At 41.0% G+C, this 288,358-nt stretch overlaps 8 protein-coding genes across 9 annotated transcripts in view; 4 read left to right on the top strand and 4 right to left on the bottom strand.

Moving 5' to 3' along the window:
• The first annotated feature begins 2,889 nt into the window (after positions 1-2,889).
• On the top strand, positions 2,890-19,122 carry LOC137257486 (uncharacterized). Its single transcript, XM_067794816.1, has 10 exons — positions 2,890-2,944; positions 9,629-9,823; positions 10,055-10,194; positions 11,302-11,428; positions 11,997-12,128; positions 12,944-13,117; positions 13,751-13,894; positions 16,286-16,393; positions 17,126-17,201; positions 18,492-19,122. The coding sequence occupies exons 1-10, from the start codon at positions 2,890-2,892 to the stop codon at positions 19,120-19,122; spliced, it is 1,782 nt and encodes a 593-aa protein (XP_067650917.1).
• A 15,411-nt stretch (positions 19,123-34,533) lies between these two features.
• Positions 34,534-55,644, top strand: LOC137258335 (uncharacterized). Of its 2 annotated transcripts, XM_067795975.1 has the most exons (5): positions 34,534-34,900; positions 41,557-41,637; positions 50,196-50,683; positions 51,223-51,295; positions 53,699-54,095. In XM_067795975.1, the coding sequence occupies exons 1-4, from the start codon at positions 34,834-34,836 to the stop codon at positions 51,289-51,291; spliced, it is 705 nt and encodes a 234-aa protein (XP_067652076.1). In that variant the 5' UTR covers positions 34,534-34,833; the 3' UTR covers positions 51,292-51,295; positions 53,699-54,095. The 2 variants fall into 2 exon arrangements, with proteins under 2 accessions (XP_067652076.1, XP_067652075.1); XM_067795974.1 differs by lacking the exon at positions 51,223-51,295 and having other exon boundaries at positions 53,699-55,644.
• A 1,860-nt stretch (positions 55,645-57,504) lies between these two features.
• LOC137258168 (sodium- and chloride-dependent glycine transporter 2-like) lies at positions 57,505-92,969 on the bottom strand. The gene is made up of 13 exons (XM_067795742.1): positions 92,542-92,969; positions 79,616-79,747; positions 77,867-78,176; positions 76,340-76,472; positions 75,350-75,484; positions 69,468-69,571; positions 67,841-67,965; positions 66,109-66,221; positions 65,586-65,714; positions 65,006-65,105; positions 64,102-64,202; positions 61,909-62,076; positions 57,505-61,167 (listed from the first exon to the last, which is right to left on the bottom strand). The coding sequence occupies exons 1-13, from the start codon at positions 92,825-92,827 to the stop codon at positions 61,033-61,035; spliced, it is 1,971 nt and encodes a 656-aa protein (XP_067651843.1). The 5' UTR covers positions 92,828-92,969; the 3' UTR covers positions 57,505-61,032.
• A 25,451-nt stretch (positions 92,970-118,420) lies between these two features.
• LOC137258121 (CCN family member 2-like) lies at positions 118,421-121,589 on the top strand. Its single transcript, XM_067795684.1, has 3 exons — positions 118,421-118,617; positions 120,007-120,118; positions 120,911-121,589. The coding sequence occupies exons 1-3, from the start codon at positions 118,536-118,538 to the stop codon at positions 121,035-121,037; spliced, it is 321 nt and encodes a 106-aa protein (XP_067651785.1). The 5' UTR covers positions 118,421-118,535; the 3' UTR covers positions 121,038-121,589.
• A 10,003-nt stretch (positions 121,590-131,592) lies between these two features.
• On the bottom strand, positions 131,593-201,052 carry LOC137259002 (uncharacterized). Its single transcript, XM_067796703.1, has 77 exons — positions 200,962-201,052; positions 199,786-199,806; positions 199,001-199,111; positions 197,975-198,115; positions 196,569-196,686; positions 195,607-195,749; positions 194,814-194,928; positions 194,034-194,173; positions 193,116-193,247; positions 192,312-192,341; positions 191,839-191,953; positions 191,368-191,588; positions 190,618-190,732; positions 188,992-189,263; positions 187,197-187,311; positions 186,198-186,397; positions 185,009-185,123; positions 183,906-184,099; positions 183,100-183,214; positions 182,075-182,223; positions 181,670-181,784; positions 180,968-181,176; positions 180,591-180,705; positions 179,650-179,810; positions 178,724-178,838; positions 177,941-178,194; positions 177,450-177,564; positions 177,019-177,167; positions 176,588-176,702; positions 175,602-175,828; positions 175,258-175,372; positions 174,552-174,727; positions 173,458-173,572; positions 172,629-172,855; positions 172,028-172,142; positions 171,666-171,817; positions 170,908-171,022; positions 170,259-170,485; positions 169,632-169,746; positions 168,942-169,108; positions 168,019-168,133; positions 167,301-167,530; positions 166,728-166,842; positions 165,611-165,762; positions 164,810-164,924; positions 164,045-164,235; positions 163,582-163,696; positions 158,439-163,399; positions 157,845-157,889; positions 157,461-157,575; positions 156,399-156,637; positions 155,801-155,912; positions 154,786-155,015; positions 153,899-154,013; positions 153,058-153,356; positions 152,474-152,588; positions 151,209-151,423; positions 150,793-150,864; positions 149,356-149,473; positions 148,309-148,562; positions 147,940-148,054; positions 146,965-147,254; positions 145,946-146,060; positions 145,006-145,232; positions 143,772-143,886; positions 142,814-143,073; positions 141,197-141,328; positions 140,505-140,654; positions 138,368-138,594; positions 137,666-137,823; positions 137,184-137,353; positions 136,443-136,493; positions 135,914-135,964; positions 134,990-135,107; positions 133,580-133,671; positions 132,397-132,511; positions 131,593-131,823 (listed from the first exon to the last, which is right to left on the bottom strand). The coding sequence occupies exons 1-77, from the start codon at positions 201,029-201,031 to the stop codon at positions 131,697-131,699; spliced, it is 16,167 nt and encodes a 5,388-aa protein (XP_067652804.1). The 5' UTR covers positions 201,032-201,052; the 3' UTR covers positions 131,593-131,696.
• Positions 201,053-220,340: 19,288 nt separating this feature from the next.
• On the top strand, positions 220,341-234,309 carry LOC137259003 (uncharacterized). The gene is made up of 5 exons (XM_067796704.1): positions 220,341-220,941; positions 230,695-230,894; positions 231,328-231,428; positions 232,757-232,931; positions 233,862-234,309. Exons 1-5 carry the CDS (start codon positions 220,404-220,406, stop codon positions 233,979-233,981), a joined length of 1,134 nt encoding a protein of 377 aa, XP_067652805.1. The 5' UTR covers positions 220,341-220,403; the 3' UTR covers positions 233,982-234,309.
• A 27,823-nt stretch (positions 234,310-262,132) lies between these two features.
• Positions 262,133-273,356, bottom strand: LOC137259004 (uncharacterized). The gene is made up of 5 exons (XM_067796705.1): positions 273,293-273,356; positions 272,371-272,412; positions 271,840-271,980; positions 269,283-269,447; positions 262,133-262,226 (listed from the first exon to the last, which is right to left on the bottom strand). Exons 1-5 carry the CDS (start codon positions 273,336-273,338, stop codon positions 262,210-262,212), a joined length of 411 nt encoding a protein of 136 aa, XP_067652806.1. The 5' UTR covers positions 273,339-273,356; the 3' UTR covers positions 262,133-262,209.
• Positions 273,357-281,373: 8,017 nt separating this feature from the next.
• LOC137257485 (uncharacterized) overlaps positions 281,374-288,358 on the bottom strand; it is an 8,381-nt gene continuing 1,396 nt past the window's right edge. The window contains exons 2-8 of the mRNA XM_067794814.1: positions 288,147-288,278; positions 287,412-287,484; positions 287,143-287,184; positions 285,786-285,932; positions 285,506-285,673; positions 281,923-282,039; positions 281,374-281,482 (exon numbers count right to left, since the gene is read on the bottom strand). Of these exons, the coding sequence (XP_067650915.1) occupies positions 281,475-281,482; positions 281,923-282,039; positions 285,506-285,673; positions 285,786-285,932; positions 287,143-287,184; positions 287,412-287,484; positions 288,147-288,278 (687 nt within the window). The 3' untranslated portion in view covers positions 281,374-281,474. The remainder of the gene's footprint in view (positions 281,483-281,922; positions 282,040-285,505; positions 285,674-285,785; positions 285,933-287,142; positions 287,185-287,411; positions 287,485-288,146; positions 288,279-288,358) is intronic.

The following is a 288,358-nucleotide window of genomic DNA, read 5'->3' as shown; positions in this document are numbered from 1 at the left end:
TGTTCCAAATAAGGTAGTGGGTTGCTACGAATGCCACAACTTTAACGCGCAGGGTTGGTGAGTTGCAAAATTGCTGGTGGCAAGTGAAATAGAAGCTAATAACTATATATGATACGATATAGATAATTATGTAACATAACAATTACACAACTCACTGTACCAAGAGTCAAACCTAAATATAACCTGAGCTATGCACACACACTAAACAACAGTATGATAAGTCACTCTAATGCGAGTTACAATCTACATCAACGCAATAACATAACTCACTATAATGTGAGCTACCATCACATAAACTATTTACACATAATGAAACGTGATTGCTGAGATATTAATTATAACAATCCTATAAACAATAGCCAATGTAACCACCAACTAAGAAACGCACAGCAAACCATAAGAAATATATACAAGACTAGAGATCACACAGTCCAGATCACCATAATCTCGATCCAGATGTAAAAAGAAAACACAGCCTGTCTGATAATGACCACATGAGATACTGACATGAAATCTTGATCAAATTAAACTTTAAATGCCTTGATACCTTACTCGCTTGGGTGAACAAAGAACAAGAGAACTTACGCACTAGCCTGAGCAAAGGACATGTTTGAAGACGGATTGGCAGGAGAAAAGCATGCAGTGCAAAACAGTATGACTGAAATAGATTACATTGAAACAAGATTGGTGTTTAGAGAGCTAGGGTTTGGATATAAAATGTTGAAGATAAAATAACCGATAAATTTAGGTAGGTTTAGGCTATTTAATGAGATAGTATATCTCATCAAAATAATATCATGACACAATACTTTAAAAGATTCACATGTTTATTCTATTTACCGCAGTAACTATATATGATTCTGCCACAATTGTATTTGTCTTAAGTGTCGGCGTTATTGTTAGATCTTTTGCAACATTTATTCTACAATAAACACACTTCTGGCGTAGCGGACGTATGAAGCATGGGAGGTAACTCTTTATGTATTCCATACGGAATAATAACCTGTTCCTTCACTGCTTTGAACCGGAAGCTGGCAGGCATAATGGAGGCGAAGAGCTAACTGATGTACCACGAGTTGCGCTTAAAGCTTAAGTGTTTGGAACAAATGTAGGTGTCCCTCGTGATGCTTTTCACATCAAATCCCTCTCGACCACAGGCCCTCGTCCACCTCAAACATTTCTACAGTTGCCTTTTCGGCTTCGGAAAAGGAATTAAAAAATACGTTTTCCCATATCATGGCGATCCTTGTATTTGTTATCAGACTTGCACAAGCCATAGCAACAGTGGTCGTAAGGCATCTTCTACTTCTCTCGGTGTACACGTCAGATAGTGGTCAGTGCACCATCAAACACGTTACAAAATTTGACAGCCGTTTGTTTTGACAGTTTGCCCGCGATCACGTGGTTTTGCAAAGGGACATCACTCTCAACGAACTTTTGTCGCGAAACTGTTGATGACACAACAAAACAATGAAGGGGTCTGGGTAAAATAGTAACAACCCACACTGTTCTGAAACAAATACAATGCCACAATTTGAGGGATGTCACTCTATACTCACATCCATTTGCAAGTGATCTCAGTCTTTTTTATTAATATTTTGTTACAAAAACTAATTCACCCTAAACAAACATGTAACACGATATATCACCATTCGTAACTACTCGCCTCTTTCCGTAACCGGAATGACCCGAGTAGTTACGAATGGATATATCACGCCACGAAATTAAAATAATACTGGTGTGTTATTTTTGACCAATCAGAGAGCAGCTCGTCGTTGGTGCAAGCCCATGGAGGGTGAAGGACAAACATGATGGACTCGATCACTCGATACCGCTAATTTCACAATAAAGTCGTGTATTGCAGGTAAAGGAATACCCAATTTCATTTGAGAGGTTGTAGAACGAACGCGAAATATCTAGCGATTACGGAAAGGATATGTTTTTTGGCCGATCGGGTGTTTTCTTCCCCGAGAGGCGATTTCCTTCTTTATATGTATATGGCTATCAGTGTAAGCTTGTTGGATCCAGGATGTTTTATTTTCAGCAATACAAGCCCCTGTGGGATCAGGCGTGGAACAACATTCTCCAAGCTTTCTTCATTCGCTTAGGGTCGTCTATACATCATTGCTGTCAAGTCTGCATCAGCGACAACAATAAAGACACACACGATACTAAATTTGTGAACCAGTTTTTTTACACTACAAATTTTCTTCAAGGGCGTCACGATGCTTTGGGTCAAATCTAATATATTCCGGTATAACTGTGACAACCGTTAATCTTCCATTAGTATATATATATATCCTTAAAAATGTCACAGCCATGAATTTACCTGTTAGTGTGTATCTGATGTGGGTTAACACAAGTACAAATATCGATCCTTGAGCAAGAGTATGACAAGCTCATTTTGGCATGAAACTGATAACCAACACAAAATGCTTACAGATGGTATCTTCGAGCACATAAAAACACAATTACCTGCAAACGAATCATATTGCGTCATTTTTGCACACTGTCAGAAATGTAAATAAATACAACATATTTTTAGTATATTTCAAAAGTGACACTAATGGTTTTCATGAATGACTAAACTTTCAAAAGCAATTATCTCGAAAGTAGCAATTTGTGGGTTATCAACATCTTTTCCCGATACATTCAATTGTGTGCGGTGTTTCTACGTGTCAATACGCAGTGAATAGTCTCGCAGTTTCCTGGAATCCAATACCATTTGATCATGTTTTTCAGCCAGTCAGATTACAGAACACAGTGACTTTTGGTTTACAATGCGGATATAAACACAGTTGATGAGAAGTGCTCGGCTTTGTTACTGTCCTTATGCATGTGAATTACACTTCCCTGTCGGCGACAGTCATGTGTGCATGGATCTTGGACATGTTTTTTATATGGTTGTTGCTCTGTTGTGGGTCTGTCTTGTGTCAGGGCATAGGTAAGTTTTCACAGCTTTGGCTTTCTGATATATGTGTTGTAACTGTATATGATGGTGTGTCCGTAGTCACGTGTTCCGTTGTGTTAGGGTGCTCCAGACCCATCGGCAGGTCTGTCAAATGTGTGTTTCTACAGTACTGTGCGATCGCGAGAAATTTTGAAATTAGACTTAGCGTCATTATAAACGATAACTGACGTACAAATAAGAACAAATATGAAGAAACAGTTAGGAGGGATCGTCTCAAAACCAAATCGAAAAAAGCTTTTTATCAGGAAACCAATTCTTTTACATATCTTAACATATAAACTTCACGAAAGAAAGACACGTAAGATGTTAACCAATAGATGGGAGCGTTATACCTGGCCGTGCGACCTTATTGCCATCTACAGTCTGATCTATTGTATTCAGCAGCTATTCGTTTAGTAGCTTACGTTTTGCCCGATTTTGCGAGAAAACATCGGATCGATTCCTATTCTGAATATCCACTTCCCAGTAAACATGATGAGCATCGGTCTATGTAACTGGGTTACGATGACGTGTGCCAGCAAACCTGGTCAACATATCCCTTTAATAGTGTCTGAAGACGAATATTTGAGTTGCTGATGACCGGTTCTAACCTTTTTTTAAATACTGATTATGTTTCATGTTAGTGTGACGTCATGAACTTGATAATGTACTGACAGTGTACTGATGAAAGTGAAGGTGTGGAGAAAATAGCTGAACCGGAGGTACTCACTATGGTTTCACATTTTATGATGGAGACATATTCAATGTATGTAAGTCGGATTCATTATTTATGTATTTAGAAACTACACAGAACAGAGTGGTATGCTTGTTAAAGAGAAGATCGTGTATTTTAATGGTTATAATGGTGGTTCATTTCTGAAACGTAATATAGACCTCAGGCCCAGGTTACACATTGAGAATGACAGAGTTAGCTAGGTGTCATAATGAAGACTATCTCAGTGTCATAGTTTGATTCGTACACGTTGAAAAATATTTGAAGGTGCTTGCAGAAACGCTTAGATTGGTGGATATTCACACAATTATAAAGGGGTGTACAGATGCGATATATTTCATCTTCTTCATATGGTAGTTTACAGATAATACATGATTTGTTGTTTCTAGCCTGACCAATACCCCTGTCAGTTTCTATTCGTAGTTTATCAGACCCCGATCTCAACCAAGCAAGAGCACCTCTATATTTAATATAGCTGATTGTGAAGATATAATATTTAACACTGAGCATAGGTTTAAACATCGAGTATGAATGTGTTTTGGTGCCTTTTACTAATTCAGAGTTCCAGTCGTTTTGATACGAAAGTTTGAGTCCACTAGAAAGTCATTTAAAAGTAGCATTTTACCTCGAACCATCTGTTCCTACCAAACAAATCCAAATTCATAGACTTTTCATGTATGCTTTATGCTAGATGCCCAGTTATTTCAAACATTACTTTCTATTTGTACTAGTATATTTTAATATTTCTTTACATAACGCTCATATGACATTATAAATATTTTCCACCAATGTTTGATATACTAGTACTTTTTGATGGTAGAAATACATAATGGATATCTGCCACATTCTCCTGGCGTAACATGGACTGAAACAAAGGATTTACATATGATGTAATTCACAGAATTACAAGCTGCTACATGGACTGCTTCTATTTCGTTAACCATTTCGTTAACCATTTCGTTAACCACTGTCCCCATATTTCATAACAGAAATGGACGATCTGCGCAACTGGGAACCGATGACATGTGTCAACCAAGTCAGTGAGCCTGACCACCCGCTCCAGTTAGCCGCCTCTTACGACAAGCATAGTCGCCTTTTATGGCAAGCATGGGTTGCTGAAGGCCTGTTCTACCGCGGGACCTTCACGGGTTCTTTAAAATGGAACTAACATCGTTTTAGATAAAATGGTCATGTACCCTGGTTTTGGATAATGACAGTTTTAAAACAGTTGCTGATTTCAATAGATCCTTGATGAAATGTTTAATGCTTGTTCCATTGCAACTCATTTGTCTTAACTGAATGGGTGGCATCACCTGAGGTTTCATGTATTTATGCTGCTAGCCAAAAGCTTTTCAAACAGAAGCACCTAATGGGAGCATTTATTAGCTATATTAAGGATGCTTCATTGTGTCAAGTATGGAACATTGCTAACAATACCCAATCTTGACTTAAACCTACATTGAGAAATAGATTCCATTTGGTGTAAAGAGAAAACAGATGTGATAATTGACTGGAAATGAGTGGTGAACGTTTTCTGTCCGACCGTGGCACACGCCATTTATCGGTGGTTAAAATGGTTTAGAACTGACCTAAATACCCATATTATTTCTAGCTGTATATTCATTGCCGAGACTGTACACTCGAACTGATACTAGTATTGGTTAACTGATTGTTAAATAACGACCAATAAAACCAATCACTACTTCTGTTTCAATGGCTGTTTGATCGGTTTAACTAGCTAATCAGCAAAATATATGACAGGTGTTACAAATCTTCAACCTGGTGGGACCTTATGGTTCAAAGTTTCCGTCAACAAATATAACGCTGTCAAAATATAACAACATTTTATTGCTCCTGGACTTGTGTCTGAGATTTTGTTTATGGGAGGTAATTAGTTCTATATGTTATTACTCGCCCGTTGAAGATACTGCATTGTAATATTTTCACTTCAGTATTACACTAGTGTAATACCGCTTGACGTATGACGTCAAAATGGTTCAAAGTTGTGACGTCACAATGCTAATGTAGATGTCGCGATTTTACTGGACCTTGCTTGACGTGAAAGCTGAGTGTTCTCACACTGTAGGCAATTTCCCCGCAGTTTCTGTCAATTTATGTTGGCGAGAAATAAACAGAATACTAAACTCGCTTCCGTGAAATACCATTTTCATTAAAATCGTTAAAGATTTAGTATCAAACTCGCTTTCGCTCGTTTGATACCAAATCATTAACTCGTTTAATAAAAATGGTATTACACGGAAGGTCGTTTAGTATCATCTATATAACTAACGATCAACCACCACAGTCATAACATGACGTTATGTAACTGTTGAGAAAGACCATCTTCTTAAATCCTATACATATTGTTGAATGAGTTTCCTGAGGGTTGTTAGGCTAAATGAGAAAAAGGTGACATGTTTCTCGGGTATCGACACGTCACTTTTAGTTGTGCACGTAACATATTTATTGCCGTTTTAAAAAAAGCAAAACTGACTTGGCCACGTCTCGATCATTCATTTGTCCACTATAAGAATGAGAGTATGTAAGAACGAGTGTGACTGAATCTACAACTCATTAACACCTGCTAAACTTTCCAAGCTGTATTTCTGAGACAGAAAAATCTGTTCCTCGGCCATCACTTATGTTGTCTGTGGGCAATTACAAAAGTCCTTTCGCCCTCTTCACTTTTGAAAAACATGGACCCAAGAACCATTTATTTTTTTATGCAGCCTTATATGTCATCTTTGTAAACAAATGTATTACATAAACATATATATCTCGACAGTTAGGGTTTTCTAAACAAATATCCCAGCTGTTTATTGTTAAGGGAAGTAATTCTATTTGTGCGTTCGCCACTGGCGCAAATTCGACCGCCACTATCAACAGTTTTTGACTGTGATTACACATCAAAGTGGCCCACTTCCGTAAATGTTATCGAGGCTGCAATTTATTGCCTTATAAGAATAAGGTCAGGATTTCCCTCACGCTGTCGCAACTGAATCAGTGAACACAGAGCAAGCGTATACACTGAGAGGTAATTTCTAACCTTAAAATAACCGAACTCAGTTGTTTTGAACGCGTAATGCACTTTGGGACAATGGAAAGCCGGCAAGTGTGGTTTGTTTTTTTATATATTTTACTGGCGCTTTCTTCAACTTACATCATAGCTCACTTATTCCCCATAGGATTTACCATGACCAGGAATGAGTGAGTGAGTTTAGTTTTACGCCGCACTCCTCACTGTTCCAGCTGTATGGCAGCGGTCTGTAAATAATCGAGTCTGGACCAGACAATCCAGTGATCACCAACATGAGCATCGATCTGCGCAGTTGGGAACCAATGACATGTGTCCAGCAAGTCAGTGAGTCTGACCATCCGATCCCGTTAGTCGCCTCTTACAAGCATAGTCGCCTTTTGTGGCAAGCATGGGTTGCTGAAGGCCTGTTCTACCCAGGGACCTTCACGGGTCACCCATCCTCGATATCTCCAGGGTATACGTTCCGATAAGTCTCCACTATACCCTGGACGCATCTACGGCTCTGCCAGATAAATTTATTACCTCCCTTGACTGTCTTTTGGTCCAGTCAGGTGTCTACGCTGGGAAGTTGAGCGAACCAATCACAACTCACTTTCGTTTTTTGAATTATCTAACCGATTGTACTTGGCAACAGAAACCATGCAGAGGTTCTCTGGAAGAGGTAGAAGGCGTTCTTGCATATGTTGTTTTAAAATTTCGGACCTGTCAATTTGTTTGTATGATTTCCCTAAAATCTTGGACGCACTGCGAGCAAACCTTCGCAGTTGCGACTGCTACCTTTGTTGACACTGGCAAGCTCGGTTATAACGGCGGTCGAGCTGATTGGCTACTGTGAGAAGGTGGAGCCAGCAAAGGGAGGTAATAGATTTATCGAGCAGAGCCGTAGATGCGTCCAGGGTATAGTGGAGACTTATTGGAACGTATACCCTGGAGATATCGAGGATACGGGTCACCATGACCAGGATGGAAAATAGGAGAATCTATTGGTTTGTACAAGTGGGCTTTTCTGGACAAGATTCAGCAGGCTGTAGCAGTTTTGAATTATTGTCAAAACAATCAGTGTTCTGGAATTGCCAGGACCTCAGGACATACATTCAGTGTTTTATGTAGTATGTTTCCGTTTTCACCTGGTAAGTTTGCTTTTGCAAAAATTCGTGAAGAAGTCCTCGAAAGCTTTTGAAGAGAACTTTGGCCCCCAAGTAGAACAAATTTGCATAATGGATACTAGACATTAGTTACGGAGAGTTTGGAAGCTCTTGAGCTGATCGTTCGAACTCAGCATATTTTGGGACTACAAACTACTCGGACAACTGTTAACACGCGGTTAAAAACTTTAAAGGGCCATAGCTGCCAAACTGTGTATTTTAGTGACTTGTCCTGTCCAGCCAAAATTGTTGGTAATTCAGTTGCGCATATGCTCAAGAACTATGTTAGTGGGTTATTTGCTGTCAATGTCAAGGTCTGGAATCAATTTTGGATTATCTGCCCTTTGGTATTGTGCCTAAAGTCCTGGGTTTTTGGCGGAAACAACTTCATCACACTGAGCACCGTGGTTATTTTTTTAAACGTTTCTGAGCAATGGTTTAGGAGGTATGTTTGGTACAAACATCGGTGGAATAATGAATAATTATATGTCTCCCTGCCTTGGAGCATGGAAAACTAAATATTCCACAGTTCTGCTTGTCAAAGGCTTTGGAAAACTCATGAAACATGCATGAAATTTACATGTTTTTTACAGATACCGCTCAATGTAAATTATAAATGGTATTGCAATACTCGCTTGCAGTTCAACGATTTTTTCATAGCAAGAGCACCAATGTTTTGTCGAACCCACCAAGAACTTTCCGGAGAATATGTAGAACCCCCAACAGCCTTCTGCATTACCCAGAGTGTCAGTAGGGCTGTGCTTCCTGTGGAAAATCCGGCCACTCTCCTCATCTATGCCCAGAGTGCTGGAGCTACCAAACCAAGGGCACCGAGAAGAATGGGAAGTCTGACGACAGTGTGCTTGGGATGCAAGCGAGCCATTTCAAAAGGTCCGCACACTTAGCATGCTTTTCCTGAATCTTGCCAATCACGTTGCTGTCAGAAGGGACAGAAGATTCATTTTTGTAAAAAAAATTCATAAGATTTTCAAAAAGAACAAGATCAGGTTTATTGGCAGGATTTTGCGTGAGGCTGTATATGGGCATATTCCATTTTCCATGACACCTTGGACATGTTCACGGTCATACAATAGATGAACCTCAGAGTCAAGCACGTATTGAACATTTGTGGGACGAATTGGATCGTCGTGTGCGACAGCGTGACCCTCAGCCACAGACGTCACTTGCTCTGTTTGTGGCCTTGAGGGAAGAGTATCAACTCATTCCCTGGCACTTCATCCGGAATGTGGTCCAGTCTATGTGACGCCGATTCCAAGCAACCATTGATGCTAATGGTTGCCACACAAAGTACTGACTGCTCAGTGACTTTGACCTTGGAACACTTGTCATTTGTGACGTACAGTTTCTTGCAGCATTGGACCGTTAATTTGCATTCAGGTTTTCTCCATGACTGCCCTGCATTACTGAACCTTAAGTGTATAAATTGATAAGAATTTTCAGCTATGTGTTTCTTTTTGTTTGAGCAGTATATATTGTTTCTCTTCAATATGATGGTCAAGGTAATGTAATTCGACTTTAAATGTATCTGTAGGCTGAAACACGTTTTGGAAATGTGTATACCACGTGACTCTATGTAGGGAGTATACTTCTTCGATGTCTCTTGAGTTATTCAGATTTGTAAGTAATTATCTTTTACAGATCAGGTGCTTTATTGTTGAAATGCCTAAACCATCCCAAACGTCTGTCTTTCTTATGTCTATGATCGTATTATGTCTAATCAGTTGCTAAAATCGGCTTTCTAGAAACATCTCCGGTACACATTGTCAATGAACCAGGTAACTGGTGGGAGGCTCAAAGCAGATGTAAAGACAACGGAACCATGTTGTACACACCAGGCACAGATGTCATGGCAACAGAGCTGGTGAAGAATCTACGTATACCGACCGAATCCTACTACTGGATAGGTGCCATGAGCTACAGGGCCTGGCAATGGACAGGTACAGTCAGAAAAGAATTTGCGTCTACTGACCACACCTTTTACAGTGAGAATTAAGTTCCAACCGTTTAAAGTCAGGCATTAACACTCCTGATCATTCAGTTTTTTACTCTGATTTTAAACATAATTATTTAAAAAGATATACATGTTGATATTGTCATTGGAAATATGAAACGTGTCTTATCAATATGCCTAGAGGAACTGGAGTAGGATTTAATTATACCAAATACAGTTGATCGCAGCCCCCTGTTCACCTATGCTGGTTTCCTTCCGGTGTTGAATGAGACAGTAGAAATGAATCGTACATTTCTTGACAACTCGGTATGGAAGTGTCATCTTCACTGCAGCCCATCAAATTCGGTAGGCATGAAGGTGAGTTGTATATATCCTACGTTCGTCACTTGAAATAGATATAGATATATAGAGGTGATATTGCTGGAATATTGCTAAAAGCGGCGTAAAACTAAACTCACTCACTCATGTTATTATTATATTATTATTATCATGATAATATTGTATCCACTCCACGATCAGGGTAGTATTTCCTAAAGTGACCTTATAGCATCAAAGAACAAGCTTGACAGCGGATGTAATGGCGTTAACAAGAGTTCGAAAAGTATTCAAAGTGTCGCGGTGACCCAAATTAATTGGTTGTTGTGTAACCCTATCAATGTAGACTGTTACCACATTTGACGACATTGGGTACACCGGTTCGTGAGATATTGCGTTAACAAGAGTTTGAAAAGTGTCCGTGGTGACCTTGAAAGAAAGGTCTCACAAATCGACTGGCGTTTGCGTAGTCCCTCAGCTGTCGTCAAATTTGAAGACGGTGGGTACAACAGTACATGAGATATCACGTTAACAAGAATCGGAACATAAGTTCGGATAACGCATAACGCATTCCACGTTGCGGCAGACAATTAATTACCTCGCGCGTAGTGCCGTCATCTAAAAATCTCAGTTACCATTGTAGGTTCATTGGTTAAAGTTTTCACACTTCCCCACATGGTAACAATGTGGTAAGCCCATTTCTGGTGAGCTTTGATATGATATTCCTGGAATATTGCTAAAAGCGACATACAGCAGTTACTAAACTCTACCCTCATTACGATGCCTTCACCAAAGTGGGGAACGATGAGATCTTCTTCTCCATGAAGCACACAAAGTACCACATCCCTAAACTCACTCACTCATGTAATAGATACACCTCCAAATTCCGTAAATATTGCATGGATGTAAAACAGGCTTTAAAACTGTTATGGCCTCAGCAGCCCAATTCCTAAAGAGATTTGATAATTTCTAGTGGATATTCACACTCGAAATTACCTAAATTACCTGGTGTGTTTGTCAACTGCATTATGCCCAGAGGCATGGTGAACGAACTCTTCAAAACTCTATTGCTTACAGTACGTTCAGGGTAGAGTTTTGTTAACTCATGTTATCCAAAAGCATTATATCTATTTTTGTGTGAATACACAGGGAACCATGTGCTACTGTCTGGGAGAAGGATATCAGACTACAAACACCAGAACACCCGAGGACACGTGCCCGGGAAACTTGGAGGAAAGGTGTGGCAACATCCAAGGGATGTCAGTCTACAAGCTGGGTACGACTACGTTAATTTCATCCTTGCATTCGATGAAATATTTCTACGACACTGATTAATTTTACTGGATCGGCGTCTTGATGCCTGATAGGAAAAATGTGTTGTGGTTTCTCTTTATTCAGTCTGGATGCCGGCTAACACCATCAGACTCGAATTTTAGATTTGCTTAAATGTGATGCTTCAACATGGCATTTAGGAACATGAGCAAACCAGTCCGACGATGCATTGGAAGACATTGGATTCTTTAGAATAGTGCATCATTTAGCCAATAAACCTATATGCTGCATTACACCCATACTGTCATCATGGGGCTGGGGTGGCATTGTGGCCCGAGGCACGGGACTGTGTTGGAAACTTTCATTGTACATAGGTTATTCCAAGGTCTCAAAAGGCGATTGGTGAGAGCCTACAAGATTAAATTCGAGTATCGTTAAAAGTTATTCTCTCAAGTTTAGTTTTATTACACTAGCATGTAAAAGGTCAGATATCTTGGAAGTGTGGATCAATTAAGTGAACTTTGTAAACTAAGTAATCTTTTTGAACTGATATTTTGTCATATTGTCTGTAGAAAACATGACGTTTTATCAAGAAGAAAACACTGACTGTGCTTATATGAGAGACACGGACTGTTCCATCCATGCCGATACTCTTAACAACTGCAAAACCGCCAGTAAGTGTTACGCCTGCTTTGCTTTGTCTGGTAAGTTGTATTACGTTTCATCCCCTCTAATATTTTTGTTTTATTTGAAGAAACTTGAAGCTGTTGTTTCATTTTCTGGCTCATGACATATAAAATTCCTGAAGATCGTTGTCTTAAATTCCCACCATTAATACACGGCAATGCATTACAAGCATCGGGAAAACATGATGTATTTCCAACTGTCACTGGCACGACTACATGACACCATTTACAATTACCTGTACTGTGCGAATACAACGTTACCTTAAATCATGGAGACACATGCAGAATGAAATTTCCTGTGTGGAAGATAACCTGTATTTCCTAATACAATCAAGGATTTACTTGCTTCATACCCACGGGGAGAATATGAGACACAATACTCTTTGTCAAAAATCTTGAGGCAATGTTGCCTTCTTGAATTCCCAGGATTAACAACCGAAATTACTTCTCTAAAACATTTGATTTTCCATCTGCGTACATTTCTGTTATTCATAGCAACTGTGCTTAAGCTAACCATGTGTACTCAGACATTCTTGGCAGTCCCGGTATAAAATTGGGGTATACAATGGAAGCTGTCTAAACCGGCACTCATTGGGACTGAAAAAATAATCTGCTTTAAACAATGCGCCGGATTGTAGAGCTGATGATAGATGTGCAAGCCACGAACGGATCTGAAATTTAACTCCAATGCTGACAACTTGCCGGATTGGATAGATGCCTGTTTTGACAGTTTTCACTGTATGACAATTATCCAATACGCGGAAGGCTGTAGAGCCAGTCTTGACCATCAATTCTAAGCACGTACCTTGAAGTGTTTCTTTTCCATTTTCTAGGTGCAACGACGGACATAAACTGTGGAAGTATGAAATCATGGTGTGCTGCCAACAAGGCATGCCACTTGGTTAAACTGAATGAATCAGCTCTGAGCAGTCTTCTTGGTAGCAGGGACACAAACACAACATTCTGGATCGGTTTGTACAGATATTTAGAACGGAGATGGATAAACGGTGAGAACAGTTTAGTAGCTCTTCACATGAAATAGCTTTCGTGTTACGACTGTTTAAAAATTGTTCACAATCCAGATTACATGACTACATACAAAGATTTAATGTGTTAAAAGTGATAATCATTATTTTTTTACATTATCCTCAAGGTCATTTCAACAAGGTTTGTCATCATCTTAGGTTAATACTCACGTGAAAAGCCGACTTGAAAACAAGAGGTTGCTTCTCAGAGAAATAATGACATGTTTTCAGCTTCATACGACTGTCAGATGCATTGGAATGTTAAGAGACACGAAATTAAATGTTAAAGCGGTATGTTGAAAGTGAGGCTCCTTCAGTGGCAGTAGCGGACAATGTGAAATGGCGTTTACATATTATAAGTTGTTACATCACTTATAGCCTTGGTCGAGCAAGCAAGGTTTGTTTAATGTGTTCGTCCTGGTACTGATATTTTGTCTCCTTAAAACATAGCACAATATGCTAATGATGTACTTGAGAATCATTTCTCACAGCAAAGGAGAACACTCAGAGATACATAGAACGCATTTTCACCAACGACATCAGTTCAACTGGAAGTAAAATTTAACTGAAAGGCATATTTTAAAATGTGTGGTAATGATGTTTGATATGTTTTAGGTGACCGGACTTTTTCATACGATGGGCACAGAGGTGCTTTATCTTCAGACACTTGGTGTCTTAGTGTATACAAGCAGAGGGGTCAAGGAATGCGTTTATACTGGAGGCCATGTTCAGAAAAACGACCGTTCATTTGTGAAGACGGTATGGTTCATAGTTCACTTCAATCGTCATGGCGCTGAAGCCAGGCTAGCAGATGGTAACTTGTGTCTGTCAGAAACCATTTGAACTAATCCGCGTCATCTCACATAACTTCATCTTAGACCTTTAGCAGCTGTTAAAACTTGTATATCTAACAAATGTAAAACAGATCAGAAAAGCAAGGCGCAAGTGTGATCAAGTCAGTTTAGGCATCACTAGTCGTTGACCATTCACATCCCATGGCCCTTCGAAAATCTCATGATACAAGATTCACCCTGATTTGTATACTCGGTTTTTCAGCACCGTTATCATGCTCTTTGGTCGCATTGTAATATACAAAGTTTGAAATTTTGAATAATGATCGATTTTCTGTTTGATACAGAGACAAAATATCAATCATAAAAATATCAATATCCCTAATTTATTTTGTCCGGTATATTTCTGATATAGTGATAAGGGCAACGTACAACTTATCTCACTCACCCTTTACACATACCGTTATACGAGCTGGGTAATGTGTTGAACATATATGACTCGAGATGTAATGTACAAACTTGGGATGCTCGTTCTTTCTTGTTTTATACATATTTTATTCGAAAATGAAATGGACTGGGCACAACTTATTCAACTTAGGAACGTCCTCGCCAAGAAGTTGCATATGTCATATTTACAATATAAAAACATTGACAAAAACGATTTGTGGCAATAATATATACAAAAATAAACGACAAAAATCTTTCATTTAGCTTAATATAGCTATGTACATGTTCAAAATAATGATTAATCCGTTTTTCCCTAACCAATTAAAACATTCAAATGCTACAAACACATGATCTTATAGTGTGCATACACGCTGGATAGACTTCTCAAATAACCGAGACGTGCATGTAAGGTCAAAGGTCATTTCTCACTCTCTAAATTAGACTCTATCTATCTGAAGACATGCGTAGTGAAGGTGAAGTGGTGGTAGGCTCAAGGTCACTAAGAAGGAAGGTCAAGTTACTTTACGTATGATCGGAAGTGATGTGAACCAGTGATATTGACATTCTTACATTCTTTCATATGGAGACATAGGACTGTTATCAGTTGTACTTAATTTGGTATGTAATGATATGTGGGGTCCATTTAAATGTTTTCTATCTCAAAAACGTTTCAAGTTACTTGGTGCCTTTGGCTAGATTTAAACTGGTTCTTAAATGCTGGCTTGAACAGTGCTGAAACTCGATCAGTGTGTCAAAGTTTAGTTAAGGGGAAAATTCGGCAATTCACTATTTGTGAAAGGTTGCATATTGTTTTAAACTTCTTTGCCAACATTTTTGAAAAATCAGTTGTTCACGTGTTCTTTTTACATTCGAAAGGGAAGGTGTGTAAATGCCGTGCAGGCTTACAAGTACACTGTTAGCGCTGAGGTCTGTAAATAGTCGAGTCTGGATCAGACAATCCAGTCATCAACAAATGCAACATGAGCATCGATCTGCGCAATTGGGAACCGATGACATGTGTCAACCAAGTCAGCGAGTCTGACCATCCGATCCCGTCAGTCGCCTCTTACGACAAGCATAGTCGTCTTTTATGGCAAGCATGGGTTGCTGAAGGCCTATTCTAGCCCGGGACTTTCACGAGTGACAACCGATGGAGAGATAGCCATCATATTTCATCAACACATCACTCCCTAACACATGATAGATGGGTTCTCAGTATCTCTATATGGATGATAAAGAGCAATATGACTATATTAAGCTAGCTCTTCTCGATTCCTTTATTTCTCTCATCTCTTACTGACAAAGTCAAGTGTCACTAGTGCTTGCATATTATTTAAAGGGATGGTTTCGTCAAGTGATGGGATTCGATACTTCCCTTGAAGAAGTGTAAGAGTTAGAATGGGTCTTCAGTAAGTCATACTTGTCAAAGAGGCGACGAAATGGATTGGGTGGTCAGGCTCGCTGAGATGTTTAACTCATGTTATCGTATCTAAACACCGTAGATGCTCATGATGTTGATCATTGGATGTCTTCTTTCGATTATTTCAGGCCGCCGCCATACAGCTGATGTATTGCTGAGTGCGGCGTGATACAAGCACAAAATGGGGGTCGTTCCTGACAGTGATTAAAATACATGAAAGTCAGCGTAATTTATACTAAATGAAATAAATAAGGGATCGCATGAATGCACAGGTGTTCCTATATTTTTTCCAGTTTTTTCACAAGCCTTGTAACGCACAGCTTCTGAGGAAACCTGGTAAAACAGTAAAGGTACACTTGTACATTCACATGATCTCTTCTTTATTTCCCTAACTGCATATGTAATAAAGCTTGAATTATTATCAGCTTTCATAACAGCTCCCTTGTAAATATACAGTGATTCGTAAAACATTTATCATGATTATTTCAGTAGACATACTTACATCGTCACCAACAATAACGTCAACACCGTCACCTCGGCCCTCCTCTCCGTCACCAACGCTGACGACAACGTCAGCGTCAACCACAGTGACCAACCACAGTGTGTACACGTTTCATCATTTCACTGATACGTAAATCAACACATGTCTACAATAGCTGTTCGAAGATAACAATTGAGCACATATGACGAAATTTCATATCACTCAGGGGTATTTGTACATAACATTTACATCACAGATCCTGCCTATGTCACCTTCACTGATCGTGATGTAAAAACGTGTGCTCGTTTCTTGTATCATTACACACATAAATCATCTTCTCAAGTACACCCAGCTTATATTTGATTACATGCTAGTATTATGTATATTTGATATATTCATGTATAACTGTCTAACACATGCATTATCTACCTTCAGCAGGAGTGTTCACTGTGTATAACTGTCTAACACATGCATTATCTACCTTCAGCAGGAGTGTTCACTGTATATAACTGTCTAACACACGTATTATCTACCTTCAGCAGGAGTGTTCACTGTGTATAACTGTCTAACACATGCATTATCTACCTTCAGCAGGAGTGTTCACTGTGTGTAACTGTCTAACACATGCATTATCTACCTTCAGCAGGAGTGTTCACTGTATATAACTGTCTAACACACGTATTATCTACCTTCAGCAGGAGTGTTCACTGTGTATAACTGTCTAACACATGCATTATCTACCTTCAGCAGGAGTGTTCACTGTGTATAACTGTCTAACACATGCATTATCTACCTTCAGCAGGAGTGTTCACTGTGTGTAACTGTCTAACACATGCATTATCTACCTTCAGCAGGAGTGTTCACTGGATTAGGTGTTGGATGCGTGCTCCTTCTGACAGTCCCCATTGTGGTCTGTCTCTTGAGAAGGTAATAAGACATCTAATATAGGTAACATGTGCTTACTCAGTAAGATATCCAGTACCAAAACCCCAAACCCTAAGATAGCTCTTTAGTCTATGAAATATTATTATTCCAAGATATAAGGTCCATTTATTTACCACGAGAGGTCCAAAAGGTTTGAACATTGGTTCCAATGAGAAAATGTCTGAATTTTCAGTATATGTCAGTGTTACACAAGTCAAAACTTGACCAACTTCTCACTAGAGTGCGCTAAAGTCATGACTCAGCAGTTTTTCACCCATTACCCCACCACTGGAAATGTTCATTTCTTAAATATCAAATACAAAGAAAGGGTAACATATTGTATATCATATGAAATTCAACATACTTGGCTTTAATAAAATCACAATGTTAAGTACATCATTGTGTGTCAATACACAGAAGAGGCAAAACTTACATAAAATGGTAAAACACACAACTTGTGTTTTTCACTACATATACAAATAAACCATTGAAGAGAATGTTTCTTCACTTTGAATTGACAAATATATAGCCAACCATTTGAAACTAGAATTAAAACTTTCTATCAATTTTTAATGGATCTGCAACATGTTTGTGAGGTAGCTGACTGATTTGAATTTCAGGAAAGGGGGATAACTCTTTTCTCTTCAATTCAGAGACCCCCACTGTTTTTTGTCCTAAACACCTAGCTAGGGCAAACGTTTCATTTAACTGTACTTTTATTACATCTGCCACTAAGTATAAAAGTTGACAAACAACACGTAACACAAATAAAGCATTTACATGGTGAGGTAATCCATAATGTATGGTCAGATGTTGCAGTTAAGGGATGTAAACAAGTGTTATTTTACTTTCTAGTAAAGAAGAAAATTCACACTTTCTAATTTGTTTCTTTGAAGAAATTTTTCAGTTAGATTAGGTTCAAAACCTCCTGTTCATAAAATGTGAAATGCCTGTAAATGGTTGTCTGGTACATGTACATATTATCGGAAAGCTGAGAGTCCTCACACTGCAGGCAATTTCGTCGCAGTTTCTTTCAATCAATAAATAAATAAATAAATAAATAAATAAATAAATAAAACGAACAGAATACTGAACTGGCTTCCGTGAAATACCATTTTTAGTAAACACGGATGGTCGTTTAGTATCCTCTATCCACATTCGTTTCAAACGCATTGTTTGCATGAGATCTTCTGTGCCCATCAAACTAATGACTCCACTGCTAGCAAAGGAAACAAGACTGCCATAACTGCATTCCTTCCAGACTGAATTTCATGCTGATACATTGGATTTCAGGCACAAGAAACTGTGTTTCAAAAAACGAGATGGAAATCAGCGAATGCACTTCACTTCAGCCGCAGAAAACATCACCCATGGTTTAGACGGTCACGCACAAACAGAGAGTAAAAAATATGCCGCCATAACACCTTGTGACACAAAAGATGGAACACCGGCGAAATCAACGGTGCCAACGGCGATAGGGCAACCCAATGTTCACAGTGACAACATCCACACCTCTCAGATTAATGATGAGAATGAGTACAATGTGCTGTCAACATCCAACAACTCCAAAGTGGTCGTTCAAGATGAAAATCCTTACAATCATCTGCCAGGACCTGACGGAAGATTCAAGTACAAAAGAGACTACGACATAGCAAATTTTGTTATACAGACAGAAGGTATCACTGGACGGAAGAACTCTGCCGGACTGCCGGAGTTAAGGAGTGGACAGATATTTGAGGAGGAGCATTACAATGTGCTCGGCCAGCACGACTCTCCCAGAACAGTTGATGCCGTCGCAAGGGTATATGACCACGTAATTGCTGATGAGGGGGACTATGACACTGCACGATGGGGAAAGAATGTCAGCAAAGTGAATGATTCTTACAGTCATACGCACAGGACAACTAAACCCATTCGTGACTAACTCGTTTTATTCAGGGACAAACCGAATAGCGACTCTTGTCCCTATGACGGATTTCATATTGGCGGAAGAACACAACTACTTCAAACAGAAACAATAACTCGGTTCATGTGTGGTTGCAATAGTACGTAATATCACCGAAGTACTCATACATTGTATTGCTGGTTTTGTTTTCGCTTCTTTATTTTAAAGAATTAAGCTTCCTTGATACAACTAAAAGAAGGAATAAATACATTTGTTAACGGCATATTCTGACGTAATTATAACCAGATGTTCACCTTAATTTCTAATTACATTTCTGAAAAAGTTTCAGTAATCATAAATTAGATTTGTTTTATTGAATATGCACATAAAACTCATACAAAATACAGCTACTTTAAATCCCAAAGCAGAAACTCAAAAATGACTTCAACATATGTTTTTTTTTCAAATTAAACTTTCGTGTAACCTTGTTGTGAAACACCTGGTGGAATTTTAAATACATTCGCAGGAAAAAATATGAATACCAAAACAAAATGCCATAAACGATTGAAGTTGTTGGGATTTTTTTAATCAAAACACTGCATCTATGACGCACGCTGTGATTGGTTTGTCGTATTTTGGGACATAACAAGCATCGGGTGGGAGATGAGTCTTCTTGGAGTTTGAGAAAGGGTGAGTGATGACGAATTATCTCGAATAGCATTGAATCACGTATGAATTATTGAAATTACCGATATTTTGCGAATGCAATTGAAATTATCCTGAACATCATGGTTCTTTTTTTCTAACAACAAAAAGTAACAAAATAAGACATCAAATATTACCTATCATATTAGCTTAAATTTATACACTTAATTATGCAGTGTTAGGAGTGAGTGAGTGAGTTTAGTTTTGCACACACTCAGCCATATTTCAGATACTATCTGTAAATAATCGAGTCTGGACCAGACAATCCAGTGATCAACAGCATAAGCATCGATCTTTGCAGTTGGGAACCGATGATATGTGTCGAGTCTGACCATCCGATCCCGTTTGTCGCCTATTACGACAAGCATAGTCACCTTTTATGGCACGCATGGGTTGCTGAAGGCCTATTCTACCCCAGGACCTTCACGGGTCTAGTAAACAGGATATATTAATATACACTCGTACAATATATACGTATAAGCTGTCATATACGGATGCATCAGAAATCTCTTTGACAACACTGTAGACATTCTCCTGATCCGTCTGTCAGACTCGTCAAAAACCTTGCACATGTCCTTCAAGATTTCCATTGTCTCGAAGAACATGCCTTGTGTTGTAGTAGTCGCCTGTGTCTCCCCTACCGTCTTCAATCTTAACGTCATGATTGTTGGCGTCAGCAGGACATCGTTTCCGACTCTCTTTTACTTGTGACGTCATGTGTATCTTGTTTACATGGTTTAGTTTTTAGGTGATTTACATAATTTTCCTGAAATTTCTGTACATCATACGTCATTCAATGTTTTTCGAGATTATTCGTCACCACTCGCCCCTTTCCGTAACCCCCAAGAAGACTCGTCCACCACTTGATGCTTGTTATGTAAGAAAATACGACAAACCAATCAGAACGCAATGCAATGCTTTGATAAAAATACACCAGACAACTAAATCCACTTTGGGCATTATGTTATTGTTTAATAAATTCATTGAAAATGTGTATCATCATATTGAAAGTACAAAGAATCATGGGATTGACAGTGAGAGATTCAAATAAATAACGGCTCTCACTGGTCCAACTGGTCCAACTGAGCGTCTTTCTTGCGGGCTCGTGGTGGTGATTGTACGTGCGTTTCCATCAGTTTTAGGAAGTCGCTCATAAATCGTTTCGGGTTTCACAAAAATAACATTATATCTGTATGCAACTAATCACCTTTGTTATAGGACTTATATTTCTCATCTCTGGGAATACATTTCAGTCTAACTTTTGTTTTGTTATTCATATTTTTTCCTGCGAATGTATTTAAAATTCCACCAGGCGTTTCACAACAAGGTTACACGAAAGTTCAATTTGAAAAAAAACAACATATTTTGAAGTCATTTTTGAGTTTCTGCTTTGTGATTTAATGTAGCTGTATTTTGTATGAATTTTATGTGCATATTCAATAAAACAAATCTCATTTATTATTACTGAAACTTTTTCAGAAATATAATTGGAAATATAAGGCGATAATTACGTCAGAATATGCCGTTAACAAATATATTTTTGCCTTCTTTTATTTGTATCAAGTATGTTTAATTCTTTAAAATAAAGAAGCGAAAACAAAACCAGCAATACAATGAATGAGTACTATAGTCTTATTAGGTGTTATTATCGTTCCTGTTTAAAGTAGTCCCGATTTTCCTACGCCATTATGAAATCCTTCCTTAGGGACACGAGTTTCTATTTGTCGTGTCCCGGAATAGCACGAGTTGGTCACAAATGATTCGAAATAAAGAACCACTGCCAGGATGTACCAAATGAGTTCGACATTCCCGGCGGGGTACGTATAAAATAATAGAACAGCACACAGCCAATCAGAAAGCGGCATTTATGTATGAGGTATTAAGATATAAATCATTGTAAGTATTTTGTCTGACCTGGATATAATTCGATTTGTTTGCTGAAACTGCCCTATTATCATAGGGCGTTGAAGTGAAATTTTGTGTAACGCATGGCTGGGGAATAGCAGGGCACTTGCGTGATGTATGTTGTAGTTATTGATGTAACGCCATGCCCTGGCGTGCATTGTACATTCTGCTGTAGGCGTAGATCACACCATACATGTTTATCGCAACACAACATCGATATTCATGACGTATCCTCTAGCGCTTCAAGAGTGTTTACATTTATATACTACTATTTATAAACAGAACCGGCGGTCTACCTATCTGAACAGCAGCTAAACTCTTTGACAACATCTATCTTGCCTGTTCTCACATATGGCGCAGAAATTTGGGGATTCAGTAACATCGACGTATTGGGAAAAGTTCAAACTAAATATTTCAAGAGGATTTTGTAATTACCCCCTTAGCTAGTAATGATGCCGTTCTAGGAGAGTGCGGAAGATATAGGGTATATACAACTGCGAATACATACAGATGGACAACGAAAGACTCCCTAAACAGACCTACAAGATGTCAAAAAACCTTGGTGTCAGCAGAACGTCATGGGCTACCAACTTTAAAAACCTGGCACTCCTCAATGAACTCACACTCTAAACTTACTCGCTTTTCAAGTCATCTCCAACTATAGAATATTATCTCCTTCTTGTTGATAAACGTATATTTAGATTGAGAAAGGGCGGTGTCTCAACATAGAACAAGAAACTTCTTTAAGTGGCATTATAGAAGTTGTGATAAGGATGAAGACTTCAAAGAGAGACAACTTCTTTCTTGTAATGTATGCGATGTTTCGGTGTAGACTCTAACACCGTTATCATATTTTGCTTGATAAAAGTCTTCATCCTCATTGAACATGAAAACCGACCGTGTGCCTACTGTCTAAGCTTTGGAACTTCTGAAACTGAAAAGGAATATCACTTGTACCTTGTATGTGGTGACTATAAACATCACAGAAGTAAATACTTTCAGCCAAAATATCACTCTATTTCTACATGCTGTAAATTTATTGAACTGATGTCCTCTGAATGTAAATGTGAACTTTATCTTTATCAAAATTTGCATTTTTGCATTTAAACAGCATTCATCACATACTTGTCCTCGTATCACCCTTTTTCATGTATCGTTTCCTATTCACTATGTAAATACTATTGTCATTACCATTGAAATAGTCTTTTTTTGCCTATGTACTATTGCCTAAGTACTGATACGTCAAGAAATAAAACACTATGTACAACAGTATTTATGAATTTGCATTATGACATACATATTCTGTCAGTGTGTCTGCGTTTCAACTTGAGTGAGTGAGTTTAGTTTTATGTCACTTTTAGTAACATTCCAGCAATGGGACACCAGAAATGGGCTTCACACATTGTACCCTTGTGGGGAACCGAACCCGGGTATTCGGCGTGACGAGCGAACGCTTTAACCACACGGCTACCCTACCGCCCTGAGATACCACGTTGCTACATGCTATGAAATGGACCATGGTGACCTATTTCGAATTCGTCCCACCACACGCAGTCACATGGCCCATACAGAAAGACCTCCACAGGCTATAGAGGGTTGGAGTTCTACTCTCCACTAGAACCATCACAGGGACGCTAGTGACTGCTGGTCTGGGAAATGCCATCCGCCCAGACGTCCCTTCTCGCACAAAAGGCACAGCAGAATCAAACCCGGGTCTTCGGCGTGACAAAAGAAAGCTTTAACCACTGGACTACCCCCACTGTTTGTTTCAGCTTAACGTGTGACGAGAGCCCGAAATTAAGAGGGTTGGTAAAACAGTTTTAAGGTTGACACAGACAACAAACTATTTGGTCAGATTTTAATATAATTTTATTTTTCTACATCTTTCTTATCTTGTGCGATTCCCTCTTTGGTGAGACCCACGGTACACGTGTGGTGCTGATAGACAGTAGCCCATAATAAAACCGAACATATAATTCGAAAATACAGTTCTCACTTTACGAAATGACGCAACTGAGCACACAAACTCCTACTGACGACTACTCCTCGCGTGATTGAGCGAGTGAGTAAATATCGGTACCTGAGTGGAACATTATAAGTTGTTCACTGGTCTCGAGGGGAACATGGGTTGATATACCCTCGATGTTTGTTTATGGTCAATGAGCCCGAAGGTGTGTGCGTGCGTGCGTGCTCGCACACACGCGTATATGGTTTTGGCAAGGTCAGGTATTCGGGGTTTCAAGCACCGTCATTCGTCAAGTGCAGGATCCGCAAGTCATAGCTTGAGTTCTTGATTGGTTAAAAACGTCTTTTGCCCGCATTCTTTCGGACTTTTATCTCACAGTTATGTGAAACACTCTATTTATATTGAATGGTTGCAATACTGTGTCAATTACGTGACAATTACACCCCATTCCTTCACCAACTCGTGTTAGATATCCCTGCACAGCGGTACCTCGTCGTCTGCGTTCCAGTGGGTCCAAGGCGACTATGCTTGTCGTAAGAGGCGACTAACGGGATCGGGTGGTCAGGCTCACTAACTTGGCTGACACATGTCATCGGTCCCCAATTGATACTCGATGCTCACGTTGTTGATCACTGGATTGTCTGGTCCAGACTCGATTATTTACAGGCAGCCGCCATATAGCTGGAATACTGCTGAGTGCGGCGTTAAACTAAACTCACTCACTCACTCACTCACTCACTCACTCAGTGGGTTCGTCTCGGCGAACCAGGACCCCGTTTCACAAAACTCCCGTAAGCCTAAGACACCTTTTGTCATAGCTTCCGTAGCTCCTGTGTTACAGTATAGGAGGTACAACGGCTACGAGAAAACTTACGAGATCTTAGGCTTACGAGGGTGATGTGGAACGAGTTCCTGTTTCGTTAAATGTGTAATAAATATGTCACTAAATATAGCCACTTACATTCATGTAGTACGAATGGTGGAGACATAACCGCGATTAAACATAAAGCAAGGGTTGTAGTGGAGATCACTGCAAGAGCCTATAACATTAGGGGCAGGCCATTGTATATAAGGAACATGACGCAGAGGTCATTTAGTTCAGTTATGTTTACTAAAATGAACAAATTGTTTGTTGGGCAAGTTGGACATTCTGATTAACTGTGTTGGGAATTTACATTTTAAAAAAGCAGTTACTGAAAGAGACTCGCTCAGTTATCGCGTTGCTGGTCGGAGGGTTAGCCCAGTGGGTAAAGCGTTCGTTTGTGACGCCGAAGACGCGGGTTCGATTCCCCGATGTGTGAAGCCCATTTATGTTGCTGGAGTATAGTTAAAAGAGGCATATAACAGGATTCCCGACTCACTCACTCACTCACTCACTCACTCACTCACTCCATGTCTCAGTGACCAATCCGCCACGAGTAGGCAGCTCACATTCGCCGAGCCCTCAGATGTCGACGATAACAGTAAATATCAATGATGACTTTAATCACGCTGACATTCAGGTGTGTGGAAACTGATGTCTGATGTGGGTAACTTGAGGTTAGGAGGAAATCAGGCATACCAGGGACAAGCTGACAGATTTCCTTTCCGCTCAAGTGACACAAACCGGTCCCTGACCATGAAGATCCGGGTTAGAATCGATCTCCAGCAACCCATGCGACTAGCCTGATTGGTGGGTCAGGAACACTGACTTGGTTGGCACATGTTCTCGTATCCCAGCTGAATAGATCAACCGCTCATGCTGTTGATCATCGGATTGTCTGATCCAGACTCGATTATTTACATACTGCTACGACATAGCTGGAATATTTCTGAGTGCGGCGTAAAACTAAACACACTCACTCACAGAGGTTAGATGTTGGATAGTTCTTGAAGACAGGTGTACAAGGTATATAAGTCTGAAGTGAGAATCTACCCGGTGCCAAAGGGGGTATCACGGCATGTATGTATGTATGTATGTATGTATGTATGTATGTATGTATGTATGTATGTATGTATGTATGTATGTATGTATGTATGTATGTATGTATGTATGTATGTATGTATGTATGTATGTATATATATTGTTACGAGTGTGTATTTTCTGTATATTTTTGTTATTAATTCAGTAATAATTATTATTGGGTCACAATGTTTAGTGTTTTGAATATTAAATATGATCGGTCACATTTCGTTTTAATAGCTGGTCAACACTTTTAGCATTCTGGTTTTCCGGAATTGATCTGCTCCTAGTTTTCGATGTTTACTTCCGGGAGACTTAATCTGGGACATTCTACAGTGTTGACGATGTTCGTTTGTGCCCGAACTTTCGGGAAATGACTTATATATATAGGCTGGTTGCCGTGTTGAGGACGACACTCACACTCACATTCATTCATATTTGCTGGATATACTGCCAACGCTTGAAATCCCGTCAACGCCTGAATCTACATTATCTGCGGTCGCACCGATCGCTGTGTTTACATTCTGCCATAGTTGATTCTCTCTCACACCAAGACTGGTGAGTTTGCTATATTGTATTTTGTGACCCATTGACTTAGATTTTGTCTCTCTTGAAATTGCACCTGAAATCTGCATTGTTATATTGACTTGTGACTTTGTATACCTTGCTCTCGTTGCATAATAATAGAGTTTGAACGTAAACAACTTGTCTTGTCTTTGTTCTGTTTTGCTGGTTTACAAGGGGATTTCTTAAATTGTTGTGACGGTAAATTCTTAACCGTAACAAAATTGGGGGCTCGTCCGGGATAGAATTCATTTGACATTTATATGTATAAATATAGGTCCGACACACGCACGCACGCACTCACGCACGCACACACAAAAACTCAAACTCACACACACTCTCACACACACTCACTCTCTCTCTCTCTCTCATACACACAATCTCGTCTTGTCAAATAGGCTATACACTTATTGTACTCTCCACTGTTCATCTGATAAACCAGTACACTGATATTCATTCTAGGGCAAAGTACACGAGTGTAGTACAGGCGAGCGGCGATGCTTCTTTACTGAGTCATCGACGTACACCTAAACCATCCACCGTGTTAAGCTTTAGCAATTGCTTAAATCTCTGAAAATGACAATGATTGTGTTCAACTGAATCGGGAATTATGTCGGTATGCTGTTATTATCGAACCAGCCAGCACAAACAATGCAGACCGGAGGAACACCAGCTGACATTCCCTTATCCACATGCAATTATATGTCACATAAACTGGTTGTCCTGGTTTCATACGGTAAAGATATACTGAGCGTCACAACAAACGCAACACCTACTCAGCTTGGCTATTGTCAGCTACCAGACAGAGATGTTGTAATCAGATCGGTATTCGATAACGCCGTGCACGCCGGGAATACAGAATCTGACACATTTAACACGATAATCTACATACAACCACACTCCGTCAAAACAGCATTACTAGAATTGTATATGCTAACCCCTACCACAAACATATTGAGATTAGAACATAACGATTCTAGTTCAGGATATCTGTGAAATCTCCAAACTTCGGCGCCATACAGTAACACATGTTTACTTGTAATGTCGAACAATTTGAATGAAATATTAGCTGACAATCCTGGGATCGTGAAAAGTAACTTTTTTGATGAAAAAGTTACTTTTCTTATTACCATTGATAGCTGACGTGTCTACACACTTTGACCAAGACAGTCTATTTGAAAATAGATACCCACATAATTATAACACGTAGTAACCTGTATATGAGAGCCACGAAATAACCGCTTTTCACAATCACTTAATACACCACCATTTTTGAAAACCACGTCTTCTGTTTAATCTAAATTAACCTGAAGACCCCCAAGAAGGTGGGTAAGTGGGTGGGTGGGTAAGTTGGTGGCCAGGTAAGTAGGTTTTTAAGTAGCTGGGTGGATGGGTAGGTAGGTAAGTAGTTTTTAGGTCAAAATATGTATGAACAAGTCGTTTGTATAACCTTGCATTCGCCTGAGGAATGTACATGCTCGGAAACCTAGAGAACCTCAAAAGGCATAAGGTGACATACATAAATTCAGGCCTTTATGTGTATCATTTCTATATGTCGTTTAAAGACCCAATACGTAGTCTGTCAACACCAGTTTAACTCTATGCTTCAGTACTACAGCTAGCGCTGAAACGTCTCTGCTCTTTCTGGAGTAAATGTGTGCTCGACTCTATGTTCCGGGTTCTAGTTTCACATTCATCTTCCCCCTAAAGCGGACATACTCCTTCACGCATTCATGCACACAGGAGCATCCCATATTCTTTACACGTTCCTCTGGAATCACAAGGGCCGTGTATAGCTTCACACAGAACTCTTTTCAAGGTTGACTGCAGTGTTAGAAATTACATAGTGACTGGTTTACCTGTCATCAGAGTGGAAAGGCGAAACACTCACCACAACCTGTTTCTTATGCTTTATATATCGCCAACCACCTGATGACCGAGGGTGTTCTTGAGTTAGACCGTAGCTACATGAGACACCTTGGGTTGTTCACACGGACATTGATGAAAACAAGTACGTTGAGATGAATGGCTTCAAACTGGAAACATTTTCCATTTATACAGCAAATCACTGTCACAACACATCTGTTATGACTCATTGTTTAATGGGCATATTAGAAGCTGGTGAGTCAAAAATGAAACATACCAGTTTATGGATTACAGCTTCTTGTTAATTGGATTAAGCGACTTTTCGATGTAGATTCTTCCATCGTTATTAAGCTAAACGTCACTGCAACCTAATGGTGAGAAGCTTATATACATGATATACTGTGACAAACAGCTGATTAACACTGAACAGCATGTAATAGAATAACACGTGGCACATAACATTGGAAAAGGCCAGTAGGAAACTGAAAATAACAATTAGCACTAGATATGAAGCCAGTGAAGACAGCGAGTAGTAGTGACAACATATAGACTCGATGCTTTGATAGTCTGTAGTTTGAATAGTTCTTCATCCATGGGATATCCTTGGTCGCTATCGATGAAAGGTTTGTGACGGCGGATTTCGATGGCTTCCAACAGTTCCCTTTTGTGAAGACCTGAATTTTGGTTGACAGGACTTCGAATTCATCGAACTTGATTTGGTGGTTGGGAAAATTTGCTGATGATCTGAGAGGGCTGATTTGCTGTCTGCTTTGGCTGTAGAGCTCGAGGTTTTGTGTTCTTTTATGCGGGTGTCAACGGGGCGGGAGGTTTCACCTATTTATGAATCACCACACTCGCATTTAATCTTGTAAATCACTACTCTTTTCGGTTTCCTTAGTGGAGGGTGGATTATGGCCAATGACTTGGAGGATGGTCCTGAGGTTCTGGGAGCTAGAGAAGATGGTGTCGATGCCTGTTTGGTGCTTTGGGAGTCTGCTGATTTGACGACAGGTCTTGCTAATATATGGAAGGGTAATTCCAATGGGGGCGGCTTTTTGCTTCGTCAATTTGGGTTTGTCCAGGAGCGTGATGGAGATGGTCCTTTTGACCAGGTTAGCGGCATACTGGTTAAAGTTGGTGAAGACATGTTGTAAGTCACTGAGTTCCTGTTCTAGGTCATCCCTGCTGGAGCAAATATTCTTGGCGCGTATTGTAAGAGTGAGTGAGTGAGTGAGTGAGTTTAGTTTTACGACGCACTCAGCAATATTCCAACTATATGGCGGTGGTCTGTAAATAATCGCGTCTGGATAACACAATCTAGTGACCAACAACATGAGCATCGATCTGCGCAATTGGGAACCGATGACATGTGTCAAGCAAGCCTGACCACCCGATCCCGTGTCGCCTCTTACGACAAGCATAGTGGCCTTTTATGGCAAGCATGTGTTACTGAAGGCCTTTGCTACCCCGGGACCTTCACGGGTCGTATTGTCAGAGTTGAGATGACAAATGAAATGACACCAGACTTGGCTTTAGGGGGTGGTTAGAGTTGAAATGAATGTACTGTTGTGGGTGGGCTTTCTGTAGACTGCGGTTTGGATCTTGTTGCAGGGATCGCCGGACACAAGGACATCTGGGAAGGGACGTTTTTTTGTCGTTCTCTATCTCAATACTGTACTTGATTCGGGTGTTGGATGTTGAGGTGCTGTAGAAGTGAGGTTGGATCTTGTTTATTTCTGAGGATGGCAAAGGTGTACATGCTTTTCTGTGCAATAGGTATTGCAACTATGAACTATATTTCATTGCCAAATTATGTAAGCTCACACGTACGTGCAGGCTCGCACACACACGTGCACACACAGTTTTCATCGAAGAGGAGGACTGTGGCGTAATGATCTGGGGTGACATTTGTGGCCAGAGAATAGGATGACTAGTCATCATTATCACGGCCTAGTTGGCGAGACGATGTAATTCGATACCAGGCGAGACGCAAGAACATGACAAGTATTGGCACGGAACCTGCGAGACGATGGTGGCGAAACGATTCATATCCCAGTAATGTACAATTACTAATAACAGAACAGATATGATAAATAAAATGACTGCAATTTTATTTCTTATAACGCATAACTTGTGTTACTTACACAGACACACACACACATGCACCCCTACACACAAACACACTCTTTTAATCTAATAAAACTTCAGCTTATAATGCTAAAGGATATACAGTCAAACATATTCAGGATGCCTTGATCTACATACTCTTCAAAAAAAGGAAACTTGATATGTTGTTTTAGAGTTTACTTATTGAGTGCATGTAACTGATTCAAACATGACATCATTACTCAAATACAGTAAAACCATCGCTTTACACATTTTCAAAACATGATTATCGAAAGAGTGTTAGGTAAAACCGCAGAGGGCTATTAAAGCTACTTGGTCAGAGTAAAGTACCAGTATTTCGTGCTACCACCATGAGCATCGTAACAGCTGGACAGCGATGACCCATAGAGGAAAGGATATGCCGAATGCTGTCTTGAGAATATTTATTGTTTTGATACTTTGTCTGAAGTGTTGTGTCCAGTTCTTTAGTGTCTGGGGTGACGGATTACTCTGGTGTCGATCTCACAGCATCCCATAGATGTATGATGGGGGACAAATCGTGTGATCGAGAAGGTAAGCTCGATTCTTGTCAAGATCCACAGATCAGCCATTGACGTTGATAACGGGAATGACGTGACGCTGAACTTCGGAAAAGTATTGCCTTGGCTAGCACCAGACATAAACCTTACTGAACATCTCTGGGATCATCTTGATCGTCAGCTGAGACGGCTTGCACCACTTCCAGCGAACAGGAACTTGAACAGATTCTCTTGGACTTGTGACAGATTCCAGCTGACGTCGACGTCATCCGCCGACCAATGACGTCAATGAGGAGACGTGTGTTGGCGTGTATGAATGCCCAGGGTGGTTTGACGAACCTTGTCAATGAGTCTCCCCGAGAACATTCACGCCTTGGTAAACACGAAATGTTGCATGTGGTAGTGTTGTGCTCCATGGGAGACTATAGACTTGGGATGTGGTACACGGGCGACTATGGAGTTGGGATAAGGTACACGAGGGACTAGGGACTTGGTATGTAGTACACGGGGACTGTGGACTTGGGGTGTGGTAGACAGGGTACCATGGACTTGGAATGTGGTACACGGGCGACTATGGAGTTGGGATAAGTTACACGAGGGACTAGGGACTTGGTATGTAGTACACGGGGACTATAGACTTGGGATGTGGTACACGGGTGACTATAGACTTGGGATGTGGTACACGGGAGACTATAGACTTGGGATGTGATACACGGGGACTATAGACTTGGGATGTGGTACACGGGAGACTATAGACTTGGGATGTGTTACACGGGAGACTATAGACTTGGGATGTGGTACACGGGAGACTATGGACTTGGGATGTGGTACACGGGAGACTATAGACTTGGGATGTGGTACACGGGCGACTATAGACTTGGGATGTGATACACGGGAGACTATAGACTTGGGATGTGGTACACGGGGGACTATAGACTTGGGATGTGGTACACGGGGGACTATAGACTTGGGATGTGGTACACGGGGGACTATAGGCTTGGGATGTGATACACGGGAGACTATAGACTTGGGATGTGGTACACGGGAGACTATAGACTTGGGATGTGTTACACGGGAGACTATAGACTTGGGATGTGGTACACGGGAGACTATAGACTTGGGATGTGGTACACGGGAGGCTATAGACTTGGGATGTGGTACACGGGAGACTATAGACTTGGGATGTGATACACGGGAGACTATAGACTTGGGATGTGGTACACGGGAGACTATGGAGTTGGGATGTGGTACACGGGAGACTATAGACTTGGGATGTGGTACACGGGAGACTATGGAGTTGGGATGTGGTACACGGGCGACTATAGACTTGGGATGTGGTACACGGGTGACTATGGAGTTGGGATGTGGTACACGGGGGACTAGGGACTTGGTATGTAGTACACGGGGACTGTGGACTTGGGGTGTGGTAGACAGGGTACCATAAACTTGGGATGTGGTACACGGGCGACTATGGAGTTGGGATAAGGTACACGAGGGACTAGGGACTTGGTATGTAGTACACGGGGACTGTGGACTTGGGGTGTGGTAGACAGGGTACCATGGACTTGGGATGTGGTACACGGGTGACTATGGAGTTGGGATAAGGTACACGAGGGACTAGGGACTTGGTATGTAGTACACGGGGACTGTGGACTTGGGGTGTGGTAGACAGGGTACCATGGACTTGGGATGTGGTACACGGGCGACTATGGAGTTGGGATAAGGTACACGAGGGACTAGGGACTTGGTATGTAGTACACGGGGACTGTGGACTTGGGGTGTGGTAGACAGGGTACCATGGACTTGGGATGTGGTACACGGGTGACTATGGAGTTGGGATAAGGTACACGAGGGACTAGGGACTTGGTATGTAGTACACGGGGACTGTGGACTTGGGGTGTGGTAGACAGGGTACCATGGACTTGGGATGTGATACACGGGGGACTATGGACTTGGGGTGTGGTACACGAGGGACTAGGGTCTTGGGATGTGGTACAAGGGGGCTGTGGACTTGGAGTCTGGTACATGGGGAGTGTGGGGTTAGGATGTAGTACACTGTGGACTATGGACTTTGTATGTGATATACAGGATACCATGGATTTGGGATGTCATACAAGTGGGACCGTGGTCCTAGGGATGTAGTACAGGGTGGAGCATGGACTTGGAATGTGGTACATGGCGACTATGGACCTAGGATGTTGTAAATGTAAGGGAATGGTACACGTTGGATTGGATATGTTTGCTTTTGCTTTGATACTATGGACAGTTTACTAATGTTGTGGTGCACATAGGTATATTTGCAATTGCTGAGGTACAAATGGGTACGTTTACTGTGGTGCACATAGGATGTTTCCTATTGCTGTGGTGTACATTTACATTTTCACGCTTAACGCACTACATGGTGGACGAGATCTTTTACAAGAAACACGGTACATTACCTTGACATGACTTGCAATTTCTCTTACAGCGTGCGAATAATGCCACGCCTTACTTGAAGCTCGTTAACTACAAGGTTTAATTCTTTTAACTCTTCGAAATATCATCCTGCTGCAATAACACGCCTGTGATTGTCAGCAGTCAATGGAGTCCTACCTCCGTCTCCTTGTGCCGTTTCTATCTATTTATGATCAACTTTCAACCCAGCCGAAAATGGTAACACTATTGATGCGATACAATAAGAAGCACATAACTAAGGGGAATCTGTAGTGTACGACTAGGAGAATGTAAATATTAATATCTAAACAGATAGTAAGTTCCGTATAGACGATGTTTACAAGTTAAGGAGCAAAGAAGCTTTGCGCGTCTCTTGTATGTTCCTCCAATCGTGAAACATTGAAGGACTGAGGAAATGACTAAACCACGCCTTCCACGTAGGTGAGACATATATAGAAATGTAATGTATATTTACCTTTACTTCACGTGGTGTGTGAATCTGGATGGGTAAAGAAGTAAAGACGTATTGAAACTGGCGCAGAGCGTGATGATGAGTGCAACGAAGTGCAACAACGAACCTCCTACTAAAAACAACAACAGCACACACACACACACACACACACACACACACACACACGCGCGCGCGAGCGCGCACGAGAATCGTAATGTATGTATGGAATATGCATAAAGTATACATGTATATACATGCATACACTATTTTATACTGTATTTGTGTAAGTGTTATATGTTATCACGCATGCAGACTGTGTGCTCCCCTGTGTATGCATGCATACTCAGGTTATCTTGTTGACAGTTGCACACAACAACTTATCCTGCAAACATACATGCATCCACTGTCTTATGGTATGCATGCATACAATGTGTTATCCTGTGAATACATGAATCCTGCGTGTTTATATAAATATATTATCGATGTTATACATTGTATACATGCATACACCGTGACATCCCTTGTATGCATCCATACTACGTGTTATCCAGTGTATACATCCATACTCAATGTTATCCCGCGTATGCATGTATACCAAGTGTTATCCCGTGTATACACCCATACTGCCTGCTATCCCGTGTATACATCTATACCGACTGTTATAGCGTGTATTCATACACACTGAGTGTTGTCCCGTGTATACACCCACACTGAGTTTTATCCCGTGTATACAGTCATACTGAGTGTTATCCCGTGTATACAGCCATACTGAGTGCTCTCCCACGAATGCATTCATACTGAGTGTCATTCCGTGTATGCATCCATACTCCGTGTTGTCCCTTGCATGCACTGCTAGCTGTCTGACAGCCCCACCCCGACATGCTTTAAGGATATGAGCCTAGAAGCCTTTAATTTAACTTAAACAGATCCACTCATGCGTGTCTGTATTTTAACACAACATCAGTGACAATGCAAAGCGTATTTTTAGAGTAACTGAATTTCGTGATACATTTTGTGCGATTTGCGTGGACCTCTCTCTATGTTCACGCGGTTACTGCAGCACCAAGAAGGAAAGCTGGGCGCGTTGGTCAACTTTGCAAGATATAGGTTCTGGGAAACAGACCGGTACGAGAGACCAAGAGCGTGACGCATTCAGAACGCGTGTGGAATTCAAAGATAGAGAAAGGCTTTGAACCCGTTTGTCTGGAGGCTGACCGAGCTCGGAGTTCATCCCCCACTGAAGGAGACTCAGGATTGAGGAAGACCGGCCATCATGTTTGGACAAAGTAGGAAAAATAGGTGGCCAAACTTCGACGATCGTCTCAGCGATGGGGAAAGGGGTAAGTTCTTCTAAGGGTTGGAGTCCCGGTTTAACAGGTTGAAGGGTGGGACTGTCGTCTGTGTAGAGGAAGACAGTCTTTCACGGACTTCAACAGACGATGTTCCTACACTTAACACAAGTCGCATACGATATCATGAAGTGAACAGTTTAGACATATATAGCTAATTTGTGATATAATATTTCGGGATAGTTTTATATTGTGCGAAGAAATGTTAGTTCAAAATTGTCGAACACTAGTGGATAAGAGTTTGTGTTGGGACGAAGTGATGAGGTGATGTTGACATGTTGCCGCGATCAGAATAAATACACTTATCTAACGATATGCATGTGTGTACATGTGCGCTTGCGTTTGAGCGTGTGCATGTGCGTGTACGTGTGCGTAATTTTAGCAGTCTGTCCTGAATGATAGTCCAGAGAAACAACATCACTTAGTTTATGCATGCACCTCACGTAGACATAGCTGACCGATCACTGAATTGTCTGGTCTGGTGTTGCATGCTGTTAGAGGTCGGTACTATGGGCTGTGGAAAAACGCTACATTAATCTAGTGTGTGGTGTTGTCTTTGGTTGTATGCTGTAAGATGTCGAAACAATGGGCTGTGGAACAGTGCTGTGTTAATTGAATGTGTAATGTTGTCTTGTGTTGTATGCTGTGAGGTGACGATACAATAGCTGTAGTACAATGCTATAAATCTTGTGTGTGGTGTTATGTTGTGTTGTATGCTGTAAGATGTCGAAACAATGGACTGTGGTACAATGCTATTTAATGTAGTGATATTTTGTCTTGTGTTGTGGTATGTTGGTGGTGTGGGGTGATGCTGTGGTATGTGGATAGTGTGGTTTGATGCTGCGGTTTGTGGGTAGTGTGGGGTGAGTTGTGATATGTTGTTGGTGGTGTGGTGATGGTGTGTTATGCTTGTAGTGTGGAATGACGCTGTGTTGTTTTGATAGTGTGGTATGCTTGTGGTATAGGGTGATGTTGTGTTATGTGGGTAGTGTTGGGTGGTGCTGCGGTATGTTGATAGTGTGGTTTGATGCTGCGGTTTGTGGGTAGTGTGGGGTGAGTTGTGATATGTTGTTGGTGGTGTGATGATGGTGTGTTATGCTTGTAGTGTGGAGTGACGCTGTGTTGTTTTGATAGTGTGGTATGCTGGTGGTGTAGGGTGATGTTGTGTTATGTGGGTAGTGTTGGGTGGTGCTGCGATATGTGGGTAGTGTTGGGTGGCGCTGCGGTATGTGGGTAGTGTAGGGTGGTGCTGTGGTATGTTGGTAGTGTGGGGTGATGCTGAGTTATGTTGGTAGTGTGGAGTGATGCTGTGTTGTGTTGGTAGTGTGGGATGATGCTGTATTGTGTGGGGTGATGCTGTGGTATGTGGGTAGTGTAGGGTGATGCTGTGGTATGTTGGTAGTGTGGGGTGATGCTGTGGTATGCTGGTGGTGTGGAGTGATGCTGTGGTATGTTGGTGGTGCGGGGTCTGTGATGATGTGGTATGTTGGTAGTGTGGGGTGATGCTGTATCATGTGGGTAGTGTGGAGTGATGTTGTGGTATGTTGGTAGTGTTGGTGAGGCTGTGTTGTGCTGGCAGTGTGGAGTGATGCTGTGGTATGTTGGTAGTGCGGAGTGATGCTGAGTTATGGTGGTAGTGTGGGTTGATGCTGTGTGGTGTTGGTAGTGTGAGGTGATGTTGTGATATGTTGGTGGTGTGGGGTGATGCTGTGGTATGTGGGTAGTGTGGAGTGATGCTGAGTTATGTTGGTATTGTGGGGTGATGCTGTATTATGTGGGTTTGTGGGGTGATGCTGTGTTATGTGGGTAGTGCAGGATGATGCTGTGTAATGTTGGTATTGTGGGGTAATGCTCTGGTATGCTGGTGGTGTGGGGTGATGCTGTATTATGTGGGTAGTGTAGGGTGATGCTGTGTTATGTTGGTATTGTGGGGTAATGCTGTGATATACTTGTGGTGTGGGGTGATGCTGTGGTATGCTGGTGGTGTGGGGTGATGCTGTGGTATGTTGGTAGTGTGGGTTGATGCTGTATTATGTGGGTTTGTGGGGTGATGCTATGTTATGTGGGTAGTGTAGGGTGATGCTGTGTAATGTTGGTATTGTGGGGTAATGCTCTGGTATGCTGGTGGTGTGGGGTGATGCTGTGGTATGGTGGTAGTTTGGGGTGATGCTGTGTGATGTTGGTACTGTGGGGTGATGCTGTGGTATGCTGGTGGTGTAGGGTGATGCTGTGGTATGCTGGTGGTGTAGGGTGATGCTGTGGTATGCTGGTGGTGTGGGTTGATGCTGCGGTATGCTGATGGTGTGGAGTGATGTTGTGGTATGCTGGTGGTGTGGGGTGATGCTGTGTTATGTTGGTATTGTGGGGTGATGCTGTGTTATGATGGCATTGTGGGGTGTCGTAATTATGTCCTATAATATAATGTTATAGTACCCTTGAGAGTGATGTTGTGAACTGATGCATGGCAACTATCTTAGATGAGTCGTTTTTTTTGTCATATAATCATTATACAATGTCTTGTATGTAAACATGCGAACTTAAATCAAAGTCAGAAATTCATAGTCAAGTCAAGTTAAAGAATCACAGGCGGGCTTCCGATATGTTATTCAAAGTCAGACCACGAGCATTAACCAAGCACCATCCCAAAGTGAAAAAAAACACCATGCGTTTCTTTCTCAAAAGTCTTCACATACATTTCTAGCTCCTGGTGTCGATGTTCGATTGGGGTTTTATCGGTTTCCTTTCGAGCCATGGTCATATTTCAGTGGCATAATTCTACAAAAGAGCGATGACGTCACAAGAAGGGCAAGTCTCGGGTTGTCATCCATGACTGATTGATTATGGTTCACGTCGCCTTTATCAATATTCCAGCAATATCACAACGGGGACACAAGAAATGGGCTTCACACATTGTACTCATGTTGGGAATCGAACCCGGGTCTTCGGCGTGACAAGCAATCGCTTTATCCACTGGGCTACCTCACCGCCCCTTGTCATCCATGAATATTGAACGATTATGAAACATTTGGCACGCCGTTTGTGTCCAGTTGTTCCTGTTGATAACGTTGACCCTTGAGGGTTTCGGGTTCTGTAATGAAACATGTAACAACCCCATACAATACGCCATGTCCTCCGATTCTGTATTTTCCGAGCAGCATCCTTCTGATGGTACTTTGAAGAGTCTAACTCCAACTCTGAATAGTCTGTGGGACCCGTGAAAATCCGGGTTAAAATTGATTTTCGTCGTTAGAGGCACCTAACGGGGTAGTATGATCAGGCTCGCTGACATGCTTGACACATATCATCGAATCCCAATTGCGTAGATCGATAGTCATGATGTTGATCACGGGGCTGTCTGGTCGAGACTCGATTATTTTCAGGCCTCCGCCGTAATACCTGGAATATTGCTGAGTGCGGTATAAACCTCACTAAACTCACTCACTCGCTCATTGCCTGTGGATCATGGAACTGTGTGGTTGGACGACTTAGGAAGATGCCATCACGATCCATGTTATCACCGGGAGCCTCATACTATTATGGCGCGGTGTAAAGCGTTCGCCCGTCACCCCTAAGACCGGGGTTAATGTTCAAATTAGTACAGATGTTGTGACAGAATATTCCAAGGTCATGCAGAACTTGCCACCAAGTATTTTCCCTAAGTCTATGTCTTGTCATGACAAGAAAAGTAATGTTATTTTGTTCTGTAATGTGGTCTTTTCGATCAGGTCAGAAATTGATGGTGGACTGTCATACTGCAGTTAAGGAATGTATACCTCAATGTGCTTGGTGTACTCTCAGCTGAAAGTGATTACTTGATTTCGTAGGGGTGGTCGGATAGTGTAGTGGTGAAAACGTTCGCCCGTCACGCCGAAGACCCGGGTTCTATTCTCCACATGGGTAGAATGTGTGAAGCCCATTTTCTGGTGTCCCCCGCCGTGATATTGCTGGAATATTGCTAAAAGCGGCGTGAAACTGAACTCACTCACTCACCCACTTGATAACCTCGTAACATTGGAGGTCACTGGGGCGTAGCCCTGCGGTTAAAGCGATCGCCGGTCACGCTGAATCGGGTTCGATTCCCCACACGTGAAGCCCATTTCGTCTTGATTTCCTATATATAAAGTCGTAACAGACACGATCATCTCACGTTACACTTCATGGTTGTGTATGTCACGATGACCAAAGTGGGCCAACTCTTGAAGGTAGGTGGCCAAGTGGTTCCACTGAAGTGGTCCCAGCTTTAGCATCATATTCATTCACTGGCTGTTATATTTCTGAGTGAGTGAGTGGGTGGGTGAGTGAGTTGGGTTTTGTCCGCTTTTATCAATATTCCAGCCATATCAAGACGGGGGATCCCAGAAATGGACTCCAAGCGTTATACCCATGCGAGGTATGAGCTGATGAGCGGACGCCTTAACCACTTGACTATCCCGTCGCCTCTGTTTCTTACTGATCATACTTCTGGGACTCTTTGGGGATATATTTGAATATATTTGATATATTTGAATGTTTTCCAGATACATGTATAGTATAATTATTGAAACAACTTTAATCCACATAATTGTTTTTGTTAAGAACGATGGATGAAGTTTTCAGCTCCCTGCTACAGCGTGGGACGCGTCTTGCATGATTGTTCTCACACATCATTACAAGCATCTCTCCAGCATTTACGCCAATTAACGTCTTCTCTTGTTGATACACATACCGAGAAGGCAACGCGTGACACCGTGAAAGAATGAATATAGTTCACAGCCGCAGCTAACAACATTCTATCTGTACCTCGGCGCACCTGTGCCTGTGTGGGGAAACGAGTCTTGGTTTGAGGCGTGACGAGCGACCGCTTCCATTGATAAGCCACCCGAACTGAGGGCTTTCAGAGGAGCACTCTTGATTAAACTACATTAACACGTTGTAGAGATTCTTGAAGAACTTTATGTGTCTTTTATCTGCAGTAGACACAAACGTAAGTTCATGACTGTCAGACTTTGTTCAGGTCATGACTGCTGAAAGCTTACAGTCCTTGTTGATGATTGAGTCACTTGTAGGCATTGAATACATTTCGATATAGGTTGAATGTAACTAGGCACGAAAGACGATCCACATCGGGAGGATGTATGTACATGTTGTTATTTCCAAACTGTGGGCCACGGGAGATATTGCTCGGGTGAGATATCGTTGGAGATATCATTTTGACAGTAGATTTTGTACAAATTTTACTACAATGCCCTGACAATGACATGATGTCATGAACTTGATGACATCACAATGGTATGGCATCGCTGCACTGCAAGTCTGGTGGCAGAACCGTGTTATATCAGATATATCACCACGGGTTGATAAAATTGCAAATATCCGAGGCTTGCCGAGGCATGGATCACATTTATTTCGAACTGTTTGAAACATTATTATCGGATCGTACACTTCTGGAAAACCTGTGTGAATCAAAAGATTCGAATCTTGCATCTTGATGTTTTCCCAATAGGTCTTGTTTTAGTGAAGTCACTGCGGTGTAAGTCTCCTTCTTAATGTTCACAGGGACTACATTTGAAAGTTTTGACAACATCTATTTATTGGAATGCGAGGTAAATCTTTTCGTAGCCATCGCTAGATTTTGCAGAAAGCAAAAGAAAAAACAGATTTAGAGTTATCTCCCTTCCACCGATTTACATTCGCAAAACATCGGTAATGTCCGTGCATTATGCGTGATTCAATGTTATTCGAAATAAACAAGTACTACCATTAAGAACCGAGTGAGTTGCCATTGGCAGCGTTTACGCTGCAATAGTCCACTTGATTACGTTGTTCGATAGTATGGTTCACATAAAGACATATATGTATACCTCATCGCCTTACAACCAGCCATGTACATCCTAATGTGACAAAAATGTAGAATTCGCTTATTTGTGTCACAATACCAATATTGCAGTTTTTATCCAGGTTTGTCTAGGAGTGAATGATAATATTGGATATTTGACGGTTACCAATATTTCCTGTTATATCAAGGCCTAGCAGACAGTAAATGAAGACTTGGTGAATAGCAGTACGAGGTTTTATCCAGGAGTGAATTGGGTTTATCATAGGACCATAGTGCTGGTTATATCTAGACATGAAAGAGAGACTTCAAGCTCAGTTGACTGTAATTTTAATTTTTTTTCACCAAGTGTACCTTTCTATAATGCAGTTTTGTGACTACTTCACATTCTATTTCTTGTAAAAAATTATGCAGAATGCATGAATGACTCACTGACCATTTGAATGAGCATACACACATACACACACACACAGTGTGAGGTTATCGAGCGGGCATGTTTATACACACTGTGGGGACATGAATCATATTAAACTATCTCCATGGACAATGCCGTCCTAAACAACGAGAGATTCTGGATGACTCCTTTGTGAAGTACACCGAGTATACACCCAGTCATAATCATCACTTGCTTTGGAATTCGGTATTATAACTACTTGAAACGCCATGGATGAACGAGCCAAAATTATCCAACATTTCTGTGCCCCATTTTTTCGTATAGTGAATCGTGGGCGTGATCCTTAGTCATCAAGCGTGTGATGTGTCAGCAGACTTGTACACCCCACAACCGCCACACCGCCTCTGATTACCAGAACTAATTCCACCCCTCTCTCCACAGACTTCCAGGATTATACCATATACCCTGACACCAGAGACGCGGAACCGTTCTCCGACCATTTCGCCAAGATGAGCGTTCCAGGTTAGTGCTGCCTCTGCTGGTCACTGTGATCTGTGTTTGTTTTATGGATGGTGCTGCCATTACACTCGCCTGTTTAGTGGGTGGTGTTACCATTATTCCCATAAGCCCCGGGGTATAGTTAAAGAGGTCTGTGGGTGATTCAGACTGGGATATAACATTTAGCGTAGCTGGCAAGTCACATTCCTGCCACTACATCGGGTACGCTGGGGTAAGTAGCAGTTTATGGTGACTTTGCAAAAGAAAGTTCTATTTTTTTAGCCGTGTTAATTAATGTACTCATCTATGTTGCATCACAAACCACGAACGTCTAACCCCATTTATACTTTAAATTTATACAGGGATTAATAAACGCATAGATTATTTTTCGGAGATTTAAACAGGTTTGATATTTGTTACGGATGGTTGTAATTCGAGTCCAGTAGTCATTTTTTATGTAGGGAAATTCATGTATTTCAGATGTCTTGAGGTTTTAATTGAGTATTTAGATGCTATTTTTTTAGATTTTATTCATGAGACGAATCACATTCGAATTTTACTTTTAACGCGCCCTAGGTAGTAAAAGCAGCGGCGTATATATGTCAAAAGAAACCAAACCTGCTTTGTAACAAACATGCATATAGTATAATATGCATATGCATATGTTTTATGCCTAGAGCTGGAGGTAAATACGTGTAAGTATTGTCCATTATCGATCTCCACTGATTTTAAGTGATCCATTCATGTAATACTCCCCTCTAGATGATCGAACTTGGAAGTAGCAGCTGACGTTTCACATGTAGCATGTTAAAGTGTGTGTTTACTGTCTGAAATGACTCACATGGGCACAATGTGTAAAGCCCATATTTGGTGTCTTCCTGCCGTGACACTGCTGGAATATTGCTAAAGGCGGCGTAAAACTAAACTCACTCACTGTCTTAAATGTCAATATTTGTGTTTGGATATATTAATTATGATGTAGTTCCTGTAGCACAACTTACAAGTACACGAACAGAATGTTGTCACAAGTTCTCGAAACCGATAGTCACGACGATTTTTTGCTCTCTCAGCATCATTTCCAACCACCACAGAAGTCGTTCATCCACATATAGTCATCCTTCCTTCTTGCCCCAACACCCGTGAAGGTCCCGGGGTAGAATAAGCCTTCAGCAACCAATGCTTGTCGTAGGAGGCAACTAACGTGATCGGGTGGTCAGGCTCGCTGACTTGGTTGACACGTCATTGGTTCCCAACTGCGCAGACCGATGCTCATGTTGTTGATCACTGGATTGTCTGGTCGAGACTCGATTATTTACAGACCGCCGCCATATGGCTGGAATATTGCTGAGTGCGGCGTAAAACTAAACTCACTCACTCCAACTTCTAAATGCCTCTCAAATAAGTCACCTAAAAACCTTACGGGTTTAGCCTAAGATCAGTCTGTATCCCATGTTACGGAAGTACTGAATCACTCATAAACACACAAATGAGTTAACTGTTTGTTTGTGGTTATTACCGTAATCAGCAATAATCGATCGTATTGGTGTGCAAGTGTGCGCTGCTGATGGCCGATTCTAGCCCGGGCCTTCACGGGTCAAGCGACTTAAGGCAAGTGTAAGGCAGGAAAGTACTGAAGGTTAAATTGCTATGGCATATACTGAGAAAAAAAGTGTTTCTTTAATATTTTCCAGTTTTCATCACAGCTTTGAATAGAGCTGTGTGACGAAATCTGAGACTGAAACGATGTTCCTTAATTTCTTTCCCTCAGTATATATTTGGTGTCTGTCAATTCCACAGCAATATGCACATATAATTCCCTTTTACGATGACACGAAACCCGTCGTGTAAACAGTTACTTCAAGAAATTGAATTTCCTTTAAATAAAATCTTGGCATGTACACAAATATAGAGGATACCATGACGTCCACAGTAACGGTGAACCTACGTCAGATCATAGGATAGAGGAAAAGATAGAGGAAAGCAAGGCAAAGTGAAACGCACCCTCAGTTTTTAATCTCCGGCAAGTAAGCATGAAGTATAGCTAATGGTTCCCCTATTCATGAGGTTCAGTGATGATGCTGATGCGATATCAGGTGCCAGTGGAGCCAAATGGACCAAGGTTCAATGAGCACATCAGTACTGGGACGTTACACTGTCTTGCCGAGGTATATCTTATGTTCCCCGGGTCAAAGCGTTCGCTCTTCACGCAGGTTTGATTCCCTTCATGGGTGTGTAATGGCTATTTCTGGAGTCGCCAACTGTGATATTGCTGGAATATTGCCAAACTGGCCTAAAACTAAACACACTCATATATATTCCACCACAAGGTCATCAACTCATACTCTCATATGTGAATGTGGGTTGGACTGGGATGACTTGTGATTGGGGAAGGGGTGATTGGTTTGGTGAGACTAGGTATGACATTTCCGTTTGAGATACACACTTATTTTCTCGAAACACTTATTTTACACTCGTAGTAGATTATTTTTCAGAACCTACAAACTTGTAAGGGAACGATATTTTTAAAATTCATTAAGATACCTTCTTTGAGTGGCATGTTTGGAAGTAGGGCAACCACATAAGGACAAACTTTAAGGATGAACAACGTCTTTATTCGGATGATGCGACGTTTCGATACAGGGTCTTCCTTGGACACCTGGAATAAGCACACTGGACACTCCGGGAAATATTTTAACACGTATCTCATTGGTCTACCAAACCTTCTTGCAACTATTGCCAGATCATAGCGCTTGCCAAGACGTTTTTTAAAAAGTTTGTACCTACACCCAGTGACAGGTACCTGTGATATCTACTCCACAGGCATTGCTCATCGTGTAGCAGCGTTCTAGTTGTCAAGTGAGTGAGCTAAGTGACAGGTAAAACCTTAGGTTACACCCCACCGCAGCAGGACATTGGTTACCTTGGCGAGAGCTTTTCTTTATTGACGTTTAAAAATTGAAATAATTGACGTGGCATATTTTGACGACATGGGACAAATTACATGTTTTGAGCCATATCTGCACTAGTTTGAGTTATGACTGCTGTGGTAATCGTGTACTGCTTTGATCTTGTCCCTGTTTTTGTAGATAGATATGCGATGATGTGTATTGGTTAGACGTTAACACAAACGTGGAACGAATGTATATACTCATATGTAATTATATGTTCTTCTTTAACACAAAAGTGATACGTATGTATATTAAGGTCCCCTGTACATGCTTAGCGTCAACACAAATATAATATGTAAGTCTACTCGCGTCAAGGGTTTACTGTACATGACTGACCTCAACACAAATATGATACGTGTGTCGTAGGTCTGCGGTAATGACTGACCTCAACACAAATGTGATAGATGTATCTAAGGTCTACTGTACGTGACTGACCTCAACACAAATTTAATATGATATGCGTATCTAAGGTCTGCTGTAATGACTGACCTCAACACAAATGTGATACGTGTGTCTAATGTCTAGTGTACAGGCTTAATGTCATTAAAGTATGGGCACGAAATATCCCGATTGAAGCGTTTTCGATTTCTACGTGAGATTGGCGTGATACCAATAAAAACGGTGTTAAACCACTCTCGCCCATCTACTACTGACACTTATAAGCTGTGCGATCGTGGATACTGCTCCTGACCTATGAACAGTGAAACAAGTATGTCAAGAGCACATCCCGCCCTCCCTTCCTCAAAAAACGCCCTGTTAATCGAAAGACAAATATAGACACACAGTCGCTAAACAAGCTTAACAGGCTGTTTCACGGAGCGACGGGCAGACACCCGGTCCCCACCCTTTTCCTCTTCAGTGTGCCCAATGACCCCTGGAGACCCGAGACACATCCACCTAAAGAAGTCTCGTCTCGCAGCAGCAGCAGCAGCAGCAGCTCGTGCTTGACTGCATTCACTATGGTGGCCGAGAAGGGACATCGCTCTCTCTCGCCCTCATTTGAATTACGGCTGCAAGAAAGAGAGAATACCATGGTATATTCCAAATGAAATCGTTTACCAAATACGATTCTCTCCTCTCACACTATCGCTGTCTCGTCTCACACTATTGCTTTCTCGTCTCGTGATATCGCTTTCTCGTCTTATCGCTTTTTCGAGGCCGTAATTGAAGCTGTCCCTTCCTGGTCACCATATAGTATTGAGAAGTTTGACCTTTTGGAAAGTTAGCTGTCATAACTATCAAATATTGTATAAGTGACGGGGATGCGCATCCGGAATGAGTTATCCAAAACGATTTGTTAAAAATGTTTATTAACAAGATCCCTGTGCAGCAAAAGATTTTTTGCGTTAAGACGATATTAATAATTCTCATTCGTTAAGACTATCAGTCGTAGTAAGCGTTGTGAAAGTGTTTGAACGTAATATCAGCACTTGAATCAGCCATTTCCCACGAAGCAAGCCAGTCCAGGTATAGAACAAGCACACATCGTGGCTTTTCCTATGGCTTCCACTGTGGCCTCTCTGTGTCTTCCATGTGACACTCTCGCCGAGGTATTTTCTCACCTACATTTGCATACTTATACCAGTCCTCCAGTTTCGGAACCACGTGACAAACCATCTTACTGTAAGATGCGCGTACCATAATCCACTCATGATATTGAATTAAATAATAATTGTGAAGTTATAATGCATCTTTTCCTTGTACAAGGGGCATGCTCATAGCGCCTGTGAGGCGTTTGAAAGTTAATAGTCACAGGGCCTATTCCACCGGACACAGGCAGACTGTAGCGTAAATGGGGTTGCGTAGCATAGAGAATAAGACCAGTCTTCGTATATGCGAGCGAAGCGAGCCAAGGTTGGCAAAGTACTTCCCACGCTTCGATTTGAAAAATGTTTTCGATGTCACAATAAAATATCGACACTATAAAAGGCACACTCCCATTTCCTCACTTGGGTGTGCTGTCATATTTCCAACCTCATATCTAATGATTATTCACCTGTAGTATATTTTAGTCAACATTTTATGCGTAACTCGTGGTATTTAGATCGTACTTCGCCTTCCTGCTAGTTGTCTATTCAACGGTGTGAAGGAGCAGGAATAAGCAAAAATTAAAAAGAAATCCAGTATTGCCTAATTTAACCATGAACCTGTTGGAGTTTATTTTTCTTATCTGTCGTCGTCATTGTTAGAGTTTCGCTTCTGACGTAGTGGGCGAATGAAGCATGTGAGGTATCTCTGGAAGCATTCCATATGGCGGACTCGTAATATTCAAGAAGCATAATGCCCTCCTGTTCCATCACTCCGTTGAACCGGAAGCTGGTAGCGGGAGTGGAGGCGAAAAACGAACTGATAAACCACAGGTTGCGCTTAAAATGTTGTATAAAACATACTTCACGCGAGTAGTTATTAAACATGTGGAACTCTGCGAGCACAACCCAGTGAAGAAATCGGTGTACACCTTTGATGTTGGCGATACTTTTTTTTACATGAAATATATTTTTCGAAGCGAGGGAGTACGTTGCCAACCGTTGCTCGGTTCGCTCGCATCCATGAAGACTGGTCACTTTCTTTTTTGCTGCGGAACTCCATTTGCGCTACAGTTTGCCTGTGCACCGGGTAACGGCGAACAGCGCTTGCCACTATGGCAATAGTTTTAAAGCAAGACCTTCACTCATACCCGGCAACAGAAAATAATTAATATGATCATAATGCACTATGCATGCTGCATGCTGCACAATGCATACTTTATTCTGTTATTAAAGGAAAACAAAACCAGACTAAGCTGTTCAGGTGACACCATGGAATCGATTGAACAAGTCGGCTTAACACGCTCTTATATACTCCCTCACTCTCTAGTAAAACTGATATCCCTTATATGCGGCTTCGTCGCAAAGAAGTACAAATGTTATAATTCTAATTCCCCTTTTGCAACCGAATGAATTTTCATTGTTCAGGTACAAATAACGTTAAGATCATATATTAACAAGTCTCGATTATGTGCCGGGCAGATTCCACTGGACGTCAAATGACTGAGTGAGTTTAGCTTTACGCTGCTTTTAGCAATATACGAGTAATATTACGGCAGGGTTCACTGTACCTATGTGGGAAATCGAACCCGGGTTTCGGCGTGATGAGCGAAAGCTTTTCCCACCTGCCTACCTCATCAAGTCAGCAGTGAGAGTTTTATGAACAGCAGTATGAGTTTTATGAGTGGATCACTGTGTGGATATTTCTTGAAGTCATTGTGCGAAGAAACACGTTCGGTTTACGATGTGAATCAAACAAAGCAAGGTAGTCACGGAGCCTTCTTTTCCAGCGCAGCTCACTCCCAAGGGCTTGCAAAGAATGAGTGAGTGAGTGAGTTTAGTTTTACGGCGCACTCAGCAATATTCTAGCTATATGGTGGCGGTCTGTAAATAATCGTGTCTGGACCAGACAATCCAGTGATTCACAGCATGAGCATCGATCTGCGTAATTGGGTACCAATGACATGTGTCAACCAGGTCAGCGAGCCTGACCTCCCGAACCTGTTAGTCGCCTCTTATGACAAGCATAGTCGCCTTTTATGGCAAGCATGGGTTGCTGAAGGCCTATTCTACCCAGGGACCTTCATGGGTCGGCGTGCAAAGAAACACCGGGTGTCAGCATTATTTGATAAGTTAAACGATTCATAGACATATGCTCTTGTGATAGAATAGTACGCCTTCGCACATATTGACTGTGAGTATGGAAAGGATTTTGCCCCTGATATGTTAGTTAGTGTCATCCTCCTCCTCATCATCATCATCAACACCACCACCACCATCATCATTAGATGTGATTTCTGTGTCAGGACAAATTTAGCAGTGATTTCCTATGATAATAGAAAGATTTTTTTTTTTATATTTACATTATTTTATTTCGCTCTCGAAGGTTCCTTCAGTAGATTGGGTCTTCAGCAACCCATGCTTGCTGTGAAAGGCGACTATGCTTTTTGTAAGAGGCGACTAACGGGATCTGGTGGTCAGGCTCCTTTACGTGGTTGACACATGTCATCGATTCCCAACGGCGGAGATCGATGCTCATGCTGTTGATCGATGTGTTGTCTGGTCCAGATTCAATTAATTACAGACTGCTGCCACACAACTGGACTCACTCACTCTTAACTCGTAAGTCATAATTAGTAGCTATAACAGTGATGTATTATTGAGAAAAGGAAATCTACTGCGATGTATTTTGGCCACATGTTAAATCAGGGAGCCGATATAGAGGGGGAGAAGAAACTCCTCGAAAAGCCCCTGAACATATGTCTCGGGTCGTTACGTAATCAGTGTAGCGGCAGCGTAGTATTTAAGATTGAGCCCGGTTTACTTTCAACAGCTGATTAAGTTCGCTGAGTGTTGTAACAACTGAAATCCAACATGTAGAAGATAGGTTAACTATTTTGTGACTTCAGTTTAAGTCAAATAATTGGTGTTAGTGTCCGTATTAGGACAGTAGATTGGTAGTAAAGTTTCAAGTCGGTATGTTATAGCTCACTGACTTCTATTCTCGATTCACAGCGAAGATAGACTAAATCGTGCCGATAAAAACTTCTTTCACACATTCGTTAAATTTTTTGAAGGAGAACATACCTTTAGCTGAATGGTATTTGCAAGTAATAGTGACAGTTTTATGACTTCAAAATTGTTAGGGTGTAATTGAGATGTGTGAAAAATGTGACATTTTGCCATTGAAATGCTATACGCCGTTGTTTGAGTATTCCTAGTTACTTCCTGAAAACATCTTTCACATACACCTTTAATTCATATGAGGGGAATATACTATGAGTTGAAATGTGTTTGCAAGTAATAGTGATAGTTCCATAATCTAACACAAACTGTTAGGGTGTATTTGAGGTGTGAGAAAAATATGACATATTGCCTATCTGATCTCATTCGCCATTGATGCTTGAGGGTTATAGTTCCATAACTTCTTTCTTTCTTGTGGATCTTATTATTTGACAAAACTGGAAATGTGTTTTAGAACGCTTTGTGACAGTTTTACACTTTATTTTTGAGGACAGTGTGACAGGGTCAGTTAACATTTTGTTAATGTCCATTCCATTCCCCACATGCAATAAGATATCTGAATTAATTATTAATGTCAACAAAAATGTTTCAAAGTAGATTTTTTAAAAGGACAGCTGATGTTAACACGTGTTCTCGCGATACTTTCGCGTTCTTTAACATGTTTCGGGAGGGAAGGCCGCGGTGTATCATTTATTCTTTCATTCATTCAGATATGTACTTCTTTCTTTTCTTTTTCTTTATTTCTTTCATTCATTCACATAATTCTTGCTCTTAATTCTTACTATAATTCTTTCATTCATTGTAAAATTCTGACTGATACAATAAACTGGCTGAAGTTCTGTTAAACCAGGGATAATCTACAACATATATACTCTATATAGTCTCCCTGGTTAAACACAACTGAAGTTGCACTGGGAACGAGCCAAGTCACTGTGTGCGTTGGAGCATGACGAGGCACACGTTCATTAGTACAAATGGTAAAGAAAGCAAGCGAGTGACCTATCCCTGTTGTAGAGTATCCCTGGTCAAATTAAGTCTTCCAGCCTTTGGTTAAATCTCGATGACGATTTGTCAAACCTTTCAGGTCAGAGGTACGCGTACCAGCCCTACAGTCAACCATTCTCCCAATCCTTCCCAGAGGAAACCGCCGTGATCTCCCAACCAGGCATCGGCAACATGGAGATCCCTGCGTATAGCCGCAACGTCAGGAGCTACACTCTACCCCACCGGAGGGGAACACGCGAACAGAAACCGATCATGATCATCCCCCCAAAGAAGGAACCCAAACTGATAACAATGGAGGTGAATCAGGAGCCAGAACCAATTGTCATACTTCCCCCACCTCCACCTAAACAGAAGGTCATCGAGTACGAGGTTCCAGTGAGACCTAAGACCCCGGAGCCTGTTCTGGTGCCCGTGATGCCACCCCCAAAGGAGCCAGAGTACGTGACTGTGAGGCATGTTGTAGAGGAACAGCCCGACAGTAACAACTGGATGGTGCGGCAGTCTGGGTACCAGACCAAACCTCCTGGACCAGTCGTTTCTAGGTTGCCGGATGATTATGACAGAAGGGTAGGTATTTGGTTCAAATGACAGTAGCTAGCGTGTGCGACACCCCTTAGAACTTGCTGTATGTGAAAAATATTGCACCTTCTTAAGAATGCTTGTAATGTACATTCTAATTTACTTGGAGGGACCCTCTGTTTCTCATAATCTATTGAGACTCGTGAAGATCCCGGGGTAGAATAGGCCTTCAGCAACCCATGCTTGCCATGAAAGGTCACTCTGCTTGTCGTAAGAGGCGAGGCCCCAATTGCGCTGATCGATGCTTATGTTGTTGGTCAATGGATTGTCTGGCCCAGACTCGATTATTTACAGACCGCTGCCATATAGCTGGAATATTGCTGAGTGCGGCGTAAAACTAAACTCACTCGATAATCGATTGAACACAGAACAATTCGTCAAAATAAGATATAAAAATGAACAGTGTCTCACAGACAGCTTCTAACATCAAACCCGACTCTGTCTAGCTGCCCAGACTCTTCTGTAATCATCCTGTTTGAGTGTGTGTTTGACTTCACTAACCCACCCTTCTCAACCCGTATTGACAGTATCGGACTGAAAACTGGATCAAGCGATCAGTCCAGTGGTTGCCTACGAGAAGATCCCGCTATTCGTAATTTGGTATGATGCATGCCTACTGTCCGAATTTGCCTAACTTTAAAATCGGAGATATCCACCTACGCTTTAACACTCATCCATAATCCTCTTCACAATGGGCACTCGCAGTTAGTTTTGCATCTGGGATTGTGCAGATTATTTAAATCCAATTGGACAGCACAAGAGCTGCGGTACTTTACTGTCAGTCTCTAGGGAAACGATTCAAGGATTTTCTTTCCGGACTCTCCTATTTGCGTTGCCCTCGAGGGATTATTCTTTGGAGACGTTTGGAGAACGTGCATCACCTCCTCCAGGATTCTGGGTAATACATCTCCATTCCGAGAGAGATGCCAGAGGCTAATTTTGGTTTTGACTCCAACTTGATAGACGACGCTAAAAACATTATGGTCATTAGACCATAAAGCACCTATGAACGAATGAAATTGTGTGCGAGGTTAAAGACGTGAGAAATGGACATTGGCGCCAAATCGTGGACTTCATATATGTTTTCAGAGTATTCAGAATAGGAATATGACATTCTTGATGACATAAGATGGATGCTTGAATTATGTTTGGTATTGTCATGCATACGAACCTTTTTGCATGATGATTCCAACTGCAGACACTGTCTATAAACATTTTTAACCTCAATTTTCGGGACTCTTTATGTGATCACGTTTATGACTGAGTGAGAATGGTTTTACGCCGCTCTTAGCAGTATTCCAGAAGTATCACGGTTCAGGTCACGGTTGGCTTCACACATTTACTCATGTTGTGAATCGAACCGGGTCTTTTGCGCAATGAGTGAACGCTTTAAGCACTAGGCTACGCCATGGGTCCCGATCACATCCAATACCCATGTTCTGTGTATTCGTTTCCCGCTTACTAATCACATGTTTTGTGGACTAAACCCGGTAATGGCAAATTCGGATATTGGATGGCAGTTGGTATGTATTGGGCTCAAAGTATCAAGACAAAATCTTTCTCTTGAAATGAAGGTGGTGGGGATGGCGAGAATGGGTGGTGGGGTAATCTGTCCTGCAATACTTGATACGTTGAATACTATTGTTTGACAAAAGATGCATACGGAGTGTTGTCTTTTGAGGAATATTGTTACAGTATGGCTTCAATATCTTGTCGTATGTGTTAAAATACCTATAATTCCTCGTCCTCTCCTAGAAGTAGCCAGAATATAATATATATATAATTTCTCATTTGTGATCAAAGTACCAAGAGTTGAGCGCCATCTAAGTTAGAGGTGTCCAGAGTATATTGTCATCTGAGTCAGAAATATCCAGAGTATATTGTCATCTGAGTCAGAAATATCCAGAGTATATTGTCCTGCGAGTCAGAGGTGTACAGGGTATATTGTCATCTGAATCGGAAGTGTCCAGAGCATATTGCCACCTGAGTCACAGGAGTCCAGAGATTATTGTCCTCTGTGTCAGAGGTTTCCAGAATATATTGTTACCTGAGTCAGACCTACTTCCTGGAAACAGAATTCTTCTTTGTGCTCTGTGTCAGATGCAATAAGAGTATTTTGTATTCTCAGACAGAATTACCCAGAGCATAATGCCCTGTATTAGTACCAAGTACCCAAAGTATATTTATTGTGTTAGAAGTACCAGAATCAAATATGAGGTGGTCAGGACATATTCCTTTCAGGACTATACAACCACATTACACACCATCTGCAGTATATACATGTGAAACCGAAATATAATAGAGTGACATGGCACAATTTCACATTTATTGATAATATATCGTCACAGCCAGTCACCTTGCATAATACCCGTATTGTTACTATGCACTTGGAATTGGAACGCATAACGTGCTTGACCTGATACAACCGCATTGTGTTTGTTTTGCTTACGTATATGGACCAACCATTTGTTACTCTCTGGCGAGGTGTATTTAATTTTATCCGAGGAAGGTCGAGATCAACTATTATGGGCGTCAAACAATTATCTATATGATGAGTCTGTGAGCACCGTATTACATACTACCCCCGAACACCATTGTGTCGACGTTGAAGGGAACTGCGGCAGTGCTTCGAGGTTCAACACAGCCGAAAAATAATGTATAAAGAAAGAATATAATAAGGGAGCATTTTTTCACATCGAGACAACAGTAGTGAGACAGCGAGTTTAGCTTTACGCCTTTGTTAGCGATATACCAGAATTTCATGAATTGTATCCACGTCGGAAACATGGGTTCGCTTCCCCTCATGGGTACGCACGATGTGGGAAGCCCATTGCCGGTGTCCTCCGCCGTGACGTAGCTGGAATATTGCTAAAATGGCGTAAAAAATCATACTCACCATTTCGAAATAGCTTGAATAAATACAGCAGATGATATAACACTATGTATCTAGCCTTATGTATAATTTATGCATAATAAGTTTATTGTCTTTCTTCTTCTCTCCAGTCCAAGCACAGCGATACTCTTCTCGGTGTACGGCGCACCATCTTGTGGGACTTCGTTATCGCCAGTTTTGTCCTCTTCGTTATCATGCTCCTCATTGCTATCTTTGTTGCTGGCTTCCTCTCCTAGACGACATCACGAACTCCTCTCAGTATCAGCAGTCTCCTTCTCTAACGAGGGACTCGAAATACTTTCTTATCTGAATCCGGATCAATCTCCTTGTACTCATCATATTCCACAGCAGGGGCACGTCTTTGGAAACGTCACAGCCACATATCTTTTCCAGGAGGTGGAACAGCCTAAATGGATGAAGCGCTTCCTTGCCCGTGATCGATTCTCCACACGGGTACAATCTGCTCTATGTCACTCAACTCGATATTGCTGCTGTATTCCAAAAAAACGACTTAGAACCTTTCTCACTCACTATTTTCTCAAGCAGGATGTTGGCATAGTAATACATATGTTGACTATCCAGCGTTTTACACGAATTCTGTGGCACATGTGAGTCAGACAAGACTGAACCACACAAATCAACTTGTTGTTTTAGTGCAAATATTCATTTCGGAGCACGACTGAACCAAAGTTGCCATACAGAGTTGCATCCCATGGTCTGAAACCTGTCTTAGTACTTCAGTTCGGGGCAGGCCTGGACTAGTTTTTTAATGCAGGCATCTAGAGTTCCGTACCTTGACCTGAAACCGGTCATTGAAGTAATTCAATTCTGGGCACGATTTGACGAAAGTTGCTATGCAGATTTGCGTCGCGTGGCCTGTATCCTGTCTTTGAAGTAATTAATTTCGGACTCGACTTGACTAAATTTGGTATGGAGAGCTGTGTCCCTTGGTATGAAATCTATCTTTGTGATCTGAATCTTATATATAATTCGCTTTTGTTTCTGAATTTGTAAGCACCATTCCTGATCGCGTAGATGTGAAAAAATAACCCGTATCACTACGGACATTAATCTTTCATGTGTTCGAAATATTGTTCAAATGATATAAGTTAGATCATACAGTAAACCCCGTTAATGCTTTGCTTGCACAGAATAGACAACGTGGTCTAAAATTTATAAGTTGGGGGAAAATGTGCCGGTAAAAACACACCGACTTAATTAAATCATCGTCATTGATGTTTCATATTGACAATAAATGACTCGTTCTGTCACAGAAATATCCATACCAGATGCTGAATGTTTTCGCTTTACGTGTTCAGGGAATATATGAATGCCGTTATCACCCTACGAAATGTGAACTTGTGTATTTGACAAAATGATTAAAAGATGTACTTTACTGACCACGACAGCAGGTACTTACTAAAAGTAAAAAGTGATATACAATTTATGACCCAGAGACACAACACAAAAGATTCACAATTTTTAATTTTAGAAGCTCTGATTTAGTTGTGATATAAACTGCACAGCTTGTCAGCACACCTTATGCTCATGACGTCACTAGCGCTGATGACTTTACACGTCATTGTCTCCACTGTTCCTGCACTGAATCCTAAGTAATACTGTCACATATTGAATTTTATTTCCATATCAGGTCGTAAGTAATGCATGTATAAGAGTTAAGTATCAATCGATTTTAAAGTATTTTAAAAAAATATTTTTTATATAAATATCAATGTTTTAATCATCGTTTTTCAATCAAAATATGATGAATGTTCTGTTCAGACACAGGCCTACAATAAGAAAAAGATTTACAGTGGTCGAATATTTACATCACATCAGCACTACATAGAAAGGTCGGGGATTATAGCAATATTAAACCACCGTTTTTAAAAAAATGAATCTGAATAAATTAGCAGCTGTCAAAGTGTTTATGTACGGTACAAATAGTTTGGTACCAATGTACTGGTGCATTATCAACTATATAATTATATTGTAAATATTTATGCCATATGTTTATTAATTATATTAGAAATAAATAAATATCTATTTTGTATTACTTAATCGTTGTATATGACAGCGTACCCGTGAAGATCAGGGTTAGATTTGATCTTCAGTAACCCATACTTGTCGAGGCGACTAACGGGATCGAGTGGTCAGGCTCGCTGACCTGGTTGACACATGTCATCGTATCCCACCCGTGTTGATTGATGCTCATACTGTTGTTCACGGGATTGTCTGGTCCAGACTCGATTATTTACAAACCGCTGCCAAATAGCTGGAATACTGCTGAGTGCGGCGGTAAACAACAAACAAAACAATGTATATGACATCTGATTTCACACAGGTTGCTCGTATGGGACAACGCTTTCTTCGTGTTTTGAGAAAAAAGCTATTAAGTGCGGTATTGCCAAGATTATACTTGTTAATACAATACAATACAATAATAAACTTCTCAATATCGGCACCTAATTGCTAATGAAAATTATCAGTAACGGTTTGCCATCATGACTCACTCCAAGGTATATTCCTGGAGTGGGCCACTACCCTATTACATGCACACTCAGGGCATAAACCATATTAATAAATGCTGTGGCGTTTTGTACCACTTTTGAATTAGGTTTTTCAAAAGATACGTAAGTTACAATCCAAATCTGTGTTCCACAAGAGATATTGCTTGTGTACGATCACACGATATCTCCCAGAAAAAAATCCATATTTCCATAAAAAACAAAGTGACTGAGTGGGCCATCGTACGATACTGAATCAGTGGATAACATGATGGAATAAGAAAATACCATTTTGATTTATATATTTTATTACACTTCAGTATCAGTATTCATTCGGGGCCGGGAAGTGGTCATGGCTTGGGATGCATGATGGTACAGTTTCAAACCCAATGACAACCTGTGACACTGGAAGAAATGCAAGTCCAACATACATTCGAAACTAGTTTTTAACATTTTCTGATTTCTTGTTTTCTGATGAAAGTCCCAATTCCTGCAGCTTTCTCCAACGTGCCTGTCCAAAGTGGACAAGGAATGCTGGTGAGTTCCTCTCGGGCTCGCTTCTTCATAGTACTGGTAATGGCACGTGCAGCTGTACTGGAGTCAGGAGAGTAAATATGTTCCTTTCCCATCCTCAAAAGTGTCCCATCTGCAGTTGTTGTAACTGTTGCATTACAGCCAGCCACTACACGACAACGCCAATTGGCGGTATTGTTCTTGTTCTTTCGCTTTATGTTATAGCGAAATCCGCCCAACAACATGTCTAGACCCTGCTGCCTTCCTGGTATGATATCTCCTTTCTCGTTCATGTCTGGATAGAAGTGACCATTGCACCTAATTTCGACGTATATAGTATTCAACTTTCCATCTCAAATATCAAAGCAGGGAATAACATTATATCCGTAGTTACTACGAGCTACCCTCAAACAACGGTTGAACAAGATCTTTATTAAACATTAAAACAACATCAATCTCATTAGTTACTCTCAGTTACTCCCAGCTACCCTCAAACAATTGTTCAACAAATCTTTCAAACAACATGCAAAATACAGAAGCGTCTACAAAACAATAAAACAACAGCAGCAAATGGGATAACGAGGTAACTAATTAATCTCATTAATTGCTCTCAGTTACTCCTAGCTACCCTCAATACAGAAGCGTCTACGGGATAACGAGGTAACTCATTAGTGACTGAGTGGGCCGAGGGTCGTGGCCCACTCCAGGCATATACCATTAATATTGGTGTTCCCATTGTATTCTAGTCACCCTCTCGATCGCCTCTGAAGACCAACAAAAGTTGCTGGGCTCATTCACGACCTATGGAAAACAATCCCTGGCCATCCCCAGTCAAGTATTGTCAAATGTCTGTGGGATTTGGAGGCTAAATGTTGCAAACACAAAATAACACAAGAAAAGTCATACTCGTTTATTGAAAAGACAACATTGAAATGGGAATAGATTAAAGCACACGAATGTCATGAGATTGAAGGCAGCTTGTGAATAATGTTTTCACGCTGAAACTAATTATCTAAATATTAATGCACATGACAATGAAAATACAATATAGCCCCGTTGTTGCAGAATAGATGTCCGACATACCTTCTGCAATCCATGGGGAAAATGCTATTATCTGAACGAACGTTTCTTCTTCCAATTTTGGCATATATACATATATACATATTCTGCTTATTTTAAGATTGTTGGACCCCTTTCTTTTTTTTGTCTGTGCGAGTAAGGTATCTGTCTGTGTGCGCAAGAGTTGTCTCCCTTTGCTCTCTTCGCTTGTTGACCAGGATCTCACTGAGTATTTGGTGAATATAAACATCACAGTATACGCAGTGTCTTTGACACGTATGTAAGGTATGATAAATATTTTATATACACCATGGAAAATGTTCATAGCTAAACAATAAAATCTGGTTTGTCTAAATTTCTGTTAAAATACTAAAGGGAAATAACTGTGTCTAATTTATCGTAACTCTTACGAGTCCAAGTCCGAGTGTGACCTTTGGCATCAGTCATGCACATGTGTTTGGACCAAGGACAATCTTCTGTTTAGACGACACGTAAACTCATGAACTGACATACGAAAGAGTGCACACACCTGGAAGATTGGAATTATTTACCAACAATTAAAACGGTTTTAAAAATATCTACGGTTCTTGATCCATGAACTGACGTTGTAAAGTTTCTTTTGTGTGTCACTGGATTTTTAAAACTCTATCGGATCTGTAAGTCTTTTGTTTAGATATTTTAAGTCTGTGAACACTAGCTGTGAGTTTAATGGCATGGCCACTTGGAAGTTTGGCGTCTTGCCTTTGAAATGGTTGCTACGAATCCGCGAGCCTAGATGCCTGTGAGAGCTACCATTTCAAGTGTGAGATACCAGATTCTCGTTCTCTAACCAACACACTTCCACACAACATGACGATACCAGTATACCAGTTGAACACAGAGAAACTTTCTCAGTTTCCGTGCTGACATGACACACTTTCATCTACTTCTAACAAGACTGAAAAAAGAGAAAATGATACGGTATGATATTTGATGTGATATGTTATTTGAGAGAGTGGGTGAGTGACCACCTTAAATAGATTTACTACGGTGCACATTATACCTCACCGATGCTAAACCTCCATAGAAGGTCGACTTCGGTGAAATTGAAAAGTAGTAACCTTATGGAAAGATCAACAAGGTTTGAGTGAGTGAGTGAGTGAGAATGGACACAGTACTGACACACTTAAAGAGATGAATTGGAATTGTTCGCAACTGAGTTAGAGTGGGTGTGTGAGTGAGTGAAAATGGACATGGCGCTGATTAACCTAGATATAAATTGGGTTGGTTCGCAGTCAGGTTTAGATCTGATTAAAATAAGATATTTCGTGTTCCGATATCTTTAGCCATGAACAAACCTCCGTAAGAGGATCGTCCAAAGTTCGGTGTGGGTAATCTAACGCCATGATATCTGAGTGACTGTGTCAGTGTGAGTGAGTCTATGAGTACACGATGCTGCAAAGACACAACGAGAAGGAACAGTCTAGGAGTGGCAGTCTCAACAAGGTGTTTCGTTTGAGGCTTCTTATATATTTGTGTCTCATGGGTTGCATGTGATATCTGAGTACAATTTCCATCATATATAAACTCTGCATAGAATATGATATGTAGTAAGACCAACCGACGCACCGCATAGGAATATAAATATTAACGTCCGATTAAGTAACTATTTATAGTTTAGAAATAGGCGACAACTAGTCATATAATTAGTCCCCAAAAAGATGAAATTCTGCAACGAACAGTTAACTTCACTGCAAATGAAAGGGAGCCCCAGTGAGATTGAATATTCAGACATGGACCCGCGAAAACTCTAGACTTGCCTCATAATAGAGCCTTTGCATTAAAGAGTGAGTGAGTTTAGTTTTACGCCGAGTTTTTTTGCAATATTCCAGCAATATCGCCGGACGGCAGTAAAGTGCTTCATATATTGTGCCCATGTGAAGAATCGAAAAGGGTCTTCGATGTGAGGAGCGAACACCTTAACCACTAGGCTACCCCCCAGCCCCACCCCTGTTAAAAAACAGGCAAGACAGGGGCAAACCACAGCTGTAACGAACTTATGGTAACAATAACAAACAATAAAATAAAAAATAAATGTAAGACTGTGTATTGGGTGTTGTCGTATAAAACAACCTGAACGCTAAGGTAATCGTAACTCCCATAACTGAACCTGGACTTACGGAAGTCTTAGCACTAAGGTGATCGTAACTCCCATAACTAAACATAGACTTACTGAAGTCGTATCGCTAAGGGGATCGTAACTTCCATAACTAAACATGGACTTACGGAAGTCTTAGCACTAAGGTGATCGTAACTCCCATACCCAAACATAGACTTACTGAAGTCATATCGCTAAGGTTATCGTAACACCCATAACTAAACATAGACTTACTGAAGTCGTATCGCTAAGGGGATCGTAACTTCCATAACTGAACCTGGACTTACGGAAGTCTTAGCACTAAGGTGATCGTAACTCCCATACCTAAACATAGACTTACTGAAGTCATATCGCTAAGGTTATCGTAACACCCATAACTAAACATGGACTTACGGAAGTCTTAGCACTAAGGTGATCGTAACTCCCATACCCAAACATAGACTTACTGAAGTCGTATCGCTAAGGTGATCGCAACTTTCACATTTAAACATAGATTTACGGAAGGCTTAGCACTAAGGTGATTGTAACTGCCATACCTAAACACAGACGTACGTAAGTCTTAGCGCTGGGGTGATCGTAACTCCCATACCTAAACACAGACGTACGTAAGTCTTAGCGCTGAGGTGATCGTAACTCCAGTACCTATACATAGACTTACGGGAGTCTTAGCGCTAAAGTTATTTTATACCACGGCACACTGGCATGAGTGTGGGATGAAGATTTCAGCTCTGTTTAAACATCACCATAGTGAGCAGCGTGAGACTGGGAGTCGAGCCGAAAGTAGTCGAACCGATGTCTTGGGTCTTTTCTACCGCTTAGTTATCCAGCTGCACCACAAGGAGTGAGTGAGTTTAGTTTTACGCTGCTTTTTGCAATATTCTATCAATGTCTCGGCAGGGGACAGCAGAAATGGGATTCACACATTGTACCCATGTGGGGAATCGAACCCGGGTCTTCGGCGTGACGAGTGGACGCCTTAACCACTACGCTACCCCATCGCCGCACCTTGAGGAAGAACCTTTGCCCTTAATTAAGCACAAACAACATGCTGGTGTTTGCTGAATGGCCAGATCAACAATCTGCGTAAGGTACTAAAACATGAGCAAAGCTATTACTCCTCAACGCCAAAAATGCACTCTTGCCTATCGACAAAACACACACATAACATATAAAACATGACACATCTTATGCACATTGCTAGTTAGTATGAAGTCACGTGTGTCGGGTACTATCTTAGACCTATTGAGGCTAGGAATGTCTGTTTTAGAGATGGACGCTCCCGAGGTATCTGCAGATAGTTCATCCTGCCTTTGGGGTCTGAAGGACTCCACGTGCTGTCGGGGGTGATGCTCTGAAGAAAACGCTGAAACGTATCAACCGAAAATCATAACTTCATTCGAAAAAAACCCTCTTCACATATTCACATAAAGACATATTCACTTCCATTGCACGACTGTGACTATCATGAACATAGGTTTGTGACTCGTTATCAAATACTGACGATACAGGTGATCGTGAAATACAGCGGGTTCCCTGACCCATCGGTGGCGTCCGTCACAATACATGCAAGGACAAGTCATTTGTTCATCAATAACCACGGTATGCACGTCTTTCATGAAATTCAGCATTAACGATGAACCGTTTTACTCTGTTCGGGTATATACACCGTGTCTGTAGCTAGTTCATAAGATGTTGTAAGTTACGATATCGGCAAAACTGATTTACAGTTTGAATCTCTATCTGAAAAGCAAAAATATAATCCAAATCAATAGGGAGAGTTTCTTCCCGTATTGAAGAATCCGTATTCAAGAACAGAAATCATGATCCGAATGTGTTTGTGTTAGGAAAAGGTAATATTAAGAATTTACGAAAAGGTATTGTAAATTAGAGTCGACATTAAATTTGCGAACATTTTCATCACATTGTTGGGCATTCAGCAGAAAATCCCTCGGTTTAAGTTTTAAAAAGTCCAGATGAGAAAACAAAACAGGATTGTCCGAACTGTCGGATATTTGTGAGTGTAAGGGACGCAACTCAACACAAGTAATTGCAGAACAATAACTCCTAGCATGCCTCAAGCAGTATTCTGTGATGACCTGCCTACCTGTTTTAGTGAACCCTCAGCTCTGTATAGGGTCATCACCATGACGACCACAACCGGCATGACTGGAATACACGCCAGGATCCAGCCAATCGCGGCAGCGTAATCCGGGTACTTGTACTTCCCGTATGTAGGTGGGCTGTACTGGATTATCGTGAAGATGAAGGCCGTCTACAGAAAGAAAGGATATATTTCGACTAACGCTTAGCTCCTGAATATATATAACTTTGATAGTAACAAATAAATGCTTTTAAATTAAGAAGAAGCCCCTGTGAGTTGGGAGATCTGGGGAAATCTTGACTTTCTTCATTCAGGGCGTTAGCATTGCAGGGAGGTTGGGCAGTAGGGAATATAATGTGGTTTGGGGACTGCGTAACAGACTAGGATATATACTCAACAAAGAAAGTTAAGGACCATGGATATTTTTCCTAATATTCACACATGTATATTGTATGTAGGGAATTTTCAGTTACAAGCAGATAAAAGACATTGCCAGGAAAAAGGATAAACGCAAGAAGAACAGGAAAATGTGTTTATTCAAAGATAAACAGATTTTGTGAGAGGTGGTGGTTTATGCAGCGTTTCTACAGATGTCTCTGTACGCCACGAAACTGGACAGAAACCATGTCAATATCGAGTATGCCCACCACGAGCATTGATCACGGCTTGACAGCGTCTGGTGAAGCTGAGGACAAGATTCTGAAGGAGTTGATGGGGAATCCGTTGCCATTCTTGAACAAGTGCGTCTGCAAGCTCGTTGAGAGTTGTTGGAGACACCGGAAGTTGCGAAATGCGTGCTTGAAGCATATCCCAAGCATGTTCTATCCCCATACTCAAGGTCTGGTGAGTATGCCGGCCAATCCATACGGACGATAGATTCACTTGCAAGGTAATCATTGATGATTCTTGCTCTGTGAGGTCGAGCATTATCATCCATCAGTATGAAATCATTGCCAACAGCACCTGCAAACGGTCTGACAATTGGATCCAAGATCTCATCCCGATATCTCACAGCATTCAAACTGCCGTTCCTAATCACATACAGGTCTGTGGAACCGCCAAGAGAGATGCCCCCCCCCCAAACCATGATAGACCCACCTCCGAACCTGTCATGTTCCACCACATTACAGTCAGCAAATCTCTCATTTTTCATCCTCCAAACACGCCTCCTACCATCATGAAAATCCAGGCAAAAACGGGATTCATCTGTGAACAAGATGTTCCTTAAAGGAGCCCTGTCCATATTGACGTGTATTCTTGAAAATTCTAGGCGATTTCTTCTGTGATGCACAGCCAAAGGTGGACGAACAGCTGGTCTACGAGCACGCAAGTTGTGATGGTGGAGCCTATTTCTAACGGTTTGATCAGACAATTGAATGCCAGTGATGTTTTTGAACTCAGAATTAATCGATTTGGCTGATTTTAATCGGTCTCTTTTGGCAATGACTGCCAATTGACGGTCCTGGCGTTCCGTAGTTTTGCGGGGACGACCACTCCTGGCTCTTTCCTTCACTGTTCCAGTCTGCTGATGCCGTTCACGTAATCTGCTGACCACACTGTGGCTGACGTGGAGTCTTCTGCCCACTTCTCTGTACGAAAGACCAGCATTCACAAGACCAATAGCTTCGGCTGCCTCTTCAATCGATAAATGTCTTCTGTTGGGCATTTTGGCTTGTCAAGATGTTAAGAAACTCCAATTTTGTCAAGAGACCAATGTCATATGCGTACCCAATTGCATCTCACAAATGTGAAGACTGAAACTGAAATTGACTCAGTTGCCTTTACAATGAACATTCCACAATTTCACGTGCAACACAGACTTGGCAGTTAGTGGAGAGCCAGATACCTATGGGGGCTATTCAGGACCAAAATTTCATAATTCAAACTCAAGAACATCATTACATTTTCTACAAAAATAGGAGTGGTCCTTAACCTTTTTTGTTGAGTATATATGGGGAAACCAGGGAGCAAACTTCTGGAAGTTAGGGTCGATCGGGAGGTGGGAACAGTTTCATTTTGGGGTCACGCCCCTTTAGGACTAATTCAGGATCTTCGAAACGAGTCTCACATTAAGACTCTTCTAGCATCATATCCAGGTGTTCACACATGGTGCCATTCAAACCTTTTCTCCAAAACAATCAGTTTACTGAACGTACATGTTTTCGAAGATTAACTGAAAAGAAACATGTTGCCCACCATCATAAACAACGGCGTGATGTAACACCACGTGATCTTGAAGAATAATGGCGGTTTCCGTCCAAGCATTAGCTCAATGTCGTCACTGAACCGCTCTATACCTAAAACCAAGGGCACAATGCATTACATATAGTGAAACGTAGCGGTTACTTAGAAAACAAATGAATTTAATTAATTAAGAATTAAACATGTCACGAGTGATGCTTTTGCTTTTTTCGACATCTTTTGTTATACTCTTTGAACAGCTTCAATAACAATATCATTAGCAATAACTGACTAGTTTACATGCATTGTCATCTTTGTTTTAAACATAAAATTTAGTCATCCATTTTTAACATTCAATGGGCATGTAATTTATTATGAATATTTAATGACGTGAATTTTCAACAAAACCATTAATCACGAAATAGTAGACGTATAGAATACTGAACGACTTTCTGTGTACTACCACTATGCACCATTACACTAGTGCAATATTGCCGTGACAATTTTACACTGTAGCGCTATGACAGTCGCGAGTCTATGTTAAAGAATGGGAGTTAGGATTGTCGTAGAGCTACGATCGCTATCACGGACGCAGTCCACTACGGAAGACGGCCGAATAATATATTCCCCGACTGTATATCTTGGTGTATTTCCAGTGAAAGCTTATTTGGGTCACAAATATTATCCCCTGACCGGAGAGCAAGATTATGTATCTCCTAATTAGTATTTAAAATATTAATAATTTAACACATAATATATTTCCATGCGACCATAAGGCGCTTCTATAATTTCCAGCATGGTCGGTTTACGAATAAGCTATTTAAATTTGTTTTAACTTATAATGAAAATGGCAATATTCACTATTGGTGTCGAAAATCGTGAAAATATCGTGATGATGTAAGCTATGTAACAATGCTACCGTAAATCCAGGCCACACATACACACTCCAGGAAGGCCGTTGTGAGGAGCACCAAGAAGGCGAAATACCAGTCAATCAGCTGGAAGATGTACATCCCAGCCTGCAAAACAGAGGGCTGTACTTTCACCTGTAACATGGGTTTGTTGCGTATTTTCACATGGTGTATTTTCACATGATGTAACATGGGTTTGGGACGTACTTTCACATGGTGGAAGATGGGTTTGGGTGCACATTCACATGGTGGAAGATGGGTTGGGGTGCACATTCACATGGTCTAACATGGGAATTGATGTGTGCTTTCACATGGTCTAACATGGGAATTGGTGTGTGCTTTCACATGGTCTAACATGGGAATTGGTGTGTGCTTTCACATGGTCTAACATGGGAATTGGTGTGTGCTTTCACATGGTCTAACATGGGAATTGGGATGTGCTTTCACATGGTCTAACATGGGAATTGGGATGTGCTTTCGCATTGGGATTAGATGTTATTAATGCCCACCAGTGGTAGCACGGGATGGGTATTCGTTGTTCATGTTGTATCCTGGTAGTAGATAGGAGTGTCTGGTGTCAAATCTCACCCTAGTTGTGACGACCAGACCCACCAAGCAGGCGACGATACAGAAGCCTGCAGTCAGATAGATTCGTTTCCTCCTTAGCCACGGATACTGGTCAAAGATGGCTGACATCACCGTTTCCACCGTAGCAAACTGCAGTATCAGTGAAGAACAATTTCAAAACACAAGACATCTACCGACTATAATACCAACATAATTATGCGTAAACACGTAGGGAAGTCGGGGGCAGAAGGAGGCGTTGAGACGGACAGGCGGAGACAAGAAACACAGACACAGACAGAGGGAAGCGTGGAGACAGACAGACGGAGACATGAGACAGACAGAATGAGACGTAAAGAGGGAAAGACGGAAACGAGACAGACAGGAGACGTGGAGACAGACATGGAGATACAGGCAGGGAGGCGGACGTACGGAGGCAGGGGACACAGAAACAGACATCAAGACAGGCAGACACACATGTACACAGGCAGACAGTGAAATACATATGAACAGTTGGAAACAGACTGGAAGAGACTGACCGACATACCACGGTGTCTAACATGAGTGCGATCAACATAAGCGAGAACACGAAGCTCCACAACTGCGGGACTGGAAGACGCGACAGGGCTTCAGGGTATGTCACAAAACCAAGACCTGGACCTACAACAAGACGTTTATACCATTGCGAGTGACGAATGTATTATCCTCAACTACACAAATACTGTCTTTGGATACATTGTCTGATTCACAAAAGTGATGCAACACAATCTACATGCAATACAGACATGTTAAATCAGAGGTACGGGAGCTCACCTTTATATTAAGTAAAACTTCACTGGTGAAAGGTGTCTTACGTGGAGAAATGTGAGACCTAAGCAATTTCCGATTAGTTTGATGTTGTTTTCTACATCCTAGCCTTTTCTACTTGTTCTTTCATTAAAGAAGATTCTAAAGGACGATACAGAGGACGAATCCAGTAAGTCGGGGCGGCAGCAAGGCAATGACACATGTGATGCTACTCCTGAAGATCCGGGGTTTAGCGACCCATGCTTGTCGGAAGAGGCGAATAACGGGATCCGGCTCTCTGACTGGTTGCCATGTGCTATGATGTTGGTCAAACCGTCTTTCTGTCCTGCAATGCCTTGTGAGATTCGGCGTTTGTATTGTATATTGTTCAATAAAAAAACATAGCAGAAAGGGCTATAGATAAAATAGATAACCAGCGTGGATTGCAGTATACCACTCCTTGCCCCTGTAACCAATAATACTTACCTCATGAACATGACGTGTGTTATTTGTTATTCTGTGATACGCAGTTCCCAAGCAAATGGTTGCGGACACGATGCAATATTTACACGCGTTTGTAAGAAAAGCAAGATTTATGGATGTCAACTTCTCTATAACGAATAACACGACGTTTCGCCTTTCGGAGCGTATGCTTCATCAGCGCATCGTGTTAGGTATTCACAATAAAGAACTTTTAAAGATTTAAAAGTCCACCTGAAGGAGCTCCTTCACGCTGACAAAGTACAAATGTCAAAGACACATTTTAGTGCTAAGCAAGAGTGTTTAAAGGGGCAAATCTTCGGATTCACACACGAGCGTGTGTTGATGCCATTTTGCGTGATTTCCCCTATAAATGCTCACATTACCTGATGAATATCTCTCTAAATAACAACGGAACCGAATAACTACTCGAAAACACAGGAAAACATCAGAATATTTCTAAACTTTGTTGAATGCTTTTCCACATCGTCTTTGTAGCCAGTTAAATTCAAGCCTTAAAGCCTTGGAACAAGAAGTGTAAGGGGAGTCAACGGTGTATTCCACGCGACATTAAATAAAAAGAGGTTATGTTTTGTGTTACGAGTTAAAGTGTGAAAAACCCTATGAATACACAATGCCATTTAGAGAGTGGTAAAATGGTAAATTACAGAGTCCTGTACTTTTGTTGGGTTGAGTCCCATCTGGGATTCGAAGCCACACCCTCAGAGCGCCACCCAATCCCCAGCACAATGTATACCAGACCACCAAAAATACCTACATCAAGTGTCTTTGGACACTAAGAACGAAGGCGGTTTTAAGTTTCAAGGTACAGCTTAATTCAAACGTTTTAATGTTTCTAGATTTTCGAGAGCAAAAGTTTAACTCGACTCGTTTTACTTTTTCTATACGTCGGCACTTGGCGCTATTCAAGTGAAATGACACAGCTCAATCTGCTTCATAGCAGGTGGCGGAAGTAACCGAGTGGACCCGATGTCCCTGTCATCTCGCGTTACCTGACGAGACTGCCTCCGAGACAGGGACGTTGGCTTCGTGCGCCATGAAACCAATGATTGTAAATACAACCAGGCCACCAAACATGCTTGTCCCCTCGCTGACAAACGTCACCAGAATCGCATCTCTGAAAAGCACAACACTACAATTATTTGAAAAATAATGACATTTCACAAAAAGGTCTTCTATCAGTGATTGGATCCAACCAATCAACAAAATGGCACTTTTCGTTCACGAATCTGTCGTTGTTTGTAGCTTGTTGTATGGACAGGACATGGTTCTGGTGGTGGATACATAGGCGTTTTACTTAAGCGTTGATATACCATGCCTTTTCTCTGCCTTTACGGTTTACTTCCTCGGACCCTCTTAGTGTTACAATCTTCTTCATGGCAGGTGTTTACTCTACGTCTTTTTGCTTAAAGCCACTCTCAGTATTATTTCAACTACATGTCTAAATGATCAAGTCTGAACCAGATAAACCAGTGATCAATATTATGAGGAATGATCTAAGCAGCTGAATCCTCATATACCGTACCCTTACATATCATGAGACCTTATCTACCGTACCCCTATACCCCATGGGACCTCTTACACCGTACCCTAACACCCGACAAGATCTCATATATCACAACTCTACACCCCGCAACACCTCATATACCATAACTCTATACGTCGCATATATACCATACCTTTACAATCTGAAAGACCTCATATACCAAATCTCTACATCCCGCAAGACCTTACATACCATCTACATCCCGCAAGACCTTACATACCATCTACATCCCGTGAGACCTCATACACAGTACATCTACACCACACGAGACCTCATACATCATACCTCTACATTCCGTGAGACCTCATATACAATAACCCTACACCCCATGAGACCTCATATACCATAGCCCTACATCCCATGAGACCTTACATACTATACATCTACACCACACGAGACCCCATATACCATAGCCCTACACCCTATGAGACCTCATATACCATAGCCCTACACCCTATGAGACCTCATATACCATAGCCCTACACCCTATGAGACCTCATATACCATAGCCCTACATCCCACGAGACCTCATATACCATAGCCCTACACCCCATGAGACCTCATATACCATAGCCCTACACCCCATGAGACCTCATATACCATAGCCCTACACCCCATGAGACCTCATATACCATAGCCCTACACCCCATGAGACCTCATATACCATAGCCCTACATCCCACGAGACCTCATATACCATAGCCCTACACCCTATGAGACCTCATATACCATAGCCCTACATCCCACGAGACCTCAAATATCATACCTCTACACCCCACAGGAACTTCACATCCCATACCCATACACCCCGTGTGACCTCTTTTACCTTACACCTATACCCAATGAGACTCGTATATCCTTTTATCGTATATCGTAGTTTCTCATATTTGAGTCTATTATAAGTACGCAAATGTTGGTATCATCGAGGCAGATGATGATATTGTCTTGACTGTGGCTCCAATATCGTTCCATAGTACTTAATGACTCACCGCAGTGCACACAATAGCTGAACTGAAATTGCATGCCTTTGCCAGACTTAGATGTGGGTATTCATGAAGCTGAAGCAACTCTCACCTGAGGCAGTTGTTGTCGAATTTGTTGAAGCTTGCCATAGTGATGAGACCTCCCCACGCCGGGCCCAGAGAGTAGAACACCTGCAGACACGCCTCTAGCCACACCTGCAACAGGCAGAACAGTGAATCATAGTTACAGGCAATCATAGTTACAGGCAATCATAGTTACAGGCAATCATAGTTACAGGTAATCATAGTTACAGGCAATCATAGTTACAGGCAATCATAGTTACAGGCAATCATAGTTACAGGCAATCATAGTATAGGCAATCATAGTTACAGGCAATCATAGTGAGGCAATCATAGTTACAGGTAATCATAGTTACAGGCAATCATAGTTACAGGCAATCATAGTATAGGTAATCATAGTTACAGGCAATCATAGTATAGGCAATCATAGTTACAGGCAATCATAGTTACAGGCAATCATAGTTACAGGCAATCATAGTATAGGTAATCATAGTTACAGGCAATCATAGTATAGGTAATCATAGTTACAGGCAATCATAGTTACAGGTAATCATAGTTACAGGCAATCATAGTTACAGGTAATCATAGTATAGGTAATCATAGTTACAGGCAATCATAGTATAGGTAATCATAGTTACAGGCAATCATAGTTACAGGCAATCATAGTTACAGGTAATCATAGTTACAGGTAATCATAGTTACAGGCAATCATAGTTACAGGCAATCATAGTATAGGTAATCATAGTTACAGGTAATCATAGTTACAGGCAATCATAGTTACAGGCAATCATAGTTACAGGTAATCATAGTTACAGGCAATCATAGTTACAGGCAATCATAGTATAGGTAATCATAGTTACAGGCAATCATAGTTACAGGCAATCATAGTTACAGGTAATCATAGTTACAGGCAATCATAGTTACAGGCAATCATAGTTACAGGTAATCATAGTTACAGGCAATCATAGTATAGGTAATCATAGTTACAGGCAATCATAGTTACAGGCAATCATAGTTACAGGCAATCATAGTTACAGGCAATCATAGTTACAGGCAATCATAGTTACAGGCAGAGGTTCACCAAACTTGATATATGTAATGTATATAAACACTGAGCATTAATTAAACATCTCCTACATCCAGAAGAGATTTTAAGTGCTAAAGGTTTTAAAAATCTGGTCCAAAGTTTTGCTCATTCCCTATAATACTGGAATGCACACTCAAAGCACAATATCTGATATATTTAGCTATCAGTCGTATGTTCACTTGATGTGAATACGCCATGAAAATTAGAGGTATAAATTTCATAATTGCAGAATGCACACTCTTTTAATCATGCTGCTATATTTCCGAGTGCGTTTTCTCCCGTACAGTGGAATTCAGTCATGACAAGCATCAGACTGCCTTAAAGGACGCCGTCATATAAATTTGCGTTATCTATTGATGAGTGCGGCGGCAAACGTCAACCAAATAGATTAAAAAAAGACATCACGAAAGGTTAAGTCCACTGAATGTGGCAGAAACTACACTATATCAGGCTGTTAGCGTCGACAAGCGGGGATGTCCTGTCAACATCGGTACTACATTTTGTAACTTGGACATCTACCACACGGTTACACGTCAGAATGCCTTTGGTGACCGCCCCAAACCTAGAAGACCGTGGAATACAATGGCTGTTATGGGTAATTTGTCTGTCAAGACGCAATCCTAAGACCCATAGCGAAGAACTGCTACGTTTAGTTTTACGCCGCACTCAGCAACCTTTCACCTATATTGCGGTGGTTTGTAAATAATGGAGTTTGAATGAGCATCGATCTCAGCAATTGGGATACGATGACATGTATGGGTTACTGAAGATCAGCTCTAACACTGAACTTCGCGGATTCTCTTCCTCGAAAGCAAGGGTACTTCGAGATATATTCTAAACTGAAATCTTCATGGGGAGATCACATGTGACAGTAGATGATCCATTCAGCAGAGCCCTTTGTTGCTGGTCACACACTGAATATCACATTCGTGCCACTTTTTGATAACCATCCCCTTGCTGTCGTCCCATGTACATGATTGACAACATTCTCGTGCCGTCATCGCCCCTTGGCAAAACAACGTCGGCACATTACCATGGTCCGCAAGGAGACCAAATGCAGACCCAATCGAACATCTTGGGAGTTTAGAAGCCAAGCTGGAGGTCCGACGCTTGATTGCCAATATGAGACGGGGACTGGCTGATGTCCTCCATTAGAGGGGTGGCTGTGTGCCGGCGCTGTTTCACCAGCCTTTTGTCACCCCTCGGTACAAAGAGTGAAAATAGTCTCTTAAATAACTGTTGCCGTGACCGATCATAAAATGCCACATTTCAGATTCTGTTGGGCACAGAGATTTCAGGACCACGTATCTTATTTGTGTTTTGTGCACGTATACCCATTTCGAGTTATTTATTCATTCATCGTTCTCATTTGAACCAAAACAGACTGTAGATATTTATGCCTTTGAACATTCATCTAAGGTTTCATGTAAATCGGTACCAAATTTCAATTTGGTTTTGATTTTAATGAGAATACAGTATGTTACCTCAGAATTTTACAACTTTTAAAGCGTATTATAGTTTTTAAAAGCAAAATTGGTTCTTCGAAAGTAAACAAAATTTTAAACATTTTATAGGTATCTTGGCATAGTTTTTACTCCTGTGCTTTATTATGCTCAGACTTACCATTGTCTACTCTGCCATGGTGAAAAAAACACATATCTATTCCTTTCAAAGAAATTTTGGTAATCTGTCACCTCAAGATCTCTTTAAGTTGTTTGCTTCTGTCATTCTGCCTATTCTGTGGTATGGATATGAGGTTTGGGGAACATCATATTGTAAAATTGTTGAAAGCCTCCGGATAAAGTTTTGCAGACAATTCCTCAGAGTTGGCAGATATGCAAGTAGTAGTGTGGCTCTAGGGTAATGTGGCAGGCTTCCATTACAATTATATGTCTCGAGCGGTTAAATACTGACGTAGGTTAATTCAGTTAGAATCATATCGAGTCCCATTTCAGAGTTATAATATGTTGAAATATCATGATGGGTCACGTAGGACTAAAACAAAAATCATATTTACTTAATGTTGTTTTGTGTTTGTATGACTCTCACAGGATGTCGGTGATAGCAAGGCATGCATGCAGCAGTTTAAACTTCGGCTTTCTGATAATCTCAAACAGTCATGGTCACCCACGTGCACTTTGAATAGAATAAATATAAAATTTGCCATTTGCCTATAAACGCTTTAAAGCATTACTGTGTGTAGAAAGCTACTTACCTTCTATCTTTCCCTATTTAAACTCTTTTCTAGCAAAGTACCGTATTTTGACGACGGGTTTTTGAATATACACTTAAACATATTCTTTATAATCACGTTTGTTCTTGTCACGATATGACTGAAATATTGGCGATGTGACGTAAAATAATAACTCACTCACTGACTTCTAACAAAGTTCAGGTGAATCGATTTTTGAGTTAGGTATAGTAGAGGAAGATATAACGGCATACCCATGGCTGACAGAGTTTGCTTTTACTGTAAATTAGATGGCATACCCATGGCTTACAGAGTTTGTTTTCACTGTAAATTAGATGGCATACCCATGGCTTACAGAGTTTGTTTTCACTGTAAATTAGATGGCATACCCGTGGCTTACAGAGTTTGTTTTCACTGTAAATTAGATGGCATACCCATGGCTTACAGAGTTTGTTTTCACTGTAAATTAGATGGCATACCCATGGCTTACAGAGTTTGTTTTCACTGTAAATTAGATGGCATACCCGTGGCTTACAGAGTTTGTTTTCACTGTAAATTAGATGGCATACCCATGGCTTACAGAGTTTGTTTTCACTGTAAATTAGATGGCATACCCATGGCTTACAGAGTTTGTTTTCACTGTAAATTAGATGGCATACCCATGGCTTACAGAGTTTGTTTTCACTGTAAATTAGATGGCATACCCATGGCTTACAGAGTTTGTTTTCACTGTAAATTAGATGGCATACCCATGGCTTACAGAGTTTGTTTTCACTGTAAATTAGATGGCATACCCATGGCTTACAGAGTTTGTTTTCACTGTAAATTAGATGGCATACCCATGGCTTACAGAGTTTGCTTTCACTGTAAATTAGATGGCATACCCATGGCTTACAGAGTTTGTTTTCACTGTAAATTAGATGGCATACCCATGGCTTACAGAGTTTGTTTTCACTGTAAATTAGATGGCATACCCATGGCTTACAGAGTTTGTTTTCACTGTAAATTAGATGGCATACCCATGGCTTACAGAGTTTGTTTTTACTGTAAATTAGATGGCATACCCATGGCTTACAGAGTTTGTTTTCACTGTAAATTAGATGGCATACCCATGGCTTACAGAGTTTGTTTTCACTGTAAATTAGATGGCATACCCATGGCTGACAGAGTTTGCTTTTACTGTAAATCGGATAATATGAACTGAAGTGATGATGAATCACATTTCCTTTCTTATTGTAAATTATATAATGATTCTAGAGAAAGGATTATTCCCGTTTTTTATAACGTCAGCAAACAAAATTTAATACACACTCAACAGTAAGGATAAAAATATTATCATAAATGTTTGTAATTTTTTTAAATGTATACAAAAACTAGAGTTGCAACTGCGAAGACATAAACCTGTCGCTGTTATGAGCGCTTATTTCAAGTAATACATTTTGTATTATGGGCTTTTGGAATTTATACTAAATGAAATTTAAGCTATTGTTTCTTTTAAAAGCATATCAAAATTTTAAAGCATATGCCTTCACACAGCAAGCCTGATGGCTGTGTTTATTGTTTTTATAAAAATACGATGGGCACTGACAAATCCACCCAAAACAACAAAATTCAGTACCTCTTCCCCTGATAATATCACTGAAGGACCTAGATAGCTGATGTACTGTTTCGAAAGAAAATGCGCTTCCCACACGCAGCAGCTGGTCGATATTTTAACTTCGTATGTAACTCGACAACTAAAATGTAATGAAAATCAGTTACGTACAATTTTCATCTATAAATGTCATTTACAAACGACGGATACTAAAGTACTACAAGCACAATTCATCGACAACGCAATCACGTTTCGCCGACGGTGGCGCCCTTGTGATTAGCCAGTGGTTGTCCCAGTAACGTCCAAAACGAAGACGAGAGCATGTGCGCGGGGCTTTTCGGCAAGGTCTCCTTTCACCAAGCAACTTTTACTAAGGTTAACCTTAGTGGTTTGTGAAAGGAGGCTCAGGCCTGGATCTGTCTATTAGATCAAAATACGTCTTTTGTGAAACTGGATATAAAACAAATACAGTCGAAATGAGCAACGTACCTAAATGATTATCTGTAAACATTTATCATGTGAAGTTGTTTTATGGAATATTCAGACGGTCTTTCGTGTTGGACTCGTGAAGATCCGGGTGAGCTTGTCGTAAGAGGCGACTAAGGGGGTTAGGGGATTGGTGGACACTCCCACTGACCTGGTTGACCGGCATCATTGAAACTGCGTATTACTATATCGGTGCTCATACTGTTTATAACTGGCTGGTCCAGACTCGATTATTTACAGACCGTCATTGCACAGGCCCTCGTGTCGTTGCGAAGATTAAAGATTTTTTTTTAAATGTAATTTTTTAGATGACCCCGACTTGAAACGCTTCGCTGTACACTATATCTAGACATATTGTTCTGTGAAGCGTTTTAAGTCAGGGGTCATCTCAAAACTTTTATATTTTTAAGAAAAAATATCTTATCCTTGCAATGACTCGAGGCGCCATTGAGCATGAACATTGCAGCGTGCAGCGGTAATCAAGCAACCCAACAACAATGTTTCATGTTGTGAATAAAGTTTGCTAACTCTTTGGACATCTTTTAACAGCTGTACCTGTATCTCCGTGATTTTCTTAAAGTCGGCCCTGATGTACACAAGAAGTCCCTCGTCACTTCCTGGTAGCATGAGACTGCGTATCAAGAGGATGATCAACAGTAGGTAGGGCAGGGTAGCCGTCACGTATACAACCTGGGAAATACGGGAGATGATCAGACAGAAACAAATCCAACAGGAAAGTGGATTTAGTTTTACGCCGCTCTCAGCACTACTCCAGCAATATGACGGCGGGGGACCAGAATGAGTTCCAGGCATTGAACCCATCTGGGAAATCGAACACAGGTCTTCGGCATGATAGGCCTTCAGCAACCCATGCTTGTCATAAAAGGTCACTATGCTTGTCGTAAGAGGCGACTAACGGGATCGGGTGGTCAGGCTCGCTGACTTGGTTGATGCATGTCATCGGTTCCCAATTGCGCAGATCGATGCTCATGTTGTTGGTCATTGGACTGTCTGGTCCGGACTCGATTATTTACAGACCTCCGCCATATAGCTGGAATATTGCTGAGTGTGGCGTAAAACTGAATTCACTCACTCACCTCCACCGTGAATTATTACTATACGCGTCGTAAAATCATATTCACTCAGTTTCCATTAACCGAACGTTTGAACATGTGTCATTAAGGAGAGACAAAACAATAGGTACAATTCATTGTTAGATTAAGGGCTAAACAATCGTCAAGCATATAGTCATGATGACTAGGGCTGTGTATTGGCAAATAAATTGTAATAAAGTATGTTGCGATTCAGGCACCCGTATTGCGAAAAATTGGGAACTTAAGTGTTTGACAGTGAGTGACACTGTGCGCTTCCGTCCCATTTTCTAAATCCTCAAACATATATGGTATGGTTCTGATAACAACAATATCAAAATTGGCTTGCAAAGTCATCGATAATATTTTACATTTTATGCAATTCATAGTATCACAGCATGTATTTTTTCATATCTGTGAATACCAGGAGAAGTTTTGATGTATTTGTTGTTACCTTTCCTGCCGACTTTATTCCCTTGATGATGCACAGGAACACGACCAACCATCCGGAGACGAGGCACAGTGCCAGGTGAGTCTGTATTCCCCCGACACTGTCTAGGCCGTCAGAGATCCGCAGAACTTTGTACCTACGATCACATACATGCGGTGCGCGAAATAGCTTTCACATTTCCTTAGCCAGTCAGGCCAGCTTAATATTGCAGGATTGTTGTACTATACGTTAACAAGTGGGAAAGAGTGATATATGCAAAAAATCCCATTTGGGCCAGTGACTGTGGAGATTTACTGGTCCGACTTGAGTTTTAGTAGCCACGGGGTAGCGGGCCAGTGGCTATATCGAACAGTGCATACATTGTAGCGAATTGGGCACGTTGCTGACTCACACGTCCTTAAGTCGAAACGTTATTTCACTGAGCAGAGTAGTTTCCCTTAGTCTTTCTAGGATCCTGCAATCATGGTTGAAACCCCGGTGTAATACATATAGCAAGTTTCACCAACGTGGTTAATGTCTAACGTCATCAGGGGTTTGGCTTCTCTCCCACGCCAAGCTGCCAATACTGTTCAAAATGCATGGTAACTCGCTTATGGGTATCTCGCTCACTTATTCCACACACATATATATGTTTCGCACAGTCGCCACGGACGGTAACAGCTGTAGTGGTTAGGAAGCGCGGAATACACTGTTAAATATGAATCTGCTCGCAACGGCTCATTCGTCTCTCATCTGTAATGATCTGTTCATAACTAGTATTAAAATCCTGACACAACAGTACCAGAGTTAAGTTTTGTTGGCTTACACCTTTGACTCATAAATGGTTACATGCCGCAGACAGGAAAATCACGAAACATAGAAAATATATTTTGTCAGAAATTATTGCTTTGAGTGACGATTTTCCTCTTGAAATATTATATACAGTAACCCTTGGAACAAAAGATACCTCTCAAGTACTATGTGGATTAAGAAGTCATTGTTATTTATCAACCCAAGATTCAACGTCTCCAAATGCAATGTCCATTGGGTGCACGGCTATATTTGTTTATTGGTTGTTCAACTCAAGGATATTCCAGCTATGGTCCGTCAATAATAGAGTCTGGCCAAAAATATCCAATGATCAAGAGCATGGGCATTGATCTACGGAATTTTTATACGATGACATGTGTCAACCAAGTCACCAAGACTGACCACCTGATCCCATTAGTCGCTTCTTATGACAAGCGTGGGTTGCTGAAGACGTCGGCGTCTTCACAGGTGAGCGAGTGAGGGAGTTTGGTTTTACGCCGCTTTTGGCAATATTCAAGCGATATCACGGCGTGGGACACCAGAAAATGGGCCACACACATTGTACCCAAGTGGAGAATCGAACCCGGGTCTTCGGCGTGACGGGCGAACGCTTTAACCACTAGGCTACTGCACCGCCCCTCTTCACAGGTACACGGCCAGGTGTAGATGTTCCTATATAAGGGTCTGGCAGAGGAACCTCGCCCCGTTAGACGCTGAGCATTCGGGTGAAAATATACTTACTGCCAGAATTCTTCCGCAGCAGTGTGTGAGAGCGTGGTATTAGCTCCAACTGAGGTGTGACGCATTTGTCCATCGTAGGTGAAGTTGTGCAACACGATGCCACCATTGACGGTACTGTCGTTGGAGAGTAGACGATGATACTTTTGCGCCGAGGTGACGACACAGGATGGTGTGTTCCACCAGTTTCCACACGACGTCCAAGGCAGCACTTGGGAACACGACTGTACGAGGAAGTACACCGACCACGACAGCACTATAGGGTAGTACATCAACGTCAGCGCAGACAGCAACGTCATGCTGATGCCCAAACCTATGGTTACACAATAAAAACAAACTACAGTTGCCACCTAATACCCAAGTGATCGAGTACATATGTTTATACACTGTCTGACCTTGGACCCGAATTGATATATACATAGTATTACGAAAGCTACATCGGTAGTCTTATATTATTTTTTTCTCAGTGTATTTTATCCAATTCTCACACCGACGTGGAAAAAAACACAACTGTTTCATTATCTCAACATTCCCTGCTTTTGTGGACATATACATACAAATAAAACAGATCAGTCTGCTCTTTCATTATCTACATTTATTAAAATGTTTCCGAAGCGACCCAATCTTCAATATTAACTTATTCAAACCTATTGCCAACTGACCCAAATTTAAAACTTCAGGTATCAAGAATAAATGGTAAGTGTATTAATTATATATATATTATTGTATATTTAACTATTTTATGCCACCGTCCATAGTTGAGCTTGAAGATGTGAAGCAGGTTAACGAACACTGGTGGCCATGCGGCCTATCTTACGAACATGCATTATTTTTTTTTCTCAGAAGTATTTTTGTTCTTTGTGGTTGCAAATCATAGGTGACCTGCAGCATCAAGTGACCATACCTAAGAAAGCGTATGGAATGGAATCATTTATTTCTTCATTGACTACCCTGTGGCTCCCCTGCCTCCATGTAGTGTCCATTGGGCGACTAGGACATCTAACACTAAGAGTTCTCACGCATACCCAGCGGAATCACCTCTAGATAAAACCGACTAGGCTGCATAAAATAAATTAATTTCAAAAGTGACGAGGGCGGTAGGATTTTGTACAGTCATATTTTTGATAGAAAAGAAGTGACGAAGGAGAACATTTTGTTTTTTCCGCAGAAATGTAACTTGGAACGTTTAGCACGTGGTAATGAGTTGTAGATTTAGTCACACTCATTCTTACAGGCACTCATTCTTATAGTGGACAAATGGATGATCGGGACGCGATGAAGTCAAAAATATTTTTTCAAATGGCAATAAAAATTGTTACGCGCACACAAATGTGAGGTGCCAATGCCCGAGAAACATTTTTTTACTTAGTCCTGATTGTGTTCCGAGGTAACGTCTTTAGACAGCTGGTCCATGTGTATAACACATCAATATTATTTTTTCGAACTATTTAGCATTCAAAAAGCGATGCATATGTAGTGGCTTACTGTTTATGTAATTGGTTTGCAAGTCTTTCTTTGATCAAACAGCAATGCATATATTAATCAGTAATATCCAGAACATGCAACACTTGGAATAATCATAGCGGTCTTGCCATAAAAAGAGGTTTCCTCGTTCATAAAGCGTGCATACAAGGAGCACTGAAGTGACACTTTTCTTGTCTTTATATCCTTCATGTACTCACAATGACATTTGGTTTGGGAAAAACAGATTGTACGGTTTTGTAAGACATTACCTCTGTATTGTTTACTCACCTCTCATCAAGGGACAGAATCCCCAGATATGCATCGCGCTCTTTCCCGCGAACTGTCCCAGTGCCACCTCGAGGAAGAACAAGGGGAGACCACACAGCACCAGGCACACCACGAATGGGATGAGGAACGCACCTGCAGATTGGGAGGATGTGTGAGGTATAGTGTGTTTGCAGTGAAAACATACCGATGAGTTTCACTTTGAACAAAAATGTAAATTAAATACAACGAAATTAAGACTGCGTGCGAATCCTAATTTTGTCTTGTCAACTGGACATTTGAATTTCAGAATTTTATTCTTAATTTCTTTTAATTTGTTTTACATACTTTTATTTAAAGTGAAATGCATTGGTATTTTTTCACTGCAAACAGACAATAGTTAACGAATGACTGAATGTTTAGCAATATTCCTGGTATCTTGTGGTGGACCAGGCAAACCTGTGATTGAATGCACGACCAAAGCCCCGTGCATTACACTCTGAACATAATGTACTAGCGGAAAAAAATAACTGTGCTTTATATAATGTACTATAATTTTGTTAATAATTATAGTAACAGCATATAATCTGTTAAACAGTTAGATAAATGTTTAATTAGGAAAAGTTCATAAATCAAACTTAAACACCGCAACAGTCAAGGTTGTGGAATACGTCTGCAGAGATGTGGTATCAGAACTCAAGTCACAAAGTCAGTAACGTGTGTGACCCCCGTTAGCATCAATGCAAGCCACACAACGGCGACGCGTGGAAGGCCCAACACGCTTTGAAAGCGCTTGAGAAATGTTCTTCCAAATGTTCACCAAAGACTGACCCAATTCAGCAAGCGTCAACGACTGGTTTGGTTGTTGACGTAGACGTCTCTCCACTTCATCCCAAACATGTTCTGTGGGTGAAAGATCTGGCGAAATTGCTGACCGTGGCAGAGCATCAACGTTCCTGTGTCTTAAATGGTCTGACGATACGTACAACGTCTGGGCGGGCATTGCCATGCTGAACGGTAAGGGGTCCATGGTTTTGCACGAAGGGCACAAGGTGACGTTCAATAATTTCGTTTCGGTAACGTAAAAGACAGATTGCCACTGACAATAACGACTTCCGTTCGCCCACGGTGTGAGATGTTCCCCCACAACATTACTCTCCAACCTCTGCACCATGCTAGACGTGCTTGACGGTGACGTGGAAGCAAAACGGGACGTAGCGCATGTCGTTGGGGTCGAATGTTGTGCTCTCTTAGACGGTCCTTCCACTAATGGGTCTCAAACCAGGAATGTCAAAATTGCAGATTGAGACCAATTCCTTAAATGAACAAGGCGGATATGATTGTCTTGCCGATTCGACATCATCGTGGACGCCCGGATCGACGTAAGTCACGAGTGTTGCCAATGTGCTGAGAACGTCTCCAAAGAGACGATACGGTGTTCCGATGAACATGTCTAGCAACTTCAATCTGGGGCATTCCAGTCTGCAGCATGCCGACGGCATGTAGACGTTCATTTTCAGAAAGACAGGCATAATGTTTTGCAGTGTAAACAGAAGCAATAATGAGAAGTCTATATAAACAATATGTGGTCTTGTGGGCTGAAAAACACGTGTGAAAAAATCGCAGCTGAGTTTAACATGCAAACCACGAAACTTGCAACGTCACACGAAACGTATGTGCAACATGTGCATTTCATTCAGACAATGACAAAAGTGCGTTTGGTAATAATCGTCTGCGATAATGTTTAAAAAAATGTCTTGGAATGAATAGTTTATGATATTATATATGAAGCACAGTTACTTTTTTTCGTTAGTACAGATTGATGTTTACTTTCATGTGCACCCAGAACAGACTGACGTGTTGTTTTCACGAATAGAACACTTCTTATACTTTTCTATACTTTCAGTTGCAGACGTAGATATAAGTATCACCTAGGTAAATGAAAGTATCATTTTCGTTGAGGTAGAGTGTCATCTACGAAGGTGAAATATCTTCTACATGGATGAAAACACCTACGTAGATGAATGTACCCTCTATGTTGATTTAAATGTCGTCTACGTAAATGAAAGTATCATCTACGTGAAGGAAGAGTTTTATCAATGTACGTGACAGTAACATGTATATAGATGAAAGTAACATATATGTAGATGACAGTTATATATTCGTATATCACAGTAACATCTTCATATATCACAGTAACATCTTCGTATATCACAGTAACATCTTCGTAGATGAAAGTAACATCTACGGAGATGAAAGTAACACATTCGTAATATCACAATCACATCTACGTAGACGAAAACATTTTCTACATTGACGAAAGTAATATCTACGTAGATGAATGTATCTTCTGTGTGGATGAGCGTAATATCTACGTAGATGAGAGTAACATCTGCGTAGATGAATGTATCTTCTGTGTGGATGAAAGTAACATCTACGTAGATGAGAGTAACATCTATGTAGATGAGAGTAACATCTACGTAGATGAGAGTAACATCTGGGTAGATGAGAGTAACATCTACGTAGATGAGAGTAACATCTGCGTAGATGGATGTATCTTCTGTGTGGATGAGCGTAATATCTACGTAGATGAGAGTAACATCTGCGTAGATGAATGTATCTTCTGTGTGGATGAGCGTAATATCTACGTAGATGAGAGTAACATCTGCGTAGATGAATGTATCTTCTGTGTGGATGAAAGTAACATCTACGTAGATGAGAGTAACATCTATGTAGATGAGAGTAATATCTACGTAGATGAATGTATCTTCTGTGTGGATGAGCGTAATATCTACGTAGATGAGAGTAACATCTGGGTAGATGAGAGTAACATCTACGTAGATGAGAGTAACATCTGCGTAGATGAATGTATCTTCTGTGTGGATGAGCGTAATATCTACGTAGATGAGAGTAACATCTGCGTAGATGAATGTATCTTCTGTGTGGATGAAAGTAACATCTACGTAGATGAGAGTAACATCTATGTAGATGAGAGTAATATCTACGTAGATGAATGTATCTTCTGTGTGGATGAGCGTAATATCTACGTAGATGAGAGTAACATCTGCGTAGATGAATGTATCTTCTGTGTGGATGAAAGTAACATCTACGTAGATGAGAGTAACATCTATGTAGATGAGAGTAACATCTACGTAGATGAGAGTAACATCTGGGTAGATGAGAGTAACATCTACGTAGATGAGAGTAACATCTGCGTAGATGGATGTATCTTCTGTGTGGATGAGCGTAATATTTACGTAGGTGAGAGTAACATCTGCGTAGATGAATGTATCTTCTGTGTGAATGAAAGTAATATCTACGTAGATGAGAGTAACATCTGCGTAGATGAATGTATCTTCTGTGTGGATGAAAGTAACATCTACGTAGATGAGAGTAACATCTATGTAGATGAGAGTAACATCTACGTAGATGAGAGTAACATCTGGGTAGATGAGAGTAACATCTACGTAGATGAGAGTAACATCTGGGTAGATGAGAGTAACATCTACGTAGATGAGAGTAACATCTGCGTAGATGGATGTATCTTCTGTGTGGATGAGCGTAATATCTACGTAGATGAGAGTAACATCTGCGTAGATGAATGTATCTTCTGTGTGGATGAAAGTAACATCTACGTAGATGAGAGTAACATCTGCGTAGATGAATGTATCTTCTGTGTGAATGAAAGTAACATCTACGTAGATGAGAGTAACATCTATGTAGATGAGAGTAACATCTACGTAGATGAGAGTAACATCTGGGTAGATGAGAGTAACATCTACGTAGATGAGAGTAACATCTGCGTAGATGGATGTATCTTCTGTGTGGATGAAAGTAACATCTACGTAGATGAGAGTAACATCTACGTAGATGGATGTATCTTCTGTGTGGATGAGAGTAATATCTACGTAGAGGTAAAGTATTGTCTACGAAGATGTGAAACAATTTGAGACTGTGGCACGGATAAGCTGCCATAGTTTTTACCGTCAACTAAAGCAGCGCCCACGTCCTCTTTTCCACATCTGTAGTTCAGTGTACTATGAATGGGACGCATGGCAGTTGGGAGTAAATCCTCAAGTCTGTCAAACTTTTAGCATGCTATCAACAGCGAGACCATACGGCCACTGTAGACAATGAGTTATGTACATTTCAATCTCATATTTTAATGAGCGCACACCTGATACGAAATCCGTTTATGAGAATCATGTAAACCAAACATAAGTAATTATAACTACCTTCATAACTGTGCTCGTTTACATTTTTAATACCGAAATTTTAATGCTTCACGACATCTGGGTGAGTGTTAAACCATTATAACGTCATGTTAAGCTGACTGTACTTCGTGTAGTATGTTGCAGAAATGCCAAAAATGCAAATTAGATGCTGGTTGTATAAACATTATAGTCATATAAAAATATATTTTCAGGGATAAAGCTTTAATATATGAGCCATTGTTGTGTACAATACATATTACGTAATCGTAAAATATATGTTGATCAGTGTACTGGGTACAGGATACACTTTTAGCACTGGTCCAGCACTATGGGGGACACCGGAAATGAGCATCTCACATTGTGCCTATGTGGGGAATCGAACCCGGATCTTTGGCGTGGCATGCCAATGCTTCCTCCACCGGCCCAAGAGTGAGTTTAGTCTTAAGCTACCTTCAGCAATAATCCACCAATATAACGGCGGTGACACCAGAGATGGGCTTCACACATTATTGTTATTATGTTTTACAGATTAGGATTGAAATGCAGCATAGAGGGTTAGCGTGATCCTGGCACAGTCAGGCTGCTAAAGCTCATCATCAGCTCCTGCCCCCCCCCCCCACCCCTACACGCAGCCCAGACAGCGAATGGGACTTCTCCCAGGAAACACTGCCCAGTCGATCCCACCAAGAACTTTCAGGAGAATATGGAGGCTCCCCAACACTGCAGCCTTCTGCATTACCCAGAATGTCAGAAGGGCTGTGCTTCCAGTGGAGAACCCGGGCACTCTCCTGATCTGCGCCGAGAGATCAGGAGGTACCAAACCAAGGGCACCGAGAACAATGGGGAGCCTGACGACAGTGTACTTGGGACGCAAGCGAGACAAAGGCATATTTATCATGCTTTTCCTGAATCTTGTCAATCATATTGCTGTCAAAAGGGACAAAAATTCAATGACATGAATAATTTCATTGGCTTTATCAAAAAGAATAATATCAGATTTATTGGGCGGAATTCGTCTCAGGCTTATTCCATAGAAGTGTAAAAGCATCATGTTCAGGGTCGTACCATGGATGGACCTCGGGGTCAAAGCCACAGGCATGGCGGAGACGATAGTAAAAGGAGCGAGCCATCCCATCATGTCTTTTCAGATATGCTGTTTGTGCCAAGGAAGGGCATCCACTGACAAGGTGTTGGACAGTCTCTGTAAATTCATTGTAAAGACGACATTTCATGTTCACATTTTGGTTAAGAATCACATTCTGGCGATTGCGAGTGGGAAGTGACTGGTCCTGAGCACCAAAAAGGAAGCCCTCAGTTTCACATTTGAGACCAGCCGACTTCATCCAGGCAAAGGAGTCGGTTGGATTGCTGTTCTGTTCCACACACTGCATGTACACACGATGCAATGGTTTCTCAGACAGCTTCTCCACAAGGGACCAACTCTAGGCAGACTTGATGACGGACTTCACCTAGTTTACTCCAATCGCTGTACCGTCCAGCAGTACATCGCCATCAACAAAACCAACTTCAAATTTCAGATTGTGTCCAGAAACAATGACACGCTTAAACTAGCTGTTGGATTCCTTGCTTTCAGCATGAGTCTTGATATGCATCACCTGAGGATCATCCGATAAAAAGGTATGTGCAAAAGTACACAATAAAAATCTAACATGAAGAACCTCCACATTAATCAAACCCCGACCTCCAGAATTGATTGGCATATATAAACGATTAAGAGAGGAAAGAGGGTGCTGTGCTTCTGTTATCAGGCATGATCCTTCTGGTCAGGCGGTCAAGACCCTGGATGTTTTGTTTGGTCCAATCCACTACTCCAAAGGAATAGGAGAGGGCTAGCACAACAAAAGTATTGGTGGCGTTGACCTTATTTAGCTCCGAACTCCACATTTTCTTTAAAGGAGATTTATACTCTTCCCAAAATTTATTCTGAATCTAAACTTCGGGCTGAGTATAAATCTCGTTTAAAGAAAAATAGCTAAATGCCATAGATATTTATATGGCGCACATATCCATGCAACTATTGCTTGTATTTGTTGTTTCAAAGGTATTTAGAAGTTGGAGGAATCAAACTAAAAGTGGTTTATGGTTCAACTTCTTTATTATACAAGGTCACAACGTTTCGAGACAGATTCTAGTCTCTTCTTCAGGTGAAGTGAGGGTAAAACTAAAGGGTTGTAGTATATATACACATAACAGTAGACTGACAACAATGGGTAACAAGATACACAGGTTTCTATTAATTGATGTACAGGCTTCGATTGATAGATGTACAGGCTTCAACTTGTATTTGTTTCCCTCGATCGTTGGCTGTCCGTCTCAGCGTCACGTCGTATTATTTATCTCGACTCACTAGGGAGTAAACAAGTCTTGCTGCCACTAGGCGAACCGAGTTTAATGTGGCTCTCTCATCCTAACGAGACACCCAACTTGCAACTGGGTGGACTGGGACACATAGTCACAATACTTTGTCCAAGTGTACTGCAAGTTGATGTACCTGCAACTAGGTGTATGCACGTATTCATGTGGCCACATCTCGTCATGTACCAACCGTTATTCGTGGGTGCTTTCAAGTGCATATGTTTGTGTATTGCACACTGGGGGTTGTGACAACACAGAAAGAGTCTGCAAACAAGCTGACTCCAAGGTTTTTACACCCGGTCACAGGTGGGCTCGATCCCGACACCTCAACATCGCTGGATCACTAGCCTAGCGCTTTAGCCAGCTCGCATACCGCAAAGAGGAGAACATCTTAGTCCTGCATCACTGCCACCTTCCTCCCACATTCAGCTGCCACACCGGGTAATATCATTAATTCTGTACAAACGGGGTCAAACCAAAATACCTCCCTCCCTCTTCTGCCAGATCGCTTTTACAGAAGTGAAACCGGGCCACCAGTGTCATGTCTGTAGTAAGTCGCTTTTACTATGCCGGCTTCTTAAGCTGAAATATGAATAGTTTTGCATCTCTTCAGTTCACATTCCTTGTCTAATCAATTCTAAAAATCTTGATTCCAATGGTGCCTAGCAATATTCGGCTTCTGAAGATTTTGGTGGTCAGACTCTCCTAGGAATAAATACCATCAGTAAAACAGTATCTGCTTTAACTCTGTTCTTACTTAATGAATTTTTAGTAATGTGTCCACAAGCTGATTCAAACTTCCAGCTACACGTCACGAATCAGTGGAAGTTAAGCAACGTCGAGCTCGGAGAGTCCTTGGATGGATGACGTGTTTCGAAGTTTGACTCCTTAGAGTTTCTAAATTTGAGTCCTTTCCCACAACGAGGAACATGTGACACACGTGGTCTCACCTAAGGCAGATGACTTTGTTCAAAATTGTCTCTTATCACCCAGCAAGAAAATGGGCACAGTAATCAGACTTAACATGGTTTTCAATCCAAAATGGCAGTTATGACCAACGTCAATGTGTATTCTGATGAAAAAGCATCTCGACCAAACGCATCTAAGACGGCAGACGCGGTAGAAGGTTCCGTATGGCATTCGTGAAAATGGAAATGCACATGCATAGCGTGTCAAACCTACCAATGAAAGCGAGTCCTAAACTCGCCTGAAATCATCTTTGTTATGACACAATTGCAATGGCACGAATTTCGAGTGACTAGGGTCTTGGAACAATTGCAAGTTGGTCAAACTGCATGAAGGGTAGTGAATCTTTTTGATGTTCATCGTAGGACAATCTATTGACTGCAGGAGTGGTATCAGGACACTAACAGTACCCAAGTCCGCCCACACTGTGGGCGACCTTCAGTAACATTTCAATGTCCGACAGATTATGCGCCACCATCTGCAGGTCACTTCCTTACAGCGACGCCAGACCATTGGGACTGACAACAGACACATCAGTGCCAGTACAGTGTGTCCCTACAGCGACGCCAGACCATTGGGACTGGCAACAGATACATCAGTGTCAGTACAGTGTCCCTACAGCGACGCCAGACCATTGGGACTGACAACAGACACATCAGTGACAGTACAGTGTGTCCACGTTTGCGAGGAAGAAACCTCTGCTGCCAAAGACCATATCACAGTCTTGTCCTTATTACCACCAAAACCGAGTGCAGTTGGCAACTCAGCTTCGAAATTTTCGGTGTCGACATTAATTGTGCGTTTTCCGTAAGAAAGCCGATATTCATTATTCATGTGATAATAGATCACGAGCTGTGTCGTTTTGTTATCCATTAGATACCGTTGCTTAATGACTGCTTTTTACAATAAAATATTTAATGTTACCATATTGTGCTTAAGTTTTGGTTTAAACCAGAAATATATTTTTTGAAGAGGTGGAACTGATTTTCAATGAGTGCATTGCTGAAAGAGACTCGACTAAATTGACCAAATTAAAAGAAAAGCAAGTTGTACCACATTTTGGACGTTATAGAAATCATATCTTCCAGCAAGACAACGCTCGTGCCCTCACTGCCAGAGTAACGTTGGACTTCCTAAGACACCAGACACCCAAACTCCAAAATAGCCTGGTCCTGATTTAAGCCCAGTAGAACACCTTTGGGCGAGATTCAGAGAAGGCTGAATGACCTTCACCCAAGGTCGACAACTGCTGCAAGACTCGATCAGGCATTTCACAGAGTATGGACCCAACTGCCTATATGTCCTTCATCAACCGGCTAAGTCTTTCCACGTACAGACGATGCTTTCTTCGATGCCTGTAGAGGCACAATTATGGTTATATGGTTATCTTTATGGTATTATTTATGGCGATTGTGTTTGTGTGAACTCTAAATGTAAATCCCGGAAATGTGTTAGCCATAATTGTCAAGTTTGAACTAAGTTCTCCGTTTTGATTGTTAATTTGGGCACATTAAAGTCTGTTCTTTAAGAAACCGCCATCAGTGCGACATTTTTTGTGTGGTTCAGTGTAGAATAGTGTTTCACGCGTACCACACACACCAACACTTGCCATCAGGTTTCAGCTGAATCGACCCTGTTCTGCTGATGACGTCAAACATGCACAGAGGTCATGGACGACTTCCGTTACGTGATAGGATTAACCCTACTTACATAAATTGTAATACTGCAATACGGCAAGACTAACAGCAGTGTAATATTAAATGTTGTAAACTGTTGTTACAGTCAGAAAATGCGTTTGGAATCAAGTTAATTAGTGAGTGAGATTAGTTTTACGTCGCATTTAGCAACATTCCGGCTGTGTGGTGGCGGTGTGTAAATAATCCAGTCTGGGCAATCCAGTGCTCAACAGCATGAGTATCTATCTACACATTTAGGATACGATGCCATGTATCAACCAAGTCAGAGAGCCTAACCACCCGATCCCATTAGTCGCCTCTAACGACAAGTTAGGGTTACCTGAAGATCAATACTAACCCTGATTTTCAAGGGTTTGTTTGAAGTAAATCAGATGTTAAACACCACAGACATTTACTGTACGTAAACCATAAAGTGAAATATTCGTATGTGCATATTTGACATATATTCAATGATAATATTCGCTTCTATATTCATGGCGAATCACGTAAGTACATGTATATGTATTATGCATTGACAGCCATAATAAGGAATAGCATATTTGGAATAATGGCAGCATTACGTAGAATGGGTACAACAGCGTGAGATTCAATCAGTTCGGAAGTAAAATATATATTGCATCACAATACGGCATTATTTGAGAAGACGGGAACAGAGTATAATATCACATGTCATCACTTGCGTAGTAAGATTGATAATTAGAACAATACACAACGTCACAACTTCAGTAGAAAACTGTAAGCAATAAATGATGTTATCACTTTAATAGATGTAACCAAAATAACATGTGATCACTTTAATGGAAAGGTGTAAGCAATATGAGATGTCATCACTTTAATAGATATAACCAAAATAACATGTGACCACTTCAGCAGAAAGGTGTAAGCAATATGAGATGTCATCACTTTAATAGAAAGGTGTAAGTAATATGATATGTCTTCACTTTAATAGAAAGGTGTAAGCAATATGACATGTCTTCACTTCAGTAGAAAGGTGTAAGCAATATGAGATGCCATCACTTTAATAGAAAACTGTAAGCAATAAATGATGTTATCACTTTAATGGAAGGGTGTAAGCAATATAAGATGTCAGTGACTTTAATAGAAAGGTGCAAGCAATATGATATGTCATCATTTTAATAGAAAGGTGTAAGCAATATAAGATGTCCTTTGTTCTGCAAAATTGGTTACCCAAATCCTAAACGAGCGCATTCATCTGTAGATTTGGTCTCAGATATTGCCACTTTTTCATCACCTGTGACTTTTTCATAACAATTTATGCGCGTGTATTTTCACGGACCCCCAAAATTGTGCAACTGTATTTTCCAAACCGTTGAATTTGAAACCGACATTTTGCAGTGTTCCCACTACTGTATCTCAACTCAGGCCGAGTAGCGTTTTCATAACGCTCCTGTAATCTGTTCAGTCTCTGAAGGTATCCTGTAGCTGAGTTGAGCCGTTTCACGTCAGCGTTATGTAATTGGACGCACAGCAAGCTGGGCGGATTGATAATGTGCTTAGTTTTATGTTCTGGCGTTTATTGATGTAGTGATGTTATATTTTCTGTATGATGGAAACATATCCGGAGCAGCCATTGATATCAGGACTGTACTGAACGCTTTTGGTCGAATTTTTCAAAACACATTGAATTAAGCCGCCTTGGTACTACATCTAGCCCATTCAGTATTATTGTCAAGTACTGCTGTACAGTAAATGAATGCTGACTGAGTGTTTTAATGTCGAGTACAGTTATGTGATATGCATTGTAATAACAGAATGGTGAAGTGGTTGAACAATGCCTCATATGGTTATAGTGTTTCACAAGTTATTTCAGAAAAGGGTAAAATTATTATTTCGTCCGGTAACATGACACAACATTGTGAAATGCCTCCGTTTTGCAAGCTTCGTATGAATAACACTCGAGAAGATTCATTTGATGGCGGGTATCGTTCAATGTTCTAATCATCAATAATATCACAGTAACCTTGCCAGGGATATTAGGCAGCTGCAAGAAGAGATTTTATTAGATAAAGATTGGTTTCTATTTTGCCACAGTCTGCTATAAACTTCATGACAGGTAAGGTCATGCACGTACCAAAGTCAACCATTATTCATAATTGTTTTGTCTATAAAAACGACACAAACAGATTCAATGAACAAGATAATTCCTTTAAATATGATGCCTGTACATTTCATAAAATGTATAAATCATCATTTTCATTAATATTATCAGTTTTACTTATAAGGTTGAATTAAATGGTTGTTTATTAACCTGTTCATATGAAACTGCAATATTAGTCGCAACGTATTGAATATTGTATATCACAGGAACTAAAGTACACGTTGCAGTAATGGCTACATGAATCATCTAACACTTGTGTAAAGGTTTTGAAATGAGCTATTTTGGCCACCATCTTTAATTGTCGTGTGTTGCCTTCTCGGCACTTAAATTTACATAAAAATGTAACACCGAATATCTTCCATTTACATCCAGAGTTGATACTTTTGATGTTTTTGACACTTGTCTCTTCTAGAGTGGTAGTTTGGGCACAAAACAAATTATTTTGTATGGTCATGGCATGGTAATATTCAGCATACTTTTGAGACAGGGAATTTTAGTGATTTTAGTGACTTTTCATGGAAATGTTTGGTGGATATTTATTTATTGAAAGTTTACATTGTTTTTGTAGCTAGAGGCAGTTGTTTTTGTTTCCTGTTTACTTCTAGAGTGACACCCGCATGTCATATGGAATTGTTTCATATTTCTCAGAATGCATTTGAGAGGTTGTAGAACGAAAGCGGAATATCTAGCGATTACGAAGGGATTATGTTTTTACGAAGCTCTTGAGACGAAGCTCTTGAGATGCTGTGTGAAGTGCGTGCCAAACAATCTAGTGGTACCACCGAACCGTGATGTTCAGTTCATTCACGAGACACCGTGTATGTTCCACACCATCAATTATATGCATGGAGCCCTGCTGTTCGATGTGGTGAGACACAGTCTCTGCATGTTCCCCACCTTCAATTGTATGTATGGAACCCCGTTGTTCGATGTGGCGAGACACAGTCTCTGCGTGTTACCTCATCGCCAGTTGTATGTATGGGACCCTTTTGTTCGATGTGACGAGACAAACGTCTCTTTATGTTACCCCACTGTCAATTGCACCCCAACGGCAAATGAGAGAGTGACAATGGTTTTACGTCGCTTTTAGCAATACCCCTACAATATCACAGGTTCACAAGAGATGGGTTTTACACATTGTAACCATGTGATGAATCGAACCCGGGTCTTCGGCGTGTCACTAGGCTGATGATGCACATACATAGCACCGATTACCCACCTCAAAGATGAACATTTATATCATCATATTACCCCGATTAACCAAACCTCACTTAGAGGCATTGTCGGTCAACAGTAATAAAGCCGCCATATCCCATCGGGTGCCCGTTCACTGATGGTTGAACAGAGACATTTTGGAACAAACTCACTTGCCTAAGTGAGTATTTCACGTGTGTTTCCTTGTGAGGCAGGACTGAAGTTCCAGAAACAGGAACAAGGCTGTCAAACACAGCCATCAATTCAAAAACTCTCCGTGACTAACTTCAACGGATTTGTGACCTGACCACTAGGCACAAACACGCCAAACACAGTAATTAGGATTAAACAATCACCATTTATGACAATAAATGGAACGCTTACCTCCTCCGTTTCTGTTGCAAAGGTAGGGAAATCTCCACAAGTTGACCAAGGACACACAGTACCCTACCATGGACAATATATAATCCGTCTTGTGACTCCATTTCGGTCGCTTCGATATTCCAGGGACTGTCCGTGACTCTTCCAACATCTTCAACGACTGTTCATCAGCATCTCCGTCTTTGTCCCGTCGCTCTAACTGCATGGTGTCCATGGCCGTGTGTTTCAAACTCCGATCTTCCTTAAATAAGCGCAAAATCGCCACGTCAGCTACAAGCCTGTCGACCATACAACGCAGTCCCTCTTTAGCAGGTGTTCATTATGCTGAAAAGGTCTGAAATAATGGTCAGAAAATGTAATTAGTATAAACTTTGAGTCCGGGCCCGGCTTCAGCGGAGACGTGCTTCTGACACACAGATTACAATGATGTGAATATATAGGACAGGCTCACAGCCGGTGGGTGCACAGCAGGGCTGTGTATTGGCATATTTATTGTATTGCAATATATTGCGATTCATATTCCCGTGTTGCGGTACTTAGTTCGACATAAGTAAAACAAGCTAATCACTTTTGTTTATACACTGACGCTGGTACCGACGTCATAGACTGAGACATATTGCACGACATGTGTATATTTATACAGCTAAACCTGACATTAACAACTAACAGAAACGGTGTGCATTATACTGTGATGTCCGGTGACAGCGGTGAGTGAGTGAGGGCGAGAGTGAGGGAGTGGGTGGGTGAGTGAATGGGTTTAGTTGTACTCGCCTTAATGCTGAAATATTGCCAAAAGTGGCGTAAAACTGAACTCACTGACACAAGTTACACCTGTCTGTCGTTAGCGAATTATGTTCTACTGTCTCACAATTTCAACTTTTGCTTGTTTCGTGAGACCTAGAACTTATGTTTAAATGCACGGGGCTCTGGTTGTCCGCGATCAAATGTAGTGCGATGGGTGAAGCGTGTGGCCTGTCTCAGCAGCTACGCGCGATATCTCAATTTCATCGTCATTCACTACACGTGCACTAGCCCACATCTGCTCTCCCTTTCACAAACCAAATGGGTTTGCTCATTGCCGTGCACCAACTACTTCTCTTGAACGTGCTCTCTACGCCTCTCCAACTTATCCTTATTTGCCAGTAATGATGTCGGGGTGGTATTTAGCGTGGACAGAATAAAATCTTTATTGAACCTACTCAGTCGTCCCGCCATGATGCTAGTCATGCCTGGTGGTACAGTGGCGCCACCTCCAGGCAGCGACCCTCCAAACTGACTTCCTACTCCGGGTATATATCATGTACCAGTTGTATTGAATCAGAGCTGACATTTCCCATTAATACCCTCCCAGGCAGGGCAGCAACAAGTATTGTCTTTAAAAGTCTTTTGTTCCACGACGGGAGTCGAACCACATGTCTTCCACGCTTCGGTCAAATCTTGGCACGGGTGACCGAGTAGGCGAGAGGGTTGTAAACCCATGATGGTGGGTTTTATATGTATATTTTTGAAGTCTCCAGAGTGATAACGACTTAGACCTGCGTCACGCCCTTCAGTGTTATTAGGGACAGTGAGGCCGCCAGTCTAGTGATTAAAGCGTTCGCACGTCACACCGAAGACCCGGGTTCGAATCTCCACATGGGTACAGGGTGTAAAGCTCATTTCTTGTGTCCCCAGCCGTCACATTGTTCGAATATTGCTAAAAGCGGCTTAAGACCGAACTAGCTCACACCAATATTATTACTGGAAAACTCAGTAACACATCACCGGAAAGTCACTGGATGGTATCCTTTCATACTTCTAATTATTTATAATGATTTTATGCATCTATTCCCATACAAATTAAAAATGCCTATACTTGATGCCCTATGAATTAAACATATTTATTTGATATCTTTGAGTAATTGTGCATTGACTTTGAACAGCCCGTTGATTATCAGTTATGTATTACAAGGAATCATATAGTATTAATATATCATAAACTAGTGATCAAAAGGAAGTATACCTTGTGTCTGACCAAGTGTGAAAGATATATATACTATCAGATAACAAAAATGAACATATGAATATATGAACATATTCGCTCGTATCTATCGTGCGGCAATTCCCACTCATGCAGATCACATGTACCTTCGAGGCAGCCAAAAATATGTCATGTCTATTGTAGTGGTGCATCTTTTGGTTGTTAAACATAACGAAGACTTTTTTTACGTTGTGCTATATTTCTTTTGCCACTTCTGTTCATTTTCAGTCAATATTAATCAAATAAATCCCAAGCAAACTAGCATTTTGTCAAAGGGTTCAATAGTCCAAAACGATATCTGCTAGCCGCCATTTTGGGAAGAGGGGTGTTTATTGTTTCCAAATCCTACGTATTAATGTAAAATTATGTACTTTCAGGAATCTGTAAATCAGTGTTTATAGAAATTATAGGTGTGTAAGTAATGGCAATGCTAAATATTGAAGGGCGAACGCTGAAAATAGTATGTCAATGTTTGTGCACTGTGCATGCGCAAAAGATACAGAATTTGAGGTGCCTGCATACCTGAAATTATTTCAGGCATTTTGTTTAATATGATGACCAATTTGGCGCTTTTATCATCAAATGCACAACTATTGTTAACTATCTCTCTCTCTCTCGCTCTCTCTCTCTCTCTCTCTCTCTCTCTCTCTCTCTCTCTCACACACACACACACACACACACACACGGAACTTAAGGTTGATTTCACTTCAACCATGTAAACGGAAATCCCGCTAGGCAACATGCCATGAAACTAACATTATCAATAGAGCACGTACAGTATGACATAAACGTGGTATTTAATAATTGTTAAATATTCAAAATTCATGCTTTATACCTTAATTGGTCAAACGTAAACAACATCTGCTAAACAACGTTTAAAACCAAGACACATTATCTGTGTTCACAAGCTGGTCTGCCTTCAGCTATTAACAGATCAATAAACCTTTCCGTTTTAACTATGAGTTTCCACTTTCACCAATTTATCCGTAGTCTCTGAATACGTAACTGTCAGATTGTTAAATCAGTCATTTCGTGAACTGGCTAAAAATTTCAATCATTTCTTGAAAATGTCTAGGAGGGTCAGTCATTTCGTGTCATTTTGCGTAACAACAATCAATATATACTTGTCATTCCACGAAATTTCACTTACAAACTCAATCAACAAAAGTGGATCACAGTTTCAACATCGCTTATTGTTACTAACAGTTAAAACTATTATGACAGCGTCTGTTGCACTTCAGCTTAACTTTGAAGCATTTACACCTGTTTGTTTGACACTTGCTGTGTTCAGACCAGCCACACCTCACGAACCCCTGTCCACCACATACAGATGAAATGAAATTTCATGAAATGTCTGAACAGAGACCATATAATGGAGTCTCATGTGTATTGATTGCTGTTACATTAAATGACGCAAAATGGCTGACCGTCGTAGTCATTTCACAAAATGACTGAAATTTTTAGTCACTTCACGAAATGACTGATTTCACAATCTGACTGTAACATACTTACAATTTGGATAGTTACAAACAAACCCATTTACACTGAAAAGAATCCCCGAGGCAACCAGAGATTCAGAACCTGAGAAAATCTACACTTGCTTCATTTACCGCTTTAGCGCCACACTCAAGGCCATCCTGGCGATCGTGTAGGGGAAATATTGTGTCAGGGACTGGGAGCAGGACTAATTCACTCAAACAAGTCTAGAAACAGGAAAACACTGTCATCTGTACATATCGTCACTCGTTATAATCTATGGTTTGGTCTGACAGTACAAATGTTCATTGGTTATAACCTATGGTTTGGTCTGACAGTACATATCTTCATTGGTTATAATCCGTGGTTTGGTCTGACAGTACATATGTTCATTGGTTATAATCTGTGGTTTGGTCTGACAGTACAAATGTTCATTGCAATTGGTTATAATATATGGTGTGGTCTGACAGTACATATATTCATTGGTTTATCATCTATGGTTTGGTCTGACAGTACATATGTTCATTGGTTATAATCGATGGTTTGGTCTGACAGTACAAATGTTCATTGGTTATAATCTATGGTTTGGTCTGACAGTACATATGTTCATTGGTTATAATCTATGGTTTGGTCTGACAGTACATATGTTCATTGGTTTATCATCTATGGTTTGGTCTGACAGTACATATGTTCATTGGTTATAATCTATGGTTTGGTCTGACAGTACATATGTTCATTGGTTATAATCTATGGTTTGGTCTGACAGTACATATGTTCACTGGTTATAAAAATCTATGGTTTGGTCTGACAGTACATATGTTCATTGGTTATAATCTATGGTTTGGTCTGACAGTACACATGTTCACTGGTTATAACCTATGGTTTGGTCTGACAGTACATATGTTCATTGGTTATAATCTATGGTTTGGTCTGACAGTACAAATGTTCATTGGTTATAATCTATGGTTTGGTCTGACAGTACATATGTTCACTGGTTATAATCTATGGTTTGGTCTGACAGTACATATGTTCATTGGTTATAATCTATGGTTTGGTCTGACAGTACATATGTTCATTGGTTATAATCTATGGTTTGGTCTGACAGTACACATGTTCACTGGTTATAACCTATGGTTTGGTCTGACAGTACATATGTTCACTGGTTATAATCTATGGTTTGGTCTGACAGATATACTTTTTGTACACCCCAAGTGTACTGAGCAAAGTTGTCGGTATTAAAATACCAGTATGTATCATGTAATATATTCATCCAGCCCTTGACTAAATGTTCAAGCCCATAGTGTTCAGTTCGAAAGCAGCAACCTTGATGTTTTGTAGGAAAACACTCTTAAATATATCTTAAGCCAAATAGATCACTTGTGTTTGCTATGAATTCTTGCGCAGTTACTATCATGTCAAAAATGAATGTGTTCTCAATCATTCAACCACATCTGCCTGAAATGCCACTAAGTTAAACTTCTTCCCTCAGATGCCAAGACACTCCTCCCCTTTCTGCCCATCCATAGTGTCAGTGCCTACTGCTTGACAAGTGTTAGATGAGACAGCGGAGTGAACGCGTTTGTGACAAGCAGGCGGGGCAAGTAATCTGGACGGATACACTTGGTTGCTACAGGTAGATTGGCGATTAAGCACGTGCAATACATGCTGACCGTGGCTTGAAATCAATACCGCTACCGTTTGACACGTGTCTCGTAGAGTGATATAGTTCAGCACCATCACGACACGATTCGCACGAGGAAATTGTACTTTTCAATATTTGGACGACAACCTGTTTCTGGAGGGCGTTGCCATATATGCAAATTGAGGTCATTTGTCAGGTCGTGGCACATCTAATACCTGTCAAGCAGTAACCATCCTGGTTCCCTGGCGTCTCATTAATAGTCACCGGAACTGTTGGAGACATACACTCACTCGGGATTCCCATCCTGGTCCCCGGCCGGCCTCTCATTAATATTCAGACCCCTTTATTTACATTTAGTGATTAACACTAAATGCGGTTATCAAAACTATTCTCCCTCGGCTTTCGCATTTACTTCCGTGTTGTCGTGTTTACTTCCGCATTCTGTTATATGGCGCCAAATCACGTCGCTTGGTTACCAATGACGTCATATATTATACGCGCGCCGTTTACGTCACTTTCTGAATGTCATTCGCGCTGGTATCATCGTACGGTAAACATCATCCTGTTAAATCAACCTGTTCTTCATCTCATCACGCCCGGGAAAAGAAAGGCTGTAATCAGTCACCGGCTGGTGAGGACGGGGAAGGGTCCCAAGCAGCCCAATAAGACGCCAGGTGTTGCTGTGGCTTCAAGCAATAAGGATTCGGAGAACAGTGAGTCTTTCAATAATTATCTTAATCCATCGCCCCCATCTGCATCGGTGGAGATTTCAGGTTTCACATCACTGGCGCCCAACGCAACTCCTAGTATTTCTGGTCAGCTAGAGGCAACTCTGAAATTGCTTTCGAATGAATAACTTACAGAACCAATCTGTCTCTCTTCCCGTCGTGCCTGACATTTCAGTCACCTCTCCCGCCCCTCCGCCATTAATGTATGACGCTCAGGAAATCGGCGCACACGTGAAGCAGGCCACTCGTGAAAAAATCTACAACAGCTCTGGTTGCAGCACATGCTGACACCCCAACAGATGAAATCCCGCACCAATACTGGGGTAAGTTTTTCAAAGAATATTCCTCGCGATTCACCATTCAATATCTGTTGGGATTTCAACAAAGGGAACTGTCAGCGTCAATTCTGTAAATGCCCCCACAAGTACGGAAACTGTGGAGAGCCTGGTCACAGCGTCCAGAGTTGTTTCGTGCCCATGCGTCCGTCAGAACGTCAGCTGCCACCGGTACAAATTACCAGCAATGTGGACAAAACGTCTCGAGCACCAACTCCGGTCAGCGTAAGTAACATGTTGGAGTCTCTTCACTCGTATTCATTGGTTAACCCCGCGGATACACATTCTTTGTATGATAGCTCTCTGCACGGTTTTAAGTTTCAGGGAACCCGGGTCTCCAGAACGTCCAAATATCTGTCATCAGCGACAGGTACAGTGGGTGTGGAGGTTGTTATTAAAAAACTGAACAAAGAGATAAACTAAATACTAGGAGTTGCGTTAATAAACTCATGGGCAAAAGAAACTTATCACCCGACATTATTTGTGTTAAAAACGACAAAAACAAAAAAATGTCAGAAAGAATGTTTATATAAGAAAGATAAGCCATTTACACAGCAAAAACTGTATTTGTTGATGCCCTGTCAATGTTCATGCATGCAGGAAGTGAGGTAGATGACACATGGGGTGGACGTGAAAGTTTACACAGAGGATTGCATTCACAGAGTGTGTGGAAAACTGAATCTTGGAAGTGTCTGAGCACTCAGTACCTAGTGTGTCCACCCCTTGAATCAATGCACGCTAGTACACGTCTCCGCATTGATGTCGTCAAACGCCTGATGACGTCAGGAGGAATCCTCTGCCACAGTTCCAAGAGAACTTGCTCCAATTGTTGGCGATTTGCTGGTGGTTGCTGTCGTTGTCTTAGCTGTCTGTCGAGATGATCCCAGAGGTGTTCAATGGGATTCATGTCTGGGGAACGTGCTGGCCAGGGCAAAACGTTGATGTTGGCGTTGTTGAGGTAATCTTCAACGATTCTGGCAGTATGCGGACGTGCATTGTCCTGTTGCAAAAGAACACCTCTTGGCTGTTGACGCACAAAGGGCAAAACAACTGGCCTCAAGACTTCGTCCCTATACCTTTGGGCTGTCAGATTTCCATGCAGGATGACAAGCTGTGTCCTCTGATCAGCACAAATCCCACCCCACACCATGATACCACCTCCTCCAAATGGGTGCACCTCTTGAATGCAGTTCCTCGCCAATCGCTCACCTCTACGTCGGTATACACGGGCTCGGCCATCATTTCTGTACAAGTTGAAACGACTTTCATCAGTGAAGAGCACTCTCTGCCAGTCACGTCGCTGCCACCGACGTACTGTTCGTGCCCACTGCAGCCGACGTTGACAATGTTGGCGGGTCAAGGGCATTCCACGGAATGGACGGCGAGCTCTGATACCAGCAGCACGGAGACGTCTTAGTACGGTTCGTCTGCTGATGCGGTGTCCCAAGGCTGTGGTCGCCGTTGACGTCGCTGTGACGAATCTGTTCCGTAGGTGTATCGTACGGATATGGCGGTCTTCGGCGGGCGTCGTAACCCTTGGTCTACCTGATCTTGGACGGTCAGTGGTCTGACCTGTCTGCTGAAAACGTCTCAGGAGGTTGCTGATTGTTGCCTGGCTGCAGTGGAATGTTCTGGCAATCTGACGTTGTGACGCCCCCATATGGGCCATACCGATGGCCCTATTGCGTTGCTCCGATGACAGTCGTGGCATAACTTTGATATGCTTTTTGATAATGCATGATTGCACTGTCGAACAGCTGTATTTATGCAACCAATGTGCACGAGAACTTTTGGTTACACTCAAAAAACCTTTTTCACTGTTTTTCGTGCTTTCACGAAAATCACAATATCTCGGGTTTTTTGCTTGCTACTCAGCTTAAAAATGTGCTTTAGCGAATGTTTTCTCAGTATGTTTTACCTAGTTCAGTTTTGTTTAGAAGCGTAAATGGAAATTTTAAAGTGATAAGTTTCTTTTGCCCATGAGTTTAATTCATAGTTTCCTGCATTACAGGTATCACCGATCGGACTCGTTCCTAAGAAGATAGATGGTGGATCAGCCGTTAAGTTCTCCGACAATTTCCGTTTGATTCACCACCTATCATATCCGCAAGGTGATTCTGTTAATGATAACATTAACCAACGAGACTGTTCTGTTTCAAATTCACGCTTTGACGAAGCTGTGGAGACCCTTACGTACGTGCGTACAGCTCCGTGTTTTCATGGGACGGCGTTCATCTTTCCCCATGTGGGGTGCAAATATATGACGTTTGTCAAAGACATTGACAGTGCCGTGCTGGCTGCTTTGAAATCTTCTTAGATGCAGGTACCTGGGAAAAGGCAAGCTATGGTGGGGAAGCAACCTGGTGAGTTAATGGTCATGTTTGTTGGCTCGGTTCGCGTGTGCTTTGGCGGGATTCTTGGAGGCTTAAACATATTATAACAATGTTCTAAATTTAGGGGCCCTACTTTTCAGATGGATCTTATTTTCCCTCCACTTATCAGTGGTGGGGACTATTTAGGCATATATATAAATTCCTGCTTCTCAGCGGAAGTATTTCTTTATCGATCATTTTGCTGCTGGTGCAACTTCGTTTGTCAATACTTTATGCTGGTGGTGGTGGTGTCTACTCCGTAGTCGCCCGCTGTCATAGTCATATTAAGTTACCTTCAAGAACCGCCACGCTCATGATCATTAACCCACAACAACGTTTATTATTTGTGTTGTATGCGCGACGTCATCGCATATTGGGTTGACGTCGCCCGTCCAACGGAGAATGTGTTTAGGTAATGCCCATCTAATGGCGTCGCTCACTGGGAGAGATTCAAGATGGCTGACGACATAAGTTTACTATCGAACTGACCGATTTTTAATACTTTGGCTGCTACATTCACACGACACCTGGCTCAGTGATGCAGAGTGAAATTAGTATCTGAATTCCGGTAGCAAATAATTTTTAAAGCAACGAAGTTTGTCTCCATAACACCATGTTAGCCCCTCCCACTCGCGAATGTAAACACAACTCCCACGTTTGAGTGCCTCACATTACAAGGTGCATACACCGATGACAGGATCAATTTCAAAATATTTATCAATAAAGTCATAGCTATAGACACCATTTCACCTTTGGGCATTGTTGAATCGCGTTTTACAAGTACAGAAACTGGGAAAAATTCCTCTCCGATCTTTGCCAAACGTGCGCTGTCCTTACCAGATACCCTGGTAGTAGAAAGTATTATGTTTGTTCGCTGTTACTTTAGTTCAAAACCTGGAATTGTCTTACTTTGTTATACTGTTTATTCAAACATATCTGCATTGATAACAATTTTTTAATATTGTCACTTGAGAACTGTATGGATTTATTTATTTTCTTTATGAGAACCCTTTTTGCAGAGAAGTCTCAGTCTTCAAGTGCTGCTAACTGTTTCATTTCCTAAGCGAAAAATGACTGATGTTAAAATGCTGGAATCTGTCAAGACATGTCAAGAATTCAAAGAGTAATGTTCATAATTATGTGTGATAAGAAATTCCCTCAAAATGAAATTAACAGTATTTAAAGTTACGTGCTAAGTTTTGAATTTTCCGTCGTTATTACTAGTTGATTGGAACTTAGTGTTTAATACTAACCTGTATTACAAAACAATATCAGAAGGATCACGTAGAGTAACTGTTTCTCATTTCCTCGCATTGTGTGAGTTTTTCTTAATCAAGTATAATCACCAGAGAAAATATTTTATTTAAAGCGTACATTCATTGATAAAGTGAACTGAATTCTAGTTTCACAATGTTGTCCAAATCCAGCAAACTATGTCAATTTATAATCCACTGAATACATACTTTGTTAATTATCTGTTTTGTTCCTTTATTTTGTTACATGTTTTATTATAGCATGCAGTATCTGTTTATAAATTTTAAGAGGAATAATTTTGTAGCAGAGGGAATTCATGCTCCTCCCACAGAGGCTACTCCTGTCATATCTTCCTACGTAGCGTAGCCTCAGTGGGAAGAGAATGGAGGGAATTATGTCCACTTCCAAAACTCACTTCATTAATTAATTTTCTAAGTCAGCTAGATGGCATGAATATGAAATAGCTACTTCATAGTTTAAACATACAATTTGTATTACTATGGCAGAAAGTAATCTCTTGAAACATGTCATAATTGAAAAAAGAAAAGCTTGGACTTCCATATTATCTCAGTTTATGTGACTGGAAACTTTCAGATTGTACACCAATAGTTTAGGTTAAAAACATTTCAAAATTGTTATCATTGATAAGTTCAGCTGCTCAGTAGTTAAGTATACTATTGAGAATATACCATGTTATTCTATAAGCATGCAATCTGACAAACATAAGGTAGTTGTGAAAATAACCACAATCATTTCATGTTACCTCAGACTTATACCCTGTTTGATATCAAAGTTATCCCAGCATTGAGAATAACGTTATCATGAAGTTTTAGTTTATGCTGCATAACAATGATGCACCTAAGTGCTAGTAATATATAATTTATTACACTCACATTTTCAGGTCTGCTATATCAAGCAGAGAAAACCTTTTAATTCTAAAATTTCAAACAGTGACTTTTTGCATGATTTCTGCAGTGTTTCAGGCATACGCTGAGTGAAAATGTATCATTTATTGAACAATAGTTTAAGGGTGTCATATTCCAAGTTCCAATGTGACAAAATTCTGGAAAAAATGCATTATACGTGTACCTGCAACACTGTGGAATTATGATATTTCTGACTAATCAAAATTTTAGAGTACCAGCAGTAGAGGATGAGAGTATGATGTTTTAATGCAAGCAACTTTGCAATATCATTTTGTCCCTTCAGTGATAGTGTTGCAGTCATTGCAAGTATAGTAGCATGTGGCAGGACTGCTCGCAGCTTATGCAGTCTCTGAAAGACTGGTCGAAAGGTATCCCCAAGTCCAAAATACAGTGTGCTTCATCAATTACAGTGTAGGTTTAACATCTTCTTGAAAGCGTTTATGCAAAAATATTTCATTCACGGGCCTCTGACCAATGATACTTTCAGGATGTGCAAAAAGGTAAGTATAATGGCCGTTCAGCAACTTTGTCCCTTCTGGATATTTTAGGCTTATGGCTTTATTCCCAAACTTTCTGAGTTGTTGTTCCAGGATCACATTCAGTGGCACAATGATAATAATGAATAGTTTTGTCACAGGATTTATTGTGTATTTTGGGTAGAATTTCATATATCAGTGATTTCCCATATCCTGTGGGCAAAATAGAAATTGTATCCCCATGCAAAACATTATTCGGCGTTTTTTTTTCTGTAATGGCTTCAAGGTCAAAATTGCAGTTTTGTTTTCTTGGTGGTACTCCTCTAGAGATCCAGCATACACATACTGAAAGTTATATTTGAAACATGAAGTGAATAAATGTAAGTATACTATGTACTTTTAATTATTGGTAAATAATAGTTATACATGAATAAGTGAAATTAAGACATTCTGTTTGATAAAACAATACAATTAGTGGGTTAAACATAAGAACCACATTTTGACAATGCAGTCTGTTATACAATAACAATTAATAATATTAACTATGCATAATTTGGGGAATGAACAATTGTTTCCTAAGTAAAATATTATGTAGTGACTATTTTATCAATTTTGTGGGCACTAACAACATATTTTAAAGTACGAAGGTGTTCTAAGCTCACAGAACACCAGGTTCCCAACTAAATCACCTTGAATTATATAAAATATCCCCTGTACAGAGGTAGGTAGGAACAGCGCACGTTTAGCAAGGATCGTCCGCCATCTTGGATCTCTCTCAGTGAGCAACACCATCAGATGGCCAATACCAGCTCGTAAATATTAATGAGAGGCCCGGGAACCACAATGAGTAGTAACCAGTTGATGGTTGTTGGAATTCATTAATAGTGAAAAGATAGTTGACTTCTGAGTTTATAAGGAGCTATTTTCTCTGAACTGTACGTTTAATAATGTTATCTTCCTTGACATGAAATGTGTTCGCTGCACACTCGGCGTCATTAATGAAGGGTCAAGCTATTGGTAACACAATTTCTTAAAGTTGTAAAACCTTCGTTTTTGTATGAATGCTTTACAAAATGTCTTTACAGCATGGGAAAAATATACCAGGTCGTTGAAATGTAATTATTTCGTTCTTGAAAGCTCGATACATTCTGTTACAAATAGCACATTTTTATTCAAATTGTCAATGTGGAAATTGACCTGCAACGTGATGCCAATGAGTGTCAAGTCACTCTATCCCTCCGAACTGGAGAACAAACTGACAATACACATGTGCTGATCATGATGTTTCTCGCGAGTGTGTTTTGGGATGGTTAATATCCTGCATTAGGAATGAACATTGTATTTAGCGAGCCTTGGCAAGCTAAATACATTGTATTTATTTCTAATGCAGGATATTGACGGCCTCAAAACATACGAGTCTGTTAACCTATTTATCATACAATGCCTATCTAACTTTATAATTTTAAAAACTGCGATTTCATTTGCCACAGGTCATGAAACTTCATGAGATGTGCCCGCATATCTGTGAGGTCACAAGCTCGGTGGCGTAATTTTCTAATGATCACTTATTTAACGTCATCTAGTTCACACCTTTATGTTAAAGAGCGTAGTATTATCAACAATACATTTGAAAAATAACAACAGACTCTCGTGGAAGTTCAGAAACCATCCATTAGCCTTTAGAACAACAAATACATTAATTTTACATTTGTAAGATAAATTGATTGGTGCTTGTTTGAAATCGCAGCTGAAAATGAGATGGGTTTTTATTCACGTGCTGGAAGGGGTCAGGCCTTTTAGAAAGTAGTCAAACTAAGTGGCTTGTTTAGTTCTAATACTGAGCCCTAACACACACCTTCAGACCAGTGTGGGAAATAAAGTTAAGTTTCCAAATTTGGCTGGCCTATCGGGCTAGCTATGCCTGAAAGTTATTATCCCCCAAAATAATTCAAAAGGCCGAAATCTGAATGTGGAAACTAAACAAAAAATTACAAAAAGTAAAGTACCATAGTTTATCAAGACAAAAATCTTGTATGATTTATTATAAGTGTGTTATAACTTGCGAAATCGGAGAGAGTGATATATTAGAAAAATACATCATGAACTTTCTCTAGCCAGTCGGGACGGTGACAGAGATTTACTGGTCCAACTGGATTTTTGCTAGCCATGGGCTTGCAGACCAGAGATTATTTCGCACACTGTGTAGAAATTAAACGTGCGCTCGATGAATAATAATGCAAAAAATTGTAATGCTTATTCATCCGTTTTGTCATTCATGCACCATGTGTCCGGTTTTTATGTACACATATCATACGCAAATAATTTACATTACAATGCAGCTAATCGTTTTGATGTACACATAAAATACGGAAATAATTTACATTGCATTGCAGCAGTTTCAGGATGATGTATATTTTTACAAATACTTCGCTGCATGTTATGCCTCATTAAAATGTCTCATATGTTCTTCCACGCATATATTTGATGGACGTTTATGGGCACGCGAATCATTTTTGTTTTCATTGTGTTTATTTTCTGTCATAAGTGACAGATGAACGTGCATTATGACCTCTAAGAGCACAGGTAGTAAACATTATGGCCATGGGGGCCCTCGACATTCACCGAATAAAGACTTGCGGCTTCTGATGGATGATTCTCTTCGTTATTCTTAAATAAGACAGTACAAGATATATTATGGTCTTTACTTCTGTTCCTATTTTCCTGCTTTCTGTTACATTGTGTGTTGTATTGTGTGTCCGTATTGCTGTCTCCCGCCGGGATACCAAGGGGGATACTAAGGTCACCACGACTCTTTGACCACTCTTCAAACTCTTGTTAACGCGACATGTCATGAACTGTATTGATTTCTTAGAACTGAATTTGTTTGACTGTCAGTCCCTGTTCTCAAACTTCGACCATAGCGATGAACCCTGCGCGCATCACTTGTTGTGTTTCTTGGACTCGCCTTCTTGGAGCTAGAAACATTCAGGCATCCTAGTTCATCCATGCGAACCTAATGTTTGCGCTTGGGCTTTATGCACTGCGCAGCACAGCTATTTGAAGTCACCTTTCACCCCAGCAGGTCCTTTAAACTGAGATATTCACACCAGCAGGCCCTTTAAACTGAGATATTCACACCAGCAGGTCCTTTAAACTGAGATATTCATCCCAGCAGGTCCATTAAACTGAGATTTTCATCGCGTCTTCAACTTTATAAGCAGAAATTGCATTTTTGATAGTTTTTAGCAGTAGGTCCATACCGAAAGATATCAGAATCTGCATAGATGGGTTTTGCGTTGCATATAAGCTTTAATTTTTAATTGTCTGGAGCACGGGTACAAGTTGGTTTTTTTTTGGTTTTTTTTGTAGCCATCGGTATATTTTGCAGACAAGGAAACAGATTTAGAGCTATCTCCGTTTAATCGATTTGCATTCGGTAATTTCTGCACATCATACGTGATTCAATGTTACTCGAGATAAAGAAATACGACCAGGAGGTACCAAATGAGTTCGGCATTCGCAGCGGGGTACATAGAAATGTTACTCGACTCAAGCAGGGTACTTTGAAAATAATAGAAGAGCGCTCAGCCAATCAGAAGGCGACATTTATGTGTGAGATAGGTGCTGTATAGTAACCATCTGCGTAATCCACACAACAAGGTGACGTCTGTCTGATTTTGTGGGCGCACGAACGGGTGAAAAAAGACCTTGGCAAACAAACGTCTCAGTCACAAGACGAATAGTTACAATAGGCCTTTTAGCTTTTCTGAATATTATGACTAAAATGATCAATGAGTGTACAAAATGAAATTGTTCGTTTAAAATATGATTTTCGCCGCACATCAGCTATATCCACGAATCAAGTTTACGCGAGTGTAACATTTCTGTCAGAGATCATTATTTTGCTTTGAAGAATAAATAAATAAATAAATAAATAAATAAATGTAACAGTATTGTATAGTGTGGACATTTACTTATGTATTCATATATAAATTTAAAAGTGCATCATGTTGATGCAAACAACACTGATCATTTCTTTGAATGTCATTTAGAAGTGAAAATACATAAGAATGAAGATTTTTTATGGATATCAATTTCTTTATGTGAGAACACAACGTTTCGGAGTTAATGCTTACTCCTTCATCACCTGATGAAGTCTTAACACTGATCATGACTATCATGTAATACTGTTACCCATATCATTGTTTGCAAAACTTTGTGCAATACTTCAACTGAACATTCCACACTAAGGGGCTATATCATTTTATTCATCTGTAAACCACTGACACACAGCCATACATAATAGGGACGGGGAGTCTGAAAGTATGGTGTAATCGCAACTGGGAAAATGAAAATATGTTTGCGTTCTACAGTTGATAGTTTGAACGGAAGTTGGAAAGATTATGTCCAGTTTTCAAAACAAAAATCGAGTATACAAAATTTTACTCCAAATATCAAACCAAAGAATGACTGATCTCAAGATTCGCGATTCACCTGACTTCTAATCATTATAGACAGGCACTGGGAATCTCCTTTATAGGGTTATTTCACAGTTTAGGCAAACTGGGAGTGATCAGCTAGGGGAGCTCCATTATACATTTTTGTTCATGAGAAGTCAGACTGGGAGTAGTCACAATGGGAAGATACCGACTCGCCGACAAAGTGGGATTAAAACATCGCAGTCAGTTCGACTGTGTCGAAGCATCGAACTATTGATTGCAATTGTCTCCCATTGAATTTAATCGATGGTAGAAACGGCCAGTTATCGATGCATCGATAGTATGCGTGATTATCCTTGATTTGATAATTGACTTCCTTGTATGAATGCGCAGATCATAATACAGGATGGTAGGTTCCAGACGTACAGCTTCATTGAGTTTATGTTTTAACTGTTTACCTGATCTGGATTTCAAGATTCTTGTCAGTTATCCAAATAAACTGAAACTACTGCAGTTTGTCTTTATTTCACATAAACTGTGCATTCATTTGTTAAATGACCTTAAATGAGATAATTCAAGGAGAAAAAAGCCTACAGACTATCGCTATCGCAATACTGTAACACCGTTTCCTACCTTATATATTTAGGTCATACTTCCAAATATATATCAGAGTCAAGCGCCTATGGTTTTCCGTGATAAGTAGTCCTACTAAATGTTTCACAAATTGGTACCTCCAGTACATGTACTTTTGCTACCTGCATGGATATATATCACCCCTTCAGTTGCTGGCTATTGTAGTAAAATTTAGCCCTAAATTTAAATAATATATCATGAGTATGTGTGGACTATAGACAAAACGGACCCCACCGAAAACGGTCAAAATAAAATTCGAGAAAACGGCCACCGCCCACGAGGAAAAGGCCACCACTGCTAGAAAATAAACGGCCCCTGGGTTTAGGGAAAACGGTCATTCTATAATACAGAATACTGTATGTAGTTTATTTTACTGTTATTCACCTTTAAATCAATATCATAATAAGAAGGCAGCAACAATGATACCATGGTAATGGCAAAGTTCTTTTGTCTACATCTACAAGTTGTATTTATGCATTATAAAAACATATTTACCACTCTTCATTTGAACACTATTTCTGAACAATGCAAAATATACTATAATGTTTTTTTACACAATTCAATTTCTTGTTATTGATAATAGATATGGTGACACGTGTACTAAATAAATATGAAGAATAAATAAGAACCATATCTATCAAATAAAAATATTCAAATTCTTTCTTAAAGCGATATAAATGGGGTTTGTCTGGCTGATCAGGGTCAAACGTGTTGGCGGTTGGCGGTGAAAATATGTTTTCTTTCTTTCTCTCTCTCTCTCTCATTCTCTCTCTCTCTCACTCTCTCAGTACACAGGGAGTGGCGGGGTAACTGGATATCTAAAAATTTCATGATAATTAAAAGTAAATTATAAACACCGGTCACAGAAGGACAGTGAAACAAGTAGTTTATCGCAGATATAAATTTAAAACTGGAAATTTATTTCAAAACATTTAAACTAAACAAAAACATAGTTTGAATTAGTACTACTAGACCGCTCGTCAATATAAGCAGTACCTTATTATCCTTCTTCTCTGTCATGAACTAATCTTACCTGTGAAACAATCAATCAAATTAGTTTGTTCATTGTGATTATCGCAACAACCAATTGATCCTCAAAGGTTAAACCGCTATGGAGATCGAAACTAAAAGAAACACCCCCAAAACAACAAACAAAAAACAAAAACAGAATAAAAAACAAAACAAAATCAAATCAAGTGTGTGCGCAGTGAAGTCAATCGCTGTTCTCTCCTGGCCGTTTTCTCGATTTTGGGGGAGGGGTCTGTTTTTGCTGGGGTCCGTTTTCTCCGTATCCCGTATGTGTCATTATATACTATATCACATCACTCATGTGTTTGAAGACAAAATGTTTCAACTTCGCTACAGATAAAAGCATACATTGGTCCAAAATCATTAACAGTCTCAGTTTGATGGTAAGGCGATCATTTTCATGATTTGAGTATTTGGGTTTAAAAGATTACCACATTGTTACTCTTATCAAATACCGCCTATGTTTTGCACAAATTACAGATCGGCAGTACACTAATAATGATTGTGTTTTTTGAGTAGGATACGTATCAGTGACGATTCTTGTTCATTCGTGGATAACGCTGATTCTTGTATCATGGTAATTATCGTACTATCTCGTATATTCACGTCCTAAAGCGGTGCTCTTGATGAACACAAACTGCCCCGCCTCACTGACAAAACGTTCCGAATCTCTGCAGTACATATAAGTACAATTAATGTAATTGTCCAACATCGAGAACAAAACAATAGCCCACGAACATTAATACCAAATTTAATGTTTACAAGATGTCAAGTAAACCTTCTCACATCTCGTCGTCTGCTTTTCACGGTATCAGTAAACGTGATTACACAATGCCACTTAGAAAGTGGTCAAAGGCAACATACGTCATATTTGGGATTTCACTTTCTTAGTAAAGTACAAATTCTGGTACTTTTTGGGGTTGAGTCCCATCCGGGATTCGAACCCGCACCCTCAGAATCAGGCACCTAATCGACAGCACACAAAGTCAGCCGCCTAGCCCGCCCAGGCATCGCGAAGTCGCATTTGATGAGGAAAGACAAGTTGTTCGAGAATATCTATACCTGGAGATTCTATTTAATGGCAATGGTAAGTTTGCTAAGGCAATTAAGAGACTTGCAGAACAAACAACAAGGGCGATGTTTTCTGTCTTTAAAACCATTAGGGAACTTGAAATCCCAATTGACTGCCAGCTGAAATCTTTCGATCAATGCATTTTACCAGTTATATTATATGAATCAGAGGTATGAGGGGTATGAAAATGCGCTCGAAAAAACGCTCTTGAAATTTTGTAAATATATACATAAAGTAAGACAATCTACTCCAAATTGTATGGTTTATGGGGATCTTGGTATATACCCAAATGAAGTAATGATTAAAATAAGAATCATATGCAACTGGTGCAAAGTCATTACATCACATAAGTTACCTCATATGGTTTATAATGTAATGGCCAATGCCCCCACCTGTATGGACATTCAATTTGATCTTTTTAATATGGTAAAAATATACTTCAAAATGTTGGATTATCATATATATGGCAGTCCCAAAGTTTTCCTTCCGCAACCTGGCTGAAAAACTCTGTTAAATACACACTTATCGATTATTTTAAGCAATCACGGAATGCTGACCTTCAAAACTCATTAAAAGGTAAATATCCTCCACCTAGAACCTTATTTAACCAGCCTCCCATTGAAACAACGTGTTTCGTTCACTAAATTGAGAACATGTAATCACAGACTACCGATTGAAACCGGCAGATGGTGTAATATGAACACAGAAAAAGACTATGTACAATCTGTAGCCACAACGCTGCACGTGACGAATTTCATAATATCCTATCATGCATGTTCTAGATGATGTAAGATAACGTATTCTCCCTAGCTATTTTTGCGGATAATTTCCATATTGATAAATTTATTTTCCTTATGAAATCTGATTGTTATCTTTTGGTAGAAAAATTGTCTTATTTAACGAAAATTGTATTATCACAGGTTTAGTTACCCATCTTTATTATATTCATATGCATAGTAGCCATAATTGCACATGGAATCCATCCAAAAACATGTATGTTCTCTATATCATTTTTATGATTTACGAGAATAAGAAATTCTGAATATAGATTAGCAAATCTACACATATAAACACCTTTAGACAAATCCGCTGTAGAAGATAAAACTAATTTATGAGTTAAATGTGTTTTCTGTTAATCCTAAAATCAATGTTTTGTTTTTGTAACTCAGCTGATAAACCCTCTTGCATCACTTAAACGAACATTTTACTTAACACATAATACATTTGCAGCATCAGACCTTAATTTAAGATGTTGAGTATTTACTCCAGACATGAGAAATGCGAACCTTTGTCGAGTAAGCTGGGTGGTGTTACCACTAATTGCACCTGTTATAAATTCCTTAACTGACCATCGAGTGAATGATAACAAATAACGTGTAGGTTTATACCACCTAACGCGGAGTACAGCAAGGGAGCTGTGTTGCATGCAACCTGCAAACACTTACGGGGCCCAAACTGTTTTGAAGATACCAAGGGAACTTCGTTGTTACATAAGAAACACATATGAAAATTTGCAGTGTACTTGGGTAAATAGGTATAATCACTTTTTTTCAAGAAAATTTTCAGATTTTTCTATCAATGGCAAAGCCGTTATTAGTATACAGACTCAAATATACCGAGTCAAAAAAGAAACTTCACATTCATCTTCAGGGCACTGTAACAGAAAAAGAGTTGATAAGATGGTGAAATTGTTATTATTTTCATTGCTGAGATCTGTATGATTTACGTGATACACTGACAGTGCCACAATCAGTTCCATTCGGCTACACCACCGTTGCAAAACGTGTATACAGAATGTCAAGTCACCAGAATAAAAAATCGAAATTTCTTAGTTCAGTATTGCGTATGGCCGCCCCACGCATTCACCACTGCCAAACACCGTCTCCTCATCGACTGCCTGATGCGCGTGAACACGGGATGCGGGATTCTGCTCCATTGCTCTGGCAAGGCAGCGCCAAGTTCTTTAAAAAATCTGAGCTTGGTTCCTAAGACCACGAAGCCTTCTCCCAAGTGCATCCCAAACGTGCTCTATTGGATTAAGGTCAGGGGACCTCGATGGCCAGTCCATGACGTTGATTCCAGCGTTTTGAAGGAAATTTCGTGTCAACATCGCGGTATGCGGCCGAGCATTAGCATGCTGGAGCTGTAGACCTGGGCCGCCATGAACAAGTTCTGGGGTGAGCACCTGGTCGCGGTAAGCAGCAGCTGTGAGGTTTCCACGGATGACCAGAAGCCGAGAACGGTTGTTCCCACAGAAAGCACCCCACACCATGCAACTTCCGCCCCCGAATCTGTTGACTTCCTGTACACAACACTGGGCATATCGTTCACGACGTCGTATCCAGACACCATGCCTGCCGTCCACGAATCTGAGGGTAAACTTGGATTCATCGTTAAAGACGACTCGATTCCAGTCTCTCTGGGTCCATCGCAAGTGACGTTGGGCCAACAGCAGACGCTGACGTTGATGAAACGGCGTCAATATTGGCCCACGATATGGAACCCGCAACCGATTTCGAATGGTCTGTGAGGACAATCGACCTTGAAAGATTATTTAGGATGATAATATCCCTGTGCACAGGTCGGGAAACCTGCTCACAGCAGACCCAGTATTGACGGGCCTGCACAGTCTCAAAGTATTGATATTATCGGAACTGTCTGGGATGAGTAAAACCCAAACTTCAGAGTAACTGTGAAAGTCGTAAATTTGATAGAGTCTGTGTAACGGATCTGGTCGCATCTTCAGCATGTTTGATTTGGTTTGTTGTTTCATGCCGCCTGTACAAAGGTACGCTGTAACGATTGTCCAGTACTACTATAATCTGACCGCTTCAGGTAAGGGAGAGTGCAGTGTCGTAGAATATCTAACTACCTACAAATAACCTTCTTATGATAAGACACGCTATGTCACCTATCTTCCATGCTCAACTCATATCTTCAGGTATAAAAAGGATTTCATTTGTCTTGGAAATTAACGTTCTTAAATCAGGATATAATTAGTTCATCTTTCAGGTTGGGTAGTAGATTGAAGACTATACCCTTCCGGACATCATGTATTTAAGAATCGAGCATGCTGCTTAATCAGTATTAATAACTCAGTACTCATGAGCAGATGGTTTTCAATAAAAGTTTGAACACACAAGGCGTCAGTAAAGCTTTCAAAAGGGTTTATGGCGGACATCATTGTGACAACAATGACCGAGAAAGTCCGATTTTCGATTTGGCGTGGTTTCCATCCATATGTACAACTGACGTACCCTGCAGATGTAAGTCTTGACCGTGTTTATCAGTTTGTATATAAAATGTCATAAAACAATTAGGTCTGCAACTGTCAGTACATTCATACCTAGATAATATATAATGTATAAGCCATACAGTAAAGCCATACTTTATGAAGTCGATTCAGTGGTATGAGTGAGTGAGTTAAGATGAGTGTAAGCAATATTCCAGAAATATCACGGCAAGGGAGATCAGAGATGTGACTGGTGTGAAAACACGTGGCACTAGTGATGAGTTCAGAAACCTGTATGTAGCTTACATTGTTTAGGTTTTTAGTAAAAAACTTACTGCCGGGAGGACACGTGTTTCCTGTTTGCGAGCACCTGGTGTCACCACTGATCTATTCATATATATTTTTGCGGCTAAGTTTCCATAATAAGACGAATATATGGATGACAACTTGTTTTCATTGTCTAGCAGGACGTTTCTTGAACTACTTCTTGTCCCTTCTTCAGGTGATGAGGCAAGAAGCAGCCCAAGGACGGCGTGTTATACACTAAAAAGACGTTGTCATCCATATACTCGTCTTAGTACATTCACCAACTTCTAAATGAATCTAAAAAAGAATCTAATTTCCCATAGTCATGACTGGGCCATTTGCACTGACGTTGTATATGTGTATTTTACTAAATAAATTATGATTAGTATAACTGATTATATCTGTCTGTCCCACCAAAGGTGCTACAACAAGTGTGTCACCCACCAGCAGGGCGAGCAGTGGTTGGATGGCTGTGACTACATGTGCACGTGTGTCGACGCTTCTGTTGGGAAATACCAATGCAATACTGTGTAAGTGCACATGGCGTTTCTTGTGTCTCTGTGTCTATTCCAGAAGTCATTACAAGTTATCAGTTGACAGTGTGATTGTAACAGTTTTACTATTTGTAAACTCTTGTCTGTGTTTTGTGTGGCCATAGCTTCCCAGCTACCACCGGGATGTCTGATGGTCCTTGTGGTTAGATGGTCTGAGTAAACAATAAAAACATGGTTTAACGCCCAGGCCTTTCTATTTGGATACAGGCTGCATGGAACGAATTCAGGTGCGCATGCGCCGAGGATTGTAACTTAAATTTGACAATCATCAGTACCTTAGCATGGTAGACATTAACTCTTACATAAGGTCACCAGTTATCACATCCTTAATTAACTTTTAACTTCATAAGGCTTACAGCATAAGTTTAGTTCTTCAACAACATTAAATTGTATACTCCCCAGGGAACTGAAGCTGAAAATACAATGTGCCGCTGCGATGGACATCCAGTGACCGGGGGAAAACAAAGCGCCCTTGAGCAGATGGACTGGTGAACTGGATATCGGCGCTATACAAATGTCTAGAACAAACATCTTGGCGTATAACAATATAACTCCAACTGAACCTTAAACTGTATGAGGACATATTTCGAATGCACATAATCTTGAAATTAAACCTATAAAACATTTCTCAAAGTGTTACTTATCTAAACGTAATGCTTGAATATACTTAGAACCTGACATATTTATGCTATGATAAATATGTAACTTGAAAACATGGGATGAAATGTGAAAGATATGACTTAATGTTAGACCACAACTGAAATAACACTTACTTCAATAAAATACTTTGAAATACACATTTTACCAGCTATCAGGTTCAAAAAGGAAATATTCAGAGATAGATACACATTTCTAATTTTATATTCCACAGAAAAATAAACACGACAAAGCAATTTGAAATTCAGCTTTTATAACAACTATCACCTTTAAAACACTAACACCTAGCCAGGGATAGAACATTTTACGAATGCTTCAACCTACCATGATCGACAGAGTGATTTTATTAGGGGCATGCGTCCCGGAATAACACGAGTTGATCACGAATGACAAGTTGCATGGAACGAATTCAAGTGCACATGCGTACACATGCTGCATAGTTAAAGGGACATAACCGCTGACAAGTAGTTGCTGTCCCAAGCTATAATCTAAAATCATTTGGCTCAAGAACTTTTTCACATGCAGCAGCGTCTCTGTGGAACTCTCTTCCAGTTGAGTTCAGATCATCTCCTTCTCTAAGTACATTCAAATCACGACTCAAAACTCATTTATTTCTCCATTACAAGTGACTTATCACCATTTGTACCTGCCAGCTGTACATATTTCAACTGGAGCTCAGGAAGCGCTTTGAGTATATCCTTGTGACGTGGAAAGGCGCTATATAAACAGCCTATTATTATAAATCTGTTCGTAATGAAATAAGTCATTTTCAGCGATATTTCCATGCAATTTCAACCACTATATTACCTTTTTTTCTAGCCAACTTAATCTGTCTTGTCGGAAACTCGAGACTAGTTATTCCTTGGCGTTGAATATTTCATCATTCGGTTAAAATGTTACAATTCAGTATCAAGCTTGTTAAGTTATCAAGTACACAAGATATTTCTATTTATTGAGGGGAGGTGGGGTAGCCTAATGAATGATAACAAATAAGGGGTAGGTTTTACCACAAAACGCGGATATCAGCAAGGGAGAAGTAATCGCTGTATTGCGTGCAACCTGCAAACACTAACGGGGCCGAAACTGTTTTGAAGATACCAAGGGAACTTCGTTGTTACATAAAAAACACATCTGAGCATTTGCTGTGTACTTGGGTAAAAGGTATAATCACTTTTTTTCACCTAAGAAAATTTTCAGATTTTTCTACCAATGGCAAAGCCGTTGTTATTAGTATACAGACTCAAATATACTGAGTCAAAAAAGAAACTTCACATTCATGTTCAGGGCACTATAAAAGAACAAGAGATGGTAAGATGGTGAAACTGTTGTTATTTCATTGCTGAGATCTGTGTGATTTACGTGATACACTGACAGTTGTCACAATCAGTTCCATTAGGCTACACCGCCGTTCCAAAACATGGGTATACAGAATGTCAAGTCACAAGAATAAAAATTTCGAAATGTTTCAGTTCAATATTGAGTATGGCCGCCCCACGCATTCACGCGCTCAGCAATATTCCAGCAATAGATAACCGAGTCTGGAACAGACAATCCAGTGATCAACGGCATGAGCATCGCAACAGGCAATTGGGATACGATGACAAGTGTCAACCAAGTCAGCGAGTCGGCCCACCCTGTTCTGTCGGTCGCCTCGACAACCAGGGTTATTGAACACCATTTCTATCCGAAACATTGAACGTATACTGCATGATGTATGTCATTTCTACCGACCAGGTCGAAGGCCTGTAATTAATCACTGCAAGTGGGATATACCAGGTGCAGAGAATTTTGGCCAGCCGCGTGACTATCTCCCTTTCACATTTCCAATCTTACGTAAGTAATACGGGGCATCTGGGCCGACTTGCACATAATGATCTTAGCGCTACGAGTATCTTAGTCTGTGTTAGAGAATGGTCGTTACAGTCATTGTCGCGATAAGATCACCTTGGGCTAGTGGGCCCTGGTCTGTCATGTTGCCTGATACTACTTGTACATGGCTGTCCTGGCCTGACTGCAGTGATTATTCCATAACAGTTGTACATGACCAGACTGATCTCACTGTAGTGTAGCACGTTATAGAAATTGTACAGGAATACTTTGATAAGACTAATAAGCTGCCCCTTAACTGTTTGTCGGGTTTGACTGATCTGCCTGTACAAAGGTACGCTATAACGATTGTCCAGTACTACTATAATCTGACCGCTTCAAGTAAGGAAGAGTGCAGTCTCGTAGAACATCTGACTACCTACAAATAACCTTTTTATGATAAGACACGCTGTGTCACCTGTCTTCCATGCTCAACTCACGTGACGATATCTTCAGGTATAAAAAGGATTTCATTTGTCCTGGAAAATAACGTTCTTAAATCAGGATATAATTAATTAGTTTATCTTTCAGGTTGGGTAGTAGATTGAAGACTATACCCTTCGGACATCATGTATTTAAGAATCGAGCATGCTGCTTAATCAGTATTAATAACGCAGTACTCATGAGCAGATGGTTTTCAATAGAAGTTTGAACACACAAGGCGTCAGTAAAGCTTTCAAAAGGGTTTATGGCGGACATCATTGTGACAACAATGACCGAGAAAGTCCGTTTTTCGATTTGGCGTGGTTTTCATCCATATGTACAACAGACTTATCTTATTGCTGTGCGTCTTGGCCATGTTTATCAGTTGCATATAAAATTTCATAAAACAATTAGGTCGGCAAGATAAGGTCTATTTTCTGTCACTGCATGCATGCCTAGACAATATATAACGTATAAGCCATACAGTAGTTAATCCTGTCGGTATAAAAGACGGCGTGAGTGACGACTGGGCAATCCGGAGCTGTTAGTCAAGCGACATGGTTGGAAAGATAGTGCTGATTCTTGTTGCTGTTGCGAGCGTCGCCTATGCTGCCAGCTTTAATGTCGTAAGGCAGACAGGTAGGTGTCTGTTTCTGATTAGCTGGGGAGGTGGGGTAGACTTAGTTTAATGGTTGAAACGTTCGCTGGTCACACCGAATATCCTCCTATGTGTACGATGTGTGAAGCCCATTTCTGGTGTGCCCCGCCATGTTATTGCTGGAATATTGCTAAAAGCGACGTAAAACTAAGGTATCCCACTCAGATTATCGTTTTGAAATACGGTAGTAATCTTTTGGTCAAACCCAAGTTAGATCTGTATGCTGTGTCCTGACCTACAGTTTACGTATGGCCCGTGTCTGTAGTGTTTCAGCGGTTGAGTTTACGAATATTTCATGAAATCGGAGTACAGTGACGTAGTTCGTAAGAGTTTCTTTGCCGTACACTGAACCGAGATTGGTTCAGATGTTTCTGATTGGGTGATATTCCTGCTGTTAGGAACAGAAACACGGTTAGGATATCAGAAACAGCATGTGATTCATGGCGGTACCTGTGAAGGCCGTGCAAATTACTGCCAGACAGCGCCTAGAGCAAACAGTCAGTGGTCGAACATCAGCTAGCGACGTTGTCTTCACACACCACCCTCATGCCAGCAACAAAATTTTTCAAAGATGAATTTAGATAATTGGTAAAGTTTGATAAATTGATAAATAATTTCCATACTCGACCCTTTTAAACTCGTATCATATTTATTTGTTTCCTGTTGTATGACCCACTACTCAGCAGTATTTCATTTATATGCAGGTAGTCTGTAAATCACGAGTCTGGTCCGGACGATCCTGTGATCAACATCATGAGCATCAATTTTCGTAGTAGGGATACGATGCCATGTTTTCTCGCTGTAAATACTTTATGAAGTCGATTCAGTGGTATGAGTGAGTGAGTTAAGACGATTGTAGGCAATATTCCAGCAACATCACAGCAAGGGAGATCAGAGATGTGACTGGTGTGAAAACACGTGGCACTAGTGATGAGTTCAGAAACCTGTATGTAGCTTACATTTTGTGGTATATGGAAAAAGAACTTACTACCGGAAGGACAGGTGTTTCGTATTTGCGAGCGCCTGGTGTCACCACTGATGTATTCATACATATTTGCGCAGCTAATTTTCCATAATAAGACGAGTATATGAAAGACAACTTCTTTTTATTGTCTAACAGGACGTTTCTGGGCTACTTCTTGTCCCTTCTTCAGATGATGAAGAAGGAAGTAGCCCACAAACGTCGTGTTACACAATAAAGAGAAGTTGTCATCCATATACTCGTCTTATTATATCTCCAACTTCTAAATGAATCTAAAAAAGAATCTAATTTTCCATAGTCATGACTGGGTCATTTGCACTGACGTTGTATATGTGTACTTTACTAGTTATCATTTGTATAACTGATTAAATCCGTCTGTCCCACCCAGGGTGCTACTACAAGTCTGTCACCCACCAGCAGGGCGAGCAGTGGTTGGATGGCTGTGACTACATGTGCACGTGTGTCGACGCTTCTGTTGGGAAATACCAGTGCAATACTGTGTAAGTGTACAAGGCGTTTTACAATTTGATAACTCTTGTCTGTGTTTTGTGTGGCCATAGCTTCCCAGCTACCACCGGGGTGTCTGATGGTCCTTGTGGTTAAATGGTCTGAATAAACACTAAAAACATGGTTTAACGCAAAGGCCTTTCTATTTGGAGACAGGCTGCATGGAGCAAATTCAGATAGATTCTCTATATTACTTTGTACATCACGATATTCATAAATGTATCTCTCTATTAACCTATTCTAGCAAGGAACACCTTGAAAGGTTGTCTGTCTATATAAACACAGGAGAAATGCCCTCTCTCGTGCCTATTAAGTCAGTATATGTGTACGCTAGTAGTATGTGGCAAACAAAGATCCGTGACTTACTGTTGCACGTTAGTCAGATCGTGACAGGCACATGGAATTCGAGTGATCGAGAACATGTTGATCACAACCGAGTGAAAGATCCACAAGGCGCCCTTAACGTTACGGCTTGTCGTAACTCGATGGTTTACCGTATGATTAGGAATGTCGCAGTGCTGCGAAGTTTTGTGGATCGGGACATTGGCTCTCATTTCTCACTGGGCCAGGGGATCTCGTGGATATGTAAATTATATGTATTGGTTGTATGTATTTAGTCTCCAAAGAGAGAGCAAATCGGACATCAGTGGAAACAAATGATTTGTTAATTTGTTAACGATTCATTGACGTAACTCATACTGTGAAAGCACATACATTCTGTTAAATTGCCAGGGTTTTCTTTCACATTTCCCTTTCTTATATTGACGTGTTTACCGATTCCACAGATGTCTCCAGTGGAACCTGCCCCCTGAGTGTCAGCTGCTCGACGCTCCCCCCGGCAAATGTTGTAAAGTGCCACAGTGCCCCAATGGATGGACTATCAACTACCCAGAAGGATACGTTCCTCGATAGAGTGATCTCCCTTTGTAACACTGATAATGGCATCACGTGATAATTTGCATTAAGGTCGAGATTAAAACGGTTTGTCTACAAGATATTTTTGAAAGATGATTACTCCTCTCTACCATCTTTACTTGTTACCTTTTATAACGATGTCTTAAGGTCAGATGGAACAGGTGTCATTTTAGCATTCAGTGGACAACAGGTATTTCCATTAACTACCAGGGCCCATGGCTTCTGGGGAACTAATGCTACATAAAAAAATTAAATGTTTCTCGGGCACATTTATTTTTTTCAAAAGTGACGAGGGCAGAAAGACTTCTTTCTTAAATTTTTGATAGAAAAAAATTGACGAGGGAGGAACACATTTTCATTTTTCTCTCTCACAAATACAGCTTGGAATGTTTAGCACGTGTTAATAAGTTGAAGATTCAGTCACAGTCGTTCTTACAGACACTCATTCTTATTTGTGGACAAGTGGATGATCGGGAAAATCAAAATATTTTTTCCCGAGTGGCAATAAAAAATTGTTGCTCGCACAAATAAAAGTGACGCGTCGATGCCCGGGACTATTTTTTATTGAGCTTAACGTTTACAGTGAAGCTGCAGTGTCTTAGTAATATCACCGTTTGCAGCGGCGCGTGAAGCAATGGTTCTGAAAATGGTGATACTGTGGAAATGTTTGCTCATAGCAAAGCCGGACACGGGTTTCATGAAAGCCATTGCAAATCCTTTCATATCAACTTACAGTGGATCTACATCCTTTCATAAGACTTGCAAAATTACTGTTGACAGGATTTTAGAGGAACTTGACGTAAACTAGAACGGCGCATTTAATTTTGGTATGGGTTCAGTACAATTTTCCCCAGAATGTGCGTATGCGTATGCGTATGCGTGTGCGTGTGCGTGTGCGTGTGTATGCGTATGTATGTGCGTGATGTTGTGTATGTTAACGAAAGATGAGAACTGCAGTGATTCCTCAGCCCATGAGAGATTTCATTAAACAAAAGAGCAGCGACAGGTTAACATTAGTTATCGTTAGGTAAAACGTTTACTCCAAGAGTAACAGGTGAAGACGGTAGTAAGAATATTGAAGCAGCATACACAAAAACACGGGATGTTTTCTGTGGGCTTGGCAGGACTTAGACGGTTGTTGGAGGGAGGGGGTCAGATGCTGAGATGTATCAACGAAACACCTAGGTCCGGGGAGTGAGAGCGAGTGAGTGAGTATGGTTTTACGCCGCTTTTAGCAATATTCCATCAATATCACGGCGGGGGTCACCTTAAATGGGCTTCACACATTGGATCTATTTGTGAAATAGATCCCGGGTCTTCGTCGTGACGAGCGAACGCTTTACCCATTGGGTTACCCCTGACTTTGTAAGAACCACAAGGTACTATTTCGCCAAAAGAACTCCAAATAGAATCGTTTAGATACGGTAAAGGAAACGTCAGCATTATAAATATTTATTTCTATACACATATACATGTAAATTTGATAACAGGGAAATCCACGAAGACATATGAATAACCTCCGCTTCGTGTTAGGGATTAAGACTTTCAGTAGACATTTTCTGAATCGTGGAATACTCATTAAATAGAAGCAGTAGGCCAACGTATCAAAACCTTAAATTTATTTCAATTAATTATTAATTAAATTAAAATTAATCTAAAACTGAATCTGAAGTCATTTGAGAGTTTATCTAAAATATATCGCATTTTCCAGAAGACGAGACGAATTCTAAACCTGTTCCAAAGTGTTTATTGCTTAACGCAAAGTATTCCAGCTGTATTGCGGTGGTCCGTAAATAGTCGAGTCTGAAGCAGACAATCCTTTGATCAACATGTATCTACTTATTGCGTTACAAGACTAGTAAGCGCTTTCGATATTATGCTTATACATTTCTCTTTACTCGGAAAAGAAGCTTGTTTTAAGGGGCGACTAACAGGATCGGGTGACCAGGCCTGCTGAGCCCCGTTTCACAAAGCCCTCGTAAGCCTAAGATCTCGTAACTTTTCTCGTAGCATTCGTACCTGCTATACTGTAACATAGGAAGTGGGAATGCTACGAGAAAAGTTGCAAGAGCTTAGACTTACGGGAGTTTTGTGAAATCATATCCCAGTTTCCTAAGGCGATGTTCATGATGTTGAGTCACTGAGTTGTCTGGTCCAGGTTCGACTATTAACATGGGTGGAATGTTGCAGCTTAACTTTGCAGCTGGTGCCAAATATAGTAACAAAGTTTCTTATGATGATTTCATGATGGAACCAGTGGAACCAGGTAATTAATTTAATTATTGTTTCAACTGCAAATCGTTTTGCGGTGAAAGATTATATGAAAAGATCTCATCAACGTTTACAGTTTATTTAATGAAGATTTTATTACGCTTCAAGAAATGTGTGATAATGTATTTTTACCATAATCCTTGGGAATATGCGAATTGGATGAATGCTAATCCATAATCTTGAAGAACAACATAATCTTTGGCGTATTTTATGGCGTTTTATAATCCATAAATAGACATAAGCGGCAGTTAAGATGGAAGGAATCATCACAAAACGTTATAGACAACTCCGTTCTTCATTACAAAGAGGCTTGAAAAACTATTGTTTTGTCAAGAAAATATATTACAGGCTGTGGAAAAGAGGGACGAAGAAACTTTCACGGTACACATGTAACATGACGTCGATCTCAACTTTCTACAGATGAATGCGAATCCATAATCTTGAAGAACCTCAGCCGCGAAGAGCTGAAAACCCAACGTTCAACACAGACCATCCAGTCACTCCTGATAAATAGTCAACTTAAAATCAAACAATTCCAATAGTATATTGCTAATTATAGGTATTACTATCTAATAAATATGAGGTTCCAACTATGCAAAATACAACAAACAAGGAGGCGCACTTATATCATAGTCAGTGTTTTTGTGTGAATGACCGAAAAACTGAAGGAGGAAGTTAAAAATTAAAAGTTCCAACTATGGGAAAACTGACAGCCATTGTCGAGGGGTGTGGCTTGACCTGATCGCCTCAACAGTCAATGACGAGGGTGTGGCTTGACCTGATAGCCTCAACACTCAATGACGAGGGTGCGGCTTGACCTGATAGCCTCAACAGTCAATGACGAGGGTGTGGCTTGACCTGATAGCCTCAACAGTCAATGACGAGGGTGTGGCTTGACCTGATAGCCTCAACAGTCAATGACGAGGGTGTGGCTTGATTTGATAGCCTCAACAGTCAATGACGAGGGTGCGGCTTGACCCGATAGCCATAATAGTCAAGGATGAGGGTATGGTTTGACCCAATATCCCTAACAGTCAGTGACGAAAGGTGTGGTTTGAGCCAATGTTTGCTTTCGATCGATTGGGTTTTTTTATGCATAAACCCCACTATTATTAGTAATACACAAACATTTATTATAATTACATCAAAATAATCAAAGTCTATGCTCCAAAATGTACGACATTATCGACAGAACCACCGGGATAATAATCCCCAAGCTTGTCGTAAGAGGCGGGGATCACTGACTCTCCCAGTATCAGGATCGCTGACTAGATCCACTAAAGACCGCCGCCATATAGCTGGCACGCGGCAGAGTGCGGCATTAAACAACAAACCAACCAATCATATCGGCTTCGTTTCGAGGGAGGTAAGCCCAAGTGCAAAATATAGCACATTTCATTTGCGATTATACTCGTATAATTTTGTTTATTTGTTTATTTTTTTTCACATTCACCAATGCATTTTATATATCACGAATTATGTTTGATTTTTTGGTTGCATATGACCCTTAAAACATTCGCACAAGTGACTTAGTTCAGTTCAACATCCGGTTAGAAATTATCTATAGTAACCCGTGCTTGTAAGAGGCGACTAACGGGATGGGGTGGTTAGACTCGTCGACTTGGTTGACAACGTCATCGTATCACAAATTGCGTTGATCGATGATCAGGCGTTGATCGATTTTTTACAGACCGCCGCCATATAGCTGTGATATTGCTGAGTGCAGCGTTAAAAATTAACCAACCAACCAATTGTCGAACAGTAATTCATGGAGTGAGACTGATGGACGAAGAATGAGTGAGTGAGTGAGTTTAGTTTTACGCCGCACTCAGCAATATTCCAGCCATATGGTGGCGGTCTGTAAATAATCGAGTCTGGACCAGACAATCCAGTGATCAACAACATGAGCATCGATCTGCACGATTGGGAACCGATGACATGTGTCAACCAAGTCAGCGAGTCTGACCACCCGATCCCGTTAGTCGCCTCTTACGACAAGCATAGTCACCTTTTATGGCAAGCATGGGTTGCTGAAGGCCTATTCTACCCCGGGACCTTCACGGGTGATGGCCGAAGAAGGCCCGAAGTGATGCAAGTATACAACCTTTGTATGAGCATGAGGATGGCTGTAACTAGTCTAGTGACTGGATTTGTTTTAACGCTGTTTTTTACAATATCCCAGAAATATCACGGCGGGTTACTTCCGAAATGGGCTTCCCACATTGTACCCATGTGGGGAATCGAACCTGGGTTTTCCGCCACCCCACCGTTCACTCTATCAAATCTAGAAACCTTATCAGAGAAATCTCGCATCTCCCGAAATTATCCTTTAGAAGCGCAGGTAAGGGGCGCAAACGTTCCGTGGCAAACTGTGACGCCGCAAATGACTTGGTGCCAGCTGTGTGAACTAAATATACGAAAAACGACCTACCTTCTCGGGTGAAAGTGAACATCAACTGTCGGACCGAACAGATGGCAATATTTTCCAAAGGATTTCTGGACTACGTGATGAGAATATCGACGTCACTAGTATGACCATAAATATTAATACATTCAGCCGTGAGGGCGTGTTTACAGTTTTCACTAACATACCCAGAATTTGTATTCATTCACATTCAACATTCACATGTTCTAAGTTGAAGTGCAGCACTTGGAATTAACATAAACTTTGAAATACATGTGTGCCTATACATTTATGTGCCAACAGACCCGTGCATATTTTGCGAGAAAGTGAATGAGTTTGGTTCTATGTCACTTTCAGGAATATTCCAACGGGGGACACCAGAAGTGGACAACACACATAATATCCATGAGGGCTATTGAACACTTCTAAGTGACGAGCCAACGTACGCTTTAACTACTAGACTGCACCGCCGCCCCTACGAAGTTTTAGGAGAGATAAATCAAACTAAATTTCAACGCCGTGTGAATTACGTGGTTGACAAATGTTATCCATAACAATATGGATTATAATAACTATAATAACGATAATAATAATAGTGAATTTATATAGCTTATTAGTCTATGCTCAGGGCATGCCCTAAGAGCACGAATGTGTGAGTATTGAGAAATCAATAAATTCCTGTTTGTTTTTAAATTTAACAGGTTAATTAAATAGGTTCGTGTCCTTTTCATCTTCGGCAATAAAGTCATCATGCATGCCAACTTTTCCCATTTAAAATCACCACCTGTTAAATAATGTCAGTATATGCAAATCATACCGTCAATTAATTTAGGATATCTTCAAGTCAAAATCATTAATTAATGCTATTTTCACCAAAAGAATGAACGACATTAGCCAGTAGGACAAAAACACTAATGGTATATTTGCCCTTGTGTCAGTAGGAGCAATAAACAAAATTACATTTATAATTTAACATTCCGGTCAGTTTAAATCCTTTCAATATATGGCGTCTGGCTGCAACGCTCCCGGAATATACTAAATTACTGAATGCCTGGTTAGCATGCAAAACAAAGTTGGAGTAGAAAGGTGGATTTTGTTCTCTTATGTTGCATAGTCCCATTTGTCAAACGCTGATAAAACTAACAGAAAGCGATGTCCGATAATATATGTTGTTCACTGGTCACGAGGGGTCCAGACTCGATTATTTACAGACCGCCGCCATATAACTGGAATATCATTGAGTGCGGTGAAAAACTAAAATCACTCATTCGCTCAAGTATTAGATGAGCCACGACCTGACAAATGACCTCAGTTTGCATATGAGTGAACGCCCTCCAGAACATTCCATTTGAAACAATGGGGAAACTGGTTGTCGTTTAAATATTGAAAAGTTCATTTTCCTCTCGCGAATCGTGTAGTGATGGTGAAGTGCTGAACTACAAGACACATGTTTAACAATAGCGGTATTGATTCCACGCCACGATCAGCATGTATTGCACGTGCTTAATCGCCAATCTATCTGTAGCAACCAAGTGTATTCGTCCAGATTACTAGCCCGCCTGCTTGTCACAAAAGGTCACTGCGCTGGCTCATCTAATACTTGTCTAGCAATATTGCTGTTACTCTTTATGTTGGTTAAACAGGCGTTAATTGAATAGTAAAAGATCAGTTTTAATGTCTTATTGCCATCCTTTAAAGTGTCCAATAATAATCTCTGTCAAATCGTGATTAAATATTCCGATAAGTTGACAGAAGCGTTGTATTCCTCACATTCCGATTCGGGTGAGTACATGCTGGTACTCGATTCCATTTTTTTCTGGGTTATAGCTAAACGGCACCACAGCAGAACGGCAGCCAAATCGTTTGGCGAAAATGGCACTATACTGGCGAAAACGGCTACTGATTTATGGGCTAAAACGGCACTATATATAACATGTTGACTTTATTGTTTTGATATATGTTTTTTTTGGTTTATTTTATTTTTAAAAATCAAGTTATCAAGCATTGTTTTGGGTGATTTGGTGGTCCTTGAGAGTGAGTGTTGCTAAAAAAACGCCGAATCTGTAGTGGCGAATTTAATGAAGGATGGGTCCATGGATAGCTGCACATCTCGTGAGAGGTTAGGATAAGGATAGATCGCCATCCTTGAACAGGCTCCCTACTTTGAACACCTCATCCTGCCTTGCCAATGATGACTTACGGACATAAGCCTTCAGTCGTCCTTCTTGGATGAGTCGGGTCTCGGGGGAAGGAGGTTGGCTTCTCGGTGGAGCTCTGGGATAAGTCTGTATATTCCCAAGAACTGTTCTCCAAACTTCTTGTTCACTCTCCTGTGCCATTTGCACATTCTCATTTGCAAAGTTACATACATGTATTTAGGAAGACATGTATGTACTTACCCTAATGACGTATGTGAATCCATATGAATCGACGAGCTTCTTCTTTCCTTTCTGGGAGCCAGTCTCCACGACTGTGAACACGTTGTCCGGAATAACAACTGTATTGGGGGATCAATGATGGTGTTTTCTATCACGGATCGTTCGACTTCATGGTCCTCTTGTGGTGGCAGTGACGCTGATGAGATATTTATGTCGGATATGTCTGGAGACCTTACTTCATCGTCAAAATCCTTCAGCTTCTTCCAACGAATATGGTTCGGCAGCTGCTATGGCGGTGTCCGATTCCAGACTTACAGTATAGTTGACAGTGTCCATCATGTTGTCAAAGGAATGTACAACAAACACATACGAAAAGGAAATCCTCTTCGTCCTGTCAAATCTCACGGTACCGTGATACAGACAGGCCAGTACCACAAACTCGAAGAGTCCATAAATCACACTGGTCGCAAGACACAGCATGCCGGTTTTTTTTCGGACAGTCTTACCGCATACAACACAGAGGTAAGACATTGTGATGAATGATGTGTAATGGGTACATTTCCGTGTTTTAAATACGGTTTCATTTTGACACTGAGTTTGAGTGAATCCAGTTGAGTAAATGTACTTAAAACATTGAAGGGTGCAATATTTTCACTTTCCAATCACTGTCGGCAGTGTAGACGCATTTATTATCTACACATACTGCAAGCCGCTTGCAGTATAATAACAATAATCTTCGCTGGATGGTGCGTGTTCTGTTACTTCTTCCGGTGACACGGCTTAGTAGAATATATTTTTTATTGCACAAAACACCAAAGACTACTTACCTAACCTAATATATATTTTTTATTTCAGAAAACACTAAAGTTTTACTTACCTAATATATATTTTCCTATACCCATCCCAGCAATACAAGGCAACGTTCGCAATTTTGGAATTTCCACAATACATATAAGTTATAGAATGAAAGAATTCACGTGATCTAACTGAAGGGTCATCGGTAATCCAATCAAATCGATAGAATCTCAGGTCAAGTCGTTACAACACAGTTCAACGCGATACGACACTTATGTGACGTACGAGAGTAATATGAAGGTACTCATATGTGGGCCACGTCTGTAATAAAATGTTGTCTTCGATAAAGCTAGCATGTATAGTTTGGGAGATCCGCTCTGGACAACATGACATCCTCATAGCCACAGGAAAAATCCCCTTTTCAGAGAAAACGCCAAAAATAAAATTCACGTCTGGGTCAACCCACAAATTAACAGCACAAACATCGATCTGGCCGATAAGATGATGTGTGTCAACCAAGTCAGCCAGCCTCTAACGACAAGCATGGGTTGCTGGAGACCAGTTCACCACTCGTTTGAAACAGCAAGTATTTACAGCACCACCGAACAGAATGTCAGGCCTCAGACCACCTGCACAATAATATTATGCCATGCGATCGCGGCATTTAAACAAACCAGACAATCAAGTGATCGATGAGCCGGACATCGAACTACGATAACAGCAAAGACATTATGTCACAGTTAAGAAATCAGCAGAATAGTAATAGTAATAGCTAGTGTTACAAGAGTGTATTTTCTGTGAATTGTATTTATTAATTAAGTAATCATTAATTTTGGATCACAACGTTTAGTGTTTTGAATGATAATTATTATGGGACACATTTCGTTTCATAAATGTTCAGCACTTTTAGTATTTTGGCAGCAGGTTTTCAGGTAGTGCATTAGAGTTACCTCCTCTTGAGTTTATGTTTTCACTGCTAGAAGATTCCACGTGGATGGTGATGATGTACATAACCGCTGCCTGACAGCTCGCTGTGTTACATTCTGCATAACTGTTTCTCACTCTCACACCAAGATATCAAGGTGAGTTGACATTATATTTGTGACCCATCACTGTAGATTTGACTCATTTGCATTGTATATGAAACCTCTCTTGTGAATCTGTATATTTTTGCTATTGCTTTGCTCAATATATAGAATTAATTTCAAACGTCTCAGTGTTTTGTATTTTGCCGGTTCTAGGGGGATTTCTTACACCTTTTTTCACAGCAATTTTTAACCGTAACACTGCCTGCTCACTGCTCTACGTACATTACGGTCATAGGACACTGTCGTACTTTCCGATACTTTTCTAAAAAACTCGGGATCATATAGACATGCTGCCTGTTAGGCGCAATGAACAAAACACTGGAAATGAAAGCACACATCTTCACGGGTACCATTTTTCAACTGGGTGAACTGAGACAATGTGGATCTAAGTATTTTGTCCAAGAATACTAAGCATATGTGCTCATCTCGGAACCGAACCTAGGTGCCTTCACAGGGGATCAAATTCAGTGTGATAAGCAGACGCCTTACCACTGCACCATCGCGCTCAGATGTCAACCCCATGCAGGGAAATGCTGATATGAATGTTCTGTCTGTAGTAGGGACTATGAGGCCATATAGCCTAATGTTGCTGGACCTGCTGACTGGACTTCTCCAAAACCAAAATGTTTTTGTCTACATTTATACTATCATGTCTGCTTAATCACATGGATAACCAACCTTGTCATTGCTAAACCGTCCTTGTTCCTGACCTGGTTAGATGATGTTCTCCAATATTCTTTTGGGGGATGTTTGAACTTCAGTCGGGGTTGTAAATAGCTAAATGTACTTCGGCTCCAGGGTTTAATTATATTTTCGGTTAATGTGTCATGAATGTATAATTTGTTTTAATCACTATATGGCCGAGATAGTGCCGATGTGACCAGGGATCTCAACCACTCACTTCCTCTCTCGAGTCGGTTCATTCTATACAAGATTCGTGAAGGTCCGGGTCAGAATATTGGCCTTCAGTGACCCATGCTTGTCGTAAGAGGCAACTAACAGGATCAGGTAGCCAGGCTCGCTAATTTGACTGACCCATTTAATCATATCCCAGTTGCATAGAATGATATTCAAGCTGTTGATCACTGGATTGTTTGGTCCAGAGTCGATTATTTACAGACCGCCGCCATATAACTGGTATATTGCTGAGTGCGGCGTAAAACTCACTCACTCATCCCATACGAATTTTGTTTCGTAAGCATACATCAACCAATCATATTTTCGAAAACCATAAAAAGGTTTAATCAGATGGAGGAACACGCTAACCAATAACCTTGTCGAAATATGTTCGACACGAACCAGTTCAATTGGCGTCACTAAAAACAATGATAAAATTATAGAATCTTGTTCTTCAGATAATGGAACTTGGTGCCTTTGTTAGGCGTCACCCGTGTCGTTGGTGTACTTTCTAACGTTAGCTGTTGCATATGTATTTGTGCCGATTGGTGCTAGTGCGTATGATATAGACGACGGAGAAACAACTGGGCGATCCAACTGTACCTCACAAATATAAAGCATTTCTGGCCGCGATATTGCTGGAGTATTGTTAAAAGCGGCGAAAAACTAAACACACTCGCTCACAAATGTAAAGAATTACGATAAAGGAAAAGACAAGATTAAACAAGAAATAATTTATTTTCGTAATTGGAATATTTACAACTTTCACAAATTGTTGGTATTTTACTGAATTTTGTTGCCTGGCTGCACAGCTTGTCACCTGTTAAACGTCAACATACCCTGGTGGGTAGTTGATGACGATGCCGCTTGGGCAACTTGGCTTGGGGCAGCACTTGCCGGTGGCAGGAGCCAACAGCTTACACACTGGGGGTAGCTGCCATTGCAGACACCTGTAGAATGATAGTTAATAACAAGTTAACAATAATAACAACAGAAATTGGATGATTATATGACGTCTACTTATAAAAATGGATATGATTTCGGATACACTCTCTCTGTGCACATCATCTCCCTTCTCTCTCTAGTGATAACATATGAAAAACCTAACCCCGGTCAAAGGGTTTCAAAGGCATTGAAATGCATGTCCTGCCATCACAGTATTTACATATGTTACACATGCTAGAAAATACATGAAAACAATGGCCAGATTTACACCCATGTGGCATCCATGTAAATGCAGAGTTGATTGTTTGTTTATTTTAGCACTCCTTTAAACGTGTGTAAATCTGACAGCCAGCTGATGCGTAGGTTTCAGTCGTTGTGCATATGGCCGCAGGATGAAACGTATATACTTAATGTTAGTCAATTTGGGTTATACAATCATTTTGTGTGGTGTCTCTATCTCTTTCTCACACACAGACACAGACACGTACGGCGCACCTATGCGTATATAGCACACAGAAGATAATGCGGTGAATGAAATGAACTCTTGTAACAAGTGGTTAGAGAAAGTTTACACTTACAGGGCTTTACAGTTGTACATGCCCTTGGAGGCATCTGCGCAGGTGCACTGGTAGTCACAGCCGTCTCGCCAAGTCTCGCCCTGTCCGTAGCTTTGACCCTTGTACAGACATTTCTCTGGAAACAGATGACATTGGTGCTTGATACTTGAACACCTGTATCCATAGCACGGTTGAACTAATGCTGATACGACCGTACCTCATAGCACCTCAGTCACATTAAATACTTGGCACAGAGAAATGGACAAGCAAAGTACGATGTAACACCCCTGATAATGCGTGCATATGTATACTCTTCTGCCAGTTTGTTTCCGCAATATTCAAAATCAGATAGCTGTGTTTGTTAAAAAAATGAGTATCGGCGTAACCAGCTGATGTTGCGAGCAATATCCAACCGCTTGATTTATGTTGAAAAGTCACTGAGCCTGGCCACCGCACGGTCTCAAAACAAATCGTAGGTCCAGTAGTTAGGTGATCGTAACTCAAGTATTTTAAGATAGATTTCTTTGCCAAACTGGCTCCAATCCACAAAGTATTCCACGGCCGTAGGTAAAAAAGATAGCAGGGAGCAGCTGTCCTACTAATATTTCTTAACAGATTATTTTTTTTCTGCTTCAAAGTATTGACATAACATAACGCTGATACTCCCCCCACCCCCTGTACACACACACACACACACACACACACACACACACACACACACACACACACACACACACACACACACACACACACACACACACACACACACACACACACACACACACACACACACACACACACTTACTTTGTTATTTACGACTCTGCGTTGGAGCTATACGCCATTCGTGATCCAATGATAAACTACTGAGTTACGATAGCTCGTATTCCTACGAATACTTTGTGGTCCCGCAGTCTAGCTAGACACAAACCTGGTCAGGCCCGTGCGCATCCCGGCAAATACTCCCAACAGGATTACATCAACAATGCCTGATAATACAACCACGAAACGCTTTAACCACTAAACTACCCTCCCTTCCATTATTAGTTTGGGTTATATGGAGGTGACGCCAACTAAACCAATCCTCTAAGCGATCAAAGCGCTACGACTGTCGCAAGTCTATGTTGAAGTATGGGCGTTACGATCGTCGTGGCGCTACTTTCGCTTTGAGGAACTGGAACCAGATGGAGCGTAGGAAACACTCACTCTGAGACGTGCCACAGTCTAGCACACCGCAACACTCCCCGGGCTTCTTCACCAGTTTGCAAGACGGGTCCAGGTTGGTGTAGATGGGGCAGCTGGAAAACAGGACAGCAATCATAGACAACGTGTTACCAGCAGTCCAAACATGGCCGTATCCTACCACAGCAACGACTGGTTTGAGAATGACAAGTACTAATAGTTGAGCCACACACACTTGTGTGTAACAAGCCAAGGTGCTTGTCATGAGGCGGAATTCATTCAGCAGTTGATGCAAACCTGGCATCTACAGGTAAATCGGGGGGAATATTTTAAGTAGTACAGCTCCGCAGTCAGATTTCGTTGTTGTTATACACCTGCATCATCTTTCTTATTGTGGACTTATTGGTTGACGCGTGAGTTTTGATTTATTTCAGCAATATTCCAGCTTTATGGCGGCTATCTGTAAGTAATCGAATCTGGACCAGACAATCCAGCTATCATCAGCATGAACATCGATCTCTGCAACTGGGATGACAAGTGTCAACCATGTCAGCGAACCTGGTCTCGTCAATCGCCTATTACGACAAGCACGGGTTACTGAATATACACTGAATCAGACAGAAACCCTTCCCGTGAAGATCCGAGTAGCACTGGTCTTCAGCAAGCTAGCATTTAATCTCATTTAGTAACAAACCGAGATCCAGCAGTCTAAGTGGACTTAGTCTCAGTGTATTTCGTTACACTCCACTGCTACTGAGTCTAACAAAACCTAGTAGAAGGTCGCGTCAGGTAACCTTTGAGACTGACCAATCAGAACACAACCTACCAAATCGCGAAAGTGGACATTCACACATACCTTTTGAACTTTTACCTCGGACAGGTTTGTACCTGAACGATTCTGAATCCAGTTTTCCATACGATCACTACCGGGTAATGCACATGGTGCACGCTACAATACTGTCAACAGTGAGTAAATAGCGTTTTGTCAGTATTTAAAGATGGCAGCTAACGGAAATATCAGCTAATGGTAACCATGTCATCAGAAAGCCCTAAGCATATACACAAAAGGTCAAATACCTGTCTTTTATACGGATTTTCGTTTATTGTGAGGATCAGTGTCAGTGACAGTGATAAGCGTTTTTTGTAAGTCCCACCAAACCGTAAACAGTAGCCGTTGTCTGATTGGTTAAATCCGTTCGGCCTTTTCACGTATGATTGGACGGTCATAGGTCGCTCAAAGGTTACCTGACACGACCTCCTATCAGGTTTTTTTAGACTCAGTAGTGGATTGTAACGAAAAGTCCTGAGACTAAGTCCACTTAGACTGCTGGATCCAGCTTCTTCATCTGTAAGAGGTGAAGGTCGCCGTCACTTTTGACGTAAACTGGACGTCCGAGGTGGGTTTTTAGTATAGCTAGCACACGGTTTACTTACAGTCCCCTACAGCTGTATTGTCCACGGCTTCCATCTACGCATGTGCAGTTGTATTCGCACCCGTCGGCCCATGTTTCCCCTTCCTTGTAGATTTGACCCTTGTACAGACACACATTAGCTGGAACAGTGAAGAGTCAGTGTATTTGACAGATTGAAACGTCACTGCTGGAAATGACAGTTTCGGACACCAGGAAGGCGATTTTCGAACCTCTCTGAGCGCTAAGATAGTTTTAAGGGTCATACATTAACATTAACTTACGACTGTCTTAGCACTAAGAGAGCTCCGAAAATCTAGGCACCGATCCACAAAGCGTTCCTGGTGCTACATCAGTCTTTGATAACCAACAGGCTTACGACAGGTCGTAACGTTAAGAAACCTTAGTCGATCGAGACTCTGAAGAGGTTACGTCTATGTGAAGAAGCTTCAACGCGAAGAGTGAATGTTTTATGGTAGCCTCCTTCGAAATATTTCGTGACCCAATGCAACGACACTGAATCAGACATTATCAAGATTTCCCCTTGAATACAAGTGATAACCTAACGCATCTTCGTGCATAAAAAGTCAGTCAGAATATACATACATACATACACTGCTGGCATCCAGCAATAAATTGCTTCAGATCTAAAAAGCACTTTGCGTATGAATACTACTTATCAGTGAGTTTTCAGCAATGAATTACCAGTGGCTTACTTCACTGGTCGAGTTCTGGTTATAAATATTTCACAGATGAGGTTCAGTTGTGCAGTATATTGCATTAGTGCTCTATATCAGCGCTTGTCCCTAATACTGATATAATTAAGATATTGTCATTAAACGAGTTTTGTCAGGGGTAAAATGGAAGAAATATTAAACCATGTAATCCAAGTTTCTTAAAGAACTGCAAGTTTCCTGTTGTTGCATCAAATTATTTGTGATTTACTTACTACCCCCTGTGACTGGGGCTGGGGTAGTGTACGGCGAGTTGCCTCCAATGCCTGTAAGAAAAAAAAACAGAAACCAAACAATAAAACACTTTAAACAAAATAAACATATTTAAAACGTCATGAAATGTCCATCTCGATTCATTAGCGAGTGAGTTGGTCAACAGTTTTACAGTCGTATCTTCATCACCGTAGCCCATGTTTGTGCGAAGCGACTAAGGGGATCGGGTGGTCAGACTCGCTGACTTGACACATCGTCATCGTGTTTCAGTTGCATAGATCATAGTGGGGATCACTGGATTGTCTTTTAAACTTTTCATAGTTTTACGCCGCTTTTTAGCAATATTCCAGCAATAATACGGCAGGGGAAACTCAGAAATGGGCTTCAGGACGTGTACCAGTGTATGGAATCGAACCCCGGTCAACGACGTGACGAGCGAACGGTTTCGCCACCGGGCCATCCTCACGCTAACGTTAACAGAAAGAAAATCTTTCAGGCATGCTAATACACAACAGCAATAGAGTGACTTACAGTTTCCTCCGTGGGCGAGGATGGCGAAAACATCTCCTGACTGAGGTTGGGCTGTAACAGAGGAAATTCAACTGTAGTGATTCACCAAACTGTCATGTACCTTGTCCCCATATCTACAAATGGGCAATAGCCAGCTGCAGTGTTAGAAGATTGGTGCTGGTAGTTGAGGGACGTTCGATGGAACCATGATAACTCCATTCTCAACAGTAAGAGTACGTTAGTGAGGATGGTTTTACGCCGCTTTTAGCCATATTCAAGCAATATCACTGCAGGTGACACCAGAAATGGACCTCACACTTGCACCCATGTGGGGCTTCAAACTGGGGTTTGGATGTGATGAGCTAACGCCTCAACCACCAGCCTATCCCACTACAGCTGTGTGTGTGTGTCCGACACAGTGTTAGCGTAGGTGTGAAACTGCATCGGCAACTCATTGGGCACATGTAATTAACCAAGGCTGCAGTTTCACTCAGTAGATATGCTGTCCGACTTTCTCGAAGGCTGCAAGTTAGATAAACTTTAATACAACCTTGATATTTGTCAAGGATAATTTCCCATCAAATTGTGTTTTTGTCAAACGTGTCCAAGTCTTTAATCCCTATGCTTTGAGCAATCGTAGATTGTGCGAGGGCTACAATCCCCATGCTCTGCATATGATTTAATGAAATTCATATCATTTCCTGTAAGTCACTACCTATATTAAAGAATATTTATTGAATGTGACGTTTTATCAGCACTCACTTGTCTGCCAGTTAGCCACAGAGTTGCCGGGTGCGTAATAGAACGCGGGTTTCTTGCCGGTGGGGTTCTCGTATGGACAGCCTCCCCTGGTGGACACCATCATCCAGCCGCTGCTCGAGCACCCGGTCCCAGTGTTGCTCATGTAAAACTCCCGGCCAGTCAGCGAATCACTGCACAATACACCACACAGTGAACACCAAGTCTCACACCTGGAGATCTCGACATCTTTTCAGTCTGTGGCTCCTTCTTCAAATTTCCCTGAGTCCTACCTTACCCTAACCTTTAATGAATGTTTTTTATTATTTCTTAATTATACTTTGCCGGGAGTTATGATTTGGTTTTAAGTTTTGCTGTGGGAGCAGTTGTCGGGTTCGCTGTCAATCAGTTTAAAAGTATTTGTAATCCACAATAAAGGTAAAGGTAACCATAACCAGCTGTTGATTGATTGATTGATTGATTATGAGGTTGTCTTATGCACTCACCCGGCCATCTGGAAGAAGTTCTTGGGAATAGAGTTGATATCACCCCAGGAAGAGTCGATAATCCTGCTCGGGCTGAACCAGCTCATCTTGTCAGCGCCAACTGCGTTAAATGTCACATAGGCCTTCTGAACTCCCTGGTTGTAGATGGCTACTCGGATCTGGGAATCAAAACAAACACCATATGTACTCATGGGGTCGGTAGGGTATCCTGGTGGTTAAAGCGTTCGCTCCTGACGCAGAAAACCCGGGTTCGATTCCCACATGGGAACAATGTGTGAAGCCCATTTTTGGTGCCCCTCGCCGTGATATTGCTGGAATATTTCTAAAAGCGGCGTAAAACCATACTCAGTGAGTAAATGTCAGCGCAAAAGAATATCCGCTGAAGCAGATGCAAAATTGGGCGAGACAGACACAACTGTCATGGCAATTAAGCATAAATAAAAATCGGTGACGACACCAGATGTTCGCGAAAGGGCAAACCCTGAATTGAACAAACATTTCCGTTCTGGCATTTCAGGCTATACCCAGGCGGCAGTTGATTATTGTTTTGAAAATAAATTATATGTGCGTGTTGTTCCATCATTCCTCTCAACCCCTAAATAGTTTACAACAGAACATTGGGGACATCCCCGACATCCGTATCAGTTGTTTATAATTTATGAACAAAAACAATGTTCCGACAGCATATGTGATCCCACTCACCTGGTCAAAGTGACAGTTGTTCCAGTTGTTGGACAAATCAGGTTTGTAATGTCCTGGATATGTACTAGTCAGATACATAGCCTGAGGCTGGTTGGCGTTTAGGGTGCTGGGGGAGGACCACAGACTGTACAGGTCACCTGGCATCCCAGCCACGCCCTTCATCAGGATGGCCCAGTTGGGTGGGGGGAGGCCGTAGCCTGTGTTTGTGTGTGGCGGTGCGGTCGTTCCTGTTGACATAGTCCAGACAGCATGAGTGAAAGAGTATCAATGCTCCTTTCAATGTGAGTTCAATGTGTGTGATTTCACCGAGGGTAAATCAAGAAGTGGCTATTTGCCATCATGATGAAACCACCAACGTACGGAATTCACACCATCGAACCCACGATCAGCGGATCTTTGCAGAGTTAAGGGGCAAAACTCTGCAGACAACGTCGGTTGTGGACCACTATAACATCTCTGAATTACATGATTGAGTTTATCTGAGATCGTATTGCTTTTTCAAATCAAATATTGTGCTGTCGGCATTACAATTGTTCGTAACATACTAGTATATTCCGTCATACATTACGAATATGCTGACTGCTGCGTTATAATACAATCAGACAGACGTAGCATAACTTCCGCCATATAGCAGGATATTGCTGACTACGGCATTACACAATATCCAGACAGACGTAGCATAACTTCCGTCATATAGCAGGATATTGCTGACTACGGCATTATACAATATCCAGACAGACGTAGCATAACTTCCGCCATATAGCAGGATATTGCTGACTACGGCATTATATAACAGCCAGACAGACGTAGCATAACTTCCGCCATATAGCAGGATATTGCTGACTACGGCATTATACAATATCCAGACAGACGTAGCATAACTTCCGCCATATAGCAGGATATTGCTGACTACGGCATTACACAATATCCAGACAGACGTAGCATAACTTCCGCCATATAGCAGGATATTGCTGACTACGGCATTACACAATATCCAGACAGACGTAGCATAACTTCCGCCATATAGCAGGATATTGCTGACTGCGGCATTACACAATATCCAGACAGACGTAGCATAACTTCCGCCATATAGCAGGATATTGCTGACTACGGCATTATACAATATCCAGACAGACGTAGCATAACTTCCGCCATATAGCAGGATATTGCTGACTACGGCATTACACAATATCCAGACAGACGTAGCATAACTTCCGCCATATAGCAGGATATTGCTGACTACGGCATTATACAATATCCAGACAGACGTAGCATAACTTCCGCCATATAGCAGGATATTGCTGACTACGGCATTATATAACAGCCAGACAGACGTAGCATAACTTCCGCCATATAGCAGGATATTGCTGACTACGGCATTACACAATATCCAGACAGACGTAGCATAACTTCCGCCATATAGCAGGATATTGCTGACTACGGCATTACACAATATCCAGACAGACGTAGCATAACTTCCGCCATATAGCAGGATATTGCTGACTACGGCATTATATAATATCCAGACAGACGTAGCATAACTTCCGCCATATAGCAGGATATTGCTGACTACGGCATTACACAATATCCAGACAGACGTAGCATAACTTCCGCCATATAGCAGGATATTGCTGACTACGGCATTATACAATATCCAGACAGACGTAGCATAACTTCCGCCATATAGCAGGATATTGCTGACTACGGCATTATATAACAGCCAGACAGACGTAGCATAACTTCCGCCATATAGCAGGATATTGCTGACTACGGCATTATATAATATCCAGACAGACGTAGCATAACTTCCGCCATATAGCAGGATATTGCTGACTACGGCATTACACAATATCCAGACAGACGTAGCATAACTTCCGCCATATAGCAGGATATTGCTGACTACGGCATTATACAATATCCAGACAGACGTAGCATAACTTCCGCCATATAGCAGGATATTGCTGACTACGGCATTACACAATATCCAGACAGACGTAGCATAACTTCCGCCATATAGCAGGATATTGCTGACTACGGCATTATACAATATCCAGACAGACGTAGCATAACTTCCGCCATATAGCAGGAATATTGCTGACTGCGGCGTTGATTAACAAACAAACGTAACATTACTTACCGCAGTAGTTACAGGTCATCGCACAGTTGTCACGGGCCCATGCCTCATACTGCCCAGTGCAGATGTAGCTACCATAACTGTTACAGTTGGACAGCTTGTCCGCGCAGGTGGACCCGGATGGAGCCAAAGTTGCTGGAGCCGGTGTTGTACCTGAAGACAGGATTCGGTTCGGTTTAGTTGTTGTTTTACGAAGCACTCAGCAATATTTCAGCTATATGCCGGCGGTCTGTAAATAATCGAGTCTGGACCAGACAACCCAGTGATCAACATCATGCGCATCGACCTACGCAATTATTTAGGTCTGTAAATAATCGAGTCTGGACCAGACAACCCAGTGATCAACATCATGCGCATCGACCTACGCAATTGCTATACGATGACATGTCAACCAAAGTCAGCGAGCCTGACCACCTGATCCCGCCTCCTAAGACAAGGAGGGGTTTATGAAGACAAGTTCTAACCGGATCTACACGGTACCTGGAGATATGGGGTAGATGAGTGTGAGATGTGTAATCATCAACGGATGTCTTTTTTCTGATTTTTTTTCTGATTTAACTTCATGTATTATGAATAGACAACTTTGTTTTAGACACGATATGGGGAATACTGCCGATGTGACTTAAAATCGTAACTAGGTCACTGTACTGGATTCATGTCACGTGTAGCTGTCTGATGGACTGTGCTGTACTCACATAGGTCACAGTACTTCCTGCAGTTGTCTCCTGCCCAGCCGAGGTACAGTCCACCGCAAGATGCCTTCCCGTACATTGCGCAATTGTCCAGTTTGTCTACACATGGTGGTGCCGTGGTGGACACTACTCGTGCTGAAATGAAATGACCGTATTGCCATGGTGAAGACGGTACTTCAAGAATGCCATGTTGATGTAGTCATGGAAGGCCATTGAAGTGACGTTTCTGTCGTAGTGTGAGAGAGTGAGTGAGTGAGTAAGTGAGTGAGTGAGTGAGTTATGGAGTCATGTTTTACGCTGTTTAAAACAATATTACAACAACATCACGGCAGGGGACACAAGAAATGGGCTTCACACATTGTACCCATGTGGAGAGTCGAACCCGGATCTTGAGCGTGACGGGCAAGTGCTTAAACAACTAGGCTATCCCCCCGCCCCCATGTCGTAAACGTCAGACGTTGTAACTGAGTAACAATAACAGTAGTATGGGTGAGTGAGTGATGCACACGTAGACGAAGAGTTGTGACTAGTGATTGGGTAACTGACACTGCATTGAACAGTACTACAGCTGCACCACGCTGTGTAGTCTTCACGGGGGAAAGGTGATAGAGTATACCACTTAGGTGAAGCAAAGGAACAGATCTTTGGTGCTGATACACCTTGAAACATGTTCGGGACTAACGACCCAACGACCACAGGGCCTAGATTTTCGAAGCTCTCTTAGCGCTACGACAGTCGTAAGTTAATGTTAATGTATGGCACTTACGGCTATCTTAGCACTAAGAGAGCTTCATAAATCTAGGCCCAGTTTGCTGGCTATGAGACGCATCTGTGCTTAACGAATGGCGTGCACTTGATGACTCGGCCAAAGTTGTCAGTTGTTGTCTCTGACACAGCTGATGTGAGCATTACAAGTTTACCATACGTTAGTATAACTGCACCACATGTATTAAGAGTGATTTGTTGTTGTAGCTCCCAGGTGTGGGCAGGTTACCAATATAGCATGGTGAACATACAGTACAGGTGTCTATACGATGACCAAGATAACATGGTGAACATACAGTGCAGGTGTCCATGCAATGGCCAAGATAGGATGGTGAACGTATAGTGCAGGTGTCTGTACCATGACCACACGATGGCATGGTGAACATACAGTGCAGGTGTCTATACTATGGCCAAGATAACATGGTGAACATACTGTGCAGGTGTCTATACTATGGCCAAGATAGCATGGTGAACATACAGTGCAGGTGTCTATACTATGGCCAAGATAACATGGTGAACATACAGTGCAGGTGTCTATACTATGGCCAAGATAACATGGTGAACATACAGTGCAGGTGTCTGTACCATGACCACACGATGGCATGGTGAACATACAGTGCAAGTGTCTATACTATGGCCAAGATAACATGGTGAACATACAGTGCAAGTGTCTATACTATGGCCAAAATAACATGGTGAACGTATAGTGCAGGTGTCTGTACCATGACCACACGATGGCATGGTGAACATACAGTGCAGGTGTCTACACAATGACCACAATAACAAGGTGAACACGCAGTGCAGGTGTCTATACCATAACCAAGATAACAAAGTGAACATACAGGTTGTACTTACGACAGATTCCACAGTAGATTGGACAGTTTTCTCTGGCCCATGCTTCGTAAGGAGCCTTACAAGAGTATTGGCCGTAGGCAGCACAGTTATCCAGCTTGTCGGTGGGGGGACATGTTCCCGGCTGTTGTGAGATGCCGGCACCACCCGTGCCTACGGAGGGACTCGGGTTGGTTGGGGACAGGCATGACACCTGCTGACAACACTGTCCAGGCACGTCGATCATACGACACATGGGGGGCAGTCGTGTGTAGGTTGCACACCTGTCAAAACACAAGGGTGTCAAAACACAAGGGTGTCATGTACATGTAGCATGAGTGAGGATGATGATTTTACGCAGCAGGTAGCAATATTTCAGAAACCCCCAGCTGGTTATCTCTGACTAAGTGAGTATGGCTTGTCGCAATTTTCAGCAATAATCGTGCAGGGGAGATCTTACATCAGGAGACTTGCGAAATGATCATCTTAATATGCAACGTGGAGAAGCAGACCTGGTGTTCGCAGTGACAAGCTAACGCTGTAATCACCCACCTACTACCCCTGAGAACAACCTGTTCTGTGCGTATAACTAACCATCCGTGTGGTACACTGAGGGATATATAATATCTGAAGAAAACATTTCAGCTGAAACATCACATCTTTCAGCCTTTCCGGGTTCATCCATGGCAATGTGCCCAGTGAGAATTTCATGTTTGTCGTATGAGGCGAGTGACGGGATCTGGTGGTCAGGCTCGCTGACTTGCTTGACACATATCATTATATCCCAGATGCATAGATCGATGCTCATGATGTTGATCACTGGACCGTCTGCTCCAGACTCCATTAAGTGCAGACCCAGGCATAGTGTTTGAAAACTGCTGTGTGTGGTGTTAAAAGCAATCAAACAACATGCGTCATACTGCAAGTGGATACAGCCGTTGTTTAGTGGCTGTAAGTATGGACGGGGCTGAGGTTCACCTACTTGGGTATGCATCGGTAACGGCCGGTTTGGGCGTCAAGACACTCGCAGCTGAAGTCGCATCCGTCGTCCCACTTCTGACCCATCTGATACACCGTAGACTTGTACACACAGGCGTCTGTGGAGGGAAGGAGAGTACGTTAGCATGCATCATGTTTGTTATTGTGGACCTATTGGTTGACGCGTTAGTGAGTTTAGTTTTACGCCGCACTCAACAATATTCCAGCTATATGGCGGCGGTCTGTAAATAATCGACTCTGGACCAGACAATCCAGTGATCAACAGCATGAGCATATTTCCACGAAGCCGGGATATGATTACATGGATCAACCAAATTAGCAGGCCTGGCCACAAGGTCCTGTTAGTTGCCTCTTACAACAAATATGGGTTACTGAAGGCCAATATTCTGACCCGGACCTTCACGAATCTCAGCATGAGCATCGATCTGTGCAACTGGGAACCGATGACATGTCAGCGGCCACCCGATCCCGTTAGTCGCCTCTTACGACAAGCATAGTCGCCTTTTCTGGCACGCATGGGTTGCTGAAGACCTGTTCTACCCCGAGTCAGTTGACGTGTCAGCACGGGACAAAGGTGTATGGAGTGTTCCCGGTACTTTTCTATGTACAAGGGTGTTAAGCCTGTGCCATGATGCATTTTTTGGGTGCGACATGTGTGTCGCGTATGAAGCTGAACTTTCTTTAATATGATGTTCTGTTAGTCCCTTGTTCAATGTATAGAAGCTGTTACTGTGTCTCGATGGTTACAGAACCCCCTGAGAATGTGTGTTGCAATTCCCATCGACCATGTCAGCCTAATGTTCGTTGAGGAGGAACACATTTTATGGACTAATAACAACAACCGTTATCCAGCAAGTGTTATCATCTCCACCTACATCGAATCTATTGCAATAAAGAAGATTGTCAATCCACAGAATCTGCTCTTCTTCATCATATAACATAAAGAAGTTAAGTAACTTAATCGGACAAGTATACATAAATATATACCATTCAAAACAAGTACGGGGATTGGATTTACAAGATTAATAAAATGCAAATGAAGGGAGAAAGGAGAAAATAGATGATGAAGAAAAATTGAGGGAAAAAGTGACAATGTTTCTTCTGTATATGTATATTACTTTTTCTCATATGCATTGGCATTGACTGGTTGTATGCTCGTAAAATGGAATATCCCCTACTTTCTTAGAATGGTATATATAATATTAACGAACACGTACTGAGTCGTCCACCAAAGGTGTTTGTGGTTCCAGCTGGGTTGAAGCCTGGCCTGAATCCAGTGAAACCTCCCGTGAACGAACCAAACACTGGGTAGATTCCTGGGTTCTGGACCGGGTCTACGATGGTACCATCGGGCTTCTTACACACGGGGACGTCACAGCAACCCCCTGGAGCCTTCACCATATAGCAGGCCTTGGGTAGGGCCACCTTGGTGTAGTCAGCGCACCTGCAAAAACATGACCCTTCAACACGTGGTCACCAATCAGACAACAAAACAACACTGATTTCAAAGAGTAGAGTGAATAAGTTTGGTTTTACTCCATTTTCAGCAAACTTCCAGCAATATCACAACGGACCCTTTTCGAGCCGGCCCCCGGTGCCGTGTAAATGGACAGGATAGTGGACAGGATAGTGGTTATAGGTAATATGATTTAGAGGGATGGAATTAGGGGAAGGGTGGTAAATATATATGTTAATCACCTTGACAAGGTTATAGTCCGTTTGGCTCAAAAGCGGACCGATGAATTGCAATCTAGTTCGAAAACTGACAAACATAAAATATTCAATGAAACGCTGATCATAACCAAAGCATCATACCAGCTCTGTGAGATTTTTAAGTTGTTTAACAGTCTATCATTAAAACATTGACATAGTTCTCTATTTGTTACGAGGGAGGAGTGCAGAGAAAGGGACAGCCAGGTGTATGAGAAAGCATGACGACGGCACAGCACAGGCAAGTAGATAAATAACTTTCTCGACACTTGTGCACGTGTTTCTCGAACACTTGGCTGTGCCTAACGACATGTAGCTGGAACATTGCTGAGTGCGGCGTAAAACAGGAACCAACCCAAACATACCACCCTTAACGGCATATGGTAGTATGACCCCGTTACAGGAAACAGGACATTCCTTTATAAGCGGAGTCCACTTTGTACTCACTTGGGGATGCACTTGTAGTATCCTGAGTTTCCGTCGAGACACTCGCACTGGTAGTTACATCCGTCATCCCATCTCTCCCCCATGTTGTACATCTTGTTCTTGTAGATGCATTTGTCTATGAACAGATGAATTCAGAATTTAGGGGCTTATATTCTGTCACACAGTGTCAGTTGCATGGCGTATGCCAGGGTATATGCTCCCTTACGCTGATGCATAGAACTGTCTTGGTCATACGTAGTTGTTGGTCTTTTACCCGTACAATAACAACAACTTACATTCACAAAGAGGCAAAAGTAGCCTACTTTTCATATAAATACACTTAGGACTTAAACTCGACAATAATGGTAAAAGGGACCGTACCGCGATACAGTTTATCAATCTTTTCAGTGCATACACTTGATACTTACACACTTGAATACAAGTAATGTATGTTGTAACAAAACTATAAAGACAGTTGTTACATTATCTGAAAATATTTTCAATGGGAGTAAATGGTAAATAGCTTATTTGCTAAAGCGTTCGCTCGTCACGCTGAAGACACGTGTTCGGTTCCCCATATGCGTACAGTGTGAGAAGCCCATTTCATTCCGTGATATTGCTGAAATATTGCCAAAAGTGGCGTAAAACTGAACTCACTGACACAAGTTACACCTGTCTGTCGTTAGCGAATTATGTTCTACTGTCTCACAATTTCAACTTTTGCTTGTTTCGTGAGACCTAGAACTTATGTTTAAATGCAGGGGGCTCTGGTTGTCCGCGATCAAATGTAGTGCGATGGGTGAAGCGTGTGGCCTGTCTCAGCAGCTACGCGCGATATCTCAATTTCATCGTCATTCACTACACGTGCACTAGCCCACATCTGCTCTCCCTTTCACAAACCAAATGGGTTTGCTCATTGCCGTGCACCAACTACCTCTCTTGAACGTGCTCTCTACGCCTCTCCAACTTATCCTTATTTGCCAGTAATGATGTCGGGGTGGTATTTAGCGTGGACAGAATAAAATCTTTATTAAACCTACTCAGTCGTCCCGCCATGATGCTAGTCATGCCTGGTGGTACAGTGGCGCCACCTCCAGGCAGCGACCCTCCAAACTGACTTCCTACTCCGGGTCCAACGATAACCTGTGGGTTGGTAGTTGGTGCCGGGGTCTGTCCAGGAGCCAGTGTTGGCACTGGGGTGGGGTTGATCTGGGGGGTTGGGTTGTAGGGAGTGTTGATTCCGGGTACGCTACAGCTAAGACTCTTGCAGCACTGGCCGGGAACAGTGACGAAATGACAATAGCTAGGGGTGGGTGGATATGCTGGGCATCTGTAACAGAAATTCAAGGTTTATTCAACAGAGACCCATTCACAATTAGCCATATCGTTCACATATAATTCCCAAGTGGTTCATGTCTTACTTCAAGAGAAAATGGTCAACACCTAGAGTTGTAAAGGCAAGACACTTTCATTGACAACAGCAACTATTACTATTGAGGTGAGATGTTTCCGTATACAGATCCTTGCATGACAGTGAACAAGAACACCACGACATCAGTATCTCCCACACTGGTCAAACACTTCTCATAAATCTGTCTACTAGTTATGATTATGTCAAGTAATATATATAGCAAAGTGGAAGGGGAGTATTGAAAAGCAAAATTCTGCTCCAGAAATATGAACTACCATCGATTTCAGTCAAAATCAATCGCGCTGCTGGGGATAAAACAAGAACATATTCAGGTTTATTCAACCGACACCCAACTACACATCACAACCATATGGAGAGACTGTCATCCATAAAAAGTATTTTGTCTGTACTCACAAACTTCGAATATGTGAATCAAACAGTTCAAATGGGAGAGTTACCCAGATATTCTTGAGTTTGTTTTCGTTGTTGAAAGGATGGTGGTTGTTTACAGTGAGTGTTTACACTGTACTGACCAATGCCCATCGCAAGCATGAAGTACCCGGGACGTTGACTGCCAGAAATGACCACAGTTGTTAAGACTTACTTAGAGGTGCATTTGTAGATTCCGTTCTTGCCCACCTCGCAGGTGCAGGTGAGGTCACAGGCGTCGTCCCAGGATGTGCCTTGCTGGTGGAGGGTGCCCTTGTAGTAGCAGGCGCCTGTCATACACAGAAAAGATTGGGCGGGTGAGTTAGTTGGATTTAACACGGTTTAGAAAAGTGTTTAAGTTAAATCACCACCACCACCATCATCATCACCACCACCATCACCATCATAATGATTTTATTGCATTTAGTTGATCATCATGCACTATTTCATCAAATGGGGTCAAATGGCCTCAGAACATGTCATTGTTACGAACAGAATTTGGTATTGCAATCACATTCGTTCACTCAAAATTTGTTTGACCTACTTCTGCCTCCCATCTGCGCTGTGTAAGACGTTCCTGGTTGAGAGCTGGATCCGGAGAAGATCTGGTGTGTTCCGATAGGAATGACGTTCGTAATGGACGGGTTGAGGGTAGGTGAGGTAGTTGGGTGGAGGGGGTCGGGCGTCATGGGTAAGTAGGTCTTGCCGTTGTAATTACAGACAGGTTGCATGCAGCACTGGTCACCGGGGATCTTCTGTAGAGTACAGTAACTAGGCAGGCCGGAGAACGCCGTGCACCTGGGGGAAGAGCGAGTGAGTGAGATTTTAACATTAGACCAACAATATCTGGGAACATCTGAAATGAGCATGTGGATGAAGGTAAACACACAGGTAATCAGGATAAAAACATAAGCATATAATAATCGCTTATTTCTGGTCTGTAACACTGCAGCTCACAGACGTTAACACTGAAACGAACTGATGAACATGTAAGTAAAAGTTCATCGGTAATTAAAATAATTTCATTTTTAGGCATATATTTAGATATCGATCTTAGTTTCCTTTCACAATCAGCCTTAACTAAGGTTAACCTTAATTCCATTTTTTGACATTGCACTAAGGTGTCAGTTAAGATGCTGCGTAAGTGCAATGTTAAAGAATGATAGTTAAGGTCGATAATTAAACCCGAATGCTTAATTTTCACTTCCCTCTTCGTAAGGAAATGCTGTCGAATAATCCTAGGTGAATTCTTCGTGGTATCCTAGCTTCTCAAAATGATGCCTAAATAAGGCAACCTTGCGAATCACTTTGGCAATGAATGAGTTCACTTTTACGCCGTTTTAACAATATTCCCCCAGAAGGGGTGTTCATACATAGTACCAATGTGGGGAATCGAACCCGTGACGTGTCACGCTTTAACCATTAGGCTACATAACTACATGTACTGTGTTCACGTTGTCATTCCAACTACACAAGGGCGTAATATATTGGTAAATAGTCAAAGAACACGATGGTGATTGATTGAAGTATTTGCCACTGGGTCTTCTTTCCTACAATTTGCCATGAACTGAGATAAATTTGTTACACTGACCTCATTGTGCATCTGAAGTCGTTGGTGGCGGGGTCTTGGCAAATGCAGGTGTAAGTGCAGCCGTCCAGCCATTTCTCTCCCTTGGAGTACAGCTTGCCGTCCGTGTACATACACATATCTGTCAAAACATACAACACAGTTATACAATAGGTAGAGGTACTGGGCAACAGTTTCATTACCTGCAATCCCAATTTGTTAATATGTAAATAGGTAAACACAATAATAGCATGATGTGGATAAAAAAGTATTTTTTTATAAATCAGAAAGTCCATTTTGACCTTTTACAAAAAATGGTATGATATGAATGCCTATATATGGCCTAAATAATAAGTATTTGTGTGTCCATTACGGAAGTATATAATGAACAACAAAAGGAACACCACTTTCGAAATAATGACAGTTCATAATAGTAAGAGTTCATAATAATGCTTTCAAATTAAAAAAAAATGAAGAAAAAAAACAAATTCTGTTTCTTTTTATTACCGTAGTTTTTTTGGAATATGCTTTAAACCAAAAACAAGACTGAATACGTTCTAACTGACGTGTATAATTTGGTCCATTTTACAAATGTCAACGATCTTTTGTTGAACCTTTTTTATGAACAACAACTTACGTCAGCTTTCTGAATTAATAGTGAATACTAATTTACCTCATCAATGATTTTCCCCTGATGAACGTTAACATATAGCCCAGGGGACTTATTCTCGAAAAGTTCGTAGCCCTAAGAATTCTTAACTGCTATCGAAGCCAATGTAGTAAAATGGCCTTAAGGAAGTTCTTAGGGCTACGAAGTTCTTAGGGCTACGAAGTTCTTAGGGCTACGAAAGTTTCTAGAACAGCTATCCTGAATCGCCACAAAGAATACGTAAGCTGTTATTCATAAAAAATGTGCCAAGTATCCACATTCTTCCTACTTTTACAAGCCTATCAAAGACTTAATACATTGTTGATTCTGAAACCTAAAACTGTATCTATTAACCCCAGAAAGAGTCGCTGAGTCCTTTTTCTTAAAGGGTTTTATGAGGTACGACTGTCCAAAGTCTATGATAAAGCGAAAAATTAGAACAATGAATGATTAAATATCTCGAAATAAGGATAAGTGTGAAAAAACATGAAACACGTGCTGGTGGAACTGCAGGTGCAATTCAGCGCAGTCAGGTGAGATGACTCCTCTTGTCAGGCGCTGTTCCATCAGCCATTTGTTAACCCCGGTGTGAAGCGTGAATATAGCACAATATTACAGATAGTTTCCGCGATCGATCAAAACGTCAGATTTCAGATCCTTTTGCGTACAGAGGTTTCAGGACCATGTGTCTTGTTTACGTTTTATGTACTTGTCTTATGTATGGTTTATACACTTATCCCTATTTCGAAATATTTATAATAATCATTCATCGTTCCCATTTGAGCCCAAACGCACAATAGGTTGGAACGTACTTGGTGGCCTTGAACCAGTAATGACTGGGTAATTGGTGTGAGTATTCGGTGTTGTTCTTATTCCGGAAGGTCCTGCATAAACACACAGCAGTGGACAGTGGTCAGTTCATGGGCAGACAGCAGACATTCAGAACAGACATGAGAATACGTTCAAACGTTAAGCAAGTTGAATTCTTGGGAAAAATTCACAAAAAGAAAATATATACTCAGCCTTGAAGAAAACAAACAAGAAACAAACAAGAAGTGGTTATTCGATGGCTATGTATTTGGGTGTCATGTTTAGGTTTTGAATCCTAAGTCAAATAACGTTTTAATAAAGTTGGTATTTTTTCACTTTAGATAGTAATTTTTGGGCAGGTAGTTTACACTGTAAGAGTGAGAAATACATACCATGTTTAGATTGTCTGGAGTCTTACCTGTTCCGACTCCGGGTGTTACACCTGTGACACTGCCACTGACTACGGGGTACACAGTGTTGGGACTGATGGTAGTTCGGGTGCCTGATGGCCCGGTGCCGGGTACGGGGCTTACATAGAAGAGGGAGGAATCACACTGGGCGACCTTGCAGCATGGGTCCTTGGGGTCAGCGACCATCATGCATTGCGGCGGAACAAAGTAATATTTTCCGCACCTGGTGGGGAAAAAATGTCAGTTATGTATTTTCAGTTTAATGAGGGTTTAATTAAATGAAGATATGTGCAATATACCACGAAGTGTCTTCGCGTGTACAGTCAGAAGACTTGACGAATCTGTAGGAATCCCTAATATGGTAATCACTGTCTTCACCACTCGACAAGATCTCATTCTAACTAATGGGATCGGGTGGTCAGGCTCGTTGATGTGGTTGACGCATGTCATCGAACCCCATTTACGTATAACAATGTTGATCCTCTTGATCACTGTATTGTCTGGACCTGATTCCATGTTTTACAAATCACACCAATACAGCTGGAATACTGCTGAGTGCGGCGTTAAACAACAGCCAACCAACACTGTGTTCACACTTAATTTCGAAAACGCTTCAATGCATCATCTCCTGAATAGGATACTAATATTAATACCTACATTGTAGCGTAATCGATGTAGTATTCACATGTATTCATTCATTAATTTACACACCCATGAATAGATTCGAGCAATCGCTTATTTACTCAATGATTTGCTTGTTCATTGGGAACTCACTGACTAAAGCTACAAACACTTATCATCCCAAAGTGTGCTCAACTGGAGATATTGCTTCTGTTAAATTTGGTAGTAAATTTTGTACAGTGCCCTGGCAATGCTATGACGTAATTCACTTGAAGGCGTCACAATGCAGTGTTCAGAGAGAAAGAGAATCTCACCCTCGCGTCTCCTGATATCAGATATATCAACAAGCTTTGATAAAAGTAAAAATAAAAATTTGTAACTGTATCAACTTGTGTTGATATAACTGATATCAGTAAGGCTCTTTATATATACAATGCTTGCCATGAAAGGTGACTATGCTTGTCGTAAGAGGCGACTAACGGGATCGGGTGGTCAGGCTCCTTGACTTGGTTGACACATGTCATCGGTTCCCAATTGCGTAGATAGATGCTCGTGCTGTTGATCACTGGATTGTCTGTGTCACTCACTCACTCTATATATACAACAGGTAACATGTTTCATATCATGTTCTGTTTCCTACGATGCTATTCACCTGTCGCTGCACTTGTATTTGCCTCTGGTGGCGTCAATACATTCACAGTTGTAGTTGCAGCCGTCGCTCCAGGTTTGTCCTTGAGAATATGTGGTTCCCTTGTACACGCACACGTCTGCAACATACAGCAGTCTTCATAAACCTTCACACAACGGTTAGTACACAGTCATAATATACAACGATTATTCCACACAAGCAGTGTTTTATACATTTTACCCTTAAAGTTTAAAGATTATAGCTCACCAGTAATTCTGTAGTGTGATCGAATGTAAAAACGAGGGAAAACGCACTGAGGTGCTATGCCATAGATTAGCATCTTTACCCAACTCACTATACAGACTTCGAGTGTACCAATCGTTGTTTTACTCCCCTTGTGTTAGGGAATAACAAGTACCACCTTTTAACGTATTTAGGTGAGATTTGCATGCTTGGTGTTTTACACCGAAGTCAACAAAATTCCACCTGTGTGATGTTGATCTGAAAGTTTTGGGGTTTGAACTCCAGACTGGGTTTGAACTCGCTCCCATAGCAGTTGTTTTAACCACTATCCCGACAGTAAATTTACAAGAATCAGATGCACTCACTTCTCATTCCAGAGATCAGACCACCGACTTGTTGACCGGGGTTATTAGGCCCGAAACCGGAATTACCAGTGAAGGTGCCTGGGACGCTTGTTGGCTGAATGTACGTGGGTTGACCTGTAAAACCTGGACCGTATGAAGGAGATGGGTTCAGGGGATTGTTGGTTCCGTTGATGCCTGGGAGGGTCCCGGGGGTAACAACCACTGGAGGGAGGTGGTTGCAGTCTGGGACCACACAGCATGGGTCGTTAGGGTCGGTCTCAAGAGTACATGTAGGAGCAAGGTTGCTGAAGGACGAACACCTGCAAGAACACGTCGTGAGTAGCCATGTAATGTCACAAAAATAAAGTTTCAACCAGTAAATGCTAATAAATAGTAAATAGTAATAACATAAAAATATTAATACAAATTAAAGGCCTTGACAATACACTCACAGGCCTTGACAATACACTCACATGCCTTTAAAACATACTCACATGCCTTAACAATGATCTGTCACGACTTGACAATACATTGACAAGCCTTGATAATAATGATATGCCCTGACAATACACTAACGCGCCTTGACATTATACTAACATGCCTTGACAATATGCTGACATGCCTTGACAATAAACAAATGTGCCTTGAATTTATACTAACATGCCTTGACAACACACTAACACGCCTTGCTAAAATATTGATTAATTCAAACAAAAGTTAAGTTAAATATAACCCATACACTCACAGGAAGGCAGTTTCTACATTGAACAAACATTTTCACAAGTGTTTGAGTTTGAATTTTCCAAATCTCCCTTTTGGTTTACACAGATCTAATCCAGGTAAACAAAGAGTCGGGGCTGACCTATCTCTGCACGTGTAGAGATTGTTGGTTGGGTCGTCACACACACACGTCTTGTCACAGGCATCGCTCCAAGTCTGACCTTTCTGGTATGGCACCCCCTTGTACATGCAGAAACCTGGAAAAGGGCACGGCATAACTAAATGAGGTGTTGACACAGTGGCGAAAACAGTAGTTTTGTTTATGTTATCATCATGTCCTCACCATGGGCAAGGACTCACATATTTCCATCAGACAGTTTTGGACCTCACTGTTCATAATTTTGAAACATGGTTGTATTAGAGGGGTACTATGTTCCACTGTCTGTAGATCTTTTTCAGTTAACAAATGTTGAACTGGTGTTTTATGCATTAATTTGCTCGATCCAAGTTCCAGGTACATACTAGCAAATAAGGAGAAGTTGAGCACCAACATGACAATTGAGCCGTATTAGCATGTATGAGTGCTGCCCACTGGCGCTTGACATAGTGAGCGAAGGGGCCCTAGGTTGCCCTCTATCAAGTGTAGTCGACCACGTTAGAGTCATAGGAGAAAGGTATGACGGCTTTCATCGCCATGTACTGCACGTGCACCAGCTTACAACTGCCCTACCTTTCACAAACCAAATGGGTTTGCTCATTACCGTGCACCACCTACTTCTCGAAAACGCGTTCTCTGCACAGGTCCAACTTATCCTTGTTTGAAGGATTTGTAGATTATTAACGAACCTTGTAACATATTATACTTGTAGGCTATGTTTACAAGAGCACTTGGAACAGTACAGTTTGCTTAATCTTACCCAGATAGGTTTAATCTAGACGTTTAATAGAACTAAAAGGTGAACGCAGTGTGTGATATTTGTTGTTTGTTGTGTTTCTTCGTATTTTAATATGCCAGTTTTCAACACTCACCAGCAGTTTGACTAGGGTTGTGATTGGCGGAATTGGACACCCCCGGGCCTGGTTTCTGTGTTGTTTGCTGATTTGGTCCCAGTGAGGGGTTGAGGATCGGGTTGGGCGTAGGGACACCGCCAGGGAAGGGTGTGGGATTCATGAAGTCACAGAATGGACGCTTGCAACATGGGTTGGTGGGATCCTGGAGCAGGACACAGCGGTTTGGAAGCTGTGGCACCGCCGGACACCTGGATATCAAGATAATGGGTGAGTCTAGTTTTACGCCGTGTTTTAAAATATTCCAGCATTATCACTACACCGGACACCTGGACATCAAGACAACGAGTGAGTGAGTATAGTTACTCGCATCTTTTAGCAGTATTCCAGCAACATCACCACGCCGGGAATCTGGACATCAATGTCCCGCAATGAGTGGATGAGGGATTTTTGCGCCGCGTTTAGTAATATTCCAGCAATATCACCTGGCACCACCAGAAATTGGCTTCATACATCGTACCCATGTTTGGAATCGAACCAGGGTATTGACGAACGGTTGATTTAACCATCAGGCTACCCCACCGCTCCAATCAAGAGCTAACGTTTTCCAGGCGTTACACCTCTCGAAGACAAGCTCACATTTACTCAAAATATCGTTGAAGTCAATGCGATACAACGACGTTACAATTATGGTTTAAGACAGTCATCACCCACTCATTGATCTGACCCTGTTTGTCTCGAACTATGAATTACACGATGTATGTTTCGGTTGCATCCCAAGCTTCCAGCCACTTAAGCAACACTGCTGTTTTTTGTACATCAGGGGCGAGTATTTGGATATTGTAATCAACAGACTGCTGTGCTTGTTGATAATTCAACAGGGTGAAAAGGTGACATTCTCTGTATAATCACGACGACCTACGGGAAACGTAGGTGAAGTAGATGCGTGATATAACGCCAGTAATGATCTCTATAAGGACTGTACATAGACTAACACCTAACAGAATGCCAGGATGTGCAGAGGATTGTTACTTACTTCTTGGTACACTTGTATTGCCCAGTAGCGTCATCTAGACATTCACAGTCGGCTTCACATCCGTCCTCCCACTTCTGTCCCTTGTTGTAAACTTGACCCTTGTACATGCAGCCTGCACAACAGTAAGTGAGTGAGTGAGTGCGATGGTGGGTGGGTCGGTGAGTGGATGGGTAGGTGGATGGTTGGGTGAGTGACTGAGTGAGTGTTAATGTATGAGAGGAATTGTAATCTTCACACGATTGACGACATATACAGTCGAATCCCGTTTATCCGGACATTTTGATTGCATTCGGAAATCGTCCGAATAGCGAGTGGCCGTAATGTTTAATCAATTCACATCAAAGTCGTGTTGTAAACAGTACTGACATGACTTGCCCGTGCACATACACACAAATCTTTCCGTCCGGATAACAGGGTCATTTTTCAATGGAAATTGATGGGAGTGGTTCGAAAATCTTTCACCGGGATCCGGCAGCGTGGGTACAGTTACTGGAGGTAAGTTTCTTTCCACCTACAAATCGTTCTGAAAGCGGGGTTTCCGGATATAAAAGGTCCGAGTAAATGGGGTTCGACTGTACACTGAAGTAGTCTTTGTTACCTTTAGGCGAGGGTGTAACCTGAGATCCAGGGGACGGTGATACGCCTGGGGCCATGGTTGGGGGTTTGCCGTAGCCGTTGATGTAGCCAGGGGCGGGGGTGACGGAAATGAACCCTGGTGTGGGTGTGACTCCTGGTGCAGGGGTCGGGACGGGACACTGAGGTTTCTTGCAACAGGACGGGTCATTAGGATCAGGCACCATGAGGCACGAAGGCTGGATGTTGTCATACCTCGTGCACCTGAAATGTAGATGTGGAACTGCTATTCCTCAAACAGACCATCTGGGAGTGACTGAGTGCACTAAGCAGTATACATACATGCTATATGGCGGCGGTCTGTAAATAATCAATAGCATTAGCATCGATCCACGCAAATGGGAAACGATAACATGTGTCAAGCAACTTGTCAAGCAAGACAGCGAGTATGACTGCCCGATCCCGTTAGAAGCCTCTTACGGCAGTGATTGGCTGCTGAAGATCAGTTCTAACCGGGTCGACTATTAGGAACGGGCCGTGAGACGCTGAGTGTGCAATGGTGTTAGTTTGTAATTCATTAGTATTGCATAAACTCTGTCCACAAGCTACCATTTGTGCAGCCAGACATGGCTTCACACAATGTACCCATTTGGGAAGTCGAACTCGGGCCTTCGGCGTGACGAGTGAACGCTTTAACCACTAGGCTATTCCACCGCCAACAAGATCTTTCATTTCATTTATAAATTATTCTCGGACCTTTCTTTGATGGATTTGATGAAAAGTCACATCGATCAATATAAAGCTGCTACATGTTCTTGTGCTTGTGTAAAACTAGTTTCACATGGATTTCGAAACATTATATACACGCCTTAAGCGTGACGAAATTCGCGTTCAATTCCGGTTATAATAGAATAGATACATGGTTTATACTGATCATGTGAATACTGGCGATGAGTTGTCCATATTTTCGTCATTCTATTCACATATTAACCTACTGCCTTTGGACAGAGTATCAGCACGAAGGGATCTGGGCTCATAAATTTACAGTGTGCAAGACGACATTGAAGGTTAGTTTGTGTTATCCTACCTGTCTTGGCACCTGTGGAAGTTGAGGTCGGCGCTCTCGCAGCGGCACACCTTGCTACAGCCGTCGTACCACAGTTGGCCTTCCTTGTAATACTGGTTGTTGTACTCACACATGCCTGGATTGTATTGACCAGAAGCACAATAGGTAATCGCCCAGAACAATTGTATTGACCAGAGACACAATAGGTAATTGTCTAGAAGAACAGTTGTATTGAACAGAGACACAATAGGTAATTGTCAAGAAGAACAACTGTGTTGAACAGAGACACAATAGGTAATTGTCAAGAAGAGCAGTTATATTGAACAGAGACACAATAGGTAATTGTCAAGAAGAACAATTGTGTTGAATGGAGACACAATAGGTAACTGTCACGAACATACTGACCTTTAGGTCTGGGTGCTTGGGTCACGCCAGTCATGGGTATATAGCCTGGATATAGACAAACATAACATTGTTAAGATTTAAATGTGATTACTTTCACAGCTGAAAAAGTCATAAATTAGCAGAGTGAAGATCCAGGTTAAAGTCAGTTTCCGGCAACCGTTATGCATGTCGCCAGATTACACGATAATGTCAAGCACCGGATTGTCTGTTCCAGACGTGAGTATACACAGATAGCTGTCTGGAGCTGGAATATTGACGAGTGTGGTGTTCGTTATTCACGGCTTTTCATTCTCTTAACGCTGATATGTTCGCATGTGCTCTAGAGGAAGGAGTTCGTAGTGAGTAAGTGAGTTTAGTTTATGCCGCTTTTAGCAGCAATATCACGGCGGGGAGCACCAGCGATGGACTTCACACATTGTACCTATGTGGGGAATCGAACCCGGGTCTTTGGCGTGACGGGCGGTCACTTAACCCCTAGGTTGCCCCACTGCCCGAAGGAATTCATAACAAATTCCGTATTCTCTTCATTTGAACTGTGTGTAACAAGTGTGTGACGCTGTTCCCTGCACATCTACAATGACGAAGTAGGAATACCTGGTATAGGTGTTGGTCCCGGATACGGAGTTGCTCCAGGGTACGGCACAAAACCAATAGGGTACGGCGTTGGTCCGAGGTAGGGCGTAGCTCCAGGGGACGGAGTGTAGCCTATAGGATATCTGGATGGCCCAGGGTAAGGTGTAGCACCTGGTGATGGCGTGTATCCAATCGGATATGGTGTCGGTCCGAGGTAAGGTGTTGCTCCAGGGTATGGCGTGAAACCGAAAGGATATTTAGAAGGACCAGGATATGGTGTTGCCCCTGGTGACGGGGTGAATCCGATTGGCCAGGGAGTAGGTCCCAAATAGGGGGTACCCCCGGGATATGGGACGAATCCAATGGGGTATTTCGTTGGTCCTGGGTACGGGGTGGCACCAGGGAATGGTACAAATCCTATTGGGTAAGGAGTTGGGCCAAGGTAGGGTGTGGCACCAATACTCGGGGTAAATCCAATAGGATACTTTGTTGGACCAGGGTAAGGTGTGGCGCCAGGGAATGGTGTGAAACCAATGGGCCATGGTGTTGGTAGGCGATAAGGTGTGGCACCAGGAGAGGGTGTGAATCCAATTGGATAGGGCGTTGGTCCTGGATAAGGTGTCGCACCTGGCCATGGAGTGTATCCGATTGGATATGGGGTAGGTCCAAGGTAGGGTGTGGCTCCAATTGAAGGTGTGAACCCAATGGGGTATTTTGATGGTCCTGGGTAAGGAGTTGCCCCTGGGTAGGGAACGTAGCCAATGGGGTAAGGTGTTGGTCCAAGATATGGGGTTGCCCCTGGGGAGGGTGTGAATCCGATCGGATATTTGCTGGGACCTGGATATGGAGTAGCGCCGGGGTAAGGAACATATCCTATGGGGTAAGGTGTAGGTCCAAGATATGGTGTTGCTCCTGGAGAGGGAGTGAACCCAATTGGGTAGGGCGTTGGGCCTGCGTAAGGCGTTGCGCCTGGCCAGGGGGTGTAGCCAATGGGATAAGGAGTGGGTCCCTTGTAAGGTGTGGCACCGGGTGAAGGAGTGAAACCTATTGGCCACCTAGACGGTCCTGGGTAGGGGGTGGCTCCTGGATATGGAACAAAGCCAATTGGATATGGTGTTGGTCCTAAGTACGGTGTAGCGCCTGGCGAGGGTGTATAACCAATAGGATATGGGGTTGGGCCTGGGTAAGGTGTTGCACCAGGGAATGGCGTATAGCCTATCGGGTATGGGGTAGGCCCAACATACGGGGTGGCTCCTGGAGATGGCGTGAACCCAGGTGGATATAAGGTTGGTCCTGGGTATGGTGTTGCTCCGGGATAAGGTACGAAACCAATGGGCCATGGTGTTGGTGCTTTGTAAGGTGTTGCCCCGGGCGAGGGGGTAAAGCCAATGGGGTATGGTGTTGGTCCTGGGTACGGTGTGGCTCCGGGATAAGGAGTGTATCCAATGGGCCATGGTGTTGGTGCTCTGTATGGAGTTGCCCCGGGTGAGGGTGTATAGCCAACTGGGTATGGTGTCGGTCCTGGGTATGGCGTAGCTCCTATGTACGGGGTGAACCCTATTGGCCAGGGTGTTCCTAGATGGAATGGTGTAGCGCCAGGAGATGGTGTGTAGCCAATGGGATAAGGTGTTGGTCCAGGGTAGGGAGTAGCGCCTGGATAAGGAGTGTAGCCGATTGGCCAAGGAGTAGGAACATGGTATGGTGTTGCGCCAGGAGATGGGGTAAATCCAATAGGATATGGTGTTGGACCTGCATATGGTGTTGCTCCTGGCCAAGGTGTGTAGCCAACTGGATATGGGGTTGGGCCTCTGTACGGAGTTGCACCTGGTGAAGGTGTGAATCCTATTGGGTATGGAGTGGGTCCTGGATAAGGTGTTGCTCCGGGATATGGTGTGTAGCCAATGGGGTAGGGTGTTGGTCCTCTATAGGGTGTGGCGCCTGGTGATGGCGTGAATCCGATAGGATACTTACTTGGTCCTGGGTAGGGGGTTGCACCGGGATATGGCACATAGCCAATGGGGTACGGAGTAGGTCCAAGGTAAGGGGTTGCACCTGGTGAAGGTGTAAAGCCAATGGGATATTTAGACGGTCCTGGATATGGTGTTGCGCCTGGCCAAGGAGTGTATCCGATAGGATATGGTGTTGGTCCCAGATACGGAGTTGCCCCAGGTGAGGGAGTGAATCCAATAGGGTACTTACTTGGTCCAGGGTAGGGAGTGACTCCGGGGTAAGGTGTATATCCTATGGGGTAAGGTGTTGGTCCCAGGTATGGGGTAGCCCCTGGAGATGGCGTGAATCCAATAGGGTATGGAGTTGGCCCGGGGTATGGTGTTGCACCAGGATATGGTGTGTAACCAATTGGCCAGGGTGTTGGAACATGGTAAGGCGTGGCACCTGGAGACGGTGTGAATCCTATCGGGTAAGGGGTTGGTCCTGGATACGGTGTTGCGCCAGGCCATGGGGTGTAACCAATCGGATAAGGAGTGGTTGGAGTATTTGTTGATGGAATAGTGGGAAGCTTATAAGGGGTAGCTCCTGGAGATGGTGTATAGCCAACAGGGTACGGTGTTGGTCCTGGGTAGGGTGTTGCACCAGGTGACGGAACAAACCCAATGGGATATTTTGATGGACCTGGATAAGGTGTTGCACCAGGGTATGGTGTAAAACCAATTGGATAAGGAGTAGGTCCAAGGTAAGGTGTGGCTCCAGGAGACGGAGTAAACCCGAATGGGTACTTTGATGGGCCAGGGTAGGGAGTAGCACCTGGTGATGGAGTGAAACCAATCGGATAAGGTGTTGGTCCAAGGTACGGTGTTGCACCTGGGGATGGTGTATATCCTATTGGGTATTTCGATGGGCCTGGATAAGGTGTTGCACCAGGATAGGGCACATAACCTATTGGATACGGGGTAGGTCCAAGGTATGGTGTGGCACCTGGGGATGGCGTGTACCCGATGGGATACTTGGATGGTCCTGGGTAGGGTGTTGCCCCTGGCCAAGGAGTGTATCCAACTGGGTAAGGAGTTGGTCCAAGATATGGTGTAGCACCAGGCGATGGCGTGTAACCGATAGGATACTTGGATGGGCCCGGGTAAGGTGTTGCACCAGGATATGGTATGAAACCTATCGGGTAAGGTGTGGGTCCAAGATATGGCGTTGCACCAGGAGATGGTGTATATCCAATTGGGTATTTAGAAGGACCTGGATAAGGTGTTGCGCCAGGGAATGGCGTGTAGCCAATAGGATATGGCGTAGGTCCAGCATACGGTGTAGCCCCGGGAGAAGGCGTATAACCAATAGGATAGGGTGTCGGTCCTGGGTATGGGGTTGCTCCAGGGTATGGAGTGAATCCAGTTGGCCAGGGCGTTGGAAGGTGGTATGGTGTTGCACCTGGTGAAGGCGTATAGCCAATAGGATAGGGTGTTGGTCCTGGGTAGGGCGTTGCCCCTGGGAATGGCGTAAATCCAACTGGCCAGGGTGTTGGGAGATGATATGGTGTTGCACCTGGTGATGGTGTATATCCAATGGGATAAGGTGTCGGTCCTGGGTATGGTGTTGCACCTGGGACTGGAGTGTATCCGATTGGCCAGGGCGTTGGAATATGGTAAGGAGTTGCACCTGGCGAGGGTGTAAAGCCAATAGGATAGGGTGTTGGTCCAGGATATGGGGTTGCTCCAGGCCATGGGGTATACCCGACTGGGTAAGGGGTTGGTCCCAGGTAAGGTGTGGCACCAGGAGATGGTGTAAATCCTATCGGGTATTTAGATGGTCCAGGATATGGTGTTGCACCAGGATATGGTATATAGCCGATTGGATAGGGTGTTGGTCCTAGGTACGGCGTAGCACCTGGAGATGGGGTGAACCCAAATGGGTATCTTGTTGGTCCTGGATAAGGCGTGGCACCAGGGTATGGCGTATATCCAATAGGATATGGGGTAGGTCCAAGGTAGGGTGTAGCTCCAGGAGATGGTGTGAAACCTATTGGGTATTTTGATGGTCCTGGGTATGGTGTTGCCCCTGGCCATGGCGTATAGCCAATAGGGTAAGGAGTAGGTCCAAGGTAAGGGGTTGCACCTGGTGAAGGTGTAAACCCTATGGGATATTTTGACGGTCCTGGATATGGTGTTGCACCTGGCCAAGGAGTGTATCCGATAGGGTAGGGAGTCGGTCCCATGTATGGGGTAGCTCCAGGAGATGGTGTGTAACCAATGGGGTAAGGTGTTGGTGAGTTTAACTTAGGTCCTGCATATGGGGTCGCACCTGGTGAAGGGGTGTAGCCGATAGGCCATGGGGTTGGTCCAGGGTAGGGCGTTGCTCCCGGGGAAGGAATGAAACCAATGGGGTATTTTGAAGGCCCTGGATAAGGTGTTGCACCTGGATATGGGGTGTATCCAATCGGGTATGGTGTCGGTCCAAGGTATGGAGTGGCACCAGGTGATGGGGTAAATCCAATTGGGTATTTAGATGGACCTGGGTAGGGAGTAGCGCCTGGGAAAGGGGTGAATCCTATTGGCCAGGGTGTAGGGAGGTGATAAGGTGTGGCGCCAGGAGAGGGTGTGAATCCAATTGGGTAGGGAGTTGGTCCCGGATATGGGGTTGCACCCAGGTAGGGCGTGTAGCCGATTGGATATGGTGTTGGACCAAGGTAGGGCGTGGCACCAGGAGAGGGTGTGAATCCTATTGGATAGCGTGTTGGTCCTGGGTATGGAGTAGCACCTGGGTAGGGAGTGTATCCTATTGGATAAGGAGTTGGACCGAGGTATGGAGTTGCCCCAGGAGATGGTGTAAACCCTATTGGGTACTTGGATGGGCCTGGGTAGGGAGTAGCACCAGGGTAAGGCGTGAAACCAATCGGGTATGGTGTGGGGTACAGTGTGTTCATTGGAGGTAGAAGTGTTGGGCAATAAGGAATCTCACAGCATTTATCCTGTGGGTCCTGGACCATGGTACAGTAAGAGGGCACCTGGGGATACGCTGGGCATCTGAAACACAGGATACACATTGGTGGATCTTATTACATGAGAGATTTGGTCAATTTGCACGCCACTTTCAGCAATACCGAGCAAGATCACTTTGGGCACCAGAAAAAGATTTCACATGTTCAAAATATTTACGAAACACTCATGTTTCTAACTTTGTTAAAAAATAAAGAAAATACCCTTACTTTTCAGTACACCTGTATTTGCCCTCTGCACTGTCAATACATTCGCAGTCATAAGTACAGCCGTCCTCCCATGTGTCTCCTTGATGATATGTCTTGCCATTGTATACGCATGCATCTATGAGAAGGACAAGCATTGATAGTCTATTTACGAATGTAGATAACGGGAAAAATAAAATGAGATTATAAGCACGTCATTTACCTTCACCGTCGGAAGTATTTTTCATCATATAGCAGGGTAGGTATTTATCTGTTGCTGTTTGGTGTACGCATGCATACACGCACCAGTTCATTTACTTAAGATGCTCATGATATTGATCAGTGGATTGTCTCAATTATTTAAAGACCGTTGCCATATAGCAGGAATAGTGCCGACTGCGGCGTAAAACTAAACTCACTCACGAAAACTAAACTCACTTACTCATGCTCGTACGTATGTGTATAGGTATCAGAAATTGAGTCTCACTTTTAAGAGGCAGTGGGTTCATGTTGTCTGGGGGTAGCATCTGTCCGGTGATAGTGCCGGGCACGCCTTTAATAGTGTGAGAAGGGTTGTTGGTGTTGGGGCTGTTTCCGCAGCTGGGGACCTGGCAGCACTTGTCGGCGGGGTCAGTGATCAGCACGCAGTCTGACGGAGTCTGGGGGTAGCTCGGGCACCTGGTGGACATAATGGAGTGTTACTCTGAACCTGTGAGTTCGGTTCCCGTATTGACAGTGGGAAACTTGAGACTTTGGTATGACTAAAACGTTATTAGCTTTATCGAGGGGTTACTATGGTCAAAACACCTTGCCTACTGAATTCTACCTTGCCTACTGAACATTTAAATCTCTGAATTTTATTCAACCTAGGATAAAAGTATTTTAACAAATATATATTCCGATCGCTTTATTACAAGGGGTATGCACATTAAATGAAACACCGAGAACAAGTAGGGTTGGTCTAAGTTAACACTCATCACGCACCGCACGAGCATTTGTTTCACTGATCCATCTACTGCGCTTACCCCCTTGTAATACAAACCAGTAATTTGAATCTGTGATCGTTTGTTAAAAAACTTTTATCCTAAGTTGAATAAAATTCTAAGTCTTTAATTTTCAGTTGGCAAGGTTAAATTATGAGGATTCGCAATCTTAATTTCACTTATTTGGTTTACATTTTTTCGTTTAAAGCGAAATTAATCGGCATGTCTTCACTGCAAACAGACAACAGACACTCTCATCGTTGAAGTACCTGTCATCACAGTCGATCAAGTTGGTCACTGAGTCTTCACATCGACACACCTTGTCACAGCCCACCTCCCAGTTCTGTCCTTGTCTGTACGGGATACCATTGTAGACACAGAAGCCTGCAATTAGAGCTTTTTGTAGTTGCATGGCAGCAGCAGTGCAGTAAGTGGTACACTGAGTATAACACAGGCAGGCTTGCATCACTATTTGATGATTCTCAGATACATAGAACACGTGTTTATATTTTCGTCAGAATCGTATACAGGAGTAAGCGAGTGATTTAGATTTATGTCGCATTTAGCAACATTCTAGTTATATTATGGCTTGGGACATCAGAAATGGCTTCACACACTGGGAATATTCCCTGTTGGAATCGAACCCGGGTGCTCGACGGGACGAGAAAACACTTTAACCAATAAGCTACCACAACGCCCAAATCATACACTGAACACTTCAGCAGTAACGCAAGTCTTATGATTGTGAACATATTTCTTTTGTCGGTATAATTACGTCTTACGAACACGAAATAGAACACATGCACATCTTTCTAAATATTGATGTCTTTGGGGCTAATGAGTCATTACTGGGAATTGAAAGAGAAGCTAGAATATAATAGACATGGGTTCTTGCACATTTTTGGTTTAGATTTGACTTTTGTCCCAATAGAATAGGCATTACCCGTTAAACTAATGTGTCATAAAAAACGAAAGAACGAGGAGAATCAAACGTGCAGGGCCTGTCCAGTTTTCCCGAGACTACATCCCTTTAATGTTGTTGGTTCACTGTAGCTTGTGTGATCTCTTACTTGCAGTTGGTGTCTGGGTGACGCCAGGTGACGGAGTGACTCCGGGTGTCTTGGTGGGGCTGGGCAAGTTGCATTCCGGTTTCTGGCAGCAGGGGTTGGTGGGGTCGTATGTCATGGTGCAGTAGTATGGTAGGTTGGGGTATCGCGGACAGCTGCACAGGTAGACAACAGATTAGATATAAAGCACAGTAGGTACAGTGATCGGTAAACTTGACTTGGCTTCTGTGTATTTGTTTGGTATTAATGCTTAACATGAATGCAAAATACCTTGTAACCAACATTCAGCATAAGATTGATACTCCCCAGGGAGTTCAGAAGATCACTCATATCTTGTACTTTACATGTCGGTTATTATCTATATTTATACTCATTTCATTCTGACTAAGGGAAGAGCCTTAGCCCTTTTACCCTCCATTTCTCTATCTGAGTATGACGGTGGGGTAGCCTAGTGGTTAATGCCTTCCCTCGTCACGCCGAAGACCCGGGTTCGATTCCTCACATGGGTACAATGTGTAAAACCCATTATCTTGTGTCCCCAGCCGTGATATAGCTGTAACATTGCTATCAGCGGCGTAAAACTAAACTCACTCACTCCATCTGAGGAATAAAGCAGATAAAGGAGTGAGTGAGTTGTGTTTTACGACGCTGATAGCAATGTTCAAGCAATATCACAGGTACACCGGAAATGGGCTTCACACACTGGATCCAAGTTGGGAATCAAACCCGGGCGTTCAGCGTGACCAGTGGACCTTTTCACTGATAGACTACCCAGCAGTCAGAGGAAGAAAGGCGAGGCTATAATAGGTTAAGAAGGCCTTTTTGTTAGAGTATAAGATTGTTCTTTAACGAATTCACTTCATCGAGCTGCTAACGCGATCATGTGACCAGGGTCGTTATCCTGGTTGATGCATGTCGTGGTTCCCGAGTGCATGCATTGATGTTCATGATCACAGGATTGTCAGGTTCAGTGTTCAGCAAATAAGTAGCCTAATGAAGAGGTAGCCTAATGTTTTGAAGAGGTTAAACATTAATCCATATAAATTAGGACTATTTCTTATCCACCAAGTAAACTGACAAAGGTTCCCCGCTTTAAATAGTACCGTGTGCCATAGCTTACATGTCAGAACAGTCATATTTTCCCGTAGTGGCGTCTTCACAAACACAGGTGTAGTCACATCCATCCTGCCACCTCTGACCCTGCTTGTAAGGCGTGCCCTTGTACACACACACATCTGGAGAGAAACACGACTCAGTCACTGGAACATCCTTATACCGATACCTTTGAAATCTCTTATTCATGAGTGATCACAAGACCGGTATTGAATTTTTCAGTCATAATGGAATTTGAAACTCAATTTAAAAATACATCATGTTTCTTCAGTTATATGTAGAGTATGGTTTCAGCTAAATAAGCAGAAGATAACGTTGCTTTGACATGTTTGATGCGGTAATTTTTAGATGAAAGTTTGCCGAGTTTGAGAAACTCCCAAACCTGTGTGAGGTTTACGGCGAATTTTGAAACCAAATTCAGCAGATCCTGGTATCACTAAGGTCAGTAATTATGAAACACACCACAAAGAACAAACATGGTGACATTTAATATATATATATATATAGATATAGATATATATATATATATATATATATATATATATATATATATATAGATATATATATGAGACTCTCTCACCTTTGAGTGGTGGCGTGAGAGTGACCACGGGCGCAGGTGTGCTGACTCCCGGGGCGGGGGTGACCATGGGCTGAGGGGTAGGGGGCAGGCCGTATCCAGTGATGTGACCAATGACACCAGTGGGGACAGTCTTGTTGGTCTGGTCACACTGTGGTGCCAAACAGCAGGTGGGGTCCTTGGGGTCGGGTACCATCACGCAGTTCGGGGCGATGGAGTTGAACTTCGCGCACCTGAATGCGGAATACAGAGACAAGCATTGAACCGAATGTCATTAGATGTTAACAGCTTTGATTACTATAATACACTACAATACACTTACATGTACATTGATGAACAATACTGTCATACACAGGGTGCATAGTTGCAATACGAAGTATAAGACAATCTGATCCTACCGGGTACCCATTCACTGCTGGGTGAACATATGCAGTTTTGAGCTAACTCATGTGCCCGAGGTGAGAACGCGTTTCATGAGCTTACGTCCCGCTACACCTAAAGAAGCGTGATGGTCACCTCAACTATAAAAACGTACATTTTCTAAGCGTACATGTATAAACCTGCATGTATTCACCAGGGAGTACTAATCAGTCTACTTACCTGCCGTCTCAAGCACATAGCTCCTTGAAATTGAAATGTCCACATGATCTACACACTGCAATTAAGCTATTTTGTCCTGCTAACTACCCACAACAAGCCAGAACATTAAGTCTGAACTTACCTGTCGGTACACCTGACGAAGCCCGTCGTGCCATCCTCACATACACACTTCTTATCGCAGCCATCATACCACTCCTGGCCTTGTGTGTAGGAGCGTCCATTGTAGACACACACATCTGTAAGGACCAATCGTACATGTCATATACCCCGATCGTACATGTCATATACACCAATCGTACATGTCATATACACCAATCGTATATGTCATATACACCAATCGTACATGTCATATACACCGATCGTACATGTCATATACACCGATCGTACATGTCATATACACCGATCGTACATGTCATATACACCAATCGTATATGTCATATACACCGATCGTACATGCCATATACACCAATCGTACATGTCATATATCCCGATCGTACATGTCATATACACCAATCGTATATGTCATCTACACCGATCGTACATGTCATATACACCAATCGTACATGTCATATACACAAATCGTATATGTCATATACCCCGATCGTACATGTCATATACACCGATCGTACATGTCATATACACCAATCGTACATGTCATATAAACCAATCGTACATGTCATATACACCAATCGTACATGTCATATACACCAATCGTATATGTCATATACACCAATCGTACATGTCATATACACCAATCGTACATGTCATATACACCAATCGTACATGTCATATACACCGATCGTACATGTCATATACACAGTTCCATCACATTTGTATTAACAGGAATCCTTTCCGCAGATCCTTGTCCGATTTATATGTGAAAGTGTCAGGTGGGGTAACGTCCATTATTTTATATTTCATGAATTGCGAAAATTATACGCGTGCTGCAAAAACACAAAACAGTAATAGTCCAAATTCTTCACACAAGATGAAAAAAAACGTGTCGCAGCAAGAGCACTAAAACGTTATTGAGTCTCTCCTTACCTTTGAGTTTGGGTGTCCCGGGTGTGGGTGTAATGTTTGTTCCGGGGGTTGGGCTGACTTTGCTTGGGTTGGGATTGATCCCGGGGCAGGTGGGGGTCATGCAGCAGCTGTCTTTCGGGTCCTTCACCAAGATGCAGTAGCTTGGAATATTCACGTAGTTGGGGCACCTGAGTGAGTGAGTGAGTGAATGAGAGGTTAGTGGGTGTGCGGGTGCTATGGTGGGTTTCTGTGTGAGTGAGTGAGGCCTGCCGCTGTTTGAATACACCCATGGACATGAGAATGCTACTGACACATTTTCATCCATAATTATCAACGGAATTCGAACCTAGGAGCATAGCTTTTTTGCATGTCCTAAGCAGCATTTAAAATAACAAAATAAGTCAGGAAACATTTGCTGATCTCGCAGTTTCATCCATCTGGTGGCCTTCAGCAATCCAAGTTTGTGCGTAAAAGGCGACGAACGGGATCAGGTGGTCAGGCTCTCTAACGTGGTTAACTCGTGTCATTGTATCCCAATTGCGTGGATCGATGCTCATGCTGTTGGTCACTGGATTGTCTGGTACGGCCTTGATTACTCATAGACCACGGCCATATAGCTGGAATATTGCTGAAGGCGGCGTAAAGCAACCAACCAACAAAACGACACACTACCAAATAAATCCAAAGATCATGATTCTAAGCAGAACCCACCTCTCGGAACACTTGTACTGGCCTGTGTTGTCATCGAGACACTCGCAGTTCATGGAGCAGCCATCCTGCCAGGTCTGGCCCTGGGTGTACTTCACACCCTTGTACATACAGTACCCTACAACCACAGGCAGTTGTCAGGCACACATACAAACTTCTATAAACCATTTGCTCCAGCATAAACGTCACATTTTGAAGTTGCGTAAAAGTTTGGATATTTCTATGACAATTATCAACCATATTCAAAATGATTTCAGTATGATTTTTGTATTTCGCACATCTGTAAATTTAACGCTTCTTTCATGTCTAAATATATAAGCAAAACTGAGTGAAATGAGAGAGTTTTCGAAATTCAAGAATTTGGGCCAATTCGATTTCAGGTCGAAGAAACATTTGATTTCTGTTTGCGTACAGTTTTCATTCATATATTTATTAAAGAATCTTCGGTCAAAGCTAGTCATGTTCAGTACCAAAAAAATGTAAAATTCAATTTTGTTTCATTCGAACTCATATCAAGACACATGTCTCAAATAAACTCATTTAAATCAGGGAATGGGACAGGTGGCGAGCCTAACAGGAGAAGGTTTCCAATTACATAGGACACTAAGGCCTGTACACGTCTCAACGTACCTATCTTCTGTAGCGGGTTGTGGTCAGGCGATTGTCCTGTGATGGTCCCGGGAACAGCAGTTGGGAGCGGGTAGGGGTTAGGAGTGGGGTTCTGGCCCGGATTAGGGTTAGGGGTGGCCCCTGGGGCGAGGGTTGGGGAAACCAAGCACTGTGGTACTTGGCAGCAAGAGTCCTTGGGGTCAACAATCAGAGTGCAGCCCGGGGGTGGGTTGTTGTATGACGGGCATCTGAAATGGATGGATATAATGTTCAAAACCTGAATAAAACCACCGACTAAAACGGAAACGGATCTAAGTATCCTGGATTAACACTGAAGGATAACATTATATGGATGTAGAACGTCTTTATTAAAGTGTGAGTCGTTTCCACCGAGATTCTAATACCGTTATTAAGCTAATGTTAGAACCTACATCGAAACGGTAACAAAGACGTACATCCATATATTAAGAACCTTCCCTACTGCTTCAACAACTGAATGGCCCTTCAAATTACGTGGATACACTACACTGATCTTATTGATGGGGATCAAAAGTAAATAATTCCCATCCGGAGTTATCGCAATTGTTTTCGGCTTGTACAACGAATCGACTCTGCATGTACCTCATCTATAACGTAAGATTAACTGTTAAACGAACTGTCGTTGGCTCACCTGTCGTAGCAGTTGTAGAAGTTGGTGTCAGCATCGTCGCACCTACACTTCTTGTCGCAACCCTCGGTCCATACCTGGTTCTGCTTGTAGACCACGCCCTTGTAGACGCAGAATTCTGGGAACGCGGAACACATGGCGATACAGACATTGAATCAACTATGACAGGGACGTGTGACGTACCGTTCTTGAAACCCGATTTTATTTCGACACGTCTGGGAACAAATCATAGTTTATATCCACTTATATTTAGATCCGAAGCTAACTTGGGTTTAGAGGCTAGATTCAGACCATTTAGACCTCGGGGTTCCGTGAATCGGAATCACACTTTTTGAACCACCATTAGTCTGGTATCGAGTGCTTGACTGAGCCTATATAACGTTTCCTAGTTAATAGGTGTTTGTGTTGTGTGCATTACGCATTACCACCAAACCCGACCCCATCCTACCCACTCCCACCTCCTTACCTCAAGTCTTAGCCACCCCATCCAAACCCTACTCATGATACCCACCCGGATCTGAGCTCTGATTTGCATAACACCTGGTTGTCTTGTGTAGCCGTGAACCCATAACGCACAAACGATGAATAATTGTCTGCTGCTTTTAGCAATATTCCAGCAATATCACGACAGGGGACACCAGAGATGGACATCACACACTGTACCCATGCGGGGAATCGAACCCAGGCCTTCGGCGTGACGAGCGAACGCTTTACAGACTAGGCTAGCATCGTCCTAACAAGCGATGAAGCATTACACTCACTTGGTACTGGAACAGGTGTCTTGTTGGGTTGAGGTGAGACATTTGGGTTCACTGTAGGCTTGGAGTAGTCGCATGTCAACTTGTTGCAACAGATGTCGTTCAGATCACGCTGGAGAGTGCACTGTGGTGGCACGAAAGGATAGGACTGGCACCTGTGGACAAGTTATTAAGTAACACGTGGATAATACATTACCTCGCCTCACATATAAAAGTCGTTTTCTGATTGGCTAAGCGCTCGTCTGTTATTTTCAGTGTACCCTACTTACCGCTCGCTTTTCCTCGTTTGATACCCAGATCATTAACTCGTTTAATGAAACTGGTGTTACGTATAAACCAAACTGAACTCATGAATTCTGCCTCACCTCTCGCCACACTTGTATTTGCCTGTGGTTTCGTCCTCACAAACACAGTTGTACTTGCAGCCATCTTGCCATCTCTCCCCTTGGCGGTATTCTCTCCCTTTGTATACACAGGAGTCTATAACAAAGGTGGGCATATTCAAGCATTACCGATACGGAAGACACAACCAAGAGTGTTCAGACGTTGTAGAAATATGAAGGGTGGGGCGGGAAGACTTTATAGGCATGTGGTAGGCGTCTTATGGAGAACGAACACCTTCATAGTCATCATTTATTTGCCCATTGGGGTTTTACATACTTCTTCAGTCAGTCATTTGCATTTTTCGAATTACTGGAAGAAAAGAACATGGCCAGGTTTCATATTTCAATATATACCCTATATTACACTGCTTCAGTGTATTGGCCTGCTATTGATCGAAACCCAGAAGTGCTTCCGCAATTACTTCTTCACTGCTTTGGTAAACCCTATGAGCTACGGTTCAGTGATGCAGGCGTTCGTCACAATGTCATCATGTCTCACATTAATTTATACGTAACTATGATGATATTGGCATCTACATTAAAATAAAGTCCAGTTTGACTTAATTGACATTTGAAATCTTACGTCGTGGAGGAGGGGTCTGTCCGCCGGGTCCTGGTGTCGGAGTAGGAGCGACTCCCGTTATGATACCGGTGGGGATGTTGACAGGTGTCGGAGATACGCCAGGCCCGGGGGTAGGGTAGCCATTAGGCCCAGGAGTAGGGGTACACTGTGGAACCTGACAACACTGTGGGTCCTTGGGATCAGCTACCAGACGGCACTGTGGTGGGATAGTTCCATAACTAGCACACCTGCGCGTTAAAGTGAAACGTTAGGATTGTAGGTCATGTGACAGACAGTGAGAGAGTTAGGATTGTAGGTCCTGTGACAGACAGTGAGAGAGTTAGGATTGTAGGTCGCTGTGATAGACGGTGAGAGAGTTAGAATTGTAGGCCGCTGTGATAGACGGTGAGAGAGTTAGGATTGTAGGCCGCTGTGATAGACGGTGAGAGAGTTAGGATTGTAGGCCGCTGTGATAGACACTGAGAGAGTTAGGGTTGTAGGCCGCTTTGATAGGCAACAAGTGAGTACTAAACTTTCAAATTTGAAAGTGGATTGGCTGGTATAAACAACGCCTCACACAGTTTGGAGACGAGTTGTGATATTTCAGATTGTTGAGGATAATATTACCGGAATCATACTGAGATGCAGTGAGTTCACCATTTTTGGTGATATCCCTTCAACCATTATCAGTATCGCATGGATAATGCATCATTATCAGTGACACGAGGATAATACGTCATGTTTCTATCATTCAACTCAACTTTAAACAGAGTACGGAGTACATCATGGTGATATTCAAGTACGTGACTTTGAACTTGACCGTGACCTTGTTTTTGACCTTGAACCTTACCTGGAGCTGCATCTGTAGTAGTTATTCTTGCCGTCTTCACACACACATTTCTTGTCACACCCGTCATACCACTCCTGACCCTCGTTATAACGCTGATTCTTGTATACACAAGTTGCTGTCGTCAAAGAGGATCACACAGTTAGGCATGTATTAATGTACTAATCAAGCTCGAAACACCGTCGGTCGTTTATTCACCCACTGTGATTGTGTTCTCAAATATATCACACAGACGTTGCTAAATATGGGAAAAGCAATAACCCTTGGTCATGCTAATAGTGCAATTATTCATTGTCATGAATGAGGAATTCACCTGTGAAACAAATATTTCCATTCTGCTCTGTAGCGGGATATTAATGACTCACATCGTCATTACATCACGGGTGTATATCACATCCCCTCATCACCACCGAATACATTCATTGTGGTGTGTAGTCGGTGATTTAAATAACCAATCAAGGCGCAGCCTGGTTGCAGCAAGCGGGCAAACAGTCAGTGTTTTGACAAGTGAACGATGAGATAACATTGCACAAACGGCAATATTTCTTGTGCAAAGTCTGCAACGGCCTTGTGATCGCCTGTGATCTACTCCATATGTCAGAGGCAACGTTACAGAGAGGAGATCTGATTTGTTTGATCATTTGCACTGAGAAGTTGGGAGGCGCTACCATTATTTTAAAAAACTCGGGCCACATGATTTTTGCAATTAAAATTTGTACACACCTTAAGAACTATCTAAACATAAAGCTTTTTCAAACTATCGGGCTTACACGAAAAAAATGGCTAACTTCTAGCATGAAAAGTCTTTTCAACACAAGGCAAGCAAAGGACTATGTATTCACTTGGACAAGGAATAGTTGAATTCCAGCAAGTGCTTGCGACGATCGAGTTGTCATTTACTCCCTATTTGCAAACTAGATATTGCATTTAAGTTAAAGGTGAAGAATTATAAATCCGTACAACTAAAAGGAATATACCTATTGATATTGCCACTAAAAGAACGGACATGTTGTCATAGCAACAATGAGATCCATGGCCACTCAACGGTCTAACGTTGCAACAGTTCATATTGCACTGACGTCTGTGTTGATACTTACGTTGGGGAAGAGGAGTATTGATGATGTTGGTGTTCGGGGTGGGGCTGACTCCGGGGACGGGTGAGGCTGTTGTCTGGAGCGCCAGTGGGTTCTGGCAAAGTGGTTTCTTACAGCAAGCATCCTGCGGGTCCACCACCAGGGTACAGTAGGCGGGAATGTTCGAGTACGGGGTACACCTAGGATAGGAAATTGCAGATATTTGGCACGGTATGTGCTATTTCCCAATAGTACATATTTACAAAGTGTATGTATTCCTAATTTCCATTCTGATTGGATGAGGTGGAAACTGTGGTGAGTGGGATTTCTAAATAATGACAGAAATTCGACATGTACGAAACTACTCTTCAGAGGATGTTTCCGGTGACCTTTACCTTGGCAAGAAAAAGTGTAGAAGTAGAATCGAATAATAGAACACTGTGTGGGCAATCCCCAATCCGTGCGTTCAGAATTTGCCATATTTCATGATTACGAAATGTCTGACAATTTCAGCTCATTTAAAACAAATATTTTGTACTATTTGAGGCTGTTATCCTTCGATAAATAAAAAAAGCGTTGGACAAATGTGTAAGCATCAAGTGTTTCACATGTAAATAGAGACGGAAATGAAAAAGACAAGAATTTATATACTCTTGGCTTTGATATTGTCCCCTGGATAATTCGAGAAGTAGTCTTTCACAACAGTGATTGTTATCATGAGATGACGTACTTTTGGACGCAGGTATATTTGCCAGTCTTCTCATCATCACATACACAGGAGTACTGACATCCGTCTTCCCACTTCTGACCAGTCTTGTAGTTCATGTTGTTGTACACACAGAACGCTGGGAACACACAACATTATCCGGCGATAATTACCAGGTAATACAAACAATAGACTCTTTATCTACATCCGAGCTTGGTCTCCAGTGAGTGAGTGAGTGAGTGAGTGAAAACGACAGTTGTGTGTGAGGTAAGATAAAGAATACGATGCATGGTAGCACAACAACTCTGGAACTGACGTTATCACGTCCATACATTTCATGCATTATATTTTATACCTCCACAACTTACATTCATTGGTTGGATTGTTGGTGTTCGGTTTGTTGACTGTCTGTCCATGGATCTTCCCTGGGACACCTGTGGGTACAGGGTAGGGGAAGGGGGTCGGGTTCTGACCCGGGTTGACTCCTGGTTGAGGGGTGGGGAGCAGGACCGGCTGACAGAAGGGTATCTTGCAGCACTTATCCTTGGGGTCAGCCACCATAGAGCACCCTGGTTGAGCCTTGTAGTTAGCGCACCTGCAATACAACATGTACGTTGCAGGTATGTGGCAGTGGTGTTCCGATTAGTCGATTTCATCGATGATTGATCGGTAGAAAATAGTATTAAAGGAATCGATCATAATATCTGTGATCGATCGTGATTGGTTTATATGTATCTACACATCTGTAGGACAGTAAGTATTTACAATGTTTTAAATGTGAATTTCACTCATTTAATACTTATATCACGGAATGTATATTCATTTCGGGTCATGTATTCAGTATCTCGTAATAAAGCAAGCATATAAACACATAACAAGGAGCTCTTTGATTGGGACATGTGACCGGTAACAGCCAATGACAGTCGTAAACGTCATGACTCTTATCATATCGCCTGGAAGTCAAGCACAACAGGTGATGAAGGGAAATGTGTCAATCTATTCCATCCCTTTGGAAATGTTTCGTCAGTGTGGATATATCTTTACGTTTCCCCATATGTATTGGCATTGGTTTTGGGTATTTTCGTGAAATGGAATATCCCCTACTTTTTAAATGTCATATCAGGGCTCTTAGAGTGAAACGAAAGTCCAGACTGCTTTAGGACCAGTACGTTGATAAAGCATACGAGCATGACCAGAGTGATGCTAAATCTAGAAGCATAATCAGGAACGTCCGCAATTGGAACCTGCAGTCACAGGTTTCCGGTACGCCCAAGGGAGGCACCTCTGAAGAACGAACTGCTGTGGTTCACCTATGATGACCTCAAGGTGTCGCAGGATACTATCAAAAACCCACCTCTCGTCACATCTGTACACGCCATTCTTGGCATCCTCGCACGTGCAGACGAGATCACAACCGTCATTCCATGTGGCACCCTGCTTGAAGTTGGCGCCATTGTACACACAGAAATCTGCGCCAACGCAACACGATATGAGCGTCAGTTATCTATTTTATGGAAACAAGTTTCTGTTCATTTCGAGAAACGAAATCACTCAGCTCAGTGTCCATGTTCTTTCATGATAAAAGTTGTGTGTCATCCTAAATGTCAGTTATTTTCCCAATACGAAGCATTGCAAATATCTGAAAACTATGCAGCCTGAAACTTGAAACTTATTATTGTAGGTTTTGTTCTTTCTACGAAATTCGGTTTTACTGAATTGAAATGAACACTTATAAAGTAAGATGAAGGAAGTTGCTAAATTCAGGAACTATAATACTTTCCTTACCTGTCTGGGCTGGGGGTGTCGGGGGAACACCACTTCCTGTGGCCTGACCGGAAGTAGGTGAGAAGTTACAGACAGGTGTCTGGCAGCAAGGGTTGTACATGTCTCTGACGAGGCGGCACTGGGACGGGATCTGGGCGTACCTGGGACACCTGTAGATACACCGTGTGTACATAAATGTAACTTGTCCATTATCCATGATACCAAGATGGACTAATATGTGCAGGTTATGCTGACATGAGTGAGTGGGTCAGTTTAATTTTACGTCAGTTTTGAACATCAGCTATTTCAGCAGTATCACGAGGGGAACAAAGACCAAAATATTTCATTGCTGAATGGTCCGTTACAGTAACCGCGGCAGAAAATATTGAACTGGTGATATGAAGCGCAGCAGGCTCAGGAACTGGTGGTACAAATGTTGTGAGTTTACTTACTGCTCAGTGCACTTGTATTTGCCGGAGTGGGCATCAAGGCATTCACAGTTGTAGAGGCAGCCATCTTGCCACTTCTCTCCCTGGGCGTACTGCTTGCCCTTGTACACGCACACATCTGACGAAGGAGGGAACATGTGTTTAGTGTTATGCCTAACATACCATACTAAAACAGCAGCGGTTGTGGTCACATTGGCAGTATCAGACGGTGAGTGCAGGGGTGCAATCCTCGTCCCCTTTTGTCCTGCCATTTTCTAAATCTCGCGTTATTGTTTCCCATGTCATGACGGCCGATGTGTGAGTATCTATCTATCTAACTATCTATCTATCTATCTATCTATGTGTATGTATGTGTGTGTGCGTGCGTGTGTGTGTGAGAGAGAGAGAGAGAGAGAGACGTGGGAAAGAGGGAGGATATGTGCGTGTTTATGAGAATACATAGATTCTATAGATTCTACATGACATACATGTATAAGAGCATGGCTAATATTTACCTTTGGGCAGAGGCACCATACCAGGGCCTGGTGTGGGTGATACCCCAGGTCCTAGAGATGGGGATAGGATTGGGTTAGGGGTGGGGATAACGCTGCCTCCTGTAATTGTGCCCGGGGGGACGGATGGGAGTGCGTTGCCTGTTTGAGAGCCGTCGGTTGAAGTGAAATTGCAGGCTGGGCGCTTGCAGCAGAATGGATCCTGGGGGTCTGCCTCCAGATGGCATTCCTTGGGCAGGTTGTCGTACACAGCGCATCTGTGTTGAGACAAACATGGAGATACTTGTGAGTGAGTGTAGTTTTACGCCGTTTTAGCAATATACCAGCAATATCCCGGAGGGGGACACGAGAAATGTGATTCATACATTGTACCCATGTGGGGAATCGAACTCGGTAATTGGGCGTGACGAGCGAACGTTTTACCCACTAGGCTACCCCACCGCCCCTGGAGACACCACATGCAGGTCGAATGTATAAACAAAATGGTCTAGAGGGCAGGGTTGTTATAAGGTTGTTTCAGTTCAGATATTTGTATACCCTATGCCATTTAGATCAGAACAGGCAACATATTGCAATCAATTCTCAGTAAAGTACAGTTTTTGGTAGTATTTAAGATAAAAAATACAAAACAAAACAAAATAATTGACAAACGCTTCATTTGGCGTAAAGTGTAATGGCGTAACGTGTGAGGTAGCTGTACCATGTGTTTGATTTGATGGTATCGTATAAAGTTCTCGGACTGACTACGTTAAATAATATTTCACTCATAATTCTCATAATAGTTACCTCTTGTTACAACGATATATGCCCTGGTCACCGTTCTCGCAGTCACAGGTGTAATCACAGCCGTCGAACCATTGCTGACCAGTAGCATAGTTTGTACCCTTGTACACACACACCCCTACAGCCAGGAGACATTGTCAGAATATCATATGCTTTAAAACCCACCCATGGTGGTACACGAGAATACAATAATAGACAATTTAACATAAATATACAATCAAGATGGCGGATACTAGACTAGTAGAATAAATTATTATTATAGCACAATTCAAAAAAAATCCAGTGCATTTGACGAGGCATTTAAAAATTTAACGAGGTTTATAAAGTGAAATATCCGTTTACGCTTAAACAAAATAGGCCATTTATAGAAATAATCTGGGAAATTATTCTGATGGAGAAGAGCTTCACATTTGAGAGGATAATGGTATTCGTCCCGAACAGAGCATTGCGAAGTTTACAGAGTCTGTTATGGCCGGTGTACCAGGGTCTGTTTTTGTCAGTACATTATCATTTGATAACTTAAATCTAAAATTTGGAATATGTATAGGTTTGGGACGGAAAAGGTAATTTTCAAAGCATAAACTGGGTTTCACATTTTGGTTTAATTTTACTTTCGAACTACACGCTTGTTCATTTCGTCATTTTTGGAAATACTGGTCTCTGAGTATTGATTCAACCTTTGAAACCAAAACTTTTGATGAGCATAGGAACGGGTAATCATGTGTTTCTGAGAATCCACAATACCTAAAACTGTCACTTTACCTTTCGACAACATAATGCATTGTCAAAGTTACCCGTTTCGTTTTAAAGGTTTAATTCCAGAATTTGTTTTCTTTACTTGTAAGCAAAGGAATCTTAGTACCTCTGCACAGAAGTCGAAATTCAAAATGGACTGGATTTTCTGGCTTATCGGACTCCTGAAAACTGACCTTTAGGTTTGGGCGTGACACCTGGCGCGGGTGTGATTTGACCTTGACCTGTCAAGCCACCGGAGTTGGTGTTGAAGTCACATGCAGGCATCTGGCAGCAGGGGTCACTTGGGTTCTTCATCAACGTACACTGGGGAGGCAACCCAGCAAACCGAGGACATCTGGAATACCGCGGGACAGGTCGGTGTTATAGGTAGGCATACGTAATCTGTTTCCTCATCAGGATAACACCTAGTTAGCAAGTGAGTGAGTGGGTGAGGGGTTATGCCACTTTTAGCAATATTCCAGCAATATCACGGCAGAAGATTGTACATATTGTATTCATGTGGGGAATGGAACTAGGTTCTTGCGGTTCCAGCGTCACCTCAAGACAGCTGGGAACATTTAGGATGGACAATGAAAAAAACAGGTGTAAACGTATGCAACTGTGCCAATAGGCATAGTTGAAGAGGATAATCAGTGAGAGAGCGGGTGTGGCTTTAAGCCATATTCCGGGAACCGACCCCGCGGACCATAAGTTGATAGTGTCTGGGGTGTTCGGAGTTTCCGAGGTGGTGCACGAGCCCTTTGATCGAGAGTGAGTGAGTTTGGTGTCGTATGCAGAAACATTCTAACTATATGGCGAAGTTATGCAAATAATCTAATTTGGACCAGACAACCCAGTGATCAACAGCATGCACAACAGTCTATGCAAAAAATTGGGATACGATGCCAGCTAAGTCAGCGAACCTGATCACCCGTTAGTCGCCTCTTACGACAATGATGGATACAGAAGATCAATTCTAACCCGGATCTTCACGGTTTTTAATGGAAATGCTACCAAAAAAGGACCTACATGGAATTTATGGCACGGGTTTTCGAAGGTTTCAAACATGACCTGTACCGTAAATGCATTCTCGTTTAACATCCAAACACCCAGATAAGATGACACTGACACTAACCTCTCAGTACACTTGTACTTTCCAGTCTGATCATCTAGACATTCACAGTTATAGCTACAGCCGTCTTGCCAGGTCTGACCTTTCTTGTACTGTACACCCTTGTACGTACACATGGCTGAAAAATAATATTTGTGGTCACAGTTTATATAGCTTCAGCGCAGACATTGAACATTATTCAAATGTACAATTTTACATCTGCAAACAGAAGTAAAGACAACGTTTTCGGAATAAAAATACAAACCATTTATCTTCAGTTGGCATAGGTCGAAAATACGGACCCTTAGATTCAAACTAGGGCTCGTGTCTTTGCATAATTACCTCTACAATAATATTTTTGTGTACGGGGGATACCATGGGGAGATGTGTGGGTTACTCACTGACGGGTGTGGGGGTCTGCCCAGGCATGGGGGTGGGAACCTGGCCGTTGATAACTGCAGGAGCGAGGGTGGGGATCTTGTTCGGCGTCCCGTTACCAGTAGTTGAACCTGTCGTCGGTACAAACTGGCACTGTGGCTTCTGGCAGCAGGGATCAGCCGGGTCAGTGACCATTTGACACTGGGGTGGGAGCGAACCGAACGTTGGACATCTTGAATAAAATAAATGTATTACAGACGTTATATATGTTTTACCATTTTCAAGAATGTTTTACCTCGATGTTTATCACTCAACAATTTCGCTACGGCTGACATCAGTAGTGTCCCTAACACAGTGTACCACTGTCTGCGGCTTCACGAACGAACCACTTGCTTTACTTCCGTCCATTATTCCTTTAGACTCATGGACATTATAGTCATGGACAAATATCCTTTCAAATAACTTTATACGTTATGGACCGCAAAGTTTTGAACGGGGTCCATGGCCTGGACAATATCGTCTTTGCAAGTCTGTGGGTATTGCGTATGGCTTGAGGCAGTTTGGGCAATATTCCAGCCATATCATGTCGAGACAAGCCCACAAGTAGGCCTCGCGAACTGAACCCAGGATTTCGGCGAAAGTGACGCTTTAATCATAAGGCTACTTCTATGACATGTTATGATATCAAAAAACTGTGTCTGAGGAAGAGATGCTGTGAAACGTACCTGTCGTCACATACGTAGAGTCCTTTCACGGCGTCTTCACAACGGCAGGACTTGCTGCAGCCGTCCATCCATGTCTGGCCCTGGTAGTACTTGGCAGTCCTGTAGGTACATGTGGCTGAAACAGATGTGCACCACTACAACCAATATCTCAAAACAAAATGTGATGGTCTTGGGACTGACTTCAGCAAATCCAATTTGTCAAAGAATCCGTTGCACACACGTTACTTCCTGGTGCCAGATAACTGCAGCAGGAAACTTTTACAGTTTAGTTATGATTGAACTCCAGATGATAGGAGTGGCCAAATGCATGGCGTTATTGAAACGCTCCAAACGCTCAATAAAAACGGAAATTGACCGGTGCATGATCTTTATCTCCTGTCTGACTATATTAACACGCATACATACGTTGTGGCCCCGGGGATGGTGTGAGTTGCCCAGCGCCAGAGATTCCTCCAGAAGTTCCCTGGAAGTTACAGTCCGGTAGCTGGCAGCAAGGGTTAGCAAAGTCGGTCACAAGCCGGCACATCGGGGGTAGGTTAGCATAACGAGGACACCTGTGTGGACAAAGATGTTTGTGAAAGTAAGTAAATTCATTAACAGGAGCATCTGAAGATGTCAGAACGAAAACCCACCAAAATAACTCTCAAACGCTCGCTATATATTTGCAATCTTCATTTGCTTTTGGTCCCGGAACAAGCTAAAATGTTCACTGCCTTGTCAATACATTGTTCATAAATTCAAATTTACAACCTTCCTTCATAAATATTTAGAAAACTTTCAATTCGGGTAAGTGCAAGACCAAATGAGTTTATTGTATTTGAGGTCACCGGCCAACATGCAAAGATGCATTTGTAAGTGATATACATATATACAATACACATGATGACAGGTAATTCTGAAATTCGTTTAAGCGTGTTAATTGTTTTAAACCCTTCGTTTCTTACAGTATGGTAAGAGTGAGTGAGTGGGCTTTCCTTTGCTCAACGATATTCCAGCTATGTTGCAGGGCTCTGTGAATGTTCGAGTCTTGACCATACATAACAGGTGGTTAAAACTTGGAACCAGCTGACTGACTGAAATCATTATTACTGAGCGTTCACCACTATTAGAAAAAAACTACCAAAGAGTCTGCCTATGCCATGTTTAATAGTCACAGTAGTATACCCTAGTGGTTTTGGGTTCTCTCGCCTCCCAGAAGACCCGCGTTCGATTCCCAACATGGGTACAATGTGTGAAGAATATTTCATGATATTGCTTGAATATATCTAAAAATATTGAATGTTGCGTAAAACTAAACGCACTCATTCATACCAGTCAATTTAAAATTTGTTAGAATGGAAGCCTGACTCGGCACGAATGGCGAACGCTTCATCCACAAGCCTACCCACACCTACGGCTCTCATAACAAGCCGTGTCTGAGTTGTACGTACATGTCTGTGCATCTGTAGGTGCCTTTGTCTGCATCTTCACACTCACAAGTGTACTGGCATCCATCCGTCCACTTCTGGCCCTGGTTGTATTTTACCTTCTTGTACAGGCAGTATCCTGTAAAGACAACATACATTAGTAACAAATAGCCATGTTGGCACAGAGAGGTATTCGAAAGGGTTTTCAAATACCTGTTATGTCTGAGCGAATACAAAACAAGCCATCAGGCGTGATTTGACAGATTGATTTCATTTTCAAAATTTCGAAGTGGGCTTGTCACTTCAAAATCGTGTTTATCATAGATACAAAAGGGTATGATAATTTTCTGTTTGTTGGTTGGTTGGCTGGTATTTGTTTAACGCACTCAACAATATTATAGGTAGATAGTAACTGTTTGGAAAGAATCGAGTGTGGACCAGTCTGGCGTCGTGAACATTGATCTACGCAACCACGTCAGTGAGAATCATAAAAAATCCCGTTAGTTGCCTCTTGCGACAAGAATGGGTTGCTAAATCTCCTAACCAGGTCTTGAAGGGTTTATACGATTATTAAACTTTACATTATATAGAAGCAATATGGAGTAAGCGGTGGTTTTGTTTTCAGATATGTTGCAGGCATTTGTCCCTGTAAGACCTTGCAACGTATTACAAAGATAAAATAGTGGTGACAAAAACATGAATAGATGACTTAATATCAACAGTGACACCGGGTGTTCGAGAAAAAGAAATCGTGTCCTGTCACGCAGTTATGACCATTGTTAAACCTTTACGAGCAAAAGGATTCTCCATCGTTGACACTACACATTTACCTATTTTTTGGTTTTCTCCAGGGTTCTGTCCAGTGCCGGTAATTTGTCCTGGGGGGATGGTGGCCTGGGCGCCAATTCCAGAGATACTTCCCGAGGTGGGGGTGAAGTCACAGTGCGGTACGCTACAGCAGGTTGGATCCATGGGGTCGGGCAGCTCTGTACATCCCTTGGGTACGTTGTAGTAAAGGGGACATCTGGGGGGACAATACACCTGGTGAGTGCCTGTCGCTACGCTTTTTATTGATTGGCTACATGAGCAACACTGGGGCCGTTGCAGCGGTTAGATAGTGGTGTCCACCAGAGGGTGTGGTAGGGGTGTGGTGGGAGAGGGTCCATACAAGAACCCCTGTGTCAAGAAACCTGCTTTCTACCACACCAATACTAACTGGCAGTGGGTCACGATAAGCTGCCACACTGACTAATTATTCTTAGATGTGGGCAGAGATTTTCAGGAAAAGATGCCTTCATGGTATTGAAAGCATACATGTTTACTGGGTGACCAGTTTCGCGCAAACTATTGATGGACTTGCATATCTGGGGACAATGACACCAGAAGTGAGAAAGCGAGTGAATGTACATTTGCGCCGCATCCAGCAAATTCCAGTTACATGGTGGCGGCCTGTAAACAGTCGAGTATGGACCAGACAGTCCATGGGATTGGGATACAATGACATTTGTCAACCAGGTTGGCGAGCTCCACCACCCGATTCCGTTAGTCACCTCTAACGACAAGAATGGGCTGTTGAAGACCAAACGTTGATTTATGGGTATGACACGCAGAATATTTAATGGTCGGTCTATGACAATTCATTATCGTTGTTAAAGAGCGAAATTTCTTAAATCAAGAGGACGTGAATGACAGGAAATCGTCTTATAGACAGTGAAGTTTTACGACACATTGAGCTCTCTTCCTGTTATATCATGGCAAGGGACACCAGGAATGGGCTTAACACTGCGTTATCCCAAGCGCCAAGTCTGATAAATATCTGGGACCAGGGAACCAGGCTCACAGAGCAATGTACGTATGTAGACCTTCCCAGAAAAAGGCGTGGTTTTCCAGAATGTACTGTACCTGACATAAATGTATTACCAGCTCGTCTCACCTGTTGGAACACCTGTAATATCCTGACTGTGCGTTATCACAGGAACATTTCATGCTACAGCCGTCGTACCACTGCTGGCCCTGCGCATAATTCTTGCCCTTGTACACGCAGAACGCTGGATGGGACAAACACCGGGTGTTAGAAACGCAACATAAACAGCATTTTGTGTTTCATGCGAGGGGTACGTTTGGACATGTACTTTGAGACAAAACAAAAGTATGAATACTTCGAGGGACATTCTTGCGATTAGGGATTCCAGGAAAAATGGCGCGGCGTTGTTAGTGAAGGATAGTGGAGAGTGTGGGACAAACTGGGATGGTAGTAAGGGTAGTGGTTGGTAGAAAGGCTGAAAGTGTGATCACTACTTAGGGTAGAGGATTGAAATAGCTGACTGGTTTGTTGTTTAGCACTCAGCAATATTGCTGCAATATGTATATGATTGAGTCCAGACAATCCAGTGATCAGCAACATGAGCTACCATCTACACAATTGTGATATGTATCAACATGTGTCAACCAAGTCAACCTGATCACATGATTCCGTCAGCTTGTAGAATGCGTTATTGAAAACAATTTCTAAACCTATGTCCGCAGATAGACTGAAATTGACAAGGACGGGTAGATCTGCAGAATTCTACCTTACCTACTCAACATTTACATCTCAGAATTTTATCCAACCTAGGATAAAAGTTCTTAAACAGAGGGTATGCAGATTCAATTTCACTTTATTTCGTTCACTTTCTATTTAAAGTGACATTCATCGGTACGTTTTCACTGCAAAGAGACCATGGGTGTTTATGGAGGACTGAGTTGAACTGGGCTTCTAGGGAGAGATATAACAGTAGATGTCACCCAGGTGAATGCACAGGGGGATTGTTAAAACAAGGTTAGGGGGAAACAGCTCTTACATTAATATATCTAGGAATAACTGTCCTTTGAAGAAATGTTTTACATGTACAAAGGACTAATTGTAAAAACAAATTCTTAGGACCCCTGAGATGAATCTTATTCATTGAAGATATTTACATTATAAGAAAAAACCATAAAAAGCTACAGTCGTAGTCAGTGAGATATGACCGTTGAAGATATTTCTTTTATAATGTTATGAGAGATATTCATCATTTTCCTCCTCCTAATCATCAAACAGGTTCTGACTTTCTTTACCCCAAACTGCATTTACAGTTCCTTACCTGGCCTGGGGGAGGTGGTCTGACTTACAACAGCAGGCTTAAGGGTGATATGGGGGGTCGTGAACGTCCCTGGGTGTCCGGTGCCGTATATCTCACCGAATTTAGGATTAAATTTACAAAACGGAACCTGACAACATGCGTCGTTGGGATCCGGAATTAGCCAGCACACATCTTTCGGTAAATTCGTGTAGGTTTTACACCTGAAAAAATAATAAATGTATATTACAAACTTGAATTATTTGTGAGGAAAAGAAGAAAACATAGATGCCTTCAACACACCTGTTCTGACCGATCAAGGATTTTGGCTTTTAATGTATCAAAATACAATAGCAAATAGTATTTATCACAAACACAGTTCATTTGGGTAACCTATTTTCATACTTAGAAGATCGTTGAAACATTATTGTTGGATTAGTTTACATACATATACAATACCAAACCATGTATTTATCATAAAAACAGGTGATTTGATTAAACCGCATTTGCATATTTAGTGGATGTTGAAGCAATGTTTTCGGATTTGTTTACGTACATGCAGAATAGCGATATATTTATTATAAAAAAACATTTCATTTGGGTATTCTCGTTTGCCAGTCTAAGCAAACTTAGTCTCAGTACTTTTTGTTACGCTCCACTACTGAGTCTACCAAAACCTAGTAGGAGGTCGAATCAGGTAACCTTTCAGCGACCTGTGACCTATGGAAAATAACATTTGGAATCGTTCAGGTACTAACCTTTCCGAGGTAAAAGTTCAAAAGATACGTGCGTATGTCCACTTTCACGATTTGGTAAGGTTGAGATCTGATTGGTCAGTCTCAAAGGTTACCTGACGCGACCCCCTGCTAGGTTTTGTTAGACACATTAGTGTCGTGTAACGAAAAGTACTGAGACCAAGTTTACCTAGACTGTGCATATTTAGCGGATCGTTGGAGCAATATTTTGAATTCGTGTACTGCATCGATAAAAGTATCCATTACATAATAAAGCTGTGTAGTGTACCTGTCTAAGCATCTCCAGGATCCAGTATATGCCCGCTCACAGACACAGTTATACTTGCAACCATCCTCCCATCTCTCGTTCTGAAGGTAGTGGCGGCCCTTATACTCACAGTAACCTGCATGGAAAAGTGAGTGAAAGAGCGTCGGTATATGCAAATATTCCAACTATATCATGCCAAAGGACGCCAGAAATGGGCTTCACACATTGTATCCATGTGCGGGGATCGAACCCGGGTCTTCGGCCTGACGAGCGAACGCTTTAATCACACAGCTACCCGTAGTGGCCCCGCATGTAAGAGTGGCCTTGTCAACAACGTGGAACTGCTTGTTGTGTCAACTGGAACAGGTTTCATATGATTTCGATCCCGTTATCTGCTCAATGAATTACACCTTTATTCCGTCCGTGTAGGCATTTGGCCTGTACGTACATTTCATAGGCAATCAGGGGTGGTGAAGATCAATTCTAACCCGGATCTTCACGGGTCAAACGAATTAAGGCAAGTTTCAAGTAAGTGTCATAGACAAGTGATATCATTAGATCACATGTTGACATTCAATTTCATAACATCACATGATAAATAATCATTGCTAGATTTTACTGGGATTTTTAAGGTACACTCTGAAAAAGGAGTACGAATAGTTTCATATGTTCTTGCGTCAAATATTCAATTTTAGCAAGGTTTGGTAGGTTGTGATATTTCTAGTATCACGGCGAGGGACGCCATCAATCAATGTACACTGCACCAGTACCCAGGCCGCTTATATGCTGGACACACAAAGAAATTGTGCATACAAAAATTGAAGATCTAAATTTATCAAACCTGTGTACACACATAAGGATTTAAACTCAGAGATTAGAGACATGTATCCAACATGCATGCACGTGTCACGTTCCGTGATGTCAGTGGTTTCGTCCTTGAGACGTGCAATACGTTGTTGAAGGTGCATTCCAGGAAAGAGAAACAGAGCAAATGAATACCATACAATACTGTCTGTTTGGAAAGCTCAAGATCGTTCAAATCAGTAAACGGCTATTGAAACACATAGCATGCCAAGACTAACGTCTGTACAACGTCACGAGGCCTTTGGGATGGTCCTTGGGGGAATGTCTCAACAACAAGTGGCTCCACATTTCCACCGCCACCATTTCTGCACTGGCGAGACGCTACCTGAACGCAAACGACGACATCGATCGGCCACGTACTAGACGTGTAACAATCCCAAGACAGGACAGATGGAAAAGGGTAACTCATCTTTGCCACAGGTTTCAGACTGCAGTGACGACTGTCCGGATCTCTCCCCGTTAGACCAAGTTTGGGACGAGATGGATCAACGTCTATGCCGTCTTCGTCTATATAACGTCCTTGACCTTGCAACAGAACTTCAGAGAATCTGGCGTGACATCCCACAAGCCTTCCTTGCACAAGCCTTCCTTTGATAGACTTTATGCGTCGTCGATGCACTGCTGTTCTCAATACCGACGGTGGACATACCCGTTATTGAGCTTGTGACATGGTCATTTGACCCTTGTCCCGCTTGTGGACTCGTGACGTCATTGTGATTTACTTTTAAATTGAAATTGTCCCCACTTATTATGGTCTCATGGCCCCTCTATTAAAGTCTATATGTACCTTTGACATTGTTATCGTACTTACCAACTAGGGTAATATTTGGACAATGCACAGTCTCCTTATGTGGCTGGTATATATTAGTCTACCCGTCCCACATGTTAGGTGAATATTGTGTTAACGTATATGCCTTCTAGAACGGCGTCCCCATCTGATATAATGGCGTACCTATGCCTCCAGTCTGTACAGGCCCGCCTGGTAGGGTTGGTGGCGCTACCGTCCCGCCGCTGAAGTTGATAGTTACTTCGCCTGTATAGAAGCCGGATGTAAGGTCAGTGATGCTTGGTGGTTTCACTAGGGAGGTGGTTTGTTTCCAAGGTTGGTACACGGGCTTGGCAACATAGGTAATGGAGGATGGGCACTGTGGCACTTTGCAGCACTTGTCGCTGGGGTCAGTGATCATCTGGCAGCCTGCAGGAACTCCGTCAAACCTGGGACATCTGGAAGAAACAGTTACGGTTACTACTTGTTTTTCGTGGTATTTGTTGTTGCTGTTTTTGAGAATGTGTATATTTATCTTAGGCAGGGTGAGCTTTAGTGAGTTTAGTAGTTTTACGCCGCTTTCAGCTATATTCAGGCGATATCACAGTGGGGGATACCAGATATTGGCTGCTCCATTTGAGCCTGTTTGGGAAATCGAACATGGGTCTTCGTCGTGACGAGCGAAGGCTTTAACCACTAGGCCACCCCACAGCCCGTACTGTATCTTACTGATGAAGATGCGGTTTTCTATATCACTCAGCCCTACGGAAAACATACACCGGGGCGCTGTCGTACTGAGCAATCTTGACGTACGTCCTTCTTAACGCATTGGAGTTACAATAAGCTTAGCGATAAGACTGACGTAAATCTGTGTTAAGGTATGGGAGTTACGTTCACCTTAGCGCGAACACTGACGCAAGTTAATTTTAAGGCGTGGGAGTTGCGACCACCTTTGCGATAAACTGACGCAAGTTGATGTTAAAGTACGTGAGTTAGGGTCAGATTAGTACTAAGATCACTTTGCACAATATGACACCCTGTCACCATGAGAACATGTTTCGTGCACAATGGAAAGATGAAGAGATGTTTCACCAAAAAGGAACATAGTGGAATTATTAGTGAACGTGGTGTCACTATCATATAGTTAGAAGAAAGGGGTCAAAGAGACAATAATGCGTGTGGGTACTTCATTTCCAAATAAATGTACTTTTTTCACCGTAAGAGTGAGTGAGTATAATTTTACACCATGTACTGACATGTAACATTACTGGTGTACTGACATGTAATATTACTTGCGTACTGACGTGTAACATTACTGGTGTACTGACATGTAACATTACAGATGTACTGACATGTAACATTATTGGTGTACTGACATGTAAGGTTACTAGTGTACTGACGTGTACCATTACTGGTGTACTGATATGTGACATTACTTGTGTACTGACATGAAACATTACTAGTGTACTGACGTGTAACATTACCTGCGTGTTGACACGTAACATTACTGCTGTACTGACATGTAATATTACTTGCGTACTGACGTGTAAGGTTACTAGTATACTGACGTGTAACATTGCTGGTGTACTGACATGTAACATTACAGATGTACTGACATGTAACATTACTGGTGTACTGACATGTAAGGTTACCAGTGTACTGACGTATAAGGTTACTAGTGTACTGACGTGTAAGGTTACTGGTGTCCTGACATGTGACATTACTAGTGTACTGACATGTGGCATTACTTGTGTACTGACATGTGGCATCACTGGTGCACTGACATGTGACACTACTGGTTTGCGTCAGTACCTTTCTCTGCATGCATATATTCCCGTTGAAGCGTCGTTGCATGTACAGACGGTGGCGCAATTATCTTCCCATTGCTGGTCCTGAACGTACAGCTGACCATTGTAAAGACACCCGGCTGTCGACAGGAAATAGGTCAAACAGGTGATGCGATGTGGCACGTGTAGTCAGTATGTGGAGGTTATGCATTTTCGTGGAGTGAAATTCAAATTTTACAGCGTTTTCTCTGTTCCACTATTTCAAGCGAGAACATATCTACACTGAACAGCTAAAGAATCGCATTTTTCGAAAATGTAAAATCTCATAAAAGTAAGTACTTATGTTAGTGTCTTGTATTTAACGAAAAAAAGCCCCAAAAAGCAAGAAAACCAAACAATACAAAATAAATAAATAAATAAATAAACAGTCGCGTTTCTTTTGTTGTTCAGTATATTTCAATAGAGCTGATCGAAATCGCACATTTGATAAATAGAAAGGGGCTCTTGTTTCTGATTATTTAGAAATTACATGTCTTTTACAAAATATTCTCTCAACCACGATGCGTGTACACAGTGAGTGTGTCTGTGATGGAATTGATATAAAACATCTCATTGTACAGGTTTCAGAAGGCTACTTGCTACCACCCATAAACATGCAGACACCAAGTCGGTATGCAGTTATTTTTAGTATATTTGAAGCTGAAGTCCAGTTTGTTAATAGATGTTCGTCAATCAAAGGTAACTTTGCGCGGTATAAACAATTAACTCCTCTTACATAGTTGAGGGGGCTGCATGCCCGTGCCTAGGGAGGTGCCTCCCTGTCCTGAGCCTGTGGATGTCACACCGTTGATGTTGATGCCTCCTCCACTGCCGATAGTCTGAAGGTTGGTAGATGAGGAGTAGAAAGACCCGGATGAACACCTGACTGTTTCACAGCAGTCGCTGACCTTCTTTTGAGTGTGGCACTGAGGAGGTAGGTTATCGTACGTTGGGCACCTGTGTAGAGGAGCACCCATGACGTAGAATTAATGAAAGTGAATCAAATTTCAGCTTGCCCATTACCCATCTTCAACGATATTATGATACCCTTAAAACAAAAGCATATTGTGGTGTTGGTTTCTATCGTGAATTTATAAATTTCAATTTCTAAATTCTAGTTACATCTAATTACCATTTCAGGGTAGGAGGAGGGGGCAGAGTCGTCATCCTTTTTATGGTGAAGGGGTGGAAGAATGGGTACACTTACGTATTGGAGCACCGATAGTAGCCATAGATTGCGTTTTCACAGACACATCGTTGGTCGCAGCCAATGGCCCATGTCTGTCCTTGTTTGTATCTCTGACCCTGGTACACGCATGCATCTACACAGGAACAGTGAATGTCAGACTTATATTTCTGTATTGTGTTACATGTGTGGTTTTGTATTTACACAGTTTCTAAAAGCAATTCCATCAATATTACAGCGGGGGACGCCCGGAATGGGCTGCAAGCATTGAACCCATGTGCTGAGCCGAACCCGGATCAAAGAAGACTTTGACCACGTAGTTATTGGTACAAGTAATTCCTCGTATGTTGACATATTGACAATATCAGAACTAGTTACATGTGGTGTTGACCAAAACACCATTTTAAGTTTTACATGGGTTATTTATGGCCATTTAATAACAAATAACGTTTGTTTATAAATGTTCTGATATTAATCATTAACCATTTGCTTACCATTCGGTCCGGGGGTCGGTGGCGCTTGATCTGGCAACAGGGAGTAAAACAGAGTTCAAACAGAAATCAGGAATCAACTCTCAATATATATGATATATATGGTTAACAGTAAATGAGGTTTGTCATATGTGGAATTAGAACATTTGCTATTCTAAATATCATGCTTGTAACGAAAAAAACAACGCTTTTTCGCCGAAAGGATATCAGCGCTTTGAACATGTCATTTGTCAGTTGTTATTGAAATAATGATTCATTTATTGTGATGCGGTAGGTTCTCATGGTAACGTCAGATGGGTTTATTCGAGGCTACTTGTGCATGTTGAAAGATCAAGGCTACACCAATAAACCGTTCCCCCACTGAAGAGCCGGGCTAGAACTGGTCCTCAGCAACCCATGATGGTCGTAGATGCAACGGACGGGATCGGGTAGTCAGGCTTGCTGACTTGGTTGACGCATGTCATTTTGACCCAACTGCTTAGACTGATGCTGATCTAAGTGATCAGTGGATAGTCTGGTCCAGACTGGATTATTTACAAACAGAGCAGCAAAAACCCGTCCCTACATGATCTTGTCGGAGTAAACCGAGTGGACCCGAGGAGAGGTGTTACTACTATCACCAATAATCATTTCATTTTCATCATGGAAGGATGTAATGCCTGGAAACGGACTGACATCTAACTGTGCCGTTTGATGTTCCGAATGTTGGCTATTTGTGAACGTTTGTTGGTCGTTGCTGTCAGCACCCTATCTTATGCTTCAGTTCTTGTTGTTTGTTGATTTCATGGTCCAAAGGTTGATACTCACGACACAGATCACAGAATTTCTTGCAGTTTGCCTCGGCCCAGCCTGGATATTTAGGACAGGCATCCTTACTATACTGTGGGCAGTTGGGTATTTTATCAACACAGGCTGTCGCGGCGGTGGGACCTTGCATAGCTGAAACAGTCGATAGATTATTGTATTTATTAACACTCCTTACTCATATTAAAACAAGTTACTATGTTACTGTAAGATGTTTGCAAGAAAACACGATTTCTCAACGGGATCGAACCGTAACTCTACAGATCTCGCACTAACACCAATTTATCGATTAGGGGCGGTGGGGTAGCTTAGTGGTTAATGTGTTCGCTCGTCACCAGGACGAGCCGTATTCGATTCCCACATGAGTATAATATGCGAAGCACATTTCTGTTTTTCCAGGCAGAGGTATTGCTGGAATATTGCCAAAAGCCCCCAAACCCAACTCAGTCACATTTATCAGTTAACCTGTCACTGACATTTGTGATGAATGGCAGTTGACACGATAGGAGGACTTCACACACCGTACCCTTGTAAGGAGCTGCACCCAGGCGCGCCAGGTTTTATCACATGGGAAGACTTATATCATCAGAAAATAAACATTTTCTGTCCTATCAACAATAGTTGTAATGGTTTAGTTCTTATACGTACGTTATTTCACATACGTATTTGATGTGTAGTGTTTTCACCCACGAGGCACTGAATGCTAAGTAAAGTGAGTGAGGTAGTTTTACGCAGCATTTAGCAACATTCTAACAGTATCACAGTGGGGAACACCACATGTGGGGAATCGATCCCGGTTCTTCGGTGTGACGATCGAGCGCTTTAACCACTGGGCTACCCCAATGTCAATCAAGGTTAAATGGTTTTGGAGACATATATACTTCGATTGAAATTGAACTAGATAATGTATGATCAACTGACTTATGCCCGCTCCGCTAACGGAACCACTTCCTGAGAAACTTCCAAACTGCTTGCTGAAGGTGCACTGAGGTGTTTCACAGCATTGACCTGGATCCTTTCTCATGACACAGTCAGAGGGTAGCGTGCCGTACTGGGGGCAGCTAAAACACAGGACAATTGCTGTTTTAGTTAGATGGAACGTTGTCTAATTAACCCAATCTACAGACACGAGAGACCTTATCAGTTTAAATGTCATACCGTGAAATACTGCAAATCTAGGCGGAGTGTTGTCGGATAGTCTGCCATATACTCCAGAACAACAACGCATGAGAGAGAAGTGGGGGGCAGGGGAAGAGAGAAAGAGAGGGAGAACGAGGGAGAGAAAGAAAAGGGATAGAGAGGGAAAGAGAGCGAGAATGGGAGAAAAAAGAAACAGAGACTAGAGAGAAAAGGTTGTTGTCGTTGTCTTATGAGGAGACTTACATAAATCAACCAGTGAGATCGTTGTCTTTGTATGCTACCAGTTCCACTTATTGTACTAGTATTAGCACCATTCTTTGGACAGCATGTATACAGGCAAACTATTGTCAAGGGTTATTTCTTTGCCTTCTGTCCCATTCCATAAACCTTCATTAAAACAAATTCCAGTCTTGATGAACTATAGTTGCTTCATTTAGGTATATTTCTCCCAAAGTTGGTGCGTTCACGAACAACCACCGTAAGGCCTATAAACTGGAGATATGCCCATACAAGACACGACCACGACGTATGTTGATCACAGGTAACCCAAGGTTCACTCACTATGACTGGCATCTGTACGATCCCTGGGTAGCGTCGTTACATGTGCACCGCAGATCACATCCAACCACCCACGTCTGGCCTTGGAAGTAGTTCTTGCCGTTGTAGACGCATACATCTACAATACGAAAATCAGAGAAAATGACCAGCTGGAGTTGACTAATTCCACACTAACCAACCAAGCGTAAACTTAGAATACGCAACTACACTGATTCACGCACACACATATGCACGCGCACGCACTCAATGCGGCAATACTTTGGCTTGTGAAAATGTACAGCACTTCCTGTAAGAATGTTAACTGTATAACTTTTAAAGAATGGCATTATCGTTCAGTTTGACGTGCGTTGTGAAAATGCCAGACTCTACAAACACATTATCATTATTGCTACTTGGGAGGCCAGCTATGAATATGATATATAAATAAATCAAAACACACGCACGAACGAACACGCAAACAAATAAAAACAAAAAAATACAAAAAACACTAATTAGCAATTCTGGAGGTAGTCCCACGCATGTGCACGCACGCGCACACACATTCACCTGTATGAGGACTGGGATTTCCAGCCTGAGAGATATGTATATAGGCCGATAGTTTATGAATACACATTCTAGGAATGATAGTGTGAACACGCAACACAGTGTAAAAGTGCATGAACAATGGCTGGTGTTCACTACTGTTCAAGGAATGACATTTGTAATGTATACCACAGTCTAAAGGATAGGCAAATAGACTGGTAGTGCATAAAGATATTCTTCGTGCACCACGTTGTGAGCGTGATACGTTACTTACTGACTCCAGATGCCGTTTGCCCAAGAGCTGAACCCTGGGAGGTCACCACCTTTTTGTTAAAGTCACAGACGGGATGTAGACAGCAGTCACCTTGGGTGGCTACCAGGGTGCATGCTGAGGGTAGATTATTATACACAGGGCACCTGGTGGGACAAGGAACACATGTTGAAATATTCACATTCCTTGACATGTCTACTTTGAAACAGAATAGAGGTTTGTTCAGCTGATATCTAAATTAAAAACACAGGATGCTGTGGTAGAACATCAGCGGGGAGACAGTTCCGTGGATATTCAATATTTCTTTCTTTGTTTCCTAATTTATTTAAGAGCGACGTCTTGGTACGGCTACTAACACTGTTGTCAAGTTGTATATCAATAGAGGATGTCGAGTTGGTTGTGTCATTGTATTAGAGTGGCAGGAGTTATTGATGAGCTGAGGGTAGTGGTGATCAGGTGGCAGTAGATAAGTTCGGGAGTAGTGAGGTAGTGGAAGTAGCCTCTGTAGTGGGGATAGTGGCCGTTATGACTGAAGAAGCAGTAGTTTTAGCGTTTAAATAATAACTTTAAGTAATATTGAGTAATAACGTAATGGTAGTATTGGCAGAAATAATGGTAAAAATAGCAGAAATCGTAAAATTCGTTGACGGAAGGGGAAGACGCTGCAATACTAGTACTAGTCGTAGTAGTGACGTTGTATAGTAGCAGTAGTAGTAGTAATGGCGTTGGTAGTATTTGCTGTAGCTGAGATAGTAGTAGTAGTAGTAGTAGTAGTAGTAGTAGTAGTAGTAGTAGTAGTAGTAGTAGTAGTAGTAGTAGTAGTAGTAGTAGTAGTAGTAGTAGTAGTACCATCCAGGTCTTCGGCGTGACGAGCGAACGCTTTAACAACTTGGCTACCACATCACCCTTACGACGAATGTCATAAGTATAGTGGTGGTAGTGGTAGGAGATCTGATTATACATACTTGTTTGTACACTTGTAGGCGCCGGTCGACCCGTCCACACATTCACAGCTGTAGCTGCAGCCGTCCTCCCACTTTTCGCCTTGGTTGTAACTCTTCCCTTGGTAATAGCACTGACCATCTGCAGAAGGTAGCACCTTAGGAAACACCAGCTTCAAACTACCCATCACAGTCATTAGATTCAACCACTTCCTTTACGGTAAGGCTAAATAAATAAATGAAATGTTTCCCGGGCATCGGCGAGTCACTTTTATTTGTGCTCGTAGCAAGTTTTTTATTGCCATTTTAAAATGACTTGGCCGCGTCTCGATCATCCATGTGTCCACTATAAGAATGAGTGCCTGTAAGAACGAGTGTGACTGAATCTACAACTCATTAACACTTGCTAAACTTGCTATTTCTGAAAGAAGAAAAATGTGTTCCTTCCTCGTCACATTTTTGTATCAAAAATTTAAAAAAATCCTACCGCCATCGTCACTGTTGGAAAAAATATGTCCGAGAAACATTTAATTATATTTATGGAACGTAATATGAATTTTGTAAAACAACATGCCCTATGATGATAAAAGCAATCCTAAGAAAACAAAAATAAGTAAGCTTAAGATGTCTACTTTGGAGTTTTGCTGATTAAAAAATCGAAATTTCTCATTCTTTCTATTGTATGCTGATTGTTTAGTATTTTCGATTTGGTCACGGTTAATTACTTTAATGACATTTACGTAATTTCGATTGGTTTCCCGTTATTTTTAGCAAATTTGCAAAACTCAAAATCAAATATAAATTTCAAATCTTTTCCCGCTGCTTTGATTTTTGTAAAGTGCGTCCTCGATAGTTCGACAGGTTTTGTATGTCCTGACTGCGATATGTTCGCACCATTTCGGTTGTACTTATTTATTTTTGTCAAACCATTCTAAAGTATTTAGCATACTTACAGAATCCAGTCGACTGTACTTCTGAAAACAGAAAGGTTTACGTTCTACACAGTCTTGAAAGAGGGTGTCAGATCATGGTGACATGAAAAATATGTTCACGTCAATGAAGTGGTACTGTTCACGGAACCATCATCTTAAATTAAACAAACAAATTCCGGATCAGTACATGTACTCAGTGAATTGGGGATTGTGTATTCAGAATATATGACGGACTGATCGTCCCTCTGCCCTCGTCTAACCTTAGTATTTATAGAAACTCACACTCACGCACACGCACACGCACACGCACACGAACACGAACACGCACACGCACACGCACACACACACACACTCATCATACCGACACACTCACACACATAACCCTCTTCTTCACACACACTCAAACACATACACATTACCGATCACACATATACTGACATTCACAGAGACCAATGGTCATCCACGCGTCAATAAATGTCAAGTTATCGCCGAATTTACAATAATACTTACGACAGAAGCCACAGTACTTGCGACAGTTTTCATGGGCCCAGGGAGCGAACTTTGTGCACGCGTCTAGCCCGTACTCTGGGCAGTTGGGCAAACCATCTTCACAAGGCGGAGGGGCAGTTGTGTGCAGTGCTGGAAGAGTCAGTGAACACGACATGTTTATTTGTTTGTTTGGTAACTCCACTATCAGCAACGTTCCAGCCATGTGAAAACAGTCTATATAAAATCGAGGCCTGTCCAGATCATCCAGTGATGGACATTGTGAGCATCGATCTAAGCAGTTAGGATTCGATGCCTCGCGTCAGCTGACAGCGAGTCTCACTGAGACCACTTCCTGAAGACCAGTTCAAACCTGAAACTTCACGGGTCCACTGAACGCTGAAGATATTGATGAACATCGTCCCATTCGTTATGATTGTGAAAATAATAGAAATGAGGTCCCAGAGTAGTCAGTAAGATAATGAAAACGCATATATACATGCTTCATATGATGTAGATATATCCATAGACTATAAATCTCCTTTGGTGTTCAGTAATTTTGTTGTTTTGATTAATGACACACATATCTGAATTGCGTTAACATGCAACCCAATTCTTGTGTCTCTCTGTATCGGAATACAAGATATGAATAGAAAACATGTTAAACCTATCGTTGTGCAATCGCCAAAGGTTGTCGGACGTACTGCGTGCCCACTAGAGCTGTAACGTTATGTCCTATTTCACATAGACTTTGTAAATTCTTCAAGAATGTCTTCTGTATTGGTCAAATTTAACCTTTACAAGCTAGTGACATGATTTATATTTTTCCAGGCGACAATCTAGACAACAACGACTATTCTTAAGTGACCGAAAACCCACACCACGAGGTTACATACACAGCAAACACGTTAGCGTCAAAAATCTCGTCACGATATGGCTGAAACGTTGCCGATGTGACGTTAAATACTCACTCACTCACTCACTCACTCACTCACTCACTCACTCACAGGAAACACACAGGCTGTACGTAGGACTTACGTTTGCATATTCCACAGAATGCTGGACAGTTGTCTTTCGCCCAGTCGGCATAGTCTTTACACACGCCGCTTGCGTACTTTGAGCAATCAACTTTGTCCACGCATGTATCTACTAAATAGAACACAAATAGACGTCATAATATTTCACGTCATTGCAGAAATCCAATAAACGTATTTGAGGTGTGGATTTGTGTATCACTCTGAATCGTTTCAGCCAGACCACAGGGCTGGTTAGATATAAAACTTCCCAGCCCTTACCAAACTTACCTGCCCGCAAATAATTTAGGTTTGACAAGCAACGTAGTTTATTATCCACTGGTAATTCATCATTACCAGTGAATTATTCATTAAATAATTCATTATCATGAAATATGATGAATATCTTCATAAATATGTTTAGATTTTAGGTAGGTGAATTTGAGAATCTGTCAGTCCATTTAGAAACTAACCCGTCCCGGGAGGCTCAAACCATTAACAGAAAACGAATACCGTATTATTGTAAGCATAATTTCTGTATTAAATTTCAACAGTTCTTTTTTTTTGCTCATCTATAAATTATATGATTTGTCAACAAAGTGGAATCGGTTCATTCTCCTTTGGTGTGCCAGTCACTTGCAAAGGAAATATATAGTACTAAGAGTAATTATATTCACAGCAAATGTGTATCCACACCATATACAGGTGGGTACATCTTCATGTAATCAATGTGTACTATATGCTTTGGAAACATTTTCCCGCAGAAACCACCTCTATACCAGTCCACACTAGTCAATGATACCAACTTACCTGTAGGATCTGCTCTTTTTTCTGTAACCGAAAAGACATATGTATTAATAATAGTCTGCATCGGTTCCACTAAATAAAACTAAACATGTTCTTTGAAACAAGGAAACAAAATAAAACCCAAAATATGACTGGTTTCAAGAAATTGCCTTCGATTTTAAATCACTTTTTGTGCATTTAAAAAATAATAGGAACATCAGTTCCTGGCTGTTGTTATCGTCATTATCGTTGAGACTATTGTTGTTCTTGAAGTTACAGGCATAAACAAGAACTTTTCAAATAGGACCTGAGGCTAATCATGATAACACATTACATGAACATGGACAGTGACCCACAAGAGAGGCGCACCTCTGACCTCCCTTGTCTATCTCCACTGAGAGATACGCCAACTGTTTTATTGTAATCTAGCAGTCTCTAAACACAACATATGTTGCCGTTATTTGAACAGTCTACACCGGTGTATAAATCATTTGAACAGTCGAACATACCATCAATACCGCTTGCATGCGTTGGCAGAAGTTAGTTTGACGTTAGTTCTTAAATTTTAATCAATCGGAATTATATAAAATCCTTTCACGTGGAAGTAAATTAGTGCTACAAAACCTTTTCTACAAACCTCTTCTAAGTCCATTGTACGAATCCGTGTATGAGCATGTTCTTATGAATCACTATTGTGCTGATAACTTTATACCAAAAGTTCTTGATAAAAAAACCCCGTCTTTTCACAGATGTAGAGGGAAATATCAGTTAAACATCCACGAGTAAGAATCAAATAAAAAGTACATTGATATCGTTATATAGCCGTGTATGACTTGCTCTCGGCGTCTTAAATGTAATCGAGGCGCGTGGTAGTCTATTAGCCGAAGCGTTCGCTTGTGACGCTGAAGACCCGGGTTCGATTCCCAACATGGGTACAATGCGTGAAGCACACTTCTGGTATACCCAGTCGTGAATATTGCTGGAATATTGCTGGAATATTGCTAAATGCTAAATAAAACAAAACTCACTCACTCACTTAACTCAAATAATCATTCTAATAGGATGTTTAGGTTTTAATTTGGAAAAAAATGAAAACATTGAAAGATAAATTCCTAAATAGGGATAAATTACGAATGTGAATATATTTGATAACTATTTAATTATAGCTTTTGAAATCCAAATGTTTCAAAAACCACTTACCTTTTTTCCTTACTGTCGACGCCTGGGTGGCGACAATGAGAGCCAAGGCCAAACAAAGGGCCCTGTTCATGATGACTTTCTAATGCACTCTGTCTTTTCGCCACAGCTCACGCGCTATTATAGGAAAAGGTCACGTGACACCTGCGTTTCTTTCTGGTTCCAGTTTGTTACCAAGATTACTTAACGGAGTGAAATAAAAGGGAGATAACTCGCGATCAGTAACATTAACATGCTGATAGCTTACAAGATCTTGTAGTCATATAAATATTCCAAAATCTTTGAAAAACATGTTGGGTAATATTTTACATTATTAAGAGTTGAATTATGATTTTCCTTTCATTAAAATCATTGAAAAGGGAGACTAATGCAACTAAAACATATTTTTCTTCTTATCGCTTCAGTTATCTCACCATCTCCCACACAAAGGTCATAGGTCGCACACTGTCTCGAAGGGAACAGATAAAGCTGCTGTTTGACCTGACATTCGCACAACTGTTTCTGAACGATATTTTTCTGTTTATGTCAGTATAACGACTCAACTCAATATAAACATATGTAATAAATTACGCCCCACATACCGGAAAGACTTCTAATTCTGTGGATTAAGAAAACAGCATTTTCTTAATGATTTATCAACATTCAACCCCTTACAAAATGTGTTAGGAGGTAGTCAAAGCAAGCGCAGTGGAACACAATGAACGTAAAATGTCATACCCCAACATTGTGGAAATCAGTTGTTTTACTGGTAACATGGCACACTCTCTCTTGTCAATCTGGATTGAATATGCAGTACCATAATAGTCATGCTAGCAATAACATAATAGCAAGTTGTCACAGGCTACACAGTGGCAAATCATTAGTATGAGAAATGCAGAAGTGTCTCTCACACAAACTAGACATCCTTCCATCATTTCAAGAATCTTGAACACAGGACTACCTATGATCAAAGAATATGTAAGAGATGACCCCTGTTATCATGCTGAAGATCCTCAAAGACCTGGCACACCCCGTAAGATAGAGAGAGGACAGAGCATTGTTGAGACTTGGTAGGCATCGTTTATGGGACTCAGGTACGGTTACCACTGCAAGCCATATCCTGCAAGAACGTTAGGCATCGACTGAAAGCAGCAAGATACAGTGCCAGAAGACCCACCAAAATCCAGAAATACTGTTCCCTTTGGGTTAAGGTGAATCATAGTCTGTGGATACATTGCCTTGGATCGGAAGATGGACACCAATACCATGTGCCTTGTTATTCACAGGAGATTCTTGTGTGTGTGTGTGTGTGTGTGTGTGTGTGTGTGTGTGTGTGTGTGTGTGTGTGTGTGTGTGTGTGTGTGTGTGTGTGTGTGTGTGTGTGTGTGTGTGTGTGTGTGTGTGTGTGTGTGTGTGTGTGTGTGTGTGACTGAGTGCATATCTCAATCCCAATGAACACATGTGGTACATTTTAGGTCGCCGTGTTCAACAGGGAGTCACACCTGTGCGAACTATCAATGAGTTGATGGAACAGGCTTCCTCTTAATCAAATCCTATGATTGATCAAAGAATAAGGAGACCTCTTGAATATGTTGTGGCACTGAGAGTTAAGGAAAATTTCATATTTCAAATTGCAAGATTTGATGCATCAGTGGCTGGGAAGTTGTTCCATATTTTGACCTGCACCATGCGTTTGACAAGCTGGTATCTTTGGTATTTTAACTGTAAATACTTGATAGTGATTTAGAAAGATGTGTTCTCGTCAAAGACAAAATTGGACAACGATCTTGGCAAACACTAACCGCTTTCATTTATTGAGTTTCTGTCTTCTTGTCAACACTGCGTTCTTGCCCTTCTTGATACGAATCATCCACCCAGTTTGAACTTTCTCTGCGTTTGTCTTCATTTATGTATGATTACCCTTCAAGATACTTGCCACTAACGCAGAACCGACGTACGCTGTACTTGTCATCAATGCATTATTGCCCTTCAAGATACTTGTTGCCAAAGCAATACTGACATTGTCGGTCTATGTTTCATTTTGTATCTAGGCATAAAGATTCAGAGTGACAAAATCTTTACAAGGTCGTATGACAAAGGGAGTTGATTGGGTTGATTGGGTAATATTGACTTCCTTTGTATTTGTCTTCCAAATTTGTTTAGTCACTAGTCATTAATGACTTTCTCTATACTTGACATCAATGAGTTGTTGTTACTCAAGTTACATGTCATCCACGCACCACTGACTTTCTCTATTTATGTCATCAATACACTCGCCATTTGCAAAATCGCATTTTCTACGGTAGATACCTCCAACGCAATACTACCTTTCTAAACGCACATAATATTGAATTGTCACTAATAATCAATCACGCAATTTTGCTTTACTCTATGCAATTTGCAACCCACAATGTCGTTTATACGATATTGTCTTTTTCGGCACCGTTCGCCCAGTCAGTATTGCCTTGTTTGATAGAGGCCGCCCACGTAATACCATCGTCCTTGATAACAGACACTCGGGGCCTCTGTCTCAGTGTTTGTCACCTATACATTTTTATCGTGATTAGAAATGAATAATTACATGATCTAACCATGTCTGCTTGTATCTGGTATCATTATGACATGGTATTTTGATTTGTCAGATCTGATTTGTCAGCCAAGCGTATCGAATAAGGAGATACACATTACATGTCAGATGTGCGAATAACATTGACTTTGGCATGTCTGTAATTTTCAATTCCATAACAATGTGTTCGTCTTTTGAAAAGGAAATAGACAGCGAATATGAAATATTTCATAAGGACGTTGTACAAACGAATGAAGAGGTTTGAATATTTTATATACCAAAACCCGCCATACAGCTGGAACATTGCTGAGTGCGGCATAAAAGTAAACTCAATTATGTACCCAAACCCTATGATTGACATCATACATGCTCATATGTGTCACTAATTAATGTCCTTTCACAAAATCTGAATAAAAAATGAAGTATAAGTTGCCTGACTCCGCACGCAGTACTTCTTTGGCGGTTTGTAAACAAACTGGAAAATTCGGTAGGGTTTGAAATTGTTTCGTTAAAGGTATTTCTATTAAGCTTTACAGTGAACAAAACACGCTCTCTAAGCAACTAAGTACTTATATAACGAGTAATCATAAAGAAATTATTAGATCTTTCAAAGGATCTAGGTTATCGACTGTATACAAAGATCTGCAGTAATAGAACACTGTTAAATATATATCTGAATTGCACGAGTAACTCTGTTCTTAGCAGAGTTCTCATGGATCTGAAATGAAATCTGTCACTTGTATAGTCAACGTTGAAAACCCCATACGTCCTTATTCCCATTGCGGCAAGACGTACACCGCAGTAACTATCTCATCGTCCATATTTTTACTGTTTTATTATCACTGTTTCTGTATTGCGTTATTGTTTTCTGCAATTCTTGGAGTTATGACTGGTATTATGTGACCAATATTTATCGTAGTATGGATAATAAATGACCTCCTGCCAACACATATTCCCGATTTCCTCTTATATCATGAAAAACTGAAAGAATTAGGACATCGCGAGGTCGATGGTTAAATTCATAGGGCACTGTTATATGCTGGATTTTGTCGCACACGATTTGGCTGTTTCAAAGACATTCTTAACTTGAACATACTGATAGTTAATTTCTAATTTATGTGGCAGTAGATAAAAGACGAGGTTGTAATGGTGCGAAGTGGGAGACCCGTTATCGCTCGCCAACACGGCAGGTGTCTTCGCCCACTCAAAATCTTGTCCATTACATGACACGCAGAATTAAAAACAGATTTCACTTGCACTTTTTACTTTATCAAACACCTACGCATTAAAAACATGTATTTTACTGATCCTTCAATAAAACCGAATATCTGGACTATTGCTGAGTGCGGCGTTGAAAAACATACCAACAAACAAAACTTGTCTATGACATGTGCGTAGACGTATGTAGTTTTGGGCCGATGGCCTACATGAACGGAATAAAAACTGAATTGTAACGAATCGTCGCCTTGAACGGATAAAGGAAAGCAGAAATATAAAAGTTGTGTGCAATTATAAACTCACGAAATTTCTAGACACAGCACCTCTTATCTTTCAAGGATAAAACAGTATTCCCAGTAACTAAGATAGGTACTTCATTCTATTTCTGTTTCAAATTGGAAGATCACCTTCGTGGTGTGGTTAGAGCGTCCGCTTGGATCCCAAACTCTGACGATCATACCAAAAGATGTTAAAATATAGTGCTTGTTTGTCCCTGCCTGGCGCTCGACATTAATGGGTACAACAGGAACTGGTTTGCTAGGAGTCAGTATAATGTGTCTGAGTGGGGTATTCATGCTCAACTGCGGCATGGTATCTCAGTTAGCTAGCACTATAAAATCAGCTTAAGTCTGGGCTCATACAAGCAGCCCCACATACACACGCATGGACACGCATATCCTCAGGTACGACCAGAAACCCATTTCATCTCACATGTATGTACATTACTGATCTATGTTCATAATTATCTAATATTTTCCAATCCATCGATCACTTGATTATCTGGTTTGTTTATAGGACGCCACATTAGTACTGCAGTGTGTCGTCAGGCAAAATTAATTCCAGTTTGAGGCAAATTCTGTGAAATGACTGCTAGGGCATAACATGCTCACCCTGTCCGCACCTTGTGTCATTGTTGTCTACAGTGATCCATCCGTGTGCAAAATTATATAGATAATATATGGACATATCGTTAAAATATAGACGTGTGTGTGCGCGAATTTATTGTGAAAGTTACTGATTTTAGTATAAAAGAATTCATAGGTTTAGTTTTGTTTGGATCCTGAAATCCTAAAGTCAGGAGGGAATTTGCCTCATCATTCGAAGCAATCTTTCTTTTAAATACTGAAAGTGTTATACTTTCGGCAAAAAGTAAAAATATAATAAATAAATAAATAAATAAATAAATAAATAAATAAATAAATAAATAAATAAATAAATAAATAAATAAATAAATAAATAAATAAATAAATAAATAAATAAATAAATAAATAAATAAATAAATAAATATGAAATTAAAAAATGAAAAAACAGCTTTTTTGGCAAGTTATATTTTTGGCCCATAAATGCATAAAGGTTTTATTTCATAGTAGTGAAAATCATTTTTTTTTTCCTAACCTGGAAAAATACGACCGGCGGGGAAGGAATATAATTAGTCTGCCTTTACTCCAGTACACCTTTACCTCTGCTCCAATATACTAAGCATGGATTGATTTTTTCCCCTGACATGTGAATGCAATAATGTTCACTAACTACAGTATAAATTTCTCTCTTCAGTCCTCCACTTTTTGGTTATCAAATTACATAATATACTGGTCAATAAGATTGTGTAAAGCTACTCTACAGTAATTTTAAACATATACTTCTTCAGGGAGACCCGATGGGCTGAGCCTAATGCATGCCATGGTGGTGGCTCCACTCAGGTAATTAATCCCGAAGTAATCCCTGTAGTTCATTTGTGATGTAGTTCAAATGAGATGTAGTTCTTACATGAGTAAACCGTTGCAACTATCGTTCACCTAACACCAACAGGAATTTGTTTCTGCGGTCAATACAGGGCATTCTATTGTACTGATGTTCTCCGTCTATATTAAAAGCAATATAGTATTCATATATTTCATTAATTTCAATAGAAGCCATGTTTGTGAACACTAACTAAGACTAACAACAGTAAGATATATTCGCGACATAATATTTAAAACAGCTGGTTTGTATTGTTTATATGTAAAATAGAGGTTTAAAGATATAATTAAATCTTGGCTTTAGAGATAGTCATGCGGTCTATCTCTCCACCCACGCACGCCCACCAGACGCTCAACGCGACTTCTTTCGCACACCGACGACCTGTCAGGTTTGTTCAGGTTATTGATGGCTCTTGAAGTGAGTGAGTTTAGTTTTACGCCGCACTCAGCAATATTCCAGTTATATGGTGGCGGTCTGTAAATAATCGAGTCTGGACCAGACAATCCAGTGATCAACATCATGACCATCGATTTTATGATTGATTGATGTATGGTTACGAAACAAAATTCGTATGGGATGAGTGAGTGAGTTTTATGCCGCACTCAGCAATATTCCAGTTATATGGTGGCGGTCTGTAAATAATCGACCCTGGACCAAACAAGTGATCAATAGCATGAATATCTTTCTATGCAACTGGGATATGATGACATGTGTCAACCAAGTCAGCGAGCCTGACCACCCGATCCCAATAGTCGCCTCTTACGACAAGCATAGTCGCCTTTTATGGCAAGCTTGGGTTCCTGAAGGCGTATTCTACCCCGGGACCATCACGCGTTGATGGCTTTTGAAAGGTACCTATGACCCCACGGCTACTGTATATGCGTCCGACAAATATTCTCGTACATACATGTTACCGGTAGCAGCAGCGACGATGATTTAATACGATCAATATTACGAACACATGTCGTTATCCCGTCTTTATGTGCATTGTCTCTACGTTCTGGTATTTGAATACTGTCTTTGAATATATTGTCTCCATAGTCCGGTGTTTGCATACTGTTTGTACGTTATCTCCAAGGTCTGGTGTTTGTATACGGTCTATGTGTACACTGTCTCCATAGTCCGGTATTTGTATATTGTCTGTTTGCACGTTGTCTCCGCGGTCTGGTGTTTGCATACTGTCTATTTGTACATTGTTTCCACGGTCTGGTGTTTGTATATTGTCTTTGTGTACACTGTTTCTATGGACTGGTGTTTGTATACTGTCTGTGTACACATTTTCTGTGTACACATGTTCTCCACAGTCTGATGTTTGTATACTGTGTGTGTGCATTGTCTCCACGGTTTGGTGTTTGATTTCCTGTTTCATACCAGAAGTAGCTGTTCTCCACATTTATATGTGCACACCTACTTTCTTAATAAATATACATTTCAAGCGTTTCTATCTTCTTTTCATCTCACCTTTACGAGAAAATATAAAGAGATCTCTGATATTATAAACGTTCTTAGCGTAGTTAGAATAGTGTTTGATTCTATGACACTTTTAAGCTAGGAGATGTGAAACAGATTTTTGAGGTGACAAATCCTCACGAAATAGTCTTAAACTCCCCGATACTGCCAGACTAACAGAAGATGAACAGAGCGCTCTGGTCTCTGAAATGAACACAAAAGAAACATCAGGAGAACAATTTAATAAAGTCATAAAATATAATAGAAAGGGTTTCCTTCATTTTCAGCCTGAAACTGTGGTTATCGGGACTTGCCACACATTCTAGACTTGCATGGACTCTCTGGGATATATTTGTTTCGGGTCTGTATCACTGGACCCAGGCAACACAACAACGGATATCTGTCTCTGGGGATAGTATTGACTGAGTATACTTTGTCTGGCATTTTATATTTTCTTGGTCTGGGTCGATATGTTCGCTAGTGGACTACACTATTCGAGTTTCACTATACGCTCAGTAGCTTCTGTCTATGCCGAGTCAACTACAAATGTAACGTTTTAATTGAGAGATGAAGATTGGCCATGTCGATACACTAAGGATTACGGATAAAGTGCAAAGAAACCTTGACCAATAATCGGGTCGAACAGTTGTTCGAACTCACGACTATAGGTTCCTGACATATCTAAGGGATGCTAGAATCATTTGTGAAAAACGCGCTGATTAATAAACAACATGCTGTGTCTATCTTTTTTTATCTTGGGAAGGCATATGACAGAACCTGGAAATATGGCATTGTGAGAGATTTACATGATTTCGGCCTGCGAGGTCGTTTGCCTCAGTTCATAGCCAAATTCTTAAATAACAGACAATTTCAAGTCCGTGTGGGTTCTACCCTGTCTGATCATTACAATCAGGATCAGGGTGTTCCACAAGGCAGTATTTTGTCTGTCACACATTTTAGTATAAAGATAAACAGTTTATCAAAAGTTTTAAACGATTCAATTGATGGATCGTTATTTGTGGATGATATTAATATTTCTTGTCGTGGTAAAAATATACATACCATTGAACGGCAACTGCAGTTGTGTTTAAACAAGATTAATAAATGGTGTCTTGAAAACGGCTTTAAAGTTTCTAAATCGAAAACTAACTGCATACATTTATGTCGTAAATATAAACCACATAAGGACCCTGAACTATCTCTAGATGGCACGCCTGTTAAAGGTGTTAAGAAAGCTACGTTCTTGGGTCTAATTTTTGATTCACACTTGACGTTTTTACTGCATGTTACATCCCTTAAAACTAAATGTCTGAAAGCACTTGACTTGTTGAAAGTGGTTTCAAATTCGAAATGGGGAGGGGATCAAGCTACCCTTCTCCATCTCTATCGATCACTCGTTCGTTCTAAACTTGATTATGGCTCCATCGTCTATGGTGGAGCCTGCAAAAGCAACTTAAGACTGTTAGATTCTGTCCATCATCAAGGTCTACGACTTTGTCTTGGGTCTTTTAGGACTTCACCTACTGACAGCCTCTATGTTGAGGCTGATGAACCATCTCTTGAGCAGCGCCGTATAAAGTTAGCTTTACAGTACATTACTAAATTATACTCTAATGAATCTAACCCTGCATATAACTGTGTTTTCAATCCCCTTTATGAGGATTTATACAACAAAAAGTCTTCTCTTGTCCCGCCTCTAGGACATAGAATTAAATCCTTTCTTTCTGCGGCCGGCATTGAGCTGGAAAACATAGCTCCCTCTCGTCTTCTTTCTTCTCCTCCTTGGCAGTAGGTCAGGCCCCAAGTGGACCTAACATGGACCACATTTTAAAAATCAGAAACTAATGAATTACAAAATAAACAATAATATAATCAACTAAAACATAAATATAACAGTCATAAATCCTTATTTACAGATGGGTCCAAGGATGGTGGCGCAGTGGCTTGTGCCACTGTCATTGGATCCAGAACAATATCTTCTAGATTACCAGATAATAGTTCTAGTTTTACAGGTGAAGCTAACGCCATATTAACGTCTCTTAGATATAATCAAAGACACCCTAAACATAAACAATATACAATCTATTCAGACTCTCTTTCTTGTCTTCAGGCGATTAAAAATTTATCATGTAAACACCCACTTTTAACTGATATTATTGAATTGTATAATAATCTTGCTACTGGCCAATACGACATCGTCTTTTGCTGGTTACCCAGCCACGTAGGCATTTCTGGTAACACAATGGCAGATCTTGCTGCTAAGGCAGCACTCAACAAATCTATGACACCACTTCTTATTCCATACTCTGATTGCAAAGCGAGCATTAGAACCTACATCCGTGATCTGATGCATAAGAAGTGGGACACCCAAGTAGGTGTAAATAGATTACATGAAACAAAACCGTATATTGGTTACACCTACTTGGGCTGTCAGTCCAGATTTGAAGAGGTTATTTTAAGACGATGTCGTATTGGCCATACACGATATACTCATGCATGCCTATTGAAAGGTGAGGATCCTCCGTTTTGTATACCTTATGATGAGAGAGTCACGGTCAAGCATATTCTCCATCACAAGGGATAAATATTTCAATGTCAAAACTGTCAAGGATCTTTTTAACACTGTTAATTCTAATTTAATCATTGTTTTTTTTAAAAGGAAATTGATTTCTTGATTGATTTATGAATAGTATGTGCTGTAAATAGATGTATTTTAATGATTGGTAGTTTATATTAGTAACTAGAATTGTTAGTGGCTGTACCCTCAAAGGGGGTTGAAGTATTGTGAAATTATTGTCCTCCTGAGAGGGTACGTATGTGCGGCCCTTAAACCCCGACAGGTCTTAAGTCCCGATTGAACATGAATAATCATTAGTGGGCGGGGCTTATGTGCTACGTCACATATAGGCAACAATGGTTTCTGTTGAACTAAGGATAGAATACATGTCTCAATGACAGGCCTCTTTGCTTTACGCAGTGTCTCAACCACAAGATGCATACGAGATATGTGTAAGTATTTAGTATATGTGCCGTTTATTCAATATGATGTGCTTTTCATTTTTTAGACGCAGCTTCCTACAGGTAGAATTGGCTGAGCTGAAGCAAATTCCAAAGCCATCTCGAAAACATCCACTGGCTGACATTAGACTATGCCATGTCTCAGCCCAGTCCTAACTTTTCATTGCAATCCTTCCATACACAGTAAAATATATTGTCAGCCGAGGTAATACTTATGCGATGCATACTGCCACACCTAATTAGGCTATTTCCGCGCATGTCAAAAGTGGGTCAACTCTGATAGTGCACTGATGTAAGGCAGGTTACCCAGGCCGAAGCAATGCTAGTTCACATTTTGAAAAATAAAAGGAAATATATATGTCCCCAATTTTTCGTAGAATCACAACTCATTCTTCAGCAATTTTGGTCTTGTATCTGAAGTAGACAGATAAATTCTTTTAAAGTGTAAATTTAATAGTTTCTGGTATGAAGCCAAATTAAATATAAAGCATAAAAAATAACCACTATGCCAAAACCTTCACCAGTTAATATGTGTGCAAGAGGCCAGTTCTCTCTAGAATACCATTGTGTAGAGGTTGTTGTTAAAGACAGCACAATTATTAACTCCTAAATGTCATTTATATTTCTTTCATAACTGGAAATCACTTAAATATCAACAATTTCGTAGTATTTATGGAATTATTTTTATCCCTTCTTGACAATCTCGGTAATCCCTGATCACTTGGAGCCTGTACAGCCTTCTGTAGACCAAATATTTCATTCACTCTCTCTCCCATTTCAGTCACCACTTTCCGCACTCTCGGCGCTTCATGGCGAACAGTCAGCGGGCAGACGACAGGTTGTGGCAGCTGCTCAGGGGAGCTCCATCCAGCCCCAGGCACCCCAAGAGACTGGTAGGAAATGAAAAGCATCTTCATTTTGCCCTACCATTTCAGAAAAGGACCAGTCGGAACTTAAGACCCTGTCGGAACTTAAGACCTCGTCTACCCGGTCTTAAGCTCCGACAAGGTCTTAAGCTCCTGTTGAAGTCTTGCCCCCTACCTGGCCCCTCATGGTTGATTGTGGCTGGTGCAGACCATTCCCCTGATCACTTGGAGCCTGTACAGCCTTCTGTAGACCAAATATTTCATTCACTCTCTCTCTCATTTCAGTCACCACTTTCCGCCCTCTCGGCGCTTCATGGCGAACAGTCAGCGGGCAGATGACAGGTTGTGGCAGCTGCTCAGGGGAGATCCATCCAGCCCCAGGCACCCCAAGAGACTGGTAGGAAATGAAAAGCATCTTCATTTTGCCCTACCTTTTCTGAAAGGGACCAGTCGGAACTTAAGACCTTGTCGGAGTTTAAGGGCAGCTCTACCCGGTCTTAAACTCCGACAAGGTCTTAAGCTCCGGTTGAAGTCTTGCCCCCTACCTGGTCCATCATGGTTGATTGTGGCTGGTGCAGATCATTCTCCTGATCACTTGGAGCCTGTACAGCCTTCTGTAGACCAAATATTTCATTCACTCTCTCTCTTTTTTCAGTCACCACTTTCCGCACTCTTGGCGCTTCATGGCGAACAGTCAGCGGGCAGATGACAGGTTGTGGCAGCTGCTCAGGGGAGCTCCATCCAGCCCCAGGCACCCCAAGAGACTGGTAGGACATGAAAAGCATCTTCATTTTCCCCTACCATTTCAGAAAAGGACCAGTCGGAACTTAAGACCCTGTCGGAGCTTAAGACCTCGTCTACCCGGTCTTAAGCTCCGACAAGGTCTTAAGCTCCGGTTGAAGTCTTGCCCCCTACCTGGCCCCTCATGGTTGATTGTGGCTGGTGCAGACCATCCCCCTGATCACTTTTTTTTTGACAGTCAGAATGTAAAGTGGTGCCTTTTGCTGTTTACAGGTTTGTGTGAGTTATCAAATGGAGGATCTTGAAGTGGTGCCTCTCTGTTTACAGATATATGGCGTTTATATTTTTCTTGATTTCCATGGAAACAATTCAAACTTAGTCTAAAAAGTCATTAAGTAACTGTCAGATGATTTGTCCTTTCAAATATGTGGGGGCCGGGGGGATATGTCATCTTCTGATGACTCTTGTGATTTATTATTATCTCGGTTTCCGTGGAAACATTTAGGACAAAAAGTTTCTCAAAAGTTATAGGTGTGTTTCGTTTCCGGAGCAGAACTCAAAAAACTTCTAAATATCTGTCAGTAAACCATGGTAGCACAACTCAAAAACCATTTCATATCTTTCAACAGATCTTGACACATATATGATACAGATCTTGAAATGGTGACTTTGCTGATTACAGAATGATATAATTTATACTTTTAACCTTAAGTGAGATATGATATGAAATGATACGATACGATACGATACGATACGATACGATATGATATATGATATATGATATATGATATATGATATATGATATATGATATATGATATGATATATGATATATGATATGATATATGATATGATATATGATATGATATATGACATGACATGACATGATATGATATGATATGACATGATATAGGATATTTATATAGCACACATATCCACACATTAGTACATGCTCAAGGCACTGGTATTGTTTCCCTCGATCACTGGATGTCAATCTGAACAGCACACTGGGACACATAGTCACAGTACTTAGTCCAAGTTCACTGCATGTTGCTGTACTGGAGTTTGCCAGTATCCATTTGGCCACCATCTGGTCATATGCCAACGGATTTGTGGGTTGTGCACTGTACATTAGAGATCTGCAACACAAATAGTCTGCACACAAAGTTGACTTCAAGGTTCTTTACACCCGATCACAGTTGGGCTCGATCCTGACACCTCAACCTCGCTGGGTCACTAGCCTGGCACCTTAGCCAGCTCACCTACCATACCCCCTGTAACTATTCTTTTAAATATTTGGGGGCCAGGGGAATATGTCAGCTTCTGATGACCCTTGTGGTTGTGACATGATGCTGATTACCACTTTTCCAAGATATAAAACATCAATAATTTGGAAGAACAACAAGTGTATAGGTTAGATGTAAAGTATTTTTATAGTCCTCCTTTTTGGAAGCAATGATATTTGAATCCAGCAATCCAGCAGGACAAACGGACTGTTTCTGTAGGCTGGTGCAATGGATCATAGACACATTTTGGTCAGTGTCCAACACTGTAAGTTGTGCAGCAGCATCAACATGCACATGCTATGTAAGTTAAGGCTTGCTAAACTTATTTGGAGTGCAGAAGTCAACAGTAATCATCATGCTCATGTATTTTTGTACTAAGGTTTGGAATGTACAAATCATGTTTAATTTGGAACACATTTTTCAGCCAGGACTATCATGGACATATATGATTAATAGTCATTCTTCTTTAGTCAACACATTATATAGGTTGAGATAGAAAAATGTTTTTTATCACTAAATATACTGCCAGTGCCCTGTTGCCAATACCTGTGCATTGTAAGGAAGTCTGTCTTCTTCATGCACTAGGCTGTTGTGTTTGGGAGTTTGAATCAAACTTGGTGCTGGTGTGTTTCAACACCCTTGTTTTTTGCTGTTTTTGACAATGTTTCTTTTCACTCAAACTCAATGAATATTGAATTATATTTAAAGTGACCATTAAGCACACAAAAACTTACATTTATCTACGAGTATAAATGACTTCACCATGATTCAGTTTATGTATATATATATGACTATCAAATTCTGTGATGTTCCCACTTTCTTTTGTTGTTGTTGTTGTTGTATATAAAGAACAATATACAATTAAGGAAGAGTCAGTTTTTGAATAGTATGTCCTTGTACCTAAAATGTATTTTTTCACATCCATAGCTAAGCCAGTCATGGTACATGAACATGTCAATAAATATGGATTAGTATCTGTGGCTTTTGCACTGAATGTGTTTCTCTACTCTTGTTCATTTTCAGTAAATTTTATAACATTATTAACATTAATCACATAGTGTGAGATAAAAAAAAGAATGGTAAACATGACATTATTTATTACTATACCTCTCCTTATAGCTTAGATATTGTTGAGTGTGGCATTTGATAACAACAACAAAAAATATACAAAAACATGTGAAATACAATTGATCCTAATGATTGATATTGATACATTTCAGGCACAACCTGCAAGAAAGAAAAGTAAGGAAGTCGCAGTGGCTGATCCGTCTAGACAGCTGACTTTGTGTGCTGGCGATTAGGGTGCAGGTTCAAGTCCCAGGTGGGACTCAACCAAAAAAGTAGTAGAATTTGTACTTTACTAAGAAAGTGTAATCCCAAATATGACATACATTACATCTGATCACTTCCTAAATGGCAGTGTAATCACAATCAGTTATGCCTTGATATGGGAACAATAAGTCAAACTCAATATTCCCTATCTCAGGGAAAGGTAGTTGACAAATATCAAATACAATATGTGTGATCTGATATGAGATATCAAATGTGATTTTTATGGTCATATCTAAAGTTGTAGTCACAGATGCAGAAGCATCTTCCTGATGCCTGATATAAAGGAAATTATTGTTGATGTAATTATTACTGAGACAGATACACAGAAAAGATGTATTTGACTTGCACGTTTCCACTGGTGATGCAGTATATGCTCAGCTTTCTGTGAACCCTTAGTACCAATACTATATGCCATAGTAACAATCAGACAATTCCCTCGGCTCTGTAGTGGCATGGCTAATGACATATTTGTCATTTTCCATTCAGAGAATAAATGTATTTGACAGTTCAAAGGCTTCTGACAGATTTTAGCCGTAATTGTCCAATAAGACATTTTTATGTTTGATGTTTAATTCATGTTATCATGACATTAAAACCAAATGTTTTTATTAATGATTAATTTCATATGTTCACAGGTTGTTCACCATTCATCCCATGTTGGGTTGATCCCCTAGTCCAGATCAACAATTTGCAGACAGGTTGGAATTCAGTTGATGTCTACTCTTGCTCTCAAGTGAAGCATTATGAACTGAGTGCAGCGGCACTGTTGAATTTCTAGATTTAGCATTTAGTTAGGGTAATTCATGCACCCACTTGCCATTGATTTTAAAGGCATTATTCCATTTTTGGTGACAGTCATGTGACCAATAAAAAAGTTAAAAATCTGTAAAAAATAGAAGTCTTGAGCAAGTACACTGGGAAGTTAATGGCAAATTCGAAATGCAATTTGGTATCATCAGCCCAGAGAACATGTCCAAATTCCCTAAACTGTAGATTTTAAAGGCATTATTCCATTTTTGGTGACAGTCATATGATGAATAAAAAAGTTAAAAATCTGTAAAAAATAGAAGTCTTGAGCAAGTACACTGGGATGTAAATGACAAGTTTGAAATGCAATTTGGTATCATCAGACCAGAGAACATGTCCAAATTCCCTAAACTGTAGATTTTAAAGGCATTATTCCAGTTTTGGTGACAGTGATATGACGAATAAAAAAGTGAAAAATCTGTTAAAAATAGAAGTTTTGAGCAAGTATATTGAAAAGTTAATGACAAGTTTGAAATGCAATTTGGTATCATCAGACCAGAGAACATGTCCAAATTCCCTAAACTGTAGATTTTAAAGGCATTATTCCATTTTTGGTGACAGTCATGTGACGAATAAAAAAGTTAAAAATCTGTTAAAAATAGAAGTCTTGTGCAAGTACACTGGCATGTTAATGACAAATTTGAAATGCAATTTTGTATCATCAGCCCAGAGAACATGTCCAAATTCCCTAAACTGTAGATTTTAAAGGCATTATTCCAGTTTTGGTCTCAGTCATGTGATGAATAAAAAAGTTAAAAATCTGTAAAAAATAGAAGTCTTGAGCAAGTACAGTGGGAAGTTAATGACAAGTTTGAAATGCAATTTGGTATCATCAGCCCAGAGAACATGTCCAAATTCCCTAAACTGTAGATTTTAAAGGCATTATTCCAGTTTTGGTCTCAGTCATGTGATGAATAAAAAAGTTAAAAATCTGTAAAAAATAGAAGTTTTGAGCAGGTACACTGGGATATTAATCACAAGTTTGAAATACAATTTGGTATCATCAGCCCAGAGAACATGTCCAAATTCCCTAAACTGTAGATTTTAAAGGCATTATTCCATTTTTGCTGACAGTGATATGACGAATAAAGAAGTTAAAAATCTGTAAATAATAGAAGTCTTGAGCAAGTACATTGACAAGTTAATGACAAGTTTGAAATGCAATTTGGTATCATCAGACCAGAGAACATGTCAAAATTCTGTAATCTGTAAATTTTAAAGGCGTTAATTCAATGTATTGTTAAGGTGATGTGACAAATAAGATTGTTCATAATCTCTCAAAATTTGAACTATTGACTAGGTAGAATCACAACTTCTTAACAAGTATGAAATGCTCTTTACTGTAATAAGCTTAGAGAACATCTTCAAAATTCCATAAACTGTAGGTGTTAAGGTCAATGTTCCATTTCTGATCAAGGGTGTATGACAAATAGAAATAGTTAAACACCTCGGAAAGTAAGAACTTTTGACCCAGTACATTCAGAAATTGACCACAAGTTTGAAATGTAATTTACTATCATCTGTACAAAGGAAATATTGAAACTCCATAAACTGTAGGGTTTGCATGCTTTATTCCAAGTGCATGGGACTAATGATTCATGTATAATGTAGAGTCAATTAAAAAGAAAGGTACAGCATCATTAAGAATGGGTATCCCAGAAACTACAAGTAATTCCAATTACTTGTATTATTTATTTCACCAGATTATTTATGTCACCATGACATGCAGTATCACTGTCACAGTTCTTAGGTACTGATTGCTGCAGTTGTATGAACCACCAGTGGCTACCACATCAGTACCTAATGTAAACACCCCTTGTACAGACATCCTCTGTCAGTTTTCTCCTCATATTGACAATCAGTTATCAAATCAGCAGGATTAGAATGTGCTCCATATTTTGTTTCTGTTGGCCTTTTTGTGACAGGTAGCTTCCTATGATGAGTTCATAACAAAATACCAGATTATTTTATAGCCCTGGGGCTTTTTTTATAGTGGTAGCTAAGCTCTTGCAAATACAAAGGGTATAATGTTCAGTGTCATAGAATTGTAAATACCATATACTGACACATTCATTGTTGGTTAGCCAATGGCATTACTTGTTTGTTGGATTCTTTTCGACAGACATAAAGGTATGTGTCTATACCAACTTAATGACTTTAGTACTACATATCATTATGTTTAACATGGTATTCTTCAAGTCTACTACTTGGGAAGATATGCAGCACTGTTTTGTTTTGTAATAAAACACCTTCAACAAAATTGATTTCTTTTGTCATTTTATGGGAAAATGTGACAATGGTTATGTTTTACCTGGCCACCTGACGCTCTACAACATTTCTGAATACACAGACAAGTAACACCATGATTTAGACAGAAAATGTCCACTGTGACATGTTCACCGAGAACATGATTCAGCTGTCAGTGTTCAGCTTCATTTATAGGATGCCACAGATATTGGCTTTACTCTTACCTCAATGCAAATATTTACAGTTGATATCCTTGATTGTGATGTGACGGGTTGTATGATATGAGGCATCATAAACAACTACCTCTCATTTTACACTTTATTCATCTTTTCAAAAGCTGTCCCAAACATGTAAACCTCTGATGTCTTAAGAGTCACATGTGCATGTGGTACTTTTTGTAAAATGTACTAAAGGTTTCCTTAAAAAAGTGCTTCTCATGATGTATAAGCACACCTATATTTCAAGTTTATTATTAAAGAACATGACACATAACCCAAGCATTGATCACCAAACACCAAATTCAGCTCCAACACTGGGAAAGTCTGCAAACAACCCACCACACTGCTGAAAGTGTGTGTATGGTTTTACTTCACTTTTAGCAATATTCCAGCAATATCCCGATGGGGAACACTGGACTTGGGTCTCATGTTGATCAAACACTTTATAACCACCCATGCTAAAGGAGTAGAATTCATGCTCTCAAATTTTCTTCAGGTACATGCTCACCCATACTGCTTAGTGGAAACAAAACAGGCTCAGTGCTGAGGAAAATGTATATACTTTATATATTCTTTGGTTTTATGAATTTCCTGGAATCACTGACTGATTATATAAACTGTAATTATGACTTGACAACAACAACACTCAATTTCCATGTCAAACTCTTTCATACAACGATACATAACTGATACAGTTTCATGAATGTACAGTGGTAAACATGTACAAGGAGTGCTTTCATTGATTTTGTCCATGCCAACCCTGGGGGTCACTTGGTAGACTTACTTTGGTGTCATAAAGAACATCATCACCCCGCCCCAGCGGTAAATTATCAACGGTACCTTACATAATTACGATCGATTTCTTAACAAACATTGGGACATGTCTTTATTTTCCGTAGTATTGAAATGGTAGTTAGGTTGAAATACACTCTCATTGCACGCTTATCAACTTAACACGACAGAGCAGAAGTAAACCGAATGCTGTTCAACTGAGAAGTTGTGCGTAAGAAAGACGTACGACCTGGTCACATAAGCTCCGCCCACTAATGATTATTCATGTTCAGTCGGGACTTAAGACCTGTCGGGGTTTAAGGGCTCTACATACGTAAGTCCCAAAACATTCGATGTCAATTTAAATCTACCAGGATTTTAATCGTAGTATTCTTCAGTTGTTTTAATTTTGGCTAGCATTTTGTACACTCGCCAGCAGCTGAAGGGATGATGTAAATCCAGCTAGGGTCCATGCAGGTAGCAAAGGTACTGTAAGTCCCCATGGTCCCCTAGTGTGGTGATCTACCTTCTGTTGTTGGCGATCTATAGCCTCTTCTTATATTGTATTGTCTAAATAGTGATATTGGTTTTAACTTTTCATGCAGGTTTTAATCAAACTTGTGATATTCTAGTTGTTTTACTGTCCTTCGTTGACAGATTTTTAGAATGTGCATAAATTTCATTTAAGTGTTCATTCAAGTGTCCTCTTCACGATATGGCTGAGAAATTGCCGATGTGACGTTAAATATTAACTCACTCACTCACTCACTCACTCACTCTAAGGGATGCAACTTTTCAAAGGGAATTGCATCGCCGTATGTGTCTGTAGAAGTGTACGGAGAACGCTGATTGGTGTTAGTTATATAATGTCAGTGGGAATATTACTAAGTCAGGGCCAGAGGCCCAAGGTACTGATAAACACGGGTGTCGTGGAACCATCATGTGGCTTATGAGATATGCAAGGATGTTAAATTTCAACAGAAACATTCACACCATGCCATGAATTCACATCATATCCTGCTATTCAGGATCTTTACTTCACCTGGTCGTGTAAACATTCCGTCTATGCCTTATCGTAATGGGGCGCAATGTCGCTGTTTCCTGTTCTTAAGCTTTATACATGCGCCGATATAGCGATCATTTGACACCAAAACCAAGGACACAAAGGGAGGGTTTTCGAAGCGCTTGCTAGACCAGAGAGCCGATACGATGTACACGTTGTTTGCAGTGTTGCTGTTCCTGTCGTTCATGAGGACTTCCTTGACCCACGAAGTCACTGTAGAATTTGACAATCTTACACTCACAAACTGCCGCCTACGCAATCGAGCAGATGCTTCAAATAAGAAAACCGTTGTTTTATACAACACCGAGTCATTGACTTATAAAATATGCTTGACGAAAGAGAAAACATTTCGGCTTGACAAACTAAGATACTCCAATGACGGCTTGAAGGATCTCATAACCTTCTCTATTAATGGCAGAGAGATTGGAAGGGTGGAAACACGAGAGCTTGTTGGAAAAGGTGAATTGTGGAATGATATTTTGGAAGTTGTGAACATTGGAGTTGAAAGGAGGCTTGCTGCGGGAAATTATTCGTTGACAGTGAGGGCAGAACATGCTGACAGGTATGGAGTAGAGTTAGACTCGCTGACTTTTAGCCTCGATGGAACGAGTCGGAATGACAGTAGCCAGTGCGCGTCTGGGCAGAACGATGAGTCAATTGCTCTGTTGGGAGGGTGTTTTCCAGGTAACTTGTTTCTTTGATGTTTTAACGCCATACGTAACAAACTTTGTCTTTATTGTTGAACAAGACACTCAACAAACGTTGTCTTTGTTGTTTAACAACATTCTTCAAACTTGTTTTTTCTCCCTGTTGTTCAGCACCACACTTAACAAATTTTGTCTTTGTTAACGTTGTTTTAAGTCACACTCCTGAAACTTCTTGTTTTCCCTGTTGTTGAGTACCACACTCAACACATTTTGTCTTTGTTAAAGTTGTTTAACGTCACACTCTTCAAACTTGTTGTTTTCCTGTTTTTGTTGTTAAACGTCACACCCTCTTAAGACTTGCTATTTGTCCCTGTAGTTGAACAACACACTCAACAAACTTTGTCTGCGTTGTTAATCGTCATATTCAACCAACACTGTCTTTGTTGTTTAACGTTACGCTCTTTAAACCTGTTGTTTCTCATTGTTGTTGAACGTCACACTCAAAGCCTTTGTCCTTGTTGTTTAAAGTCACACTCTTCAAACCTATCGTTTGCCCCCATTGTTAAACAACACACTCTGACTACGTTGTTGAACAACACACTCAACAAACGGTGTCTAAGCTGTTGAACAACACACTCAACAAACTTTGTCTACGTTGTTAAAGCCACACCCTTCATACTTTGTCTTTGTTGTTTGAAACGCTCAGCTATCCCATTGTGTGTCTTTGCTATTACATACATTATATGCCACACTCAGCAAACTGCAGTTTTTCTTTTAGGAGATAAACATCATGTCAGCCGGAGGTTTCAAATGAAATATTCCCGTGCTTCAAATACTCAATAACACCCGGAAATTGGCCAACACATGATGTTTATCGACATTGTAAACACAAAAGTAAACCAAAGGGGTTTTAGTGTCTGCACTCGTTTACATCGAATATGGACACAGCAGTGAAGTGTCATCAGCTGTCGTTTCAGCTGGTTCTCATGGTAGCATCTGGAGTTGCTCATTTGTGACGTCATTCTAACTTTACGTCACAATATGATTTGAATGACGTCACCACTGTTGATGACACAACAAAACAATTGTTTACGTGTCAATAAGCCGTGAATAGTCTTTCAGTTTCCGGGAATCTAATACCATTTATTCATGTTTTTCAACCAATCAGATTACAGAATACAGTAACTTTTGGTTTACAATGTTGGTTAACGCCGGACATCAATCTTGTTGGCTGCACAACCGGCCCGGTTATCATCTGAAATAGCTTGACAATTGTCGTATTACCTTATACCGCAAAGCGTATAGCAGATGCTCGTTCACTCTCACGCATTCACAATGTTTATTCACCTGTTTTATATGGATATTCAAAGCAAACGTGGCATTAGTTTCGTATATCTGACACAAGAGAAGTCTAAAGAAAAGTTCAACCATGTGTACGTGGAGCAGTTCAGCTAACATGAGTTTTATTTTGATAGATAATGAAGAGAGGATCATATCAATGTCGCTATATCCATACTTGGATCAGTGACTGTATTGATTGTATTCAACCTGTCGTTATGTCGTAACAGTTTGGAGAAAGAGGTCCTCTGATGCCTTTATCTCTTTATTTTTAGGCTTTATTTTCTCATCCTTGACATATCCATGATAACAAAGTTGAATTTGTCAGAAACTGACCACTGGGCTGAGAGGCCTGAACAAATAACAGAATTGTGACGTGTTAGTTTATTTTATCTATTTTTTATTGTTAGTTTAGTCTTTGAATCGCTCAGGTTTTTGACCAGCTTTTGTCATTTCTATCCATAATCAGAAGCTTGGCACTAACCGAAATTTGGATGAATCAGTTGACCTTAAGTCATTTAGATATCCCATTAACGATTTTCAGAACAGAATTGAGAATACCGAGGAACTGTTTATTACTCAATGTTACAATCACACAAGAAGTACTAGAATCTGAAACAGCCGAGTGGTCTGTTTTTAAAACTACATGTTACTCTACAAGGAAATGATGACACAATGCCATTTTAGAAAGTAGTCAAAATTAGCAGTGTAAGTCGCAATGGCTCAGTTTGTGTGCTGGCGATCCGGACTGAGGGTGCGGGTTCGAATCCCTCCAAAAGTACTAAAATCTGTACTTTACTAAGAACGTGTAATCCCAAATATAAAATGTTACAAAGAATTGGTTTATCATTATGGTCTGTTTCAAAGAACGAAACGGACCGAATACAACCATTATAGTTTGTATCCATGAAAGGGTTCTCGTCTTAATGTGTAGGCCATTTAATTACAATGTACACACATTTCGATAGCTGAAGTCATTCAGTATATAGTTCTCACACCAGATATATTTCACATCGTCCGTCAATGTGTGTCTTGTTATTGCGACAATGTAAATGTTCAGAATTGTTCAAAGTCACATTCACGGCCCCGTTTCACAAAACTCTCGTAAGCCTAAGGTATCGTAACTTTTCTCGTAGCATTTGTGCCTGGCATACTGTAACATAGGAGGTGGAAATGCTACGAGAAAAGTTACGAGACCTTAGGCTTACGAGAGTTTTGTGAAACGGGGCCCAGGTCTCTTCCAGCCATTTCAAATTCAAAACAAAATGTTCATTGATGTGATGATGTGTCATTAACCCCGTCTGGCCCAGACAATCCAGTGATAGATTTTATGAACAACGATCCCGGGGTAGATTACCCGAGGGCCCGCCCATCTAATGCACTAACCAATCACCCATGCCAGGTATGTCATAATTGGGATCACTTGCAACCTCGTAACTCCGTGTGAGGTGGAGGTATTTTGCTAGACATTCTACCCAGAGAGCAGCTCGGATCAAGTCTGTTGAAGGCCAGGGCCCTGTTTCACAAAACTCTCGTAAGCCTAAGATCTCGTAATTTTTCTCGTAGGATTTGTGGCTGGCATACTATAACATAGCAGGTGCAAATGCTACGAGAAAAGTTACGAGATCTTGGGCTTACGAGAGTTTTGTGAAACGGGGCCCTGGTCACCGATACCAATCTGTCCAGGTGGTCAGTATTCCAGACACTATTACCTGTTGCAATGTAGGTCAACTGACATGATAGTAAATGTTAGTGTCACTCAAATATTTAGGCACATGCCAGCTTCAATCGTCACAAAATTTATATAGAAAACAAATAAAATAAACAATTTGAGCAATAACGTAAACAACACTTGTTCATTAATTTTACATTAATGTTGTTATATATGTACTTGATGATGTTAAAGTTGTAGTATTACGTATTTAGAAGTAATCTTAAACAAGATTCATTGAGAAGGATCTGTGTTGATGTATGTAGCTATTCCAAAATGATCGGCAGTCTAAAAGGACACCTTGTTCTGTCTCACAATCCCCGAACCGCAGAAGTTCCCCAACCAGCCGCCCTTTCGTGCAATGCTAAAGCTCTAAATAAGGCAAGATTTCCTCGGGTTCACAATCTACCTTCTCACGGCGTCATTAGAAATTTTGAAAAAGTAAGTGAGTTAATATTTAACGTCACATCGGCAATATCTCAGCCATATCGTGACGAGAACATTTAATACTGAAATGAAATACAGGTCTGCCATAAAAACTGTCAACGAAGGACAGTAAAACAACTAGAGTATCACAAATGGAATTAAAAACAGCGTGGAAAGTGAAAACTAATATCGCTATTCGGACAATACAATATAAAATCAGGCTACAGATGGCCAACAACTGGAAGTAGATCACCATACCATGGACCATGGGGACTTACAGAACCTTTGCTACCTGTATGGATCCTAGTTGGATTTAAATCATCCCCTCAGCTGTTAGCAATTTAGACACATCTAGCCAAAAAATAAAAATACACATATGCTAAGACTAAGAACAGTGGAAAGTTTAAATTTACTGTGAATGTTTTTGGACTTACGTACCCTCTCAGGAGGACAATAATTTTACAATACTTCAACCCCCTTTGAGGGTACACATTCTTCTGCATCAGATCACGGATGTAAGTTCTAATGCTAGCTTTGTAATCAGAGTATGGAATAAGACGTGGTGTAACAGATTTGTTGAGTGCTGCCTTGGCAGCAAGATCGGTCATTGTGTTACCAGAAATGCCTACGTGGCTGGGTAACCAACAAAAGACGATGTCGTATTGGCCAGATTATTATACAATTCAATAAATTCAATTAAAAATGGATGTTTACAAGAAATATTTTTAATAGCCTGAAGGCAAGAAATAGAGTCTGAAAAGATTGTATACTGTTTATGTGTAGGGTATCTTTGAATATATTTAAGAGACGTTAATATGGCGTTAGCTTCTGCTGTGAAAATAGAGCTGTTATCCGGTAATCTAAAGGATGTTGTTCTGGATCCAGTGACACAAGCCACTGCGCCACCGTCCTTGGATCCATCTGTAAATAAGGATTTATAATTGCTATATTTATATTTTAATTGATTATTTTCTTGTTGATATTGAATTTGTAATTCATTCATTTCTGATTTTCTAAATGTGATCAGTGTTAGGAGATGATTTGTTATTGTATAAATCCTCATACACAAGATTGAAAACACAGTTAAATGCAGGGTTTGACTCATTGGAATATATTTTTTTTATACTGTAAAACTTATTTTATACGTCGCTGCTCACGAGATATTTCATCAGTCTCGAAGTACAGGCCGCCAACAGGTGAAGTTTGAAAGGAGTCGAGACAAAGTCTTAGACCTTCATACTGGACCAGGACAGAACCTAATAATTTCAAGCTGCTTTTGCAGGATCCACCATAGGCGATGGAGCCATAATCAAGTTTAGAACGCAAGAGTGATCGATATAGATGGAGAAGGGTAACTTGATCCCCTCCCCATTTAGAATTTGAAACCACTTTCAACAAGTCAGGTGCTTTCAGGCATTTAGTTTTTATGTAGGTTGTATTTTCGACAAAAATGTATGCGTTTAGTTTTCGATTTAGAAAATTTAAAGCCGTTTACAAGACACCATTTATTAATCTTGTTTAACCACAACTGTAGTTGCCGTTCAATGGTATGCATATTTTTACCACAAGAAATATTAAAACCATCAACAAATAATGATCCATTAATTGAATCGTTTAAAACTTTAGTTAAACTGTTTATCTTTATACTAAAAAGTGTGACAGACAAAATACTGCCTTGTGGAACACCCTGATCCTGATTGTAATGATCAGACAGGGTAGAACCCACGCGGACTTGAAACTGTCCTGTCATTATTTGCCTCATATAAATTGAGGCAAACAACATCGCAAGCCGGAGTCATGTAAGTCTCTTAAAATACCATATTTCCAGTTTGTGCCATAAGGTTTTTCTAGATAAAAAAAAGATAGACACAGCATGTTGTTTATTAATTAGTGCGTTTTTAACTAATGATTCCAAACGCACTAAGTGGTCGACTGTACTTCTGTTTTTTATGGAAACCAAACTGTATGTCTGTGTTGAGATTATTTCTTTCCAAGTACCAAACAAAGTCGATTATTTATTATGCCTTCCATGGTCTTGCAAACACAGCTAGTTAATGAAATCGGACGATAATTGGATGGATCCGTATGACCACGTCCAGGTTTGGGTATCGGTACTACTGTAGCGTCAAGTCATGAAGAAGGAAATTTCACTGAAGTCCAAATATCATCAAAAACATATAACAGCGTCTCTAAACAGGATCGGACAATAATTGGATGGATCCGTATGGTCACGTCCAGGTTTGGGTATCGGTACTACTATAGCGTCACGCCACGAAGAAGGAAATTTCCCGAAGTCCAACTATCATATAAACTATACAAGAGCGTCTCTAAACAGGATTCTGGGAAGTGCTTCAGGAGTTGATAATGTATGTTATTAGCTCCTGTAGCAGTGTCATGAGCTTGATCAAGAGCAGTATGGAGTTCATGAATAGAAAATGTTTCATTATAGTCTTCCCCATTATATGAGTTGAAATTAATAGTTTTCTTTTCTTGTTGTGTTTGATATTGTTGGAATTTAGGCACACCATTAGAGGAGGAAGAATGTTTAGCGAGAGTTTCAGCCAGTTTATTTACAATATCTGATTTATCAGTAGGCAATTGATCTCCATGTTTCAGATGACGGACACTAGATTAGTACCATTACCTTTAATTTTCTGGGCCATGTTCCATATCTTCGACATGGGTGTCCGAGAATATATTTTGGATACATAATTTTGCCAAGATTGGCATTTGTTCTGTTTCAAGATACACCGTGATTTAGCATTTTAAATATTTTAAACTTATTTAAATTATGCACCATAGGATGGCGACGGAAATAGTGTTCTGCTTTTTTTCCCTTGCCTTCCTAGCTTGTTTACAGTCATTGTTGAACCATGGTTTTCGAATACCAGTATGTGGAACTGCAGAGGAATTTGGTATACACTCATCAGCTATGGAATTCAGTTCATCCGAAAAACATTTAATTGCATCCGGAACGTCAATAAACCGTTCAGGTTTAAGTTTCATATAAACCCAGTTGGCCTTTTAAAAATTCCGTCTTGATGATGTACGAAGATCAGATGGAGTTACAGATTTTAGTATAGTAGGAAAATGGTCACTTCCACTTACGTCATCGTGGACTGACCATTCAAATTCATTGAGTAGTTCTGAATTTGTGAGTGACACGTCGGGAGCAGAATAGGTCCCTGTACAGAGGGTGTAAATTTGTGTTGGAACCATCATTATAAATACATAAATCTTTGTCAGAACAAAAGACCTCCTGCGATTTACCTTTAGTGTTTGTAGTTACACTACCCCAGAGTGGGCTGTGCCTATTGAAATCTCCCATTATAATACAGGGCTGTGGGAGTTGGTCATACAGAGCTTGGAGATCAGTTTCGTGAAACGTCGAAGACGGAGCGATATAGAGAGAGCATTGTGTAAACGCTACATGTGAATTCTCACTGCAACAGCCTGAATATTAGTAGTAAATGAAACAGGGCTATGGATAACGTTTTGTCAGTCTAGAATGGATGATCCTCCAGTGACCCTATCGCCCAGAGGTAAAAAAACAATGGTATGCATTAAAATGACGAAGGTCAAATGTATCTGTCTGTTTTCTGTTTTAAATATGTCTCTTAAATATGTCTCTTGAAGACAGATCGCTGAAGGTGTAAAATCTTGGATTAATAGCCGTAATTCATGTAAATTAGTCCTCAATCCTCTACAGTTCCACTGTACAATATTATTGGAATAAACTATCTTTTTGAGGGATTTATTGGGGATCTACCCCGCACTCTTTCGCAGGGCGACAAGCTATGTGCCCTAGAATGGACGTTTTCAGATACGTCCATGTCTTCAAGAGACCCATATTTATTGAACATCTGAATTCTATTTTGCGACCCTTTAGGGGCTCTGCCACTTTGTTGCTTTGAACCATCAGACTTTGGCTTAGGTTTACTTTTAACAGTTTGTTGACTATCAGCTGTCGATTGAGATGTTGAGTTTGACTGAGATGATGATTTGTGGTAAGAAGAAGACTATGATGTACTAGGAAGTGATTCTTCAGTCTCAGATGATATAGCTGGGTACAACAGCTGTGGGGACTTGACCCAAGTCAAAGTAGTTTGGCAGCCAGTGGATGATTTTGTTATTTTAGAGTTAGACTCAGATGATGGTTTTGCTACTGTAGCATAACTTTCTGGAAGATCAGATCTCTATAACATTTTTTGCCTCAGAAAAAGAGATATTTTGAGTAAATTTGATTTTGTTTATCGCCATTTGTTCTTTCCAAAAAGGACACTGTTTAGAAAATAAATGAGGAATGGTCGCCTGAGCAGTTGATGCATTTTTTAAAATCACTAGTACAATCTTCTGTAGTGTGTGTTTTCTCACCACAGTCAGCACACACAACAATGTGCAAGTAGTTACCCCGTGTCCATATTTCCGGCATTTAAAACACATGAGCGGGTTGGGGATGTAGGTGTCAACTTGAATGTTACAGTAGCCTGCCTTCACTGATTTGGGTGCATTTGTACGTATTCGTTTTGATGGTTTCGTTGTTTTTCCGAGTTGAAAAGCGCTTCATATAAAGAACATCTTGATCCTTCATTTCTGATGCTATATCAAGGTCCGACATTTCGAACAATCGATCACGATCTCTCACGATACCTTTTCTTGTATTCAAGGTTTTGTGAGCACAGACCGTGACCGGAATGCCCACGAAAGATTTATAATGTTCATCAGGTTGATTGCTTGTTGATTTTTCCCGCATTCAACTTGCAGCGCACCCGAACGTAAGCGTCTAATGTTTTTAACATCCCCAGCGATACCTTGAATACCCTTGGATACAGCAAAGGGGTTCAGCTTTAACGGTGTCTTTTCAGGAGTCTCAATCACAACGAAACGCGGCTAATACTCAATCGATGCAGACGGTCTGTGGTCAGTATCAACAGGATCATTTTCAAGTGGACGTTTTGTTTTTTTGGTTGGAATTTCGTAAGTCATGGTTAGTGTAATATGGTTCATCATCCGAGCTCCCCACCCACCACGGAATACCACAAGGACAATGCTAAAAAGCGGACCTCCAGCTTGCAGCACCAAGGATACCCGGATGATATACTCCAGCAGAAAAATGAAAGTTTAATCATTCCACCAGATTGGCCCATGAGTCACCGCCATCTGGGCATACGACTCTGGGCAAAACATAAAAAATCTATCTATCTATCTACCGGGCCCATTCAACCTCCCGTCTGGGTGAAGTCAGGGCCAAAGTGGTGCATTGAGTAACAGGGACACGGTTACAGTCCCCTATTGCCCTCAACCACCAGGATCCCTTTCTCCGCCGACACAGGACCGCAACCCACGGCAATCGGGTTGGTGGACCAAATATGCCCCCGGGTCCACAACGGAGGTGAACGGCTCTTAGCGTTACCCAGCACCCACCACGAGGAGGTGGCCGTTCACGAGTGCTAAGTTTGAAAGAAATCTTGGTTTCCTTTACTCTTATAGATACTCAAAGACTACGTCTTTGTATAGGTCCTCAGTGCCGGCTGTAGAGCATGCCATACTTACTCCTTTCTCGAACACCCGGTGTCGTCACTGATCTGAGTCATTCATTCAAACTTATGTCACCGCTAGTGATCACAGTTAGTGATGTCTGTTTTGTTGGATAATCGAGGTTGTTTATTGTCCGGCGTTGATGCTGTATATTCTAGTTGTTCTCCCTTAACATTCAAGCTTTGCCTTCCGATAGCAGGGTGTTAGTACCATCGCAGTGAGTTGCATGAGATGATAGTTTAATCGTTCACAATTTCCGTTTGCCTAGTCCAGATGTGATCACAAGTGTTTAATGAACTTCCGCTCGATTATTCATCAGTTAGCCTCATTTTTATGTCCAGTGGCCTCTGGAATCCTACATGAGTTGCACTGACAAAATAAATACACTCCGGATTACCGATCACTTATTGTTTGTGAGCTGAATATAGTACAATATGACGACGTTTTGTAAATAATCGAGTATGGACCAGACAATCCAGTGATCAACAGCATGAGCATCTATTTACGATGATATACATCAGCCAGGTCAGCAAGTCTGCCCACCTGATTCCATCTGTTGCATTTTACGACAACGGTATTTGGCATGATTCTCGGTTCATTACTACGTCACTCACTGGTTTGTGCCGTCATCATTCGATTAACTCGTCACCTTACTATAATAACATATTACTCTGACGTTAAAAACAAAAACACAAACTCTGAATTCTGAAATTCTTTTATCGGGATGTGTATACGTGCAGGAACCCACGGGTTTACCCATATTTTCCTTTATTACAGAGTTACAGGTATGCAACAACCCCCCTTCCTTGCCTAACGCTGATGTGACTTCTGAAGGACAGTTTGTCGGAGCAAGGGCCACGTATAGCTGTAGGCCTGGCTTCCTGTTCTGTGGAAGGAGCGCCAAGTACCGCTGCTCCAGCACGGGCGAGTGGAATGGACTAAACGGCCAGTGTAACCGGGCTTTGTGGATAAACCCGGTTAGTTGTGTTTGGTGCTGCGCGATTTATACAGGACTCAATAGTTTGATGCGCAGACTTGTCTCCCTTAGGACAACATTATTTGATATTCAGATGCAGACTATCAGCAGTTCAGTGGCGTAGCGATACACTGCTCATTGGTTTCAAACGCAGATTTGTCTCCCTTAGGTAAACATTACTTCACATTCCGATGAAGACCATCATAGGTTTAGTGGTGTGGCCATACACGGCTCCTTAATTGAAACATAAGTGGATATTCAGGGGAGGCGATTGGTTTTTGTTAGACACATACCTTTCTTTGCTCGAAACGATATAGAGGAGCCGAACAATTCTTAGTAAGTTTCCATTAATTTCACACCTTTCAAGGACTTTAAATGAGTTAGTACAGAGGTTGTTTTTATACATGTTTCTGATACGTCACTAATGTGTTTAGTCCTTTAACTTGCAGTCTGTTAACTTCGAGGCGGCTCTCCCTTGTGAGATGACCGTGGGGTCCCGGGTTGAGATCATCGCCACGCCCACTTCTAGCACACGGTCAGTCACATGAAATGATCTTACTACTTTAGCAATGTATTTTTTGAGACACCCTCTTCAAACATGGCATAATTTTTGCTGTTGATTTCCTGACACTAACGTCATCACTGTACACATGCCTGTTGGCCGTTGAACCCAGCTTGTCACGCGGAGTTGCGTCCTATGTATGAATAAAACCATTTATCGTTGACAATGTCCTGTAGTCCCGTGAGGTACCACTTTCAGAACACCTGGTCCCCGATTCCTTTGCGCGAGTCAATTTTCGATATGCGAGGTGGGGCCAAGTTTACTTCCGGGACCAGATAAATATGCTTGGCTGCCACAGCTCTTGAACGTCGTAATGGTTGATTAATCTGGGAATTGTTACATCGGAAATGTGTTATTCCTGCAAGGATTGTGGGTTCCTTAATGTCAATTGACAACCATGAAACCTATCAAAAAGGTATGAAACGATGTTTGTCACCGGAAGTACTAACGTATCGAGAAGTGCCGTTTTGTGTTTTTAGGTTTTTCAGATGCGAACACGTGCTAAAGTGTTTCAAAAGCTTAATATACAACTGGAATATTTTTAAAAAGACGTTAATAACTCATTCACTCACACATTCCTGTACATACCCCATGCATGGCATGACTGCAACTCATGACTACCACTGGGATCGCCTAAGCAAACACTACAGCCTCTCATACGATACTTCTATTCGGATTCCGGCTCTCCTGTTCTTTGACGAGGCCAGATTTCTATCACCGTTCAAATATTGTTCGACTTTAAATGTTTACTAACCCGCTTAATTATCATTTAGACATTGTTTGGACGGAGAATATACCATTCACGCCAAGATAGCTATACAGGATAATATACATGTATCTGGGTTGGGTGGCCACTGTTGGCGGTGACTTCGTAGTAAGCGCGAAAGGGAAGTTGATTTGACGCATGGAGGTACCCGATTCAAGTTTTCATATGGCTCGTCATTTTGGCGTGGCGTGGCGTGGCGTGGCGTGGCGAGGCGAGGCGAGGCGAGGCGAGGCGAGGCGATATTTCATCAGAACATTCAAAAGACTGTTTAAAGCTTTAAGGGATTGGGCATCAGGCATTAGTTAAATACCATGGAACATTCCAAGAATCATAACAAAAGAGCATATAATCAGCACGCCAGTAACATATAGTGGGTTGCCATTTTCAGGTTTGTTCATAAACATTGCTGTATACTGTACTGCTACATTAACCGCTACTACTACAACTACCTCTTCTACTGCTACCTCTACTACTACAAACGCAGATGCGACGTTAATTTTTTGTAAGTACAAAATTGTCTTCTTGCTTGCTTTAGATTTCAAATGGCGCTGTTGTCTGACAACTCGGTGATATTGAATATGGACGTGCGGTTCAACAGCTCCTCCAAGCAGCACAACATCTACCTGTCCGGCAGGAAGGTCCAAACCTTCCCCTTTGCCGTCGGAACTGCATTTCGGGCCGAGATAGCGCGGGACATCCAAACATACAAGGTAGGGGAATGTTTCCTTCACGTTTCCGATACCATTTTCAAGACATATTATCCGGGTCACGCGAGTGCCCTGACCTTGACCCTCAGTAACTCTTGCGGAACAGTAGGATAGGGTAGTGGTTAAAGCGTTCGCTGACCACGTCATGTGATATTTCACATTAGAAAGTCGCATCACGCTAATCGCCAGAGGATATTGGACAGTCCATCTATATAATCAACGACTAATTCCAAAGTTGTTTCCTAAAACGACCCGACCTCATTTCTTGACCCCACCCTTTCGGATGTTTTGATTTTTGCAATTGTATGCAAGTTTTCTAAAATAATTCGGCTCTAACTTACATAACTTATTTAAGTGCAATGGCGTCCAGAGACGAAAGGATGCGTTAAATATCCCACTAAGTAATATTATCTTTCTTTACTACAATTCAAATTGAAAATTCAATGATTTTTTTGTTTCGAGATACTTGTAAGTCTGTTTGTTATTTAACTTAAGTCTCCAGACTATAAGGCCATGGTCTGTAAATAATCGAGTCAGGATCAGACAATCCAGTGATCCATTAGGATATGTGTCTGTTGAATGCGCATTACAAGAAAGGAAAAAACGTAATTCGGATAATTTCTCTTCCACCTAGAAGATGTAAGACATTTTCTTCAGTTTAGTGATATTAGCAAACGACAAGAGCAACGATCTTCGTAACTGGGATACGATGACATGTATCAACTAAGTAAACGAGTCTAACGATCCGATGACGTTGGTCTCCTCTTACGACAAGCATCAGTTGCTTAAAACTAATTCTGATTTTATTTAGACTTCTATATTACTTATATTCTGGCACTTCTACTAGTTTTTTGTATTGCACAGTATCGTTACATAAGCATCAAAGCCACTAAACAAGTACAGTGTGTGCAAAGGCATATGTCGTCATTTCAGGTGAGCCTCGACGGGAACTTTGCCTGTGAGCAGCCGGATAACTTCCCCGACATAAACCCAGATCGGCTGATCATCAATAACGACATCTCCATACAGGAAGTGAAATACATCAGACCTTGATCTCCAAGCTGACACTCTTGATCTTCTGATCTGATTACGTAGACCGTTCCGACATAATGTTTTCTTTTTCTTTTTAAATGTTTCAAATTTTACTGTCAAAATATAAGTCTGTGTTGTTCATGACGTCCCAGAGGCACTGCAATAATGGAGGGAAACCAACAGGAACTGTGAAACCAGCATCGGTGAGGTGATGACAGTTCGGTCTCGACATGCAGATCCTGTTCACAGACCGTTAGATCAGTCACTTCACCGTTAGCCGTCTGTCCTAGCCAGGATTACACTGAAACGAAAATGACAAATAAATCACGAAATGTTGACTATGGATTTACATCGTGTTCAACTAGTCTTTGGGATTTCGCTTTACAACCCGTGTGCTATCTGCCAGCACGTTCCATAGCTTTTCTCTGAAATCACAGAACGTCTGTATCAAGGTTCAGTATTTCAAATACATTTAAACTTCGTTTCAGGCAACAATGTATGTTCGTATGTTGAACTGTATAACACGCCTCTTGCAACAAGCATGTTTGCTGAATACTAAAATGACCAAAATGACTGACGCGCTTCAGTTTCTCGGCTAATCGTGGGTACTTTCTTTCAAAGGTTCCGTTGCACACAAACCGATCTTATCTAAGATCAAGCTTAGCAAGCAACGCCAACTTTACAATCGCCTAAACCTAGAGTTACACCCGTTCCACAAACGGATTTTACAGCGAGGGTAGTTGGTCTTGAGCGTACGATCCGATCCCAGCTAAGATCGAGACTTTTACGTGTCAGAGATAGAAAAATGCGAGGCACGAGTTATCTCCCTTAGCATCGTCTAGGAGACATTGGAAGTGGTTTGTGGTTTAGGAACCTGGAGCCAGAACAGAAATTTATACCTGATGTTCTTTCTTCACATAGAATCATGAAAACCGCCATTTTGATTTCTCTGATTGATTTTAGCGATCAAATGTTAGCCATTGCACCTTAGACTTTGGATCCTAACATTACGATTAAACTGGGTGAGATCGGTTCGTGGAACGGTATGCCGATCGTAACATAAAACTGGGATTTGGGGGGTTTACGATTATGGATCCCCCTATTATGATAGTACTAGGCGGTTGAGTAGCCCTGTTGTCAACACGTCAACCCAGGTTCTAATCTTCAGATGGGCGCGGTAAGTGAAGCCCATTTCCGGTTTGCCATGTTATCGCTGGAATATTCCTAAAAGCAGCTTAAAACCTTACTTACTTACTCACTCACTCAGGGTAACACTTACACAGTGTCACCCGTCAGTAACAGTTATCTCCCTTCCCAAATTAGGTCCAGGAAAGTAAACAAAGGAGCAGAGTAATAAGGCAAAATGCTGTTCTTTTTGTGACGGGGAGGTGGGGCTAAAAGCGATGATAAATGACACTCACTCAGTATTTTCGTTTTGTGACTTGCGTATTTGATATGCAAGGCAAGTGTTAACAGCCCTTATATACCTAACAAACTAGAAAAGTCTACGTCCACCAAGGCAGGTAATTCTGGAGTAAGTTTCCTGCAGAATATGCAGCCTATTTCTTGAAAATCTGGTCTTAGGGTAGATCAAGGACACCACTTCCCCAGATTCTATGTCCCACTGTACAATGTATAGACTTGAAGTGTTATGAATAACACTGCCGCAAAACGTAGGACGTAGTATCTGTATTCCGGTCGAGTGTGAAAAGGTTTCTTAAAGGGAACCCCAATCACTGAATCACTTGGCTTCATATATCTTCAAACTGTGAATACATACTTATACACTTGGAACTCGTAGGCGAACCCCTGTCACTATATTATTTGGCTCATTACATCTGAATTTTACTCAATCTTCCAAATGCGTGTATGCGCTAAATGTTCCATACTTCTTTGAAGCACTGGTATGGGTGTCCAAAACAAATCTGATCATTATATCATTTTAGTTCTGCAATCTGGATGGAGTTAGTGACTTCAGTATTTGAGGCATCTCGTGACTAAACCAATTTATAGTACTTGAAAGTAAATTTTGAAAAAAAACCCCAAAACTCAGTGAAACATTTTAACTACAGATGACAATACAATGTGAAGTCAGGCCGCAGACTGCCAACAACTGAAGTCAGGTCTCCAAGCTAAGGACAATGAAGAGTAACAGTACATTTGGTTGCTGCATGGACCCAAGCTGAGTTTAAAGGCATATTCTTATGTTAATATTCTTATAAAATAGTAGTATGTTTGTGATTTACATATCCTCTTGGGAGGAAAATTCGGTTACTGACGAACTGAGTCAGTTCAACACAGTTTTAATAAAAGTTTGTCTAACAAGTCTATTCTTTTTAAAAAAATGAAAAGATTAAATGGTAATTGACACTAAAAGGATTCTCCAATGGTTTGACATTGAAATACTTAATAAAAAATATATAATTTAAAAATTATTATACTTTGTGATAGAAAAACAACGACACAGTCAACACAGGACATGCTTGATCGTGATTCTTTCATCTCAAGGGATGCAAAACGGAGGATCTCCTCCTTTGAACAGGTATTCATGGGTAGATCGACAAGAGTCAATACGGCATCGTGGCATAATGACGTCCACAAATCTGGACTGACAACTCAAGTAGGTGTACCCAATGGCTGGTTTAACTGGAGGTAATTTATCGATACCTACTTGCAAGTCCCTCTTCTTCGTTAGATCACTGACATCTAATGACGGCTATGCAATCGGAGCATGGTATTAGAAGTGGTGTTCAAGATTTGTTGACTGCTGCCACGGCAGCAAGTCGATTGGCCATGGTGTTGCTAGAAATACCAACTTGGTTAGGTAACCAACAGATGACGATGTCTTATTAAACATCATTATACAATTCAAGTATGTGCATTAGAAGTGAATTTCAGATTCCCAACACAATTTTGCCTTCCCTGGTGGATACCATGCAGGCAGATCATCCTTCACTGCCAAGGTATCCTAGAATCTTACTGAATTCTAACACACATTATGATGTGGTACTGAGTATGTTGGTTTAGTGTTAGTATCCAGCAATATTCCAGTTATACTGCGACATCTGTAATTAATCTGCAGAGCGAGGCAGTTCGATTTTACATGGGTCATCGTAAAATGGAGATAAATTTAGTGCCGGAGACTAGCTTTATTGAACTGATGGCGACTAAATTTCATTTGAAACGGAGCTCAATTAGGAAGCATGTCTCTGATTTTCAAACACACCAGGTTTATCTCCGAAATGACAAGTGACAAATTACAGTATTTGGTGACACGTGTCCCATACTACTAGTACATAAACAAATGCACACAGTGCACATACCGGTGTATCATTTACCAAGATATCAAATTGGCAAGTTTCATTTCAAGATTTAACAAGCTTTGTCTCAAGAGTTGTTAATATATAATTAACACTACAACCAATATCTCAAAACAAAATGTAATGGTTTGGGATTGACTTTGGCAAACTGAATTTGTCAAAGAAAACGTTGCACACACGTTACTCCGTGGTGCCAGATAACTGCAGCAGGAATATGTTACGGTTCAGTTATGACTGAACTCAATTTCAGTCATTATATTGAGTTCCCATGCTTGAAATGCTCAATACAACCCGGAAATTGACCGATAGATGATCTTTATCTCCTGTATGGCTATTACAACATGCTTACATACGTTGGGGCCCCGGTGAGGAAGTTGCAGTCCTGTAGCTGGCAGCAAGGGTTAGCAAAGTCGGTCACAAGTCGCCACATCTGGGGTAGGCTAGCATAACGAGGACACCTTTGTGGACAAAGATGTTTGTGAAAGTAAGTAAATTCATGTCGTCGATCTTCCATTATTAACAGAGGCATCTGAAGATGTCAGAACGAAATACTCCCAACATAACTCTCAGACGCTCACTTTATACTTGATACAATTTATAAGCGAACGGAATCTGATAACAGCATTCAAGTAAGCAACTCATATTACTAGCGCATAAACAATTGCTGACAATGTACATACCGGTGCATCATTTATTGGCAACGATTTTAACTTGACACGTGCAACGACAGAGATTTAATGAGTGTCGTATCTATTTATGATATAACTCTTGATGCATTTCAGAAGCGGACGGATTTTTATAATAACATTCAGGTAAAATAAGTTCTCTGTCTTATAATGTGGACAAATGAATAGAGAATGATATTCGTCAACCAAGGAGACATTTTGTACTCAACAGTGAATTAGAGTCATCAGAGTATGTAAATCTAACTGACCTTTCAGTTCATGAGATGCATAGGGAAACTTACAATATACCATCAACAAGTCTTTTTCAGGAACCAATCCAGAATATACTTTTCAACATCCAAAACAGATTTACAAACAGTGCAATGGTTCAAAAGTGAAAACATTAATACTAAAAATAATACTCAGCTCTCAGTATCATGATTGCGTATAAAGCTTATAACGTATTCATCAAACACATGTTTTAGAGTGGTTATCTAAGTATTCTTACAGTATTCAAACCAAATATCAAGATAGACTTGATTCTTAACACTCATCAAATACTTAGGCCAAAACTGTTTGCAATCCTTTCTGTAATTCAAGTAGATTTTCAAGCTACTATAAGATTTATATCTGCGAAATATATTTAAGCATGTATATTTCTTTTGTTTTACAGCCCCCCATTCACAATCAAACCAAACATATTGTTTACAATATCTACTTTTCACACCACATGGTATTACCTTAAACTCCTCACCTTCACAATAATAGACTACATGTAGGAAATCGTCCAACATTTCACTGATTACTGGCGATTCAAGTCGTTCCAGATACAATTTCTCTCCTCCTTCCATCTATACTTTATGATTGGACTGGCACAGATCGTAGGCAGACTTTCAACATAGTCAGGATTGTTTACAATTGGTATATCGGCTTTAAAGCAACATGGAGGTAATCAGATTCAGTCCTGGAGACAACCACAAGATCAAGTATGTTCTGAAATAATTTGTTGACACTATCTCATAATTAGCTAAACTAGAACCGTTTTTAGAAATACACGTGAAAGCGCCTCTCATATCTCCTGGCTTGGCTTGGCTGGTCAGTGCGGTTCGTCACCGCGTCTTGCGTTGCACGAAGTGCACGAAACGTGTCGATTTCACACACGTCACTAAGTCAACATAGGACTCGTTATCAATAATATAGTCATCATTCGCCAAAGTTTGGGCAGTACATCTCCTAAAGAGTGCATCTTAATCAATGACAGAACCATTCTCCTTGAAACTCTATTCATATCTAGAGAACCGTCACCTTCCTGTCTTAACCACTACAGAGACTGCTTCCATGTTGCATCTCACAAGACATGCCACAGACTTCCCACAATCACATCATTGTTACGGTTAATAATTTGCCGTGACGAAGTATAAGAAATCCCCACTGAACCATCGAAATTTAACACTGACAATATTCAATATTATGTATTGAGCAGACAAATGGCAAGATACAACAATTCACATTAGAGGTTTCTAGTACAATACAACTGAGTCAAATCTAAAGTAATGCGTCCCAAATACAATATCAACTCAACAAAGTCTTAGTTTTTCGTGTTATACTAAATCTTTCACAGCGAGCGTTCTTGAATGTAGGTCAGCGTTGGCGAAGAGACAGACAGATGTAGACAGGCCGAATGACACCAACTCCTATATTACTCTGAGTGTGTGCGTCCCGTCAACATAACAAGCCTTTATATACACAGTCACTGATTCTTGAGCATTCCAGCGGAGTATGGAACCTTCGCGATCGGCCTCGTGTTCACCAACAGTCAAAACACATACTCATATACAGAAGACCGCCTAAAGCAGGCAGTTAAAGAGCTACCTCAAAAGTCCTGCCGCTAAAATACTATTACTGTGAAACGAAATGTGACCCATAATATCTGTCACTCTAAACTTTGAACATTGTGACGTAACAATAACTATCACTAGGTTCTAAATCCCTAAAGAGTCTGATTGATTTACTGTTTTGATGTTCTTAAATCATGCAATATAATTTTTGAATCTTATTCTGCAGCATATTGAGTGTAGAGTTTCTTCGCCTGGTGAACAACTGAAAGGTATCATTTAAACATAATCCTCCTTGATTTTCTTTCCTGTAACAAATGTTTCTGCATAGCCGGAAGACATGCCTCGGAGACATCAACTGTCCAATCTTCAAATAATTGCCTAAACTGTTTGGCCCCCTTTCTTTTGGTTTTTCGTGCTTTGAAATAAGCCATTTCAATCAACTTTGAACTTTGGGTTATCGGTGGTCTAAAATGACATAATGTTATATTGACATACCGTCGACAAGATTACTTTGCATATGTCTGACTTGCATGTGTTAACTTTGGTTTGTTTACTAAACTCTTCATACAATCTTGATTTTGTAATGTTGACAGATATTTCAAATCACCAGACATGCCTAGATGAAAGAGGACAACAGAGTAAATATCACAATGAGCCAGGGATTAAATAACACCCTCATAATAGAAACGAAAGCAAAAGCTGACAAACTGAGAACATCATATGTTGGTACCTTAGGGTAACCATGAGAAGGTTAAGATCGAACCTGTTTCCCTTCTCGAACAAATTTGATTGTGAACATGAAACATCTATGAGTAAACCTCTTTCTCATGTCTGGAGTACATATCTCTTGTTGCCTTCTTTCATAGTACCTGAAAATGATGGTCTCGATACAAAGTGATCAGTCTGGTTTATTATCCTCACCCACCATTCATCATGGACAAAATATCCCGACTGTGTACATCAAGGATATAATTCGGCCCCTTGGGTGGTCCCAGTCAATGACCTAATATCTCTTGACTGATATGGAATGCCCCTCACTATCTGAGGCGAAAATGTTGGGATTTTTGTGGTAACCACTAAGCCTACCCTTTCTAACAGTGCTACTGATCTCTTCAAGATGATAACCGCTGAAATCTGAAGATGTCATTTGGACAAGAACTAGACAGACGTGACCTTGAAACGGTGCTCCTATCACTGACTCATTGGTCATATTCATTGGCTCACCGTACCTAATAGACCAGACTTAGCTGTACCCATCTACTATTCCTAGTTGCCAACACTTCCGCGTCAAACATTTGATAATCACTCATTTCAGCTGGGCGATCTACTCTGCAGCTGCGCGGTGAACGTTTCTCGAAAGGACTGTAATGTGGCCTACGTCTGCTGTAGCTGCTGCGTGAAGTAGGCGGTATCCTGAATCAATAAAAGATCACTATCAATAACACTATCAAATGAGAGAACTCATCTAAGCTTTGGCTTCTTAGCTGTAGAGGATGGTGCTTGCTGGGAGTGGCGGACGTGCGTGTTTAGTGGGGGATGGATAAAAAATTAGATTTTTGCTTTTTTTTCGGGGCAGACACATGGTTTTAATGTTACATTTTCTATGATATGACTTTTAAGAGAAGAATACTGCGGTAGAATACTGAGACTGTATCAACATACCTAGACTAATAAATTGTAAATTTTAAAACTGATAATGGTCCAACCCGTAATAGAGACAAGGGTAGTGGATTAAAATGCATTAAAAACTCCGTTTATGTTCATAAATTGAATGCTTCCTGTCAATGTTCTATCTCATCCAATAAAAGTCAATATTTCAAATTTTAAATTCTAGCATTAACAGTCCTCGGGCTCTCAAATGACAGCTCTCTGTACATTTGATATTTATCAAGTTAATATAACCAATCAACATCAAAAGCCTAATGTAAAGGGTTGGTTCAAATAAAGTACAACTATCAAAGTAAGTCCTCCTAAAATGATGAACGAAATATGATTACTGCATTATTACAAGAATAGTTAGGTGACATAATCTAATACAACTGACCATCTTTTATATGACAGTGGAGAACAAATACACAATAAATTATTGATAGACTGATAAACGTTAAAAAGAAACACACAGAAATCTGTATGGCTGAAAGTTTTATTTTTCACGAGCCCGCAAGCAAAACACTTCCCAGAGTTTAAAATGTTAAAAAACATGTTATCCAAATATTTATTCACAAATGCACATTGCTGTCGGTAAAACGGTTTTGTCACAGTCAGGAATTCCTTATAGTCCCCAGGGCTGGCAGTCTTGTGAATTTCATTTTCTGACTAGCCTCGGGGATACGGTCTAGTATCCTAATTTCTTATTTCTATCCATGTTCTATCTAACTGTACACTGAACATACTTTATAGTTTTCCCAGGGACCATATGGTTTCTGGTTTTCTTTCTGTGTTCCAACGATTTCAGTCACAAATTACCATAAAATATATATTTTGGCATTAATTATATTCAAACTCTGAAAGATATAATATATTTAAAGTAAATGTATTTAATAAGAATATACAAATATGAAAAGTCGTACTCTCAATACATTAAAGTCCAAAAGTATTTTGATAATATTTACTATTATGATACTCGAATATTCTGGAAATTAACATAAAATGTCATGAATGATTCCTGTTGGAAATTATCATATATGTTTGACTGCTTTAGGACATTTGCTATTGATGACAACACACCACTTGTAGCAAAACTAAGACATTACACTACTATGACTTCTAAACGACAGCAAGCTGAAACAGCAGTATATGAATCATAATGGCCTATTCAGGAATGTCATTTGAATAGCGAAAATGATATGTTAGGTATATTAGACGTACAATAGACAAGCCGCACGTTTTGAGAGAGATTGTCTTCCTTATATTTATGATTCATATTATTGTCAACATGTTTTGAAGTTCATATTTATATTCTAAACCTTTTATTAAGAAACAAAAACAATAACTTTATACTCTTAACGAGTATACCATTTAGTGTCGACAAAACGTCGAGTCGCTGTTGGTGTATGGCGCGCTTGGGATAACCTCAGAAAAGGGACTACAGAAAGCTTGACAGGCTAAATTCCTAACACGGTGCCAAAACCTGACCAAACAAACTATGCCTTACATATTACGATGAAAAACGATGTCTGAAACGTGAATCACGTTTAACCAGTTCAAAGATAGAAAGCCACTGAATTTTGGCTCTTTCACCTGCATACGGGACCATTGCACTTGGAAAGCTCTCCGAAGAACTAGAATTTCATGCTGTTGTATATTGGAATATATTGCATTGCATGTCACCAATTTTGCCAAAATCCTTTGTCTATTTGCATAAGACTTTGGGAATTTGTATGCATGTTTACAATGTGCACAACCTTGTTTGTTTGGCCAAATATGTACACGTTTGTTCAACTAGACAACTTCTCTAGTTTAATTTGGATCTTGGATATGGTGCATATACTTTATCTGAATCTTGAAAAAGATTACAACGGAATAAGGATATAGAAAAATCGTGACCAAAATACAAATCCTCTACAACAGCAAATCAGATTCTCAGGAAAAAGTTAAAACTATTAAATTATAGACCTCATTTTGCCAAAGAAAAGGAAAATATTACGAATATGACTGAACTGATTTTGACTGACATATGCTTTTGTGTATTTGCAGAAGGAATTTATGAGATGTGAAATTGTTAGATTTTCAATATACATTTCTGCACAGTATTGTTTACAAACACACAAAAAGAACTTTCTATTATGAATTTTGTTGAAAATACAATGTTCTTTTTGTAATGTTTCTAGTATATGCCATGTATACTGGGAATATTTTTGAAACCAAAAGTTTCTGGAAGAAACTGGAAGAGTAGGTTTACAGAACGTATCCATCAACTTACTTCGATTTGGTTTGGCATTTCACGCTAAACACCTGGTTTCGATTCCCCACGACAAGAGAAATGACAAGAGTGTGTCAGTCACTCTGTGACTATTTTGTGTTGCGTGTTTAAACATGAAATATGGCGAAAATGTTTTGGATCAGTCAAATATCCTATCTGGGGGACCTGTGTGACCTATGCAGGAACATAACCTTGCTGTGCTCAGCACAAGATGGTGTCCCATAATGTCATTTTCCAATTCCCAAATGTTTTTCGTCCTTTCCGTTCAATGACAGCCATTTAAAATGCCCAGGCAAATTTGGATGACGTAATCATGTGAAGTCACATGACAACATGGTACAAATCACTTACCCAACTCTCACCCGACCTGAAAGACCGCGACTGGTCGGGAGATCTGGATTGACATATATAGTGGATCGAGTTCCTAGACCGAGACTTCGTTATCTCTGTTGTAGTTACCTCACTTCTCATCCGAGAGTATCGACTTGAAAGACCACGATTGTGGGAGATCTTGATTGACATATATAATGAGTCTCGGGCTACGAACTCGACCAGAGATTACGGAGAACTGAAAAGAAACGAAACACGTGAAGCAGTCAATAACAATTATGAACGATCTATTATATATGTTTCACGTACATTTTACTAAATACAAAATGTACGGTATTCGGCGTCACATTTTGTACAATGCCCAAATGATATTGTAATTCAGTGCCGCGCATGCTAGACGTTTAAAAGATGGGCTATAAACAGACAGGAATGTTTGACAATGTGTGTCTGCATTGAAACTGATTATCGATGACCTATGCTTCGATAATGAAGCTGGAGTCTTTCGATTTCTGTTGTTAAGAACATTGGACAAATGTCAGTTTTGGAAAAGCTGTGGCAGATGTCATATGACAAATTGTTGGATTTCATACAAGAATTGCCCATGGTCTTTCTTGCACATTTTGTCGATTACCTGCAATTAAACTATGTCCAGGGGTTTCAAGATGACACACGTGGCATTTTGGATATATTCAGACACCTTGGTAGCTATTGACAGAAATAATAGTTAATAGAACTTCGCCTTTTTTCTATTTGTCATTTTTGTCCGATATTTTTTCCTTAGATGGGCAAAAATGAGAAACTACTGTGCAGCTGATCTACAAAAAGCTTGATCCTGCCGTTAAGAACGGTGCATCATATCTGTCAGCAGTGAAACGATTTAGGGTCCGATGATCATATCACACAGAGTGAAGGTCAAATGCGCGGGTAATCTTAATCTTGGCCGACGCTGTGATTTGTCTGACGATGTTGAAAGAGACATTGTTCAGAAACAACAGACCGCCGCATTACAAGGCTTTGGTATCATCAAGAGCTTGTTATAAGAGTTGCAAGGATTTGCAAGCAAATAAAAAAAAGATTCCCTTCAAAAACGGTGTTCCGGGGAAGGGCTGGATAGCCGTTTTTTTTTGCGTCGGCACCCCGAAGTCAAACTAAGGACTCCCATAGGACTCTTCAGCGCTGGGATGTTGAATGCTACTGTTTTAGCCTCATCTTTTGACACATTGCAGACTGTTGTGAGCTCTTTACGACTCCATAACAAGCCGTAGCTTATATGTCCACGTTAACCGCGAGCATGTCCACGTTATGGTCTGCGTCAACGCAGCAGGAGAAACGATTCCACCAATGGCAATCATTTAATGCAAAACTCCTAAGAGTTTGAACGCATCCAATACAAAACTTAGCGTTCCCGACAGCGTTTATACCTATCAGGAACGCGCCTGGATGGAGGACACGTTAGGGGTATGCTGGTTTGAGGATCACTTTCTCAGGCACTCTGGACGTGAGCGCCCACAACTGATTGTTATTGAGAGTCACACGTCCCATGAAACTGTAGACTTACTTGAAAAGGATGAAGCAAAACAGATTTTGGCGCTCCCAGTAGAGAGTGGAACTCTGCGTGCACGGAATTAATGTCTGAGAGTCCAAACAACATCGTTTCAAAGACGGAATGGCCCAGTCTCTTTAATATCGCTTATTCACGAGCAGTCACAGTTAACATCATCAGTTCCTTCAGAAAGTGTGGCATCTTTCTCATCGACATGAACTTCGTGCTATCAGAGGCATTCGCCCCTTCTCAGCCATTTGATTTGCCTCTAGCATCGACACATGTTCCGACATGTGAAACCATGCATGTGCCCATTAGTAAGCCCCAAGGTGTTGAGTATTTGCCAGAGCACGTCTGTGGCTGGGGGTCACGCTGTTGAAATGACGTTCTGGCGGTTCATGAAAGGAAGGACATGAGGCCTGATGATATAATCACGGTAACGTCGAGTGTCAAATTGCCCGGACCTGAATGAGATATCTGCCCAAACCATGACACTGTCACCACCAAATCTGTCCACTTCCTGTACGCAATTTGTAGCGAATCGTTCGTTACATCGATATAAAGGTGCTCTTCCGTCGAGAGATCGCAGTATGTAACGTGACTCGTCACTGAAGATAACAGTTCTCCACCTTTGCAATGGCCATGGGAGATGTTGTCACCACTGTCTGCGTTGTTGCCGATGCTGACGAGTAAGGACAGGTCCTCGCAAAGGTCTTCTGGAACGAATGCCAGCCTCAAGTAAGCGGTCCCTCACAGTCTGATCAAAAATTGTTCTGGCACTACCGATACTGTGGTGAACCTGTTCTGCAAATGTCCAAGCCAAGTAAACCCGTCCTTAGCCGGGTGATCACGTGTTGATCCTTGCTGCTGGTAGCGATGCCAAAGTCTAGCAATGGTACTCTGTGACACATTCAGTTGCCTTGCAATCGCAGACTAAGACTCCCCTACCTCCAAATGACCAATCGCAGTGTTGCGCTGTGCCTCAGTATGTCTGACTTTAACAACAAATTTAAGGCTGTCAACCGTCGCAAGAGCATTGAACCACCCCCCCCCCCCCCCGACTTTTATTGTAAACGATGCATGGATTGTGCGTGCAAAAGCAAACGCATGAATTTCTTCCCGTTCACAATTTATTCCACTTATTGAGGAAAACAGTTATCCTCAATGACAATGGATTCAAACTCGACATAGTTTGCAAACAGCGTTCACCATAGATATACTGGTTACATAGACACCAATGATTCAAATTCGAAAAGTTACACGGAGAAATACTACCTGTGCGTTTTTTAGTGGTTTACACAAACAATAATAATGCCAGGATCACCCGAGCCCTCTCTGCTGCATACTATCTTCAATCTGTACATCAATAATAAATACAAATATTAAAAAAAAAATGAATAACTTTAGAAAAAAAAAACAACAACAAAAACTGTCATTCCTCATACATACCCATTGTCGCTTAATGAATTTGAAAATAAATAAACTGTACTTGCAAAACTCAGACATGTGGACCTTTGGAAAGTCACCAGCGCAGGAATGCCACGTGTTTCACCGTTTATGGTGCCCTATACTCAATGCGTGCAGTTACAGCAAACATTGACAAATATTTAAATGAGACATATATCTTGATAGTGAACAGTTAATTTGAGCAGTGGAAATAATATATATATGTTGGAATTTAGATGAGTCGCCACCAAGTTTTCTAGCTATCCTTGTGCTTTCCACTTTTAAATGCCCTCCAAAGATTTAATCCAACTGCGTGGAATTGAGTATTATCACGTTTTTCCTACAGTAAGGTCAGCACCGTAGTGTATTGCCTGACACTTTGGCCGTCACAAAGTACTAACAAAGTTCCTTATATTACTCCACTTGCTATGGGCTGACTTATACCTATCGTCGCCGCTGCATTTTGCCAGTAGCCGAAGTAACGCAGTGTGATGACAATCGGAAGTCTCGGCGGCCAAGGAATGATTCTTCTGTCCGACTTGTGAAGTGTTTAGGACCAAATTAGTGATGAAAATAATTTTCTTACCGAAACCATGCCATACCCAAAATGTGCTGCAAAAGTTGTACTTCACATTTAATCAGTTAACCACTGGGGTAAAGTAAGATATTATGAGCGCTTCCTTCAGAAGTATGTCTCCGGAAAACCGGGAGATACGCGCCTATCTTCTCACCCGCAGGGATGCCGCCATGCACTGGTGAATTAATTAACAGAACCAGCACAAGGCGACGACCGATATCAGTGATTTCATGCGAAGAAAAAGTGATCTGGATCATCTGCCGTGCTAACTATTCCCAAACAGTAAGAGTGGTAGTGATGTACTTAGATCAATTCTTCAGTGTTGTACTCAGTTATAGTAAACTCTTCCTGACCTAAAAGCTCTCAAAGCGACGCATGCGATCATCCTGCCGATCCAGGTGAAGGGAACGCCTGTCGAAACCGTGTCATTTTGCGTTTGCTGCGGCAGAGCTAAAACTGATGGAGGGCAGATTTACCGGATCGAGAGTAAACGAACGAAATAAACCGCCAAATTTCGCCAATCTTTTAATTAATGGGGTGTTCCTTATTGCTCCAACTTTAAAGTACATTTGAAAGAAACACATCAAAGACTATGACGAATACTTTGACATTGTTTCAATGAATACTTTAAATAATACACCTACTGATGTTATTGAATTCCGCCAAATGTGTGTGGCATGTATTATATTTTCTCCTTCACTATTGTTAACTCTCCCTATACATAAACACGCTTTCTAGAAAATAATAGCTTGTTAACATAAAATGTGCATACACTTTTCAGCGTAAGATTTCACGTTTTGATTGATTTCATTCAAGGGACTCGTGACAAGAATAGGCACAACCAGTCAATTTTTATTTATGGGAATCTTTCAACAAAATTTGGTGTGTTACTAGAATGAAGTTTCAATAACAACAAAACACTTTGATTTTCAAATTTAAAAATTTTATCAAAAAGGTCTTAGATTTACAAGAGGCCCACCCTGAGAAAAAAAAGAACTTTTTTGCAGCCATTTGTTTGGTTAGGAACATTTTAAATATATTTCTGCACTTTAAAAAAATATGTTTTAGTATTCTAGTTTTGTAATGGTATCCTGACTATCCATTTTGGTGATGGCAGTCACCTATTTACAATATTCAATATGGAAATCTGGCCATGTAAGAGTAGCACCATATCAATAGTTTTAAGGCCTTTTTGCTTTTTTATACAAAGTTTTCATGATTAATGTCTAAAGGTGAGTAAAACATTATCAAAACAAGCATACATATTCATTGCCATGGTACAACAGGCCTTTCTATCCCAAAAGAATGACAGTAAAATTTTTAAAAAAAACCCTATATTTTACAGCTTTTATAAAAGTATACGTTTGAACTTAAAATTTGAAGGTCATGTGATACAAAGATATGTAAATGTATTCAGAAGAATATCTGGTGTTCTACCTGTAAACTTTTACATGAAATTTTATGTGTAGCTAGGGCAAGGGATAATTTATTAAAATACACTTTGTTTTCGACGAAAAAAAATATTTAACATTTTCATTGACAATATCTCATACATGATGGATTGACACCATGTAGACCTGATATTTAGAGGTCAGGGATGAGGTCTGTTTTGGATGTGATCATAAATACTTAGGCAAAAACATTCCAGCAAATACAGTTTCAGTTTTAATGATCCTGGGGGCTTATGTATCCATTTTGGCAAAGTTTAATGTACAACATACGACGAAATATTGTTATTCCTTAAGAGAGTACCTAGTCTTGTTTTTTTCAACTCTATCCCAAATTATCAATGCATAGCAGGAAAAACTGCCTCAAAGAAATCCTAACGACAGCATACAGGTCAAGTTGCATGTTAATCATGTTAATCTGATGTAACACTAGCCACCAATCTCTGTCATTCCGCAAAACATAAGTAGCCTGTTATTTTCTCTTTCTTCTGTTTGGTCAGTCCATGCAACTGAAAATGGAGATGATAAATTTACAACATGAAATGTCGTCATGCTCAACTGTCAAATGCTACTAAAAACATTTGTGTATACAAGCAGTCAATCGCATTTTAATTCACTCATTGTCAGTAGTATTTCATTTTTGATAACCATGTCAATTTCATTTAAAAAAGTACGTCTACTCAGTGTGCGCGCTACTTACTAACACCAAATATGTGTTAAAAGTTGGATTGATCGGCTGTAATAAATGGCTTATATTCGTTCATTAGTTCAAGATGTATCATATCGCAAGTATGAAATATGTTGTCACTCACCTATCTCGCACTTTGCATAGATGATATATCCACGCTTGTTGCCCAAGGCGAACTCAGCTGCCAGGCTCTGCATGCATCCTTGTTCAGGGGCCGCTCAACGTTAATGGGTGGCCCGGGAACCAGGATGGTTGCTTCATCGCAAGCAGAAGTTACTTCCGGTATAGGCGGTGTGGTCGTTTCCTAGATAAGGTACATAGCGTTCACTACATGAACGCTATGGCGCACCTCCATAGGCCTAGCTAAGATACATAGCGTTCACTACATGAACGCTATGCCGCACCTCCATAGGCCGCAATGGTGGAAATCCTTTGTCGCACTTTCGCGCACTCGTTACGACTATTGCGCACGAAAAACTTATATGAATGGCGTCTTTGTATTTATACCTACATGTGAGCCCTAGTTTCGTTATCAAAATATTAAAAAATAAATATTTGCAAGCCATCAAACATCTCAGTCGATCAGTCGCATGAGCGGCGCCAATTTGAATCACGTGACGCGAAGGGATTCCCTTCCCTAAAATAGTAACACCTGTTCCAGACCTCGGTACTTGTTTATAACAAATTTTCATACATTTTTTAGATAATTAAAAGGATTTATCAATTTACATTTTTTTCATTCAAAATTTGCTTCAGTAAACAATAATGGAGTGTATTTATTTACATTATATTTTTCGAAGCTGTAAGAATGTAATACACGTCAGCCATTTTTGTGCCGCTTTGGTCAATATGTTTGATTTAGGATTTGTTCAAGGGGTTAGGGTTGTTGTTATCCTAAAGAGTAGGCGTAGGAAATGAGATTGGCGAACGTTCACGCAAGTACCATACATTTACTACTGTGAATGGACTTAATGATACACTCAACAAAAGCAAATGTAATGGCGTTTGGTGAAAAGCAAACTTTTGGATCGAGGCGTCGTTGTTCAAGGCGTGATCGGTACTCAGTCACCTGGCATGAGAAGCAGCAGCAAGAATCGTGGCGGAAGCAGGCATGTTATTAATAGGACACTGTACGGTAAATTTACGTAGTGCATCAAACAAGTCACCTTTATCCCAAGACACCTTTTCTCACCAGATATGGTCACTGAGATATGATTCAAAGACACACTTTACAGTGTCCTACTTACTGAGCGCCATGGCGTGATACAATGCTCCTTAAACTGTATTTGTATGCGCACCTGTTATGGAATCTGAAATTCTCGGGGTGGACAGCGAGAGAATTGTATGATTTCCAACAGTCAGTATTGGTAACTGAACCGGGTAAAATCCATTGCTTTGATTAATGAAATCAAAGTGTCAGCATCACGGCATTCTACTATTACCTAAAGAATCTCTCAACACCTCCCAACACCCACTGGCCTTCCACATAATGACCTTTATGATACTTTCGTTTGCCAAACTTTGATTTATCAATTTCAACAATAAAACCTGGCCTGCCTATCCTTTCTATTCTTACACCGACTTAACACACCTCACGACAAAAGTTTTACCAGTCAGTAGTCGTTGCTGAAGAAAAACCCTACTTAGTCTGACGATCAAGCTGAGAGCGACACCAATGAAAAATCAAGTTCAAACATTCAGCCATATTGACGCAACTGACCAGAACCAGCTTTTACTCTGAACTGATTTGTAACACTTACGTTTATCTCCATTAACCGTTCTACAAGCCCAACAAATGTCGTCACTACTCAGATGAATCCCAGTTCCTCTAGAAGATACATTGACCTTTTGCATACATCACAGGTTTCACGGTTACAGGATAATTCACAATTCATGCACCAAGCCAAAGTTGCACGAATCGCCACAAATACGCGAAAGAGCAACCAATCATAAGTGATGACCTTGGAAGTCCTCTCCAAATCTCTCTAATGTGAACTTCCCCATGGAGCATCCGTACACCTTGGAAATCAATGTAAACTGCCCTCCGCCTTTTTTGCCTTTCAAGAAAAGCAAAAAAACCCCACACAAACAAAAGTTATGACTAGAGAGCCTTGGAATAGCGACTATGCTTGTACGCAGCAATTTACGGGTTCGGGTGGTCAGTTTCAGACTAGGTTGACACATGGCATGAGTTCCCTATAGCACAGGTCGATGTTCAGGATGTTGATCACTGGATTGTCCGGTCTGGACTCGCTTATTTACGTACCGCCATCATATAAATTTAGTAGAGTGCTGCGTAAAACGTAACTCTCTCATTCGAAATATATCAAGGTCATCTTTGAGGTTACTGCAGAATATTTCTATCATGTTTGTTACCAGTGACTGACACTTTACAGTCCCGAGTTGATGTTAGTAAGTTGTATCGATTTAAGTTCAACCGATTAAGAAATGATTATGAACAGAAGGTGCATAGTTTCATACATGGTAGTGAACATGATGTGTCAAGTATAGTCAAAACCTTTTTATCTCGAAAATAGCAGGTCTGAGATCAACATAGTGACAACCGGGAAGTGCTGAAGTGTTTCACACGTCTTTCAACGGTACAAGCATTCAGGTTCTGCTGTTCTAACATGTGACTGCTCACAGACGTTTTCAGCTACTTCCTTTCAGCAAGAGGCAGTAAGATTTTTGTGAAATAATGTTGTTGACATTGGCCTGTTTTGTAGTTGGCACATGGTTTAGTGGTTAGTTTGTGATGCTTCATTTGCTCTTTCTACATGTAAACGGGCTCTGTCCCTCCTCCTTGGTAAGTTGTGATTTCCCTGGGAGGAATGGTGGTATATTTACATGACCTTCATGAGGCAGCAAGCCCTGCATTGAAAAATACCTTGCCTGCAAGTCTTAAAGTCTTAAATCGTCAGCATAACAAATATTTTAGCGAGGTGACTCTGCCTATATATTGTTACATCTGAAACCGAATCATGTGAGAGCTCCATTTGGAGCTACAGAAGTAACTGCTGTGGCGATGTTTCTAGATTTGTAGTTGTTGTAAGGTCTAGTTCGTTTGTCAAGCTGATTTGGAATGTCTTGAGTCATGTCTACAGCCGTAATTGGTGTTCAGGCACTGCCGAACTCTGCACATGACTTTGGCATTGACCCTTTGCACTTCATTAGTGATGGCATTGCTATATCGTGCCGACAAACACAACTCATGAATAAAGGTGTTGACACGGCGGCTCTGCTATCATTAAACTGCTGTGGAAGGTCTAGGTCGTTATTGTTAAGTGTCAGTTTCATTAGTTTGAACAGAGCTTATCCAGCAAACTAGTTACTTGGCTCCCAGTTAGTTTGTTAATGGTGTCAGACAGAATGGCAAAGATATCAGGTATGCTGGTGTGCAATAGCATCTGTAACAGATTAATTTTTCATTTCTTTCATAATATATGGTACTGTTTTCAATTTTGCGGTCATTGATTTATGGCTGCTAAATGTTACAGACAATCCCTTGTCCACTCCATAGAGCGTTTCAACCTAAAAATGCATATTGTTAAACCTTTTAGAAAATCGGCATTAGTGGAGATCACTGCCACACGCCGTATTGGGGTATTTGGCCTTATCGAATTGAGACTCGGGAGTTCAAACGACGTCTGCTACGTCAACCTTGGTCAGCTGCCTCCCTGTTTAATGGCGACTTGTCCAATACTCGCTCGTGGGTGTCTGCTTATGCTCGTGATGAAACGGCTCCAAAAGCTTTGGAACAAGTATCGAAGAATACAGCACTTCAGGTTTCAAGGACAGGAAATTATCAACCTAGGCGTTTCCTCTTGTGTAACAGAATGCTGATATTGTCTAACAAGATTTGATGTTGGTTGGAGGGAAAAAACATCGGTAATTTCCGTGCTTGATGCGTGATTCAATGTTATTCGAGGTAAAGAAGTACTACCATGAAGCACTAGAAGAGTTCGGAATTCCCAGCGGTGTACATTGACATTAATACATCGCCTGTAAGGGGGGCACATTGAAAATAATACAATAGCGCTTAGCCAAACAGAAAGCGACATTCATGTGTGAGGTAAGATAATATTAGATATACTGTACTGCAGATAAGGCACAAGGGATGGCCTGGAAAAATGTAAACAGACCTTCATGGGAGAGGTGGACACCATTCCAAGAACACATATTATGATTACTGGGCGTAATGTCCATGTGTTTCACTACAACACCATCCATCTCCAGCACTCTGTTGGAGATCCTCGTATTCAGCTTTTTCCTAGACCCCTCCACCCCGTCAAAGCAGCGTGCCTTGTGCCAATGTCTCCTCGGCAGCATGTTGGACCAGATGATGGTAGTATTTGGCATCGATAATTTGATTCGCAACAGATCAGCGTGGATGTCAAGATAGAGCCTTTACTGATACATTTATATTCGGATGCTGCATGGATTTAAGTTGCTGCTCCACGATTGGAAGTTCTTCTCACTTCATACCTCCGCTGGCCATGGCCAGCCACCGGCAGGATGTCCACCACTCTCTTGAAACGAACTGCTGAGCCCTCGCCTGGTAGCTCGATCCCACCAGCCATACTGTAACATAATTGCACAACGGAGGAAAGTTTTGTTTGAAGTCAAATAGATATTTGTGGTAAGCATGTGATTTAAACGCATCTGACCCCCATCTACCAATTTTTTTAATAACTTGCTGACCCAGTCCATTTGTAGCAGCTGATGTGGCAGCACCTATATATCCTGAAAGAATGAGACCTGTAATTGTTGGTGGGTAAGCCACTGAAGGCTAAAGCCTTCTTAACGACTGCCTGAATTTGATATCTGGTCAGATTAGATCCGTCACAATGATCAAAAGCTGACACTGCCTGTACGGGATGTATGTTGAGATATTGCTCGAGACCGCTGGCAGGACACAATGGATGCTGTGGAATTGCCGTTAGTGTATCTTCTACCCCTGTTGGGCTCTATCTCGCAGCGTCAAGGGTACATGGCCAAGCTGTCTCCGTAATATGACATCTTTCTTTGCAATACCTGCTTGGCCTGTCTTACTCTGTACTTATTCACCTACCCTGAAAAATCCAAAGACGGCAATGTGGAAAACTGCTGAGAAAAGGTGTGCTTCAAAGGATGATGCACAGACAAATGGCAAATTTGAAATGATAACTTGTGAAAGATCAAGTGTAATAAGCTGAAGAATATCTGTTGTAGTCTTTCCTTTACTCATGCCAGCAAGGAGCTTAAGTACAAGGAAATAATCTGTACAATCCACCATCCCTTTGAGTTTACGATTAGTGGATAAAGCTGAGAGGTATGTCTTTACAGTATGCACTGGAAATTGCGTCAAAGACATGTACGCAATGAAATTTAGCATGTGCTCACTTGGTACCGGCCAAACCTGATTCAGATTGTGTGCTGCCCGGAAGATGTACAAGGTGTTTAGGGCAGTTTCATAGGTTGCCCATGTGTTGCTGGAAAGTGACTGCTGTAGTAGCCTCTGTGCCTGGTCTAGATCTGCCACATGTCTTGTGGTACTAGTGTTGGTCTTAGATCTGCTGTTGGTGCTACTTCCCGAAAACATGCCCACTGAAATCTCGAGAGAGCATCAGCAATAACATTTTTTCGTTTGTGTTTATGTACTTAGCTTTAAAGAGGATGTTATGTCTGTGGCAGAACAGGAACAGTTTCCTCACCAGAGCCATCACTCAAGGGGGTCTGCAAGACTGTTAATAATGTGAACTACAGTCTGACTGTCACAGCTGAACAGCACCTTTCTATTTTTTATTGACCTAGCCCAAAGACTGATTGCCAGTAGGAAAAACCTCCAGACGTGTTAGATCCCTGTACACACTTGACTGTATCCACTCCTTTGGCCTGGGGCTACAGACCCAATGGCCGTAAAAGTATGCTCCGAAACCTGCACTGCCTTCTGCATCTGCGAAAAGCTGCAATGTTCTGTTGTCCCTATGTGATTTCTGAAAGACTGAAACTTTAAAAAATTAGAAATAAATTCTCGTTTTGTTACCTTCTTTAAATCTGAGGCTAACATCTCCAATATCAGTTGCCTCAATTCCTTGATCCATTGTGTCAATAACCAACCCTAAGAACGTATTGCAAAATGTTGGTTGGACAGTCTTTTCAGGCGCTACTGGCAGTCTTGAAGGAGGTTGTAAACAGTATGAGAGGTTGTCACTGCACTCTTGTGTGTCCGCATGGCCGCCGGTAAGAAAATCATGTAGCTAGTGCATCATATGTTTGTTCGTATTTGTCTGGACGAAGCACCACTGTAGAAATGTACTTAACGTTTCAAATATGGAACATGGAATTGAGCAACCAAAAGGTAAACATTTGTCAACATAATACTGTCCTTGGAAATAGATATCAAGTAGTTTAGACTCAGCAGGATGTACCTTGAAATTAAGCTCAGGGTCTCCAAAACTGACTGGTGTCTATGTAATCCCCAACTGTTGAAGATTTTGGGTGCAGTAGTTCATGAGATATCGCGTTAACAAGAATCTGAAAAGTGACCAAAGTCCCGTGGTGACCTTGAAATTAAACTCAAGGTCACCAAAAGTGGTGTCTGCGTAATCCCCCAACGCAGGCTGTCACCAAATTCGAAGATATTTGGTACAGTAGTTTATGAGATATCCCGTTAAACAGAATCGGGACACATGTACGTACTTGCGCAAAGACGTACAGACGCCGCTGAATACATAGTCCCCTGTTCCGCCGGAGTACAATCAAAATGAAATACTTATTCTCGGCCGTGCAAAAGATCTCCGACATTTAATTTATATCAGTAAACAAATACTCGTCCAGACATAATGGTATGTATTGACCGATTGTAATATTAACATCCAAGTAGGTACGCATACAAACTGCAATTATTATTAATCATTTGACTCATGTGTACATTTAGGGCAGGACACAAACTTGATATTCCTTCAAAACACATTTGTTTTTGATATCTGAGAGCGGTATAGACAATCTACACATGAAATGAATGCTTGTGATCACAGTATTGAGAAGAAAAATGATGTGAATTTTACGTGGACATTCTTTTGTAAAAAAGTTTTATTGTCAAACCATTAAAGTCTCTATAGAAACTTTACAGTACTATAAGTCTTGAAGGAAACTAGTACTTCTAGTATTTCCTGTAGTCTGCTGAGACCACTTCCAGTCAGAGAAGTGTTGTCATTTGGAGCTTTACAGCTTGTATCATCCTTTTTCAAGTGTTACGAGTGTGTATACTCTGTATATTTTGTTATTAATTAAGTAATGATTGTTATTGCGCTATAGTAATTGGGTCACAGCGTTTAGTGTTTTGAATAATAAATATGATGGGTCATATGTCGTATAACAGATTCGCATTTTTAGGATTCTGGCAGCAGGTTTTTCCGGAAATTATCTGCCCTTAGCTTTCGATTTGCTGACTTCCGGGAGACTGCTAGCGTATTCTACAGTGTTGGCGATGGTCGTATGTGCCCGAACTTTCGTGAAATGACTGCTTCTATTTATAAAGGCCAGTTGCCGTGTTGTGACCCTTGTGATGAGAGAATCACGGTCAAGCATATCCTGCTTGACTGTATTGAATTCTCCATCGCAAGGGATAAATATTTCAATGTCAAAACTGTCAAGGATCTTTTTAACACTGTTAATTCTCATTTAATCATTGGTTTTTTAAAGGAAATTGATTTCTTGGTTGAATTATGAGTAGTATGTGCTGTAAATAGATGTATTTTAATGATTGGTAGTTTATATTAGTAACTTGAATTGTTGGTGGCTGTACCCTCAAAGGGGGTTGAAGTATTGTAAAATCATTGTCCTCCTGAGAGGGTACGTAAGTCCAAAAACATTCACAGTAAATTTAATTTTTTACGGTTTTTAATTGTAGTATTTTACTATTTTGGTTAGCATTTTGTACACTCGCCAGCAGCTGAAGGGATGATGTAAATCCAGCTAGGGTCCATGCAGGTAGCAAAGGTACTGTAAGTCCCCATGGTCCCCTAGTATGGTGATCTACCTTCTGTTGTTGGCGATCTATAGCCTGTTTTTATATTGTATTGCCTAAATATTATATTAGTGATATTAGTTTTAACTTTTCATGTTAGTTTTAATTGAAACTGTGATATTCTAGTTGTTTTACTGTCCTTCGTTGACACAGTTTTACAATATGCATATATTTCATTTGAAGTGTTCATTTAAGTGTTCTCGTCACGATATGGCTGAGATATTGCCGATGTGACGTTTAATATTAACTCACTCATTCACTTCACTCCTTCCATTAGTAATGAGCTATTCAGTTTCTTAATAAAACTGCTTGCAATGTGAATGTTGGAAATGACAGTTTTCATTATCATTTTAACAACTTCAGTTATGGCAAATGCGCTGCTATACTTCACGTTTCCTCCTACTTATTTTACGGGAAGACACCTATGTGTAAACGGTTATATGTTCATTTTGAGAAATGGTGAAAAGGGAGAATGTATCTCGTGAAAAAGAATTTTGAGACTGCAGATCAAGAGTTCCAACTGTCTCAACAACATAATTTCTAAAAAATTATACTTAGAGACCACAACCACGGACCTGTACACAACGAAATCCAAGGTAAATCTGTTCGACTGTAGCAAAAATAGCGAAAATTTATATAAAGATGGAAAAGTAAACGCAAAACGAATCTTGAATATATTACGTATTCCTCATAGCCCAATATAAACTGGAAACACGATCGGCCATCTTCGGAGATTTTTCGGTCGCGAGCGGAAACTCACACAGCAAAACATGGCGTCGTTGGAAGAACGACTTCGATGTTCAGATGTAAACAATCTCCAGGGGTATGACTTGTGACACTTCTGCAGTGACAATCTTTTACTAAATACATAAGCTATTGCCCCGACAAAACCTCATACCTAAACGCATCCAACACGGGTGGTCAAAGTATAAAAATGTAATAGTAGGAACTAAAAACAAATCTCACCGAGACGGGTGCTTCTTCCAACGACGCCATGTTTTGCTGCGTGAGGTTCCGCTCGCGACCGAAAAAATCTCCGGAGATGGCCGATCGTGTTTCCAGTATTACCGAAATTGCTTCCGATAGGGCCGATGTGTTTCTGTTATTACCGCTAAACTACCGATATCGCTGCAATTGTTTCGCGAATGGGCTGCGTTTGTTTACATTTGAGATGCAATTCCTTCAAATTTGCTGTAATTCCTTCAATTACTTAGGGGGGCCTGGAAAATGATAATGGTAAATTAACACAAAATGCCCAATATCTGTCCAGCATATCATACATATATGTATCATAAAATGATAATGTATCAACTGAGTAACACTTTTATGATATGTATAACATCACATTTTAGTTAAAAGTTGCAAGCGTGGAGCTTGTTAGATGTTTATTAATGGAAAAGGTAGAGAAGGACACCCCCACTTGGGAAGAGACGCCACGGTTCAATGGTTACAGAAATGCGGCCTTCTGTGCTCTGTGCTTATTATATTAAGGATGTAGATGAAACTTTCGCAGGAAAATTAGGTGATGTGGATATAATACGTCAACAGGCTGTTGTGCAGTCAACCAGATAGTTTGTTGTTTTAACCTCTCTGACAATTGTTATGTCTGACCAGGGCGACTATGACAAGCTGATGTTCACACATGGGATATAACGATAGTTTTGCGTTCTTTAGCATGTTTTGGAAGGGATGGCCGTGGTGTATCATTTATTCCTTCATTCATTCACATACGTACTTATTTCTTGTATTTCTTTCATTCACTGACATATACTTCTTGCCATTCATTTATTGGCTGATTGATTGATTCATTGTAAGATTTCGACTGATACAGTAAACTGCCTGAAGTACTGTTAAACGCAGCCGAAGTTGCGATGGAAACAATCCAAGTTCCTTCGGTCGAAGGAAAGCTGGGACGTGCGCTAAGATTTGTACAAGTGGATTAGGACACTTGTATGATGATTTTAGGGGCCTAAGATTGATTGTAACTAAGATTGTTCTGTGTAATTTGGCCCTGGTTTCATTTACACATTAATTATGTAAAACATGCTGAGTCCTGCTGAATGTTCTGCCATCCTCATCACTTAATTTTACACCGATCCTGTAATATTAACTGCTTAAAGGCTTCCAGAAAATGCAGGCAGAATGACAGTAGCGCCTTTTTTCCTTTATTACAATGACGTCACAATGGAGAAGCACTCGCTTCCGGGACCATGCGAGAGATCCGTAAACAAAGATGGCGCAGCCCATAAAACAACCTGTCATGGTTGTTTGGTGATTCTAACAAGTATTGGGCGTACGCACGTATATTATTCTGACAGTAAGGTAATAAACACATTCTTTAATTACGTGCTTGTCGGTTTGATGATGTACAAACGTTTCCTAACGTCCCAATGTAACCTAGTATTCTACCGGAATTACGATGGACATTCGATTCGGCAGTTACGTACAGAATGACGTAATGATCAGTACCTTTTAGAAAAAGCTAACTGATATCTTAATGTACTTCAATATGTATTAAATCGCGTCTACATTCATGGTAACTGCAGGGGAATCTGTCATTGGCGTCACTGCGATGGAACTGACAGTGGTCACAGTACTAGATAAGCATGAAAAATGTTTGCATCGATGAATGACCATACAGTGGCCTCTATCCGCTCGAAACTGGTGAGCTGCACAACTGTCAAACTGTTGAACAAAAACAGATAAAATACTTGACGATACATAACAGATATACAATAAATTCTAAAATTACTCCACGGAAAGTCTCTTCCTCTCAAGCCCTATGCCTTTACCCGCTAATCATAATGAGTTTTGAGCTCCCTCGGTTGCCAACCTCTGAGCTGTACATTATGGCGGACCGGTGACACTACAGCGTGGGAGCTCGATGACCCGGATTAATATAGATTCTATCCAACGCTGCAACGGTTACGTATATTTAGACGGTATTTTCGTTTACTTTGACAGACGTGAAAATTTCCGTCGTTTCAACCGTAGAAGTCACAGGGATTCTTACGGTGAAAGAAAACATGGGATGTTTGCCGATTTGCCAAAACGTGAAGCCATTACAAATCGTTAAAAGTTGTGAACCGACAATGAGCAGTTATATTTGCGAACTCACTTTTGGCCACTGGCTGTAGGTATATTGGAAAAGTTTCCGAATATTGGTGGTCGGGTCCAAAACAGATATCAAAGTTCGCAAACATGTCTTTTTCCAAATTCTGTCCTTCGTGTGATTGTACGATTTATACTTTTCAAAATATACGCAAAAAAACAACCCCAAAACGCCGTGAACTGCGATTTCTCTAGAGGCTATAAAGGACGAGAATTGCAATGTACTCAGCTTCGAAAAGTCATTTTCAGCCCTTTACACTATACAACCGATGTGACATAAACACATGGCTCGCTCACTCACTCACTCGTGGTTGGCATCCACTTAAAGAAACTTCAAAACAGTGAACTAAATCAACATCTAATGTCATATCTTTGAAAATCGTATCTACAGTAGGCAGTATTTTGGGATGGACGTCCACTGATGAAAGCTGGTGCCACACACTTCGTTTGTTTCTTGTTTTAGCCGCACTCGTCTGTATATATTACCGCCCCCCTGAGAGGGTACGTAAGTCCCAAAACATTTGATGTAAATTTAAGTCTACCCGGTTTTGGATCGTATTTTTGTCATTTCAATGTACGGCTGAATCTAAGCATAAACGCCAAGGCTTGAAGGGATGGTGTAAATCCAGCCAGGGCCCATGTAGGTAGAAAAAGTACTGTTAGTCCCCATGGCCCCTAGTATGGAGATCTAACTTCGGTGTTGTTGGCTATGAGTAATTGCACATTTTTACATTGTATTGTTTTTTTCCCTACTTTTAAATATATATGCCAACTAGTTTTAAATCAATATGTAATTATCTAGTTGTTTTACTGTCCTTCGTTGACAGGATTATTTGTCTAATTTTTAGTTTTAGTCACGATATGGCTGAAATACTGAATGTGACTTGAAACCTTAGTTCACTCACTTTCTCCACTGCTTTTAATCGTAGTATATGTGTATTTTAATATATGGCTGGATTTGTCTAAATTGCAGCTGAAGGGATGGTGTCAATCCAGCTAGGGCCCGTGCAGGAACCAATTGTACTGTAAGTCGCCACGGCCCCTAGAATGGTGATCAGTCTGGAGTTGTTGCAATTGGCAATGTATAGTCTGTATCAACGCACATGGTGTCCTTACGCAATATTGACATTGTTCTTGGCAACTACCCGTGTTCCCTTTCAAACGCCACAAGACAAATTGGTAAAATCAATGTTATGGTTAATTTGGCTCCTTCGATATTGCTCCACTTGTTGCTTGGAATACAATATGCCTTTGCAAGCATACACAGACACAGTAACAACAGAAGCTGTATTGTACCGTTTGACAACAATGTACATGAATTTTTCGATGCCTCAATGCCCCGTTCTCTGCTCAGTCAGTCACCAGATCTGTAAAACAAACACACAACTATAAATTAATTTGTCACTTGTAGTCTATATTTTTTTAAATGAAAAAAGTTCTGATCAAAGTTCGGTGTGAGACAGAGACTGCATGTTTTAGCACAGTTGTCTTTCGCCCAGTCGGTGTATTGCCCGCCGCATGCTTCCCTGCCGTATGCTGCACAGTTACTAAGCCTGTCCTTGCAAGTGTTGGAATCTGGGGAGTGGCGACCATTGGAGACTTACATTGCTGTATATAATGGTGAGGTGAAATGGGGTTTAAAGTTGTACTTAAGAATATTTCGCTCATATGACGATTGAGTTTAACATGTCACAATGTAATTCCTGGACTCACAAAAGTCCAGAAACTCTCGGCACTGTGGTCACTCTCTCACAAGGGATTTGGCAAAAATAAACATGTAGCTATTATGAAGATGTGCTAAGGATGAAAAAATGAAAGAAAAAAGATTTTTCGAAAACTCAAATTTAAACTCGCTCGCCCACGGGCATGCTCATGGGCAAACAGTGGCCCATGGGTGAGAGTGTTTAATTTCGTCCAGAATAAATGTTTTGGAGGTTGAATGAAAAAAATGTTAATAAGTATTATGACACAAATTACAGCTCGTTGTGACTTGACTCCGCTAACTGACAGCGATTTTGAAAAATCTCGCCCATGGGTGTAAAACATATTGGGTGGGGAACAGAGGTGCCGGATCACATTACTATAACCATGGCTCTAAATACTTTTCCTGGTTCATCAAAGCACAAGCGCCGTCATGTTGATGGTTCATCATCTGACGAAGAAATCCTTCAACCTGTCACAGATTCTTGGCCGAGATTTCTCATCATTGCATCTGAAGATGGCACTCCATTAAAACTCAACCCATTTGTCATTGCTAAAGGCATTAACGGTGTCTGTGGCGATGTCAAGAATGTTTCACGGCTCCGAGGTGGTTCTATCCTGGTGGAATGTGCAAGGAGACAACAATCAGTTAATCTATTGTCCTTAAAACAGTTTGTTAACACTAACGTTGTTGTCTCGGAGCTTAAGACGCTTAACTCATGTCGAGGGATAGTCAGAGACCGAGCTCGTTGTCTGTCAGACATGAGCGAGGAGGAAATTGCAGTTGAACTAAAGAATCAAGGCGTTACGTCCGTAAAATGCTTTACCAGAAAACAAAATGATGAAGTTGTCAAAACAAACACTTATCTCTGTACCTTTGGTCTTGCAGTCCTTCCAAAATCAATCAAAGCTGGTTATTTCAATCTCGGTGTGGAAGTTTATGTTCGAAATTCCCTCCGATGCTATAAATGCCAGCAATGTGGACATGGAACGAAAAGTTTTTGAAATGACACGGTGTGCTCTCGTTGCAGTGGTAAACATGAAAGCACTGGGTGCACAACTGCTATCAAGTGCGCTAACTGCAATGGAGAACATTTGGCCTCATCCAAAACCTGTCCCTTTTTCCAGCGAGAAGAATCCCAAATTCTTAAAATCAAATATACCAAAAATATTTCTTTTCTTGAAGCGAAAAAATGGTTCCAAATCCTTCTGAAACTCCTACCATTAAATATTCAACTGTCATTTCTTCCCCACCTCCAGTCGTTAAAGTTACCACCACCTCCGTCTTGTGTCAGACATCAATTTCTTGGGTTGCAGATCAACTCCTTTTAGATGACGTTTCTCAGATATCCATGAAACAGACAGACACATCCGTATCATGTTCTCAGACAGAGTTATCGTCGGAATCCATAAACGACGTTCCATCTGAACCAGACTTTCTAAACGGTAAAGATGCCAGTAGCCATAAACAATTGTCAAAGAGTGAAAAGAAAAAGATAAAGAGAAACACCTTGGCTGTCCAACACGTTGATGTGCCCTCTGGGTCATCTATTGTAGAGGTTCACAATCCGTTTGAACCTTTAGAGATGGAGGTCAGTCCCACTGTCCCAAGCCATGGGAACAGACCCCACTCCCAATCAAGAACTCCAATTAAGCCTCCATGAGCTCCAATGCCATTATTCAATGGAATTGTAGGGGACTAAGGAATAATCTAAATGACTTACATTTACTTATACAGGATTTCAAACCGTCAGTATTTTGCCTACAGAAAACCTATTTTAAAGAAAATGATCAATTTGATGTAAGACAGTATACTTCATACAATTATTATTCACCTCCAGGACCAAAGGCCACTGGAGGGTCTTCGGTATTAGTGAGGCAAGACATAATACATAGTCCTCTTCATCTGAATACTGCACTTCAAGCTGTTGCGTTTTGTATACCATGCATATTGTTTTTACTTTGTGCTCAGTCTATGTGCCCCCTTCTTCTTCTCTCTTTCATGCTGATCTTCAAGAACTCTACGACCAACTTCCCAAGCCATGTATCTTCATGGGCGACTTGAATGGTCACAATCCCTTATGGGGAAGTACTAGAAGATTTTCTTTCTAACAACAATCTGTGTCACTTTAATGATAACTCTAACACATATTTACATCCTGGCACGAGTACATATTCTTCCCTCGATCTATCCATAACAGACACTGGTCTCTTGAATGAGTTTGATTGGTCAGTCCATGATGACCTGTGTTGAAGTGACCATTTTCCAGCCATTCTAAAAGCTGTCACTCCGTCTGATGTTCCTCCGTGTTCCAGATGGAATTTCTCAAAGGCTGACTGGCCTTTGTTTGAAATAATGTCTTCAAACATATTACAACCTGAACTCTTCAGAGATGTTTCTGACCCTGTGCGATTGTTTTCGGATGAACTCAACAAAATTGCTGACGAATGTATTCCAAAGTCCTCTACACATCCTGACATACGTAAACCGTGGTTCAACTGTAAGCAAGCTAGGAAGGCACGGAAGAAAGCCGAACACTATTTTCGTCGCCATCCAACGGTGCATAATTTGAATAAATATAAAATTTAAATGCTAAAGCTCGATGTACAATTAAGCACAATAAACGCCCACCCTGGTGAAGTTGTGTGTCGAAAATCAACTCACGAACGCCAATGTCCGAAGTATGGAGCATGATACAAAGAATTAAAGGTAAAGGTACTGAACCGAGCATCCACCATCTTAACAATGGAGATCAATTATTTACAGACAAGTCCGATATTACAAATAAATTGGGCGAAACTCTTGCTCAACGGTCTTCCTCCTCTAACTATGCGCCTCAATTTAAAAAATATCAAAAACAAGAAGAAAAGAAGGTTATTAATTTCAGTTCAGATAATGGAGAGGATTATATGAAATCTTTTCTATTCATGAACTCCATGATGCTCTCGACCAAGCTCTTAATACTGCTACAGGAGCTGATAACATCCATTACCAACTCTTGAAACATTTACCAGAACCATGCTTACACACTTTGTTAAATATGTTTGATGATATTTGGACATCTGGTTCATTCCCATCATCATGGCGTGATGCCATAGTTGTACCAAAACCTGGATGTGATCATACTGATCCCTCAAATTATCGTCCTATTTCCCTGACCAGTTGCGTTTGTAAAACTATGGAACGGATGATCAACAATAGATTAACTTGGAATCCAATAATTTACTTACAAATATTCAATGTGGATTTCGGAAAAATCGAAGCACTGTTGACCATTTCGTCCGCTTGGAGTCATTTGTTAAAAATGCAATTATTAACAACCAACATGCAGTGTCCATCTTTTTCGATTGAGAAAAGGCATATGACACTACATTGAAATATGGTATTTTAAAGGCATTTACATGATTTTGGATTACGAGGCCGTTTGTCTCACTTCATATCCCAACTTTTTATCTGACAGGCAATTTCAAGTCCGAGTGGGTTCAACCCTGTCTGATCATTATCATCAGGATCAGGGTGTCCCTCAAGGCAGTATTTTGTCTGTCACTTTACTTAGCACTAAAATTAACAGTTTAACTCAAGTTTTAAATGATTCAATCGATGGTTCACTTTTTGTGGATGATTTCAATATTTCCTGTTGCGGCAAACACATGCGTACTTGCATGTCTTGCTTGACTGTGTTGAATATTCCATCACAAGGGACAATTATTTCAAATCAAGAACTATGAAGGACCTTTTCAGTAACGTAAGTTGCATTTTTAAAAGATCTGAATTAGATTTGTTTTCTGACTTGTAAAAAACTAAGTATTTTATTATTGGAAGTTGAATTAGTAACTGAGATTGTTAATGGCTGTATCCTCGAGGGGTGTTGAAGTATCGTAAAATTATTGTCCTCCTGAGAGGGTTCGTAAGTCCCAAAACATTTGAAGTCAAATTTAATCTTCCATTTTTTGTAACCGTAGTATTTCTGTCATTTTAATTTTTGGCTAATCTTGCATACAATCACCAGCAGCTGAGAGGATGGTGTAAATCCAGCTAGGGACCATACAGGTAGCAGAAGTACTGTAAGTCTCCATGGCCTCTAGTATGGTGATCTACCTTTAGCTGTTGGTGATCTATAGCCTGTTTTTATATTGTATTGTCTGAATAGTGATATCAGTTTTAACTTTTCACGCTAGTTTTATTTCTTATTGTGATATTCTAGTTGTTTTACTGTCCTTTGTCGACAGGTTTTTACCATGTACATAAATACCTTTTTCAAGAATGTTCTCGTCACGATATGGCTACAATACTGCCGCTGTGACGTTAAATATGAACTCACTCACTCACTGTTTATTAATGTGTCCCAGTATAGTCTTTGTGTCACTGGAGTTCGGTCACTCTTGATTAGGGCTTTCCGAATGACTTCAACTTCATAGATATAGCATGAATTTTGTTATATTTATAGAATACCTAAATTCAAAAAAATCTCAAGGCTTAGTATTCTACGTGTACATTGTATATGTTGCTGGAAGTATAGCTTCAGGATCTGGAGTACAACAGGGCTTCAGCAACCCATGCTCCCCGTAAAAGGCGACTATGCTTGTCGCAAGAGGCGACCAACGGGATCGGGTGGTCAGTCTCGCTGACTTGGTTGACACATGTCATCGGTTCCCAGTTGTTAAGATCGATGCTCATGCTGTTGATCACTGGATTGTCTGGTTCAAATTCGATTATCTACAAACTGCTGCCATATTGATGGAATATTGCTGAGTGCGACATAAAACTAAACTCACTAAATTAAACTGAAATTATTTGTTATTATAATTTCATCTATTTCTTAACCACATGTTTGCAAAATAAAGAAAACAGGCAAATGAAAATATTTTTGTCCACGAACGATATTGGTTGAATTAAGACCGGAATGATTTCAGGTTTTTTTTGTCATGATACTTATAAACACACTTTCATTCATTTACAACCTCCAAAACAAATAAACAAACAAACAAACAAAAACCTATGTATTTTGAGTGGAAGTACAGATTCTTGTAATTAGCGGAATTAAGTCAAAATGAGTTGAATTTTGTGCCATGATACTTGTAAGTATATCCTCATTCATTTACAACCTCCAAAACACAGGAAAAGATGTATTTTGAATAAAAGTAATTATTCTCGCATATTTTTTAAACATTCCCCATGAATTCGCAAAATTAAGTCAAAATCAGTTCGATTTTATGTCATGATACTCATAAAGGCACTTTCATTCGTTTACATCCTCCAAAACATTGAAAAAGATGTATTCGGAGTGAAAGGAAATATTCTCGATTTTATAAAATTGCTCTAAATTAGCAGAATTAAGTCAAAATGAGCTGAAATTCGTGTCATGATACTCATAAATGTACTTTCATTCATTAACATCCTCCAACACATGTGAAAAAATATATTTGGAGTAAAAGTAAATATTCTCGCCCATGGGCCAAAATGATTTTTTAAAATCGCTCTAAATTAACGGAATGAAGTCAAAATGAGTTAAAATTTGTGTTATGATACTTATGAACATACTTTCATCCATTTACAAGCTCCAAACATAGAAAAAGCCGTAATTTGAGTAAAAGTAAATATTCTCGCCCATGGGCGTGATTTTAAACAAAAATCGCTCTAAATCAGCAGAATGAAGTCAAAATAAGCTGAATTTCGTGTCACAACGCTAATAAATATACTTTCACCTATTTATAAACTGCTAAACATGGAAAAACATGTATTTTCAGTGAAAGTAAATATTCTCGTCCATGGGCCAATATGTTTTACACCCATGGGCGAGATTCTTTTAAAATTGCTGTCCGTTAGCGGAGTCAAGTCACCCAACGAGCTGAAATTTGTGTCATGATACTTATTAACATTTTTTTCATTCATTTACAACCTCCAAAACATTTATTCTGGACGAAATTAAACATTCTCGCTTATGGGGGAGCGAGTATAAAATTTGAGTTTTCGAGTTTTCATTTCTTCATCCTTAGCACATATTCATAACAGCTGCATGTTATTTTTGCCACATCTCTTGTTAGAGAGTGGCCACAATGCCGAGAGTTTCTGGACTTTGGTGAGTCCAGAATTAAATTGTGACGTGTTGTTTAATTTCACACCACATGTTTGAGATTTTATGAGATCGTATTGCTTTTTCAAATCAATTATTGTGCTGTCGGGATTACATTTGTTCGTAACATATATTCCGCCATATATCACGAATATGCTCGCAAAATCACAACAGACAAAAACAAATTCTACCTCTTTCAATGTTGATTGTCACTGCCACACCAAGCAATATTTCAGCTTTATGTCGGTGGTCTGAAAATAATCGCGTCTTGCCCAGGCAACCCAGTGGCTGGAATCTGGATACGATGACGCACATCAGCCAAATCACCATGTCTGGCAGCCCGACATAACGTCTCCTCTTTGGGGTCACAATGTTAATACATCAAGCATGAATGAAGATAAATTGTCACATGTCTCGTTCGAAGCTGTAATGAGTATATTATCCTTGTTTTCCTCCGACGTTCTTGTACCTTTTAACTTTCAGTTACGTGCTTCATTTGAAGTGGGCAAAATATATTCTACATTGCCGGAGTCAAACGCCCGTAGAATAATATTTTTCAATTGTGATTATATAAATATACCCGCGGATGGTGTTTTAGTAAGATGGTCTTTACGTAGAGGAAGGGGTAGATATTTTCTGTATACTTACTACAAAGGTTGCAATAGGCAGCACAGTTATCCTCAGCCCAATCTCTATACCGGTTGTTGGTACATACTGAGTGTCCGTAGCTACTACAGTTGGGGATCTTGTCAACACATCCTTGAGTGGGCACAGGCTGCGTTGCAGTGACGGGAAAGTGCGGAATAACAAATCCTAGGAATAAAAGATTGCCAAGAAGAAATTACAGGTTTCTTAATCTTTTCGCAAAGGACAAGGTATGATAGGGTGGTTTTTGGCCCACTAACAGAATTGGCTGAAAACATGTTATTTGCTTAGAGATAAGTTAGCTTTGCATAAAAATGCTATATTTTATGTGATCTGAGGTGTAATTTCACTGCTGAGGGGCCCAAAATGGGTTTGATCAGGTCCCTTGAAAAATAACAAGAATTCTGAAATATCAGTGTGCCATAATGACATATTTATAACTGTCCTTTTATTTACATACAAATTACATCAGTCTTACAACAGGTAGTCATGCTGAAAAACATGCCAATACCAATCACAACGCTTCAACCTCAAGGGGCTCAGTTAGGGTTGCAAAACAAATGTTAACTGAATTACTCCTCCAAACACCCTCATTATTCACAACTTGCTAGTGTAATCCATGGGTCAGTTTTACAACATATAAGCATGATAACCAATCATGTTGTAGTAAAAATCACAAGGGCCTGTTTTGGGTAAAACTACATTTGGGGCACAGCTTCATTTTAACTAGTAAGCGTTACAAGTCAGTCTTTACAACCAGTTTTAGCAAATATACATTTAACATCTCAATCATCATATGTTATTACAATAACCAATCATGTTGCGCTAAAAATCACAGGTCTAGACCTCAAAGGGGCCCATTTTGGGTAAAATGACAAGTCAGTATTCAAAAGACTTCACAGTAATTATTCACAACTTATCCACTTTAAAAATAGAAAACATTCACAATTACTCTTCATTCACACTGTCATCAATCTCAGTTTCTGGTTCACTGTCAAGAACTGCAGTATTCAAGAGTGTATAAACCTAAAGTAGATCAAAATATATAAAATATGAATTTTAAAACACTGGGAACAAAGGCAACGAGACCGACCTGAAAAGGTGAATGGTCAGGCTTAAGAAAAGATTAACATGATGTTAATTAATCAGTGTTGTGTTGTGTTGTGTTGTGTTGTGTATTGTTGTAACACTGATTACCAGACTTAAGAATAACAATGACAATAGTTGCATTTGATGTGAAACAGTTACATTAAACTTTGTCGACTTGATAAACGAACTTTGAGAAAAAAGAGAGAAAAGTTACATGGATTTGAACCTGCATGTCTGATAAAACGAAACAACGACAGTCCACTATTGCAACCATTAGGGTACATATTCCTCTGCCTTACAATGTGAATTTAAGCTTATATATTACACTTTTCAGCGATGCATCACTTGACGTCTGCTTGTGTTCATCACCTGCTAGACCTTGATACAATGTTCTTATTCTAGTAAAAAAAATCCTTTTCATGCAGTTAAGTGTAGTCATTTAGGTTAAATGAAATCTAACATATCATTAGAAACGTCAAGGTACATATGTTTTTGGAAAATGTATATGTTCATACATGGCGATTCTGTTGAATGACAGTGTTATTTTGACAGTGACAGGTGACGCAAGGGTGTTTGATAAACAGATGATAGAACAACTATGATCAAATTCTGACATAATAACAAACATTCTGACATTGATCATAGTTTGAAAATCTTCAGACATCTTCTTACTTTTCTAGCTGAAACCAACCACTAACAACCAGTGTTTACCTCACAAAAATCAGCCTTGCGGGTGCTTTATGATATTGAAAATGTTAATAAAGGTGTTTGATATGTGTATTTTACAGCACAAAACCATTCAAAATATAATGTATGATGGCATAGATGTATAAATGTGATCGATAGTTTTTAAAGATGTCATTTTATGTCAATGTTTATTTTTTAGATGTTGTATGGGGTAATTTCATAAACCGAAAAACTGTACTTTTTAACCATTTTGATGTGAGCAAAAGCGTGACCCATCACAATTTTTTAGGTGTGCATGCTAGTTTACTCTCTTCATATGTGGTGAAAACATTGGGATGGGTCATGCTTTTCCTCCCACTTTTCTATCACTCTGAAAATCAGAAAATGTAGATTTCCAGAAGATTTTGTAAAATATGTTAACTTTGTAAAGGAGGTAACTTCAACAATTAATTCAGCCCTTTTTATGCTAAAATTATCCTGTTGTAAAAGTTTGATAATCATGACATGTTGTGGGCCAATAAGGGCCTCTATCATACCTTGTCCTTTATTCACTTTATTGTGCCAAATAACCTTGTTGTTACAGCTTTAACTTGACATAAATATCTTTATCTTTCTTGGGGCGGTTGGGATAGCCAATTGCTTAATGCGTTCGCTCGTCACGCCGAAAACCTTGGTTCTATTCCCCACTTTGGTACAGGGTGTGAAGTCCATTTCTGGTAGTCCCTTCTGTGATATTGCGAGACTATTACAAGAACGGCGTAAAACCATGCTCCTTGACTCTTACCTTTCCTGTCACAATATCCACATGTTTTGGCACAATTATAGCTTGCCCATTCCTCGTACTGGCCGCCACACCCCCATCCCACGAAGTCCTTACAGAAAGAGAGGTGGTCAACACAGGCGTCTCGCTTGGGTAGAGCTGGTGCTGGAGAGGAACTTCATGTAACCCCAAGAACAGAGCACATATTATAGTAATGTTGTCACTGCGGAAAACACCTCTGAAGATCCCGGTTAGAGCTGATCAACCGATGCTTTTCGTAAATGGCGACTAACGGGATCGATCGCTGACTTGGGTGACACATGACACCTTATCCCAAATGCATAGAGCGATGCTTATGCTGCTGCTGCTGACTTGTTGTCTGACGCCATATAGCTGGAATATTGCTGACTGCGGCGTAAAACGTAACTCATTTTTACAGGAAACATTGAGAAGACATTGATTATATGAATTACATGTTTGACATGGGGACCTCGAGTCTTTAAGAGTACTTCAGGCATTATTTGGCCGTGATACCCAACACCATGTCTGTCTTACCTGATACAGAGATATCAACCAGACAAATCCAGAACACAAAAGCTGTAACAAGAAAAGAAATGATTTTGCACGCTGCAATCCACATTTGGTGTTCCAAACCAGAATCACCATAGGTCATATGTCTAGGAAACCCCTAAATGCATACTTTATATTCAACATTTACTCAATATATATTAAAGCTATTTTCATTGCAAACAGTAAATAGACAACTACATACGTGATCACTTTGAATACATTTCTGGTATTTCCAAGCTGTATTTTGGGCGGTGTAATAGCCGAGTGGTTAAGGCGTTCGCTCGTCACGCTAAAAACCTAGGTTCAATTCCTCGCATGGGACTATTTGTAAAGAGCATTTCTGGTGTTCCGCGCCGTGATATTGTTGGAGTGAGTGAGTTTAGTTTTATGCCGCATGTTTCCCTGCCGTATGATGCACAGTTACTAAGCCTGTCCTTGCAAGTGTTGGAATCTGGGGAATGGCGACCATTGGAGGCTTACATTGCTGTATATAATGGTGAGGTGAAATGGGGTTTAAAGTCGTACTTACAAATATTTCGCTCATATGAGAATTGAGTTTAATTTTACACCACACTCAGCAATATTCCAGCTATATGGAGGCTGTCTGAAAATAATCGAGTCTGGACCAGACAATCCAGTGATCAACATGAGCATCAGTCTGCGCAATTGGGAACCGATGATATGTGTCAACCAAGTCAGCGAACCTGACCATTAGATTGCCTCTTACAACAAGCATAGTCGCCTTTTATGGCAAGCATGGGTTGATGAAGGCCTATTCTACCACGGGACCTTCACGGATGAATACAAGTGGATGACTGTTATAATGATATTGATGGAATATTGGTAACAACCGCGTCCAAAATACTTACTTCTGAACTCACTCACTACAGCTTAATTTCGAACTTACCTCCCAACACGTTATAAGAGAGCATGTTAAAACTTGGAGTGAACATATGACAGACGCTGACGATCGAGTCGGTGTTGGCTTATATCTACCAGGTGGGTGATAGATAATGTGATAAGACCGCCAACGCAGGTGAAATCTTTGTCATACAGTTTACTGTAATCTCCAGCCACGCGACATTTTTCATTAGTTTGTCCACACGGGGGCGGTACCCCGGAGACAATGGGTCGTCAGTTCTTAACCTTGATCATCTGTGTTCTGTTTCCTTCTTATATACAAACAATAGGTTAACATTGTTTTGTTGGGTTTTTCAAGCAGGAATGATAATAATTGTAGGATAATTAAGTTATCGCACTCGTGTATTTGAGGATGGTTAACATCCTGCATTGGGAATTAGCACTAATTAGTATGTGTTTAGCTCGCTAAATACAATGATTATTCCTAATATAGGATATTAACCACCCCGAAACACACTCGCATGATAACCCATGTAAATTTGACATGTAAGCAGTCAGAAACATTCTGATAATCTTGTGACCAAGGGGAATAGTCAGAAATGAGAAGTACGTTGTGCGTGAGTTGCGTCAGTGTCATATGGTGCCACGCATGAAGACACTGATAGACATTGTGTCGAATGTAGGGAATCACTGGAGTACACCCATCTTTAGCCACGATACGCTACCTATGCAAATGTATGGAACGAGTAGGATATGGATATGTGATATCGGATATGAGATGTGATGCACAGTGTAAAACGTGGCCTTGACTTTAACTGTGGCTAGCATCTCTTACAATCGCCAGCAGCTGAAGGGATGGTGTAAATCTAATGAGGGTCCATGTAGGTAGCAAAGGTACTGTAGGTCCCCATGGTCCCTAGTCTGGGGATCTATCTTCTGTTGTTGGCGATCTATAGCCGTTTTTTTATATTGTATTGTCTAAATTGTTATATTATTTTTAACTTTCCACACTAGTTTTATTTCAAATTGTGATATTCTAGTTGTTTTACTGTCCTTCGTCAACAGATAATATACAGGTAGCCCTTTTCATTGTTAACTGTTCTCGTCACGATATGGCTGAGATATTACCAATGTGACGTTAAATATTAACTCACTCATTTGAAATTGACTTTATTTACATTTTCAAATAAGCAGTCCTCTCCCAGCACCTACGTTTTCTCGTTTTCATTCGTTTTCTCATCTTGTATATTTCTCTAGATTTCACAGAAACATTTGGTATTGGTGACAATACCATCTGTTACTTTATTTGGAACTTTATGAGGAATTCATAGATTCCTGAACGGAAACTGATTTTGGAATCACAGGTGATGTTACAAGCGAAACGTAACAGCCATCCGTGACACGTAATTTTACAAAGAGTCTGCAATATAGCAGTATTTTAAACCTAATCTGGGGATGTCCCACGACCTGTATAATAGCAAGTCCAAGTTTACGAGTCATCATTAATTGTTTCATTCATTCACTCCAAGATTTACAATGGATGCAATTTTCAGTTAATGTGTCCTCCCTACAATGATCGGATATAGAAAAACGAATTTTAAAACTGCGAAATGCATTTATCTTCGTGATGTATTTGGATATGGTTTCGACTTGAAAGTGAGAGTTGACAGGGAGGGACATATATTGTCCGATCTATGAAGAAATTAAGTAGCAGACTAATCAGTGATTATGGACAAACTTATGTCCTACAGTCCAATCATTCGTGTTACTGTCTCCAAGCGAAGCAAATAAGATATCTTTTGTACCACAGTTCCCCTCTCTACAGAACCTTCGCTTTGCTGTTTGGTTCATATGTTGTTAAACACTTGCTTCTGTTTGATTCTCATTCATACTAAGAGACATTGATCGCTTATCGCATTTTGAAACTGAAGGATATGGTTTCATTAAGCAAGTATAATTTTCCCTGGTTCATTTCAGTGATTACGGCTAATTACTGAAAAATAGAGTCATTAGATATCACCACTGAGTGAAACAGGCATTAAATATAATCACTGAAAATGCGAATAATACTTGTTTCCTGTAACATATACATAATGTAACGGAACGGCCAAAACTAGTCGAAAAATACTGGTAGACAAACTACAAAAATAAGGACCTAACTGACAGTGAGGGTCGAAACTGGCAAATGCAGAAGGATCACACAACAAGTAGATAAAGTTCCAATAACGATATATTAAATAAGCACCAAACTGAAAATACATGGTCTCGACACGATACTGACTGTCACCTGAGCTGGATACCTTGGTCTTCCACCTGTATCCTAGTAGCTGTAGCAGTCTTGCAATACTGGATGCCATTCTCATTTGAGACTCCAGGGTTGTTAAAAGAATTAGCTGAACAATATATTTCAAAACCAGAACGCGTAGGGACTTGTCACAGCCGGGACTGGATCCAAATAATGCACATTCCGGACGTCACGTGACCCGGAATGAATACTAAAAATGCCACGCCTCCGACAGCTGTCAAAAGCTGTCAACAAGTAAGAATGAAGTCAAATCCTAATGTAATATGTCTTGCACTGAAAAAAACCCCGTATTTCTCGACTTTAGACGTTTCCAATATTCCCCTGTGTAAGAAATCCTCAGCAAAGACTTTACTTGATAATGCAAACATAGCATGTCGGAGTGACCTTGGACACCCCGGATCGCGGAGACAATCAGCGACTGTCAAACATTGAATATACTGTGAACTGTAATATTTCCAAATAAATCATACCTGACTTGCGATTGACAACGGTGACTGTGAGTGTATCATCTGTATCTGTACACTGGATAAATATGATCCGAGGAAAATCCGTCGGAATGAAACCACCGGAATGTATCCGGATATCAACAAGGTTAAAAATAAAACCATTACAATCACTTAACTACAACTAGATACTCAGAGAGGAGACCAATTGTTAATAATATCCTTGTTAATTAAAAATTATACAATAAAAATGTCCCATACTGCGAAAATGAGAATTAAGCTGCGACGTAAGTCAAATTTGCCGCCCAGACGCTAACCTTGAGCGCTCTATTTATAGGTGACATAAGGTCACATGACACGCAAACGTGACGTCAGGGAATTCAAGATGGCGAGTGTAAACTTGACTGACGTAACTTGTGCTGGAATATACTGTTATTCTTGATACTATATATAGCTTGGAAGCTTACTGCACAAAAGGTAGGTCATCTTAATTAAATGCAGCATAAGGCTGGTGTCTTGGCTGGAATCACTGTGAAGGCTGAGAAATTGATTATCTCTGTACTTGAAGCCAAGAATACATGTCAAAACATTGATTACAGTCTCGTTTCCTGTTTACTTGGTCCTGTCCTATTTCGCAGCTTAATGCGATAGCAATTCCAGTATTTTTAGACTATGTCATTTAACTGGATGCATAAATATTAATAAGTGTGATTTGATAAGCCTACGCAGTTGTATATAGCAACACTAAGCTCCTTCTAATCCTAGTAAATACGTCGTACGGCGTGCTATGTCGTATAGCGAGCTCTGATAAACGGAAACCTGGAAATCGTGGAAATATCAAAACGAGGCTCTGCCGCTAGAAACGTTTAGCGGTCTCTGACGGAACTGATATTACATCAACATCACTGAGCTTTGCAGAACTGCGCTAAATAAGCGCAAAACAACACATAACATGTACAGGTTTAACCAGTGAGCCAGATGGATTGTAAATCGTATTACGACCTCATCAGACAGGGGCAATCTGTGATTCCATAGTTAAGGTATGCTGCCTCAACCTCGACATAAAGTACAGAATGGCGGTCCAATTAAAGTTTTAAATTAAAATTCATTTGTAAATACCATTTACTTATGAAACAAGAAACTGGAATTCAGTTTAACCAGAGCTGTATGTGCTGTCAGTTTACACTTTCACACGAGAAAATTCGGATCGTCTGAAAAGTAGGTCATTGTCTGAATAGGTTACTGAGACTTATGTTTCGGTATGACATGAATTTTTGTTACACTGCCCCCTCCGTAGCCTTAATCTTACAAATGTACAAAAATATATGTTAGAAAATACTTCCAGTTCCAGACAATTTGTTCAGTCTAATAATAGGTTTCCCCTCTATGCACACTCAGCCGCCAATCGCGGTGGAAAGTTTTAGTGACATACACCATCATCACTTAAATTGTGTCCTCTACCTCTTGAAGCCTTATAGACTTCCCTCTTATGTTGGGTGCTTGAGTGTCCTCGTCGCTTGAGGAGGAGGGACATGTGGCCGTAGGTATGTACGTATCCTGCTCCACCTTTTCAGCATCGGCAAATCCCCTTAAGGAGGATGTCCTCCACGTCTTCCGAGTCACTAGTGCGCTGCGGCCCCGAAAGCTGTATCTAGGACAGAGGTGGGGGGTGGGGGTGGGGGTGGGGGAACTGGTGCTGGTGCCATTGCTAGAGCCGGTACCAGTACCGGTGTTGCGGCTGGAGGAGGTATTGGTGTGGTATAGGTACCATGGTGGTAGCTTTGACTGGAGGTGGGGAGGACTCTCGTGGCATATCGTATGCTCGTTCCTGCTGTAATCTCTGTTACAGTCTGGGCAGCTGTAGCTTGCTTTACATCTGTGTTTCTCCTTCATGTGCCTCAACAGGATTCTCCTCCATGTGTCTCATGGTTGCAGGCTGCTAAATATTTGGCGACATTGTCTTCATGTGTAAGGACGAGGCATCTGAAAGGATTTCCGTGCTGGAAGGTTCGTGCTGTTCATGTCCATCATCTGAAGTTATCTTCAAGTTAGGTGGCCGCACTTGAGGAGAATTCCTACCACGTGGAAAAGGACTCTGTGAACACCTTCCCGATCCCGAAAAGAAGTGGACAAGGCGGAATTATATTCAAAGTCTTGTTTACTGTGTGGCGAGCTGTGTCATGGGTGAAAGGTAATCAACCCACTATTTTCTGTGTCTTCCTGCATCTTTGATATGTTGGCTAGGTCAGATTCCAATGACATGGTTATAACAAGGAATAACAATAACTTATAACTGTTGCTAAGAGAGAAAAATAGATTAACAACTGCACTCTGACCTCAGTACAACTCCGCATAAGTTCCCATCAGTCCTATGGAAGAATGTGTAAAGGTTTACTTGATGAACGACTGTAAAAGTTGAATAGCTAGAGCTGTGAACACTCTAAGTGGTCATTATGTCTGTAAGAACACTAGGCTCTCAGGATGCAGTCATACTTGAACACAGATGTACTTGATCAGGGTAAATCTGGAACGATGACAATGCTACAGGCTTTAATAAATAACACAAATCTCTGAACTGTTTGCTTGAACTGGATCACAAAGTGTGGACATCACCAGCTCGCTTTACGCTTGAATAATCTTTGTCTCTAAAATACAAAGTAATGGGGTTCGCCGGTGATTTTATTCGCACCAGGTGGCGTGCGTGTACTTGGCGGCAACCGGATGTTGATCATTTCACAGCGCTACGCTGTATTGACATAACTGACTTTCTTCATATTCGTAAATTCTGTGGAAGATGCCGCAGTATTGCTGCGTAAAGGGAGAACAGAGCTGTCCCCCCTAGAATCTTTTTGTTGATTAATTGTGTGCATCAAACTATTGGTATTAGACTGGTTTAACGTGGATGGTGCCCCCTTACTTAGAAAGGCTAACTATGGCCCTGTTGTATGGTGAACAGTATCATAGTGGTGGTATTGATGATAAACTCCTACAGGTCTTTCTGAACTGAAGCTCATCGGCAAGGACGTATGGGCAAAGGTCCAGAAATACTTGGACTCTATATCATATCACTAGGTCACTAAAGAAACGGAAAAGGAGGTATGTCAAAGATGTGTATAATAATATACGAAAGTTGATAAAGTCAGACGCTAAGCTCCTCCAAAGGTAATGATCATAATCAACGTGATGGTAAAGGGAAAATCTGACTTTTTTATCTGACGTGTGGTTTTCAAATCGCCACATTCTGGTCATTCCTCATAGCAGGTAGGTACTGGGACACCGGAGCAAAGAGTGTTGTCGTGTAACTGTATGGTCTTGTTCTAAATGGCAATACGTTAATACGTTTTCCTTTCACATGGTCCGGAGGCAGATATCTCATTTCTTGGGATAAACGGACATCGAATTAAAAGTGTCTCTGTTTTACAGTCCGCCGCGTAAGTAATATTACACATCAGCTGTTGTCCTGTTCAAGACCCATCATATTTAAGAGTGTGTGTTTAACATTTGAAATAGGAGTGAATGTCAGATGTATTCAAGAGTAAGATTAAACCCAACGGCACCGATTGGGGCTGACAAACCTAGAAACCCTTTCAATGTGAATCCGGATTACAGTCAACATAATTCTTGTGTTCTAAGAAACATACAATTCTGCACAGCAGACCGAGGCACACTTATACACGAGAAATGCCAATGTCTTCTAATATATAGGGGTCATAATGAAACCAAATATATCCATAAAGACATGATACAATTTGGAAAATTTATGCTATGCCAAACAAACTCATTGGTGTCGATGTGTTGTGTCATTTTTTCAGCAGTAACACGTTCTTGTAAATGCTGATAATGTTAACTTCCCATCATGCCCTGCATTTAGAAAGTCTTCCATTGGCTATCTGTGTACCACGTGGCTGGGATGTCTTATTCAAGACTATATTCACGGATTCTTTCCCTCCTGCAACAATTGGTCTTGGGTGAACAGTTCGCCGAAAACAAATCAAAACAGTTTGTGCAGTTTCTTCACACGTTTGTGACTGGGAAAGACAGTTTGGCCAATGTTCCACTTAAAAACAAAATCAGCCATCTAAAAATATGATGGGGGACAACTTTACGATATTGTTTGCTTGGGGGGTAAACACTAAGTTATGACCGATCATTAATCGATGATCGATCGTGAAAATTCAGCCAATTCCCAACACTACCAATGGATTTCATTCAAGGAAAAATACACAATTCTTTCAAATCGTAGGTGTTAATATTTAGAGATATCTTTGCATGGCATATGTTCAGAGTTTTCTGAAAGTCATGATTTTGTAAGCCTTTTCCATGGAGAGGTGTTTACTGAGCAGCCACCGACTAACCTATTCCTCGAGTTTGTCAGTATTTAAGATGCGTTCACTGTCTGATGTATGAAGGGGCAGAGACAATCTACATACCTACAACAATTCACGGGTACAAAATTGTCAGTTCCTCATTTGTGAGTGAGTGAGTTAATGTTTAACGTCACATCGGCAATATTTCAGCCATATCCTGACGAGAACACTAAAATGGAATATATGTGTATTATAAAAACCTGTCGACAAACGACAGTAAAACAACTAGAATATCACATAGAATATCAAGAATGTAAAACTAGCAATTATACCTAAAACAGTTTATATATGGATTATAAAAATGGGCTATAGATTGACTCATTCATTTTGTTTAATCGCAAGATGTTTAGTTCCTAAACACAGTGGTAATGTAAACAGGGTTTTGTGTTTGAGTGAGTGAGTGAGTGAGTTTGGTTTTACGCCGCTTTTAGCAATATTCCAGCGATATCAAGGCGGGGGACACCAGAAAATGGGTACCCACGTGGGGAATCGAACCCGGGTCTTCCGCGTGACTAGCGAACGCTTTAACCAGTAGGCTACCCCATCGCCCCGTTTTGCGTTTGAAAAGGTGAGACATTCGTTAAACACCCCTTAAGCTATTAAATTGTAAACACCAGTACCGTCTAGAGACTGAACCATTGTTTAGATGGTAAACTTGTATATAACATAAACAACGTTTACATAATAAACTCATAACGGTGTTTATAACCGTAGGACAAACAGGCGTTTAATTTCGCGTTCATATCTTAAACAGTCATTCTTAGGGTGCACTCAGCAAAATCCCAGCTATATTGCGGCGGTCTGCTAATAATCGAGTCTAGACCAGACAATCCAATGATCATCAGCATGAGCATCGACCTACGCAATTGGGATACGATAGCGTCTCAACTATGTCAGCGAACCGGGCCACTCGATCCCGTTAGTCGCCTTTTACAAGCATGCGTTGCTGAAGATCAATTTCAACTCAATATTGAATTAAAAACCCGTCACATCAAAACACGAAGAAGAGACATTGCAGTTCAATGGCTTTGGCTAATAGGTATCTACACATGGGAACACAAATGGAATCTGATCACTGCTGATTGTAATCTGTCCCCGCCCAACTTTCATCAGTCACACATCTGAAAAAGATGCAAAACAAAGTGAGTGAGTGATTTTAGTTTTACGTCGCAATCATCTATATTCCAGCTATATGGCGGCGGTCTGTAAATAATCGAGTCTAGACAAGACAATCCAGTGATCAACAACAGGAGCATCGATCTACCCAGTTGGGAACCGATAACGTGTCAACCAAGTCATCGAGCCTGACCACCCGGTCCCGTTAGTCGCCTCTTACGACAAGCATAGTCACCTTTAGTGGCAAGCATGGGTTGCTGAAGGCCTATTCTACCTCGGACCTTTATGGGTCTACAAAACAAAGAAAATAATCTTTAATTTGTCACTTGTAGTCTAAAATCTTTTAAATGAAAAACAGAAACTGATCAAAGTTCGAATCTCGACATGGAGTAATACCCAACAGGAATGTGAACTTTGATTTAAGGATTTAGCAAAGTTTACTTACCGCAGAGACTGCATGTTTTAGCACAGTTGTCTTTCGCCCAGTCGGTGTATTGCCCGCCGCATGCTTCCCTGTCGTATGATGCACAGCTACTAAGCCTGTCCTTGCAAGTGTTGGAATCTGGGGAGTGGCGACCATTGGAGACTTACATTGCTGTATATAACGGTGAGGTGAAATGGGGTTTAAAGTCGTACTTAAGAATATTTCGCTCATATGACGATTGAGTTTAATTTTACACCACACTCAGCAATATTCCAGCTATATGGCGGCGGTCTGTAAATAATCGAGTCTGGACCAGACAATCCAGTGATCAACAATAGGTGCATCGACCTACCCAGTTGGGAACAGATAACGTGTCAACCAAGTCATCGAACCTGACCACCCGATCCCGTTAGTCGCCTCTTACGACAAGCATAGTCACCTTTAGTGGCAAGCATGGGTTGCTGAAGGCCTATTCTACCTCGGACCTTTATGGGTCTACAAAACAAAGAAAATAATCTTTTGATAAAGATTGTATTATATCTGCATACATAGAAATAGTGTATGTTGAAACAATTCAGCATGTTCCAATGATTATTGTATTCCGCATTACTGGGAGAAAACGGCCTTTTTATATTTTTGGAACTGTGACTTTTTAAGACAAGCATTTTTTTTTCAAAAAAAAGGAAGAAATTCATGAAAAATATATATTCGGTCTCAAGATATATGGAAGAATATTAAGTGTTAGCTGGATATGCTGAAATGTGAAGAAATATAGTCTATGGTTATTCAGAGATCCTTATAAATATTTTCTCTAAGGTTTAGTCTAGAGTTTAAATGCATGAGGTAGGGATTCTCAATCTCGCGTGAAACGATGAGGTGAAATGAGGTGGTTGAATGTCGCATTTAAGAATATATCGCTCATATGACGACGTGCACTGTGTCACGCGTGTGTTTGTGTATGTGTGGCTGCTGGTACTAGTCCAGATTTGTTTTACAGCCCATGGAGAAATCATGCCGTTGTTAAACACGAATACCCCATTCAGACACATTATACTCCGAGCATACCAGTCCTTATAACCATTTACGCAGAGCGCCAGGCATTGACCAACAAGTACCATATTTTAACGTCTTTTGGTTTGACGCTGTTGGGGATCCAACCCGCGACCTTCCTCTCCCCGGCGTCTGAAACGGAATCTTTCCTGGACTTCACGCCTCTGTCATGATCTCACAGATTCCCTAAAGAAGCTGGGTTGTTGAACCTCAGTCTTTTTAAATACTGTATTGTCTTAGTATGAAATCCTGTGTTACTGATATGTGCTAGTTGCATTTCTTCGTACCGTGATATTCTAGTTGGTTTTACTGTCCATTTCTAAAATGTGTGCATTTATCATGAATATACAACTACTTCGAGTCAAGATATGGCTCAAACACTACCCCTATGTCTATAAACTCACTCAGTTCCTCACTCACTGAAGTCAATTATATCCTTGTGGAATGGCATATATATTTCTGTATGGAAAACAAAGGTGTGTCAGAATTATAACTAGATTACATATACATGTATGGGTAAAATCACCGTAGTTTCTGCGCGCCTTGGAATCATTTGTCATCTGCAGAGAGGATTGTCAACAGAGCATTTGTCATCTGCAGAGAGGATTGTCAACAGAGCATTTGTCATCTGCAGAGAGGATTGTCAACAGAGCATTTGTCATCTGCAGAGAGGATTGTCAACAGAGCATTTGTCATCTGCAGAGAGGATTGTCAACAGAGCATTTGTCATCTGCAGAGAGGATTGTCAACAGAGCATTTGTCATCTGTGGCTTTAATAAAATGTCCTCTGCTTTTTCACAGAGACTGTAGAAGGGCAGGTAAAATGAAAATATATGATTGCGATATAGTGTAAGGGAAATGAACCTTAAGGCGGTAGTGTAGGCAAATGAAGCATCTACTTGGTACTAATCCAGGGTGCACCTTATTGGCACTGGGTGAAACTGGGAGCTGTCTACGGTTGACCATGACTTACTTATTACAGAGTCTACATGTATTAGCACAGTTCTTTTGTGCCCATTGTCTGTATTCCTCACATACATCGCTTCCGTACGTAGCACAGTTGGAGAGTTTGTCCTGACAAACGTTGAAACCTGGAATTGGAAACTTTTCAGAAGAGAAACATTTTGTTTGATACTTGTTGAATCCCATATACAGCTAATATTCCAGCTAAAGTTGAGCCCCTTTAAACCGACAATGTAGACCCATTAGTTAAATATGTCGGTTTAATGGGATGCCGGTTTAGAGGGACTATTTAGAAACTCAAACATTAAACAATACACAGACAAAATTAAACAAATACAGCGAAATGTGTGCTTATACAGAGTTATCTCTTCAGTTAACATAGTTCTTGCTCTCATAGTACCCATGAAGGTCTGAGTTAGAATTGATCTTTAGTAACCCATGCTTGTCCTATGAGGCGACGAACAGGGTCGGTTTGTCAGACTTGCTGACTTGGTTCTCACATGTCATCGGTTCCCCACTGGCCCAATCGATGCTCATACTGTTGATAACTGGATTGTCTGGTCCAGACTCGATTGTATACGGACCGGTGCCACATAGCCGGAACATTGCTGAGTGCGGCGTAAAGATAAACTCGCTCACTCACTCTCCATGGAGGCGGACTCATCTTCTTGGTTTGAATACAACAACATGCAGCAACTAGGTCATCGTGTCTGACCAACCGATCACCTTAGTACGCGAAACATGGGTTGTTGAAGATTCTAATCCGTATTTCTATAAGCTGTCTGGTTCTCTGGGTCTGTTGCGCAGGCGCTTCACAGACCTAGCAAGAGAGGAGTCTCCACAAGATGGCGACACGACATATGATACTTACAGAAACATTTAGGAACGGGTGGGTATCAAAACCTTAACACAATTCATACGAAGTAAGCAGTGATAAATGTGTCATTAACACCTTTCAAATGGGTGTAAACGTTTTAGCCTTATTATTTTAATGGGAGTTCAAACACTTCTTCCGTTGCTATGTGACGATTTAATTATTCGAGTCGTTCAGTTCCATGTCCACACTCATTGACTTGCATTCAGAATCTCATTTACATTGTTCTCTTCTCTACATATTCCATTATTTATATTTTACTGCATCATTTCTGAGTAAAATGGCATCGGAATTTCTTGGAAGAATCAAATATGATAACAAATATACTAAACTAACAGAAACATCACTTTTTCCAACATAATGTTTTAGATGAGTAAATCAGGCCAAGTTACCTTTGTTGAGTGGGTATGGCTTTTGCGTTAGTTATAGCAGTGTTCCAGCAATATTACTGCGGATGACACAAGAAATGGACTTCGCACAATTGTACCCATGTGGGGACTCGAACCCGAGCCTTCGGCGTGACGAACGCTTTAACCACTCGGCTACTCCACCGCCCCTGTTATAGAAGTTCTTGATTTGTGTTTTTCTATGAGTAACCGTCTCTGTGAGATATATCTGCAGACTGAAATGAAGTCATGCGACATTGCTAAACGTGGATCTATGCGCTGCAGCAACGCACGCACGCACACGCAGGGTGGACATTTTTTGTATACTCACCACACAGTTGGCAATAGGAAGCACAGTTACTCCGAGACCAAACTTCAAACTGTTTGTCGGTACATACTAAGAGGCCGTACTCCTTACAGTTGGTGATCCTGTCACGGCATGGTTGCACAGGATGCGTTACAGTGAGGGGTATGTTTGTACTGTGTGCAACCATGGAACCTAGGAACAAAAGAAGGACGCACTTTTGTAAGACGGAAAACTTCTTTCTCCCAGCTACCGTGCAGCAGAACTCACGTTTAGTTACTTATTGCAGCTTAACAAATGTTCTTACCTTTCTTGTCACAAAGTCCGCATGTTTTGGCACAGTTATAGCTTGCCCATTCCTCGTACTGGCCGCCACACCCCCATCCTTTGTAGCTCTGGCAGGTCGGGTAGTGGTCAACACAGGCGTCCTGCTGAGTTGCAGATGGAGTTGGAACTGGAAACCAAACTTCAACCCATGGTACCAATGATGAACGTACATGTGTATAGGATGTGTGGTATGTGAGCTGTTTTGAGTGCGCGGGTTTGTATGTCCATTTGTGTGACGATCTTACAATAGTCCTCCATCTTGATATGGATCGTTGTTTTGCTACTTTTGAGTTGTTTTCTCTGTTTGTCTTTTGGGTTTTTTATGTTGTTGTTGTCGTTGTTGTTTTTGGTTGGTTCTTTGCTTTGGGGGTTTTTTTGGTTGTTTCCTTTTTCTTTTTTTTTTCTTTTTTTTTTTGTTGATGGTCTTTGAGTCTAGACCAGACAATCCGACAATCAACAGCATGGGCATCGATCTACGCAATTGGAATACATGTGACAACAAACGAAGTCAACGAACCTGAACACCCGATGATGTTAGCCACCTCTTACGACAATCATTGGTTACTGAAGATCTTGACGAGTTTCCTTCTTGATAGATAATGTCGATAGTGTTTCGGGATTATTACGTCCTTGTATAACAATCAATCAGGAGCTAAACATACTGTGTTTGGAAATCAGAGGTATATGTAACGAAATTTGAAACAGAACGCTACGCGTTTTAACACAGTACGTTCATTTCCATTCTCCCATAAACGAGTTATCAAGATTTTTAACAAAATACACACTGTGTTGGAAACTCAGAGGTATATAACGTGATTACATACCTCTGAATGACTTTGATTGACCAAACACAATCCAGTATTTACTCAAGTCATGGTAGAATTCCCGTTACCCATAGAACAGAGAATGCATTTTGCACGTTACAACGCGGGAACACGAATATTTGTAGGCCGCCATCATACAACCGGGATATTGTGGAGTGCGGCGTAAAACACAAACTTCCTCACTCACTCCTCAGAAAAACAGTGAGAATGCCCTCATATAATTACGTGTGTGACCTGGTGTCCATGAGAATGCTTCATGCATTATTCGTCGGGATATCCATCACCATATCCTTCTTACCTGACACGAATACAACGGCCAGAAATATGCCAATCCTTCATACCTGACACGAATACGTCGGCCAGAAATATGCCAATCCTTCTTACCTGACACGAATACGTCGGCCAGAAATATGCCAATCCTTCTTACCTGACACGGATACGTCGGCCAGAAATATGCCAATCCTTCTTACCTGACACGGATACGTCGGCCAGGAACATGCCAATCCTTCTTACCTGACACGGATACGTCGCCCAGAAATATGCCAACCACGACAGCTGCAACAACAAAAGACCCGATTTTGGAAGCTGCATCCTGCATTTGTGTGGAATGTCCATTTTGACTCCAATGTTTACTATGAACCCCTCAATGTACACGTTATCTTTTACATAGATAATAACATCAGGGATATTTTGATTGAGAAAGGTCGCTAGAGAACCACATGCCTTTATTCCTCGAACTTGCCACGGTTACTTCCAGCTGTACTACGATTATACGAACTTACCTTCCACCACGCTGTTGAAGAGCATGTTAAACCTTGGAGTGAACGTATGACTGAGACTGGCGGTCGCTGTGGGCTGTATATATACGAGGAAGGTGGTAGTAAATGTGATAAGACCGCCAACGCAGGTGAATATTTTGACGCTCAGTTTGAACTGTAATCTCCAACCACAATCTCATGTCGCTATATGCACTTGACTGTCTATCAGAACAAGGTCTTCATTAGTTTTCCCAGTTGGAGGAGGTACGCTAGATACCATGGTTCACACAGATGAACCTAACTAGAATTTAAGGCCTTTTTAAACCTTGTTTAAATGTATTTCTGGCCATGATAACTAACATCATGAGATCTAAACCTATGAATACAACAGTTGACCGCCACACATTTACATACCTCTTTATTCCAAATTTCTGAACTAACATTTCTTTAATATTTCAACCTTGTCATCAATTCTATTATCAAGATCTTTCATCTGTAGAGTCTTCTCTTCGGTACTCCTTCTGAAAGACTTTGATCTGAATGTCAACTTTCCTGTAGCCCCTGCCTTATCAGCCCATCCATCAGCAGATATTGTTGGACGTGCTGTCAGTGCTCATTCTCTTCTTTAGTTCTTCCAGATCATCTCATGCATGCTTTCTTTTGCTTTTTTCTGTTCAGTCTTTTTCCTTTGTCCTTCCTTTTTAATTTATTTCTCATACCTGTTTCATGCCATGGCTGGTGAAACAAGAGCTCCCCTACATGCCCTGACTCGATCACATATATCCTCTGTGCTTTCAATGTCACTTCCTTCAAATTTTCAACTTCAACTTCTTTGTTGACAGAGAATCCCCCCTCCACCTGAGCTTGTCCACGAGACAAAACTAACAGCAGCTGGAAGACAGTTTTCATCACACCTGGACATGAGTATTTCATGAACTATGGGATTCTCATCGTTTCATCAATATTCTTGA

Source organism: Haliotis asinina, chromosome 12, assembly GCF_037392515.1.
Source record: "Haliotis asinina isolate JCU_RB_2024 chromosome 12, JCU_Hal_asi_v2, whole genome shotgun sequence".
In the NCBI taxonomy this organism is placed as follows: Eukaryota; Metazoa; Mollusca; class Gastropoda; order Lepetellida; family Haliotidae; genus Haliotis; species Haliotis asinina.
Note: the sequence above shows the minus strand (reverse complement) of the source record. Positions and strands in the feature narration are given on the sequence as shown.

Bases quoted from the DNA above. Each gene is read 5' to 3' on its own strand.
- LOC137259003 (XM_067796704.1), top strand. From the start codon at position 220,404: ATGTACACGTTGTTTGCAGTGTTGCTGTTCCTGTCGTTCATGAGGACT. The intron at 231,429-232,756 runs GTCAGTCACATG...TGCTTGCTTTAG, and splicing joins ACGCCCACTTCTAGCACACG to ATTTCAAATGGCGCTGTTGT. The intron at 232,932-233,861 runs GTAGGGGAATGT...TCGTCATTTCAG, and splicing joins GGGACATCCAAACATACAAG to GTGAGCCTCGACGGGAACTT.
- LOC137258168 (XM_067795742.1), bottom strand. From the start codon at position 92,827: ATGGTCGACAGGCTTGTAGCTGACGTGGCGATTTTGCGCTTATTTAAG. The intron at 78,177-79,615 runs GTGAGTAAACAA...GTGTAACCATAG, and splicing joins ATTCTGTCCCTTGATGAGAG to GTTTGGGCATCAGCATGACG. The intron at 65,715-66,108 runs GTATGTCGGTCA...CTGATACTGCAG, and splicing joins CACTCATGTTAGACACCGTG to TTTGCTACGGTGGAAACGGT.
- LOC137257486 (XM_067794816.1), top strand. From the start codon at position 2,890: ATGTTTTTTATATGGTTGTTGCTCTGTTGTGGGTCTGTCTTGTGTCAG. The intron at 16,394-17,125 runs GTGTGTACACGT...ATCTACCTTCAG, and splicing joins AACCACAGTGACCAACCACA to CAGGAGTGTTCACTGGATTA. The intron at 17,202-18,491 runs GTAATAAGACAT...ATTGGATTTCAG, and splicing joins GTGGTCTGTCTCTTGAGAAG to GCACAAGAAACTGTGTTTCA.
- LOC137259002 (XM_067796703.1), bottom strand. From the start codon at position 201,031: ATGAACAGGGCCCTTTGTTTGGCCTTGGCTCTCATTGTCGCCACCCAG. The intron at 171,818-172,027 runs GTGAGGCAGAAT...ACTTGTCCACAG, and splicing joins AAATACAAGTGTGGCGAGAG to GTGCCAGTCCTATCCTTTCG. The intron at 137,354-137,665 runs GTGAGTGCATAA...TGTATTGTGCAG, and splicing joins AACTTCTTCCAGATGGCCGG to TGATTCGCTGACTGGCCGGG.
- LOC137259004 (XM_067796705.1), bottom strand. From the start codon at position 273,338: ATGTTCACTCCAAGTTTTAACATGCTCTCTTATAACGTGTTGGGAG. The intron at 272,413-273,292 runs GTAAGTTCGAAA...TTCTTGTTACAG, and splicing joins CTCTTATAACGTGTTGGGAG to CTTTTGTGTTCTGGATTTGT. The intron at 269,448-271,839 runs GTAAGAGTCAAG...TTTTATTCCTAG, and splicing joins TGGATATTGTGACAGGAAAG to GATTTGTTATTCCGCACTTT.
- LOC137258335 (XM_067795974.1), top strand. From the start codon at position 34,834: ATGTTTGGACAAAGTAGGAAAAATAGGTGGCCAAACTTCGACGATCGT. The intron at 41,638-50,195 runs GTTAGTGCTGCC...CAAACCTTTCAG, and splicing joins CGCCAAGATGAGCGTTCCAG to GTCAGAGGTACGCGTACCAG. The intron at 50,684-53,698 runs GTAGGTATTTGG...TCTTCTCTCCAG, and splicing joins CGGATGATTATGACAGAAGG to TCCAAGCACAGCGATACTCT.
- LOC137258121 (XM_067795684.1), top strand. From the start codon at position 118,536: ATGGTTGGAAAGATAGTGCTGATTCTTGTTGCTGTTGCGAGCGTCGCC. The intron at 118,618-120,006 runs GTAGGTGTCTGT...TGTCCCACCCAG, and splicing joins TAATGTCGTAAGGCAGACAG to GGTGCTACTACAAGTCTGTC. The intron at 120,119-120,910 runs GTAAGTGTACAA...CCGATTCCACAG, and splicing joins AAATACCAGTGCAATACTGT to ATGTCTCCAGTGGAACCTGC.